General features: G+C 46.4%; 8 protein-coding genes, 3 long non-coding RNA genes, 2 other non-coding genes and 1 pseudogene across 38 annotated transcripts in view; 7 read left to right on the top strand and 7 right to left on the bottom strand.

Moving 5' to 3' along the window:
- Window positions 1-17950, bottom strand: part of LOC118910690 (uncharacterized) — a 21433-nt gene extending 3483 nt beyond the window's left edge. The window contains exons 1-13 of one of the 5 annotated variants that reach the window (XM_036882067.2): window positions 17774-17950; window positions 13486-13777; window positions 9401-9959; window positions 8825-8948; window positions 8266-8358; window positions 7139-7239; window positions 6892-6984; window positions 6347-6479; window positions 4833-4946; window positions 4280-4435; window positions 3746-3870; window positions 2064-2209; window positions 1037-1289 (exon numbers count right to left, since the gene is read on the bottom strand). In XM_036882067.2, coding sequence (XP_036737962.2) covers window positions 1258-1289; window positions 2064-2209; window positions 3746-3870; window positions 4280-4435; window positions 4833-4946; window positions 6347-6479; window positions 6892-6984; window positions 7139-7239; window positions 8266-8358; window positions 8825-8948; window positions 9401-9959; window positions 13486-13696 — 1887 coding nt within the window. In that variant the 5' untranslated portion in view covers window positions 13697-13777; window positions 17774-17950 and the 3' untranslated portion in view covers window positions 1037-1257. Of the gene's footprint in view, window positions 1-1036; window positions 1290-2063; window positions 2213-3745; window positions 3871-4279; window positions 4436-4832; window positions 4947-6346; window positions 6480-6891; window positions 6985-7138; window positions 7240-8265; window positions 8359-8824; window positions 8949-9400; window positions 9960-13485; window positions 13778-17773 lie in introns of those variants that run through there. The other 4 variants (XM_036882065.2, XM_036882066.2, XM_036882069.2 and 1 more) reach the window with 4 other exon arrangements.
- A 34375-nt stretch (window positions 17951-52325) lies between these two features.
- Window positions 52326-60526, top strand: EIF5 (eukaryotic translation initiation factor 5). Of its 3 annotated transcripts, none has more exons than XM_036882098.2 (11): window positions 52326-52532; window positions 53489-53768; window positions 53895-53976; window positions 54271-54443; window positions 54743-54854; window positions 55686-55825; window positions 56078-56236; window positions 56573-56734; window positions 57037-57201; window positions 57544-57678; window positions 58402-60526. In XM_036882098.2, exons 2-11 carry the CDS (start codon window positions 53697-53699, stop codon window positions 58489-58491), a joined length of 1290 nt encoding a protein of 429 aa, XP_036737993.1. In that variant the 5' UTR covers window positions 52326-52532; window positions 53489-53696; the 3' UTR covers window positions 58492-60526. The 3 variants fall into 3 exon arrangements, with proteins under 3 accessions (XP_036737993.1, XP_036737996.1, XP_036737994.1); XM_036882101.2 differs by having other exon boundaries at window positions 52394-52532; window positions 53628-53768; XM_036882099.2 differs by lacking the exon at window positions 52326-52532 and adding an exon at window positions 52863-53002.
- Window positions 55211-55336, top strand: LOC118910950 (small nucleolar RNA SNORA28). Its single transcript, XR_005024265.1, has one exon. It is a non-coding gene; the product is annotated as a small nucleolar RNA SNORA28 (small nucleolar RNA).
- A 38649-nt stretch (window positions 60527-99175) lies between the features above and the next one.
- Window positions 99176-187063, top strand: MARK3 (microtubule affinity regulating kinase 3). Of its 14 annotated transcripts, none has more exons than XM_036882509.2 (19): window positions 99177-99813; window positions 110053-110244; window positions 122848-122901; window positions 142138-142186; window positions 144392-144457; window positions 149595-149665; window positions 153594-153650; window positions 155556-155792; window positions 155963-156082; window positions 156325-156424; window positions 156739-156851; window positions 157412-157517; window positions 161512-161729; window positions 171173-171276; window positions 177934-178098; window positions 178793-179050; window positions 182895-182921; window positions 184209-184253; window positions 186520-187063. In XM_036882509.2, exons 1-19 carry the CDS (start codon window positions 99763-99765, stop codon window positions 186863-186865), a joined length of 2379 nt encoding a protein of 792 aa, XP_036738404.2. In that variant the 5' UTR covers window positions 99177-99762; the 3' UTR covers window positions 186866-187063. The 14 variants fall into 14 exon arrangements, with proteins under 14 accessions (XP_036738414.2, XP_036738404.2, XP_036738406.2 ...); XM_036882506.2 differs by having other exon boundaries at window positions 99179-99813; window positions 157364-157517; XM_036882510.2 differs by lacking the exon at window positions 99177-99813 and adding an exon at window positions 100414-100939 and having other exon boundaries at window positions 157364-157517.
- Window positions 111507-111608, bottom strand: LOC118910942 (U6 spliceosomal RNA). Its single transcript, XR_005024259.1, has one exon. It is a non-coding gene; the product is annotated as a U6 spliceosomal RNA (small nuclear RNA).
- Window positions 187064-198429: 11366 nt separating the features above from the next.
- Window positions 198430-201662, bottom strand: CKB (creatine kinase B). The gene is made up of 8 exons (XM_036882309.2): window positions 201530-201662; window positions 201029-201233; window positions 200682-200836; window positions 200476-200608; window positions 200008-200179; window positions 199311-199434; window positions 198898-199087; window positions 198430-198815 (listed from the first exon to the last, which is right to left on the bottom strand). Exons 2-8 carry the CDS (start codon window positions 201219-201221, stop codon window positions 198637-198639), a joined length of 1146 nt encoding a protein of 381 aa, XP_036738204.1. The 5' UTR covers window positions 201222-201233; window positions 201530-201662; the 3' UTR covers window positions 198430-198636.
- Window positions 201663-202810: 1148 nt separating this feature from the next.
- LOC130679444 (uncharacterized) lies at window positions 202811-206518 on the bottom strand. The gene is made up of 3 exons (XR_008992382.1): window positions 206350-206518; window positions 203181-203286; window positions 202811-202925 (listed from the first exon to the last, which is right to left on the bottom strand). It is a non-coding gene; the product is annotated as an uncharacterized LOC130679444 (long non-coding RNA).
- A 140-nt stretch (window positions 206519-206658) lies between these two features.
- On the top strand, window positions 206659-218716 carry TRMT61A (tRNA methyltransferase 61A). 6 transcript variants are annotated; one of them, XM_036882199.2, is made up of 5 exons: window positions 206659-206777; window positions 207456-207808; window positions 210207-210419; window positions 212420-212678; window positions 218150-218171. In XM_036882199.2, the coding sequence occupies exons 2-5, from the start codon at window positions 207478-207480 to the stop codon at window positions 218154-218156; spliced, it is 810 nt and encodes a 269-aa protein (XP_036738094.2). In that variant the 5' UTR covers window positions 206659-206777; window positions 207456-207477; the 3' UTR covers window positions 218157-218171. The 6 variants fall into 6 exon arrangements, 5 of the variants coding, with proteins under 5 accessions (XP_036738094.2, XP_057344094.1, XP_057344091.1 ...); XR_005024152.2 differs by lacking the exon at window positions 218150-218171 and adding an exon at window positions 213682-213839 and having other exon boundaries at window positions 206662-206777; window positions 210153-210419; window positions 212420-213021; XM_057488111.1 differs by lacking the exon at window positions 218150-218171 and adding an exon at window positions 218698-218716 and having other exon boundaries at window positions 206662-206777; window positions 210153-210419.
- Window positions 207769-210125, bottom strand: LOC130679443 (WAS/WASL-interacting protein family member 3-like). Its single transcript, XM_057488114.1, has 2 exons — window positions 209039-210125; window positions 207769-207944 (listed from the first exon to the last, which is right to left on the bottom strand). The coding sequence occupies exons 1-2, from the start codon at window positions 209517-209519 to the stop codon at window positions 207877-207879; spliced, it is 549 nt and encodes a 182-aa protein (XP_057344097.1). The 5' UTR covers window positions 209520-210125; the 3' UTR covers window positions 207769-207876.
- A 1162-nt stretch (window positions 218717-219878) lies between the features above and the next one.
- Window positions 219879-225307, bottom strand: LOC118910766 (uncharacterized). Its single transcript, XR_005024154.2, has 3 exons — window positions 225007-225307; window positions 223154-223396; window positions 219879-222462 (listed from the first exon to the last, which is right to left on the bottom strand). It is a non-coding gene; the product is annotated as an uncharacterized LOC118910766 (long non-coding RNA).
- Window positions 225308-231461: 6154 nt separating this feature from the next.
- On the bottom strand, window positions 231462-237066 carry BAG5 (BAG cochaperone 5). Its single transcript, XM_036882493.2, has 2 exons — window positions 236841-237066; window positions 231462-235600 (listed from the first exon to the last, which is right to left on the bottom strand). The coding sequence occupies exon 2, from the start codon at window positions 235570-235572 to the stop codon at window positions 234232-234234; it is 1341 nt and encodes a 446-aa protein (XP_036738388.2). The 5' UTR covers window positions 235573-235600; window positions 236841-237066; the 3' UTR covers window positions 231462-234231.
- Window positions 237067-237137: 71 nt separating this feature from the next.
- LOC118910904 (cytochrome c oxidase assembly factor 8) lies at window positions 237138-270277 on the top strand. Of its 2 annotated transcripts, none has more exons than XM_036882494.2 (5): window positions 237138-237312; window positions 251649-251846; window positions 252508-252571; window positions 257355-257445; window positions 269744-270277. In XM_036882494.2, exons 1-5 carry the CDS (start codon window positions 237190-237192, stop codon window positions 269901-269903), a joined length of 636 nt encoding a protein of 211 aa, XP_036738389.1. In that variant the 5' UTR covers window positions 237138-237189; the 3' UTR covers window positions 269904-270277. The 2 variants fall into 2 exon arrangements, with proteins under 2 accessions (XP_036738389.1, XP_036738390.1); XM_036882495.2 differs by lacking the exon at window positions 269744-270277 and adding an exon at window positions 266456-266907 and having other exon boundaries at window positions 237145-237312.
- LOC118910905 (uncharacterized) lies at window positions 237319-240960 on the top strand. The gene is made up of 3 exons (XR_005024236.2): window positions 237319-238855; window positions 239557-239713; window positions 240776-240960. It is a non-coding gene; the product is annotated as an uncharacterized LOC118910905 (long non-coding RNA).
- An 846-nt stretch (window positions 270278-271123) lies between the features above and the next one.
- Window positions 271124-273654, top strand: LOC118910898 (AKT-interacting protein-like; annotated as a pseudogene).
- The last annotated feature ends 10972 nt before the right edge of the window (window positions 273655-284626 follow it).

Raw genomic sequence — 284626 nt, 5'->3', positions numbered from 1 at the left:
TCATGGCAGACTGAACACAGAGCAGATATGAGAATCTCTCATAGTAAGTCAAAGATATTTGCAAACGTAAAACAATGACACCCGTATCATTAAGTTTGTTTCAGAAAACACTTTTTTTCACTTAAAAATTAGTATTAATGTTAACATGTTATGGGTTTATTTTCATTATTTAAAAATAAATCAATGTTTCTAAATGAATATTATTTGCATATAAATACTATTCATTTACAAATGTATTCATATGTTAATAATATATTATCATATACTTTGCTTATAATTAATGAATACTAGTTTTCTATTTTGGTGAATTACTATTATTTTTAGCAAATTAATATTGTAAATGGATATAACTCCAGGGGGAAAATGTGTTTCCAGCCTGGGGCAAATAAATCAGGGCAACCTGTGAAGCCGAAATAAGTCAAAGGGAGAAATAAAGTGGGAGAAACCCATCTATTGCTTACAAGAAGTCATCTGTCCCTGCTTCCCAGTGTCTGTCCCTGTCCTGGCTGGACTAAAGGAGAACAGCTTGCCTGCCCCTTGTAAACACGTATTGATAAGGAGATGGACTAAGGCCAGGCAAGAGATGCTGGAAATATTGCCATTGCACCCACATGGATTAATAAATATTTCTCAGTTTTAATTTCTAATATGGAACTGACGTAGAATAGGGACATAGGACAAGCATCATGATTAATTTTTCCTGCCTATGATTAAAAAATGCTGAAATATAAATAGTATAGTAAGAACTGGAGGGACTCCATCTTAAGGCTAAGAGTCTACTTTAAAAAACAAGGAGTAGGAGCTAAGATTCCTAACCCATTTTACGGTAATCGGCCAACAACTGACCGTATATCTTAAGGCAGGGCGAGCAGTCCTAAATGATAGGTCCCCACTGTTTGAGGGTAACCACCATCTTGGGGAACAGGATCACTGAACTCCTTGTGTTAAGTTTATCTGGCAGAATATTTAGAGGACTGACTATGTGAAATGACATAATGTCTCTCACTGGAGATAAACATCAGGAGACCACATGTCCAGCCTTCCCAGCCCCTCAGCCTTTTGCCCCATTCTTGAAAGCCTTACAAGGCAGAATCCTAAACCCTTAGGTGCACCTCCTCTGGGAGGCTGCCCTCACTCCCCTTTCTTTGAGTGCATTTTGCCTCAAATAAAGCCTTCTTACTGCTCAACTTACTGAGTTTTGTCTCTGAACTCTTCAGTGGCAAGAGTCATTGTTACTTCGCTATTTCATTCTATTTTCTAGATGTAAGCACGAGTCTTCACTCTGTGTCCTGCTTCAGACAAGTAGGGAGGGGCTGCTGAGAACTCTGATTTGGGCTTGCAAGTTACCATTGCCTGGGGGACCCGGATGGGTTGGCACCTGTACCATCATGCTCTTTAGCAGCCTGCCCGAAAATCTCTTTTCTTTGCTTTGGGAAGTTCTCAGAACATCCAGTGCTCTGAGGCTTCCCCAAATCCTAGGATGGTGGGGCCTTAGTTCCCATGCTGTGCAGATTCAAGCAGGCCCTGGATGCCAGGTGAGTCTGGCTTCAGGGACTGGCAAGGGACCTGCCCTGTGCTGAGCAGGAGCTCAGTGACCTTCCCTCTCCTCCCTCTGCTCTTCCTTGCCTTCTGCGGCTTGCATGGTTGCTGCCATTTGCTGTTACTCTCACTTTTATGATTTCATTCCTGATTTAATGATACACTCATCACACCTGGTCAAGAATTCTTTCTCCATCGAAGTCAAGAACCCTCCCCCGCCCAGGTTGAGGTTTCACCTAGGGCTCAGGGAAGCCCTCCCCAGATGCAGCTGCCCAACAACAGAACTACTAATAGATATCACCACAAAAGCTAGGTTTTTGGCTCAATAATAATCAAGAGTAAAGAGGTCCTGAGACCAAAATATTCTAGAACCGCTGGACTGGATACAGTGTCTCCAGGCAGGCAATACTGTGTCCACTTACAGCAACTGGACTCACGTTCCGGCTATACCTCTCAGCCTGGTTCCCCCGAGACCCCCAAGCCTCTGCCCCAGCCACCCCACCAAGGCCTGGACCCTGCCTTACCACCATGTCTTGGAGGAGTGGCCTGGAGCCTTGAACCTCTGGTCATTGTCAAGAGCCAGGGCAAACAGCAGCACCACCGGCAGCTTCTCTCGACTTCAATGTCCTCCAAGTCCATGGAGCTGCACGGCTGGTCCTGCATGCTGGGGCTGCTGGGGAGTGGGAAGAGAGTTTCTGTGTACCTGTGAGCCCCAGGCCTCTGAATCCATCAACACCTGGGTCTGTGCACCTGTGAGCACCTGGTCTCTGTACCTGTGAGCCCTGGGTCTGTGCACATGTGAGCCCTGGGTCTGTGCACCTGTGAGCACCTGGTCTGTGCACATGTGAGCCCTGGGCTTCTGCACCTGTGTGCACCTGATCTGTGCACCTGTGAGCCCTGGGTCTGTGCACCTGTGAGCCCTGGGTCTGTGTACCTGTGAGCCCTGGGTCAGTGCACCTGTGAGCCCTGGGTCTGTGCACATGTGAGCCCTGGGTCTGTGCACATATGAGCCCTGGATCTGTGTACCTGTGAGCACCTGGTTTGTGCACATGTGAGCCCTGGGTCTGTGCACCTGTGAGCCCTGGGTCTGTGTACCTGTGTGCACCTGGTCTGTGCACATGTGAGCCCTGGGTCTGTGCACATATGAGCCCTGGGTCTGTGCACCCATGAACCCTGGGTCTGTGCACATGTGAGCACCTGGTCTGTGCACCTGTGAGCCCTGGGTCTGTGTACCTGTGAGCCCTGGGTCTGTGCACCTGTGAGCCCTGGGTCTCTGTACTTGTGAGCACCTGGGTCTATGCACATGTGAGCCCTGGGTCTGTGCACCTGTGAGCCCTGGGTCTGTGTACCTGTGAGCCCTGGGTTTGTGCACCTGTGAGCCCTGGGTCTGTGCACCTGTGAGCCCTGGGTCTGTGTACCTGTGAGCCCTGGGTCTGTGCACCTGTGAGCCCTGGGTCTGTGCACATGTGAGCCCTGGGTCTGTGCACATATGAGCCCTGGGTCTCTGTACCTGTGAGCACCTGGGTCTATGCACATGTGATCCCTGGGTCTGTGCACCTGTGAGCCCTGGGTCTGTGCACCTGTGAGCCCTGGGTCTGTGCACCTGTGAGCACCTGGTCTCTGCACCTGTGAGCCCTGGGTCTGTGTACCTGTGAGCCCTGGGTCTGTGCACATGTGAGCCCTGGGTCTGTGTACCTGTGAGCTCCTGGTCTCTGCACCTATGAACCCACACAAATGGGGTCTAGAATGAAGTCTACAATAGTGTCTTCCAGGGCAGGTGGGATGCTGGGAGGTTCCCCAGTCCCCACCTGCCCTCCCTTCCAGGGACCCCTTGGCTGTCTACTAGGAAGCCCTGGGAACTGTGGGAAGGGTCAGGACAGGAGAATTCTGAGAGCCCTGCCCAGTTGAGCCAACAGCAGGATGCAGGGAGACCAGCTCCCTTAAGCCCTCTGGCAGGTGATGGTCCTGCATTGCCTGCCCTGGCCTGTTGGGGGCACTGGAGTAAATCTCACCCCTCTCTGGCCTCAGTTTCCTTATCTGGGAATGGAAACACTGACCTCTAAGGGTTCAGTCCCTGGGAGCAACTGAGACCCTGCATGCATGGGACTTCTGTGCAGCCGTGCCCCCACCCCAGGCCCTGGCAGTGCCCCACCTCTGCAGGGCTGCCCCTCCCTCACCCTCTCCCATCCCCCACTCTGCCTCATACCTCACGTAATCAGGGAAACGGTCACTGAAGGAGGCCAGCCAGCCAGCCACCGCCTCTCCACCATGGTCCTCCCTGAGCTGGAAGATCCCCATGATGGGTTCCCGCAGGTCGTCCAGGTCAGAGCCCTACAGGGAGCGGCAGGTGGGTGAGCCAGGCCTGAGCTCTGCGTCCTCCCAGGAGGACCCCGCCCACCCCCAGGCCACACCCTGGGGCCACTACACAGTCCCCAACCAGCGCCACCAGAGTGGTGTCCTGCCTGCCAGAGCTGGTGCTCCCGCCGATGTCTCTGCTCCCCACAGGCTGTCCGGGCCGGGACCCCGCCTCCCCCAGCTTCGAAGCCCTGGCAATGCATGAAAGCAGGTGGCCCCAGTTCCCTGGCCCAGTCTGCTGTATGGGGCTTGAGGCCCAGCACTGGTGGGCCTAAGAGTTTGGATGGGGATGGCCAGCCCCAGGCCCAGGGGCCAAGGAGAAAGACAAGCATTGGAAAAGGAGAACAGAGGCCCCCAACACCTGGACCCACACAAGGGGGCTCACCCCGTGTTCCCTGAGGATGTTGCCCAGCTTGCAGGTGTCCATCTCCACCTGAGCCCTGAGGTCCCCCAACATCCTGGGTGCCAGTGTCCTGAGGTGGGCAACGAGGGCCTGAACATACTCCCAAAAGATCACCGCGTGCAGACATTTCACAAGGCTCTGCCCCACAGAGAGACAAGAAGACAGAAAGGTCAGAAGGACACGGTCCAGCTGGCCTTAGTGGGAAGGGCCACCCTCAGGGAAGGGCGATGGCAGGACATCGCACAAAGCCCTCTGCCTGACGTAGCCCCTAAGCACTGGGTTTCAAGGGCAGCCGTACGTCAGCTTCTCAGGGGCATCTTCAGCGACTCACGCCAGTCACTCAGCGTCCTCGAGCCCCTCACGAGGCTGAGGCCAGCCAGGGTGGTTACGGGGCCCCTTCTCTGGCCCTGGGCCTCCCCACTGGCAGGGGGATTTCCATGCCCCTTTGAAGGCCAGGCCACATTTGGGGGGGGTCAGGGTCCAAGTGGCCATGCAGAGCTGACCCCTGAGAGGCCTGCTCTCTGCTCCCCCCTACCTGGTGCGTGGAGGTGGAGAGTATTTGGTGGCAGCCCTCAAGGCCCTGCCACAGGGACTGCAGAGCTCTGGCCAGATCCTTGTCCTTCCCTCCGAAGTGACCCCTCAGCACATTCTGAGGACAGGAGGGTCAAACGTCACTGCAGGATGGCTGTGCCCACTCCTCTCCAGCCCTGCGGCCCCTCTTGGACCAGAGGGCCCACAGGGAGGGGGCCAGAGGCTTGGCCTCTGTCTGCCCCAAAGCTCGCCTCCTGCCAACTCCTGGGAGCACCCCAGATTCAACCTGCAGCTGTGGATGTCCTCTGGGAGCCCTCCCCAGCCTTCCCGGGTCCCTCTCCTCCCCCGTGGTCCCCACAGCACCGTGGCATGGCACCCCACTCCAGACCCCAGTGATGTCACTCCCCTGGGGTCTGAGCTCCAGAGACACAAGCAGGGGGACCTCCCCACCTACAGCCCTTCTGCCACTCTGTGGGCACCAGAGGAGGGTGGGCATATGAGGCAGAATCAGTCTGCTCAGCATTTAGCTGGGGGCCCAAGCAAGACGCACCCCCGCTACAGCCCCTGGAGCCCCTTCGGGGGCCCCGCACAGCCTCGCCAGCACCACCTGGAAAACGTGACGCTGAGGGCGGTGGTGTGCTGTGGCCACCGAGCACAGTGTGGGGGGGCCCTCGGCCCCTGCCTCCTGCCCCTCCTCCTCACACACACCCAGGTCCAGAGAGGACTGATCAGCCGTGCCAGCGCGGCTCGGGGCTGGTGTGGCGCCTTCGCCCCTGGGAAGGAGATGGCCTTTCTGGGCCTTCCCCGCCACGCTGAGCCAGGTGCTTGGATCTCGGCGGGGAGTCCAGTGGCAGCTGCCTCAGAAGCTGGCCCCACAGCAGGAAATGGGGAGCAGCCTGTGAGGAGAGTGCCTAAACCCTGAATTTGAACTGGAACCCCCACCCACAGTGTCCACCTCCTCGGAGGCCACCTTGCCCTGTCAAGGCTTCCGCTCCAGGGCTGGCCCTGGGCACCCGCGGGGGCCCCAGAACTCTGGGCGAGGACCTGCCTTGAAGGCAGCCACGGCTGAGGGGAGGCCAAGGCTGGCAGCACGGAGGCCCCAGGGCACAGTGGAGGGGCTCTGCCTGCCTGGGGACGTAGGACGGCAGAGCCAGAGGGAAGGGGTCGGGCGCCACTGGCCTGGCAGGGTGGGCAGTTTCCCAGGTGGAGAGAGGGAGGGGCAGGTCAGGCCAAGGTGACAGGGGGACAGGAGTGTGGACCCTGCCCAGGGAGGTGCCCTCAGTGAGGACGGGGCCAGGCCTCATGAGGGGCAGCAGGGCCGCACCCAGCCTGCTTACCCCAGTCCCCACCCCCACGCCAGATAGGAAGCTGACCCTGCTCTCTGTCCCCACCCCTCTCCAAGATAAAGGGCCTAAGCGTGCGGAGGGCAGGAGGCCTGGCTGGGGACACCTCTGACCAGCTTCTGTTGCTGGCACTTCGCCATGTCCCACCCCAGGGCCCGAGGGCAGGGGGTCACACCTGGCACAGGGCTCTGACTTGAAGCCGGAGGTGGTCCTGGCTGTGTTCTTCGATGGCCCTGATGACGCTTTGCACGTGTGTGCCCGGGTCCGCCGGCGTGTCGTGCACCCTGCTCAGCTGCTCCCACGTTTCCCTGTTGGGGCAGCCAGAAGGGTCCATGGGGCCCGGCCAGCAGCCCCAGGCCTGCCCAAGCTGGGGCCCCCCTGTGCACCTCAGGCAAGCTCACGTCCCCTGCTTTTGCTGTTGTCTGTTTCATCCCCACACTTTTTTCTAAATGTATTTATTTATGGAATAAGTGTTATATTCATGTGGATTAAAATGTGGGGGGGACAGTGAGAAGTCCTCCCCTGGTGGCAGCCAGCGCTACTGGCACCTGGCCTTTTCCCCACAGAACTGTGGGGCTCTGCAGGCCCTGGAGGGGCGGGGGGCTCTTCCCCCCTCTTCTCACCGATGGACGCAGATCTGCCACCACACAGCATGGCGCACAGAGCCCAGAGCCTGGCCGCCCAGCCCACCAGCTCAGTTGGCCCCCACCTGGGACACACCTGAGGATGGAGCAGTTTCCCAGCACGTGCATCTGGGGGAAGGTATTGGTGTCCTTGTTCTGCTGGAGGATGACCTCAGCCTCGGCCTGGTACCTGCAGGTGATGGCAGAGAGGCGGGCCCCGCCCAGCCGCGGTTCCACAAGGGACCCTTCCCGGTGGCCGAGGCGCTTGCCTAGCACGCAGACTTGGGTGAGGTAGACCCGGCCGCGGGCCTCCCTATCTGGGCAGGGCGTACCTTTTCACTTACTTTTCCAGAAACTTTGAAAATGTTTCCAGAACCATGGCTTGAACCCGGCCAGTGATGGGCGATCCAATGTGTTGGACTGAATTCATGGTTTCTTTCAACAGCTGTCATTCAAAGCAAGCAGGCTCTGAGGGGGACCCCAGGCTAATCACCCAGCCAGCAGACACAGGGGGAATGTGGCCCCCAGCTTTGTGCCCATCACAGCCATCCTTTGGGGAAGGGCAGGCATGGACAGGCCACCCCACACCGTCCTGCCGTGCCTGCCCACTGCAGATGACAAGGAACAGATGCCTCGGCCCAGGTCCTCATGACCCCACCTGTCCTGGCCGCCTGTCCAGGACTCTTCCCCTCCCACGCCCCACCGTATCCCGCAAGCACCAACCTGAGCAACGTCCTCGTCACCACAAATGGCTGGGCTGCTCCTGTTGGGCCCAGAGGCCGCCCCAGCACACCCCCTCCAGAGCGGCCAACTCCCTACCTGATGCTCTGAAAAGGGCATCCTGGCACGATGGCCTTGAGGATGCTTCATGTCTCCACCACCTCCTTTCCTCTATCCCACCCTGAGTGGCCAAGAGAAGCAGCAGAAACCCCCGGCCCCAGGTCCTTTAAACACTGCCCCCACACTCACTCAGGGGCCTCTCCTCCTCCTGGGCCACATGTCCTTCACCCCTTCACCCTAATGGGCCACACAGCTGTCTCCTTGAGGCTCGGCTCCCACTGCCCATGCCCTGTCCCTGGTGCCCACGCAGGCCCTGAGGCCTGGGCAGCTGGTCTCATGACCGAGAGGTGCCAGGAAGACACCTCTTCTGGGTAGATGTGCTCTGCGCCCTGGCACTGGGGTCCCACCGCCCAGGGGCCAGGCCTCTGGCTGAGTGCCGTTTGCTCTCCCACTTGGTTCTGCCCAACATTCTCAACCTCTAAGGGTGCCCCAACCTGTCCTTGCTCAAATGCCCGGGCCCCGCCACCACGCCCATGCCCTCCTTACTGGCCATGCCCCCAGCCACCCATTAGTCACCAAGCCCCTGCCCCCCACACCGCTCATTTTCCAGGCCCCTCCCTCACCAGGCTGCGTACTCAGGAAGGGGCCGGGGACCCTTGTATGGGCTGGGGAGGTGCTGACCAGCATTTACCTGGAAGATGTCGAGGAACACTGGGCTGGGACTGTGGCCCCCCTCTTTCTGATCATGGCTCAGGATATTTTTTAGTCTTCTTTCCAACTTTTCCTGCTCAGAAGGCAATAAAAGCAGTTTCTGTCCCTACGCTCTTCTCTGGGGTGCATCCAGGTCCAGCCCTTCTGCAGCTGAGGCTGGCATACCCCGCCTGGAGGAGACAGGGGTCAGGACTGCAGCCAGCCTGGGGACCCCCGCTGGCCAGCAGCCTGAAAGCCCCTGCCCCCAGGGAGACCCCGGTCTGAGGGAACCCCTCTCTCTGTCCCTCTGTCTGTCAGGGGGGGTCCGTAAGCACTTCCCTGATGCTCCCTCCTCTCGGCTCCTCTCGAGCCACTGCATCTTGTCTTGTCATCACCCAGACACTCAACTGGGGACAGTGAGTAGCTACCACCCCTTGGGAAGCAGAGCCCTGTGCTGGTCAGAGCAGAGAGGGTGCCTGGGACCCACTCTGACCCCCCCCTCTCACCCCACTGCAAGACAAGGAGGCTTCTGGGTGACAGATGCTCCTGAATCCCTTTACCTGGGTGAGCCCCACCAGCTTCTCCTGAATTTGCGACATCCAGTTAACAAAGACCATTGGGTCCAACAGGTTCCCTGCTCTGGGCGTCTGGGAGGTAGATGGTCCATTCAGAGGCATCTCCCTGCTGGACCAGAAGGAGCCAAGCTGGGGTGCGAGGGACGGCAGGGGGTGCTGGTGTGTAGAAGACAGCTCAGAGCTGAGGGTGGTAGACTCCAGGCCGGGCCCCAACAGCCTCTGCACACAGGCCCAGGGGACTGGAGAGGGCAGCTGGATGACAGATGGCAGCACAAGTTCCCACGGTGTAGACAAGTCTCAGCGGTCATACACGAGCACTGCCCGTGGACTCCCCATACACGTGTGCAAGCCCACCCTAACGCGCTTACACACCCCACCTCCCCTCCCACACCTGCATACACGTGCTGTCCCCAAAGCCAGTGAGGCTGCCTTCCCCCAAACGCTCCTCCCACCCCGGGGGCCCTTCTAAAGGCCTAAATGTTGGCCACAGCCCGAGGCCTGAGGGCCCTCACCACCAGGCAGTGCCTCGGCCAGGATCCCGGAACCCCCAGGAGGACTCACCCCAGCTGCCCAAACAGGGTGATCTTGCCCCAGGTGTACAGCTTACAACAGCTTTCACAGCTGCAATCGGGGGAGCTTGCCAGCTGAGACAGACGGCTGAGGAGGGCATTCTGGAAGCACGTCCTGTAGGTGGCCCAGAAGTGGGTGCCCAGCTGGCCTGCCCTCTGGGACCCCAGGCCCTGTGCGATGGCCTTGTCCAGCTCCTCCAAGTATGGGCCCAGCTTGCCCTCGGGGCCCAGGGTGGGCAGTCGGGCTTCCGCGTCGCGTCTCAGGAGCCCCTCCAGCTTTCTGCCCCAGGAAGTGACTCCGCCGTCCCTGAGGACAGCAGCCTCCTGGCTCTCATCCTCCCTGGCCCACTCCACGGCGGCCATCACTGCCTGGAGCTTCGGCTCCAGCTCCTGACTGTGCCTGACGTCCCCCAGGGCCTGCTGGACAACCTGCCACATGTTCTGGGCCACAAGCTCGTACTGCGGGCCGCAGTCCTGCTTGTGCTGGGCCGACGCCAGGATGCTCTGGCAGGCTTCCCGGAACTGCCCCTCCTGGACCAGCTGTTGGAAGCCTGGAAGAAAGGGGTCCAAACAGCGGGCTCAGAGGGGCCTGGAAAGACGGAGACTGGGAGGGGGCACCTACCCGTGCAGATTCTTCACTAATCCCAGCTCACAGGAGGGAGGGCGGGAGCCGAGCTGTCTGGGATGCACCCTTCAGGGGAACCGGCAGGAAGCAAGCCAAGGCAGCCAGTTAGAAGAGCTTTTGGGAGCAGGGGTCTACGTGGCCGGTCAGGCTCTGGAGGCCACACTTTTCTTACCATGCGACCCCTGGTAGGCTTCCCTCTGTTCCCTCTCCGAGTAGAACGGCACAGCACGCAGCTGGTGAGCCCAGGAGCTCAGGCGGCTAGTCACAGTCTGTGCCTGCACCCTTAAGCTGGACCCCAAGACAGCAGGCTTCCCCCCTGAGGAGCACGGGGAGGAGGCCCAGAGGAGCTGGTGGGAAATGTCCCAGCACAACGGGGCTCAGCATGAATGTACACCTGGGCCCCCAGAGGGCTCATTCCAGCCCAGGGAGGAATCTGCATTTCTGATGGGCTCCCAGGTGGTGCTGCCTGTGTGGGTCCTGGACCCCATGTGCAGAATGGCGGCTCTACCACTGAGTCAAAGGGCACCCACGCTCTGCCTCCTTGCACATTTGGAATCAACCAGATAGACACACAGAGAAATGATAGGTGGATGATAGACATATTGATTGGTTGATTGATAATAGGTGGATGATAGATAAATGACAGATCAATAAATGATAGAGATGATAGAGACAAGAGAGAGAGAGAGCACAATCTTCCATAACACCATCCGGGAGGGGCCTGACCCATGGGTGGGGGTTCACAGCCATACCACATGCCTCGCAGCCTGCCTGGGGCTCCCAGCTCCAGCACCTTCCAGCAAGATGGGTGCCAAGGCTCAGGAGGGGAGGATGTGCTTGGGACACCAGTCAGTCCACACCAGGCCAGCACGAGAGGCCATGCCCAGTCAGGCCCTCACCTCTGCCTTGGACGGGGTGGCAGCCGACCTGTGGTCCCCCATCCCCACCCTCACCTCTTCCTTCCCTCCTGCTGCTGCCATGCCCATGAGCAGTGACCCTGGCCGCCTGGCCTGGCTCAGGGCCACCACATCCCCATCCAAACTCCCTGCTCCTGGAGGACCCCATGTGCCACGTTATAATGCCAGCCACCCGGGAGGCAGAGGGCAATTGGAAGGCAAGAATTCTGCTTTGGATCCCAAAGGAGCCTCAGCAAGATGATCAAGCCTATACTGCCAGTGGTAGGCTCTGGTGAGACTCAGGAAAGAGTAGGGGATGGGAGTGTCCAAGGCTCTTGAACACTTGGACATCAATTCTTATGGATTTAACTTCAAAGGGAATTTATGAACCATAACTTCTCTCTGGAAATTTCAAAATGGGAGGAGAGTTATGGTTCAACTTGGGGCTCAGTGCCTTCCATTGTCAAAGGTGGAGGCATGCCCTCCCATTCTCTATTCCTCCTTCCTGACAGCTGGAATGCACATGTGATGACAGGAGCTGGGCAGCCATCCTGGGCCACGAAGCAGGAGCCCAGCTGGAGGATGGAAAAGTCTGGGTCCCTGAGCATTGAGGAGCCCTGGCCCACCAAATCTTCCACAAGAGAAGCAAATTTTATCTTGCTTAAGCCACTGTTTTACTGGGTTTCTCAGTGAAAGCAGCTGAACTACATAATAATGACACAAAGAATTGAGTAGGGGATGGAATATGGGGTGGAAATTATTTTGAACCAAAGCAAGACAGCCTTCAATAGCATTTAAGTTTGGGGGGGGTGAGGGTTCCCTGTCCATCTGGCAGATAGCTCCTTGCTGAAAACAATTACTTAGGTTAGACTTGGAAATAGGAAGTGCAACCCCAAGAATCTTGTGCTGTGACCACACTCGGGCCTCCTGGGCACCATCCCCCTCCCTTCTGGAGCTGCACAGTCCAGCACAATGGCCTTGAGCACTTCACATTCCAGATCAAGCTGCACTGTCAGTGCAAAACACACCCCAGATTTCAGATAATAAGAAAAAGAAAGTAAAATACTTTAATACTTTTAATATTGATTGACTGCTGAAACATGTCAACTACTTCAGTCATATTGGGCTTAATAAAATACATTACTAAAATTAATTTCACCTATTTCTTTTTATAGCTTCTACCGTGACTACTAAAATCCTTAAGTTCCCTGTGCAGCTCCATCTCGCCTCCCCGGCCGGCTTCCCTGGACAGTGCCATTCTTCAGCGCGTTCTCTTTCTAAAGTGGAACTACTGCCCCTCCCACAGCAGCCTGGCCCTCCTCTGGGTAGGGGACCATGACCCCCATACCCCAAAACAGGTGAGCTGCTCTTACCACGTCCCTAAGGGACCCTCAGTTGTCATTCAAACACTCTACGTTCCTACTACTTCACAGAAATCGGGGATGATGCGCCAGGCCGGCAAAGGCCAGACATGGGGTGTCGTCCGCCACTATGTCCACAAGCACTAAAGGATGACTGGTGAGGGTGCCCACCACGCCCCTGAGATCTGTCCAGCTGCAGACAGCTCAGCTGCTCCAAGCCACATGGCCATCTCTCTGTGACACAGGCTGCAACCTGTGGCACCAGCAACAGTGGCCGTGGGGAAGGAAGTACGAGGACCCTGAGGAAGTGATGATCCAGGCAGTGAAGCCCCCAGGTCAGAGGGCATGGGACTAGTGAGGATTCAGGTGACCTCCCAGACGCCCCCCCGCCCCATCACCTGTGAACCAGCTGACAACCCCATGCCGGTCACCATCCAGACCCGAGAAGGCGGCACCCAATCTGTGCATGACCCTGGGCTCCCTGCAATTTGGCAACTTCCCACAGACCTCATGCAAAACCTGAAGCGTTTTCTCTTCAGAAAAGCATTCCCTAGATTACAGACGCACCAGCCACTCCCGGAAAACCCACCCCTCCCAGAAGTCAGCTCTGGACAGGGCCTGAATGAATAGAGCAGCCCAGCCTTGCCGGTGACTCAAGGCCATTCAGTAAGCTTCTCTGGGTACAGACCCCACCATGCTGGGCCACAGGGACACAAACATGGATCAGACACAGACACCCCCACACCCACCCCACTGCTCTTCTCTCAGTCCTGCAGCTCCAGAGCCTGGGGCACAATCCAGCTCTGGTTACTTGAATTTGAATCTAGACCTCCTCAACTTGCTGAGCATCCCTGGGCAAGTGACTCGACTTCTCTGAGCCTCTGTTTTGTCAGCTTTGAAACAAGCTTCAAATGGTACTCCATGGGAGGTGCCTCTCACGGTGTGACGACTATTGGCTGGTACTGCACTCGCTCCCTGGCATTGTGTCTCTGAGCACCCCAGAGGCTCAGGCCCCAGCCGTAGCCCCATGACAGGTTACTGCATCTTATCATGCCACCTGGTCCCCTCCAGGCCCTCAGCGTGACACTCATGGTCGGGGGAGCATGCAATGAACACTGAATGAGGGGGTGAAGAAGTGAGCAAAGGGACCAAGGAAGGAACAAGGACTCCTGGATGAAAGGGGAGAGGCACGCACCTCTGGAGGTTTCTTGCAGCTGAATGTGCTTTGCATGGTTTTTTCCCCTGTGAAATGGCGTCGGCAGCTTCCAACCTCTGCCTTTGCGCTTTCCTCTCGTGTGCTCTTGGGTCTCACCAGGCAGCATTTGCAGGCTCTCAACCGCTACTTCCTCTTTCAGCCTGGATTTCTTCTTCATTTCCCAGCAACTCCTCATTTTGATTCGGTCCATCACGCAGCCACTGCCTTATGGCTCCTGGCCCCGCAGGCTCCTCTGAGTGGCCTCTGAGCCGCTGGGCTCTTTATACCGTCACTACCAAAGAAAAAAAATAAATGGGAGGGGACTGGGTGATTGCGAAAGAAATTTCCTTTGCAGCTGAAAATGTGGACGTTAACATATCTTAGAATTTGCCAACTTTCACAGGATTTCCTCAAGCAAACATGGGGGAGACAGGCTCACTGTTTACCAGCCCGGGAATGTTTCCCTGACATCTTCCCTGGGTCAGCTGCAGAGCACAGGCCACGCAGTTAGGCTGGACCATGGGGAATGGACCACCAGCACTGCCACCCCACACTCCCCTCTGCTGCTGCTGTCAAAAAGTAACAAAGAACTCTCGTTTGGGTTTTTTTTCTTTAATCTGTCATTAAAGAAGAAATTACTCATAGCTATACTTTCTTTTTGTTAAATTGTGGTAGAACATACATACACAACATAAAATTTACCTTCTTAACCATTCTTAAGTATACAGTTCAGTGTTGTTAAATAAAACACATTGCTGTGTGCACTCATCTCCAGACCTCTTTTCATCTTGCAAAACTGCAACTCTGTGCCCATTAAATTAGCTCCCCCCTCTGCCCCCAGCCCCTGGCACCAAACACTCTGCTTTCTGTCTATGAATTTGACTCCTCTGTGGACCCCATTTGACAGGAATCATGCCATATTCATCCCTCTGCACCTGGTTTATTTAATTGGCATAATGTCCTCAAGGTTCATTCATGTTGTAACATGTGACAGAATTTCCTTCCTTTTTTAAAAAACATGAAACAATTGACTTTATTACCAATTCACTTTTTAAAAATCATTTTATGTGGTAAAATACACGTAACATAAAATTGACCATCTTAACCATTTTTAAGTGAACATTTAGTGGGAGTAAGCACATTCACATTGCTGTGCAGACATCCCCGTCATCATCTCCAGAATGTTCTCATCCTCCCAAAATGATGCTCTGTCCCCATGAACACCAACTTCCCATCTCCCTCCCAGCCTCTGGCACCCACCATTCTACTTCCTGTTTGTGAGTTTGAGTCCCCTAAAGACCTCATGTAAGTGGATTCGAACAGGCTGTGTCCTGTGACTGGCTTATCTCACAGAGCATCATTAATGTAGCTGCTCCGAACACAGGTGTGCACATCTCTGTGCCGGTCCCTGCTTTCTCAGCGGCGTTTCTTTTGCACTGCCAACATTAGCACTATTGTGATTTCCTGCTCACCTGGGAAGCTCTTACTGGCCCATGTGGAAGAAACTGAAGGGAGCTCCCCGGGGGGCTCAGCATCACCCTGAGCTGGAGCGGACTCTGGGTGTGCGTGGCAGGGCCCCAACACCATCCTTTCCCGTGGGCAGCCTTGTCTTCCTGTGCTCTGCGCTCTGACCTCACTCGCTGCCTCTGCCTAAGGTGCCCAGCATTTACACTTAGATCTGCCTCAGCCCAGCCTGCAGGTCTTTAGCAATGAGCAAGTGCCCCCGGGCCATGCTCGGGGTCTCCTTCGCAGACCCCCAGCATCCTGTGGTCCTGTCGCTGCTGTGATAGATCACCACAAACTCGGCAGCCTAAACCACACAACTTTATCATCCTATGGTTCTGGAGGTCAGAAGTCCAACTTGGGTCTCTTGGGGCTGAAATCATGGGTGGGGCTGGTGCTTTCTGGAGGCTGCAGGAGAGAACCTGTTTCCTGCCTCTCATCTTCTCCGTGAGCCTGCACTCCCTTCCCCCTGTTTGCACGTCCAGTTACCAGGCCTGGTGCGCTGCACGGCGACCTCCGCTCCCCAACTGTTAAGGACCCTGTGAAGATGTGGGCCCCCCGCATAATCCAGGCTCCGTTCCAGGTCAAGGTGGGCTGGTCGGCAATGTTAATTCTGCCGGCATCCTATTGCCCTTTGCTGGGGGACCTAGCGTGGACACGCGACGCCTCATGGGGTTGTGGGGGGCATTATTCTGTCTACCGCACACCCCTCAGCTGCAGCCTCGTCTCTCTGCTCAACCCCGTGGGATGACCCCCGGAAGCACCGCCTCCACACTAGCCGGCCCACCCTTCCCAGCCTTCCTCCGACCTGGTCTGAAGGGTCCAGGTCTTTCTCTGTCCCGGCTCCACAGCACAATCCCATAGGCCTCCTGTCAGGGGCTCGGGGCAGCATTCTGGACCGTTCCTATCTCCAGAACGGTGGCGAGGCTTCCCAGGCCTGCTCTGGCTTCCTCACGGCTCCCTGGGTCCTTCAGCACCTGCGCACGGGGTCAGTGTGCGCTCCGCGGGGACACAGAGCTTATAGGACACGCCGGGTTCACCGAGGGTCTGGAATTGCCCTCCTAACCCCGTACTGTGATGGTCCCCGGGGTGCCGCAGAATAGGGTTTCCGCCCCATGCTGAGGGTTCTCACGAGTGATCTTCACTCCTCACAGTCCCGCGAGGTAGGCACCAATTTGCAGATGCAGCAAGATGAGGAGATGCCTCGCGGCCCCACAGCTAGAAGGTGCCGGAGCCAGGACACAAAGCCCACAGGCAGCAGCCTCCTAGGCGGAAGGCTGGGGATGCTCTGGACCCCTTGTTTTCCTGACCAGAGACTTTGGGACTTTGGGGATAAAGCATGCTGTGTCCAGAACCCAAACCAACAAGGCGCTCCGACGGCCTGAAGGGACATCCACGTGTATGTGTTTTCCCGTGAAGCGCCTGGAAGCAGGTGCTAAGGACGCGGTCAGATGGAAGGGGCGGCCCTGGGCGGCCCCTGCCTGTCCTGCCAGGGCCTGGCTGCTGGAATCCAGTAGGCGCCTGCGGTGCCATCAGCAGGGTGGCTTTGAATGTCAGCACCCCGGGAACAATTCCCTGGGAGTGGAAATGAGTGTTGCCGGGCGTCTCTAACGGGCTGAGGGGGCAGAACTGGGGGTCCTGCTGGGTCTGGCGGCTTTGGCACGCAGGCGCCCCTCCATTCCGGGTCTTCCCGCCCACGGCACAGATGGGCAGGCTGCCTCGGCGGCCTCGGAGCCCCCTGAGCCCCACGTCCAGGGGACCCACAGGCACTGGCACCTTGCTGAGCCAGCAGGAGGGGACGGCGGGTGCGGGCTGTGAACCTGAGACCCAGCAGACCCACCAGCTGGGCTTGGGGGCCACACAAGAAGTCACTGCCCCGCCCCCTCCCCCGCCACAGCGCAGATGCCCGCTCGGGGCCTCCGGGGGGGAGGGGGCGGGTCTGCCCTGCTGGGGACGGGCCGAGACCCAGGAAACCCCCCTGAAAGCCCCGTTTCCTCCTAAAGGAAGGTTTGGCGTTCTGTTTCGCTTTTACTCTAAACTGTGGAGTTTCTCGGAAACCATGTGGAGGTTCTCACTTCTGTCGTTTCTGTCAAAACACATTTTTGTGGGTCAGCCCGCCGAGCCCAGGGGCCCTGCCTTAGGGGCGGCCCGGGGGAGGGTGCGCCTCCCGCCTCCGGGCCCCCGCGCCGCGGGCGGATTTCCCTGGCGCCTGCCGGCCTCCGGCAGCCGGGCCCCAGCCTCCCCGCCCCCGCGGCCACCGCACGGCCCGCGCGGCCCCCCCGCAGCGCCCCCGGGGTGCCTCAAAGCTCCCGCTCACCCTTCCTTCCACGTGAGATGGGCACAGCTTGGGACTGTCCCAGCGCCCATCCAGGGGCCGCCGCCCACGGGAAATGGCCCCCTCTGCCCGCGGGCGGGGGCCGGGGTCACCCCAGGGGGAGGGCAGCGTGCCGGATCGCGGAGACTTTAAGTGGACCCAGATCCAGCAATGCCACTACGAAAACTTACTCATCCGCACTCTGACGGGACGCAGGTTCGCTGCATAAACAGGGGGACCCCAGTGTCTTTGATAAAAGCCGAAGCCACACACAGGCTGAAACCACCACGAGGAAGCAGCCTGACCAGTCGTTACAGCGGCCGGCACGCAGGGACGCCCGCAGCCCCGGCCCGACGAGGCGGGCCGCTGGAATGCGCCTCGGCAAGCACGGCTTCCAGAAGCCGCCCTGGCTGCGCACCCGGCCCACCTTCACGGCCTTCAAGGCCCAGGCGCCCCGCTCTCTGACCCTACCTCCAGCTTCACCTCTCCCTCTGACCGCACCCGGGAATGGTTCCTCGCTTGTAAGGACTCCTGCGATCCAGCAGGGCCACCTGTAGTCACATCGGCACTGTCCCTTTGCCGTGTCAGGAAACGTATCCCCAGGGTCCGGGGAGTAGGGTGGGAACATCTCTGGGGTGCCGTTAGCCTGCCCACCATGGGAACGTGCCCCCAAACCGCTGGTGGTGGGACATAGAGATGGCCCTCCTTCCCTCTTACTGTCGCATGGCATCCCCTTGTGAGGACAGACCATGGGTTACTCGGCCATTCCCCTTTGCTGCAAAATAAAAGGAAATCAGTCTTGAGCCCTCTGTAAGGTAAGCACAGTGGAATTTCAAACACATCTTTGGGTATTTGCCTGTTCCTCATTGTATAGCTGGAGTAGATATTTTTAGCAAATGCTGCATGGCTCCCTGACCAGTGGAGTAAGGGTTTTAGGATTAGAAGAGCCCGAAAATATTATGCTCAGTGAAATAAGCCAGGCAGAAAAAGACAAATACCATATGATTTCAAGTATTTGTGGAATATGAAAACAAAGCAAAACAGCAGTAGACTCACAGACACCAAGAAGTGACTGGTGGTCACCTAGGGGGAGCGGCGGGATGGGTGGGGGGACATAAGGGAGCACAATAATTCACAATCACAGTGTAAGTTGATCATAGGGACTGTTAAACCAATGTGATGGACATCTGAAAACCAACATAAGACTGTATATTAATGACACTTTAATTTTTAAAAAATTAAAAATTAAAGAAAAAGGGGCCCTAATAGAGGCCAAAAATAAGACCACATGCCCAGGGAATCCCAGAGATCAAGCTGCTGTCAAAAGTAGGAACCTCACTCCTGTAGAACTCTGGACAGAGACAAGCCAGCCAGCCAGCCCGCAGGCCTGCCGTCCCACTTCTTCATACGAACCCTTCCTCCCAAACGCTATCAAATCGGCCTGTTCCCTCTCCCTTCCACAGCCAGCCTGATCCCAGGACCTGGGCAGTGCGGGTGCCCTGACGGGAGGCACCATACTCACCCTCGCTCCCTTCCACAAGCACATTATCACGCGCACACGCGGCCCCCATCAGAGCTCGAGAGCACGCCCACAGACCCCACCCCCTCTCCACTGCCATGGCCACTGCAGGAGAGAGAGTCAGGGAGGAAGGGGTGGCGTGAGGAGGCTGGAACCCCAGACTCAGGAGTGAGGAGGGGGGATGGCCTCCGCCCGGGGCAAAACACACACAAATATCTCAAGAAAGATCCCTTTGCAGCAACACTGAGTAGAGCAGGCAGCTATTTTAATAGAGTTTAAATAAAACACCATATTGACAAGCTTGGTTATTTGGTCACCTAAGTTAGAAGGAAATCAACTCAGGAAATGATTTTAACAGAAACTCAGAAAAGATTCAACTCACCAGACTTTAAATTAAGACCAAAAAAAAAAAAAGCTTATACAAACTCAACAATGAATGATACACACACACACCAGGAGGATTTATTCAAACCAACTAAATGGCAGGAGAAATGACAATGTGATATCCAAAGAAGTAGAAAATCTAAACATCAGACTTATTACCAGATAACTCAATGATCAATGGTCATCATTATGCCTCTGAGTAATCAAAAAAAGAGAAGGTATAAATTATATTCTGCAGGGTATGTTTGAAGTAGGCAAAGGTTACGGCAAATCACAAGGTCTTCCACCTAGACTGGAGCTTTGACTTCCTCGTAGCCTGGCGAGGGTCACTTTTCTGTTGGAAGACTCAACTGTCTCCTGCTCACTCCCTGGTGGCATCAGTCAAGGGGAAGGCAACACCAGGAAACGGAGCAGATGACTCCCAGGCCTGCTGCCCATGCTTCACTGGCAGGGTCCCCAGAACCGCTCAGGGCTTCTTTACACCCAGCTGTAGAATGGGGGGGTGGTGGTGACAGGAGAACATGCCCCGGGGTATCTCCGAGCGACAGAAGTGATGGTTAATGGAAAGCAGGTCCTCCAGGCTCCAGAAAGCTCCTAGGGCCTCTCTGCAGAGCCCAGCTATGTATTGCCACCTAGTGGCCATGGGTGGAAGTGTCCATGTTAGGCTTTCTGCCCACCCGGTGGCTGTCTTTGCCCAGATAAGACCCAGATCTCCGAACTAAGGTATTCCCCTCAGAAAGGTGAGAGTCTGATCAACAGGGGAAATTTTCTGAGTAATATTTCAATAAGGCTCCAAGTTCTTTCAAAAAAAAATTCCTTCCTCTCCAAAACACAGCACAAACACAAAACAAAACCAGAGAGTGAAGCAGAGAATGGCACGACAATGAATATCACAGCACCCAAGGGCGCCCTCACCACACATTAGGCACAGCTAAACACCTCTGTGGTATCTCACTTGTAATGCTCACGGCCACCTAGGACAGAGGCTTTCACAGGGCACTCCAATCCTCAGCAAATACACTTGCCCATGCCACAGGGTATGCCCCCAGACACATAGGAAAGACAACTCCTGCAAGGCGTGGCCCCTTTTGACAGCTTCTACTTAGGCTGACAGATTGAGCAATAAAAATACAAGACTCCCAGTTATAACTGAATTTCAGATAAATGACAAAGAGCTGATTGACTTAAAGATGGCGGCGTGAGCTGTGAGACAGAAACCTCCTCCCAAAACCACATATATTATGAAAATATAGCAAATACAACTAATCCTGAAAGAGCAACAGGAAAGATTGCTGTGACAGACTGCCTACATCTGGGGAACAGAGCAGACTCGTGGAAAAGGGTAAAGTACCAAAGCAGGGACCCAGAGGGACCTAAGCCCTTGCCCCACCCCAGCTCACTGGCGGGAGGAAGAGAAAGGGAGTGGGGAGGGGGTGGAGGCCTAGGACTGCTGAACACCCAGCCCTGGAGATCTGCTCTGGGAGCACAAACCTACATTATATGGTGCTCTGGAGATTAGTGGAGTCGGAAAGTTGAGACAGGTGGAATACTCAGAGAGACTGAGATTCCAGCCACTTACACAGAACAGGCACCCACAACTGGAAGCTCTGGGACAAAAGAAAGGCAGGCACTATGAGAAATTTCCCAACAGTGAAAGGGCTGCTAAAGGGGCAAGGATTGCACAGAGCTTCCTGCTCAGGAGAAAGGATAGGTGGACAAAATTGCCCTGGGGCACTCTGCTCAGCAGGTTGGGAACTTTCAGGAACTTCAGGTTTTCCATCCCCCTGGCTAGCAATGCAGCTCCAAGGCTTCACATCATGAATCCCAGCCTGCTGCTCCTTCCTCCCAGTCAGCACTGGCTCACAAACCTGCTTCCCCTGCCATTTCCCCAGGCCAGCCAGAGAGTGGCCCTGCCTATGGCAGCTACAAGGGCATAGCATAGAGACTCCTTCCTGCATGCCCAGCCCACAGGCTCTGGCAATGGAGGCAGGCACTGCAGCTGGGAAGCAAGAAAGATCTCTTTCCTCCTGGCAAGCACGAGCGCCACTCGACTGCAACCCCCGCCATCACTCCAGGGGCTGAGCAGCTCCAGAAAGTAGAGCTTCTGGGCACCAGAGGGTGCCACCTACAAATATGAAATATTAAGGAAACTGGTTCAAACCAATATGCCACAAACACCAGAAAGAGGACCTAGTGAAACTGAACTCACCAATACTCCTGAAAGATATTTCAAAATAAAAATCATGAACATGCTCATGGAGCTACAGAAAAATATTCAAGATCTCAGGGAGGAATTCAAGAAAGAGATAGAAACTTTGAAAAATACAGTATCCAAAATGAAACATACAATGGAGAAATTTAAAAGCAGATTAGAAGAAATAGAGGACAAGGTAAATGAAATGGAAATTAGAGAACAGGAATACAAAGAAGCTGAGGCACACAGAGAAAAAAGGATCTCTAGGAATGAAAGAATATTGAGAGAACTGTGTGAGCAATCCAAACGGAACAATATTTGCATTATAGGGGTATCAGAAGAAGAAGAGAGTAAAGGGGATAGAAAGCATCTTTGAGTAGGTAATTGCTGAAAACTTCCCCAGTCTAGGGAAGGAGATAGTCTCTCAGGCCATGGAAGTACACATATCCCAGCACACGGGACCCAAGGAAGACAATACCAAGACATATAATAATTAAAATGGCAAAAATCAAGGATAAGGACAGATTATTAAAAACAGCTAGAGAGAGAAAATAGATCACATACAAAGGAAAACCCATCAGGTTATCATCAGAGTTCTCAGCAGAAACCTTACAGGCCAGAAGAGAATGGCATGATATATTTAATGCAATGAAACAGAAGGGCCTTGAACCAAGAATACTCTACCTGGCAAGATTATCATTTAAATTTGAAGGAAGCAGTAAACAATTTCCAAGTTAGCAAAATTTGGGAAAATTTACCTCCCACAAACCATCTCTACAGCGTATCTTGGAGGGACTGCTATAGATGGAAGTGTTCCTAAGGCTAAATAGCTGTCACCAGAGAAAATAAAACCACAGTAAAGGAAGTAGACCAATTAATTCTAAGCAAATGCAAAATTAAATCAACTGTCCAGAAAGTTAATCAAGCGATACACAAAGAGTACAGAAAATGATACCTAATATATAAAGAATGGAGAAGAAAGAAAAGGAAGGGAGGAAAAAAAAGAACTTTTAGATTGTGTTTGAAATAGCATACTAAGCAAGTTAAGTTAGACTCTTAGATAGTAAAGAACCTATCCTTGAACCTTTGGTAACCACAAATCTAAAGCTTGCAATGGCAATAAGCACATATCTGTCAATAATCACCCTAAATGTAAATGGACTGAATATACCAATCAAAAGACATAGAGTTCAATGGCAATAAGCACATATCTGTTGATAATCACCCTAAATGTAAATGGACTGAATGTACCAATCAAAAGACATAGAGTTACTGAATGAATAAAAAAACAAGACCCATCTATATGCTGCCTACAAGACACTCACTTTAAACCCAAAGACATTCACAGACTAAAAGTGAAGGGATGGAAAAACATATTTCATGCAACTAATAAGGAGAAAAAAGCAGGAGTTACAGTACTTGTATCAGACAAAATAGATTTCAAAACACGGAAAGTAACAAGAGACAAAGAAGGACATTACATAATGATAAAGGGGTCAGTCCAACAAGAGGATATAACCATTATAAATATATATGCACCCAACACAGGAGCAGCTACATGTGTGAAATAAATACTAACAGAATTAAAGAGGGAAATAGAATGCAATGCATTCATTTTAGGAGACTTCAACACACCACTCACTCCACAGGACAGATCGACCAGACAGAAAATAAGTAAGGAGACAGAGGCACTGAAAAACACATTAGAATAGATGGACCTAACTGACATCTACAGAACACTCCACCCAAAAGCAGCAAGATACACATTCTTCTCAAGTGCACATGGAACATTTTTAAGAATAGATCATATTCTAGGCCACAAAAAGAGCCTCAGTAAATTCAAAAGGATTGAAATTGTACCAACCAACTTCTCAGATCACAAAGGTATGAAACTAGAAATAAATATGCAAAGAAAACAAAAAAGCCTACAAACACTTGGAGGCTTCACAATGCTCCTAAATAATCAATGGATCAATGACCAAATAAAAACAGAGATCAAGCAATATATGGAGATGAAAGAAAATAATAACTCAATACTGCAAAATCTGTGGGACGCAGCAAAGGCCATGCTAAGAGGAAAGTATACTGCAATACAGGCCTACCTCAGGAGAGAAGAGCAATCCCATATGAACAGTCTAAACTCACAATTAATGAAACTAGAAAAAGAAGAACAAATGAGGCCCAAAGTCAGTAGAAGGAGGGACATAATAAAGATCAGAGCAGAAATAAATAAAATCAAGATGAATAAAAATAATAGAAAGTATCAATGAAAGCAAGAGCTGGTTCTTTGAGAAAATAAACAGAATAAACCCCTAACCAGTCTTATGAAGAAAAAAAAGAGAGTCTACACACATAAATGGAATCAGAAAGGAGAAAGGAAAAATCAATATGGACACCACAGAAATACAAAGAATTTTTAGAGAATACTACGAAAATTATATGTTAACAAACTGGATAACCTAGAAGAAATGGACAACTTTCTAGAAAAATACGACCTTCCAAGGCTGACCAAGGAAAAAACAGAAAATCTGAACAGACCAATTACCAGCAACAAAATTGAATTGGTAATTAAAAAACTACCTAAGAACAAAACCTCTGGTCCAGATGGCTTCAATGCTGAATTTTATCGAATATTCAGTGAAGACCTAATACCAATCCTCCTTAAAGTTATCCAAAAAGGAGAAGAGGAGCGAATACCCCCAAACTCATTCTATGAGGCCAGTATCACTCTAATACCAAAACCAGCAAAAGACACCACAAAAAAAGAAAATTACAGACCAATATCCCTGATGAACATACATGCAAAAATACTCAACAAAATACTAGCAAACCGAATTCAAAAATATCATCCATCATGATCAAATAGAATTTATTCCAGGGATGCAAGGATAGTACAATATTAGAAAATCCATCAACATCATACACCACATCAACAAAAAAAAGGACAAAAATTACGATTATCTCCATAGATGCTGAAAAAGCACTCAACAAAATTCAACATCCATTCATGATAAACACTCTCAACAAAATGGGTATAGGGGGCAAGTACCTCAACATAATAAAGGCCACATATGAGAAACCCACAGCCAACATTGTACTTAACAGCAAAAAGCTGACAGGATGCCCACTCTCCCCACTGTTACTCAACATAGTTCTGGAGGTCCTAGCCACAGCAATCAGACAACACAAATAAATAAAAGGCATCTAGATTGTTAAGGAAGAAGTTAAATTGTCACTATTTGCAGATGACATGATATTGTACATAGAAAACCATAAAGAATCCACCCCAAAACTACTAGACCTAAAACAGAATTCAGCAAAGTTGTAGGATACAAAATCAACACACAGAAATCTGCTGCCTTTCCTACACACTAACGACGAACGAGCAGAAAAAGAAATTAGGAAAACAATTCCATGCACAATTGCATCAAAAAGGATAAAATGCCTAGGAATAAACCTAACCAAGGAGGTGAAAGACCTATACCCTCAAAACTACAAGATACTCATGAGAGAAATTAAAGAAGACACCAATAAATGGAAATACATCCTGTGGTCATGGATAGGAAGAATTAATATTGTCAAAATGGTCATTCTGCCTAAAGCAATCTACAGATTCAATACAATTCCTATCAAAATACTAACAGCATTCTTCAATGAACTGGAATAAATAGTTCTAAAATTCACATGGAACTGCAAAAGACCCTGAATAGCCAAAGCAATCCTGGAAGGAAGAGTAAAGCTGGGGGGATTATGCTCCCCAACTTTAAGCTCTACTACAAAGCCACAGTAATCAAGACAACTTGGTACTGACACAAAAACAGACCCATAGACCAATGGAACAAACTAGAGAGTCCAGATATTAACCCAAGCATATATGGTCAATTAATATATGATAAAGGAGCCATGGACATACAATGGGCAAATGACAGCCTCTTCAACAAGTGGTGTTGGCAAAACTGGACAGCTACATGTAAGAGAATGAAACTGGATTACTGTCTAACTCCATACACAAGAGTAAACTCGAAATGGATCAAAGACGTGAATGTAAGTCATGAAACCGTAAAACTCTTAGAACAAAACACAGGCAAAAATCTCTTGAATATAAACATGAGCAACTTTTTCCTGAACACATCTCCTCAGGCAAGGGAAACAAAAGCTAAAATGAAAAAATGGGGCTACATCAAACTAAAAAGCTTCTGTAGAGCAAAGGACACCATCAGCAGAACAAAAAGGCATCCTACAGTATGGGAGAATGTATTCGAAAATGACATATCTGACAAGGGGTTAACATTCAAAATATATAAAGAACTCTCATGCCTTAACACCCAAATAGCAAATAACTCAATTAAAAAATGGGCAGAGGATCTGAACAGACACTTCTCCAAAGAAGAAATTCAGATGGCCAACAGGCACATGAAAAGTTGCTCCACATCCCTAAATATCAGGGAAATGCAAATTAAAACCACAATGAGATATCACCTCACCCCAGTAAGGATCGCCACCATCCAAAAGACAAACAACAACAAATGTTGGCGAGGATGTGGAGAAAGGGGAACCCTCCTACACTGCTGGTGGGAATGTAAACTAGTTCAACCATTGTGGAAAGCAATATGGAGGTTCCTCAAAAAACTAAAAAGAGAAATACCATTTGACCCAAGAATTCCACTCCTAGGAATTTATCCTAAAAATGCAGGATCCCAGATTCAAAAAGACATATGCACCCCTATGTTTATCGCAGCACTATTTACAATAGCCAAGATATGGAAGCAACCTAAGTGTCCATCAAAATGAAATATACAAAATGGAATATTATTCAGCCACAAGAAGAAAACAAATCCTACCATTTGCAACAATATGGATGGAGCTAGAGGATATTATGCTCAGTGAAATTAGCCAGGCAGAGAAAGACAAATACCAAATAATTTCCCTCATTTGTGGAGTATAACAAAACAACAAAGCAAAACTGAAGGAGCAAAACAGCAGCAGACTCACAGACTCTAAGAAGGGTCTACAGGTTACCAAAGGGGAGGGGTGAGGGAGGGCGGGTGGGGAGGGAGGGAGAAGGGGATTGAGGGGTACTATGATTGGCACACATAATGTAGGGGGGTCACAGGGAAGGTAGTACAGCACAGAGAAGACAAGTAGGGACTCTGGTGTTTTACTACACTGATGGACAGTAACTGTAATGGGGTGTGAGGTGGGGACTTGATAATATGGGTGAATGTAGTAACCGGAAGTTTTTGATGTGAAACCTTCATAAGAGTGTATGTCAATAATACCTTAATAAAAACAAAAAACAAACAACAACAACAAAGAATGACAAGGAGCTTTTTTTAGTATGTGAATGTCCGTACAATGTTTGGAATATACTTATACTAAAAACTCTTGTTCTATATCTGAAATTCTAATCTAACTGGATATTCTGTTTTAGCTAGCAACCTTAATTCTCCATCTTTTTAAATGCTTGTGTCAATCCTCCAACCCAGTATTACAGCCTGCTGATGAGTCACAGGCCCTAGTTTGAAGACACTGCCTCAGATGACAAGGCCATGAGCACTTCCTTCCACAGGGGAAACCAAGGTCAGTGGAGAAATTTGGATTTGAATGGACAGTCACACACACACACCCTGCTGAGAACCACCCTATCTTCAGCTCCAGATGGGCCACTTCCTGACACAGTGGCCTGTGCATGCTGCAGTGAAAGGTTCTAGGATTTTTTAAAGATCATTTTAGTGCACATAAATCACTAGTGGCAGTTACTTTGCTTTTTAAATAAATATTCAGTTGATTAAAGTACTACATTTTAAAGCGCAGTTTTTCCTTAAGTGTTGACGGTCAACTTAAAAATGTTGTCTATAAATTCAGTCAATTTCTGTGTGTGAGAGACACTAATTTAATTAACTCAGATAATGCAAGATAGAGCAGAGACAAACAAAATGACAAAAATAATCCTCAAATGCAATGCATTCAGTGGAAGCCACCGGCACCCACAGAGGGGTGCAGCATAGGCCCCTCACAACAGACAAAGACACTAGAGAAGGTGTGGATTTCCACAGGGTATATAGAACAGGGATGTTTGAATCATTTCTATAGCAATAACCCCCCTGCCACCTCCAGCCTCTAATTCCTCTTCACTTTTCTTTATAGCAATACCATGCTCCCATGTGTTTTTATTTATGTATTATCTATTCCCCCCAGAATTGTAATACCATGAGAACAATTCTTGTTTTAACATCATTGACTGTATTCCCTATGCTGTACATTCCATCCCCGTGACTTACTTATTCTGTAATTGGATGTTTATTCCTCTTTATCTCCTTCATTTCACCCATTCCCCAGGCCCTCTTCCCTTTGGCAACCACCAGTCTGTCTTGTGGTTTTTAGTCTATTTCTGCTTTTTTGGTTTGTGTGTTTTATTTTTTAGATTCCACATATAAGTGAAATCACATGGTATTTGTCTTTCTCTGTCTGATTTATTTCACTTAGCTTAAAACCCTCTAAGTCCATCTGTGTTGTCCCAAATGGCAAGATTTCATTCTTTTTTATGGCTGAGTAATATTCCATTAAGTACACATACCACATCTTCTTTATGCATTCACCTATTGATGGACACTTAGGTTTAACACTTAGGTTTTACAAGGAGCCTTTGATCGCTATTCAGTCTCATCTACAAACTAGTTTAAGTAAAAACACTTAAACCTTTAAAACTATGTATTTAGTTGCTCTAAATACTTCAACTGAATAACTAACAAACAAAACATGCCCTATGAATACAGTGGGTCTTCAGTCCGAGCACAGAAGAGGTGCTTTCTTTCCAAGCACTCGCTGACCATGGAGATGCAGGTAATGGAGCACGTAGGCAGGCCCACAGTCACACACACACACACAAGTGGGCGAAACCAAACGCTAAGGGCACAAGCTCCCTCCTCCAGGAGCCCACCCTGGTGACTCCTCGTCCCTGACTGCTCGTGCCTCCAGCACTTGGTCCACCTGGGTGTACACACATGTGTGGGTGGGAAGTGCCCTCTCTAATCACACATCTCGTTCACCTGCCTGTTTCTCCTGCTCCCACTTAAACAATTGAACTTCTTGGTTCTCAGTGGAAACTAAGTCTTCCTAGATAAAGCATGCCCTGCTCCTTTGAGGAGGATGAGTGCTTTGGGGAGCAGTGGGCCGGGAAGGACAGGAGAGGCACATTCACAGCTGAAGATGCGGGAGGGGCCGATCTGCTGTGAGCACAGTTCAACTGTCTTTGCAGTTGGAGAAAATCAGCCTTTCAAATGCCTCAGGACTATCGGGATGGTGGTCCCTGTTCAAGGTGACTGGCAGGGGGGTGAGGGAGGCTTGTTCCTGCAGTTTCAAGGACTGTTTCCTGCTCTGAGTGCTGGTCCCTGCAGGGACTGAACATCCATCACGCAGTATCCTCAGATATGTGAACTTCTCTGCATTTTTGCACTTCAATAAAAAGTTACAAAAAATTCCTTCAGAAGTCAGTTAAGCCTTTCTTCCTCCAGATACCAAACTCATAAGCCAAAAGTTCATTTCTCTGCAGGCACAAATAAACTTCGATTCAATGAGGTTCCAAGAGTTTTACCCCAAAGTATGAATTTATCTCAGCAGCAAGCACCCACAACATTAATTGGTCACTCTGGTATTCTGGTCATCCTTCAACCCTTCTGCCAGGCATCATCCCAGGCTTGGACCCTCCTGTGGGCCCCCAACTGTGCACAGGGTGCAAGGCTAAGTTCAGCCTTGGATGGAGCCCAGAGCAGTGTGCCTGGTGGGGCCAGCTTGGGCTGCTGCAGGAGGGAGTGGTGAGCAGGGCAAGGTAGATTGTGGGGGTCGGGGGTGAGCTGTCCCCAGAGAGCGTGGAGGTGGAAGGGGAAGCCTGAACTTCGGGCAGTAGGGAGGTAATCATCACCTAAATGGCACTTCACAGCTTCCAAAGCCCTTTCAAGGCAGGTTTCTCATTGCACCCCCACAAAAACTCTGAGGGGGAAACTGGGCAGCTGCATTATCCCCATCTACGCATAAGGCCACTGGAACCAACCCAAACTGGTGAGAAGTAACACCTGGGCTGGGTCCCAAGCTCCTGACTCTCAGCCCCACAGCTGGAGATGGGAAAGGCCAGGCCCTGGGCGGGCTGATCAGGCACAACTCCACCCAGTCAGAGAAAACACCTGCGCTCGAACCAATGCGCGCTCGATGGGAAGGAGGGATGAGGGCCGAGCCCCTGGCCGCTGGGTTGGAATCCTAAGTACCAGCAGCCCAAAAGGCAGAAACCGAACCTGGGTCCACACCGGTCTCCAGGAAAACTGGGACAAGCCCATGGCCCCCGGAAGAAGCAACCAGTCAGATCCAGATCCAGGCAAAAGACACCCTGTGGACAACTGACCCAGCTTCTTAAATGAGTCGGCGGCAGGAAAGCGGGGGGGACAATGGGGACACGGACAGTTCCAGATTAAGAGACCTTGGAGACACAAGCACATACAACCCATGGATCTCATTTAGATCCTGATTTAAATAAATCAGATGACATTATTTAAATGTTAAAAGACATTTTTTGGACAGAGCAGTTTAAATACAGACTCTGAATTAGGTATTACAATATCACCATTGTCCAGCGGATCCTGTTTTTATTTACTTTTTGGGCAGTTCTAACAATTAATAAGGATTGCTACTTTGTGACCATTGCTCCATCTTAGAGACTTTCCAAAGAAAAAATTTTTAAATGTTGCTTATTGTTCTAAAATACAGGGCAAAACCCATTCTGCAGGAGTTCATTCAAGCCTTTTATAAATCTTAAGGTTTATGCAGAATCTTAGGGATCTTATTTTTCCTATATCTTGAAATAATTGTCTGTTTCATCATCCCAAGAACTATTTCAACATTACTCATAAGGAACCCAATTATGCTGAAAGGACTAAAACAACAAGGAAATGGAGAAATGATGGGATGGCCCAGAGGGACCCTCAGCAGGAAACAGCTCGTGCCTGTCGTACCGTCCCCTCCTTACCAGACTGTCCAGGGACAGCATCAACTTTCAAGGAGGCTTCAGACTCTGGAGAAAGGGTTTCTTTCTTCCATCTTTATTGAACACAGTTGAGAATTTGGAATTTTTCATTTTCCACCCATTCAAGCAAGGAGAAGAAAACTGACCAATGGAGACGTTTCACCACGACCAGGCCATCAGAAGTGGGTGCGAGGGACCAAGAGGGGCGTCCTGTCTAGACAGTGCTGAAGTCAACCAAATGAGAGAACTCTCAGCGGGTCCAGATGACCCCGTCTTAGCTGAAAACTTTCTCGAATTCACATTTCCAGGGACAAAAAGGAAATATATTCACATCTAGTCAGTCAAAAGGAAAGACTTCACTCAATATTTTGTAATAAGAACTTGGGCCATTGCATATTCCTAATGGACATAGGAAAGAAGTCTTTCATAATTTGTGACGTTTATGAGCACAACTTGATGAGGTTCATAAGTGGATAAATGCGAGAGGCAAGCTTATACACAAAGATATTGGAAAGAAATAGATAATGTAGAATTTTGTAGATTAATTAAATTGATCATTCTAATGGATGCTTATAAATCAGAAAATGAAGACATTTTCCAATTATGGAGCAAAGAAAATGGCTGAGCTCTCTTCAATAAAATTATGAGTATCAACTATTTCAAAAGTGTCTTCTGAATATTGCACTTTGATGATGCCAGGGCAGGAAGAAGAATGACAGGTAATGATGGGCTAGGAACTATTCAAGATGTGTTTGAAACCCAAAATCAGACTTTACAAGGTGGATGTGTTCCAGATTCTGACATGAGAGCAGACAAGTCACTAACTGGCCACAAACGACACCATCCTTTTATTCCTATAGAATTCTGTGAGTTATTTGTGAAATGACTAAATTAAAAAAAATGTCAAGGATCCACAGGATCCAGAGGCCCATGGCAATATCACCAGGGGTTCCTGGTGGTGGCGCACTGACCATACCCCGGTTATTTAAGAAAACGACCTTCCTCTTTGTAGAGCTTTGTGGTGACAGGATGCCCGTGACTGGCTTATACTGCAAGGCACAGGGGTGTCGGGTCAGGGACTCAAGGGCACGGCGGGGGCAAAATGAAGGTGACTGTCAAAGCTAACGGTGCAACATGAAGGTCCCGGGTGCTCCGCTCCCGTGAAGGCTGCATGTTTCCACAGTGAAAAGCTTTCTTTAAAAAAAAGAACAGGAAAATGCTTCAGCAATGGGAATGTCACTCAAATTTGGAGTGCAAATAACATGCCTGTGTTGGGCCCCAGCGCAGAGCACATTCATTTCCTCTCTGGGAGCGGTGGGAGGCCAGGTGGGGCTGCTCTGGTCCCCGCAGCAGCCCCCAAGGTCCCAGGCCCCGCCGGTGGTGGTCAGGAGAGAGAGGAGCACTGGCCTAGGGGGCACTCGGGGTGGGTCTTACCCACACTGCTCAGTAAAGTGGCCTCCGCAAATTGAGAGCACATCAGGAGGGATCCCAGCCCTCCTGCTGGCTGAGGCACTGGCCGGGACCTGAGGGCCTCTGGGAGGGGCTGTTCACTCTCCAGGGTGGCAGCCAGTGAAGCGGAGGTCCCAGCGAGATGGCCAGGGCTCCGCAGGGTAAAGCTCCTCCAGCTCCATCATTCAGCTGCTTTCACAGGGCACCTGCCTCCCCAGGCGAAGGCTGCAGAGAAGGTGGTGTGGGACCAAGGCTGGTGGGCACCCAACTGCTGTGAAAGCAAAGTCATGGACTGCCAAGGAGGCCTTTTCTGGTGAGCTAGGGAAGCCAGCTCTGGTGGGTCCTGGAGGCAGGGATAGCACCAAGCCCCCTGCTCTGTCAGGCCACTAGAGAAGTCCCAAGGTCAGGGTCAATGACAGCACTTCACCTGCAGAGGCCCAGACCCCAGGAGCCAGCCCATAGAATCCCAGCTCCCACTGGGGCCCCATGGAAGCCAGGAGGCCGAATCTGGACCAGCCTCCTTCACAGACAATCCCAGAATGTTTCCAAGATGTACAGCAGCTCTCTAGGCTGAATATTCTCCCCAGCACGTGGGGGCTTCTACGTGGGACCAGCTTGTCCCAGCATTAGCAGTGGAAGCCCTGTGTCCCACCCAAAAGGGGCAGGCAGTCACTCTAGAGCCTAATGACCTGAGTTTAGGCTGCTGCAAAAACACAGACGGGGTGCTTATAAACAATAGGAATTTATTTCTCAGTGTTCTGGAATCTGGAAGTCTGAGATCCAGGGACCAGCGGATTCAGTGTCTGGTGAGGGCCTGTTTGGTTCCTAGGCGGTGACTTCTCTGTGTCTTCACATGGTGGAGGGGTGAGCAAGTTCTGTGGGGTTTCTTTTATAAGGACACTATTCCCATTTGTGGGAGCTCCACCCTCATGACCTAATCACCTCCTACAGGCCCCACCTCCTAAGGCCATGACCTGGGGGTTAGGTTGCAACATATGACTTTGGGGGAACACAAATAGTCAGACTACAGTGTCACCCTTATTTAAATAACCTAGGGAGACATGACCCAAGTGTTTCATCCCAGTGTCCCTCCACCTTACCCTTGTCATTCTAGGGAACTGCTGGAAAGTTCTCTGCCTTAAGGATGGGGACCACATTCACAGGCATCCCACACCCACACACAGATGGAGTCCAGGGCAGCGCCCCACTGAAAGTTTCCCAGACATGTGACTGTGACCCACTGTGAGAAATGCATCCATTACCACCCATTACGCCCCCAGGGGTATTGCTGAGTGTTTGGAGGTCCCAGCAGTGGAGAGGAGTTGAGCTCAATGACCAGACCAATGCCAGGTGCATGGCACAGCCCTGTCAGCCCCTCACCAGCAGGCTCCTGGAGGCGCTGCCTTCCTGGGAGGCAGGGGCGGGTGCAGCCTGCCCCTGGAAGGCTGCGCGGGGGCTGGGGGGTGGGGGGCCCTATGCCTCAGGGCTGGGGGAAGTGCAGAAAGCAGGGTCCTGGCCACCTCACTGCCTTGCCTCAGAGAAAACTTTGGGAGGGAGGCTCTGTCCGTGCTGGGAGGTCGGGGTTGAGCTCTGCCCAGGACATGGAGCTCACACCGGGCAGGCAGCCTCTCTGGGGCCACACTGGCCTTCTCTACAGAAGAGCACCTGGGGTTCTGCAACTTTTCTGCAGTTGCTTCTGCCTTTATTTATCCCACAAGTGTTTATTAAGTACTGCACGCTCCCGACACTGAGCCAGGCTGCCTTTGTTTTGTCATAAAGTCCTGCAGGCTGAGCAGCTTAGACACACGTTTATTGTCTCACGATCTGGAGTCAGATTGGAGGTCCAGGCATGCGCCAGGCTGGGGTCCCAAGGCCTCTCCGTGCAGACGGCTGTCTGCCCTGTGTGCTCACTCCGCCATCCCCCATGCCTGTCTGCATCCCCATCTCCTCTTCTTATGGGGACACCAGCCATGGTGGGTCAGGGCCACCCTGGAACCTCTTCTTAACTTGATTACACACATTTATACCTGTCTCCAAATACTGCCACATTCTGAGATACTGAAGGGTGGAATTTCAACCTGTGAATTTAGGGGAGACACGATTCAGTCCATAACATAGATTCTGATGCTTCAAAAAGACAAAGACAATATAGTCCCAGGACCTGTGAGGTCTGAGAGCCTGAGATGAGAACAGAGTCCACCTGGGGCAGAGCTCAAACCAGAAAGGACCATTGAGGCAGGAGCCCAGGCTGTGGCCCAGAGGAAACACAGGGCCTCCCGCACCTAGAGCCATGGTTGGGAGCCCTGGCCAGGGTCCAGACAAGTCCTCTATGCTGGTTCCTGCATGTGCTGTGGACAGGGCGCAGGCTGGCCACCGGCGCCCAGGTGACGGCTGAGCCAGCTGGGCTGCAGGCACCCCACCCGCATCCACAGGGGGGCCTCCAGGAGCCATGCTCTGCTGCCTGTCTGTGGGGCAGGCAGAGGCTGGGGCTCTCAGCTCAACACCACCCAGGGAGTAAAAACAACAGCACAGCACAGAGCAAATGTCAACAGTATGAGGCTCATAGCCAAATCCCTTCCCTTTCCACCTCCTCTTGCCCCCCCAGAAGTCACCCACTATCTGAGCTGCCAGCTTCATTCAGCAAATACTATTCTTATAAACAGCTGACCCAGTTTCTCAGCTTGAATTAGGATGCCTCCCAGGTAGTCAAGGATGTACAGGGGTGAATTTAAATGTTGCTTAAAAGTATGAAAGCTTGGAAGCAAACTTGGACCACCCTCTGCACTGGGGACAATGGTGCTGACACCATCCAGAGGCCACGGCCCTCAGGCAGGAGCCCACCATGGTTCGTGCCTCTTGTACCTCTTTCCCCAAGCTCAGTGCTGACTCATGGAACCACTGTAGATCTGTGTTTTAAACTTTAATTAACCTACATTCTTTCCTAGATTTCATGACCTGATTTTCCATTCTTCTATCTGCTGGGACCTACAAGGCAGCAATAGAGTCACTTTCCATTTTAGCCCCAACACCCATCAAATAGAGGCTTGACCCCCAAAACAAATGACGCCAGCATCGGGAAATAGGGAGGACCCAGGGGCAAATGCATCAGTTAGAGCCACTGTTCCCCTTGACTTTTGCATCTGTAATCACAGAAGCAGGGTGAGGGGATAGGTCGTGGCCGGTCAGGCAGCTGTAAGGATGCAGACCACAGCCCCAGGGAGGGTAGCTGCCCAGGGTCCCAGCTGCTGAGCTCTGAAATGCACGCTTCCCACAGCTGGTCCCAGCCATGACCTAGAACAGTGAGGGTCCATGAGCGGGCCCCTTCCCAGGAGACAGGGCCTCCTCTCACAGCTGTGCCCAAGCTCCCACCAGCTGTGTCCCTGGAGGATGCTGCCCGCCTTCCCACCATCCCTGGGGGTCCAACCGCGTGGCCGCCTGGCTCTTCTGGCCCCGCAGCCCTGCCTCCTCGCTTTCCCTCCCCTGTGCATTTCCCAGGTGAAACGTTTGATCCTGTGGCTTCTAGGAGAACCCAGATCAACAGAGAGACCACTGCCCAGCCCCACCTCCTCTACAGCAGATACCCCCTGGCCCGACCTTCCCACCCCTGCCCCCACAGTCTGTCCTCCAAACAGCAGCCAGGCTGACCCCCACCCCGCAGCCTGGCCCTGCTCCTCTCTAGCCAGAAGTCTTCTACATCTCTCACCCAGCTCCTGCCAGGCTGGCACCCCGCACTCTGCACTACTGTCTGCTCCACACAAGCTCTTCCCAGACCTGCGCATGACCGATGCCTCCTCTCTCGGGCCTCTATCTCTTCTCCCTGCTGAGATGGGCCCTGAAACCCTGCTCCCAGTGCAGGTTCCCCTCCCACGAGCCTGGTCCATTTTCTTCCACGGCAATGATGACCTTGTAACAGAAGACATCTACCCACTTACTGACTGCGTCACCCCTGCTGCCTTCCCCCTGGAATGAGGGCAGGGTGCTTCGGCTCGTGGCACATCCCCGGGCATCAGCGAGGGCCTCCGTGTTCAGCACGGGGGTGAGCTGGAACAGATAAAGGAAGAGCTGAGAGATTTCACCTTAATCTACCAGGATCTCAAAAAAGGAAAATACAGGGCAGAGAAAAAAACAATAAAATAAAACTTTCCAGAATAGAAGAGATACTTAACTTCTCATCCTGAAAGGGCACACCAAATCCTGAGAGGAATAAAACAAAACAAAACAAATTTTATCCAGAATATATAAACAACTTTTAAAACTCATTGAGAAAACAAGCATTACCATTTTAAATACAGTCAACAGATTCAAACAGACACTTCACTCAAGAAGGTATACAAGTGACAAAGAAGCAGATAAAAAATGCGTGACATCATTAGTCATCAAGGAAATGCAAACTAAAAACACAATGAGATGCTGCTCTGCCCTTATTAGAAGGGCTGAAATTAAAAAGACAGACCATACCAAGTGCTGACAGCATGTGGAGCAACTGGAACTCTCACACATTGCTCGTGAGTGTGTAAAATGGTACACACTCATAAACCACTTCGAAAACCAGCTTAGGTGTTTCTTTAAAAGTCAAATGTACACCTACCATATTATCCAGCCATTCCACTCCTAGGTAATTACCCAAGAGAAAAGGAAATATGTGTCCATACAAAGATTTGTATGCTAACATTCAGAGCCTCTTTATATATAATAGCCAAGAACTGTAAACAATTCAAATATTCATCAATAGCTGAATGGATAAACAAATTGTGATATATCCATGCAATGGAACATGAGTCAACAATCAAAGGAATGAGCCATAAATACATGCAACATGAATGAATCTCAAAATAATTATTCTCAGTGGAAGAAGCCAGACAAACTGGAAAATACAAACTAATCTTTAGTGACAGAAACCAGACCAGTACTGGCTAGAAACAGGAGATTAGAAAAGATGAATCATGGGTTTGAAATTAGCTACTAAACATAGTAAATGAGGTAAGAGGAAAGATAGTAACACAAAATAGAAATAGGAAGACATTTTTTAAAAGACCCAAGTAGAAATATTAGGTATGAGAAAGAGTTGAAATTAAGAGCACAATAAGTGAAGTAATGAACAAACTGATACAATGGAGAAGCAGATTAGCAAATGGGAAAATCAGACGGGGGAAATTTCCTAAAAGGAAAATGGATTGGACAGAGGGATAGGAGAGAAATGGTGAGTAGGTACAGAATAGCTAATGCCAGAACATAAGAGACCCAAAAGGAGCCAGAGATAAGTATCTGCAAGAATAATGGAGATAAATTTCCCAGACTTAGAAAAATAAATAAACGGAAGACCTGAGATTGAAAGGCTCACAGAGCTCCAAAGAGAAGACCCAGACCCACAGACCAGCCAAGAAGAAAAGAAAATCTAAATAGCCACGACTACACGGGGAAACATGGAAAGTGTACATATATGCAGAGCGACGCAGAAGTCAGGGCAGCCTGAGAGCGCACGAGGAGCCCAGGCTCAGGGAGACCAAAGACGTGGGCGGCTGGCCCGTCCTGCCCGTTGATCACTCGGAAGCACACAGACATCAATTCAGAAAGCAGAAAGGATTCAGAAGAAATACAGAAAAAGTGGGACAAATTGATCTAACGGATTAAAATGGTAGAAACTGACCCAAATATATCAATAACTACGGTAAAGGAAAATGGACTTAACCTGTGGGTCAAAAGGACAGACATTGACACACCGGTTTTTAAAAAGAACCAAGATAAATGCTGTTTGCCAAAGACACACCCAAAACCTGAGGACCTACAAAGATAAAAAATGAGAGACGGACCCACACACCGGGCAAATGTTAACCAGAGGGAGGTGTTAACATCAGCTAAACCAGACTGAAGACAAAAGTTTATAAGGGATAGAGGTAGCCATTAAATCATGAAAAAAGGTTCAATTCCCCAGAGGATAATGCAATTTTTTTAAGTGTGTCTGCGTCTGGGGCAGTACCTGAAAACGTAGGCAGTGAATGTTGAGAGCACTGCAGAGAGGAACTGACAGGACCACCATCGTTAGAGGGAGATTGCCACATATCCCCAATATTGACTGTTCAGATAGTGACAAAATGTAGCAGGGAATTAGATCTGGAACCGGTGGACAAAGTGCACAGTGAGTTTTGCAGCCTGCAGAGAAAGAATGCACATAAGGCCCTTTACAAAATCTCTCACATGCTGCCACAAGCCGGCCTGTCCCCTACACAGTCCAGGGTGGCCCCTGGGTACTTCAGAGTCCCCCGCAGACCACAGGACCCTGGGGGGCAGGAACAGCAAGCCGGTAGCTGAGATTTCCCAGAGCCTGGCCCTGGCTGACAGTTGGGGAATATCCACTGGATGAGCAAACCAGAGGAGCCACACCCCTGCCCTCCCCAAGCCTCCCCGCCCCCTCACCACCCCCCTGACCGTGGCTGGCCCTCCTGCGGGCTGCCGGAGAGGAGACGGCCTCCCCAGGACACTGCTCCCGCGGGGCTGCCGCTCTGCTCAGAGGCCTCAAGAGATGGTTCCTCCGCGGGTCTCAGCTGCTCCTGTTCCTGCGCCTGCAGCCCCTCTATGCAGTGAGGCCCCAGGCATCGTCCTCTCCCAGGAGTCTGTGTCCCCCTTCTTGATTCTGAGCCTTTCCACGTGCTGTTCTTTCTGCCCGGGAAAGGAACCCACACTGTTCGTCTGGCTGCCTCCTGCCCAGAATCTGGGGCTTCATGTAACTAACTGGTCACTTCCCTGACCCCAAGCCAGCACATTGGGCTTCCCTTTTCACATGCTCACCGTGCTTATCCAGCTCTTGCTGACGTGTCCACACTGCCACTCTGTCCACACCACGAGAGCAAGGAACACATGTGTCTAGCTCACAAAGGGCCAACAGTCTGGCTGGAGAGCAAATGCATGCACCCAAGGTGAGCAGAGGAGGCTGCTAAACATGCAAGTGGTGCTTTGTTTTCTCTGGCACCCTGCTTACCTTGGGAGGATGAAGCATGATAAATAGGCTTTCTGTTTCAAAGGTCTGGATCTCTCACAGCAGCAAATTCTATCACTCAGGCTGGGAGCATAATTGGCAATTGTGTTTCCCAAAAGAAAGGCAGGAAGCTACCAGGCAGGTGTGAGCTCCCAAAAGACAGTCCATAAACAGGCACCAGAAACAGGGCTCACCAAGCACAGAGCGGAAGGGCGTGGGCATTCATCCAGGACTGGCACCACCAGAGCCAGAGGGGTGGCAGGGCAGAGGGAAAGCGTACAGCACTGCTGGAGAAGACGCTGCTCAGGAGCGCAGGGTCTGGCCAAGGCAACAGAGCTTTACCAGCCTAGAGATGGCACATGGTCACTTTGTGACCCATGGGTTTAAAAAAGAAAGTGGCTCAGGGCCGAGCTCCTGACATTGTGCTGGGACCACCCCAGGAGATTGCAGCTGGGGGAGAGAGAGAGCTGAGGGACTCCCATGTTCCCTAGAGGGAGGCCCAGGTGCTATAGGAGGCTCCTCAGAGCCCCAAAGGGTTACGGCACCCACCCCTCCCCTGGCCTGAGGTCAAACCTCCCAGAAACCAGGTCCATTCCATGCGCAGGGGAGAGCGCCGGGCTGGCCCTGCATGCCACGCCTGTGCCACGTGCCAGCCGTCTCTGCCCTCCCCAGAGGTTCTAGGGGGTGGCAGCCCTGCAGATCCTCCTAATGGGGGCTGGACCATGATGACTGTGAAATTCCTCCTACACTGCAGGCCCAGCTCCACTTGGCACCCAACCTAGCCTGTCCAGGTGGGCACATCACCTTCTTCCCACTGCAGAGAAACAGAGGCGCACAGAGGTTTAGTAATGTGCTGGGGTTGCATGCCCAGTAAGCCGTGCAGGTAAGCCCACTCCCGGCCCTTGGTGGCCCCATGAAGCCACGGGACAAAATCCAGAGTCTGGCAGCCCCCACAGCCCACCAGCCTTTTTGGGCCTCCCTGGGATTTCCTCCCAACCCCACAAAGCCTTTCTAGCTTCTCCCCAACCTGATGTGCCCCTTGTCCCTTCACTACCCAAGCTGAGTCTCTCAACCACTTGCCACCACAGCCCAGTTAGGGAAGAGCTCCACGTGATAGACCAGTACATGCGGGCATAGAGCTGGAATGCACAGTTCCCGGGACCAGACCACAGTCACCCCGCTAGTCTGTTCTACTTCTGTTGTGTTTTAAAAATCTCTTCGGCATGGAATGTCTGACACAAGAGTGAACCTCAAAGTAAACTATGGACTTTAGGTGATTTCGGTTGTCAGCAATAGGTTCATCAACTGTGACAAATGCAGCAGCCTGCTGAGAGGCGTCCACAACCAGGGGGCAGTGCCGCGAGGGAGGAGCAATGGGAAACCTCTGTGCTTTCTGCTCAGTTTTATTGTGAATCTAAAGCTGCCCTAAAAGATAAAAAAGCAAACTATAAACAAATGCTCTTCTGGCTCCACTAAACTGATTTCACTCCTGTCCTCCTCCCTGTAGTGTGAACAACATGTCCTAGAGAACTTGATCTTTGATCACTCTCTTGGGCCACTTTTTTCATTTCATTCCATTTTATGTGGTACCAAATAATTTAGGTAAAACGTGAGCACCTCTCCAGGGTGACTAACTGTTCTTCTTTGCTTGGGGCTGAGATGGTTCTCAGGACAAGGGACTTTCTGTGCTAAAATGAGGAGGGTCCCAGGCAAACTGGGAGAAGGCCGTCACCTGCATTCCCCCTCAGAGGCAAATGCTTTCTGGGCTGCACTGGACTAGAATAGTTTTGAATTCTATTCCTAAATGTGTGGGAGTCTCCTTTGCCACTCATCAGGGCTCACCCCTTCCACAAGGATATGGCTTCCCAATGTTCTGGGCTGAGAGGCCACGAGGCCAGAGGCAGAGCAGGTAAGCTGGTGCAGAGGGCCCAGTCTTCTGACCACACACATGGCTATCCTGACAAGGCCATTGGTGCTGTTGCCCTCTGAACATGCCTCCGGGGAGCCCTGCCTTGATAGCACTGCACTGTGAGCTCCTTGAGACAGAGCACAACCTCACAGGCCCCCAGTGTGGCCAGGGAGGGGCTGAACAGGTACAAAAGAGGAAGAGGACACTGGTGAGGACGATGAGCTGAGCAGGACCCCCTGCCCAAATCACATGATGACCTAAGGGCATTTCATGTCCCTCCTCCCAAGTATATGGTGGCCAAACATAACAGGTATGGGTGGGGGCCACATTCATCCCAGGTCTGCCAGTCTGTGCCCGTGATTTAGAGTTCTCCTAAAATCATCTAAACTCTCACAGCAGATGTTAATAACCTGAGAGCTGGAGAAACAGTTTCCTTTCTCAGGACATGTGAAATCTCCTGGAAGGCCATCAGGATCAGAGACTTGAAAAAGTCCAGCAATAAATTCCTCTAGTATTTTAATTAATCCAAAGAACCAAATATAAATCATTGCCATTTTAAAAGTCTAATAGTCACAGTGTATGCATACCAAGATTTCTGCTGACCATTGACTATTGGGTTTTGCTGGGAAATGGCAGCCATTATTAAAACAGACAGATATTAGGGGCTGACCTGCTCTAAGCAATAAGGTGAAATTAAACAAATATGTATATGTTTAAAAAAGATTCAAATTCAAACTTGTAATTTATTTATATTATTTGAGGGGAAAAAATGTTTCTGGCCAGAGTGAAAAAGAAGAGAGTCCTAAAATGTTTGTCTATGATCTAGATTCTTGACCAGTTCTTTCTAAAGCATTTTATATCTTCAGTCATGGTTTCTTCTTCTGAAAATTAGGAGTTGGGCCAAAAGGCCTCCTGTATCCCTCCCATATCTAATTGTCCTTTTCTCTAAAGAAGAAATTGTAAGCTGGTGGCCCACAGGCCAGACACAACACTTCCGTGTTTGGTGTGGACTCCATGGAACTTTTGGTTTGGTTTGCTTCGGTTAACTGAATGTGAATGGGCCTTTGCCCAGTTCACCACAGTCCCTGCCATTCCTTACTGCCTCTCACCAGCCTGCTTTGCACTATGCTCTCACCTGCTTGGCCCTATTGGCCTGAGGAATTTCCAGCATTGCACTTGATTCCATTACCACTTAGACCCTACTGAGACTTCACTTAGTTTCTACTGGTGCTGCAGAGTGAATCTCATGTTTAAATCTCCCTCAACCTTGGTAACCCTGCAGAGTTATCACTTATATTTTATAAGATAAAAATAGCTCAAAATGCTAAAAAAGACTTGCTCAAAGTCACAGAGTCAGAGAGTTGAAATTATTTATATTTGCCAAGGAACTTTTTAACTTGAAAAATAGAGATGGGCACAAAAATTTCATATAAACATATATGTGATCGTTAGTAATATCTATGATATGCATCATAGTTAACTGCAGGAATGTGAGTTTTTATACATCCACCATCATTTTATATATATTTACTCCTTAGGTTATTGTAGTTTTTCTTATTGTGTTAAAATATACATAAAATTTATGTGCTCAGGTCAGTGGCTTTAAGTTAATACACATTGTTATATAACCATCACCACCATCATCTCCATAGCTTTCTCATCCTCCCAAACTGAAACTCAGTCCCCATTGAACACTAACTCCCCATGCCCCTCCCCCAGCTCCGGCACCCACCCCACTCCTGGCTCTGTCTCCATGAACCTACCCACTCCAGCCATCTCGTATAAGTGGAACCATACATATTTGTCCTTTTGTGACTGATTTATTTCACTTAGCATAATGCATGAACCTTGACGACATTATGCTAAGTGAAATAAGCCAGTCATGGCTTCAAATTCTGGGGTTTTAAGGCAGCAACAGTGTGTTAAAAGTAGCCATGAACTTTGTAAATACCTTGCAAGAGTGTATGGAATGTGAGTGACCTAGCCTGCAGGACTTCTTTCTGCATGAAATACCTACACATACAAGCAGCCTTTATAAGCTAAACTAAAAAAGGAACTCTGAGCACAGGCTCCTGGCACATAGAGCTCAGAATAGCTGAGCTTTACTTACCAAGTATAACAATACAAAATGTCACGCCGGGAATACTGAAAGTAGGAGTTGATTGCCCGAGAAAAATATCTTTCACCTAATTTAAGGAAACTCAAAATGAATTTTCATTCTTTCGTTCAGAACTCAAGAGTCCCATCTGGTACTAAAACTATATTTACTTAGCTCAGTACCACAAAATAAAGGTTATTTTGAGCATTTTCTTATGGTTCTGGCTGGTTCCTCCATCAGCTAGAGAATGATACAGAGATACGGGGAAATTGACCCTGAATATGGACTAAATCCTGTTTATATGGAAGTTTAGAAACATCACCCTCCAGATCAAGAAAATAATCAGATGTTTTATACCACAGCTGCAAAGACCCTGCCATCACCCCGGGAGGCTGACAGAGCCGCAGGGGCCTCCCGCCTCTCCTCACCAGGGATGAAAAATGAGGTAACACCTGATCCCATGACAGTAGCCGAGATGAAGGCCGGCTGCACCCCACCCCTGCCAGGTGGAGGCTGACGGGAAGAGAAGGCAGCCCCTCGAGCTTCGCCGCTGGCAGCCCTTGCTCTTCGGTTTGCTTCACACACTGGCTCTACTCCCTCAGTGACCTTGGCAAAGCTGCGTCCCCTCTCCCTGCCTCAGTTTCCTCATATGCAAAGTGGAGTGACAACACAATCTACTTCAGAGGGCTGTTTGGGGGATTGAACGGATTAATGCACATGAAGCACTGAGGCCACGGAACCAACTCACTGTTCACTCTCTGGGACATGGCCTCTGGGGTGCTTGAGACATTTAGGAAGTCTTGTGTCCCCAGATAGATGAGGAGTAAGGGCCATGTTTTAAACTGGAGGTTGCTTGAGTAATTTTTCACATCTGCTGCGAGTTGCACTGTGTTCTCCAGTAAGATACAGCAAAGCCCCCACCCCGCATGGGGAGAGTGAGACCTTCTCCAGACAGAGGGTCTTTGCTGCTATGGTAAGCTGAGGCCAGACCAGCCCGGGTGCAGGGTGGCTGGAAGGCAGTAAGTCTGGTGTCCCTGGAAGAGACTCATCAGAGACAGGCACACACAGAGAGGAGAAGGCCATGGAAGGCATGGCACCCAGAGGGCAGGAGGTCCCAGGCCGGAGGCAGGATCTGGGGGACACAGCCAAGAGCACCACGGACTGTCGGCCGCACCAGAAGCTGGAAGACAGGACACGGCCCTGCCCTCACCTTGATTTTGGACTTTGGCCTCCAGAGCCATGAGAGAATAAACCTCTGCTGTTTCAGATCAGGCAGTCTGCGATACTTGATCACAGCAGCCCTAGGCACTAGTACAATGTCTTAGATGTCTAAATTCCTCAGAGCTGGCAGGAACACCGCGGATTGCCGGGCAGGATGAACAGGGGCTGACTTATGAAAATTCGTGGCATGACGAAAACATACCTCAGCCCTTGGATCCTACCTCCTCTCTGGCATGTCTGAAAAAAGACTGTTAGAGCAACTGAAATCCAACTACAGGAAGGAAGCAAACTTCTAGACCCTGTATTTGCAAAGCAGGATAATGAGGCCCCACATAGTGAGAAATGCCCGATGGCTGGAAGTCAGCACATCTGACCCCAACCTTGAGATAAAGCCTGTTTCCCCACCCATGAGAGGAGGGAAATAAGGCACTTGCCACCTCTGCAGTGTTGGGACACGAGGGAGACAGCGCAGGTGGCAGGGCTTTGGTAGCAGCGCAGCGTCAACGGGATCACTGTCGCATTCCAGTGGGCGCGGTCCCCACAGCGCGGTCTCTCAGCAGCCGGTCCCAGGACACCTCCAGCAGGCCTGGCACCCGTGGACGCTCCAGTCACCAGGACATGGGTTTTGTTCTGTGCATGTTGTGATGCACAGACAGCCTGCCTGAACTGCAGCACATGGAATATTTCAAAAGCAAGCTCCCAAGACTCTGGTGAGGGAAAAGGGGTGTGTGGCTCCCAAGCCACAATGTCCCGCCAGCAGGCAAAGCACAGTCAGGGGACAGCTGCACATGCAGCGCCTGGGAATCTGTTAGAAACCAAAATTCTGGGCCACACCTGGACCTAGGGAATCACACTTTGGGGAGGGTCCAGCCATCTGTGGTTTAACAAACCCTGGGGAATCTGATGCTCACCCCTGTTAGAGAACCACTGGCTAAGGGAAACCAGGCCAGGCACAGAGAAGCAGGCTAGATGTCCTTTAAGGAATCCAGAGTCCAGAATGTAGCCACAGATCACTTGGGCTCAAAACTAGACATAGATGCAACTCTAGCCCAAGCAGCAACCGACCCAGTTGAGCATGAGACCAGATGTGCCTCCCGGTGGTGGGGGTCTGGTGCTTGATTACAAAGCCACAGCCCATCAACAGTCAGTAAGCTAACTGGCCAGTATGTGGGCACTTCTCCTGGGTGGATAAAATGTGCCAGATTCACAACTAAAGAGTACAATGTGGGAGGTGAGAACCCCTTAAGATGCTCTCTTGTAAAGGCTTGCAAATGGCTGGAGTGAGAGAGGGAATCCCAGGTCTTCTGCAGGAGGACCGCTGACCCCACACCTTAGCCCCTTGCAGCCCTGTGACCACAGTCACCGTGCAGTGTATTCCCACAGCAGCGCACTGTGCGTGAGCAAATGCCTCTCCTGCCGCCACTAGAATCACGCTCACTTCAGTAGCCACACCTTGCTTCCCTGAAGAAAGGACCTGAGACCAACAGCATTGTGGTGGCTGTCCTTACTAGGTGTTGTGTGTGGCTTCCAAGTGACCAAGACACAACCAATCCAAGAGCAGGGCCTGCTCTCAGATATCCACAGTCCTCCATCATCTACTGAACTGATACCATTCTGCCATTTTCTCTCTCTTCCCTCATGAGATAGACTCTGGTCAGGGTTATACACTTGGGAGGAGAAAGATGTCACATTAGTCTCCAGTGGGAGTTTCATCTCTTCCACAGAGATATCTCTGCTTCTTGCCTCTGTCCCCTTTGCAACAGGGGCCCCTAGTCATCTGCCAAAGCTTGGATTCCTTTGTTCTCCTCAAGGACAAGTCCCCTTCCCACAGTTGTTCAGCCTGATAAGGAAGGCAGACGAGTAAACAGGCAAGTACAACAAAGTGCTGCCCATGCCAGAGGCATGGAGGAGGCATGGGTGGCATCCTGCCCAGTGGGTCAGAGATTTCCTAGAGGCGGCAAGTGTCAGCTGGGTGTCCAGGGGACAGATAGTCTTACCTGTTTATATGTGGCTGCCTGGGCAGGTCCTGCAGTGTATGTGAGGCCTGTAACCTAGCTGCCTGGAAATTCAGAAACATTTATTTATGGGTGCACTAGATGACCATGGTGTAGGACACCAGCCCTCAATACAGCCAACACCCTTCACCTCCTCTGTACTCACCAGATAACCTTCAGTTCCTTCCCTGCAGCTTCGAATGTGTTCTGTGCACACTACTGCCAACAGGCTAGGGCCTGGAGACTCCTGCAGCTCATCCTCAAGGAGGGGGCACAGGGACGTAAGTACCTAACAGAATGCAGTGTTAAAAATACACTGGAACTGGAAAACCTAGAAGAAATGGACAACTTCCTAGAAAAACACAACCTTCCAAGACTGACCCAGGAAGAAACAGAAAATCTAAACAGACCAATTACCAGCAAAGAAATTGAAGCAGTAATCAAAAAACTACCCAAGAAAAAAAAACCTGGGCCAGATGGATTTACTGCTGAATTTTATCAGATGTACAGAGAAGACATAATACCCATTCTCCTTAAAGTTTTCCAAAAAATAGAAAAGGAGGGAATACTTCCAAACTCATTCTATGAAGCCAGCATCACTCTAATAACAAAACCAGGCAAAGACACCACAAAAAAAGAAAATTACAGACCAATATCCCTGATGAATATAGATGCAAAAATACTCAACAAAATATTACCAAACCAAATTCAAAAATACATCAAGAAGGTCATATACCATGATCAAGTGGGATTCATCTCAGGGATGCAAGGATGGTACAACATTCAAAAATCCATCAACATCATCCATCACATCAACAAAAAGAAGGACAAAAACCATATGATCATCTCCATAGATGCTGAAAAAGCATTCGACAAAATTCAACATCCATTCATGATAAAAACTCTCAGCAAAATGGGAATAGAGGGCAAGTACCTCAACATAATAAAGGCCATATATGAGAAACCCACAGCCAACATCATACTTAACAGCAAGAAGCTGGAAGCTTTTCACCTAAGATCAGGAACAAGACAGGGATGCCCACTCTCCCCACTGTTATTCAACATAATTCTGGAGGTCCTAGACATGGCAATCAGACAAAACAAAGAAATACAAGGCATCCAGATTGGTAAAGAACTCAAACTGTCACTACTTGCAGATGACGTGATATTGTACATAAAAAACCCTAAAGACTCTACTCCAAAACTACTAGAACAAATATCTGAATTCAGCAAAGCTGCAGGATATAAAATTAATACACAGAAATCTGTTGCTTTCCTATACAATAACAATGAACTACCAGAAAGAGAAATCAGGAAAAAAATTCCATTCACAATTGCATAAAAAAGAATAAAATACTTAGGAATAAACCTAACCAAGGAAGTGAAAGACCTATACCCTGAAAACTACAAGACACTCTTAAAAGAAATTAAAGAGGACACTAACAAATGGAAACTCATCCCATGCTCCTGGCTAGGAAGAATTAATATAGTCAGAATAGCCATCCTGCCTAAAGCAATCCACAGATTCAATGCAATTCCTATCAAATTACCAACAGCATTCTTCAACGACCTGGAACAAATAGTTCTAAAATTCACTTGGAACCACCAAAGACCCCGAATAGCCAAAGCAATCCTGAGAAGGAAGAATAAAGTGGGGGGATCTCACTCCCCAACTTCAAGCTCTACTATAAAGCCACAGTAATCAAGACAATTTGGTACTGGCACAAGAACAGTGCCACAGACCAATGGAACAGAATAGAGACTCCAGATATTAACCCAACCATATATGGTCAATTAATACACGATAAAGGAGCCATAGACATACAATGGGAAAATGACAGTCTCTTTAACAGCTGGTGTTGGCAAAACTGGACAGCTACATGTAAGAGAATGAAACTGGATCACTGTCTAACCCCATACACAAAAGTAAATTCAAAATGGATCAAAGACCTGAATGTAAGTCATGAAACCATAAAACTCTTAGAACAAAACATAGGCAAAAATCTCTTGGACATAAACATGAGTGACTTCTTCATGAACATATCTCCCCAGGCAAGGGAAACAAAAGCAAAAATGAATAAGTGGGACTATATCAAGCTGAAAAGCTTCTGTACAGCGAAGGACACCATCAATAGAACAAAAAGGCATCCCACAGTATGGGAGAATATATTCATAAATGACAGATCCGATAAAGGCTTGACATCCAAAATATATAAAGAGGTCATGCACCTCAACAAATAAAAAGCAAATAATCCAATTAAAAAACGGGCAGAGAAGCTGAGCAGTTCTCTAAAGAAGAAATTCAGATGGCTAACAGACACATGAAAAGATGCTCCACATTGCTAGTCATCAGAGAAATGCAAATTAAAACCACAATGAGATATCACCTCACACCAGTAAGGATCACCACCATCCAAAAGACAAACAACAACAAATGTTGGCGAGGTTGTGGAGAAAGGGGAACCCTCCTACACTGCTGGTGGGAATGTAAACTAGTTCAACCATTGTGGAAAGCAGTATGGAGGTTCCTCAAAAAGCACAAAATAAAATACCCTTTGACCCAGGAATTCCACTTCTAGGAATTTACCCTAAGAATGCAGCAGCCCAGTTTGAAAAAGACAGATGCACCCCTATGTTTATCGCAGCACTATTTACAATAGCCAAGAAATGGAAGCAACCTAAGTGTCCATCAGTAGATGAATGGATAAAGAGGATGTGGTACATATACACAATGGAATATTATTCAGCCATAAGAAGAAAACAAATCCTACCATCTACAACAACATGGATGGAGCTAGAGGGTATTATGCTCAGTGAAATAAGCCAGGTGGAAAAAGACAAGTACCTAATGATTTCACTCATCTGTGGAGTATAAGAACAAAGAAAAAACTGAAGGAGCAAAACAGCAGCAGAATCACTGAACCCAAGAATGAACTAACAAAGGAAAAGGGACTGTGGGGGATGGGTGGGAAGGGAGGCAAAAAGGTGGGGGGGAAGAAAGGGGGCATTATGATTAGCATGTATAAGGAGGGGGGCATGGGGAGGGCTGTACAACACAGAGAAGACAAGTAGTAACTCTATAGCATCTTACTACGCTGATGGACAGAGACTGTAATGGGGTTTGGGGGGGGACTTGGTGATGGGGGGAGCCTAGTAAACATAATGTTCCTCATGTAATTGTAGATTGATACCAAAATAAAACAAAAATTAAATTTAAAAAACTATATGATCTAATATCCCAGTAATTAGGAAATCTTGTTATTGATATATAGCTTAAGTCTACTGTTGTCTAAAAGCATACTCTACTTAATTTTAATCTTCTGAAATTTGGTGAAACTTGCTTTATGGCACAACATGTGATCCCTTCTTCATAAAGGTTTCATGTGCACCTGGAAAAATAATGTGTATTCTTCCATTGATGGGTATAGTTTCTACAAATGTCCATTTCTTCAAATTAAGTAAGTGTTCAGAAAAATAAAAAATACACTGGAGACTAGAAAAAGCTGAGAGGGCTGTCATAGAAGGAGACCTGCTAGCCAACCAGACAGCCTATCTCAGAGGGTAATGCCTTGGTCCCCTCAGTGGCCCACAAATTAGAAACATAAGGTTCTCAATCCAAGCAGACTTACCTTGCTCGAAGGAGTCTGTGCTCAACAGACTCAGACACCAATATCTGAACTAGCCTAGGTCAATTTACTAATTTTCCTTTTCTGCAGCTATTCATGTCTGCCATCCAGAGCATGTGCTGGAACGCATGATTCAGGCATTCAACAAGGATTTCATGGGCACCAAGTGCTCATTATTTAGCAAACTCTAAGCACCTGGTTGGGGTAAAGAACATAGCCAAATGAGGCAGAGACCTAGAAATAAGAGACTGAATTGTGCAATGTGCTTGGAGTCAAGCTAGAGTTCCAACTATGTCTACCATTCATTAGACAGGTGACTTTGAGAAAATTAATTTTCCTGAGTCTCTTTCCTTACCTGTAAGATGGGTATAACAACACTCCCTCACATGATCGTTAAATAATTAAATGGGGTTACACATGTAAATTGCCTAGCTTTATTTATGTTTATATTTGTCTGAAAGTCTGTGTCACATAATGGTTAAGGGAACAGACTTGGGGTCAGACAGCTCTGGGTTTAAAATCTCACCCTGCTACTTAATAGTATGTAATTTTGGACAAATTGCTTAATTTTTTTCCACTAGGCCTTAGTTTGCTCATGTGTAAAACATGAATAAAAAGTCCTCATACAGATATGGCAGTATATTCAAAGGACTTAGTAAATTCCTACATTTTAGAAGCATTCAACAAATGGTATGGTTAAGAATAATTTTAAAAGTTGTGATTAAATACAAATGAGTGGTACACCTACTACAGTTAAAATGCAAACTTCTTTAATGAAATTAAATATGAGGCCATCAAGCATATCAAAAATTTAAACACTTCGCATATAATTATTTAAAAACTTTTCTGAGGCAGGCCCCTGCTCAAGCTAGTTTCATTCCCATATTTTCCAACAGAGTTTCTCAAATAATATCATTTGCATGCAGTCATGCAAAAACTCAAATGTTTCAATACTGCTAAGTCATGCTCCACGGTGAACCAGAAGCAGCATGGCTGGGACCTACCTTTCTAATTTGTCTGATGGGACCCTTGATACCCATAATGCATTATGCTGTTGGTTTACCAATTATACACCGATATAGACAGTGTGTGATTGTAACAAAAGGCCCTGTAGTGAAGGACACAAATCACTTTTCAATTCTAGATCATCCCTTTGTTATTAATCGCCCCGCAGACAGTTCTAAAATGTCAGTTCTAAAGCTTATAAATCATGGAAGAGTAATCTTGAACTTTCATAAAAACCAACATAGCTTTGAATTCTAACCTTCTTGCAAATTCAGCTGATCTAAAACAAGCCCCTCAGCAACACCTCTATTTTATCCACAGGAGGGAACCGCTCCGCTTGCCTGGGGAACCTTGGTTGCCATGACCAATCTTTAGAGATGACAGGAGAGCAAGTTAAAACCATTTGGCTCTTGCCCTATTACAGCTGAGTATGTTTTCAAATTTCAGGGTGGACTCTGGGTAGGTTTTTACAGCCTCAAACTGAAACTTTACACAAAATTTAAGTTTGTGAAAGAATGGGAGTTTCTGTAATCACCTCAACCGAACTAAAATATGAGAGGATCTTTCCAATAGCAAGTCATTTTCCAAAAGACTACGCTGGAATCTCATTAGGAACACCTGGCTTTCGACTGCGCTTCGCCCAGCAAGGAAGTCGCAATTTGTAAGCCGGCGAAGTGGATTCCACCACTGGTAACCCCATGTGATGCTTGTTTTAGGCACTGATAGTGGAACACGAAAACACGCAGGCCCCTCCAAGATGAGCTTCCAGGAGGCCCCGGAGTTATAACTCGGTGTTTTCCTCGGATGGACGGGATAGATCAGCCAAGGCAGGCTTGTAGGCAGGTGTCGAGCAGCGAGCCGGGCGCGAGGGCCTCACGAGGATGGTGACGCGGCGAGCCACGGCCGCCAGAAACACGCAGACCTCTGCTTCGGAGGATAAAAGGCAGCGCTTGTGATTAAAGTCCCGGGCCCTCTCATCTATACCCTATGCCCAGGCCTAGGGAGTGGGAGGAAAACCTCCTCAAGGCCCGATGACTGGCGTTCTCAGGGGACGGGAAAGGCAGAGAAACCCCGAAACTGCGTAGCACGCCTGGCGCGAGGAGCACTCGGGCCCGAGCGCGGACAGACACGGCCGACTAGGGATGGGAACCAACCGCCATCATCTCGCGGCGCGCAAACCGACGAAGCAAAGCGCCGCGACCGGGCCCCAACCGCTCTGTCAGCTCTCGCGAGACCGCGAAGGCGTCTGGGAACGGGGGGGAGGGGACGGGACCGGTACCGTCGGTGGGGAGGGAGCGGGTTGAGGCGGTGAGAGGAGCCTCCGGAAGCAGAAGGGGTGGGGAAAGACATGATTGACATAGAATGCAGGCCAGTGACGAGCGAGCTCGGACGGACCTCCAGCCAATGGGTTGTGCGGCCTGGCGCGGGGGGCGGGCGCTGGGGCCGAGGGTAGCTTGAGTGCGGCGGCGGCGTTGTTCAGTCAGAGCGAGAACATTCCAGAGGTAAGTTCGGTGGAGGGGCGGCGGCCCCGCGCCTCCTTCCCAGTCCTCCCCGCCCCCTCGACCCCCGCAGGCGCCGGCTGGCGGGGAAGGCGCCCCGACTCCGCGGCTTACGGCGCCGTCTCTCCGCGCCAGGTCGCCAGGCCCCGGGCGCTGAAGGGTGTGGACCCCGGACGTCGCTGGGACAGCCCCTCCCCGCTGCTCGGCGGCGCCTGGCCCGGCCGCTGCTCGCTGCGCTGCCTCCACGCCTCCGCCGCCCCTCCTCGGACTCGGGTTCACACGCGACTCACTTCATCCCAGTCCCGGGCGAGCAGCGTTGGGTTTATGTCTTTATTTGACGAAAACGGTGAGTCGGCGGGCGGGCGGGCGGGCCGGCGGGGAGATGGCGGCCGCACAAGATGGCGGCGCGCCGCGTGACCCGCGCGCGTGTGGCGCAGTTCGGGCGGCGGGCGGGCCCCCGCCGCCGCCCCGCGGGAGCGCGCCGCGCGGGCTGAGTCAAGCTCGGTGCTGCATTTATGAGTCATCGCGGGGGCGGGGGCGCCCGGGATCGGACCGGCGCCCCTCGGCCTGCCGCTTTTCCCCGGCCCGCTCCCACCTGCCGCCGGCGCCGGGGAGGCCCTCGAAATGCTGCCCCTCGCCGTTGGTGCCGGGTCAGCCTGGGCCGGCCCCGGACGAACCGCCTCGAGGCCGTGGGCACAGGAGCGAAGGTTAACTGTGCTGGCGTAGGAAGGGGAGGGGAGCAGAGGCCGGGACCGGGCGCGCCCTCGCACGCACGCAGAGCCCACGGCAGCGAGGTCAGGGAAGTGATTCTTTGAAGTAAGCATTTATTGCTAAAGTAGCAATTTGGTTATTAAGAATAATTCCATAGTTTCCCGTTTAAAAGATGGCTCACGGGGGTGGTATCGTCTTTTGATAGTACAGGCTTGGTTTGGGGGAGGGAGAGGTCTGTGTGCACTATTCAGCAGTTAAAATATGGCCACAAGCAAACTATTGACGTGTCGGTTATGTTTGGCCTGATAGAAACCCACCGCGGCTGAAAAAGCACTTTGGAGGATGTTTGTTTTGTTTTGTTTTTTTTAAGTCTGGCTTTGCCCAGCCAGAATCACACCTTAGTCAAAATGGACTTTTTATTTTGCTACAGGTGTCTTGTGTTACATGGGAATGTTAATTTTTTCACAGGAACTTAGGTGCTTTTTAACGTAGATTTAGACATCGCGAACCAGAACATAAAAGGGTGTTCTCATGAAGGAGTCGTGTTAAACATTGTGGGGGTTTGTGTGTTCTCTCTCCTTTATCTTCCAGAGCTGTTGCGCAGCCATTGGTACCTGTATTGGGGAAACATAGCATACAAGCAAGAAGCTCACAGCCTCAGTGGCGAAAATTTTTTCATGTCAGAGACCGAGAACTCTTGCAGTCGTTTATGTCATCCCTTCTTCTCCAGACAGAAGATACCAAAAAGTTGCAATCAAAGATCTCTTCATCTTATTGATAAAGCCACTAATAAGCCAAAATGTCTGTCAACGTCAACCGCAGTGTGTCAGACCAGTTCTATCGCTACAAGATGCCCCGTCTGATTGCCAAGGTAATAAATAAATGATTCTCATTTTTAGTAGCAAGTGCTGAGATTCTTGGTTTTGTTTTCATAGTTTTTAAAGATTGCATCTTCTGGGATAGACAGTGCAAAATTAAACGTCTTCTTTTCCCTTAGGTTGAGGGCAAAGGAAATGGAATCAAGACAGTTATAGTCAACATGGTTGACGTTGCAAAGGCGCTTAATCGGCCTCCAACGTGTAAGTAATGTCTCAAGAACAGTCTGATCTTACTGATGGCATTCACGAAAATTTTTGAAATAACAAATCTTGGCCTGAAGTGTAAGCTAATTAGTTTCAGGGGTTAAGTGGAACCTTGGGCTTTATAAACAACCTATTTGTTAATAGCTTTAGTACATAAAACCTCCCAGGTAACATGTTTTTTAATGTAATTAATTTAAAAGTGAAGAGTGGTGCTCGTGTAAACGTTGGTGGCCAGCCAACATTAATTTAGTTATATATAATCAAGCTTTTTCCCACCTTCCTCCTCCTCAGATCCCACCAAATATTTTGGTTGTGAGCTGGGAGCACAGACCCAGTTTGATGTTAAGAATGACCGTTACATTGTCAATGGATCTCATGAGGCGAATAAGCTGCAAGACATGTTGGATGGATTCATTAAAAAATTTGTTCTCTGTCCTGAGTGTGAGAATCCTGAAACAGATCTGGTAAGTGCCTTTGAGATTTTTGTCAAACTGATGATTACATTCTTTTGGGATCGATACTGTGGAATCACCATGTCATGTTTCTGAACAGGCAAGGCATATTTAATTGGAAATCAAAATCTCAAAATTTTGGAGATATTTCATACTGACTTGGGGTGGGGTAAGATGACTATGAAAAATTTTGTGTGATAAATTGGTGTTCTTAGGTGTCTTCTAGTGATTAGATATTTTCACACTTAGTTTCTCACAGTGTTTTCTTGTGTGGTGGATGACGTACTGATTTGTTTCTAATTTTTTGGCAGCATGTCAATCCAAAGAAGCAAACAATAGGTAATTCTTGTAAAGCTTGTGGCTATCGAGGCATGCTTGACACACATCATAAACTCTGCACGTTCATTCTCAAAAACCCACCTGGTAAGGTTTTACTATGAACTTCTAAGATCTTAACACAAAACAAGTGCTTGCTGAAAAAAAAATGGAAGGTTTTTTTGCTGCTTATAAAACTGGAATATAAGGAGTTTTTAATCCTTAAGCCATGTACTGAATCTAAGATTCCTTTAAAAAATGATATACCATTAAATGTGAAACACAGGCTAAACCCTACTGTCCCTTTTTTTTTTTTTTTTTTAAGCCCTGTCATCTTAGGGTGGATGAAACAGGCGTTGTGAGACTTAATTGTGATGGCATCTCAGCAGAGGGGCCTCTCTCTGGAATAGTGTTTTTGAAAATGGGCCTTGGCTCATTAAGCCTAAATGGCTTTAGAACATTGCAAGCAACACTCTGTGGCAGATGATGGAAACCGTCTGACACAATTTGAGCTTGCTATAGCAAGAGAGTCTAACCTATTCCGGTGTTCTCTCCTCTGTGAGGCAGACCGTTATATAGACTTAAACAGTGCTTTGGCTTTTAGCTAAAGGGCATTTGAGAGATGCCCTTGTATCATGAGGGATGAAAGAGAAGGTTTGAGTGCCAACTATGACTAGCTGCCTGGTCTTGAGGCATTAACACTTTATCTTAATCTTACCCAGCAATTAATACCACCAACATTTTGGGACATTCCGTTCTGAGCCTTAGTTTCTTCCTTAATTACAGTGAATGGATTTCGTCCCTGAGTCCTCTCAGAATTCTAGTCAGCATTATGTTTGTGGCTGTCTGAGGGCAGGGTTTTTAATGTATGTGATGGCCACTGAGGTGTAATTAATGTATAAGCTGTAGTACTAAATTTTTATTTTTGTTTGCTTGTAGAGAATAGTGACAGTGGTACAGGAAAGAAAGAAAAGGAAAAGAAAAACAGAAAGGGCAAAGACAAAGAAAATGGCTCCATGTCCAGCAGTGAGACACCACCACCACCACCAAATGAAGTTGGTCCTCCTCCTCATGCTGTGGTGAGTGGGGGTTGATGGCAGGGTAGGCACTAAAATTTTGTAAGGTATGTGTTGTTGAGGAGTACAGAAATATTAAAACTAGCATTCAGTGTAACATTGTAACAGTATATTCGGTTCCAGGTACTGTTGGTTGGTTTAGGTAAGCCCAGTTTCAGTGGAATATGAACATAATGGTATTAACATAACTAGAAATCCCAGCTGGTCTACCTTTTTAAGGCCTTTGGCCAAGCACTTTTGTTCTTGTATAAATAGGAAGAAGAAGAGGATGATGACTGGGGGGAGGATACAACTGAAGAAGCTCAAAGGCGCAGAATGGATGAAATCAGTGACCATGCAAAAGTTCTGACACTCAGTGATGATTTGGAAAGGACTGTTGAAGAGCGGGTCAACATCCTGTTTGATTTCGTTAAGGTAAAGTAAAACACTTGTTTCCAGTGGGATTAACATTTTAATGCTTAATAAGTCAGCTTCAACAGAGCTTTGGACTTAGGCACTTAGCTATTTTGAGCTGGGTAGCAGGCTGGTAACCTTTCTCATGGCTGTCTTGTGAATACTCAACTGCAAGCCTTGTTTTCACTTTCTCAGTTTGTTCAAATACTTTCTAAGAGTGGTTCCAGGCACTGTCTTTGGAGCTGTGTGTGTATCATTTAGAAATCCTAAAACTGTCAAACTAGGTAGAGAAAAAGTACATGGTGCTTCCAGAGAGAAATGTGCCTGTTTCACTGAATTCCTTTCTTTGATTTGCAGAAAAAGAAAGAAGAGGGTGTTATTGACTCATCTGACAAAGAAATTGTTGCTGAAGCAGAAAGACTAGATGTAAAAGCCATGGGCCCTCTTGTTTTGACTGAAGTTCTTTTTAATGAGAAGATTAGAGAACAAATTAAGAAATACAGGCGCCATTTCCTACGAGTAAGCAAATTATTTTAGGTTCATAAATGAGATTATAGGTATGTGGCTTTGGAAATATCATTTAACCTCTTGCACATTTATTCTCTTCCATCCTGAGGAGGAGGTAGTCAACCTATCTTACACTATGAAAAATGCTGCATGTAGTCCTTTATAAAGTAATATGGAGATCTTGATGCATGGATCATTTTGAACCACTGTTACAGATCCATGACTTTAAGGAACAATTCTAAGGCAATGAACGTACATACTTTAGAACATTTTTTCTAAGCTTTTTAAATGAATGCTAAAATATCCATTTGCAGTTTTGTCACAACAACAAAAAAGCTCAGCGGTATCTTCTCCATGGTTTGGAGTGTGTGGTAGCAATGCATCAAGCTCAGCTCATCTCCAAGATTCCACATATCTTGAAGGAGATGTATGATGCAGACCTTTTAGAAGAAGAGGTCATCATCAGCTGGTCAGAAAAGGTGAGAAATACATAAATGGTCTCTAAGATTAAAAGTGCTCAAAAAACTGTCACAAGTTTTTTGGGGAAAGTAACATCCAAATACTTGGTTGTCTTTCCTACATTAAGGCCAGTCCCTGTGCTTGACTGGTGTGTAGCTTGTAGATGACTCACGCTATGGCCACTTTCTAGTAATTACAGAATAAACTACTTAGACTCTGATACTTGTTGCTGAATATACGTGTGGTATAGTGAGGATTCAAGATTAGGACATGACCCAGTTATCTCAGAGCTCAATATGGGCGATTATATAAAAACTCTGAAAGTTAATTACTCTAAGAAAAATATCCTGAACGTGTTTTAGGCCTCAAAGAAATATGTCTCAAAAGAACTTGCCAAAGAGATTCGTGTCAAAGCAGAACCATTTATAAAATGGTTGAAGGAGGCAGAGGAAGAGTCTTCTGGCGGTGAAGATGATGATGAAGATGAGAATATTGAGGTAAGCACTGGGAAGGTGTTAAACAGCTTTAGTGATGGGTGTTTGAGAAATAAAAATGGCCATCTCGGTAACTCCAGATTTAAAATCTGTATTTGGAAAGTAATAATAATGGAAAGAATTGTGACCCAACAAGAGTATATAACCATTATAAATTAATATGCACCCAACATAGGAGCACCTAAATATGCAAAACAAAAATACAGTGTAAAAGGGGGGAAAGATTGCAACGCATTCATTCTGGGGGACTTTTAACACACCATTCACATCAGTAGATCGATGAGACAGAAAAGAGGCACTGGACAATATATTAGACCAAATAGACTCAACAGACATCTATGGAACATTCTCCAGAAAGATCACATACATACTAGACCACAAAAATAGCCTCAAATTAAAAAACACTGAAATTGTATCAAGCAACTTCTCAGACCACAATGAGAAAAAAGTGGAAATCTCACCCCCAGACATTATATGATTCCAAGTAAGTGAATTTCCTAAGGAGGGTTTAACGAACACACATTGAGTATAGAGGTGGTAGTTGTCTATAAAAACGAACCAGACGATTTCAGGCTGTGGAGAGAACAGATTTTGTGTGACAAAAACTTTCTTGAACAATGACAGCATGTAGGTAGTTTTTCTGTTACTGTCCATTTACTTAATACTGTCTTTGTAAGCAGATTTATCGGGATGAATGTTTGTAATAAAAAACATTTGTTTTATCAGGTGGTATATTCAAAGACTGCCAGTGTACCGAAAGTTGAAGCTGTGAAGTCTGACAACAAAGACGACGACATTGATATTGATGCCATTTAAAGGGGTGGGTGCAGCCCAGCTTAACTGTAATGCTGCAAATCTCTGCATCAGCCAAAAGTGCAACATGTATGTGCAAAAGCTAAAATGGCTTAACATCATGCTACACTTTCTACTAAAAATGTATTGCTGTGAGTGGTCTGTATAATTAAGCCCAACAAGACATATAGGAAGTCCATACACATACCAGTGAGCAGATGTAGTTTGCTTATTTGTAGCATGTTTCTTTTTGAAAAATTAGTGGTGGACACATTTGGATCACATTTATACAGTTACAAAAATAAAACGTTTAATTTCAGTGATTCAGATTTTGGTTCTGACTTAAAGCTGAAAAAATTGGCTCCTTTTTTAAATGTTACACCCATCATTTAAGGATTCTTGGAGCCTGTTAAATATGGTTAGGTGCTGAGACTGTAAAGAGGTCTTCAGCAGAATGTAAACGTGAACTTGTAGTTATCTTATTCAGCCATAAGAAATACAGTGTTTTAAGTCCTTAGTCCCTCAAATTGGCATCTGGTGATGTACATTCTTCCCATGCCAAAGTGGACTGATAATTAAATGACAGTGCAACTTATTTCTCTTAAGAAGTAAAAATGACCTGAGTGTCCTACAAATAATTAAGAGCAGGTTTTGAAACTTGAATTGTGTTTTTCAGTTCATAGGTACTTGCCCCAAGTTGTAGTCTTCTAAGTCATGTGCGTTGCACTTTGGATGAGCCAGGGGAATTACTACATTAACAAGCATTTTACATGTGTGTAGCTGTTACTTTCTACTAAGAAAACTCTGAAACTTTGAGGTATGATTATTAAATAGTAAGCTCTGATTTTATTTGGGGAAAGCAAGAAAAGGTGCACTTAATCTCTAGCAAAACCAGAGCACAATTTCTCAGCTACTAAGGTTTAGACTGCAATTTCAAAATGTTAAGACATAGTGTATTGAGTTCAGTATGGAGTCTATGGTCGTTTAATACCTTTTACAATTGGACATAGAGCTTAGTGCTTCTTAGATTTTGGTTGCTATCTTTCCAAAATAAGAGTTACTATGTCTCAAACTTGATTTCCCCCCCAGAATGTCTTATTTTTAAAAGAAGACTATAAAAGCATACTTGGAAGTCTGTTAGGTATAAGACCTGGGGGTGCATAAGCAAATAGAAACAATCTGATAGCCATTAAATATAAGTGACCAAGTCCATCCAAGGCTTTAGATTTTGAAATGATAACTTCCTTGTGAATTCCTTGTCCAATTAACTGATTTAAATTCACTTGATAGGGGTGATGACTATATCTGAGAAATCTTCGAGGTAAATTTGTTTCATTCCTTTTCACAAAAAGTGAACTGTAGGAATCAAAAGTCCATATGACTGATTTTGTTGGGAGCACTAACTTAACATCACTCACCTCTATTTCTTTGTGATCTCTCTCACAGATCAGATTATGATGAGACCTTAGCACAAATGTATGTGAAATTTTTTCACTTTGAAATTACACAAACATATGATAAAATAAGAACTTGTTAGCTTGAAACTTTATGGTATTAAAATCTAGCAATATATTGCCAGAGGGTTATGAATTGGCCCCCAGCTGCGTTTTCTTTTGATAGATGATGAAAGTGAAGCGGGAGTCATGTGCCTGCCTGGAAGGAGTGTTCTTTGTCACACCAAAGAGAAGGATTTTGCAAACTGCTATCTTGGTTGGGTTTCACATTCTTTGCATAAGCCACTTTCATTATCTGAAATTCAGTAGAAGGTGCTGATGACCTAAGCTGAGTTGCAGTCAGTATACCTAGTGTCAGGCTAATGAGGTTGTAGAGCTTTTCCTGAAAATATGTTTGGGGCTTCTAAACACTAAAGAGAAAATTTTGACTTGGACCAGTGTTGAGTCTGGTGCCAAATGTCCAGTGGAATTCAAATCCACAAAATAACAATTTTATTCATAGGGGCTTTCCTAATAGTAATTCTTCACATTGCCCTATTCAATTGTTTTAAAAAGTTTCCTTTTTCAGACAGCTACATTACTTGATTAAAACAATGTTAAAGTTGTATTTTGTCTCTGCTTTAATATTAAAATTAACCTAAATTTTTATTTTATAAGATTGGAACGGTGAAATCTGCCCTGTTTGGTAGCTGCTGCTTCCGAGTTGTTTGGGTGTTGTCCTTCCACAGTTGCCAGCCCTGTTTAGAGAACATGTTTCTCATTACCTTGGGTCTATGGCTTGCTTTTAGATTTTTGCGTTCCTATTCTGTAACTCAGATTGATTATAAAATTCGAAGATCTGCCTTAGTCTGACTTTTTGAATTGTGATGGGTAGCTTACTAGGGAATTCAGACTTGTACATGGATATATAATTGTGGATATAGCATGTATCTCTAGTAAACCAAACTATACTGAAATTTTAAATTTCTATAACAGCTCTATAAACAATCTGAATTAGTGATGTCTTGCTTTATAGCTCTACCTGCTGGTAATCAAGAGTGACCCCAAAATGCGAAGTTCATCCAGTCTCTGAATTGTCAGTTTGATGGCTCCTCGAATTCTAGCCTATTTGACCTTTTGCAAGCACGCTTAAGTACTGCACTTCTCTGCCCTCCCCAACTGTTGTGTAGTGTGTGTTTTGTCTTTACTAACTGAACAGCCATAATTACATCTCTGTCTCCAATACTCCTTATAGACCTTGAATCTTAAGAGTGACAATCCATTAGTGGAATGATGGGCAGATGACTTGCCCAGAATCTCAGGCTGGTTTGTGCACAGGTTCTGGAGTCTGGCCCTTTGAATCTGTTAGGAGGAGGTTGGGAGTCCACACTTCATGTCCACCTGAAGAAGGGCTCTGTACTCCAGCACTAGGCTCTCAGGAGTCAAATCTCTGATTCTTCATAACCAAAAATCAAACCATTCCTGTGTGCTAGGATATGGGGATAATAACTACAGAGGAGTGTTTCTCAGAACCTAGACTTGGAGATAACAGTGTTAGGCCCTCAGAGCAGGCAGGTAGGATCTGAGTTGTCCTCACACCTGCTGCTTGGTTGTCCAGTCAGTGAGTGCTCTTCTAAGGGGCTTACTCACTTTGGCTTTGGAATCAAGCCTGGGCTCTGGCCAGGGCCTCCCTATAAAACTGGGAGACTGTCTTTCTATGTCTGCCTAATGAAGATTGTAACCCCTGTGTGCAACACTTACAGTCCTGGCAGAGTTTAATGCTTCGAACAGCAGGAATAATTGCTGGATGGGGCAGCTAGGGAAGAGGCTCTGTCTGGAAGAAGGGACCAAAAGGGCAGAGCGTGTGCTGGAACCTGCAGGCTTCTGGAGCAGGGGTCACAGGAAAGTGAGGGCAGTGGATAACTAAAAGGGGCGGATTTTTTTGGCTGGGCAGCAGTTTGAGGGTGGTACGAGTTTTGCCTAAGGCAGCCCTTAATATGCCATATGAAGGAGTTACCATGAACAATATCCTATAATGATGCCCAGACCAGGATAAGTCAGTAGCTGAGGATAGGCCATGGCCCCTCACGGTTGTCCATAACAGCTGTAAATTGCACCCTGAACCAGAGCTAACTCAGCCTATGCCCTGTACAGGTTATGTTAGCTGAGAAGCTCCCAACACCACTGCCATGGGACAGCCCTGGGCCTTGTGCCAGAAGCGTCTAGTCCCCAGCCTGAGGTGAGGAGTGGCTGGTGCAGAGCCAGTTGGATCAGTTAACAACTTCATGGGAAAGAAACACCCAGAGGAGGAAGGCTTGGTACACCCCCAAAGAGGTTGAACCCCGTATTAGGCGGCTTTGGAATGGTTCTTCCTTTGTTCCCCTATATGGTCTTCAGGTCCCTGTTGCACTAGGAGGGACTTGAGGCAGAGGTGAGGAGATGTTCTGGCCCTCAGGCAGTGGAGGGTAAAGGGGGTTAGTAGCACTCGGGATCATAGCATGCTAGTGAGTGACGCAGTAGAGGGGGCAGGAGCTGTCTGAAGTGATCATTGCCAGAGAAACCCAAGTCCTGGAGAAGGGAAGGGTGCCGGGCATTCCCTGGTGCACTCGACCAGGTCCCTTGAGCTCTTGGTCTGCATCAGGCCCTGCTCGGACAAGCTCTGACCACCTCCAGTTTTTTCCTTACCCCCTAGAGGGGTTCCCAAAGCAGATATGGGACAGGGTATAACTAGAGGAGGGAAGAAATGAAGGACTTAAGAGAACAGCCTTTTTTAAAAAGGCAGCACCTCAAAACATCAGTATGAAGTCATGAGGGGAGCACATCAGGAGAGTGGAAGCCGGTCTCCAGCTAAGGGCTGTGGGACAGGTGGGGTGAGGTTGGAAGAGGCCGCACAAGCTGCAGGGAGGGAACCGTGCTGTGCCACGGAGTAAGCCGCTATGAATGGTGACTGGGGGCCAGTGTCTGATGACTGACACAGCCAGCACCTTCCCTAAGGGGTGGACTAGTTGGTTCAGCCTGGGAAGGGTGGGTCCCCAAGCAGTATTGGCTGTCCTGACAGCAGTGTCCTTGGTTGGGATAGCAGGCCTGTGCTGCCATCCCACAAGCATCCAGGAGTGATGGAACCTCTCCTTGAAACCAGAATCTCCTGTTAGGGTTTGGGTGAAGTGAAGGCCAGCACCCAAGAGGAGCTACCCAGAGGCTCAGGGTCTGAATGGACATGGTGTTTCTGTTACGGTCTCCAGGTCATACTTCTCGTTGCAGGGTTGGGGCCTCAAGCAGCAAAGAGCATCCTCAGGTGTGACCAAAGATCTTACATGTTACTCAAATCAAACTATTTTAATGATTAACTAACCCAAAGCCATGGGACTATGTGGGGGGCGGTTTTCCAAGGTTTCATACGATAGTGGAATTACTGGGAAGCATGGCACAAGCCAGGCTTTGAGAGGCTCCAGGGATCATGAGCAAGTCCAGCCTTGTGAACACAAATTGTCTTAACAGGGTTCGAGGCACCCAAGCAAGACTCCCTTGAGGGTGCTTCTGTCTGCTCTGGGTCTCCTCTAGAACTGCACTGCAACCCCCTCACACCTTGGCTTTCTCATAGTACCCTGTGGCTGTCAAGCTGTGTTCCTGCTGCTTAATGCCCAGTTCTTCAGACTTGGAATACAAGTTTCTGAGAAGATAGGTCTGACAGCCCCCATGGGTCCTGAACATTACCAGGTTTGTTGGGTTCACGTCTAGCTGCCATGAGTTCCATTGGCAGCTCCAGTCAACTGGTGACAAAGGTGAGCAGGGATTATGAGGGATTTGAAATGTGGCTGCCTCACGATAGGGGCAAGAGAAACTCCTGGCATTTGGCACCATCTAGAACACACTGCTTTCACTGGAACCTATTTTCTCTGGCAGGCTCTGAGGGCATAGGCTTGGCAGCCTCATAATCGACCAAACAGCAAGTGGACCTGCCCTTGTGTGAACACCCAGCCCTGGGATCAGTTAGGTGGTGGGGTCAGGACACAGGTCCTTCAGGAAGCCCTTAGCGGTTCCTTTAGGTGGCCTTGTGCACATGGTTAGTGTCTCTGAAGGGTTGCCAGGGAAGGTTTTGTGGGGTGGGGTGTGTGTGTGCATGAAGATGCGGACTGGAAGGAGTCACTAAGATTAATCTCTGGATCGCAGGGAGCCCTAAGCATTTTGTGTGAAGGAATGTCGGGCTGTGGGATCAGGCTAGACAATGTGAGGAGAGAGACAAGTTGTGTAAAGGGAAGACAATTGTTCAGTTTGAGACGTGAGTTTTGAGGCACCTTTGGCATATCTAGGTGAGGGATCCAGGAGGCAGCTGGTGAGTAGAGCTAAGAATCCTGATCTGGGAGGTGCACCTGACAAAGCAACTGGAGTCTGTTGTAGAGTGTCCATTTTTCTCCCTTGTAGACATCTGCAAGGGCAGGACAAATCTCTCTAACCTGCCTACCAAGTACCCAGAATTGGGCTTGCACACAGGTGAGGTACTCAGGATCGCCAAGTGCCTACATAGGTGCATGGATGTATAGGTGAGTGGATGGGTGAATGGGTACATTGGTTGGTAGGTGAGTGAAACAGACAGGTGGATAGTAGGAAGAGGATAATACGTGGAATAGGTGGATGAGTGGCTCAAGTATTGAGAGGTGAGTGATTTAGAGCATGCTTTCCCCTTGTAGCCAGTTTACAGTGTAATTCTATATAAAGACCAAGAGAATATGGTTCTTACTCTGTTTATGAAGTCCTGATCTCTTTATAAGATAGATTGCCTTCATTTTCTCTGCTTTTCACTGCTGACTCAGCCCATCACTTCATCCCAGCAGCACCTTAACCCTCTTGCTAGTATCTATTACCTCCATTAAAATTTTTCTTTACTTTGGTAATTATATGGATAGCCTGAGACCTCCCAAAATGTTCGATTGCCTTTCAGGGCAGCTTCCTACCCAGACCTGACCCAGTATATAACCTGGGCACCTGCTCAAAACCTAAGAGATCCCAAACTCAGCTCTCAGCCCATTCCAACTCAGCTTATCCTAACCAATAAGGTAAAACTAAGACAAAAAAGAATGGGAAGGTAATTAATAGAGTTAAAAGCATGGCAGAACATATAACTTGAGGGCCTAAAAGGTAGGTGGAAACATGGCCAAACTAGCAAAAGAAGGAAAAGGGGAAAGAGAAAACCCCAAAAGTGTATTAGAATTACAAGAAAGGACTGAAAAGTATGAACAGGTCTTACATTTCCTTATCAAAAAGCAGATTGGGTTAAAATTAAATGCCAGAGACTCCATTCCGTGCATGTTTTGTACTGAATGTTCTGAAGGTCCCAAAGTGAAAGGCATTTTTTTTTTCATGAATTAACACAAGTATGTTCTTAACCAAAAACACCAGGAAATGCCAAGTGAGTAGAGAAACCAGAGCTTAAACTGAAACAGACCTGTACAGAGCAAGCAATCACGAAAACGGATACCCTGAGGGTGAGCCTAAGACCAAACGGATGCAGACCAAGCCTCCATGAAGGAGGGGAGGAGCCTGGGGCGCTCTCAGTAAGTTGGGGACCCTGGGAAGCTGAAGCTGACCTAGGTCAGTGACATCCATGTTTCCCAGCTGAGGCAAGGCTTTCCTCTCCGTGACTTAGACTCGATCCAACAGGTAAAGTTCAACAAATTGAGTTCACGATAGAAAATTACCAAATGTAAGCCAGTAGATCTGAGGTAAACATTAGGAATGAAAGACTGAAAAAAAGACATTAGTTTTTTAGATTCTCCCTAAGTTTCCAGGCACTTATCAGTACGTCTCTGCTATAAGTAGTTTAAAATGATGGACCTTTTAGGAATGTCCAGGTGTATATTAAAAGACTTCACAAAAAAAATAAAAACTGACTTCTCGTTAAGACTGGGTAGAACAAAAACAGACCCCAATTCATCCCTAGAACTGCACTAAAGTGTTAGTAAAGGGATAAAATTAAAAAGCGTGGAGGATTCTTGAGAAGACGGCAGAGTAAGGAGATCCAGGAATCTGTCCACACCTAGACAGTAACCACTGGCAGAACTGATGTAATGCTATGGTCTGAAGTCTGGAAAGCTTGCAACTTCAAGAACACTTGAATGGAAAGTTGCAGTTAAATTTAGTATCTTAGCACGGTGGTAGCTAGTTTTATTCACCTCTAGCTGTGTGGCAAGCCACTGTGTATGTGTTTCTGGAGCAACCTACCTACAGCTCCTGGGAGCTAGGGTGGGCCAAAACGACCCTGTACTCCAGATTGGGAGATCTGTGCACTGATCACTGGTTGCTGCTGATCACAGAGTACAAAGAGGAGGGTGGCCATTGTTGCACTTCTCTCCATTGTAAGCCCTTCCCCCTATAGCTGAAGTGATTCCAGAAGGTTTAAAAAGAAGGTACCTTCCTACCTTCGTCTGTCTTATTTTCATCTTGGAGCCATACTTTAAAGACTAGGCACATTCAGAAGCACCTCCATATACAAGGAAAATTAGAACGTTGCCATGCATGCTCAAGGAAAGGCACCAACACAATGCTAGAGAAGATATGTTTGCACCTCAGGCTGGCCCTTGGCACAGAGACAATCTAACAAAACAAAACAGCAAGCTGTGGGGAAGGGGCAAATCTGATTTCCAGAGTTAACAGATTGAGATGTCCATTGTATGATACAGAACCATGAAAGGTATATGTAGAAACAAAGTGGCCCTTTCAAAGGGGAAAAAAAACTATCCCAGGAAAAGACCTGGTAACAGATCTCCTAGACAGTCTTTGAAGCAACCATCTTAAAGATGCTCAGAGAAAGTCAAGAGGACGATGTCTGAGCAAAATGGAAACATCAGTAGAAAAACCTAAGAAGAAGGCAGAAGAATTCTGGAGCTGAAAAAGTACAACTGAAATGAGAAATTCACTAGAGGGATTCAAAGAGATTTGAGCAAGCAAAAAGAATCAGTGGTATCTAAGATAATGGAAATTATTGAGTCTGAAGAACAGGAAAGAAGTAGGTTGATGGAAAGTGAACAAAACCCAAAGGCCTGTAGGACATCATGAAGAAGACCACCACAAGCATTGTGGGAGAGGAAAGGGCAGAGAGAGTATTGGAAGAAGTACTGGTTGAAAACTTCGCAAAGTAAATGAAAGGCTCAAAAAACAGCCAAGAGGCACAAACTCCAAGATAACCCACAAGAAGACAAACTTTCAAGAGACAGAATCCTGAAAGCAATAAGAGACAACCAACACACAGCACATACAGGGATTCTGGCCCTTTCTCCTGTAAGATACTGAGCAGATTTCTTGTCAGAAACTTTGTAGGCCAAGAGGCAGTGGGTTGATGTATTCAAAGTGCTAAGAGAAAAACTGTCTTTAGAAAGTGAGGGAGGAATTAAGACATTGCCAAGTAAACAAACTAAGGAATGTTTGTTAACCGCTAGACCTGCCCTGCAAGAACACAAGGGACTTTTGCAAGGTGAATGAAAGGACACTAGGTGGTAAGTCGAAGAAGTAAAGATCGCAAAAGGTAATGCCTGGAAAATCACAAAAGCTTAATATAAGTAACAATGGTTTGTAATCCCACTTTTTTTCTGATTTAGGAAAATACATTTTTAGTTAAAAGCTAGGATTATGGAAATCTGTGACTACATTTTACTTTATAATTTAAAAACTAATGAATTTAAAAAGTATGTTTTGGGGCCGTACATAATAGAAAGGTGTATTTTGTGACCACTGATGGGTAGGGATGGAGCTGTAAAGGAATAGAGTTTTTCTATTAGGAAATTAAGCTGGTATAAATTCAGATTACAGCGTTCTAACTTTAGGATGTTAAATGTAATCCCCATGGTAACCGTGGAGAGATTAGCTGTAGCATACATACAAAAGGAAATAAAACATTTAACAAAAAATTCCCAAGACAATAGTAATGCAGGAAACAAGGGACAAACTATAAGCCATATAGAAAACAAATAGCACAATGACAAAATTAAATCCTGAAAGTAGTTAATTTAAACATAAATGAATTCTGCAATCAGAAGATATTGGCAGAATGGATAAACACATGGTCCAATCACATAGCTGTCTACAATAGGCTCGTAAGATGCAAACAAATAGATTTAAAGTGAAAGGATGGGAAAAGATACTACATGCAAATAGTAACCAATATGGATCAGGGGAAGCTATACTAATATTAGATAAATAGATTTTAAATTTTAAAAATAATATCATTCTACCCAATAACAACATATGCATCGTTACATATGAACATGGGACATTTTCTAAGACTGTTAGAACACAAATTAGATATATTTAAAAAGATATACAAAGTAGTATCTCTGATCACAATAGGATGACGTTAGAAATCAACAGGAGAAAACTTGAAAATGGGAAGCAAAGAAGACATCACAAGGTAATTAGAAAATACTCATGAAAACAAAAATACTTCAAAACAATGAGATGCAAAACAGTGCTGAGAAGGAAATATATAGCTACACGTAGAGTAAAAAAAAATCTCAAGTCATCTAACTTTACAACTTAAGGTACTAGAAAAAGAATGAGCTAAACCCAAAGCTAGGAGAAGAAATAATGAAAACGAGAGCACAGATAGATGAAACAGAATAGAAATGCAATAGAGAAAAGTCATTGAAACCAAAAGATATTCCATGCAAATGGAAACCAAATGAAAGTTGGGGTAGTTATATCTGGCAAAACAGACTTTAAAAGAAAGAATGTAGTAAGAAACAAGGGAGTTACATAATGATCAATCCAATGAAGTCAATCCAATAAAAGGATATAGCATTTTTAAATTTATGCATTCAAACAGGAGCACCGGAATATAGAAAGCAAACATTAACAAACCGAAAAGGAGAAGTAGACAGCAATACAATAACAGTAGAGACCTTTAGTATCCCACTTAACATCAATGAATAGATCAGACAAAATCAATAAGGAAATACTTGCTTTAAATGACATTATTAGACCAGCTGGACTTAACAGCTATTTATAGAGCATTCCAAGTGTGCATAAAACATTTTCCAAAATCATGTTAGGCCATAAAACAAGTCTTAATAAATTTAAGAGGATTGACATATCAAGCATCTTTTCTGACTGCAAGGAGATGAAACTAGAAACTACATGAAGAAAACTAGAACACTCACAAATATCCAGAATTTAAACATGCTACTACTGAACAACAAATGGGTCAAAGAAGAAATCAAAAGAGAAATAAAATACTTGGAGACAAAAGTAGAAATCTAACATACCAAAATGTATGGGATGCAACAAAAGCAATTCTAAAAGGGAAGTTCATAGTGATAAATGCCTATCTCAAAAACTAAGAATAGTCTCTGGTGGTTACCATGGGGGAGGGGTATAAAGGGACACAAAAATTCTCAATCATAATATAAGTGGTCATGGGAATGGTAGTATAGCTTGGAGAATATAGGCAATGATTCTGTAACATCTTCCTATGTTGATTCACTTAACTACACTAGTGGGAGTGAGGACAATATGGGTAATTGTTCAGCTACTGTATTGTATATTTGAAACCAATATAAGATTGTATATCAATACTTCGATTTTTAAAAAGGATGAAATAGAAAAGTTGCAAAACCCTAAATATACACCTCAAGGAACTAGAAAAATAACAAATGAAGCCCAAAGATGGTAGAAGGAAGGAAATAAATATTAAAGCAGAAATAAATGAAACAGAGACTAAAAAGGCAATAGAAAATATCAATGAAATTAAGAGCTGGTTCTTTGAAAAGATGAATGACAAACCTTTAGCTAGACTCACTAAGAAAAAGGACTCAAAGAGAAGAGGTTACAACTGATTCCACAGAAACAAGAGTCATAAGAGACTACTGTGAACAATTACACACCAACAAATTGGACAACAAAGAAGAAATGGGTAAATTCCTAGGAACATAAGATCTACCAAGACTGAATCATGATGAAATAGAAAATCTTAACAGACCAATTACTGGTCAAAATTGAATCAATAATAAAAACCTCCCAACAATAAAGTCCAGGACTAGAAGCCTTCAATGATTAATTCTGCCAAACATTCAAAGAAGAATTAATACCAAGCTCCTCAAACTTCCAAAAAAACAGGAGGGAACTCTTCCAAGAGGAGGGATGAAGCCAGTATCACCCTAATAGCAAAATCAGACAAGAACATCACAAGAAAAGAAAATTATAGACTACTATCCCTGATGAACATACATGCAAAAATCCTCAACAAAATATTAGCAAACCATATTCAAAAATACATCAAAAGAATCATTCATCATGACCAAGTGAGATTTATTGCAGGGATGAAAATGTTCAATATCCACAAACTGATCAGTGTGACACACCCACCACATTAACAAAAGGAAGGATATAGAAACTATCAATAGCTGCTGAAAAAGCATTTGACAAAATGCAACATCTATTTGTGATAAAAACTCGACAAAGGGTATAGAGGGAATATATATCAACATAATAAAGGTCATGTATGACAAGCTCATGTAAGTATGAGGTTAACATCATACTCGATGGAAAACTGAAAACTCTTCCTCTAAGATCAGGAGCAAGACAAGGATGTCTTTTATTCAACCACTTTTATTCAAGGTAGTCCTGGAAATAAATAGCCACAGCATTCAGAAAAGAAAAAAATAAAAGGCATCCAAATTGGTAAGGAAGAAGTAAAATTGTCATTATTTTCAGAAGACATGATGCTATATACAGAAAACCCTAAAGAGTCCCATCAAAAAAACTATTAGAACTAATAAATGAATTAAGCAGAGTTGCAGGATACAAAAAAAATCAGTGCACAAAAATATGTTGCAATTCTGTATACAATGAACTAGCAGAGAAATTAAGAAAATAATCCAATTGACAGTTACATCAAAAACAATAAAATACCTAAGACTGAATCTAACCAAGGAGGTGAAAGACCTGTACTCTAAAAACAGTAAGATACTAATGAAAGAAACTGAAGATGACACAAATAAATGGAAAGATAGGAATTAACAAAGGAGATGAAAGACTTGCACAGTGAGAACTACAGAACACCGCTGAAATGAGATAGAAAGAAATGGAAGCACATCCCATGTTTGGGGATTGGAAGACTTAATATTATTAAGATGTCAGTACTTCCCAAAGTAACTAGAGCTATTTAGATTTACATTCTAAAGTTACAGCACTCTAATTCAAATTGATCCCACCTAGTTTCAGTGGCATATGCTGCTCCTGTACAGCTTCATTACCACCCCTTTCAGTTACTGCCATGAGGAATTAGTTGACCCTTGAACAACACAGGTTTAAACTGCATAGCTCCACTTACATGTGAATTTTTCTCAGTAAGTGTATTTGAAAATTTTTTTTTGGAGATTTGCAACAATTTGGATATTTTTTCTGTAGCTTACTTTATAACAATATAGTATATAATATATATATAATGTATAACATATATGTTAATCAACTATGTTACCAGTAAAGCTGGTCAGCAGTAGTCTATTGGGTATATTTTTGGGGAGTCAAAATTTACATGGGGGTTTTTGACTGCATGGGATGTCAGTGCCCCTAACCCCTGTGTTGCTCAAGGGTCAGCTCTGCTACTTTATGCCCTGTGTGTCCAAAAACATAGGCTAATTATTGTTTTCTATTCATTAGTCTTTTAAATCATATAGAAAGTAAAAAGTGGAATTACAAAGCAAAATTCCAAGAATACTAGCTTTTATAATTGCCAATGTATTTACCTTTACTAGAGATCTTTATTTCTTCATAGAGCTTCAAGTTGCTGTCTAAGTCCTTTGATTTCAGCCTGAAGGGAGTCCTTCCAGCATTTCTTGTAGAGTTGATTTGATGGTAATGCACTCTCTCAGCTTTTTTTTTTGGTATCATTAATACATAGTCACATGAGCAACACTGTAGTTAGTAGATTTTCCCCATTATCAAGTCCCCACCACATACCCCATTACAGTCACTGTCCATCAGCGTCGTAAGATGCTATAGAATCACTACTTGTCTTTGTATATACTGCCTTCCCCATGACCCTCCTACATTATGTCTGCTAATCGTAATGCCTCTTCTTCCCCTTATCCCTCCCTCCCCACCCATCCTCCCCAGTCCCTTTCCCTTTTGCAACTGTTAGTCCATTCTTGGGTTCTGTGAGTCTGCTGCTGTTTTGTTCCTTCAGTTTTTGCTTTGTTCTTATGCTCCACAGATGAGTGAAATCATTTGGTACTTGTCTTTCTCTGCCTGGCTTATTTCACTGAGCATAATACCCTCTAGCTCCATCCATGTTGTTGCACATGGTAGGATTTGTTTTCTTCTTATGGCTGAATAATATTCCATTGTGTATATGTACCACATCTTCTTTATCCATTCATCTACTGATGGACACGTAGGTTGCTTCCATTTCTTGACTATTGTAAATAGTGCTGCGATAAACATAGGAGTGCATATGTCTTTTTCAAACTGGGCTCCTGCATTCCTAGGGTAAATTCCTAGGAGTGGAATTCCTGGGTCAAATGGTATTTCTATTTTGAGTTTTTTGAGGAACCTCCATACTGTTTTCCACAATGGTTGAACTAGTTTACATTCCCACCAGCAGTGTAGGAGGGTTCCCCTTTCTCTGCATCCTGTCCAGCATTTGTTGTTCCTAGTCTTTTCTATTAGCTTTTTTTTAAATCTAGGAACATCTTAATTTCTCCCTGATTTTTGAATGATCTTTTTCACAGATTTTCAATTGACAGTTTTCTCTTTTGGAGCTTTGGATTCATCAACCTCCCACCTTCTGGCCTCCAAGGTTTCTGATGAGAAATTCCTAATAACATTATTGGGAATCCCAGTATGTGATGACTTGCTTCTCTCTTGCTGTTTTCAAGATTCTCTTCGTGTTTTGAAATTTTTATTATAATGTGTCATGGTAACAGTCTTCTTGAGTGTTTCCATTCATGTCTGTCATCAAAGTTGAGAAGTTCTAAACCATTATTTCTTCAGTTAATCTCTCTGTCCCCTTCTCTCTCTCTTCTTCTTCTCCTACAATGCATATGTTGGTCCCTTAGTCTCTGTTCACTTCAATCTTTTCTTCCTGTTCTTCAGACTCAGTAACCATTGTCCTATCTCCAAGTTTGCTGATTCTTTCTTCTGCCTGCTCAAATTTACTTTTGATCCCTTTAGTGAATTCCTCGTTTCAGTTACTGTATTTTTCAGCTCCAGAATTTTCTTTTGGTTCCTTTTTATGCCTTCTATCTCTTTATAGGTATTTCTCTTTCGTTCATATACCATTTTCTGTCCACATAACCTTTAGCTCTTTGAATGTCTTTAAGACAGTTCTTTTTAAGCCTTTTCTAATAACTCCACTATGTATTCTTCCTTAAATATGGCTTCTGTCAACTTACATTTTCTTTTGAATAGGCCAGACTTTCCTGTACCTTGTGATTTTTTTTTTTTGGTAGTTGAAAACAGACATTTGAATTTTATAACATAACTCTGGAATCAGATTTTCTCTCTTCCCCAGTGTTTTCTTATTTTCTTTTTTATAACTGTTGCAAGTATTACTGTGCTGAGGAGCAGCCTGAAGTGTAAGCTTAAGCTCTTTTCAGGTCTTTTCTGAGACTTGTGTCTTTTCCTGGACACATGCAGTGGCTTTTTTAATTCCCTTGTATATGTGGCTGCTTTTGAATGTGCTAATCCTTAATTGTCTGGTTCCCAAAACGGAAAAGGGAAAAATGAAGGGTTAAAACAAACAAACAAAAACACAGGCTCTGCCTCTTTAGATTTCTTTGAAGTCATTGAAGTCAGTAGGGGTTGCAACACTGACAGCTGCCTCTGGTCTGCATGACTGAGATTACAAGCAGCAGTGGTCAGTACACAGATCCCCGATAGTGCCCATCCTGGCTCCCACAGACCACTCCAGGAACATGGGCAACGTTTCCTGCTGTCAGGCTGAGGGGACTGCGGATTGGGTAGCCACTGCCATGCTAAGAGAGAAAATTGACTGAAATTAACCGGGATTTACCATCCAGCCCTCCCTGGGAAACCAAAAGCCTTCCAACAGACTGTAGAGTTCCAAAATACGTATATCGACAGATCCAGCAAGTACAATTGTTGTCTACATGTGGAGACAAAAGATTCATGAAACTTCCCCCACTCCATCATCTTTCTTGATGTCACTGCTGTGTATAAAGAATTCTTACAACTCAATAATAAAAAGACAAATAACCCAATTATAAATTGGGCAAAGGATTCTGTATTTCTCCAAATAAAACATACAAGTGGCTAATAAGCACATGAAAAGAAGCTCAATACCATTAGCCATAAGGAAAATTCAAACCAAAATCACAATGATTTACAACTTCATATCCACTAGAGTGGTGTATTAGACCAAAAAATGACATCCCAAAACATAGCCATGTCAAAACCCTGGAACCTGTGAATGTTACTGTAAATGGCAAAAGATGAAATTAAGATAAGGACTTCAAGAGAAGAAGTTTATCCTGCATTATCTCAATGTTCCCTAAGTGTAATCACATGTATTCTTTTTTTTATTACAGTATTGTTAATATACAATCTTACATTGGTTTCAAAGGTACATCACAGTGGTTCAACAGTCCCCATGATCAACTTATATTTAATCACATGTATTATAAGAAAGAGAGGCAGTTTGAGAGAGACACACATACATACAGAGGAGAAGGAAATATAAAGACAAAAGCAAAGATTGGAATGATGCAGTCATAAGCCAAGGAATGCCAATAACCACCAGATGCTGGAGAGGCAAGGAACAGAATATCCACTAGAACCTCGGAGGGAGCACAGCCCTACTGATACTTTGATTTTAGACTTCTGGCCTCCAGAATTGTCAGACAATACATTTCTGTTGTTTTAAGCAACTACGTTTGTGGTAATTTGTTATGGCAGCCCCAGGACACTAATACAGAAGGCTATAACAAAAAAGACATAACAAAAAAATGTGAGGATGTGGAGGTACTGGAAGCTTCATGCACACACTGCTGGTGGGAACGTGAAATGAAACAGCAACTTTGGAAAACAGGATTGCAGCTCCTCAAAGGAGTTACCTTATGACCCAATAATTTCACTTTTTAGTAATATACTTGAAAAAAATTAAAATGTATGCCCATGAAATTAAAAACTTGTCCATGAATGTTATAGCAGTACTGATCATAATAGTCAAAAAGTAAGAGACTCAAATGTCCAAGAACCGATAAATGGATCAATAAAACGTGTATACATATATTCAATAGATGATTATTTTGCAAATTGTTATTTGCTATTTCCTAGTACCTTACAAGAATTCCTTACATATGTAAGATACTAGTCTTTTGTTAATTATATGCATGAAAATATCTTCTCTGTGTTTGTACCATCTCTTTTCCCTTTCTTTATGATATATTTAATGTAGTTAAAGTGGGTTTACTTTGCATTTTCCTGGTTGTTGACAATTGAAGCATCTTTATGTATGTTTACCGGTCATTTGCCAGCCTTTGTGAAGAGCCTTTTCAAGTCTCTTGCCTATTTTTTTACTCAATCATTTCACTTTTTTCTTAAGTATTTGTAGAAAGTCTTTATGTCTTCTGAATATGAGACTTTGCTGTTATATATATTACAAATATCTTCTCCAGGATATTTGCTTGTTTTTGTTCATTTGTTTACTCTGAATGGTGTCTTGGTGAACAGAAGTTCTTAATTTTACTGTAATCAGATTTATCAATCATTTCATTTAGGGTTCTTTTTGTACCTATTTGGTAATATTTTCCAATCCTAAATTGCTGAAAAGATTACATTCCACAAGCTTTACATTTTATATTTCATATTTAAATCTATTAATACTTGTGTATATGATGTAAAGTACAGATCAAGTTCCCTTTTTTCCCCCAGAACCATTTATTTAAAAGACTCTTCTTTGCTGCTCTCAATGTGCTCTTTTTGTTTATCAGGCATCCACATTCAAGTTGATCTGCTCCTTGAGTTCTGCTCTTCCATTAGATTATCTTTGTACTCACACACTAATACCACACCACCTTAATAACCATGCTTTATGGTATATAGTAAGTCTTGTTATCCAGTGAGGCCATTCTCCCACCTTGTTCCCTGTTTTAAAAAGGTTTTGGATGTACTTGGTCCTTTGCATTCCATAGAAATTTAGAATCAACTTATCAAATTACACAGATATGAAACACACACACACAACCCTTCTGGCATGTTTTTGAGATTGTATTGAATGTATTGATAAATTTTATAGAGGAATTTAATATGTTTTTGAGTTTTCTGATATATAAAGATGATATATTCTACCTTTTATTTAACTATTCTTTATCTTAATTTTCTTTAATTTCCTATGTAGATATCTTGCATATCCTTAATATAAACATATCTTTTACAAAAATTCATTCTCAAGTTCCTTCTCTCTGCAGAAATAAAATTTTTTTATACTTTGATCTGTATCTAGCAACCTTACTGAAGTCGTTTATTAATTCTAATAATTTATCCATATATTATTTTCGATTTTCTAGGTGTATATCATCAACCTGCAAATAATGACAGTTTTATTTTCCTTTTCCAATCTTTTAAATTTTTATTTATTTTTCCTTCCTGCACTTACTAGGAGCTCCATTTCAGCTTGAGTTGAAGTAGCAAAAGTGGATGCCTTTGTATTTTCTGATGACAAAGGGAAAACTGGAAATATTTTAACATTAGAGATGATAATGTTGGCTGTAAATTTGCTTAGATATTACTAATAAATAAAAAAAGTTCTACTCTATTTCTAGTTTGCTAGGAATATTTAATCAGTTGTTTTGTTTTTCTGCCATGTATTGGGATGTTCATACGATTTTTCTCTTCCTTTATTCTGCCATTTTGGTGAATTGATTAATTATTCCTAGAACAAGCCCACCTTGATTGTGATGTATTATTTTCGACAATCATTGGCTTAGGCTTACTACTATTTTTTATTTATGATTATATTTATCCATATTCTTCAGAAATATAATACTGGCATGTAATTTTCCTTTCTCATGACCTCCTTGTCAGACTTAGGAAAAAAGGCTACATACAATGTCTAACTACAAGAAACTTGTCTCTTCTCTCCAGAAGACTTTGTGTGAGATTGGTGTTTTTATTTTCATAGCTAGTGAGGTCAACTGGCCCTCAAGTTTTCTTTCTTGAAGGGGTTTTGAATTGCAGGTTCAATTTCTTTGTTGGTCATGAGACTATTTACATTTCTGTTTATTCTTGTGTCAAGTTGATAAGGTGTATTTTTTTTTATTAAGGTGTCACTGATAAACACTCTTATGAAGGTTTCACATAAAAAAACATTGTGGAGAGGAGCCAAGATGGCGGCATGAGTAGGGCAGTGGAAATCTCCTCCCAAAACCATATATATATTTTTAAATACAACAAATACAACTATTCCTAAAAGACCAGAAGATACACCACAATAGCCAGGCTACATCTACACCTGCAAGGACCCAGTGCCTCACGAAGGGGGTAAGATACAAGCTGTGGCCTGGCAGTATCCAAGCGCACCCCTCACCCCAGCTCCCTAGTGGGAGGAGAGGAGTTGGAGTGGGGAGGGAGAGGGAGCCCAGGACTGCTAAACACCCAGTCCTAGTCATCTGTACCAGGAGCGCAGACACACAGTGTGTGGTGTGCTGGATACTAGGGAAACAGAACAGTAAAACCTGCGAGCGGGTTCCCACAGCTGGCGCCCCTGGGACAAAAGAAAAGCAAGTGCTTTTTGAAAGTCTTAAAGGGACAGGAGTCTCACAGCTGGACGTAAGCATCCCGGCACACTCAGCCCAGCAGCTGGGAGTCCCGGGGAACTCGGCACCCTAACCCCCTGGGCAGCAGCACTGCTCTGAGGGCCCTCACGGTGATAAACAGCCTCCTGCCCATTCCCCCTCAGGTGTGGCCCCGCCATAGCAGAGCAGCAACCTAAGATGAGCCACACCCACAGCAGCCACGCAGAGCCGCCTCTGCAGCCGCCTGGGCCAGACTAAGAGGCCCCATCGGTGCACAGCTGCCCAACTCAAGCCGCTAGGGGTCCCCATTCTGAAAGGAAGGGAAGGCAATAGGGAAGCAAGAAGGGACATTGTTCTCCCAGCTGACACACGCGTCAACTGCCTACGACTACCTGTATAGCCATAAAAAGACAGAAGAATTTGATACAGACCAGAATTACACAGACATCCCCTGAGAGGGAACCTGAGGAGATAGATTTAACCAATCTTCCTGAAAAAGAATTCAAAATAAAGGTCATAACCATGCTGATGGAGCTGCAGAGAAAAATGCAAGAGCTAACGGACAAAGTTGGGAGGGAGAATACAGAAATAAAACAATCTCTGGAAGGACTTAAAAGCAGAATGGATAAGACGCAAGAGGCCATTAATGGAATAGAAATCAGAGAACAGGAACGCAGAGAAGCTGAAGCAAGGAGAGATAAAAGGATCTCCAGGAATGAAAGGATATTAAGAGTACTGTATGATCAACCCAAATGAAACAATATCCACATTATAGGGGAACCAGAAGAAGAAGAGAGAGAAAAAGGGATAGAAAGTGTATTTGAAGAAATAATTACTGAAAACTTCCCCAAACTGGGGGAGGAAATAGTCTCTCAGACCATGGAAGCCCATAGATCCCACAACAGAAGGGACCCAATGAGGACAACACCAAGACACATAATAATTAAAATGGCAAAGATCAAGGACAAGGACAGAGTACTAAAGGCACCTAGAGAGAGAAAAAAGGTCACCTACAAAGGAAAACCCATAAGACTTCTCAACAGAAACCTTAAAGGCTAGAAGAGAATGGCATGATATATTTAATGCAATGAAACAGAAGGGCCTTGAACCAAGAAAACTGTATCCAGGACAATTATCATTTAAATATGAGGGAAGGATTAAACTATTCCCAGACAAGCAAAAGTTCAGGGAATTTGCCTCCCACAAACCACCTCTACAGGGTATTTTAGAGGGACTGCTCCAGATGGAAGCACTCCTAGGGCTAAATAGATGTCACCAGAGAAAATAAAATCACAGCAAAGAAAGCAGACCAACCAAATACTAACTAAAGGCAAAAAATAAAATCAACTACCCACAAAAGCAGTCAAAGGAAACACAAAAGAGCCCAGAATAAAACACCTAACATATAAAGAATGGAGGAAGAGGAATAAGAAGGGAGAGAAATAAAGAATCATCAGACTGTGTTTATAATAGCTCAATAAGCGAGATGAGTTAGACAGTAAGATAGTAAGGAAGCTAACCTTTTGGTAACCAGGAATCTAAAGCCTGCAATAGCAATAAGTACACATCTTTCAATAATCGCCCTAAATGTAAATGGACTGAATACACCAATCAAAAGACACAGAGTAACAGAATGGATTAAAAAGTAAGACCCATCTATATGCTGCTTACAAGAGACTCACCTCAAACCAAAAGACATGCACAGACTAAAAGTCAAGGGATGGAAAAAGATATTTCATGCAAACAACAGGGAGAAAAAAGCAGGTGTTGTAATATTAGTAACCGACAAAATAGACTTCAAAACAAAGAAAGTAACAAGAGATAAAGAAGGACATTACATAATGATAAAGGGTATCAGTCCAACAAGAGGATATAACCATTATAAACATATATGCACCCTATACGTTAGCAAAAACTATGTGAAACAAATACTAACATAATTATAGGAGGAAATAGAATGCATTGCATTCATTTTAGGAGACTTCAACACACCACTCACTCCAAAGGACAGATCCACCAGACAGAAAATAAGTAAGGACACAGAGGCACTAAACAACACACTAGAGCAGGTGGACCTAATAGACATCTTTAGAACTCTACACCCAAAGCAACAGGATACACATTCTTCTCAAGTGCACATGGAACATTCTCCTGAATAGACCACATATTAGGCCACAAAAAGAGCCTCCATAAATTCAAGAAGATTGAAATTCTACCAACCAATTCTCAGACCACAAAGGTATAAAACTAGAAATAAATTGTACAAAGAAAGCAAAAAGGCTCACAAACACATGGAGGCTTAACAACATGCTCCTAAATAATCAATGGATCAAGGATCAAATTAAAATAGAGATCAAGCAATATATGGAAACAAATGACAACAACAACACAAAGCCCCAACATCTGTGGGACCCAGCAAAAGCAGTTTTAAGAGGAAAGTATATAGCAATCCAGGCATATTTAAAGAAGGAATAACAATCCCAAATGAATAGTCTAAAGTCACAATTATCAAAATTTAAAAAAGAACAAATGAGACCTAAAGTCAGCAGAAGGAGGGACATAATAAAGATCAGAGAAGAAATAAATAAAATAGAGAAGAATAAAACAATAGAAAAAGATCACTGAAACCTAGAGCTGGTTCTTTGAGAAAATAAACAAAAGAGATAAGCCTCCAGCCAGACTTTTTAAGAAAAAAAGAGAATCAATACACATCAACAGAATTGGAAATGAGAAAGGAAAAATCACAATGGACCCCACAGAAATACAAAGAATTATTAGAGAATACTATGAAAACCTATATGCTAACAAGCTGGAAAACCTAGAAAAAATGGACAGCTTCCTAGAAAAATACAACCTCCCAAGACTGACCAAGGAAGAAACAGAAAATCTAAACAGACCAATTACCAGCAAGGAAATTGAAGTGGTAATCCAAAAACTACACAAGAACAAAACCCCTGGTCCAGATGGATCAACTGCGAAATTTTATCAGACATACAGAGAAGACAAAATTCCCATTCTCCTTAAAGTTTTCCAAAAAATAGAAGAAGAGGGAATACTTCCAAACTCATTCTATGAAGCCAGCATCACCCTAATACCAAAACCAGGCAAAGATCCCACCAAAAAAGAAAATTACAGACCAATATCCCTGATGAATATAGATGCAAAAATACTCAACAAAATATTACCAAACCGAATTCAAAAATACATCAAGAGGATCATACACCATGAACAAGTGGGATTCATCCCAGGGATGCAAGGGTGGTACAGCATTCGAAAATCCATCAACATCATTCACCACATAAACAAAATGAAGGAAAAAATCACATTATCATCTCCATAGACGCTGAAAAAGCATTAGACAAAATTCAACATCCATTCATGATAAAAACTCTCAACAAACTGGGCATAGAGGGCAAGTACCTCAACATAATAAAGGCCATATATGATAAACCCCCAGCCAACATCACACTGAACAGCAAGAAGCTCAAAGCTTTTCCTCTAAGATCGGGGACAAGACAGGGATGCCCACTCTCCCCACTGTTATTCAACATAGTACTGGAGGTCCTAGCCACAGCAATTACACAAAACAAAGAAATACAAGGAATTCAGATTGGTAAAGAAGAAGTCAAACTGTCATTATTTGCAGATGACATGATATTGTACATAAAATACCCTAAAGACTCCACTCCAAAACTACTAGAACTAATATTGGAATTCAGCAAAGTTGCTGGATACAAAATTAATACACAGAAATCTGTGGCTTTCCTATACACTAATAATGAACTAACAGAAAGAGAAATCAGGAAAACAATTCCATTCACAATTGCATCAAAAAGAATAAAATACCTAGGAATAAACCTAACCAAGGAAGTGAAAGACCTTTACCCTGAAAACTACAAGACACTCTTAAGAGAAATTAAAGACACTAACAAATGGAAACTCATCCCATGCTCTTGGCTAGGAAGAATTAATATTGTCAAAATGGCCATCCTGCCTAAAGCAATCTACAGATTCAATGCAATCTATATCAAGTTACCAACAGCATTCTTCAATGAACTGGAACAAATAGTTCAAAAATTCTTATGGAAACACCAAAGACCCCGAATAGCCAAAGCAATCCTGAGAAGGAAGAATAAAGTGGGAGGATCTCGCTCCCCAACTTCAAGCTCTACTACAAAGCCACAGTAATCAAGACAATTTGGTACTGGCTCAAGAACAGAGGCACAGACCAGTGGAACAGAATAGAGACTCCAGATATTAACCCAAACATATATGGTCAATTAATATACGATAAAGTAGCCATGGACATACAATGGGGAAATGACAGCCTCTTCAACAGTTGGTGTTGGCAAAACTGGACAGCTACATGTAAGAGAATGAAACTGGACCATTGTCTAACCCCATACACAAAAGTAAATTCAAAATGGACCAAAGACCTGAATGTAAGTCATGATACCATAAAACTCTTAGGAGAAAACATAGGCAAAACCTCTTGGACATAAACATGAGTGACTTCTTCATGAACATATCTCCCCAGGCAAGGGAAAAAAAAGCAAAAATGAACAAGTGGGACTATATCAAGCTGTAAAGCTTCTGTACAGAAATGGCCACCATCAATAAAACAAAAAGGCATCCTACAGTATGGGAGAATATATTCATAAATAATAGATCCGATAAAGGGTTGACATCCAAAATATATAAAGAGCTCACACACCTCAACAAACAAAATGCAAACGATCCAATTAAAAAATGGGCAGAGGAACTCATCCCACCAGTTCCTGGACTTGCCATGGGAATGAGGAAGGAGATATCTAAGCTGGCCTGTGCATACAGTAAAACAACAAATTTGACTGGATCTATACTGTTGGAACTCAACCAAGAATTTGGAGAAGTGCAAATTGTAGCGCTCCAAACTCTTACAACTACAGACTATTTACTGTTAAAAGAACATATGGCATGTGAACAGTCCCCAGGAATGGGTTGTTTTAATTTGTCTGATTTCTCTCAGACTGTTCAAGTTCAGTTGGACAATATCTACCATATCATAGATAAGTTTTCACAAATGCCTAAGGTGCCTTAATGGTTTTCTTGGTTTCACTGGAGATGGCTGGTAATTACAGGTATGCTTTGGTTATGTAACTATACTCCTATTATGTTAATGTGTGTGTGCAATTTAAGTAGTAGCTTAAAACCTATACATGCAGAAGTTACTCTACAAGAAGATATATCAAAGAAATAATCAATCTTCCCATGTTTTCTTCCGCCTGCTACTTCTATAGCTTTTCTTCTTCCTTCCTAATTACAACCCTTAAATAGAATTCGTGCCTCATATCAAATTTACCGAGTATCATAACTCCTCCAAGTGGTAAAGATACCTCAAGACAAATGCTGGGCATAGAAGCCACAGGGCATAAATATGCAAAGAAGTAAAAAGCTAACCTTTTCAAACAATAAGGCTTCCCTCTCACTTACCAACTTCACATTTCCTTGTATGGCCCCGGAAGATGACTGGTTAGCCAGAGACGGGTAAGATTCCTCAAGGGAGGAACAACCTAAGACAGGCACAGTCGCAGGGGGGCCATCAGGTGAGAAATTGGGGATCAACAGAGGTGAGGCTTAGAACCTCACCCCCCCTATTCTGAGAGAAATCTGCATACGTGGATGTTTTATTGCCCTGGTCTAGCTTGGATTAACACATAGTCTACAGGCACACACCTGATCATCTACATTTGCTCTCTTACAACACTAAACTATGTTTTCTACCTTTATCTTGTATCTACCTACCACTTCAGCATTTTATTAAAAATAATAATAATAAAGAGAGAAATGTGGTATCCACATATAAATCAAGTATAAAAACCAACTGAGTATTCATATTTGAACTGACTGTTTAGAGTTCATAATGCATGAGCAAAACCGAAAGTTTCTGTGATGACTGCCCTTGTACTGTTCACTATGTAACTTATTCACTATGTAAGAATTTGTTCTCCATGTAAGAACTTGTTCGTTATGCCTCAGAAGATTGGAGACTGACGAAAATTAGGCTTGGGGTGGATTAATGATTGTGCATTGAGCACTGACTCCCCTATACGGAATTTTATTGTCCTTAACAACCATTTGATCAATAAATATGAGAGATGCCCTCACAGAAAAAAAAAAAAAAAAAAAAGGACAGACTTCCAATGGTAAAATAAATTAGTAACCGGGATGTAATGTATAGCATAAGGAATATAGTCAAGATATTGTAACAGCCTGGTAGGGTGATAGCTGGAACCTAGAATTATGTATATAAATGTTCTACCACTGTGTTGTACACTTGAAACTAACGTAATGTAATACTGTGCGTCAACTACCCTTCAATAAAAAATAATTATTAAAAAAAAAAAAAATGGGCAGAGGAGCTGAACAGACAGTTCTCCAAAGAGGAAATTCAGATGGCCAACAGACACATGAAAAGATGCTCCACATTGCTAGTCATCAGAGAAATGCAAATTAAAACTACAATGAGATACCATCTCACACCAGTAAGGATCACCACCATCCAAAAGACAAACAACAACAAATGTTGGTGAGGTTGTGGAGAAAGGGGAACCCTCCTACACTGCTGGTGGGAATGTAAATTAGTTCAACAATTGTGGAAAGCAGTATGGAGGTTCCTCAAAAAGCTTAAAATAGAAATACCATTTGGCCCAGGAATTCCACTTCTAGGAATTTACCCTAAGAATGCAGCAGCCCAGTTTAGAAAAGACAGATGCACCCCTATGTTTATCGCAGCACTATTTACAATAGCCAAGAAATGGAAGAACCTAAGCGTCCATCAGTATATGAATGGATAAAGAGGAAGTGGTACCTATTCACAATGGAATATTATTCAGCCATAAGAAGAAAACAAATCCTACCATCTGCAACAACATGGATGGAGCTAGACGGTATTATGCTCAGTGAAATAAGCCAGGCGGAGAAAAACAAGTACCAAATAATTTCACTCATATGTGGCGTATAAGAACAAAGAAAAAACTGAAGGAACAAAACAGCAGCAGACTCACAGAACCCAAGAATGAACTAACAGTTACCAAAGGGAAAGGGACTAGGGAGGATGGGTGGGAAGGGAGGGATAAGGGGTGGGGAAGAAAGGGGGCATTATCATTAGCATGTATAATGGGGGGGGACGGGGAGGGCTGTGCAACACAGAAAAGACAAGTAGTTACTCTACAGTATCCTACTACGCTGATGGACAGTGACTGTAATGGGGTTTGTGGGGGGGACTTGGTGAAGGGGGAAGCCTAGTAAACATAATGTTCCTCGTGTAATTGTAGATTAATGATACAAAAAAAAAACCATTGTGGTTACTATATTCACCCGTATTATCAAGTCCCCCCAACACCCCATTGCAGTCACTGTCCATCAGCGTAGTAAGATGCCACAGTCACTACTTGTCTTCTCTGTGCTGCACTGCCTTCCCCATGACCACCCCCCCACACACACACCCCATGTGTGCCAATCATAATACTCCTCAGTCCCCGATAAGGTGTATTTTTCTAGGAACTTGTCCATATCATCTAAATTGTTTAATGTATTGTTAAAAATTTGTTCAGAATATCCTCTTACTGACATCTTAGTGTCTGAAGGATCTCTAGTGGTCTTTTTTTTTTTTAACTCTTGATAGTGTTATCTGTGCTGCTTTCTCCTTGATCAGTCTCACCTGAACTGAGACTTGCAGCTTTGTAGATTCTTTCTATGTTTGTTTCCTATTTCATTATTTTCTCCTTTTGTTTATTTCCTTTCTTACACTTTGTTTGGATTTAGTTTCCAAGCTTCTTGAGATGCTTACTTAGGTCATGGATTTTCAACCTTTCCTATTGTCTGAAAGAATCTATATAAAACTGGAGGAGTGTGTTCTTTGACAGTTTGGTAGAATTCACCTGTAAAACTGCTTGGGATTGCTTCTGTTTGTTTAACAGTACTGGAGCTCCTCATTTTCTGTTTCTTTTGGGGTAGTTGTGATGGTATAGTTTTCTAGGAATTAATTGGTTTTGTATAAGCTTTTGAAATTATTGATACAACTTTGGGGATAGTATTTCCTTATTTTCTTAATCTCTGTAAAATCTGTAGTAGTATCTTCCTTTATATTTTCTAATGCTTTACTCATTTTTTCTCTCCTTTATTCTTGGTTAGCCAGGCTAGGTTTTTGCATTTTTTACTAATTTTTTCAAAGAACTATTTCTTGGCTTTGTTGATCTCATTTTATCTTTGTTCTCTATTTCATTCATTTCTGCTTTTTATGATTTCCTTTTCACTCTCCTTGGGTGTACTATGTTCTCTTCTAACTACACTATTAACACATAGCTCATTAATTGCTAGTCCTTTCTCTTTTCTATAAGCATATAAGGCTATAATTTTCTCCCAAAATACTACTTTAGTTACATCCCACATGTTTTAATGTGTAAAATATTCATTATCATTCATTTCTACTTTTTTCTTCTTGATTTGTTTGGCCTGTAAGTTATCCATATGTATGCCTGTGTGTAGGTTTTGTTTTTAGGGGCTTTAGGAAGCTTGGGATTTATTGTTGTCTGTGTTTCTTTGCCTACCTTAGGTATAGCTTAACCAGCTTGTTTTAAGAAAATCTCCTTTGGGCTTCCCTGGCTAAGAGACCAGTTCCTGCTTATTAATATTCAAGCACATCAATTATTCATCCAAGCTTGGACACATTACACACCCCGAGTCATCCGTTCTTCTGCCCTCTTTATGAAAGGAGGCTTTGAGTCTGGTGGCCCCACGGCGAGGGTGTGTAGGTGGGACTCAGGGCTGACTCAGAGGCCGCCCTGGACAGCTCATGTCTGCGGTTGCACCCACCAGAACAGAATCTTGTTCTAACAACATGGTGGGCTCCTCACTGCCTTGCCGTGCACAGCTTTTGAGCTGTCTGTGTGCAGTCAGGATTTATCAAGAGCAAAGGCTAGACCTTTAACGGTTTTGCTCTTTCAATTCTGCCCTGTTTTAACCCTGAAATCAAATATACCAGCAGCAAATGTTTTCCAAATGCAATCACAGCAACCACTCTCCTTGCTGATGTGCGCTGCAGAATCACTGCAGCCAGCAGGTGGGGACACGGGAAGCCCACACTTTCTTGGTCACTTAGTCAATTCCAATTGATGACCTTGGACAAGTTAGTTAACACCACTAAGCCCAAGTGTAGCAGGCTGAATAATGGCCCCCCAGACATCAGGTCCTGCTCCCTGGAAACTGGGTTACATTATATGGCAAAGGTCTTGCAAATGTGATTATGTTAAGGACTTTGACATGGTGGATTATTCTGGGTTATCTGCATGGGCCCTGAATATATAATCACAAGTGTCCTTAAAAAGGAGAGGGAAGTTAGATGGATTACACAGAAGAAGAGATAACTGCACAACCAGAGATTGGAGTGATCATCCTCACATCAAGGACACTGGCAGCCACCAGAAGTTAGAACAGGCAAAGGACAGATATTCCCCTAAAGCCCCAAGACGGAGAGTGGCCCTGTCAACACCTTGATTTCCGTCTTCTGGGCTCCATAACTGTGAAAAAATAAACTTAGGTTGTTTTAAGCTGCACCATCTGTGGTCATTTGCTACAGCGGCCATAGGAAACTGATCTGCCCAGACCAGGAGACTGACACTGTGGAACACCGAGAAGCTGCTGTGGGCACCACGCAGCCCACAGAGCTGGTCCCTGGGGGCAAACCGGCAGTCCCTGCTCCATCCTTGGGAGCTGCTGGGGTTTTCTTCCATCCGGACCCAGATGATGCTCCTTCCCTGGACCAGACTGAGCCCTCCAAGCAGCCCAGGTCTGACAAGCCCCGCACGGCCTCTCAGGCGTCTTTCAAACCCTCGTCAGAGGTGCAGGACAGGCGGGCACCTCTCTGGCAGCCATGCTCCCAGCAAGTCCCCGACCCCGGCTCCACCGTGCTCAGCTGAGAAGTTAACCATGGGAGCACTCATCACTCCTCATCAATCACTCATAACTGGTTCCCATTTTCTCACTGCCCAATCGGGCCCTGGATCCTGAAGTCAGTACAAGCCCACTGGTGCCCAGGGCCAGCTCGTGCTGCGCAGTGAACTGGGCCAGGAGACTCACCTCGCTGGTGAGGCTAGACACTCTCTGGACCAGAGCCAACTCCAGGGCACAAAAGATGGAGTCGAGGGCTTACAGCCAAGACCTGGTGTCAGCATTTTCCTGCCAGAGGTACTCAGCAACTTCCCAGCCTTGAGGAGTATCCATCTTCTCATCTGTAAAATGGGATCTCATTCATTGCTGGAGAGGCCAGGAAGATGGAAGCCAGGCAAACCCGTGGGCCTTCTCATACAGCAGGCAGCTAAGGGGGATGAGGCTGCAGATGCCTGTAGCAGTGGGCGACCTGGGGTCTTTGGGGGCCCTGCTTGGGATATCAGGGATGGACAAGTCTGACCCCAGCAAAGACCAGAAAAGAAAGCCAAGGCTGGGGGGGCAGGTATGTGGAGCGGTGAGTCCCCTCTTTTAAAATACAGAGGAAGGCAGCAGTTTTGTGGCTGAGGGGAAGGGGTCTGTAGAGGGGAAGTATTCAGAGCAGGGAGGGACGGAAGATCCAGAAAGGGTCCAGGGAAGGTTTTTGGTGCAGGACAGGAAGGATATAGGTCTTCACTCCCACCGGGGCACCTTCTTTGAGACATGCAGGAAAAAAGGGAAGGGCGGACCTCCATGGCACCCACAGGTGTCTGTGGGGACCGGGTAAGGGCATGGTGTCCCAGGCCATGTGGCACTGGACAGGATGTGCTGGGTGGGGTCTGGGTGGGTCCTTGCTGTCTCTCTGACTCAATATCCTCTGGGGCATGCATGGCTCACCCTAGTTCTGTCCCTCCCTCTCCCACTACCCCAAGGGGCTCTGGCAACCACCAGTCTGTTCTCTGTTTATGAGTCTTTATTTTGTTTGTTCATTTGCTATGCTTTTTAGATTCCACATATAAGTCAAATCATATTGTACTTGTCTTTCTCTATCTGACTTATTTCATTTAATAAAATACCCTCTAGGTCCATGCATGTTGTTGCAAATGAAAAGATTTCACTCTTTTTATGGTTGAGTAATATTCCGCTGTGTATATGGATCACATCTTTTATCCATTTATCCATCAATGGACACTTAAGTTGCTTCCATATCTTTGTTAATTGTAAATAATGCTGCAGTAAGCATAGGGGTGCATATATCTGTTCAAATCAGTGACTTCGTTTTCTTTGGGTAGATTCCCAGAAGCAGAATTACTGTGTTGAATGGTATTTCTGTTTTTAGTTTTCTGCGGAACCTGCATACTGCTTTGCACAATGGCTGCACCAATTTACATTCCCACCAACAGTGCAAGTGCTCCCTTTTCTTCACATCCTCGGCAACACTTGTTGTTTCTTGTCAGTACTAGCCGTATGACTGGTGTGAGATAATAGCTCACTGTGGTTTTGGTTTGCATTTCCCTGACGATTAGTGATGTTCAACATCTTCTCATGTTCCCATTAGCCATCTGGATGTCTTCTTTGGAAAAATATCTATTCAGTTCCTCTGCCCATTTTTTAATTGAATTGTTTGTGTTTTTGGTGTTGAGTTGTATGAGTTCTTTATGTATTTCGGACATTGGCCCTTTGTTGGATATGTCATTTGCAAATATCTTCTCCCATTCAGTAAGTTGCCTTCTTTTTTGTTGATGGTTCGTTTGCTGAGCAGAAGCTTTTTAGTTTGATGTAGCCTCACTTGTTTATTTTTTTGTTTGTTTTTCTTTCCTGGGGAGACATATCCAGAAAATAATTACTAATGTCAAAGTTCAAAAGTTAACTATGTTTTCTTCTAGGACTTTTATGATACATTTAGGTTTTTAACCCATTTCAAGTTTATTTTTGTGTATGGTGTAAGACAGTGACTGATTTCATTCTTTTGCATGTAGCTCTTCAATTTTCTCAACACCATTTATTGAAGAGACTGTCTTCCCACCATTGTATATTTTTGTCCTATGTCGTAGATTAATTGATCATATAAATGTGGGTTTATTTCTGGGCCCTCTATTCTCTTCCATTGATCTATGTGTCTGTTTTTCTGCCAGTACCATACTGTTTTGATTACTATAGCTTTGTGGTATAACTTGACATGAGGGAGTATGATACCTCCAGCTTTGTTCTTCTTTCTCAACATTGCTTTGACTATTCAAGGTCTTTTGTGGTTTCATATAAATTTTAGGATTATTTACTCTAGTTCCATGAAAAATACCATTGGTATTTTGATAGGGATTGTATTGAATCTGTATATTGCTTTGGGTAGTATGGCCCTTTTAATGACATTAATTCTTCCTCTCCATGAACATAGAATATCTTCCCACTTATGTCATTTTCAATTTCTTTCACTAATGTCTTACAGTTTTCAGAGTACAGGTCTTTAGCCTCCTTGGTTAATTTTATTCCTAGGTATTTTATTCTCTCTGATGTAATTATAAATGGGATTGTTTACTTAAGATTCTGTTTCTGCTAGCTATTTGTATATAGAAGCACAACAGGTTTCTGTATATTGATTTCATATCCTGCAACTCTACTGAATTCATTTATTGTAAAAGTTTTTTGATGGATCTTTTGTATTTATTTATTTTTATTGAAGTATTGTTTATATACATTATATTGGTTTCACATATACAACACAGGGGTTCAACAGTTACCCATATTATTAGATCCTCACCCCCATTAGTGCAGTTACTTTCTGTCAACATAGGAAGATGTTACAGAATCATTGGCTATATTCTCCATGCTATACTATCATCCCCGTGATGAATTTATACTATGATGGAGACTTTTTGTGTCCCTTTATCCCTCTCCGCCTCCCACCCATCCATCCCATCCCCTACCCTATGGTAACCACCAAACCCTTTAAGTGTCTATGAGTGTACTGTTATTTTGTTCATTTTGTTTTGTTTTGTTTTTATATTCCATAAATAAGTGAAATCATATGATATTTGTCTTTCTCCACCTGTCTTATTTAATTTAGCATAATACCCTCTAGGTCCATCCATGTTGTTGCAAATGGCAGGATTTTTTTTTATGGCTGAATAATATCCCATTGTGTATATGTACCATCTCTTCTTTATCCATTCATCTATTGATGAACACTATTATTTCTTCTAATAAATTTTCCAACCCTTTCTTTCTCCTCCTCCTGGGACTCTTACAATGCAAATTTTAGTACCTTTGATGTCCCAGAGGCTCCTTAACTTATCCTCATTTCTTTTTATTCTTTTGTTTCTGCTGTTCAGCTTGAGTACTTTCCATTATTCGATCTTTCAAGTTGTTGATCCATTCCTCTGCATCCTCTAATCTGCTATTGATTCCCCCAAGTGTTTTTTTTTTCAGTTATTGTATTCTTTGATTTTCTTATAATATTTTCTCTTTGTTGAAGTCCTCCCTGAGTTCATCCATTATTCTTTTAATCAGTGGCATTACTTTGAATTCTTTTTCAGGTAGGTTGCTTAACTTTGTTTCATTTAGTTATTTTTCTGAAGTTTTATCTTCTGTCTTTTGGGGCACATTCCTCTGCCTCCTCATTTTATTTGACATTTTTTTGTGTGTGTATGTGTGGCACCGTGTCAAGCATGTTTTTTTTTTTTTTTGCTATCATTAATGTACAATTACCTGAACAACATTATGGTTACTAGACTCCCTCTATTGTCAAGTCCCCCCCACATACCCCATTGTAGTCACTGTTCATCAGCATAGTAAGATGCTATAGAATTACTACTTGTTTTATTTGACATTTTATGTTTGTTTCTATGAACTAGGTGAAAGGGGTACCTCTCTGAGTCTTGAAAGAATGGCCTTGTGTAGGAACATCCCATAGGTAGACTGTGCCTGGAAGTATTGGCTACCTGGCTGCAGGCCAGGTAAGCATAAGCCAGCAACACCCTGATGCCTGGGCTTCTGGAGTAAAGCCTGGAGAATCCCAGGTGGATGAAAGGTCAGGGCCAAGCTGGAAGGGTGGCTGGAGGATGTGGTCCAGGGGTCTCTGGGTGGGTGCTGGCCATGGGCAGCAGGGATGGAGGTGTCACAGGCAGGGGGAATTTGAGTGAACATATACTGGTGCTGCCTTGATGGGACTGCTGGATCTCTGGCAGGCATGTTTGAGCATGAGCAAGGGCTGGGAGGATGCCTCAGTTACGTACGGAACTACTGTGTGTGCCTAGACCCTGTTCCCATCAGTGCTGTCAATGTGTGGGAGTAACATAAACAATGGTGCTCACCAGGACCTCCAAGTCCAAAGAGAGTTCCTGTGTTCCCCCATGATCTGGTGGGGACTTTAGTTCTGAAAATGGGCTTCCTTCACTTATAGTGTAGTTGCCCTTTAAACTGCATGTTTTTTTCTGTGCCCAGGACCGTTGAACTGCACTCAGGTCCCTCATAATATTCCTCCCTACTGCAAAGCCCTCTTGGCTATTACTGTGTGTCCATCTCTCCTGCCATCATTCATGGGATCCTTCTGTCACTCCTTGTGCAGAAGGTGTTCACTCAGCCCTCAACGCTTCCTCAAGGGGAATTGCTCTGTATGTAGGTACAGATTCAGGGGAGGAGGTGGTGCAGTCTCTTTCTGTTTCGCCATCTTGGACATTCCCTCTCCTTGTTAGTTCCTTTTCTTTTTGACTTATGTTTGTTAACTATTTTATTTTATTTTTAAATAAGAATTGAGTAGACCTGTAATTCCCCTCCTAGATATGTACCCCAAAGAATTGAAAATAGATACTCACACAGTTACATGCATACACACGCTCACTACAGCACTGTTCACTGTGGCCAAAAAGTGGAAACAGCCCATATGTCCTCAGATGAATGGATGCATAAACACAATGTGGTCCATCTATACAATGGAATATCATTCATTCACAAAAAGGAATGAAATACTGATACATGATACAACATGGATGAACCTTGAAAACAGAAAGCTAAGTTAAAGGGGCAAGACTCAGAAGGTCATATATTGTCTGATTCCATTTATATGAAATGTTCAGAATAGGTAAATCCATAGACAGGACACAGATTGGTGGTTTCCAGAGGCCGGGGGAGGAGAGAATGGGAGAAACTGCAACAAATGGGGAGGAGAGGTGTTTGTTTGTGGTGACAGAAATGTTCTGAAACTAGATAGAGAGGAAGGTTGTACATTTCAAGTACTAAATGTCCCTGAATTATTCATTTTACAATGGCTAATTTTACATTATATGAATTTTCCTCAATGAACTATTTTTAAAAACTGAGTAGATAAAAAATAATATCTCAAGTATTTGTCAGGAATCATGATACACAAATGCTCCCCACACCTCTTCTTTCCCTCCTCATTTCCTCAAACCACTATACTAATTTTTGTGTTTATCCACTTGTTTTTTTCAATAATTTTGTCCCAAATGTTTGCATTTATACAACATGTTGTTTGGGTTTCTGAGTTTTCATTTCGGAGCTCTGCGTAAATGGAATCATGCTTTATATAGTCTATGAACTGTTTTTGTCACTCACTTTTATGTTACTGCTATTCCTTCACATTGCCATGTGTAGTCGTAATAAGTTGTTGTTTTTGTTATAAACCATTTCTTTGAGTGAATATGCCATATTCTTTATTCACCCTGATAATGGTCAAGGTTATTGTCAGTGTTTTTCTATAACAGAAGGCAATGCAATAATATTCTTATGCATGTCCTCTGGGCATGTGGTCTGGAGCTTCCTCAGGGTGAATATTGTAGATGGGATTGCTGGGTTGTGGGAGATACACAATTTCAGCTTTATTTGCTAATGCCAGATTGTTTCCCAAGGTGTCAATTTTGTTTTAGCCAAAGAATTTGATGTTTGTGTTGTATTCCATACTTTTCTACTCCTGCCTTTTAATTTTCACTCCCACCAGCAAGTGTCTAAGAGTTCCTTTTGTTCCACATCCTGAACAACATTTGGTTTTGTCAGATTTTCCTTTTTGCCAGTCTGGTGGCTGTTACACGGTAACTCGTGCTGGTCTTGGTTTGCAGGAACAGATTAGTTTAAGCATTTGTTCTCACATTTATTGCTGTTGTGAAGTGCATTTAGTGGGCTGTTTATCTTGTGAAATCGTAAATGCTCTTTACGTAGTATGAATATGAATCATTTATCAATTATATCTTCTCCCGGTTTGAGGTTTTTATTTTCACCTTATTGATAGTGTTTTTTAAAAAGAGATATTGCTATACGGTTGTGGGGAAGCTTTTTAAAACTGTATTAGATATCACTTTGCCCCTTTTAAATTTTGTACCATATGCATCTATTGCAAAAACAGTAAAATTTGAATTAAAACAAATGTTTAGTCTCTATCACCCTATCCTGATTACCTTATCACAGTTATGCCCTAAAATTATATTATCCATGAATTCCTTTATATGTGGCTTGGAATTGACACGAGTGAGAACTTCTGTTCTCAGCTATGTCCAGTGCTTAAAACACTGCTTCACACGGTGTCGGTGCTCAGCTAACCTTGTGGAAGGAACAAGAGAAGACAGAGAGGAGAGCCACTGAACATTAATGTGGCTTTTTAGGTGGGATCAATGGCTCCAAGGATGGGACAGGAACATAAGTAGTGGAGGAAATATTCTTTCTTCGAAAAGAGTTTAGATTTTATTGTTTCTGAAAGTTGTTACCTGTATTTGGGAGATGTGCTTTAGGTCAACCCTAAAACAATGGGCAGATATGGGCCTCCAAGAGGAGTCATGGGTTTTTACACCTGCTCATCCCTTCTCTTCCACATTCTTTTGTTACCCACGTGTCTTTGCAGCCAGGAGGCGATAGAGCCACCACACTAGGCTCTGAAGGCACTGCTTTCTGTCTATGGAGCTTGAGCGAGCCTATTGCCATTCCTGAGTCTCCATGTCCTTGTGTGCAAGATAGAGGCAATAATACAAACACTAACTCCTTATCCTGTATTGCAGAACCCCTTACCAAGCACTTTTGCATCTGTTACCTCCTATTATGAGCTTAATACCCAGTGAGATAGGTGAAATTTGATGAGGAAACCTGGGAGGAGTGATTCTCCAACTCCTGGTCCTATGTGGCTTAATAAGCTTTGACCTCTGTGTCCAGACTCCAAGTCCAGTGCTCATCCCAGGGAAGAACTGAAAAGTAGAGCTGCCTGGGAAAGCAGGTCCTTTCTCCTGTGAAAGGGTGAACTCTACACATGTGTGCTGGCTGCTCCCTGGGCATTATCTCCATGGATCCCCACAGAACCTGTGAGTGAAAGGCACCATCATTCCCATTTGATTAAGAAACTGAGCCTCAAAGACATGAAGTGATTTGCTCAAGATCCCACAGCATTTAGGGTCATAAAGTTCAAACTCCAGAGCCCTTACTTCTCTACCACCACTGTTGTCTCCATAGAACTTTGGGTACAGGTTCAAGCAGTGGGCTTCTCCAGCTCAGAGCAGAGTGGACAGAAGGACTGCCAGAGAGTTAAACTGTCAGGATCTAGTAATGACACCCAGCAGAAGGTCATGTACATTTACATCTAGGTCTAGGTCTACAATCTCTAGCAGATCAGAGAAAAGAACACTTCGATAGCGTGGGGCCATTAGGTGTAGGGGCAAATGGCCCTTCCCATCTCCTCCAAGGCCATCCCAATATTTCAGGGCCTTACGGGGACTGATAAAAAGGTACCTATGAACAATTGATAAAAGTTAATTTTTTAGAATAGTGTGTTTAGGAAGGAAACAGTCCATCCATAAATATCCTGAAAGGATGAAGTCCTGTGGAAGGGAAAAAGGCAGTCACTCACAGGTCTGTGCTGAGTTTCTGACTGGGCCCTCCATGAGCCAAGCCCAAGGAGGAAGCACAAGGCCTTCTGCCTATCCAGAACGAAAGGGACCCACTGCCATTAGACACTTGGTGGGCAGAGAGCAGCTTTGGAATCCAATCCTGGCTTTTCTCTTGGTCAGTGGACAAGTTGCAGCCCTGTTCTGAGCCCATGTGCGTTGATCCCTCTCACTGGGCTATTGGAAGTTAGTGATCTTACCATAGGTGCCAGGTACACGGCTGGTGCTCAAGAAATGTATATATCCTCAGGCAGGAAAAACCAAGGATTCTGGGAATGGGGGGTAGCTCACTAGGGGCTAGTCTGGGAAGGCCCCATGGAAGAAGCGAGCTGACAGGGCTGTGTAATAAGGATTCAGGTAGACAGGGAAGCCTTCCAGGCAGGGGAATGGCAGGAACAAAGTCCTGGACATGAGAATTCCTAAGGAGCCTGTTGGCCCATCACACAGGGTAGCAATGGTTGCATAAGGTAAAGGGACCAGAGTAGTAAATTAAAAGAATAGCAGCATGCCTTGTTCTGACCTCCTAAATGTTGGGGAGCAGCCTGGAGGGCAGAGCCTGAGATGGACTTGAGATTTCCTAGAGCCCCCAAGCACCTGTGGTCTACTTGGGGACACACTTGGCCCATCCCCTCCTTTCACCCTGCTTGCAGTAGTGGCCCCAAGGTGTCCCACAATCATCACACCCCTTCTCTTCTCAGTCTCTGTGGCTTTATTTTCAGTGTTCAGCAACCTGTCAGCTCCCTATTTCTCTCTCTCTCTCTCTCACACACACACTGAGGAATGGCTCGTGGGTCCCAGCAGTTCCCACACTCTCTTGCAGGAGGGTTGTGCTTCTCAGCACTGTGGTGTGTTGGCCGGCTGAAGCAGGCCTGTCCACTCTTGTTCAACTAGCCATGGTAGAGAGAACACAGGCCCGGAAGGCAGGAAAATCTGACCATTTGACATGATGGCATTGGTTAGGAATGTACTGGGCTGCAAGTAACAGACAATCCAGACTGTCATGGCTTCAGCAAATGGGTGGCTTATTTTTCTTGCAAGAGAAGTGGGGAGGACAGCAGTCTCAGGCTACTACACGTACTCAGAGATTCTTTCTTGCTGGTACTGGGGTGGAGTGGTGTTAAACAGAGCTCCCCACAATGTGCTCACTAGCTCACTAGCTGTGGAGCAAGGATCCGGGGCTTGGAAGAGCTGGGCCCCATTCTGGCTCTGCTCTAACAAGCTGTTTACCTCTTTGAGGCTCAGTTCCTCTTCTGTGCTCCAGCACCAAGGGTAGGACTAGATTACCTTCAGATTCTGATGTCCAGGATGACCTTGCCTTTTGACATGAAAGTATGCACTGCTTACACATATGCACAGCTTGGTGTTTTTAGGTATGTTTTTTCAGTTTAAGAAGACTGAGATAGAAACTATTTTAATATGAAGATAGGAAACAAGGAATATGAAAAGGATAGAAGGAGGCATTCCAAGAATGACTTCCAGCTCTTGCCCTTCCATTTCTTCCAGACCACAGAGCCACAGATGACAAAATTCATGGTCATGGAGGGAAATACAGAATGATTTGCCTCTTCATTTTTTTTCCATTTCTTTTATTTTCCCTTTCTCCTCCATTTCCTCCCCCTCCTCTTTCTTTTTTTGCATGTAATACACATACCTTGCCTCCCATTTCCAGCTCTTTATAGTACCATGGTGTCACCTGACATTAATGCAATGAAAAGTTCAAAGTGTTTCTTTAATTCTAGCCTTTATGAAACCAGAAGCATCCTGAGTTAAGTAGTGTCAGCTTCATTTCCTACCTTTGGGCATTCATTTGACTCATTATTTAAGGTATGGCTTTGATGAGAAAACCATGTAGGCAGAAATCTCACCCCCCAGCTATTTCTGTGGCCAATGTGGAATCTTCCAAATTGTCTAAACCATTTCTCTCAGCTCCCACCCAAGGCTGAAACCCTCTGGGTGTTTTCTTAGCTGATCTAGTTGACACTCCTGTCATCAGGATACCATGCTGTGTCCAAGCCTGGTCTGGCTTCTGTCTCTAATTCTCTTGACATTTACCCAAACTCACCATGACGTTCTTCATCTCTGTGCCCCTATACAGGCTGTCCTTCTTGGAATGCTTTTCCACCTATCCTCACCTGGTTAACTCTACTCATGCTTTTAGACTCAGCATAAACATCTCTCTCCCAGGGGCTTCCCTGACCCAATCCCCCAATTTGAGCTAAATGTCCCTGCTGAGGCTCCCACAATCTTGGGTTCACCCATATTTCAGTTGAACTGTATGAATCACATATTTATCTGATGAGAATTCTACCATCTCTGCCTGGACAAAGAGGCAGAAAGAGAATAGTTTTTATACAGGGCTGCCCTTGGCTGGGTGAGCACTTGCTTGAGAGGGTGAAATGGGAGCCCTTATTGCATCTTAGTCTTCACATATTTTTACGTTGGGAGCATCTGTCTTATCTGGGAATGATTCTGGTGTTTAAAGACATATATATCTCACAGAGCAGGAAGTGTCCCAGACATAGAAAGACAGGTCACATGCTGGGAAACAAAAGGGAAGAAAATAAAAATAGAAAAAGAAAAACAAGGCTTACCCACTACAAGGGCTTATCTGTTATGGGAGTCTTAGGATATGGATTCAAATCCCAGCTCTGCAACTAATCAACAACTTGGGTACTTTGGTCAAGTCACTGTAACCTGTTTAGATTTTAGATGGCAAGCTGTGTCGCCCATTTTATAGGATTACCTGAGGCTTAAATGTGGTAACAATGTTATGTACCCACAAGGTAGACTTAAATAACAGTTCCTGTTACTGCTGCCCATATCGCTCTCATTCCTCAGGACCCTGACCCAGTAGATTACATTCACGGCTGGTTAGGCTACCGGGAGGACCACGGGACACATGCAATGGGAAAGGAAGGCTTCCAGGGGAGGTAGCATTTCTAGTGTTCCAGTCTGCAAGCATCACTGCGCTGGGCCCCTGGGATGCTTCCAGCCCCTCAGCAGCTACACTCTGGCGTAGAAGAGCCTGGTTATTATAAATCCCCTATGTGCATTTAAAACTGAGCCCTGGGGGTTCTAGGGCTTTGCCTCAGCCCCACTCCCCGACCCCAAACCCCTTAAAGCTCTCTTCCTTCCCGATGGCATTAAACTGAGTCTGGATCCATGTCCCTCCTGACCGTGAGCTCCTAGCGGGCAGGGCGCGTCTGCTGCCTCCGCGAAGCCAAGCCTAGCCCCCGGCTGCCCAGAGCTGGAGGCAGGAACGGTGACTGAGTCCTCGATTCCTGGGCTGATGATGCGGAAGCCCGGCTCCTCTCCGCAGCTCCGGCCGTATAATTGCTGCAGTGGTTCTATTCGATGCCTCGCGGTCCCTGGGAGCGACCTCAGTTCTTGCGCAGTAAGTGCTCGATCAGCACTGGGCTCAGGCCGCCGCCCAGGGCCATTTTCCCACTGTTAGCGGGGTGTTCGCGTGCTCCAGGCGCTGACCGCTAACCCTCTTCTCCCGCAGACACCCGCCACTATATGTGGGCCTTGAGCGCCGCTGCCTCTGCGCGGGACACGGCCAAGTCGCCCCTAGCAACAGCAGAGGGGCCGACTTCCAGGAGCCGCGCTGATTGGCCGACCTCTGGGTAGCGGCGGAGCCGTCACTTCCGGCATCCGGAGGCAGCGGAGGAAGCCGAGGGGCGGCCATCTTGGGTCCGAGAGGCTCTGAGGTACCCGGAGCGGCGGCGCGGCCACTGGGTGGAGGCTGAGGCGGAAAACAAGCCGGAGGGATAGGAGCAGCCGGGCGCAGGCGCCGCCTCCGCAGCTCCCTCCATGGTCCGTGCCCGCAGCCCGCAGTGGCCTGTCTTGCACTTCACCTTCTCTACATCCTCGTCCTCTTCGGGAGCCGCCGGCTGCGCTGTGTGGAGGCCCCGGCGCTGAAATCCCTGGCGTGACGGGCGAGGGCGGCGGACCAGGCTAGGGGTCCGGGACCGGGGGGCACCCTGAGGCGCGGGCGCGCCGGCGGGCCGACCCGCAGCCCGCCGCCGCCGGCCCGGCCCCGCCACCGCTGCCCGCGGGGCTCCTCGGCGCGGCCGCCGGGGCCTGGGGAGCATGAGCCCCGGGACCCGCCGGGGGACGGCCCGGGCCCAGCCCGGGATCTAGACGGCCGTGGGGGAGGGGCGCCGCCCGCCGGCGGCCTCGCTCCAGAACCGCCGGGCACTCGAGGTCGCCGTCGCCGGCCCCAAGGGCCGCGCTGTTCTGTTTCACCTTCACGTTGAGCAAAAGTGAAGTAAAATGTCCACTCGGACCCCACTGCCAACGGTGAATGAACGAGACACTGAGAACGTAAGTAACCTGGGCGTTCTCGTTGATTTCCCGGGCCGGCTGTCCACCCGCTGCCTCCGGGAGCACGGCCGCAGCCTTTGCAGGGTGGGGGGCCGAGCCGGGAGCGCCCTGGAAATAGTGGGCAGGCCGTCGGCGCCGCGAGGCAGCTCGGGCGGACCGTTTCCTGGAGAAGGGGGCCCTCCCGCGGCTGGCGAAGGCCGGGAAGGGCCTCCGTGCCCCGCCACCGGTGCCCGAGAGGCTGCGGTGCGGCGCGGGGTAGCCGCGTGTGTCGGACCTCTTCCGCGCTTAGTGCTTATTTTAGGCAAACGTTTAAATCGGACAGGCAGTTCTTGGGACGCTGTCAGGTTGAAAACCTGTTTGTAGTGCTGATTAAAAGTAAGTGATTGGGGCGAGCGAACTGCCCTCCATGCCTCGTTCTTTAAATTGTCTGGAACCAAGCTTAGTTGACGGTCATTGAAACTAGGGCCCGAGGGACCTGCGGCCCCCTTAGAAGGCGCTCCAGTGCTGTCGGCAAGAGAACTTAGTGGAGTGTTAAGGAGTCGCTTCGTTTCCGCACCAACCTGTTTTGAAGGAGTTAAGCTTTTTTGAGAGGAAGATGTGAAGCTGCCCTGCCGCTCACCGCTTAGCTGAGGGATACCCGGTCTGGGCTCAGCTTTTCTCCTTCCTAAATTGAGCTCGCAGGTCCCTCACATCCTTCACTCACTCCATCTTGTGATCCTGTAAAAGGAACTTTTGATTTTGTTCATATAATCCTTCAGAAAAGGCCAGGAGCAGCATTTTGGGGGAATGACAACTTGTAGAAAGTCCCCAGGAGAAATGTTAACTCTGTCCAAGTGCTTTCTGAGTTCTTCTCCAGCACTGGAATCAGAACAGAACTGTTCACTGCAGCTGTGAGTTCATCTTTTGTAAAACACCTAACTAATAACTTGCAAAGAAACTTCACTGGCCTTTCATTATTAAATGTTATGAGGTAATTCCTGGCAAGAAAATGCCATCACTTAGGAAAAGCTTCCTTGCTCTGCCTGTTTTCATGCTTTCAGTAACGTCCTGAGACTTTGTGGCCTCTGGTGTCACGTGCCTTCACTTTAATCTTCAAAATACCACATGTTTGCTGGTTGACTATCAGGTGATTGGCTCTGTTTATATAAACCTTAGTCTAAAGCATCCCTGTGGTGCAATGTATGGCATTTAATGCTCCTTAATGTGGTAAGTAATACAGTTGTATATGTTCCTTTATCTGAGATGGATTATAAAATTACATAGAGTAATACACTATCATAGACTAGGTGAGTCAGTGAACTTATTTATTTATAGACATTTGAAGAACCCATTTCTGACTTGACTGTTTTCTTGTTCTTTGACTGCCCTGTAGAGTACAGCAGGCAAAAATGTGAGCATTATCTTTGATTATTGACTTTCATTCAGAGAAGCAAAGCCTTACATTGAACCAGAGCTAGAGCTCCAAACTTCCTAAGTCAACTGAAGCCAAAAGCGGTCATAGCAGATTTGTGATAATAAATGAAGGATTTACACCAAATGGGTCTTGACCATGTTCTCTGTTGAATTTGCTGAATTCTGATGTAATGTTTTTCTGTGTCTTCAGAAATCACTAAATTTTGTTTAAAAGCAATGTAGGGTATGGAGTGTGCCTTTATTCTCATGGAATGTGGTTAAGATTGATTTTTTGATTGTTAGAATTACAGGTTTGTAACATCATTGCATTAATTCACCCTACCCTGTTCCATTTTTAACTCTGGTATTTGCATGTTCTGGTAGTGTGTTTCACAGTGTACTGCCCATGTGCTAGTGTTACCTGTCTAGCATATACCATATTATTTACCTACGGTTACTGAACTGCTAAGTATTAGACTCTTGCCAGTTGAGTGGTGAAGGTATAAGAATGAATGGGGAGTTCAGTCTGTTGAGCAGCTCTTGTTAAAGTCAGGATTCATGAGATAAACAGTCACTCTTTTTAAGTGTATGGGTTGATGAATTTTGACAAATGGGTAGTCATGTAACTACCATCACTGTCAAGATAATAGAACATTAACATTGCCCGAAAAGGTCTCTTGTGACTCTTCACAGTCATTCCCTTCTCTCTTCCCCCAGCCCCTGGCAACCACTGATCTGTTATCTTTCCCTGTAGTTTAGCCTTTTACAGAATGTTAATATAAATGGAAGCAAAGAGTATATATATTCTTGGATCTGTCATCTTTCACTTAGCATAATACTTTTGAGATTTATTCATGTTTGTGTGTGTATCAGTAGTTCATTCCTTTTCACTGCTGAATAGTAAGTTCATTGTTTGTACCAATTTCTTTAATTCACCAGTTGGTGATCAATTAAATTAAGTTTTGGGTTTTTTTTATTGAGGTATCATTGATATACAATCTTATGAAGGTTTCACATGAGAAACATTATGGTTGCAACATTCACCCATATTATCGAGTCCCCTACACACACCCCATTACAGTCACTGTCCATCAGCATAGTAAAGATGCTGTAGTCATTACTTGTCTTTGTGCTATACTGCCTTCCCCATGACCTACCTATATTATGTGTGCTAATTATAATGCCCCTTAATCCCATTCTCCCTCTCTCCCCACCCAGCCTCCCCAATCACTTCCTTTTGGTAACCTCTAGTCTCTTGGAGTCTGTGACTCTGCTGCTGTTTTGTTCCTTCAGTTTTGCTTCATTGTTATACTTCACAAATGAGTGAAATCATTTGGAACTTGTCTTTCTCCACCTGCCTTATTTCACTGAGCATAATACCCTCTAGCTCCATCCATGTTGTTGCAAATGGTAGGATTTGTTTTCTTCTTATGGCTGAATAATATTCCATTGTGTATATGTACCACATCTTCTTTATCCATTTATATACTGATGGACACTCAGGTTGCTTCCATTTCTTGGCTATTGTAAATAGTGTTGTGATAAACATAGGGGTGCATCTGTCTTTTTCAAACTGGGCTGCTGCATTCTTAGAGTAAATTCCTAGAAGTGGAATTCCTGGGTCAAGTGGTATTTCTATTTTGAGTTTTTTGAGGAACCTCCAAACTGCTTTCCACAATGGTTGAACTAATTTACATTCCCACCAGCAGTGTAGGAGGGTTCCCCTTTCTCCACATCCTCACCAGCATTTGTTGTTGTTTGTCTTTTGGATGTTGGCCATCCTAACTGGTGTGAGGTGATATCTCATTGTGGTTTTAATTTGCATTTCTCTGATGATTAGTGATGTGGAGTATCTTTTCGTGTGCCTGTTGGCCATCTGAATTTCTTCTTTGGAGAATTGTCTGTTCAGTTCCTCTGCCCATTTTTTAATTGGATTATTTACTTTTTGTTTGTTGAGACGTGTGAGCTCTTTATATATTTTGGATGTCAACCCCTTATCGGATATGTCATGAATATATTCTCCCATACTGTAGGATGCCTTCTTGTTCTACAGTGTCCTTTGCTGTACAAAAGCTTTTTAGTTTGATATAGTCTCACTTGTTCATTAATGCTTTTGTTTCCCTTGCCTAGGGAGATATCTTCATGAAAAAGTTGCTCATGTTTATATTCAAGAGAGTTTTGCCTATGTTTTCTTCTTAAGAGTTTTATGGTTTCATGACTTACATTCAGGTCTTTGATCCATTTTGAGTTTACTTCTGTGTATGAGGTTAGACAATAACCCAGTTTCATTCTCTTGCATGTAGCTGTCCAGTTTTGCCAACACCAGTTGTTGATGAGGCTGTCATTTTCCCATTGTATATCCATGGCTCCTTTACCATATATTAATTGACCACATATGCTTGGATTAATATCTGGACTCTCTATTCTGTTCCATTGGTCTATGGGTCTGTTCTTTTGCCGATACCAAATTGTCTTGATTGCTGTCGCTTTGTAGTAGAGCTTGAAGTTGGGAGCATAATCCCCCCTACTTTATTCTTCCTTTTCAGGATTGCTTTGGCTATTTGGGGTCTTTTGTGGTTCCACATGAATTTTAGAACTATTTGTTCCAGTTCGTTGAAAAATGCTGTTGGTATTTTGATAGGGATTGTGTTGAATCTGTAGATTGCTTTGGGCAGGATGGCCATTTTGATAATATTAATTCTTCTTACCCAAGAGCATGGGATGAATTTCCATTTATTAGTGTCCTCTTTAATTTCTCTCTTGTAGTTTTCAGGGTATAGGTCTTTCACTTCCATTGTTAGGTTTATTCCTAGGTATTTTATTCTTTTTTATGCAATTGTGAATGGAATTGTCTTCCTGATTTCTCTTTCTGCTAGGTCATTGTTAGTGTATTGGAATGCAACAGATTTCTGTGTATTAATTTTGTATCCTGCAACTTTGCTGAATTCAGATATTAGTTCTAGTAGTTTTGGAGTGGATTCTTTAGGGTTTTTTATGTACAGTATCATGTCATCTGCAAACAGTGACAGTTTGACTTCTTCCATACCAATCTGGATGCCTTTTATTTCTTACTGCTGTCTGATTGCTGTGGCTAGGCCCTCCAGTACTATGTTGAATAAAAGCGAGGAGAGTGGGCATCCCTGTCTTGTTCCTGATCTTAGAGGAAAAGCTTCAGCTTTTCACAGTTAAGTATGATCTTTGCTGTAGGTTTGTCATATATGGCATTTATTATGTTGAGGTACCTGCCCTCTATACCCATTTTGTTGAGAGTTTTTATCATGAATGGATGTTGAATTTTGTCGAGTGCTTTTTCAGCACCTATGTTGATGATCATGTGGTTTTGTCCTTTTTGTTTATGTGGTGGATGATGTTCATGGATTTTCCAATATTGTACCATCTGTGCATCCCTGAGATGAATCCCACTTGTTCATGGTACATGATCCTCTTGATGTATTTTTGAATTCGGTTTGCTAGTATGTTGTTGAGTATTTTTGCATCTATGTTCATCAGGGATATTGGTCTGTAGTTTTCTTTTTTTGTGGTGTCTTTGCCTGGTTTTGGTATTAGAGTGATGCTGGCTTCATAGAATGAGTTTAGAAGTATCCTCTCCTCTTCTATTTTTTGGAAAACTTTAAGGAGAATGGGTATTATGTCTTCTCTAAATGTCTGATAAAATTCGGCGGTGAATCCATCTAGTCCGGGAGTTTTGTTCTTGGTAGTTTTTTGATTACCAATTCAATTTAATTGCTGGTAATGGTCTGTTTATATATTCTGTTTCTTCCTTGGTCAGTCTTGGAAGGTTGTATTTTTCTAGAAAGTTGTCCATTTCTTCTAGCTTATCCAGTTTGTTAGCATATAATTTTTCATAGTATTGTTCAATAATTTTTTATATTTCTGTGGTGTCTGTTGTGATTTTTCCCTTCTCACTTCTGATACTGTTTATGTGTGTAGATTCTCTTTTTCTCTTAATAAGTCTGGCGAGGGGTTTATCTATTTTGTTAATTTTCTCAACGAACCAGCTCTTGGTTTCATTAATTTTTTGTATTGTTTTATTCTTCTCAATTTTATTTATTTTCACTCTGATCTTTATTATGTCCCTCCTTCTACTAACTTTGGGCCTCATTTGTTCTCCTCTTTCCTGTTTCAGTAGTTGTGAATTTAGACTTTTCATTTGGGATTGTTCTTTCTTCTTTAAATATGCCTGGATTGCAATATACCTTCCTCTTAGAAGTGCCTTCACTGTATCCCACAGAAGTTGGGGCATTGCACTGTTGTTTTCATTTGTCTCCATGTATTTCTTGATCTCTGTTTTAATTTGGTCATTGGTCATTGATTATTTAGGAACATGTTAAGCCTCCATGTGTTTGTAAGCCTTTTTGTTTTCTTTGTACAGTTTATTTCTAGTTTCATACTTTTGTGATCTTAGAAGTTGGTTGGTACAATTTCAGTCTTTTTGAATTTGCTTAGACTCTTTTTGTGGCCTAGTATGTGATCTATTCTGGAAAATGTTCCATGTGCACTTGAGAAGAATGTGTATCCTACTGCTTTTGGGTGTAGAGTTCTGTAAATGTCTGTTAGGTCCATCTGTTCTAATGTGTTGTTCAGTGCCTCTGTCTCCTTACTTAATTTCTGTCTGGTTGATCTGTCCCTTTAGAGTGAGTGTTGAAGTCTCCTAAAATGAATGCATTGCATTCTGTTTCCTCCTTTAATTCTGTTAGTATCTGTCACATATGTAGGTGCTCCTGTGTTGGGTGCACAGATATTTATAATGGTTATGTCCTCTTGTTGGACTATTCCTTTATCATTATGTAATGTCCTTCTTTGTCTCTTATTACTGTCTTTGTTTTGAAGTCTATTTTATCTGATTACAAGTACTGCAACATCTGCTTTTTTTCTCCCTATTGTTTGCATGAAATATCTTTTTCCATCCCTTCACTTTTAGTCTGTGTATGTCTTTGGATTTGAGGTGAGTCTCTTGTAGGCAGCATATAGATGGATCTTGCTTTTTTATCCATTCTATAACTTGGTCTTTTGATTGGTGCATTCAGTCCATTTGCATTTAGGATGATTACTGATATATGTGTACTTATTGGCATTGCAGGCTTTTGATTCGTGGTTACCAAAAGTTCAAGGGCAGCTTCTTTATTATCTAGCAGTCTACCTTTACTAACTTATTATGCTATTGTAAACACAGTCAGATGATTCTTTTTTTCTCTCCCTTCTGTTTCTTCTTCCTTCACTCTTTATATGTTAGGTGTCATATTCTATACTCTTTCTGTATCCCTTGACTGACTTTGTGGGTAGCTGATTTAATTTTGCATTTTGTTAGTATTTAGCTGGTATACTTCCTTTGCTGACATTTTATTTTCTCTGGTGACAGCTATTTAGTCTTAGGCACACTTCCTTCTAGAGCAGTCCCTTTAAAATACACTGTAGAGATGGTTTGTGGGAGGTAAAATCCCTCATATTTTGCTTATCTGGAAATTATTTAATCTGTCCTTGAAATTGAAATGATAATCTTGCTGGGTAGAGTATTCTTGGTTCGAGGCCCTTCTGTTTCATTGCATTGAATATATCATGCCACTACCTTCTGGCCTGTAAGGTTTCTGATGAGAAGTGTAGTGATGGCCTTGTGCATTTTCCTTTGTAGGTGATCTTTTTTTCTCTCTCTAGCTGCTTTTAATACTCTCTCCTTGTCTTTGATCTTTGCAATTTTAATTATTGTATGTCTTGGTGTTGTCCTCCTTGGGTCCCTTGTGTGTGGGGGGGGTCTCTGGACTTCAATGGCTGAGAGCCTATTTCCTTCCCCAGATTGGAGAATTATTCAGCAATTATTTCTTCAAAGACACTTTGTATCCCTTTTTTCTCTCTCTTCTTCTTCTGGTAGCCCCATAATGCAAATATTGTTCCGTTTGGATTGGTCACACCGTTCTCTTAATATTCTTTCATTTCTAGAGTTTTCTAGAAATTGTTTTTTTTCTCTCTGTGCATCAGCTTCTCTGTATTCCTGTTCTCTGATTTCTATTCCATTAACCGTCTTCTCCACCTCATCTAATCTGCTTTTAAATCCATCCATTGTTTGTTTCATTTCCATTATCTCCCTCCTGAATTTGTCCCTTAGCTCTTGAATATTTTTCTGTAGCTCCATCAGCATACTTATGACTTTTATTTTGAATTCTTTTTTAGGCAGATTGGTAATTTCAGTCTCACTGAGCCCTCTTTCTGGTGTTTGAGAGATTTTGGATTGAACAAGGTTCTTCTGCCTTTTCATAGTCCTGGAGTGATGGGAGTGGTCGCTGGCCAGTGGCGTGGGTGTCACCTGGGAGGACAAAGTCCCTTCCTGCTTGCCGGTTGCCGTGCCTGTCTCCGCTGTCTGTGCTGGTAACTGTCCAGAGGGAGCAGACTGTGTTAATCCCCTAGCTGCTGTGGGCAGGGAGACCCTTGGGGTGGCCTAGGTTGATGGCAGGAGTTGCAGGCGAGTGCCGCCTATGTCTGCTGAGAGGACAAAGCCCTTTCGTGGCTTCCGGTCTCAGCGCCTGTCTCCACTGTCTGTGCCGGTTAACCACGTGCAGGAGCAGCCTCTGCATTAATCCTGTAAACTGCTGTGGGTGCAGGGACCCTCAGGATGGCCTAGGGCGATGGCAGGGGTCACAGGCGAGCAGCACAGGTTCTTCCATGAGAACAAAGCCCTTTCGTGCCTCCTGGACTCAGCGCCTGTCTCTGCTGTCTGTGCTGGTTAACTCTGCGCACGGAGCAGCCTCTGGGTTGATCCCCGAAGCTGCCGTGGGCAGGGTGGCCCTTGGCATGGCCCAGGGGGCTGGAGGTGAGCAGTGCAGGTTCTGCCGTGAGAACAAAGCTCTTTTTTGCCTCCAGGTCTCAGCACCCATTTCAGCTGTCTGTGCCTGTCAACATCTCGCAGGGAGTAGCCTCTGGGTCTGGGCGGGTTAGCTGTGCACAGGGAGAAGCCTCTGCGTTAAGCTGTGCAGTTGCTGTAGGCGGGGCTGCCCTCCGGGTGATCTGCAACAAAAGCAGGGACAGCCAGTTTGCCTGCAGGTGCTGGCGTGGATGAAGGAGCAGCAGGCTGCTTATCACAGTGAGGGGCCTCAGGGCTGCATTGCCAACCAGGGGGATAGGGTGCCTGAAGCTCCTGAAAGTTTGCAGCCTGCTGGGCTGCATGTGCCAGGACAATTTTGTCCACCTGTTCCTTCCCCGAAACCCTTTCCCCACTTAAAGAGTTTTAAGTGCCTGCTTTTCTTTTGTCCCAGGGCAGCCAGTTGTGGGAACCTGTTCACAGTCTTAGTCTCAGACTTTGCTTCTCAGGCCCTCCAATCTCTAGAGCACCGTGCAGTGTGGATCTGTGCTCCTGGGGTAGATTTCAACGACTGGGTATTTAGCAATCCTGTGCTTCTACTCCCTCCCTGCTCTCATTCTTTTCCTCCCACCCATGAGCTGGGATGGGGGGAGTGCTCAGATCCTGCCGGGTTGCGGCTTTTTACTTTACCCTTTTCCGTGAGATGTTGACTTCTCCCAGATGTAGACTGGCTGGTGTACTGTTACTTCTGGTCACTCTTTTAGGAATAGTTGTATTTGCTATATTTTCAAAATATGTGTGGTTTTGGGAGTATATTTCCACCACACTTCTTACACTGCCATCTTTTTTCTTCCCTCCTTAAACATATATTTACAGTGAAACATAGAAATTGTTGTTTGCAATGCAGTATTATGTGACTGGCGAATAAAACAGAAGAGACCCATCCTAAAATCTGGTATGTTGGAGAGAAATATTTAAGTAGAGGAATATAAGAAAGTCGATGGAGATTAAAGTGGGAATTCTGAAAAGGACATCTGTTGAGGGTTTCAGAGCTTGATGGCAAGCTTTCACTTTTAAATTGTTTTTCCTTTTTCCTTGACATGAATGTATTACAAAGTAGTTTTTTGGATAGAATCAGACTTGTTTGACCTATAGGTAGAGAGAGAGCAAGAAGAAAGAAGGGACATCTTCCTGAACAAAAACTTAGGAAAGAGAAAATGTTGAAGGAGGTTTCAAGTGTATGTGTGAGCTCTGAGAGAGAAGCCTGCCTTTAGCAAGAGGTAGTGCTGTGAAAGGTGGGCAGTGGGGCATGGTATCCTTTGAGCATGTGTGGGGAAAGAGGAAGCAACTGAATGTCTGTACATACAGAACTGTACACGAGGCATTTGTAACTTTAGTGCCTTTGAATTTAATATGGTTAGAGGTGTGTATCATTTGTTTCACCTTTATGGAGCATATTGAGTACTTTCTTCATCTGTTCAATAATTATTTATCAAGGGTCACACAATCTGGCTCTTTCTTTAAACACATTGTTTATAATTACTGTTAGCAGCATACTGTGGAAAGAAATGGGGAACTCAGATTCTCCTTGGATTTCTCACTAAGTAGTGCTGTGACTGTGAGTAAATCACAAAAATATTTTTATCTGGTAAATGGTAATATTAGCTGTTGTGATGGCTTCACCAGGTGTGGTAAGGATCAGATGTGCTGGTGCACTTAATAATAAATAGCATGTGGAGAAGTTAAGTTCTTTTTGACTGTAAGGCAGTTCTTTTAACTCCTGTTTTATATTACAGACACATATAGAAAATAACTCATTTCTTTCTGAGCACCCACTTCAACACTTGGTATTTTCCTTCTCAGCATTGTCTTGTTTTCCTCATAAATTTTTATCATGTGGGCAAATTCCTTTGAACTACTAGATGCATTAAGATTAAAAACTAAAGCAGTAATGTTTTGTTTCTTCAACTAGCAGCTCTTGAAACTTGGCAAGTACTATGTGTTCTCTCATTTCCTTATCTTTGTGTGTGTTGTAGCACATGTCACATGGAGATGGGCGACAAGAAGTTACGTCTCGCACTGGGCGCTCTGGAGCTCGGTGTAGAAACTCTATAGCTTCCTGTGCAGATGAACAACCTCACATTGGAAACTACAGACTGTTGAAAACAATCGGCAAGGGGAATTTTGCAAAAGTGAAATTGGCAAGACACATCCTTACAGGCAGAGAGGTAAATATGAATTATGCTTAATTTGTTATGACACTTGCTCTGTTTAGTTCCACATGAGAGAAGGAGGAAGAGAATATACATATTTGGGCTTATTTGTAAGCTAAGTGAGGTCTTTTTTTTTTAGAACAATAAAATTATATAAATTACTTAGGAGTTCTTTTGCTTTCCCATTTTTTCAAATGTTGTAAATATCAAGGGTTTGAATAATCTTTTGCCTTACTTGCAGTGGGGTTTGGGAGAGTGAGGACTTGATAATATGGGTGAAATGTTGTAACCACAATATTGCTCATATGAAACCTTAAAAAATGGGTAGCATTTCATACTTTTTCAGTAGTAAATGTATACCAAAACATCTACCACTACAGTAAAAATTGTTTTGAACTTCATGTGTACTTCATGGTACTTGCAAATCAGTAGTCTGTTTTTATAGACAAATACTTTTCTCATAATTTATGTTTGATCTGTTGTTGTGTAGGAAGGCACATGTTTTCCTACCTTTTGTGATACTGGCTTCCTGCTCAATCACATTTGTATTTATAAAAATACATCCATTGGCAGGCACAGTCGCAGGGGGGCCATCAGGTGAGAAATTGGGGACCAACAGAGGTGAGGCTTAGAACGTCACCCCCCCTGTTTTGAGAGAAATCTTCTGCATCCGTGGATGTTTTGTTGCCCTTGTCTAGCTTGGATTAATACTTAGTCTATAGGCACAGACCTAATCATCTACATTTGCCCTCTTACAGCACTAAATTATGTTTTCTACCTTTATCTTGCATCTACCTACCACTTCAGCATTTTATTAAAAATAATAATAATAATAATAATAAGGGAGAAATGTGGGATTCACATATAAATCAAGTATAAAAATCAAACGAATAATCATATCTGACTTGATTGTTTATAGTTCATGATGTGTGATCAAAACCGAAAGTTTCTGTGATATGACTGCCCTTGCACTGTTCACCATGTAAGAACTTGTTCGTTATGCTTCAGAAGATTGGAGACTGTTGAGAATTAGGCTTGGGTTGATTAATGATTGTGCATTGAGTCCCCTATACAGAATTTTATTGTTGTTAACAACCATTTGATCAATAAATATGAGAGATGCCCTCTCAAAAAAAAAAAAAAGTATATACATGTATACTAATGACTAAAATCTTGATGTAAATAATACATTGGAGCACAAAAGAGAGGCAGAAATATCCAACCTGAACAGGTCAAAGGAGATGGTATTTGATGTGGTCTTTAAAGATGAGTAGGATAAATACAAAGACTGTTTCATAAATGCACATGCCTTGTAGAGGGGCCATGCTAATCTTTCTCCGTATCATTCCAATTTTAGTATATGTGTTTCCGGCAAAAAAAATCATCAAAACTAGCTTGAGAATTTGGCTAATGTTCAAAGCAGTAAAAAGACCAATAAGAATATGTGAGATAAACATTATAATTTCTTGTTACCTATTTTCCATGGTGTATACAGATGGTTTATTATAAATTGTGCTTTTACATAATATAAAATATTGACCATTAGCCAATCTTAAAGTCCATTGCCATTGAGTATTAGCTTGATGCTGGACATTAGATTAGATTAGATTTGATTATAAAGACAGCAGTAGTGGATTTATTCTATCAAAAAACAGTCTCCGCCTTTTATTCCTATCATCCTCTTAAATTTGCAATATCCTGATTTCCTCTAACAGGTAATAGAAATAGGTATGTATTACTTTTTGTCAAATAAATTTAATGTAAAACATTCTCGTAAGAGGTAATATTTTTACTGTCTGGAATGGAAATAAATAATAGTGCAGAACAAAAAAAAAAAAACATCCATTGGAACTACTGAGTTGCAGCTACTGAGTCCTCTCTTGTACTTGTGCGGTACAGAACCTGTTTTGCTTATTTGACATATTTTATTGCATTTAGGTTTTTGTGCTGCTGTTCACTGTACCTGAAAATACACCTCACCCTTCTGTGTAGAGATCACTTCTGGGAAGTAGGTGTTGACAGACTCCCTGTTCCCTTTCCCCAGGCTTGGGACTCATATTTAAAAATCCTGATACTTCCCTTAGGTAGTGTGTTTTACATTATATTAGAATAGCTTGTCACCTGACTTCCCTCTCTAGTCTTTAAGGCAGGTGGCAGTATTTCACATAGTGCTTGGCACGTATTAGGTATTTAATAAATACTTATTGAATTAATACAATGATACTTCTGAAGAAGCTTTTTGAAGAAATGTTTTCCCTGTATCAGAGCCTTCTGATATGTGTGCCAAGATGGTGTTAACGGATGTGCTGTGGTATTGAATCCTGAAGCTGGTGGAGCAGGACCCTGGGTCATGCATTCTGCCAGCAAGCAGCCTCTGTGTGCTGCAGCGTGCTCTACAAATTAATATTCTCATTTTCTGTGTGTACTGGAACCTGAAGAAGATTGGGAGGTGCTGTTCTACATTAACTGAAGTCTTAAAGTAAAAATCATAACTAAAATTTTGCCTCTTCACATTTCATCTCGTTTTAGTGACAAATCCCCGGTTGGTGTTGTTGAGATGCATGGACTGTTTTTGAAATGTGTAAATATCAAGAATGGGTAGAGTTTTCCTTGCTGTTCTCCATCAGTACTTTTTGAAATAAGGAACATAACCAGCAGTCCTAGGTGGTTAGTTAAGCTAGTTTCTTTATGTGGGCAGATGGCGGGTTAGAAGAGGAATGGGACAGACAGGCCCTCTCTCCCTTTTTGCTTCACTAATATGGCTGAAATCTGGCTTACTATGCTTATATCTTATAAGTTTTCTTCTTTCCAGAAATGCTTGAATATGACTAGCATAGTAGCTTAGTTTAAATTGTTTTCCCTTTTTTTTTCAACTTTGAACAAAGCCATTTTACTCTTGTTTGTTTCCCCTTGTAGAGGTGTTATCTTGGTAGAAGCATAGCATTTCTGTATGGTTGGGATTTTTGTCACACTAGGTGTAGTGAAATGGGAGCAAGGGCATTGATTTGGAATGCCCAAGGGAATGATTATAATGAAGGCCTAGAAATTTAAGAAGTAACAACTTGAGGGAGAATCTCATAGACACTGAGAAGTGACTGGTGGCTACCATGGGGGAGGGTTTGGGGGTGGGTGGGTAAAACAGATGAAGGGGATAAAGAGACACAAAGTCTCAAATCAAAAGATAAGTCATGGGGACAAAAGCACAAGATAGAGAATATACAATAATTCTGTAACATCATTCTATGTTAACAGTAACTACACTAGTTGGGCTGAGCATTTAATAATGTGGATAACTGTTGAATCGTTATGTTATATACTTGAAACCAGTATAATATTGTATATCAACTACATACTTCAATAAAAAAAATATTGAGGGCAAAGACAGACGTAAGAAGGTGGTAGGATCAGTGATTAATATAGGTCCTGGTAACTTCAGATAGTTACTGGAGTTCTACGGTTGGGGGTTGGTGGGGTTGTGATTAGAGAGTGGGAAACTCAAAGACCTTGAAGGGTTTTCAGATATTGGTAGTTCCAGAGACTGTAACAATGCATGTGGCATAAGTATGTGACCTTTTTTTCCCTTTCTAGAAGCTTTTTTTAGACTCTTCTCACTTATTCTTTTTTTTTCTTAGTAAGATATCATTGCTATACAATCTTATGAAGGTTTCACATGAGCAACATTGTGGTTACAGCATTCACCCATGTTATCAAGTCCTCCCGCCCCCCACCCCACTGCAGTCACTGCATGAGCATAGTAAGGTGCTATAAAGTCATTACTTCTCTGCCATACTGCTTTCCCCATGACCTACCTGTATTATGTCTTTTCACTTATTATTATGTTCAGAATTATTCAAATTTCACAGTGCAGTGGGCAGGACTTGGTCTTCAGTCACTGTTCTTGGTGCTCATTGGACCCTTCTCAACATGGGACTTCTGTCTTTCAGTTCTACAGAATTGTCTCATTTTATTAAAATCTTCATTCTGTAGTTTTTATTAATCAGACACTGGAATTCTTGAAAAGAGCCTTGATTTTTTTTTTTAATCTGTTTTTTTATTGCTGTGTTTCTATTTCACTTTCTAGGAGATGTCTTTATCTTCCAGTCTTCCTTAAATTTGCATGCATATTCTGTTTTCTCTGGATTTTTTTCTTGGTATCCCTCTTCCATACAAAGACTTCCTTTGGAAACTGGTCATCTCTCATTGTCCGTTTGTATTTAAGGTTCAATGCACCTAAGAAGCTGATCAGAAGTTGGGGATGCATCGGATTGTTTGGCCACAGAGCTTTTCCTGTTGGGAGTTTTCCAGTGCTTTTATTGGAGGACTATGGATATCTGTGTCTTTAGCTCTCTTCTCTGGGACCATTCAGTTTCTCTAGATAAAAATCTGCCTGGGAGGAGCCGATAGTTCCACTCCTTCATGGCACTCTGACACTAATTCCCCTGCCTTTCATCTCCATGCCTTTCTCCTGTCCTCTGCTGGGCCCAATGACACTGAGTGCAGAACCTCGATCTCCAGGATAAATTTCTAAGAACCTTAAGCCTCTTAAGAACCAGGGGTTATTGGTTGGGTTGGGGAACAGCAGACATTATGTATATAGACTTTGACCTTGTAATTAGCCCTGCTGCCTTTGGTTCCCCAGGACCTCCAAGTGTGGCTCACTGGACCTCCAGAGCTCTTTCTGAGTTGTCCTGAGCAGATCACATTGTTTCTGGTTTTAGTTTCCTCTGCTCTGCTTTCTTTCAGAAAATTATTGAAATACCTTTCCCACTGTTGTCTTCTGAACTTGTGCTTTTTTGACTAGATGCCTTTACCGTCAGTCCTTCACATTTAACTGGAATGAGAGGAAAGGGGAAAGATTAAATCTTGAACCTCCTTTATCCTCTGCCTCTAAGTATTCAATAAATATTTGTTGTTGATTTTAAGAATGATAAAGCAGTAGTTCTTCATCATGGGATGTGCTAAATAAACTTCTTAAGACTTTAGATAAATGGTTATATATTTTAGTCACTTTGTCTGTGTGTGAAGACTATGTTAATAGCTTTTCAGAAACTTCAGAGACTGGAGAGAAAGAAAAGCCATCACAATGTTCTGAATACCATTTTTATTTTTGTCTCTTCTCCATATTCATATGTATGTTTTTTTCAGCATATTTTTTGGTCATGCATGTGTAACCTGGTTTCCCCTCAGAATTGCATCCTAAGCAATTGTCCATGTTGCTGCACAGTCACCATAATTGTAGGTCTCAGTGGCACTGCAATTCCATTGGTTAGAACAATAGTCTCGAAACTTTTTGTCTCAGAACTTCTTTAAACTTTTAAAATAGAGAGCTCCTCAAAAGCTTATTCATGTGGGTTACGTCTGTTGATACTTATTGTATTAGAAGTTAATGGTAAAAAATTTTAAATGTAAATTAATTCATTTAAAGAACAGACCCATTACTTGTTAATATAAATAACATTTTTACGAAAAATACTCTTTCCCAAAACGAATTACTGAGAAGAATGGCATTGTTTTAATCTTTTGCAGATCTCTTAATGTCTGCCTCAATAGAAGTTAGCTGGATTTTCATATCTGCTTCTGCATTAGAACTGTTTCAGTATTTTGTTTTGGTTGAAAGGTATGAAGCAAATCTGGCCTCACATGTAACTAGAAAAGAGAAGAGTATCTTAATACCCTTTTCAGATGAGTGCAGATATTCTTTGATACTATGCTAAAGCTCGACAAGTAGTAATTTCCTGGTGGGGGAAGGGACAGTGATTAACCACATGTTTATACGGAACAACTATAGTGACTGACAAAAAAGAGTTAATACTCAGAACAATTTGCTTCAACTGGAACTTAATAGTAGCAGATTTGGAAACAACCAAGCAGGGGGTGAAAGAGAGCCTTGATATTCTCATCACAGATAACTGGAAAGCATAAAGATACAATCGTAATTTTAGCACTAGTCTGGAGGTGGGGTATTTACAGTTAATGTGCAGGAAAAGAAAAAAGAGCCCACATAAACCCAATTTCTACAAACTAAAAATCACTTAATTACACAATTGTGGCACTTGTCTTAGTTTTAGTTAAATATACATAACATATGATTTACCATCTAGGCCATTTTTGTATGTACAGTTAAGTACATTTGCATTGTTGTGCAGCCACCACCAATATCCATCTCTAAAACAGATATAGTCAATGACATTGGTAAATTCCTGTTTACAAGTTTACCTACTACCTACAGTTTATCTGTAACCCAAACCAGTACTAGCAGTGCTTTTGCAGTCATTTTGCTGCACAAAGTTTGAGTTGCCCAATGTGTGTGTCCCCAGCTGAGATCCAACAAGGTGACACTCTGCCATGTTTCAGCTTTTATACCATAAACAAATGCCCTTTTTTGCAGTCTATTTAATCATTTTCCATGTTTTTGTGTGTTTTTTTTGGTGATTTCGCTGTTTAAAATGGCCCCCAAGTGTAGGGCTGAAGTACTAGCTTGTGCTCCTTAGTGCAAGGCTGTGATGATGTGCCTTATAGAGAAAATGACATTTGTTAGATAAGCATCATTCAGGCATGAGTTAGATAGTTCATGCTGTTGGCCAAGATTTCATGTTAATCAGTAAACAATACATAGTAAGTGAGGTGTCCTTAAACAGAAACACATATAAAACAAGGTTATATATTGATCAGTTGAAGAAAATATTATGACCAGGGGCTCATAGGAACCTGACCTTGTATTTCCCCTAGGAGCAGTGGTTTCAGTGATCACTAATTGAGTGTTCACAGTGACTTTAGAGAACATAATTACTGTGAATAATGAAAATCAACTGTCTCTGTTTTAGAAAGACAAGGCTTAGTTATTGCTGGTGTTTTCCCCTAAACAACAGATAGATGGTGAAGAGTATTAGAAAAAATCATAGCCTTTCCTCATATGTCTCATGATTTTTGATTTTCTATTAATGTTTTCAAAAGCAGAGCATTAAGAGGCAAATTGAGAGCTGTCTGCCTGGGATTGGGTATATAGAAGGTGGTGGTCAAGTGCCCAGCTTAGAAATTCATGGTGGCTAGAAGGAAAGTTGGTTTTTATACTGGGACCTTCCACTTGAACAGCCCAGAGTTACTTTCTCTGGTGAGTTAAATTTTCCTGTATCGTACCCTTCTTTGAGCACTCTCTAGACTTGTATGTGCCCTGCTACATGTGCCTAAGATTTTGATCTCCCAGAAATTGTGTAGAATCACTTGTTTACTGGTGGCACCTCTTTAATTTTCTTTGCCGTTCTTAGTCACTCTATTCTTTAATTCTGTCAGGTGGGTGAAAAGAGAAATACATGTGGTCAGTATGCTGTTTTTGACCAAATGTCCTCATTATGGTTATGAAAAACTTTTCAAGTTACATATTACACAATTTAAAGAGTCAAAGCTTATTTAAAAACAATAATAGCATCCCCTGGACTTTCCCCATTTCCTAATCTTCCAGGATGGCCACTTTCAGTCTTTTCAACTCATACTTTAGATTTTACTTTTGTATCTTTAATAATATGCCTTTATTCTTATTTATTTTTCAGTTTTAGGTATTATCTATTGACTTTCCATTATGGTGTTTCAGAGTCATCATTGCCTTTTTAAGAAATAAACTCTTTATTGAAATATAGCACACATCCAGAAAAAGTAGCCAAATCCTATGTACAGCTTGATAAATTATCACAAAGTAAACACATCTGCATAACCATGACCCAGGGCAAAAATATGCTGTGACCTGAATCCCAGAAGCTTCCCTTCTACTTCAAAATCACTTCACTATCCTTCCTCTGCAAGGACACCACTGTTCTGCCTTCAACATCTTAGGTTATTTTTGGTTTTGTTTTCTTAACATTATACTAATGGAATCATACAGTATATATTATTTTGTGCCTCCCTCTTTTATTCCACTTGATGCTTGTAAGATTTCCCATGTTGTTGTGTATCACTGGGTTTTAGTTTGAAGTTTTATTTTGAAGCCACCTGTTGTAGTTGTTTGGCTTGATCTACATTACTGTGGGCTGATTTTTGTCCCCCAAGTGTGTCATATGTTAAAGCCCTAACCCCTAGTATGACTGTATTTGGAGGTAGGACCTTTGTGGAAGTAATTAGGTTAGATTAGGTCATAAGGGCAGGGCCGTAATCCAGTAGGATTAGCATCCTTATAAGAAGACACACTAGAGAGCTTGCGCTCTCTCTCTCTGCCATGTAAGGACAGGGAGAAAGTGGCTGTCTGCAAGCCAGGAGGAGAGGCCTCCCAAACTGTGAGAAAGTAAACTTCTCTTGTTTAAGCCCCTTAGTCTACTTTTTGTTGTAGAAGCCCTGGCTAACACGCATTCTTCTAGGCTACTGTGTCCTCTTATTAAAGGGTGTGGAATATTTTTTTACCTGTTCTTTTAGTGGGTTTGGGTGCTTTAACACCTGTCAGGAGCAGGATGTTAGGATCTTTGGACCATCAGTAAATTGAAAGGGCTTGAAATATAAGGATTTTTCTCTACTGGGTATTTGCTATAAGATTGTTGGGCCCTTTTGGTTGAGGAATGGTGGGGAAGCCCTCCTCATGTATGAGCTCTCTGTATCCCCATTTTGTAATTTTCCACTTTGTTTCTGGCATCAGGGTGAATAAGTGGAATTTCCCAGAACTTACACAGCAAGTGACAGGGACACTCCTCTCCTCTTTCCTCACCTTGTGAGCTGTCTTGGACTTTTGCTGTGTGTACCCACAAGCAAAAAAAAAACATAAAAAATTCACGACCTTGGGAATGAGTAGGTAGGTGGTCTTCACTCCGGTCTCCATCTTTCTGAGGCATCTAGTGGTGCCCCACAGTTGTCTCCTCTTTTGATAACCTCAAGTTCTCAGCTCTCCTCCAGTCTCCAGTTCTGGGCCAAGGTTATTTTGGTAGTTGAGTTATCCCAGCAGGGAGCTGGAAGGAAGAGGGTAGTTTAGGAGCTTCCCGGTCAGGCTTCACCGTCACACATACACACATCGTACACACATTGGTTAAATGACAATGTCTCACTCTGTGGACACTTGTTTTCTGATAAAATGACTCTTCTACAGTTTGACTTAGCTGAATGCAAAATATTTTGAGCTCCTGTTTATGTTTTAGATACTATGTGAACAGCAGTACTTAAAAATGAAAATATATCAGAATAGAATCTTTATAATAGGCAGATATTGAGCAGAACCAGAAGAAACGAGTGGTCAGGAGACTAGAAACCAGATCTCAGAAGACCACAAAGAAGAGGACCTGGAAAGGCAGCATAGTTGATGGATTTGGCCATGAGGAGAAAGAAAATAGAATGGTGGCCAGAAAAGAACTGTATTGTTAAAGAAAGGGATTTACTTTGAAAATTGAGGAATCCAAGTATACCACACAAAATTACTAATAAAAGTAAAGTTAGAGGAAAATTAATTCATTCAACTTGAAATAATGTAATTTTTAAACCCTGTTGGTATCTGTTAAAACTCTAGAAACCCTTTCTTCACTGTTCTGTCTCTATCTGTAAGATGTGTGTGGTTGCTGATGAGTGGTTAAGGCCTCAGATATAGCCAGCAAGCATTTATTGAATGCCGCTTGTGTACCTTGTAGGCGGTCAGGCTATAACAGCATATAAAATGTCTTCTCCCCTAGTGAAAATGTACAAGGTGGTCATTGTATATTCCAGCAGCCAATGTTACCTTTCACTTTATTTACTGTAGTTCCCGTTCCCATCAAGACTTCTGTTTCCAAATACAGAAGTAGAATTCTGATTGTGCTTTTTGCAAACACACAGACTTGAGCCCTCCACCCTTCTCCAGTTCTTATTTTCTTCCTCCTCCAGTGAGGATAGGCTGAGTGGTGGGTTCCTTCTACTCCACATCAGACTCATGGTTGCTTTGCTGCAGCAGCTCCTTCTCTTTAGTTCCTCTGGAGGTTAATGGATTCGTAGGAATTAATCAAATAACTTAGACACTTGGAGGCTTTAGACCCAAGTTAAGTGTTTTGGGGTGTTTTTTTTTAAGTGTTAAAATGAATTGTGCAGCAGTTCTAGAAGTTGGCGTGGGGGCCCCTGGAGGTTTTCTGAGACCATTTTAGGGGGTTTGCAAAGTTAAAACTATTTTTGTAATACTATTAAGGCATTATCTGCATTTTCCATTCTCTCTTATGAGGGTAAAGTAGAATTTTTAGAGGCCATGAGATGTGTGATATAACGGATTGAATACAGAAAAACATAAAAGAATTTAATTAAAATTTTATTTATATTAACATGTAATGAGCTTTTTTTGCCCTAATTGTTTAATTGTGATAAAATGCACATAAAAATTTACCATCTTAACCATTGTGTTTATTTCAGTGGCATTAAATGTCACTGTACTGCCATCCATCTCCAAAATTCTTTCATCTTGTAAAACTGAAACTCTGCTCCCACTAGACCCTAATTCCCCATTTCTTCCTCCCCTCAGTCCCTGACAGCCATCATTCTACTTTATGTCTCTGAAAATACTCTTAAGTGCTTCACATGAGTGGGATCATACAGTATTTTTGTCTTTTTGTGATTGGCTGATTTCACTTAGCATAGTGTCCCTAAGATTCTTCTGTCTAGTAGTATGTGCCAAAATTTCCTTTTATGGCTGAAAAATGTCATTTTTCATGACATTATATGTCATGAAATTACATATAATTTCATGACATTGAAATTATGAATACATTTCATTATCCCTCAGCGAGCACTTGGGTTGCCTTCATGTCCTAGCTATTGTGAATAATGCTGCTGTGAACATGGGAGTACAAATATCTGTAGAAGTTCCTGCTTTCAGTTCTTCTGGGTATATACCCAGAAGTGGAATTGCTAGATCAAATGGTAATTCTATTTTTAACTTTTTAAGGAACTCTGCTATTTTCCACAGTGGCTGTACCATTTTACAATCCTACCAACAGTGCACATGGGTTCCAGTTTCTCCACATCCTCACCAATGCTTGTTATTTATGTATTTTGTTTGTTTTGTTTTGATAGTAGCCATCCTTATGGGTGTGAAGTGGTATCTGGTAGTTTTGATTTGCATTTTCTTAATGGTAAGTGATGTGGAGCATTTTTTTTCATGTGCTTATTGGCCATTTGTATATCTTAGGAGAAATGTCTCTTCAAGTCTTTTGCCCATTTTTGAATCAGGTTTTTTGTTGTTAAGTTTTAGGAGTTCTTTATTGTAGTCTGGATATTAATCTGTTATCAGAGAGATGATTTGCAAATATTTTCTCCCATTCTGTGGGTTACCTTTTACTATGTTGATACCATCTTTTCTTTTGATGCACAAAATTTTTTAAATTTCATGAAGTCCAATTTGGCTATCGTTACTTGTGCCTTTGGTATCATATCCAAGAAATCATTGCCAAATTCCAGAAAGTGAAGCTTTTGCCCTTTGTTTTCTTCCAAGAGTTTTGATAGTTTTAGGTCTATCATTTAGGTATTTGATCCACTTTGTATTACTTTTTGTATTAGGTAAGAATCCAGCTTCATTCTTTTACATGTAAATATCCAGTTTTCTCAGAATCATTTGTTGAATATTATGTTGAAATGAGTTGTGTAATACTTATTTTTATAATTTCTCAGGTTCCGTTTGTAATAGGGCAAAATATCAATAGATATAACCCATATTTGGGGTAATCTGTTATCTTTAAGTAAGAGTGTAAAGTGGACCAGAAAGTTCAAGAACCACTGACAGAAAATCTCCAAGTGCTTTCCCCGCACTGACTACAGTCCTTTTCTTCAGTGGTGCTTCTTATTGGATCTGTGCCCTGAAGGATGCACTGTAGGAACAGAGAGCCTCATTGACATGGAGCAAGATCATTTATTGTTCCAGACCTCAGGGGCAGAGCTGAGTTAATTATTTTCTCCAGTTCATGGCTTCCATTTTATTTATGTTCCTTCCATTGCCTGTCATCATCCCCATATGCTGATTCTGGATTTCCACAGTTCCTGCAAATCACTTGTATTCAAGGAGTGATGAACTGGCCAGGTGAGGATGCTGGTGCAGAACTACTTAGTAAATACTAGTAATACTATTTTTTTTTTTAAGGTAGGAAGTGATATAACTAGAAGCTGTAGTTCCTTCTTCCTATATCCTAGTGGCTTGTATTTAGGCTACTTGGGTATACTCACCACTTTTTGAACAAAGGCTACCAGGTGACCCATTTGTTGCCTCTGTACATATTTCACTTGGTTAGTCTACAGATTGGTCTGAAACTAATCCCTTTTCCTTCTTTTTCTTTCTTTTTTTTCCATAAAATTAAAAAATTTTTTTCAGGTTCAACACCAACCTATTTGTTCATATATTTACTCAGTTATCAAGTTTCCATTGTGTACAAGTACACTAGGAGACATTCTGCGCTCTATATACCCAGAAAAGCTGTAGTTCCGGCCCTTAGATTCCAGTCAGATTCCAGTCTTTGCATTAAGCCCCTCTTTTCAATTATAAAACATAAAATATTACTTTAACTTGTTGAGCTTTAGTTTTTTAGGTGTGTTTACTTGCTTTCCTTTTAACAGTGCTGTGTGTGGGCATTTACAAAACCATTACCAGTTAGTCTATAATTACCAAGTTCTTAAAATCTCTAAGTATTTATTTATTTTTTCTAGGTTGCAATAAAAATAATTGACAAAACTCAGTTGAATCCAACAAGTCTACAAAAGGTAAGATTGATCTAATGTTTTTAAATGATTTTCAGTGCTAGCTGCCATCTAATTGGTCCCTTAAATACCTCAACTGTTATTTTAATTTATTTATTATGTTTAGTACAGTAAAGCTTCCTATACCTCAAATGAATGCAATTTAATTGTAGTATTATATGAAAGGTTGTTGGATTTTTTTCCTTCAGTTGAAGATAACAATTTTCAAATGTTCTTAATAGTATAAACCAAAGGCCTTACTTTTAATTGGATATCCTAACTATTGAGTAGAATAGAGAGAGTTGTTTTTGTTTTTAGAATAGACTTAAAAATAAGACAGAACAATGTAGTTTCATTAATTAGTCTTCTTCAGAGTTATACACCTTTCTTACAACTAATACTGAGATCTTTAAAGTCATCATTTTGGCTTTATTAAACTCTGTCATACTGTCATCTGTTTAAGGAGTGATGGTTAATTCATGTAAAAAGAAAATATAAAAGTAAAACTGAAGATAGTTGGAAAACATGCTCATAATGCACTGTTGCCATTTGTATCACCTAATGTAGATCAGATGTTCTCAACCATGGTGCATGTTAGAATAACCTAGGCCCCTTTTGAATGTTCTGATGACTGGCCTACGAGAGAGATTTAATTGCTCAGGTAGGGCCTGACATAGGTATTTCACTGGTGCTTCAGTGAATGATTAATGATCTTCATAATAAGACCCTTCTAGTTCTTTTTGGTTTGCATCACCTTCTTACGTACTTCATTTGATTGCTGGATCTGGCCTGTAGAAGTTAATTGGGGGTTTCAGAAACCCTAAACTAGGAACATGGAAGTCCTGATTTAAGTCCTGGCTCTGCCACTTAGCCAGCTGTCTAACTTGACCTTGAACAAGTACTTAGCTTTCTGGACTTCAGTTTTCTCGTCTTTAAAATGTAGGTAATTTTATCCTCTCAGGATGGATGTAAGTATAAATGAAATAATGCATATAAAAGAGCTTTTTAAACTGCAGAAAGTTGCAAATGTAAAATATCGTAAGTGCAAAGCCCTGTGCATTCCAAATGTGTTCCTAATGGTTCTTTTTCATTTATGTCATCATAATGTGTATGTATGTGTGTGGTAAAGGACATATAAACTTTGTTTGCACTAAAAATGGTGTTTAAACAAATGGTTCTGCAAACCGTAGTGGGCCTTAAGGATACTCAAGCACTGTTTTCAATCCACACTTTTAGTAAGAGACAAAGGGAAGGCCCCAGCTTTTTAAATTTTTGTCAAAATTAATTTTAAAAAAACATTAAATACAAGTATATGCAAAATAGACAGTAGGTTGTCAAATGATTATTGAAGCATTATTGACTATAATTCCTGTTACAAGGGTCTTTTGTGGGGAAATCATACTTATACCACTCAGCCTGTTTTCTTTTTAAAGCCAGTGTTTGTTTTGGAGCCATTTTTAAATGCTTAGAGCTCTGTAACAGTAGTGGTCTTTTTTTGGCATTCCAGGGAATCTTAGCTGTGAGACAAATTAGGAAACTAATGTGAAGGCAGAGAAAAGCAGTTCATGCTTTTCATGTAATCTACAGTGTAATTATTTTTATTGCTACCACCACTCACTTATTTGGGGCACTTTTGCTGCAGCATCCTTAATCCAGTCATTTTCAACTCTTGCTGTGCATTAGAATCATCTATGGAATATAAAAGAAAAAAGCCCACACTTCCTTCCAAATGTACCCTTTCTCTCATAACCCCCATGATACACCTGGTGTGAGGCAGAGGGATCCCAAGTGCACAAGCCCAAGTGAGAATGGCCCCTAACTTTCCTCAAAGTTTATTTCTCTTCTCTTCCAAGAGGTAATCTGTTTTAAAGATGATCCCCTACCCTCAGTGTTGAGTCATAGACTGCTCCACTGCCGCTGCTGAGTATTTCCTTCTCCTTGAGCTCTTTTCCTGAGAATGTCTTGATACCCAGTTTTCTGGACTTCTTTCCTTCCCCTTCCTCATCAGGTGAAGCACAAATTAATTGATAATCTTTTTCATTGACAGCTCTGTTCGTCTTTTCCTTTCTTGATACCTTCCTCTTTCCATATTGACTCAGAGAAGGCTAACAATTCAGGCCATTAACAAAAGTAGTTATTAGAGTCCTGACTATTATTTAGTCTGGCATCCTTATTCAGACCAGTGTAGTGGGTCTGGTAAACTAACACAAGCAGGGTATGGAAAATGAAATCTAAGGTAAACCCTTCATTATATATGTTTAAAATACTGAGAATAAAAATGTATCTATATTTCTCTATTTTTAGATTTCAAAAGCAGTAATAGAAGTGGAAGAAAATATAGCTTCAGTGTTGCTACTGCTTTATGAGGAACTTTTTAATTAATGCCAGACTTATTTTTACTTTGGTGGGAAATAATACAGCTTGATATTGAGAATGTTATAATTTTATTTACAGTGTACCAATAATTCATTAAACTATTTTAGAAAAGTCACTAAAGAACCAAATATTTTAAATGTGTCAGACTTAGAGCATATGAATCCATTTACATTATAACTGTATAACCAAGTGAATTCCCATATGGTTTGAGAAATGGATCATCAGCAGTATCTTTAAATCAGTCACATTGTGGCCATCCCCAACATAATTCCCCCTCTTGATTTCCCACTATAGCCACTAACAAAAATTTCGTGTTACTATTTTCTTGGTTGTCTTTATAGTCTAGCATACGTGGATTCCTCATCAAAATAGTATAAAGTATAAATGGAATCATATGTATCTTCCTCTTATTTGCTTTCTTTTGCCCAAATTGTGTTCCGTGATGATGTATTTAGCTGTAACTCACTTTCACTATGCTGTAGTACCCTGTTATATGACTATGCCACTGATCTGCAGTGCAGAATTCCCATACCTATCTGTACACACACACACACAGACACTTGGTTCTTCACAAGTGGTTATTCTGAACGTAGCAATTGTTATTTTAAAGGCAATTATTTAACATTTTATTTTTAATAAAAGAGCAAGTGAACTATAACCCCAAAATACATGACAGTTGAGATCTGAACTAAATTAATAGAAACATAGGGGTGACAAAGGGTACTGTTAACCTTAAAAATAAAATGGTTGGTTTACCAGCAAAAACAACTTTATCAGGGAAAAACAGAATTGCAAGCCAGGACATGCAAGCTACGCAGAACCATAGGCATGTCCAGAGAACAAAGGAGAGGAACACTCTTTTACAGTGGAAAATGACTGATGTGAAAGGGCTGTTGCTAAGCAGAAAAGCCATTGGAATAAACCAGAAGTCCCACGTACTGTGCTTCTAATTGGCTGGGCTATAGCAGGGAGGCAGAAGGTGGAAGCCTTCTTCCTGTTGGTGGTAAAGTAGCTAAAACAGTGTGGCATCCATCTCTTCCAGTGGGATCTGAGATTTAGGAGGAATGGTGGGCATGAGAGCTTCTCCTGCAAGCCTCCTGATGCCATGTCAGTGAGCTGTCCCTTAATTAATTTTCACAATACTTAACTCTCTCAGGCTATGTATGACACATTGGGGAAAAAAAAGATGCAGGTCTTAATATATGACCCTTCCACTAGCCCATAAACTTTTTGCACTTTTTTTTAAAAAGCATCCCTTTCTTAGGATATTTTACAACTATGTGCCAGGAAATCATTGTAAAAACTACTCAAATCCACAATGACTGCAAAGTAAATGATTCCCTCCAGGCTGGTCAGTACTTAATTTGTACAGTTGTAAGCAGTGTTCCTGTTAATATGATTAATAAACCTGACAGATCTTTCCAGGCTACAATTTCTGAATGAAGAACAGTAAAAGTAGAAACAAACAAAAGGCACAAATACATGGAACTTAAAACACTCAGAATTCATGAGTCAAATAGAAAATGCACAATTGCGGTGTATCTGGAAATGAACACTAATAAACTATGTATCACTGCTTTTGGTACTTAAGAAAATTTGTAGCCTTAAACACACTATTAAACAAAGAATGACAATAATACATTTAAAATATTAAACTATTAAGTAGAAAAGGATAAATCTCTAAATTTCTATTAATTTAGTTCAGATCTTAACTGTTACGTATTTTGGGGCTCTAGAAGTAATAAAAATGTAAGGAAGTAATGAAGGCAGAAATTAACTAATTTGAAAAAGCAATAGAAATAGTTTAAAGCTTATTTTGGCTTTCTGTTTTTGAGGAGGGTCTGGAAAGGGAGGCAGTGAAATAGATAAAACCACTGGTTGCTTAATCCAAGGAAAGGGAAAGAAAGAAAACACCAAAGTATGAAATGGGGTGTGTGGCAAAGACCAGGTAAAATACGAATGAAAATTATTATAAGGAAACTTTTGTGCAAATAAATTAGAAGCAACCTGAAGAAATGGATAATTTTCTAGGAAAACATAGGTTATCAAAATTAACTGTATAGAAGAATCTATGCATCAGTAACTATAGAAAAAATCAAGGAAGTGGTGAAAAGACCAGCTGCCCACCTCAAATTGCCAAACCCAGAATTTCATGATTGACTTACTTCAAACCTTCATTGGATAACTTTTCTCCAGCTGCTCCAGAACTTAAGAAAGAAGGAAGATCTTCAAATTCAGAAACCTAGCTATTAAAATATATTGGAAACAGGGAAGAAAACTATAGTTCAATCTTAAAATATCCATTCAGAATTTGGGAATTAAAAGTAATAGCATATAGGACTTACAGTTAAACATTTGTACATTTATCATTGTTCCCTGCCCCCGTTCACTAAATAATGGTAAAGGAATTAAAAAGGAATTTTCAGAGAATGGGAGAGAAGACTGGCCAACAAAGAATTATGCCTACTTTTGCCATATTTTAAATGGATGGGTGAAGTGTGTGTGTAAAAATACAGACTTAGCAAACCAAGTGGGCTGAAACCAAGTCCCTAAGAGGAATTAGGAGTGGGAATGGGTGGGTTAGTAGCAACAAGAATCATGCTGAGTCATGTCACAGTATTCAGAAAGCTTAGAAATAAGTTCTACTAGCTTGTAGGCAGAGGTACAAGTAGGAATAGAAACAGAAAGATTGGCTGAAAATCTGTTCAAGGGCCCCAGCCCAGTCAAGCAGCTGCCCCTTCTCTGCCCTGGTAGAAATTGGGTAGTTTGTATTCTGAAGAGGTTGAAACAAAGAGCATCTAGACTTGGGGGCCCTATACTGAAAATGGGCACAAAGAGTGGTGAGACACTCTTTCTCTCTCCCCTTTCTTTGCTTGCTTCCTAGAACTCTGTTAGCTCCTCCTCTATTACCTGAAAAAGAGATGGGAGGATTCTTCTCTGAGAAAATTGACCCAAATGAAAATATACTGACACTTGGGTGCCTTCCAGTGAAGCTGCTTAATGTCTACCCAGTCATCGTGTGATCCAGCCCTCACATAAAATTCAGTCCAGTGTTTTGTGCCTCTCTTAAATATGCAAGGGCAGCCAAGAATCTCTAGATATTTGAGGATAAGCAGAGACTAAAATAAATAGGAATAAAAAAGAAGAAAAAGACTAGAAGAGAAAATGACTTTAAAAAAAGAATTCAAAAAACTAATTTGTGTTTTCAAATATTTAAAAAGGAGGAAGAAAAAATACATCAACCCATTATATTCACGAAAAAAGAACATGATACACTGAAAAAGAATGATTGGGGAGGGGGTGATTTATGGTATCAGGAAGAAATTCAACAAAAAGGTTGGGATATAGTAAAGGAAATCCCTTAGGAAGTAGCATAAAAGTTCACAGAGATGAAAATTAAGAAAGATATGATATAAAATTGAAGTATCTGTCTAGGAGGTTTAATTTATGATAGAGGATTGTAAAAAGAATTGAGATGGGGAAATGCATTATCAAAGAATAACAGGGTGATTTCCCAGAACTGTAGAGCCTGAATTTCCAGGTTGAGAGGCTCAGTGCCAAGTTCAGTGAATGACAAAAGACCCACAATATATGTAAACTCAATACTGATATACCACAGATACTGAATATATGGTACATTAAAATTTAAATATACCATCTTTAAAGAGAATGAAAATGAAGCCATAGACAAAGGGTTGTAACAGAATGACATCAAACAATTCCACATCATTGTAAGCTGGAAGAAAATAAATCAGGGCCTTTAAAATTGTAAGAGAACTGCATATTTACATGCAAAAGAGTGAAATTAGGCCCCTATTTGTACCAACCCACAAAAATTAACTCACAGTAAACTAAGGACTTAAGTGGAAGACCTGAGACTGTACAGCTTCTAAAAGAAAAGGAGGGGGAAAGCTCCTTGGTATTAGTCTTGGCAATGATGTTTTTGGATGTGACACCAAAGCACAAGCAATAAAAGCAAACATCATCACGTGGAAGTACAAAACCCTTCTGCACAGCAAAAGAAACAATCAACAAAGTGAAAGGGCAACCACAGAAGGGAAGAAAATATTTGCAAACTGTGTATCTGATATTTGGGTTAATCTCCAAAATATATAAGGACCTCCTACAATTCAGTGCACGAAAAAAAATTGATTAAAAAATGGGAGGGAAGAGCCAAGATGGCGGCATGAGTAGGGCAGTGGAAATCTTCTCCCGAAACCGTATATATTTTTGAAAATACAACAAATACAACTATTCCTAAAAGAAAGACCAGAAGATACAGTACAACAGCCAGGCTACATCTACATATGCGAGGACTCAGCACCTCACGAAGAGGGTAAGATAAAAGCCAGAGTCCGGCGGGACACGAGCGCCCCACCCCCACCCCAGCTCCTCAGCCGGAGGAAAGGAATGGAGTGGGGAGGGAGTGGGAGCCCAGGACTGCTAAACACCCAGCCCTAGTCATCCGCACTGGGAGCGCAGACACACAGTGCGTGGTGTGCTGGATATTAGGGAAACGCAACAGTAAAATCTGCGAGCTGCTCCCTGCAGCTGGTGCCCCTGGGACAAAAGAAAAGCGAGTGCTTTTTGAAAGTCTTAAAGGGACAGGGGTCGCACAGCTGGATGGAAGCATCCTGGCACACTCAGCCCAGCAGCTGGGAATGCCAGGGAACTCCGGGTGCCCTAACCCTCTGGGAGGCAGCGCAGCTCTGAGGCCCCTCATGACGATAAACAGCTTCCCGTCCATTCCCCCTCCGGCGTAGCCCTGCCATAGCAGGAGAGCAGCCACGCCCACAGCAAACGCCCAGGGCCGCCTCCGCAGCTGTCCGGGCCAGACTCAGAGGCCCCATCGGTGCGCACCTGCCTAGCACAAGCCGCTACGGGACACCATTATCGCAGGAGAGGAAGGCGACCACCAAGGAAGAAGGGACTTCGTTCTCCAAGCTGACACACATGCCAACTGCCCACAACTACCTCTGTCGCCATGAAAAGGCAGAAGAATTTGATACAGACCAGAATCACACAGACAACCCCCAAGAAGGAGCCTGGGTAGGTAGATTTAACCAATCTTCCTGAAAAAGAATTCAAAATAAAGGTCATAACCATGCTGATGGAGCTGCAGAGAAAAATGCAAGAGCTAACAGATGAAGTTGGGAGAGAGAATACAGATATAGAACAATCTCTGGAAGGACTTAAGAGCAAACTGGATGAGGTGCAAGAGGCTGTTAATGGAATAGAAATCAGAGAACAGGAACGCAGAGAAGCTGAGGCAGAGAGAGATAAAAGGATCTCCAGGAATGAAAGAATATTAAGAGAACTGTGTGACCAATCCAAACGGAACAATATCCGCATAATAGGGGTACCAGAAGAAGAAGAGAGAGAAAAAGGGGTAGAAAATGTATTTGAAGAAATAATTGCTGAAAACTTCCCCAAACTGGGGGAGGAACTAGTCTCTCAGACCACAGAAGCCCACAGAACTCCCAAAAGAAGGGACCAAAGGAGGACACCACCAAGAAACATAATAATTAAAATGGCAAAGAACAAAGACAAGGACAAAGTATTAAAGGCAGCCAGAGAGAGAAAAAAGGTCACCTACAAAGGAAAACCCATCAGGCTATCATCAGACTTCTCAACAGAAACCTTACAGGCCAGAAGAGAATGGCATGATATATTTAATGCAATGAAACAGAAGGGCCTTGAACCAAGGATACTATATCCAGCACAATTATCATTTAAATATGAAGGAGGGATTAAACAATTCCCAGACAAGCAACAGTTAAGGGAATTTGCCTCCCACAAACCACCTCTACAGGGTATTTTAGAGGGACTACTCTAGATGGAAGCACTCCTAAGGCTAAATAGATGTCACCAGAGAAAATAAAATCACAGCAAAGAAAGCAGACCAACCAAATACTAACTAAAGGCAAAAAATAAAATCAACTACCCACAAAAGCAGTTAAAGGAAACAGAAAAGAGCACAGATTAAAACAACCAACATATAAAGAACAGAGGAGGATGAATAAGAAGGGAGAAAAATAAAGAATCACCAGACAGTGTTTATAATAGCTCAATAAGTGAGTTAAGTTAGACAGTAAGACACTAAAGAAGATAACCTTGAACCTTTGGTAACCACGAATCTAAAGCCTGCAATGGCAATAAGTACATATCTTTCAGTAATCACCCTAAATGTTAATGGACTGAATGCACCAATCAAAAGACACAGAGTAATAGAATAGATAAAAAAGCAAGACCCATCTATATGCTGCTTACAAGAGATTCACCTCAAACCCAAAGACATGCACAGACTAAAAGTCAAGGGATGGAAAACGATATCTCATGCAAACAACGGAGAAAAAAGCAGGTGTTGCAGTACTAGTATCAGACAAAATAGAATTCAAAACAAAGAAAGTAATGAGATAAAGAAGGACATTACATAATGATAAAGGGATCAGTCCAACACAAGGATATAACCATTATAAATATATTTGCACCCAATACATTAGCACTGACATATGTAAAACAAATACTAACAGAATTAGAGGAGGAAATAGAATGCAATGCATTTATTTTAGGAGACCTCAACACACCACTCACTCCAAAGGACAGATCCACCAGACAGAAAATAAGTAAGGACACAGAGGCACTGAACAACACACTAGAACAGATGGACCTAATAGACATCTACAGAACTTTACACCCAAAAGTAGCAGGATACACATTCATCTCAAGTGCACATGGAACATTTTCCAGAATAGACCACAAACTAGGCCACGAAAAGAGCCTCAAGAAGTTCAAAAAGACTGAAATTCTACCAACCAAATTCTCGGACCACAAAGGGAGAAAACTAGAAATAAATTGTACAAAGAAAGCAAAAAGGCTCACAAACACATGGAGGCTTAACAACATGCTCCTAAATAATCAATGGATCAAGGATCAAATTAAAATAGAGATCAAGCAATATATGGAAACAAATGACAACAACAACACAAAGCCCCAACTTCTGTGGGACACAGCAAAAGCAATTCTAAGAGGAAAGTATATAGCAATCCAGGCATATTTAAAGAAGGAAGAACAATCCCAAATGAATAGTCTAAAGTCACAATTATTGAAACTGAAAAAAGAAGAACAAATGAGGCCTGAAGTCAGCAGAAGGAGGGACATAATAAAGATCAGAGAAGAAATAAATAAAATAGAGAAGAATAAAACAATAGAAAAAAATCAATGAAACCAAGAGCTGGTTCTTTGAGAAAATAAACAAAATAGATAAGCCTCTGGCCAGACTTAATAAGAGAAAAAGAGAATCAACACACATCAACAGAATCAGAAACAAAAAAGGAAACATCACGACAGACCCCACAGAAATACAAAGAATTATTAGAGAATACTATGAAAACCTGTATGCTAACAAGCTGGAAAGCCTAGAAGAAATGGACAACTTCCTAGAAAAATACAACCTTCCAAGACTAACCAAGGAAGAAACAGAAAATCTAAGCAGGCCAATTACCAGCAACGAAATTGAAATGGTAATTGAAAAACTATTCAAGAGCAAAACCCTCAGGCCAGATGGATTTACCATGGAATTTTTCAGACATACAGAGAAGACATAATACCCATTCTCCTTAAAGTTTTCCAAAAAAGAAGAGGAGGCATTACTCCCAAACTCATTCTATGAAGCCAGCATCACCCTAATACCAAAACCAGGCAAAGACCCCACCAAAAAAGAAAATTACAGACTAATATCCCTGATGAACATAGATGCAAAAATACTCAACAAAATATTACCAAACCGAATTCAAAAATACATCAAGAGGGTCATACACTATGACCAACTGGGATTCAGCTCAGGGATGCAAAGATGGTACAACATTCGAAAATCCATCAGCATCATCCGCCACATAAACAAAAAGAAGGACAAAACTTACATGGTCATCTCCAAAGATGCTGAGAAAGCATTCGACAAAATTCAACATCCATTCATGATAAAAACTTTCAACAAAATGGGTATACAGGGCAACTACCTCAACATAATAAATGCCATATATGACAAACCCACAGCCAACATCATACTTAACTCTGAGAAGCTGGAAGCTTTCCCCCTAAGATCAGAAACAGGACAAGGATGCCCACTTTCCCCGCTTTTGTTCAACGTGGTACGGGAGGTCCAAGCCACGGCAATCAGACAACACAAAGAAATAAAAGGCATCCAGATTGGTAAAGAAGAAGTCAAACTGTCACTGTTTGTAGATGACATGATATTGTACATAAAAAAACTCTAAAGGCTCCACTCCAAAACTACCAGAACTAATACCGGAATTCAGCAAAGTTCCAGAGTACAAAATTAATACACAGAAATCTGTGGCTTTCCTATACAATAACAATGAACCTAGCAGAAAGAAATCAGGAAAACAATTCCATTCACAATTGCATCATAAAGAATAAAATACCTAGGAATGAACTTAACCAAGGAAGTGAAAGACCTATTCCCTGAAAACTACAAGACACTTATGAGAGAAATTAAAGAAGATACCAATAAATGGAAACACATCCTGTGCTCATGGATAGGAAGAATTAATATTGTCAAAAGGGCCATCCTACCTAAAGCAATCTACAGATTCAATGCAGTCCCTATCAGAATACCAGCAGCATTCTTCAATGAACTAGAACAAATAGTTCTAAAATTCATATGGAACCTCAAAAGTCCCTGAATAGCCAAAGCAATCCTGAGAAGAAAGAATAAACCAGGGGGATTACTTACCTTGACTTCAAACTCTACTACAAAGCCATGGTAATCAAGACTGTTTGGTACTGGCACAAGAACAGAACAATAGACCAACAGAACAGAATAGAGAGCCCAGATCTAAACCCAAGCACATATGGTTGATTAGTATATGATAAAGGAGCCATGGATGTGCAATGGGGAAATGACAGCCTCTTCTACAACTGGTGTTGGCAAAACTGGACAGCTTCATGTAAGAAAATGAAACTGGATTATTGTCTAACCCCTTACACAAAAGTAAACTCAAAATGGATCAAAGACCTGAATATAAGTCATGAAACCATAAAACTTTTAGAAGAAAACATAGGCAAAAATCTCTTGAATACAATACCAAATGGTCTAGCAAAATCAAGTGGCTTAATGGTCTAGCATATATGTGTATAATTGTTCCCCAAAAGGACAACAGAGAAAGAATGGAGCCAAATAAATACTTGTAGAAATAGTGGCCATGAATTTTCATAAAATAATGCAAGACATCAAACCAGAAGATCCAAGAATCTCAGTGAATCTCAAGCAGGATTAACACACACACACACACACACACACACACACACACACACACATTGACACATCGTATTCATAATGCTGAAAATTAAAGATAAAATGTTAAAAGCAGTAGAAAAATAAGCCAGATTAAGTAGAAAAGACTTTTCTTCAGAAACAATGCAAACCAAAAAATAATGGAATGACATCTTAAAGTAGTAAAAGGAAAAACCTGCCAACCTAGAATTCCAAGCGAGGAAAATATACCACAGTAATAAAAGCAAAATGAAAAATTTTCAACCAAACATTGCTAGCAGACCTACAGTACAAAACACATTAAAGGAAGTTCTTCAGGCAGAAGGAATATATCAGACAGAAATCTAGATCAAACGAAAGAAACAAGAAGTTCCAAAAATTGAAAAAATTAAAGTAAACATAAAAGCTTTTTTTTAATTGCTTTGAAGTATAAATGACCTTTTAAAACAAAAGTAGCGACAATATATTCTGGAGTATAAAATATGCAAAGATAAAATGTATGACAAAAATGATGTAAAGGATCAGAGGGAAAAATTGGGAATATACTGCTGATGTATTCATTTAACATACATGTAGTGGTATGATATTATTGTAATAATTAAAGGTGTATATTGTAGATTCTGTAATATCTTTCTATGTTGACAGATAGTAACCGCACTAGTGGGGGTGAGGATTTAATAATATGGGTAACGGCTGAACCACTGTGTTGTACATTTGAAACCAAAAAAAAAAAAAATCTCTTGAATATAAACATGAGGAATTTTTTCCTGAACACATCTCCTTGGGAAGGGAAACCAAATAAAAATTAAACAAATGGGACTACATCAAGCTAAAAAGCTTCTGTACGGCAAAGGACACCATCTGCAGAACAAAAAGGCATCCTACAGTATGGGAGAATATATTTGTAAACGACATATCCAACAAGGGGTTAACAGCCAAAATATAAAGAACTCACACGCCTCAACATGCACAAAAGCAAATAACCCAATTAAGGAATGGGCGAGGATCTGAACAGACACTTTTCCAAAGAAGAAATTCAGATGGCCAACAGGCACATGAAAAGATTCTCCACATCACTAATTATTAGGGAAATGCAAATTGAAATCACAATGCGATATCACCTCATGCCAGTTAGGATGGACAACATGAAAAGACTAGGAACAACAAATCCTGGCAAGGATGCGGAGAAAGGGGAACCCTCCTACACTGCTGGTGGGAATATAAACTAGTTCAACCATTGTGGAAAGCAGTATGGAGGTTCCTCAGAAAAATAGAAATAAAAATACCATTTGACCTGGGAATTCCACTCCTAGGAATTTACCCAAAGAAAACTTCTCAGATTCAAAAAGACATATGCACCCCTATGTTTATCGCAGCATTATTTACAATAGCCGTGATAGGGAGGCAACCTAAGTGTCCATCAGTAGGTGAATGGATAAAGAAGAGGTGGTACGTATACACAATGGAATACTATTCATCCATAAGAAAGAAAGAAATCTACCATTTGCAACAACATGGATGGAGCTAGAGGGTATTATGCTCAGTGAAATAAGTCAGGCAGAGAAAGACAAATACCAAATGATTTCCCTCATTTGTGGAGTATAACATCGAAGCAAAACTGAAGGAATAAAATAGCAGACTCACAGATTGCAAGAAGGGACTAGTGGTTACCAAAGGGGAAGGATGGGGGAGGGCAGGTGGGGAGGGAGAGAGTAGGGGATTGTGGGGTATCATGATTGGTAAATAATACGTGGTATGTGTGGGGTCACGGGGAAGACAGTATAGCTCAGATAAAACAAATGGGGACCCAGGCATCTTTCTACCCTGATGGACAGTGACTGCAATGGGGTTTCCAGGGGACTCAGTAATAAGGGTGAATGTAATAACCACATTGTTTTTCTTGTGAAACCTTCATAAGAGTGTATATCAATGATACCTTAATAAAAAAAAATGGGACAGGGACCTAAATAAGACGTTTTTCCAAAGAAGACTGTAAATAGCTAAGAAGTACATGAAAAAGTGCTTAACATGGCTAATAATCATCAGGAAAATGCAAAATCAAAACCCAATAAGTTATTACCTCCTACCTCTCAGAATGATTATCATCAAAAAGAGAAAAAATAGTGCTCGCAAGGATGTGGAGAAATGGGAACCCTTGTGCACTATTGGTGAGAATGTAAATTGGTGCAGCCAGTTTACAGTTTGTAAAACAGTATGGTGGTTCCTCTAAAAATTAACAATAGAGCTACCATGTGATCCTTCAATGACATTTCTGGGTACATATACACAGGAAATGAAATCAGTATCTCAAAGAAATAATCTGACCTCCCCATGTCCATCGTAGCATTATTTGCAACAGCCAAGACATGGAAACGGCCTAAGTGTCCACCGGCAGGTGAATGGATAAATAAAATGGGGAGGAAGATAGCGCGCGCACACACACTCATGAATATTATTCAGCTGTAGGGGAAAAAAAGGAAATCCTGTGATTTGGACAACATGGATGGACCTTGAGGATGTTATGCTGAGTTACATAAGTTAGATGGAGAAAGACAAGTGCTGTATATCATTTATATGTGGAATCTTAAAAAAGCAGATTCATAGATGCAGAACAGTAGATGGTGGTTGCCAGGGGTTGGGGGATGTTGGTCAAAGAGTACAAACTTCCAGTTATTAGATGCGTAAGTTCCAGGGATCTATGTACAGCATGGTGATTATAGTTCACAGTATGGTATTGTGTACTTGGAAGATGCCCTGAGAGTAGAGCTTATATGTTCTCTCCATAGAAGCCCCCACAAAATGATAACTATAGGAGGTGAAGTCAACATACTTTACATTAACAAACATTAAAAAAGAAAAAGAATGGAAATGCATTCTCATCGTGGCTATAAATAATATTTACACAATGTAAACTAATCATTTACACAATGTAACTAATCTTATTGTGGTAAGGATTTTACAGTATGTGGATCAAATCATCACATTGTACACATTAAACTTATACAATATTATATGTTCATTATATTTTAGTAAGGCTAGAGGGAAGTTTTTCTGAGAGAAAATGATTCTAACCTAGAATTCTTTACCCAGCCAAACTGTCAATCAAATGTGAAAAGAGAATAAATTATTCTGGGGTATGTACAATCTTAAAATTAACCATTTACTTACCGTTCTTTTAGAGCTATTGGTGGGATGTATTTCACCTCATGAGAGAATATCAAGAAAGAAAAAAGATAGGATCCAGAACAGGAAATCCAACACATCAGGCCTTGAGAACAGGACAGAGGCCTCCAGAATATGAATATCTACAAGGAAAATAAAAAAAAGATTATTTAACTACTTGAAGTTAAGGAGAGGAGATTGACACTTCTGTCACAAAGTTTAAAGATGAATTAGTAAGTGAGAGATACATAGATAACAAAATTAGTTATTAGCTCCAAGGAAACCAAAAACATTTAAAAAGAAAAAGAAATGCATTCTCATCGTGGCTACAAATAATGTTTACACAATGTAAACTGAATAACTTAGGCAAATTATGATAACTGATAAAGAGGAAGGAGGAAAGGGATGTGGGGTGGGGCACAAGAATGTAAGAGGGCTAAAGTTTCACTGCCCATACTAAGAAATAGGTAATGAGGGAGAAGATTAAAAAAATCAGTGAACAAATAGCATGTATAATGTGGTGGGGGCACAGGGAGGGCTGTGCAACACAGAGAAGACAAGTAGTGATTTTACAGCATCTTACTATGCTGATGGACAGTGACTGTGAAGGGGTGTGGTGGGGGGACATGGTGAAGGGGGGAGCCTAGTAATCATAATGTTCTTCATGTAATTGTAGATTAATGATACCAAAAAAAAATAATAAGGTAAAAAAAAAATCAGTGAACACAGTGACTGTAAGGTATGTGCTGGGGACTTCATAATAGGGGGGAGTGTAGCAACCACAATGTTGCTCACGTGAAACCTGAGCATAAGATTGTATATATCAACAATATCTTAATTTTTAAAAAAAATCAGTGAACAGCAATAAAAGCATGCTGTTTAGAAGCAAGGCAGCAAACTCCTTAGTTGGAAGTGCTCACCATTATGAGCAAGGATGGAGGGTGAAGAGAGGCATGTTAATTATGCAGTGTGACTTTCATAGCTATATATGTACTACCTTTATAAATAAAAATTAAAAATATTATTTAGCCAAAACTGATAGAACCTAGTGAAGAGGACAGAGAGGGGAAGCACAAGTGTATGTTTGAAAGAGCTTAAGAAAGAAAGTATGTAGCCATAAGACAATGTCTGAAATGAAAAATCGAGGAAGCAGTGTATTCTGGCTTTCTGAAATACATAGGTGAACAATAAATGAAATAGCTTAAGAAATTGAAAGGATTGCTCCTGGAATGTCAGTAACGAAGTGAGGGGCAGGAGCACATTTGGGTAAGTAACCAACATTGCTCTGGCAAAGGTCTTATTTCATTGCTATAAAAAGGGTCTTGCAAATTGTTAAGAAACAGGAACGTATAACATAATAGAAAATAATAAAAGATTATTGTGGGGAAGTTGGGGTTCCTATGGCTTGGATCCTCACTGAACTTAAACCACCTGATGATGTAACTGGCCTGTTGCTAGGCTACCACTGCCACACCCATAGGCAATAAGCTATTACTGCACTGTTTAGAGAGCTAGGCCCAGTGCTCTGAGTGGAGGCAGAGACGCTAGTGCTCAACCTACCTCCGGAAGAATAAGCCTGGTAATAAACCCTTTCACCCCAAAGAACATTTTGCTCTCAATTTCTTTGGTCACATTGAATCCATAGCGACTTTGCCCAGGGCTGAAACCCATTGGCAAGACAGTTAACTAGTAGGACAGATGGTCAGTATTTAAGTAGAAGTGTTCAACATCCTAAAAGAACCATTTTTTCACCAGTTAGATCTGCAAAGAAATGATACATACATAGTGTTAGCAAGAATGTAGAGAAATGGGAAATCTCATGTTGACAGTAGTGTAAATTAAAATATTTTTAGAGAGTAATACAGCACTAACAAATTTTAAAAGTATGTATGCCCTTTGGATCTCCTGTTTGCTTTCTAGGAATCTACTGGGACAACCAGTAGCATCAGTTTCTCGGCATATTTTGTGGAGGTACTTTAAAACCCCCACACCTGGGGTGCTTGTAAAAAAGTAAGATTCTCAGGGCCCATTTCAGTTCTAATGACAGGTAAGCTAGGGACATGCATTTTACATAAGCACCCCTCTCCCTGTATAGTTCAGATGCAGATGGCCTGAAGTCTACACTTCAGTGAAAACACACTGTGTTGCCAGATGGTTCACTTGGTCTTCCGTAAGTAGTCTTAATTGGGTACACCTCCATGTCTTTTGCTCACCTGTCCAGAGCACATGCAAACCATTATTAGCCAGACGTCTTTCAAGTCCTGCGTAAGTCCAGTTACTGCCTTGGTGCCCCTGACAGGTGAGCTCTGTCTCCCTTGAATCTCTGTAATTCCATCTTTTCCTGCTCTTGGCTCTGATTGCTTTGTCTCAATACTACATTGCTAGTAGGGATTTAAAAATGATTGCCTTCCTTTGACCTGCTGTGTTGCCAGCAGAACTGTGACAACTCTGTAACAAGCGTTCTGCTACTTGGATTTAAAGGCAGTGTGATCATTGGAATGCTAAGGAGGCTGGCTTAAACCACACTTCTTGGTACTTAGTACTTTCACGCAGGCATTTACCAAACACACGAGTCCCTGGTGTGTGCGCGGATTGGATTCAAGTATATGGTAGTGAAAGGAGACAGCTGTGCCCCCTGTGGATGATGAGGCAACCATGAACAGGTACATAAAAATGTGTTATCACAACTTCAAAGACATTCTAGGGAAGAAGTGAACAGATTACTATGATGTAAAACAATGGAAACCTACTTAAATAAAGTTTTCAGAGAGTCTGCCTGAAACTTGAAGGGCAGTATGGAAGGAAGATGAAGGAATGAAAGAGCTTAGTATGTTGTTAACAGCTGAAAGGGATTGGGGCGGCTGAGCTGAGGTTGGAGGGGTGCGCAGAGGCTGCTGTGGCCATGGTTGGGGTTTTCTTCTAGATGGGGTGTGCTCAGCTGGGTTGGCATTGTATCCAGCTTGGAGCTCCTCTAATTTAACACTTGTGGAAATAACTGGGAGGTTCAAATTATAGCCACAAATTTGACTGTAATGTATTGGAAAATAGGATTTCTATGTTGCTTGACAGGAAAGCTAAGAAGTAGTACTCAAGCCTGAGTGGCTGTCGGGGTAGCTATCTTCTCATCCCAGAACATAAACTGTGGGAATGACTGCAGCAGCAGGAGGTATTTGCATTGGACATAAAAACTCCTGCCTTTAGAGATCTTTATCCAGTATTCTAGATAAGAATGCTATTCATCTGATTCCATGTTTTTAAGTTCTGAGCTCAGTTTGTAGGTCAGATTCATCCATGTCCATCTCTCCATGCTCTCGGTTGTCAGCTGTTGATTCAGTTGTCGATTAGTTGGGGTGAACAAGGACAAATGCAGTGAGACAAGGACAAATGCATAGCCAGCTGCTGCTCCTCTTCCAGTGGTCTTCCCAGTCCCTGCCTCCTGTAGGCTGTACTGTTTTTTGGGTGTTCAGAGACCTAGTTCTTGCCAAATTTCCCCAGAGAAAGATAGCAGGACATTGGAAGATCTTTTCCTCTCACTCTTTTTCTGGTTACTTGTCAGCAAGAGGGTTGGATAAGATGGCCTCTAAAATTCTGTGTTAGCCCATGCGGTAATGCTATGACCCTCCTCTGAATTCACAGCATATGTTTATGCAGCAACAATTTAATATTTCTCCTTATTCTGTGTGATGACTGGGCAGCTTTGCTGGTCTTGACTGAGTGTTGTGTCTTTTTTTATGGTCTTCCCTGTGTTCACTTGTGTGGCAGCATTTAGCTGACAAGTTGTTGGGAGCTGCACCCTGCTGTATCAGTGGGTTTCTGTACATAGTTTTTCATCCTCAAAGAGGCTAGACTGGCTTCTTCATATCATGGCAACATCATTCCAGGAGAGCAAGCCCCGATGCTCAAGCATTTCATCCTCTGCTTGCTTCAGATTTGATAATGTCCCATTGGTCAAATCAAGTCACACAGCCAGTACTAAAGTGTGAACATGTAAGGCAAGACTCATTAGGGCCATTTATTAAACAGTCTACCGCAGCGTTCATGCTAAATTACCTACCTTCTCTAATGAGGATTTCCTAAAGTGATTTTGTTAAAAATCTCATGGAATTACTTGGAATTACCAATCTAATACAATCATGATGTAGTTGACTGGACTATACATGTTTTATTTGCAGGATTAGAGCCCCTGGGTAGATACTGAATCAGACTAAGTTTAATTACAAACTACTTTTCATAGGATAAAATTTAAGCATTTAATACATTATAAAGCTACTTCTTAGTCACCCTGGACTTTCATGTTAGTTTTTGATGTGGACTACTAAAGATTTTCAGTGAGTCAGTTACTTAAGAGAAAATTTTAATTTATATTGCAACAGTGGAGTAAAATGTCTAATAATCTATGTTGGGGGGATTGTCTGTTTGTTTTTTAGCTCTTCAGAGAAGTAAGAATAATGAAGATTTTAAATCATCCAAACATAGGTACTTCTGCTTTCTTAAATACTTTTGGGGCTAAATGCATTCTTGAAAGTCTTTCATAAAGCTAAACATATTCTAGGCATGCCAGGAAATTCCTTCCCTCTTCCTAGCCCAGGTAGACTTTTAATAAAATATGTTTATAAATTGTTGATCATTTGTGTTTCTACAGTTACTAAAGGTAGGTTAAAAGCTTAGATAGTAAACATTTGAATTTAATGCTTTAATGCAGAATTTAATGCTTTAATGCAGTAGAAACGTCTGTAATCAGATTATAATTTTCTGATTGTTTTATACATTAGAAAATAACATAATTGTATTAATTCATAGATGGAGAAGGGAATTATAATAAGTCAGACTGAAGATTTTCAAAGGTACAACACTTTTTGCTGTGACTCTGTTTCTAAGAAAGGACTTATACATTGAATCATATTTTAAAAGATGTAGGATACTTTCTATCTAATGAAATTTTGATAGGAATTGTTTTCTGCCGCACACATTTGTTTGGTGTCACCTATGTGCATAGCTTCGTGCTAGTTGTGATGAAGTGGATTTAAAGATGAGGAAAGGTCATGGTCCTGCCCTCATCATAGTTGTAGGGAAAAGAAAAATTATGCAAATTACTCAATACTGACCTTGTATCAGTGAAAACTTTTAATCCCACATATATCACTATAGAGTTCTTTTTAAGTAATTGCTTTTCCACAGAGTGATAGCTCCTACAATCTAAAAATATTATTTCAAGAGTGTAATAGCTCTCAAGACAGCCAGTTTTATCAGTTTACTATCAAAATCAGTTCTAGGAAGAGGGAGGGATGATAGCCTATCAAAAATGCTTGAGGCACTAGGAGAATAAAACAGAACCGCAGGAAGGAGGGGAAAAAAAGCTTGTCCCCAATTTAAACCAATCCAAGCCACCATCATTGCTGTTCTGTGTACTGCTAAGAAAAAAATGCTACCAAGCCATCATCCTGTTACTGGTGATACTACTTAAAATGTGAAAAAATGTCTATCTTAGAATCAACAAAGTACATGTTTGGAGAAAAGGAAAATAACAATAGTGGGAAGAAAACCTTTCTTCACTTTTCAGTTCAAAATTTTGGGGTCAGCTAGCCAACTCTGGGTTTCAGATTTCAACCTTTTACCAAACAAACACTTTATCACTATTGCCTAGAATTAGCTAACTTGAACATATTTATTTTGTTTTTTAGTTACTTAAGTTGTACCCTGACTAGAGCTCTCTCTGCTTACTACTAAATGACATATCTTTGATAGTAGATTTAAACTTCTAAAAATTTGAATTTCATCTCTCAATTCAACAAACCTATATTAAATACTATGTTAGGCACTCTGTTTGGTCTAATACTCTGACAACATCAGAAAATAGCCTGCAATAGTAAGAGACTAGCACCCCACCACCACATTTTTGGTACATTTAAAATACATATTATCAAAATAAAGTGGATATGCAATATAGTAATTTGACAGCTCAGAAATTTACTTCAGTTTCATTTTAAAATGTACATGTTTCTGATTGATTTGTTATGGCTTATGAATTAGTAATAATAGAAATATTGCGGTCTGTAACAGGACTGCTATAGCAAAGTCACATTGACTCATTGAAAATACTTCTTTTAAAAAAAGTTCTTCTCAACTAATTGCAGTGTAGTTCCTTCTCTTTTCCATCTCTGCCTTCAAAAAAGTAACAAAGGCACCTTGTTCTCTGAGAATTGTGATGTTTCCCAAGCAACAGAAGTCTCAGTTGGAATTAGATATAATGACAAGTGAATGGACTGGAACTCGCAGGGTAGAGTAGATCTGAGCAATTCCTGCAGGTTGAATGTGAAATAAAAACAGTTTTCCTAAGGAGAAAAGGATGAGCTTCTGGAAGGGCCGCTAGTCAATAGAGATATAATATAGGACAATGAGAAGAGGCCGGGAGGACAGGTACTTGATAGGCCGCTGAGTGCATACTGAAGTCACATCATTTCAGCACCCAGAAATAATCTGTATTTTTATGGAATTTTGTGCTCTCATAAAATCTTTTATATTATTGTAATACAACTACAATTCCCTAAAAGCACTTTTAAGAGAGCCAGCTATTAAAATTCCTAACAGGGAAGAAGTTACCTTTTTGTAGTTATAGTTTATGTGTACATTGACTATGTGAACAGACATTTGTTTCTTTTTCTCTTCTCTCCCCTCTCCCAGTGAAGTTATTTGAAGTCATTGAAACTGACAAAACACTCTACCTAATCATGGAGTATGCAAGTGGAGGTAAGAAATTTATATGTATTGTTTTTCCTTATTTTATAATAGATAACCACATTGCCCATATGGATAATTGTTAAGGTTTCATTTAACGTCCAGAGTCATAATACACTAGGAAGAGAATAAGAAAAGATGCTCTTAGCAGTTCTCTGGGTTGCTGTGAAGTGTTTCACTATTAGCATTATTAATTGATAATATCCAAATACTGTCCTTGGATTTTCTACTGGAAAATATTCATAACATAGAATTTACCATTTTAGGTTTACAGTTCAGTAGCATTAAGTATATTCACACTGTTGTGTAATGATTACCACCATTCATCTCAGAACTTTATTTTCCCAAACTGAAACTTTGTCTCCATTAAACAGGAACTTCCCTCCCCCAGCCCCTGGCACCCACCACTTTGCTTTTTGTCTGTGAATTTGACTCCTCTAGGGACCTCGTGTGAGTGGAATTATACAGTATTTGTCCTTTTGTTTCACTTAGCATAGTGTGCTCAAGGTTGTATTGTAGCATATGTCAAAATGTCCTTCCTTCTTAAGGCTGAGTAATATTCCTGTGTGTGTATCTATCACATTTTGTTTATTCCAAGTACTTGGATATTAAATATGTCAGTGCATTAGCCTGTTGGAAATAACTGTGTACAGCATGTGAGGATGGTTTACTTTACCATATATTAAGGTCATTGGTGTATCTTTCCCAAGACTAGAAATGGTGGTTACATAAGTGTATATGGTTATATTTTCCTTAAAGTAAAGATTAAGGATTAGTAATTATTTGCCTACAAGGTTGTACAAATGTGGACATTTTTCTGAAATGCGTGTACAGAGCTATTTACCTTTCACAGACTCTCATTTTAAGGTTGAGGTTGGGTTGAGGTTGGGCTAGCTTTGTTGTTTTGGGACTATATGTTTGTTTCATTTTCTTTGGAGGGCAGAAGCTTTATTTTTGGTCTTTGCAAGTTCCCTACCTCTAGCACAATGCATGGCACATGGAAGATACTCACCAAATAAGAAGTGAACTGAATTTATGAAATTATAAACTACTGGGGCCATATTCTGTTTAATTCTGCAGTATAACATAAATCGTTTTGGTTACAGTAGAGTTTTATTTTTTTACTTTTTTTTTTATTTTGGTATCATTGATCTTCAATTACATGAGGAACATTATGTTTACTAGACTCCTTTATCACCAAGTCCCCCCCACATACTCCATTACAGTCACTGTCCATCAGCATAGTAAGATGCTATAGAATCACTACTTGTCTTCTCTGTGTTGTACAGCCCTCCCTGTGTAACCCCCACCCTACATTATGTCTGCTAATAGTAATGCCCCCATTTTTTTTCCCCCTTATCCCTCCCTTCCCACCCATCCTCCCCAGTCCCTTTCCCTTTGGTAACTGTTAGTCCATTCTTGGGTTCTGTGATTGTGCTGCTGTTTTGTTCCTTCAGTTTTTCTTTGTTCTTATACTCCACATATGAGTGAGAAATCATTTGGTACTTGTCTCTCTCCACCTGGCTTGTTTCACTGAGCATAATACCCTCTGGCTCCATCCATGTTGTTGCAAATGGTAGGATTTGTTTTCTTCTTATGGCTGAATAACATTCCATTGTGTATATGTACCACATCTTCTTTATCCATTCATCTAGTGGTGGACACTTAGGTTGCTTCCATTTCTTGGCTATTGTAAACAGTACTGCAATAAACATAGGGGTGCATATGTCTTTTTGAAACTGGACTCCTGCATTCTTAGGGTAAATTCCTAGAAGTGGAATTCCTGGGTCAAATGGTATTTCTATTTTGAGCATTTTGAGGAATCTCCATACTGCTTTCCACGATGGTTGAACTAGTTTACATTCCCACCAGCAGTGTAGGAGGGTTCCCCTTTCTCCACAACCTCGCCAACATTTGTTGCTGTTTGTCTTTTGGATGGTGGTGATCCTTACTGGTGTGAGGTGATATCTCATAGTGGTTTTAATTTGCATTTCTCTGATGATTAGCGATGTGGAGCATCTTTTCATGTGTCTGTTGGCCATCTGAATTTCTTCTTTGGAGAACTGTCTGTTCAGCTCTGCCCATTTTCTAATTGGATTATTTCTTTTTGTTTGTTGAGGTGTGTGAGCTCTTTGTATATTTTGGATGTCAAGCCTTTATCGGATCTGTCATTTATGAATATATTCTCCCATACTGTAGGATGCCTTTTTGTTCTATTGATGGTGTCCTTTGCTGTACAGAAGGTTTCCAGCTTGATATAGTCCCACTTGTTCATTTTTGCTCGTTTCCCTTGCCCAGGGAGATATGTTCATGAAGAAGTCTCTCATGTTTATGTCCAAGAGATTTTTGTCTATGTTTTGTTCTAAGAGTTTTATGGTTTCATGACTTATATTCAGGTCTTTGATCCATTTCGAATTTACTTTTGTGTATGGGTTAGACAGTGATCCAGTTTCATTCTCTTACATGTAGCTGTCCAGTTTTGCCAGCTCCATCTGTTGAAGAGACTGTCATTTCCCCATTGTATGTCCATGGCTCCTTTATCATATATTAATTGACCATATATGTTTGGGTTAATGTCTGGAGTCTCTCTTCTGTTCCACTGGTCTGTAGCTCTGTTCTTGTGCCAGTGCCAAATTGTCGATTACTGTGGCTTTGTAGTAGAGCTTGAAGTTGGGAAGCGATATCCACCCCCACTTTATTCTTCCTTCTCAGGATTGCTTTGGCTATTCGGGGTCTTTGGTGTTTCCATATGAATTTTTGAACTATTTGTTCCAGTTCATTGAAGAATGCTATTGGTAATTTGATAGGGATTGCATCAAATTTGTATATTTCTTTGGGCAGAATGGCCATTTTGATGATATTAATTCTTCCTAGCCAGGAGCATGGGATGAGTTTCCATTTGTTAGTGTCCTCTTTAATTTCTCTTAAGAGTGTCTGATAGTTTTCAGGGTATAGGTCTTTCACTTCCTTGGTTAGGTTTATTCCTGGGTATTTTATTCTTTTTGATGCAATTGTGAATGGAATTGTTTTCCTGATTTCTCTTTCTGTTAGTTCATTGTTAGTGTATAGGAAAGGCATCAGATTTCTGTGTGTTAATTTTGTATCCTGCAACTTTGCTGTATTCCGATATCAGTTCTCGTAGTTTTGGAGTGGAGTCTTTAGGGTTTTTTATGTACAGTATCATGTCATCTGCAAATAGTAACAGTTTGACTTCTTCTTTACCAGTCTGGATTCCTTGTATTTCTTTGTTTTGTCTGATTGCCGTGGCTAGGACCTCCAGTACTATGTTGAATAACAGTGGGGAGAGTGGGCATCCCTGTTTTGTTCCTGATCTCAGAGGAAAAGCTTTCAGCTTCTCACTGTTCAGTGTGATGTTGGCTGGGGGTTTATCATATATGGCCTTTATTATGTTGAGGTACTTGCCCTCTATACCCATTTTGTTGAGAGTTTTTATCATGAATGGATGTTGAGTTTTGTCAAATGCTTTTTCAGCATCTATGGAGATGATCATGTAATCCATTAGCTTTTTGAAAAGTCAGAACTGTTTTCCCATATGATATGGACACATCTTTAGTTGTTTTTACTTTTTAACCATGTGTTTTGACATCGTATACTATTCTGCAAATAGAAAGGTTTAGAAAATGCTGGCATTTTACTGAGCTGATGTTTAACTTAATAATTCATCATAGTTAAATGAATTGTGTAAATTAACAATATGTAATGCCTTTTAAAAGATTATTATATGGTCAAGTGATAACTTGAAATATTTATGCCCATCCATTATTTTAAAAATTTTCAAGAGTTAGGGCTAAAAGTTTAAAGGTCAGAGAGATTAATGGATAATTTAGAATGACTTTTTTCTTAAAAATATTTATATTCTGAAAATAAACCTTTTTTAAGTATAAAATATTTAGTTGAATGTTGTCACTAAGCTGATGGAAACATTCTTTATTTGTCTGAAGGAGACATGAGCCTTTCCCAAACACATTTTATATGTAATTTGCTAAATCACCACTCTTTTCTGTTGATTTCAGTAATGTTTCTTTATTCCTCCTTGATAAGCAGTTGTCAATAGTAAAAGATTCCCTGAAGTGTTACCTCTCTTCCCTGAGGAACTAATACTGTCTGAAGCACCTCCCAGGTGTCTGCCTACACACTCTATGGACTTTACCTTCACTCTGTGTCCTGCATGCCCCAATTACCACCACTGCAGGTCCAGCCACCCTCATGCCTGTCTTGCTTGTTGCACCGCCCCCAGTGGTATGTCTGCCCCTTCCCCAGGCCCAGCCCTCTTCCTCTAGCAGTCAGAGGGATCCTTTTAAGAGGCCATCCATTTCCTCTCCCTTTGAAAGGAGTCCTTACCAAAGCCTGCAGGATTCTTAATGGCCTCACCGTTCCTGCCCATTTCTGCTCATCCTCCATCTCCCATCCCCTTGTTCACACTTTTCCAGCCATGTGGCCTCCTCATTCTTTGCTCTCTGCCCAGAACCTTTCTTCTAGCTGACTCTGTTGTCCACTCCCTCTCCGTGCTCAGCAAACGCTTGCATGTGGAAATGTACTTCCTGTTTCTTTCTCCAGTTTTTCTCCACATACTTATCTGACATACTGCATATTCATGTGTTTGTTGATTGTCTTCTGCCCTACTAGAACGTGAACTCCATAGGGAAGGGGTCTTTGCTTTGGTCACTGCTATATTTCCCCCAGAGCCTAGAACAGTGCTGGCAATTAGTAGGCACTCAATAAATATTTGTTGAATGAATGTATTCAGGAAATGCTTTTTTGTCATAATCCTACAGTAAAGACATCCTCTTTTAACACAAATAAATGATCCATTTAACTTTAAGTTTTCATTGCTAAGTTTTTATTAAGGCATATTGAAAACATAACTTTTAAAACAAGTTTTGTATAATGTAAACATATGAGAATTACTGTGAAGGCTTTGCTTTGACTTAAAGATTTTATTGATGAACTTTGCCTGTAGTTAAACTTAAGGCTAGCTTAGTTCATATTCCACATATTTCTGTTTGTCTTCATATCTAAATTTAAAAATAAAAGCATTGCTAAAAGTGTGGAACATCCTCAATTTATAGGAACATTAATGCTTAGAAGTAGTAGGACCACTGCTTACTTTTATTTCTCTCAATTGTAGGTGAAGTGTTTGACTATTTGGTTGCACATGGAAGAATGAAGGAAAAAGAAGCAAGAGCTAAATTTAGACAGGTATGAATAAATGCACCTTTAGTTTATTAATTTAATAAAGCTATCTCACTTAAACCCAGAAGCAAACAAGTGTTTGCCTCTATAAATGGTTATAAGGCCATTGGATGGAGTAGGAGTTGACCATTCAGTTCAACAAAAATTTATTAAGTACCTTTCATGCCTAAGGCATTGTGCTAGAAACAGCCATGGGTTTCATTTTTAGGGTTGGAAATAAACAGGATTTTAGTCTCTTAATGTTCAGTTTTGACAGATGAGCCTTAAAAATCTAGTGCTTTTCAATCATCTGCGATAGCATTAATCACAGTCGTTTCTGAGTTTTTAGCTCAAAGAGTGTCAGGATCCCAAAGTGCATTATTAGTTCTGTCTTCCGTAAACCAAAAGCAAACAAAACTTTGTTAATTAGTGGTTTAACCTTTGCCTTTACCCTGCTTTTTACAGAGACACTCATTTTATTAAGCAGGTTTTAAGAATAAATGTGACTTAACTCTCCAGTCTTTATTAATACTGATTACTATTTATTGATTGGTCATTACCTGCCAGACATTAGGATCAGTGCTTTACCTCCATGAGTGTAACTCTTGGGGCAGCCTTGTAAGTTAAGGACTAGTGTGTCCATTTGCTAAAGATAAGGAAACTGAGTCACAGAAAGATTAAATAGTTTGCCTAAAATTTTATGCCTGGCAAATAGCCACCTGCCATTGATTCAGACCCAGGTCCTCTTACTCCAAAACTGAAATTCTTAATTATGTCCTATTATTTAGAGTAGCAATCAGCAAACTCTTTCTGTAAATTGCCAGATAATAAATATTTTAGGCTTCATGGGCCATATATAGTGTGTTGCAACTGTTTTAATTCTGCTGTTGTAGCGTAGAAGCAGCTGTAGACAGTATGTAAATGAATGCGCTCACATGATTGTGTTCCAACAAAACTTTATTTACAAATACAAGTGGTAGGCCAGATTTAGCCTACAAGCCATAATTCTGCCCCCATCCCTCCTCCAATTTAAATGAAAGGAAAGAGTGGGTTGGTTACTTCATTACTTTCAAATTAATTCTGTACTTTCCTAGTTAATAAATTCTGTATTTAAATGGCAGTAGAACTTCATTTATCTCTGAACTTTGACATTTTTTGTTTTACACACATACAAGGTTGTTAAGGCAGATGTATAGACAGGAGTCTTTAAAGAGTTCGTAATATTTGGAAAGGCAGTTTTAGGTGATTTTTAAGATTTAACAGTTACCTCTTAGTTTAGTGGTTACAGTTAAGGATCATTTATAAGTTTTTTTTGCTGTTGCTTAAACTTAAAAGCTTAAGAAATACTAATGATGCTTTAAAACCTATCAAGTATCAAAATTGAAACTAATTTTTGGCTATCATTTAATTTATCTGACCCTCAGTTTTTCTTGCTGTAAAGATTGAAAGTTTACTTGGTAAATTCTGAAGTTCTTTCCAGTTCTGGTACCATCTTATTCTGTGGTCCATGGAAGGAAACTCAGGTTTCTCTTTATTTCAAAACAGGTCTGTTTGGTCCTGTTCCTTACTGTTGATTTTTATAATTTGACCACTTAAAAGTCAAGATTTTTTTTGCCTCATAAAAATTAAATTCCTTCTCACTCAGGTGAGTCTGTCTGACTTGCACGTGTTTGTGTGGATATGGTCTATTAACTGTGAGGAAAAGGCTAGTGCCAACCAGCAATAGCTGGTTTGAGCCTGGACCCTCTCCAAGGAAGCAATTAGTGCTTGAACCCCTATTCCTCTCCTCTTCCATCTCTACCCATCCTGTGGTGGGATGGACTTGTCAGAGAGACTTTGACATTTACTAACCTAAATCTTGAGGAAATTACTCATATTTTTATTTTAAATTTTCCTTCAGAAATTCTGAAGCTTTATTTGAGTAATTTAGTTGGTCATTTTTATATGCATTTACAATTAATGCCTTGATTGATGGTGCTTACAATTAATGTAATCATTTCTCCTGGCCATAATACTTAACTTCCTTAAGACAGCTCATTAAAACCTGGAAGGATCAGCAGGATATTAGTGTGTCCACTTCCTTCCATTTCTAATTGCCATGCTTTCCAAAAACTTGTGTCACCATGACTTTGACTAAATAAAAAGTTTTCTTATTAATGACAAAGGAAAGTAGGTATTCTGCACACAGAGTACTCTAAGGTGGTTTTCTTTTTCCTGCCCCCTTCCCACTCTCATCCTAGTGACTGCTTGTTGCTGCATTCAGTTTTCAGCTGAGCGCTTGTCCTTTTCAGAGGAAGCATGCATTCCTGGCTGCATCCTCTTTCCTCACCTCTTTCTTGGTGGGTTGGTCATGTTGTTGCCTCTGTTCTTCCATATTTGACTGGAAGTACATGAGGCTTGCATTCATGTTTTAACCAGCCTGTCAGCCTTTTTTAGAAATAACTGCTTTTAGTTTAGAAGGAGAATGTAAAAAAGCAACGACCTAAAGTTGATGTATTTTCAAGTTATTGTGGCATTAGGTTAGCTTTGAGCTGTTTGGAGGTAGAAGGATAAATTTTTTGATCTGATAAAGAACAGATAATTGTCACATCTGATCCAAAAGCATAATTTGAAAAATAACATTCAGGAGAAATCTCCGTATGAGGGGGAAAATAAAAAAACAGGGAAAATCAGATCAGGCAGACATAAGATAAATTGGATTAGACATTATTTACCTATGTCCTAGGCAGTAAACCTGTTATTTTGTTTGGGGAAAACATGCCGTTTCACTTTCCTGGTCTTCATGCTGACAAAATAGAACAGCAAAAGTGATAATCCGAAGTGACAGCTGCTCTAGGTTTTGTACCTTTACTTGATTGTGAGTGGGTCTGATCTTTGAATATTCACTTTATAAAGTAGGAACTGCTGAGTGAGGCCCTGATTTTGACATCATCCCACCCTAACTCAGCCCAGCTTCTCCTTGCTGCTTTTTCTGAACCAATATATCAACTGATCGAACAGTCCTCTCTAAGTTTTTATGTCCAGTGTAGGAGGGTGTGTGTGGCTTACAATTAACAATTGATGATACACATGCATAGTATCAAAATAACAAGAGACATTATCTCTACTTAGTGATAATACAAGCATATGCTTGTATATACTCTTCTGTATTTCCTAAAATTTCTATAATGAGCATATGAAGCTTTCATAATTAGAAAAAGAGACTTTTTGAAGAATGACTAGCATGTGTGAAATTTCAGCAAAATATCGTTCAATAACATTGCTGATCACAGGAATAATCAAAAGGTGACTAAAGCAGGATATTATTTGCTGAGTTGGAGGGATCTGTACTGATAGAGCACATCGTGGTTCTCATAGTTCATACTTGATATACATTACTACACTCATTCTCCATTTTGAAGGACAGGAAACCGGTCCTCAGAGAAGTGAAGTGACTAGTGTTTCCTTAATCCTGCATCAGCTGAAAGTAAGAGTGCTGTAAAGAGCAGGCTGACCGGGGAGAGAGGTGGTTAACGGGGGCGCCAACCCGGACGAACACCCAGCCACACATCACCCACAGCTGCCAGTTTGGTTTCGAGTTGATTACATGCTTATGGAAAGGTTGCACGAGAGCCATCCAATCCTGGGCTGGGGGCAGCCAGCACCCTCCAGAGCCTGGTGCTTTGTCAGGCCCTGGCACCACACAAAAATACCAGAATGTCAAGGGATAGGGCCCGAGAAGAGACTTTCCAGTTAAAACTAGAGAGAACAGGAAGAACATTGCTCACCTTCTCTTCTTGCCCTTACCCCAGAATTTCCAAATTGAAAAGTTCAGAGCCCAAGAAAATGGTATTTAGAGATCCACACAGACAATCATGTGTGATATTTTGCATGTGTAAACATTAATGAAGCATTTTCATCTCATTTATGAGTCTGCACCAGTGATGACTGTTAACCTTGCATCTTTCCTACCCAGATAGTGTCTGCAGTCCAATACTGCCATCAAAAGCGGATCGTTCACAGAGACCTCAAGGTGAGTCACAGTGCCCTTATGCGTGTGTGCTCTGTTTTTATGTGTTCAGTTCTCCCAGCAGTCCTGACACAAATGAGACATAGATTAGATTGTTACTAAAAAAAAAAAAAAATCCTATAATAATCGAATCCCTCTAATCAAGTTACAGTAAAGAGCACTAAAGAAAAATGACATTTATTAGAAGTATTTACATTTCAATTAAGGTAGCTTGTAGTCAGTCATTGGAGAAAAATCATCACATCACCGGACAGGGTCCTCCAGAAATGTCTGCTCTCACCTGGACAGCATCCTCAGTGGGGCCTGGCACACTTTCTTTCTCTCTCTCTAGTCAGAGTTGTCTGCTATTAACAGCAGCAGCTATTTGAGACCTGCTTCACAGTTAATCCACCTCTGCACTCAGTTTGGCATAGGATAAGGTTTCCCGTTTCACAGAGCAAGTAGAAGAGCCGGCAGAAACTCCCTCAGTCTCCCAGCAGGGCTTCAAACATCACTGCACCTATACCAGCCCTTCACCTCTCAGAATTTTCCCGTGTTACAAGACTGGAAAGGCTCTGCTGACCCTGTCCCAGTGTTCTGGGTCCCATGTCCCTCCAGGGGCTGCACTGTCTGCAGTCTCCTGTTTCCATTTCCTCATCCACCCTCCCTCTCTACTGGCTTCTTACCAGCAGAGTTTACAAAAATGTGCTCAAGTCTGTACCACCATTTACCAAAACCATTCTGCCCCAGCTTCCCTCCCGGATACACCCTGATCTCTCTTCACCTACACAGCCATATTTCTTTCAACATTGTCTAGACTGTGTTTTTTCTTGGTACTCACTGACCCTCCCTCCTCAGGTAATTGTTTTTGACTTGCTTTTTCCTCTCTGCACCCACCCTTTCTGCATCTGTCTCCATCCCATGCCTGTCTTCCCCCTGCAACCAGAACAGTCTTTTTTTAAACACAAATAAGATTATTGTTTTCCTGCTTGAATGCCACTTCAGTGGCTTCTCATTGCCCTTGGGTTGAAAACCCAGACTTCACCTGAGTACAGGTCACTTGGTTGGCCCTTTGTGATTAAGCCATGGCCATGTCCCCTGCTATCTCTCTTCCTGCATCTCTCTCCATTTGCTATCTTTCAGTCTTGAGTGAAATGTTCTCTCTTTCCTTCTGGGTTTTCGGGCTGTTTATTCTGCCTGAAATAACCTCTCATCAGCACACCCACTGCTGTCAACTAAACCTCCAGAAAGCGGATTTGATTTCAACCTCCCACCCCCCGGGACACCATCCACCTTTCAGTGCCAGTCCCACCACTCCCCATACCTCCGCTGTCCCAGCACTTAAGAGAGTATAGTTGCTTATTTTTCTGCCTCTCCGCTTCTAAACTGTGAGCTCCTCAAGGGCAGGACCCTTGTAGACACTAGTCTGTCTGTCTTGTAGATACTAGTATAATGCAAGTTGCACGATTGCCACATGTTAAATGTTTGTTGAAAAAATGAGCTATGACCTGTATCTCGAATGAGGTTTAGGAGTCTCCTCTCCTCAATAATAGCCATTATACAGCTTTGAGCAGTTTTTATAAACTGTGGCTCTCCACTTAAAACAAGTATCCATTTTTTAACAGCCCCTTATCCTTAATTGAAGAAGCAATTTAAAGGTTTTTCTTTCGAGGGTGGGTATTTGTTGTTTACAATTAGTGCTAAAATCAATCTATACCTCATGTCTGTTACTGCTTGTTAATGTTAAAAAATTAGGAATTCTAATTTATCTCCTATTTTGTTCCCTAGGAAATGTTTTCTCATTTTATTCACTAGGATATATATTCATCTTATATCATTATAAAAAGTTTTTATGAAATGCCTAATTCTATCACAGTTCTGATTATACTTTGGTTAAATTTCATTTTTGTCTTGATGTCTTCCCTCTAGGCTGAAAATCTATTGTTAGATGCTGATATGAACATTAAAATAGCTGACTTTGGTTTTAGCAATGAATTTACTGTTGGCAGTAAACTGGATACATTTTGTGGCAGTCCTCCATATGCAGCCCCAGAGCTCTTCCAGGGCAAGAAATACGACGGGCCAGAGGTGGACGTGTGGAGCCTCGGTGTCATTCTTTACACCCTGGTCAGCGGGTCTCTCCCCTTTGATGGGCAGAACCTAAAGGTACAAAAAGCATCTGCATCTGTATTCCTCAGAAAGCTAAACAGGATTTTATAGAATGATGAGGATTAATATTTTAATCTGATATCAGTATAGAGGGTTTCAGCAGGGTTTTTCGGGGTTCTTTTTTAACCTAAAAGTTGACTTTTTCTTCCCTTCCTACCTCCCCAAAGGAACTGAGAGAGAGAGTATTAAGAGGGAAATACAGAATCCCTTTCTACATGTCCACAGACTGTGAAAACCTTCTCAAACGTTTCCTGGTGCTAAATCCAATAAAACGAGGCACTCTAGAGGTAATCACATAAATGGAGATAACTTTGGAGAGTTTTTTAAGTATTTTTAGAACTTTGCTTCATTTTTATGACATATTGAATACTACTATCTTGGGGCTTCTTAAGCAGGAATTGAGACATTAAAACTTTTTTAAGTTACCCTTTGAGCTATAATAGATGAAATGTTGAAAAGAAATTTTCCTAAAAATTGTGGTTATCAAAATGTTTTATTTTATGCTGCTAATGAACAGTTCATCTTTCAGCAAATCATGAAGGACAGGTGGATCAACGCAGGGCATGAGGAAGATGAACTTAAACCATTCGTTGAACCAGAACTAGACATCTCAGACCAGAAAAGAATAGGTAATTATTCTGTGCCTGCATGCTGTGTGTGTAAAGTAGCATACTTCTTTTTGACTCATATGTGTATTCCTAAAATAGGAATGATGGGAAGTTAAAAGTAAATTGTATGAATCAACTTACCTGTTTTATCATATTTAGGAACTTACCCTGCAATTCCTGTAATACCACTCAGTAACTCAGAAATGAGCCAACTGCCCATCTGTGTTATAAGATTTGTGATATTTGGGGTCATATAAAGGAAATTATTTTATTCTGTAACACAGTGATTTCTTACCCAGACTAAATATGTAAACTATATTATGCCCTTCTTTTAGATATTATGGTGGGAATGGGATACTCACAAGAAGAAATTCAAGAATCTCTTAGCAAAATGAAATATGATGAAATCACAGCTACATATTTGTTGTTGGGGAGAAAATCTTCAGAGGTAAGAGTAAATCAGAAAAAGCTAAAATGTCCTTTTTGTAAAATAGCAGTGTATATAAACCCTTCTTGGTTTTTGTTTTTTTAGTATGTGTAACATTTGGTATATCATTTTTTAATTTACCTGCAAGTAACAAATCTAATTCCTATGATCATTATGAGCTACTAGTTTAAGATAGTAATCTTTGTGGAATATACTGTCACAAACCTGGCTTTGTAAGCTAACCTTATAGGTCATGACAGTTTAGAAGTGATATTAAATATTGAAGAAAATGGAGTCTTTAAAGTGATTTGGAAAAACCTTGAAAGATGGTCATAAGTACCAATCCTTTTGTGAGGTTTTCCAGCCATCAGAAAAGTACTTTTGCCTGAGTTGAGAGTTGTCGTTTTTGTACATTGTGGTTCTTCTCTCTGAATGAGCTGCTCATGAGCATTTTGTGTGCCAGAACTTTAGTTTCCTGATAAATCATTTGGGTTCGTGTTGTGGTTTGCTCTGTTTTTCTCATTTGTTCTTAGCTGGATGCTAGTGACTCCAGCTCTAGCAGCAACCTTTCACTCGCTAAGGTGAGGCCAAGCAGTGATCTCAACAACAGTACCGGCCAGTCTCCTCACCACAAAGTGCAAAGGAGTATTTCTTCAAGCCAGAAGCAGAGGCGGTATAGTGACCATGGTGAGTCTGGGACCATTCCAGTGTGTTCTCTCAAGAGCGTCCCCTTACACATGAGCCTCCTAACACAGAGAAACATCCTTTGCTTTGAGCCCACTGGGGTGGGAGATTGGCTTGCTTTCTCTTCTCCATGTTTCCTCCATAGCAGTTCTATAGGTGCTGGCATGAATATCTTAAAGCTCTGTTCTCCTTGCTACTTTTTGGATGTGCTTTTGTTGGTAAGGCCTAGCTGGTTGGAAATCTTCCCATTCGACCCTCTGGACCACTGCATCAGTCTCTAGTTCTCTGTTCACTCCCTTGCCCATCTCTGCATCAGATTCTTTCCAGCACAGCACTAACAGAACTTCCTGCAGTTATGAAAATGTTCTATAGCTGTGCTGTCCAATAAAGTAGTCTCTAGCCATGTGGTGGCTATTGAGCACTGGAACCAAGGAAATGATTTTCAACTTTAAATTAAATTTGTATAGCCACATGTGGCCAGTGGCTACCATACTGGATAGTGTAGCCCTGGAGAATGTATAGTACCCCAGTTTTATCTTAATTGGTTTGAATTTTTTACCTATGTCATTCTAGCCACACTGTAGTTGTCGGTGCGTCTAAACACCCTCACTCTTAAAATTTTCACTGTAGAAAGTGAATCTTTTACGAGATTAGGACCCTAAAGGGTATGTTACCAAGCTTGACAGTTGTTTTACCTTCCAGGTAACCCCAGGTGTTAGAACCCAGACTGTAGCACATGTGTATTTACTCAACTGTTAACTGTGACTATTAATGTTGCAGGCATTTTAATTCCAGTATTCTAGGACCCAGAACCAAATCTATGTTGTTCTGGTCCTAATTTTAAAAATAAGCCCTCACATGCAGTATCCACTTATCTCTGTTGAGTTCATTTCCCTTCTCTGAATGTTGTCCACCTCCATTCTTTAACCTTAAAATTTGGCACTTAGAAGTAACTGCACAGAGCATTCCAGGTGCGGCAGCTTCGGTTTTGTACCAGAAGTGATGACACTTTGCTTAGTTTCCATTTCTCTTCTTTCTGATGCCACCTCTTTCAGTGGTGCAGGCTGCAGCGCACACTGCACTGACGCCGTCAGCACCCCGTCTACATGTCTGCTCTCCTAGCGCGTGACTGAGGGCTCGGAACCCGTCTGGCACTAGGATTTGTGCACATGGCATCTGTAAACCAAATGTTGATCTGGGTCTCTGTTTCTTTTTTGTGTTCATGTTAGATGCAAACAAGGAGGGGTTCTCAATGCCTATGGACTGCAAAAACAGTTAGCAAAGCCTACATATTGCTTGCTCTAAACCATCCAGTTTAAAGGGAATTATTCCTAAATCCTGGAAGAAACCTGGTAATGGAGTTTTCTCATATCTCTAGTGGCTATTTTAGTAAGTTAATTCTTCCTTAAGCACATAGATTACATCTGGATTGGTAATGCCTTTTTTCCCCCAGCTCAGAAAATTTTTGAGCTATAAAGAACTTTAGACATGGTATCTACATTCACCAAACCCACATTTTATCAATAAGGAAATACAGCAAGAGGGCTCATCAAGCCTTCCAAAGTTGCACAGAAGTGGGAACACATGGGACATACCCCAGGACTCCTGGGCCCTGGTTTTCTGGCTCTGTCCACTAACCCACCAATTACCTCTTCTTATAGCGTTAAAGGAAGCTCATGAAAGTATTTCCAGAAATCCACATATGTAGAAAATTACCCAATTCCATGTTCTTTTTCATTGTTTATGGGGATGAAGATAGTGGTCAGCAGAGGAAAGATTTGATTTTGCCTCTGGCTCAGTTCTTTTAAATGCTAAAAATAGGGTAGGTTCCAAATACAGTGTCTGGTAAAGCACATCTACTTGATACCAAACGAAAGCAGACGAGCCTGGAGGCAAATTAGCTTTTAACCTGTCCTCCCACCTCTTCTCACCTCTCCCCTTGTTCCGTGCCTCTAGACACCAATGATTTCTATACACCTGCTTTTGCAAAATCACACTTAGTTCTTATCTGTGGTTCTTACTTTGGGTCCCGTGTGTGAACCCCCATGTAATGTGTGTGTACAGAGTTTTCTAGGAAGGGTGATCTTCATCAGATTTTCAAGGATTCTTTGTCTTAAAAAAAAAGGTGAATGCTCACTGGTTTATTAATAAATGGCATTGGGAAAGCTTGGTAGCTATCAGAAAAAAAAATTACATCCATTTCTCACATCTTATAAAAGGTGGATTCCAATTGGAATGAAGATATAAATATAAAAAATAAAAACACAGAAATATTAAAAGGAAACATGAGATGATTTGCCTTATAACTTGGACTAGTGAAGGTCTTTCTGACTGGTCCCAAACACTAAAAGCCATGCAAGAAACAACTTAACAAATTTGATGGCATAATAATCACATTTTCTGTGTGATAACATCCTCAATGTACACAGCAATAAAAAGGAAGAGACTGTTGACGCATACAACTTGGATGGGTCTCAAGGGAATAATGAGTGGAAAAAGAATCTCAAAGATTACATAAAGTTGATTCCATTCATGTAACATCCTTAAAATGACAGAATTACAGAGATGAAGAACAGATTCATGGTTGCCAAGATTTAAGGAAGGAGTTTGGGGTAGAAGAGAGGTAGCAGTGGCTATGAAAGGGTAGTCCACAGGGTCCTTGAGATGGAATTGTTCTGTACCTTGACACCTAGTGGTCACATGAATCGGCACACATGGTTAAAGTGCGTAGAACTAACTACGCAGTCAGAAGTGGTGCAAGTAAAACCAGGGCAGCCCGAACGAATGAGCTCTGTGGATTAGATCAATGTCTGTTTCTATCCAGAAGCTCAAATCTTAAAATGAAATGATTTTGTGTTTCCAAAATAGAAGTAATAGAAATTTCAAAGCAAATCAGTAGTGACCCTAAAGTTCAGAACATGATATTGAGAAGAAAGATAGCATTAAGAGTAATATCACCCTATACTTGCTTAGTTCTTGGTTTTATATGTTGAGGTTACCAAACTGAGAGCTTAATTGTCCTCCCAAAGATAAAACCAAACCCTTCTTGACTTTTAATTCAGTTCCTAATAGATTTACAATTTGGATTTTTGACCAAGAAGCAGCTTTTCTTCACTGAGCCAACCCTCTCCCTCCCCCTTTTTAATAGACCCTAAAATATAAAGTCTCTTCTACCATAGAGTAAATAATGAGCATTTGATACCATTTCTTAAGGTTACCACTAGACATGATATATAAAGAATATACTCGTTACCTTGTCCATTTCCAAAGTTCTTTGAACTCTGAATTTCCTGTGCTACCAGCGTAGCCTCCAGATGGTTTATTGCAGAACATTAGTCAATTGTCCACCCTAGATGTCTCTAAGAACACTCAAGGGGATGGGGGGCGCGGGTGGGGGGTTGAGTATGACCAGAACCTCTACTCACTTGCTTCGTGTCATTTGCATGAAAAAATGCTTTCCTCTCCTTATCCCACCTTTCCCTATCTACTCAAATTACTATTTATCTAAGAGATAAGTGCTTTAAAAAAGATCCAAGATAAAACTTAAAAAGAAATAGCCCTTAAATCCATACTTTTCTGTTGCAGAAGATGAAGGTATCTCTTGTACAAAAAAGGATGAGATTCACTCAGATGTACCATTTGAAACAGTTCATTCTGCATGATGTGTGTGTATCGACTTAGTTTGATTAATTACCTGTACACTAACACCCACAAAGATGTTTCCATTAGCCAATGCTCTCTGAAGGTGTTTCTGAAGGAAGACTGTACAGACTTACATTTTTTAAAGAATTGTTAAGAAAAGTAGAAAGTTGGGGACTAATAAGTAGAATTTCAAAATAAAATTTATTGCATCAAGAAAACATGAATGTGAAACAGGACATTACTGTCTTGTATTTTCTTAGATATATAGCAATCTTAGTTCATCTTATAAAATATGTTTACTTTCACGGAATAAAATGGGAAACTATTCTGACTTAAAAAGTGAACTCTGTTTTAGCTGGACCAGCTATTCCTTCAGTTGTGGCATATCCAAAAAGGAGTCAGACCAGCACTACAGATAGTGACCTTAAAGAAGATGGAATTCCCTCCCGAAAACCAGGTGGCACTGCTGGTGGAGGAAAGGGAATTGCTCCAGCCAGTCCCATGCTTGGGAATGCAAGCAATCCCAATAAGGCGGATATTCCTGAGCGCAAGAAAAGCTCCACTGTCCCGAGTGTAAGTATTATTGAACTTGAGAGCATTCCTAGGATAGTAGGATTGAAATGATTTAGACATTTTGCTCCTGTGATCTTGTCTGCCTGGAACGCCCTCCTCCCTAGGCTACCATGCCTAGTCTAAACTTGTAGAAATAACCTGCTGCACTGAAGGTATTTTTTGCAGTGCACCATCCCACTAGATAAGTGATGAGATCCTTTATGTCAAGGGCTATTTCTAGTTACTCCACAAACATTTGCTGAGCCTTGGGTTGTGTCAGACGCTAATAGAAAGACCTCATAGTCCTCAGGAACTAAATAAATCCAAATAATGACAGGTACAGACAGACGACTACAGACAGAAGCGTACCTGAGTCTGTACAGGGCACTGGGATGTCTGATGCTGCCAGGGGCCAGGTGTGTGGCATTTGAGCTGCATCTTCAAAGGGCACTAGCTATAAAGCGCAATGACTAAGTCCTTACCATGTGTATACCAGGGATCCTGCCACGTGCTTTTCCGTGTATTAGCTAAACTGTAAGGTGAAGAAAATGAAATCAAGTAATTCCCTAAAATCACACTGCTGACCTGAATCCATCTCTTAATGTGTACCCTTAACAAAATCTCCCCCTAAGTAGGTAGTATTTGTTAAATTAAATTGAATCTGTTCACTTTCAGAAACTTCCCTATGAATTGAAATTGTTCAGTCTGACCTTAGTAATTATTCTTAGCACTCCTAAAGTAATTTTAGAATTTGCAGGGAATGAACAATTTCAAGTATTTTCTGTTACCACATTTTTCCCTACAAAGTTTAACAATGACAACCCCTCCATGTACCCAAAAAGAACCCTAGAGTGTGGAACCCATGTGGAAGCTCTGCTGCTCCCTTTGGGAGTCTTCCCTTGAAGGGATAGTAGCTCATAAAGGAGCCCAAAGGCATTTGTTGGCTCCATACTATGACCCTGTGCTTTGTAAAAAGGTTTATTATTTTGGCTTCCTAATGCCATAAAATTGGATTGCCATTCCTGCAGTTTAAATTCAGCCTTCAGCTTTTGTTGACAGTTAGCAAAGGAATATAAGGACCTTGTTCTCTGCCTTCATAACTTTGCATCCTTATCACTCTGCTCATCTGCATACCGCCCTGTTGAAAATATATTCTGAACATTATCAATCACCTATATTTTATTATTTATAAAGGGAAAAAATAGTATTGTTACGTTTTTTTTCTCCCATTAGACTTAGAATTTCCCTGTATACACATGGCTTTAATTAAAGTTGACTGCTTCTGTCTTTATTGAAAAATTGTTCTTATCTGATGAAATTGATGAAATTCCTCTGTAACTTGTGTTTCTTGCTTCTTTTTTTTTAAATTCATTTTATTATCATTAATCTACAATTACATGAAGAACATTATGGTTACTAGACTCCCCCCTTCACCAAGTCCCACCCCTCAAACCCCATTGCAGTCACTGTCCATCAGCATAGTAAGATGCTGTAGAATCACTACTCGTCTTCTCTGTGTTGCGCAGCCCTCCCCGTGCCCCCCACGCACTATACATTCTAATCGTAATGCCCCCTTTCTTCTTCCCCGCCCTTATCCCTCCCTTCCCACCCACCCTCCCCAGTCCCTTTCCCTTTGGTAACTGTTAGTCCATTCTTGGGTTCTGTGATTCTGCTGCTGTTTTGTTCCTTCAGTTTGTCTTTGTTCTTATACCCCACATATAAGTGAAATCATTTGGTACTTGTCTTTCTCCACCTGGCTTATTTCACTGAGCATAATACCCTCTAGCTCCATGTTTCTTGCTTCTTTACTTTGAAAGTATTAACTTTTTAAAAATCGATGTGAAATTCATTTTGAAGCACACTATTCAGTGGCATCTAGTACACTGACAGTGTTATACAACCACTACCTCTCTCTAGTTGAGTACTTTTCAGCATCCCAGAACACTCTATCCATTCATCACTCTCCAGTCACCTGTTTTCTCTCCCAGTGGATTGCCAGTTCTGGGTATTTCATAGAAGTGGACTTATAACATTATGCAGCCTTTTGTAACTGGCTTTTTTCACTCAGCATATTTTCAAGGTTCACCCAAGCCATAGCATGTATTTATTCATCTGTTGATGTACATTTAGATCGTTTACCTTTTGGTTATTATGAATAATGTTGCTATAAACATTCGTGTGCAAGTTTGTAGACTTAAGCTTTCATTTCTCTTGGATATATACCTAGGAATGAAATTGCTGGGCCATATGGTAATTCAGTATAACTTTTTGAAGCACCACTGTTTTCCACAGTGGATGCACCATTTTACATTCCTACTATTTATGAATGACAGTCTCATTTCTCCACATTTTTGCCAATACTTGTTCTTTTCTGTTTTCTTATTATAGTTGTCCTAGCTGGTGTGAAGTAGTACCACATTGTGGTTTGGATTTGCGTTTTCTTAATGACCAGTGGTGCTGAGCATCTTTTCTTGTACTTGTTAGCCCTTTGTATTACATTCCTTGAAGAAGTGTCTGTTAAGTCCTTTGACCATTTTTAAATTGGTTGTCATTTTATGATTGAATTGTATATATTCTGGATATTAAACCTTCACTAAGTATATGATTTGTAAATATTTTCCCCTATTCTGTAGGTTCTCTTTTCACATCCTTAATGATGTCCTTTGATGCACAGAACTTGCTAGTTTTGATAGAGTCCAATTTATCTATTTTTTCCTTTTGTTACTTGTGCTTTCCGTGTGTTGTAGCTATGACTTTCTTGTCCAATCCAAGGTCAAGTAGATTTCATCCTTTTTTTCTTAAAAGTTTTATAGTTTTAACTTTTTTTTTTTTTGAGGAACATTATGTTTACTAGACTCCCACCACCAAGTCTGCCCTACATAACCCATTACAGTCACTGTCCATCAATGTAGTAAGATGCTATAGAATCACTACTTGTCTTCTCTATGTTGTACAGCCCTCCCCGTGCCGCACCCCCTACATTATGTCTGCTAATCGTAATGCCGCCCCCCCCTTTTTTTTCCCCACCCTTATCCTCCCTTCCTACCCATCCTCCCCAGTCCCTTTCCCTTTGGTAACTGTTAGTCCATTCTTGGGTTCTGTGAGTCTGCTGCTGTTTTGTTCCTTCAGCTTTTTTCTTTGTTCTTATACTTCACAGATGAGTGAAATCATTTGATACCTGTCTTTCTCCACCTGGCTTATTTCACTGAGCATAATATCCTCTAGCTCCATCCATGTTGTTGCAAATGGTAGGATTTGTTTTCTTCTTATGGCTGAATAATATCCCATTGTGTATACGTACCACATCTTCTTTATCCATTCATCTACTGATGGACACTCAGGTTGCTTCCATTTCTTGGCTATTGTAAATAGTGCTGCGATAAACATAGGGGTGCATATATCTTTTTCAAACTGGGCTTCTGCATTCTTAGGGTAAATTCCTACAAGTGGAATTCCTGGGTCAAAGGGTATTTCTATTTTGAGTTTTTTGAGGAACCTCCATACTGCTTTCCACAATGGTTGAACTAACTTACATTCCCACCAGCAGTGTAGGAGGGTTCCCCTTTCTCCACAACCTCACCAACATTTGTTGTTGTTTGTCTTTTGGATGGTGATGATCCTTACTGGTGTGAGGTGATATCTCATTGTGATTTTAATTTGCATTTCTCTGATGACTAGCAATGTGGAGCATCTTTTCATGTGTCTGTTGGCCATCTGAATTTTGTCTTTGGAGAAGTGTCTGTTCAGCTCCTCTGACCATTTTTTAATTGGATTATTTGCTTTTTGTTTGTTGAGGTGTGTGAGCTCTTTATATATTTTGGATGTCAACCCTCTATTGGATCTGTCATTTATGAATATATTCTCCCATAGGATGCCTTTTTGTTCTATTGATGGTGTCCTTTGCTGTACAGAAGCTTTTCAGCTTGATATAGTCCCACTTGTTCATTTTTGCTTTTGTTTCCCTTGCCCAGGAAGATATGTTCATGAAGAAGTCGCTCATGTTTATGTCCAAAAGATTTTTGCCTATGTTTTTTTCCAAGAGTTTTATGGTTTCATGACTTACATTCAGGTCTCTGATCCATTTTGAATTTACTTTTCTGTATGGGGTTAGACAATGATCCAGTTTCATTCACTTACATGTAGCTGTCCAGTTTTGCCAACACCCACTGTTGAAGAGACTGTCGTTTCCCCATTGTATGTCCATGGCTCCTTTATTGTATATTAATTGACCATATATGTTTGGGTTAATATCTGGACTCTCTGTTCTGTTCCACTGATCTGTGGGTCTGTTCTTGTGCCAGTTCCAAATTGTCTTGATTACTGTGGCTTTGTAATAGAGCTTGAAGTTGGGGAGTGAGATCCCCCCAACTTTATTTTTCCTTCTCAGGATTGCTTTGGCTATTCGGGGTCTTTGTGGTACCATATGAATTTTAACACTATTTGTTCCAGTTCGTTGAAGAATGCTGTTGGTATTTTGATAGGGATTGCATTGAATCTGTATATTGCTTTAGGCAGGATGGCAATTTTGACAATATTAATTCTTCGTAGCCAAGAGCATGGAATGAGTTTCCATTTGTTAGTGTCCTCTTTAATTTCTCTTAAGAGTGTCTGATAGTTTTCAGGGTATAGGTTTTTCACTTCCTTGGTTAGGTTTGTTCCTAGGTATTTTATTCTTTTTGATGCAATTGTGAATGGAATTGTTTTCCTGATTTCTCTTTCTGCTAGTTTATTGTTAGTGTAAAGGAGTAAAACAGATTTCTGTGTATTAATTTTGTATCCTGCAGCTTTGCTGAATTCAGATATTTGTTCTAATAGTTTTGGAGTGGAGTCTTTAGGGTTTTTTATGTACAATATCATGTCATCTGCAAATAGTGACAGTTTGACTTCTTTACCAATCTGGATACCTTTTATTTCTTTGTGTTGTCAGATTGCCGTGGCTAGGACCTCCAGTACTATGTTGAATAACAGTGGGGAGAGTAGGCATCCCTGTCTTATTCCCAATCTTAGAGGAAAACCTTTCAGCTTCTCCCTGTTAAGTATGATGTTGGCTGTAGGTTTGTCATATATGGCCTTTATAATGTTGAGGTACTAGCCCTCTATACCCATTTTGTTGAGAGTTTTTATCATGAATGGATGTTAAATTTTGTCGAATGCTTTTTCAGCATCTATGGAGATGATCATATGGTTTTTGTCCTTCTTTTTGTTTATGTGGTGGATGATGATGATGGATTTTCAAATGTTGTACCATCCTTGCATCCCTGGGATGAATCCTGCTTGTTTATGGTGTATGATCCTCTTGATGTATTTTTGAATTCGGTTTGGTAATATTTTGTTGAGTATTTTTGCATCTATGTTCATCAGGGATATTGGTCTGTAATTTTCTTTTTTGGTGGGATCTTTGCCTGGTTTTGTTATTAGAGTGATGCTGGCTTCATAGAATGAGTTTGGAAGTATTCCCTTCTCTTCTATTTTTGGAAAACTTTAAGGAGAATGGGTATTATGTCTTCTCTATATGTCTGATAAAACTCAGTGGTGAATCCATCTGGCCCGGGGGGTTTGTTTTGATTACCAATTCAGTTTTGTTGCTGGTAATTGGTCTGTTTAGATTTTCTGTTTCTTCCTTGGTCAGTCTTGGAAGGTTGTATTTTTCTAGGAAGTTGCCCATTTCTTCTAGATTTTCCAGGTTGTTAGCATATAGATTCTCATAGTATTCTCCAATAATTCTTTGTGTTTCTGTTGGGTCTGTCGTGATTTTTCCTTTCTCATTTCTGATTCTGTTTATGTGTGTAATTCTCTTTTTCTCTCAATAAGTCTGGCTAGAGGCTTATCTATTTTGTTTGTTTCCTCAAAGAACCAGCTCTTGGTTTCATTGATTTTTTTTCTATTGTTTCATTGTTCTCAATTTTTTTCATTTCTTCTCTGATCTTTATTATATCCCTCCTTCTGCTGACTTTGGGCCTCATTTATTCTTCTTTTTCCAGTTTCAATAATTGTGACTTTAGACTATTCATTTGGGATTGTTCTTCCTTCTTTAAATATGCCTGGATTGCTGTATACTTTCCTCTTAGAACTGCCTTTGCTGCGTCACACAGAAGTTGAGGCTTTGTGCTGTTGTTGTCATTTGTCTCCATATATTGCTTGAACTCTATTTTAATTGGGTCATTGATGTATTGATTACTTAGGAGCATGTTATTAAGCCTCCATGTGTTTGTGCGCCTTTTTGTTTTCTTTGTACAATTTATTTGTAGTTTTATACCTTTGTGGTCTGAGAACTTGGTTGGTAGAATTTCAGTCCTTTTGAATTTACTGAGGGTCTTTTTGTGGCCTAGTATGTGGTCTATTCTGTAAAATGTTCCATGTGCACTTGAGAAGAATGTATATCCTGCTGCTTTTGGGTGTAGAGTTCTGTAGATGTCTGTTAGGTCCATCTGTTCTAGTGTGTTGTTCAGTGCCTCTGTGTCCTTACTTATTTTCTGTCTGGTGGATCTGTCCTTTGGAGTGAGCGGTGTGTTGAAGTCTCCTAGAACGAATGCATTGCATTCTATTTCCTCCTTTAGTTCTGTTAGTATTTGTTTCACATATGCTGGTGCTCCTGTGTTGGGTGCATATATATTTATAATGGTTATATCCTCTTGTTGGACTGACCCCTTTATCATTATGTAGTGTCCTTCTTTATCTCCTTACTTTCTTTGTTTTGAAGTCTGTTTTGTCTGATACAAGTGCTGCAACACCTGCTTTTTTCTCCCTGTTGTTTGCATAAAATGTCTTTTTCCATCCCTTCACTTTTAGTCTGTGTATGTCTTTGGGTTTGAGGTGAGTCTCTTGTAAGCAGCATATAGGTGGGTCTTGTTTTTTTTATCTATTCTGTTACTCTGTGTCTTTTGATTGGTGCATTCAGTCCATTTACATTTAGGGTCATTATTGAAAGATATGTACTTATTGCCATTGCAGGCTTTAGTTTCGTGGTTACCAAAGGTTCAAGGGTAGCTTCTTTACTAATTGACTGTGTAACTTAACTCGCTTATTAAGCTTTTATAAACACAGTGTGATGATTCTTTGTTTCTCTCCCTTCTTATTCCTCCTCCTCCATTCTTTATATGTTGGGTGTTTTATTCTGTGCTCTTTTGTGTTTCCTTTGACTGCTTTTGTTATTAGTTGATTTTATTTTTTGCCTTTAGTTAATATTTGGTTGGTCTGCTTTCTTTGCTGTGATTTTATTTTCTCTGGTGACATCTATTTAGCCCTAGGAGTGCTTCCATCTAGAGCAGTCCCTCTAAAATACCCTGTAGAGGTAGTTTGTGTGAGGCAAATTCCCTCAACTGTTGCTTGTCTGGGAATTGTTTAATCCCTCCTTCATATTTAAATGATAATTGTGCTGGGTACAGTATTCTTGGTTCAAGGCCCTCTGTTTCATTGCATTAAATATATTATGCCATTCTCTTCTGGCCTGTAAGGTTTCTGTTGAAAAGTCTGATGATAGCCTGAAGGATTTTCCTTTGTATGTGATCTTTTTTCTCTCTCTGTCTGCCTTTAATACTCTGTCCTTGTCTTTGATCTTTGCCATTTTAATTATTATGTGTCTTGGTGTTGTCCTCATTGGGTCCCTTCTGTTGGGAGATCTGTGGGCTTCCATGTTCTGAGAGATTATTTCCTCCCCCAGTTTGGGGAAGGTTTCAGCAATTATTTCTTCAAAGACACTTTCTATCCCTTTTTCTCTCTCTTCTTCTTCTGGTACCCCTATAATGTGAATATTGTTCCATTTGGATTGTTCACACAGTTCTCTTAATATTCTTTCATTCCTGGAGATCCTTTTATCTTTCTCTGCCTCAGCGTCTCTGTATTCCTGTTCTCTGATTTCTATTCCATTAATAGTCTCTTGCACCTCATCCAGTCTGATCTTAAATCCTTCCAGAGATTGTTTCATTTCTGTAATCTCCCTCCTGACTTCATCCCTGAGCTCTTGCATATTTCTCTGCAGGTCCATCAGTATGATTATGGCCTTTATTTTGCATTCTTTTTCACGAAGATTGGTTATATCTATCTCCCCAAGCCTTTTCTCTGGGGTTGTCTGGGTGATTCTTGACTGGACCAGATTGTTCTGCCTTTTTATGGCAATAGAGGTCATCGTAGGTGTGTGCCAGCTTGGAGAACAAAGTCCTTATCTGCTTGCTGGTCACCTTGCCCTTCTCCACTGCCTGTGTCAGTTACCCTCAGACAGGGGGCAGTCTCTGGGTTAACCCTGAGCTGCCATGGGCGGGGCAGCCCTTGGGATAGCCAAGAGCCCTGCAGGGAGTGGCAGGTGCACCAGGTGTGTTCTCCTGCAAGAATGGCGCCCCTTTGCGCCTTGCCCCGGATTCCTCTGTGCTGGGCAGCTGTGCGCTGGTGGCAGCCTCTGGGTCTGGCCCAGGTAACTGCTGGGAGGAGACTCTGGGCAGCTGCTGTGGGTGGGGCCACTCTCCAGCTGCTCTGCCTCTGGCGGGGCAGTGTCAGCCAGGGTAACGAATGGAAGGCTGCTTACCACCGTGAGGGGCTTCAGAGCTGCATTGTCACCCATGGGGTTAGGGCACCTGAAGTTCCTCAGGATTCCCAGCCTGCTGGGCTGAGTATGCCGGGATGATTCCATCCAGCTGTGAAACCCCTGTCCCTTTAAGACTTTCAAAAAGCACTCACTTTTCTTTTGTCCCAAGGGTGCTGGCTGTGGGGCCCTGCTCGCAGATTTTACTTTTCTGTTTCTCTAATATCCAGCACACCATGCAATGTGTCTGTGCTCCCAGTGCAGATTACTAGGGCTGGTTGTTTAGTAGTCCTGGGCTTCCACTCCCTCCCCGCTCCGACTCCTTTCCTCCCGCTGGAGAGCTGGGGTGTGGGGAGTGCTCGGGTCCCGCCAGGTCGTGGCTTTGTATCTTACCCCCTTCGTGAGATGCTGAGTTCTTACAGATGTAGATGTAGCCTGGTTGTTGTGCTGTACCTTCTGGTCTCTCTGTTAGGTGTAGTTGTATTTGTTGTATTTTCAAAAATATGTATGGTTTTGGGAGATTTTCACTGCCCTTCTCACACTGCCATCTTGGTTCCTCCTCCCCAGTTCTAACTCATTTTTTACGTTGATTTGTACGTTTACCTTATATTTGTAATCTTTGCTTTTTTACTTCTTTATTTTGAAAGTATTAGCTTTTAAAAGTAATAGATCTATCTTCTTACTAAAGTAATCCATGAGTTATTTATTCTTTGTGGACCCCTATAGCCTAGCCAGCTTTTCAAAGTCACCTACCATAGCCATTTTTCATTGTTTCTGTCAGTAGAAAAGGTAGAGGTTGCTGCCTCCACCCTCTTTTTCAATCTTTTGGCCAGTACTGTTGATATATTAATGTAGGTTTATTTGAAAACTGAGTATTCATGTGTTTTAGATGAGTTTTTTTGTTGTATTATACTTAATAGTTTAAGACAAAATGCCCTCTTTTTAATAGAGTAATACAGCATCTGGTGGAATGACACGACGAAATACCTATGTTTGCAGTGAAAGAACTACAGCTGATAGACATTCAGTAATTCAGAATGGCAAAGAAAACAGGTAAGAAATTATACCTGTTTGCAAGAAAACTTATTTTTCCCAGGAGAAATGGAAGCATGTCATTTACTTCTCAGGTTTTATAATCAAAATCCAAATAATAATGGTAAGTATTCTGAAATGGTAAGTTAAATTTTAATGTGAATTTTTAGCAAGATAACTAGAATTCCAAATTCCTCTCATTTTTCAGACTTTATCCTCCTGGTTGGCTGGCTATGTTTGGTGATTGAAAAGGTTGAGTTAAACTAGGGAGCTTTCCTAAAGGAGATGGATAGTAACCTATGGTTTAATTGTAGAATAGTAAATAGGGAAGTGGAGGGTTTTTTTTTTAATAACTGAAACAAAGGCTTATGGGGGAAATAAGGGTCTGAGGCAGGGAGCCTTTAGAGCACTGGTAGGTAGGGTAGGTGAGCAGTTTGCCAAAGGGCCCAGGTGGACAAGTAGTAACATAGGCTCCATCTTAAAAGAGACACACCTGAGAATGCCAGAAATGGAGAACACAGTCCTTTGAATGATTTTAGTTTGATGGAAAAGCAAGCATACATAGGATAAACGTGATTTAAAATACTGAAAGAGTGGTATTGAGTAGGTCTGGAGACCATGGGGTAAGGTTAGTGTGGGGGACAGAAAAAAGAAGTTGGATTGGTAAGTAGCTAAATGTATTTTATATAGAATGAATTTCCCAGGCTAAAATATATTTTCCTTCCGTCTTTTTGGAGTGTGTTGTATAAACTAAATTCAAAGTAATAGATAAAATGAAAGTGAGCAAGTAGGGTTCTGGAGCAGAAGTCCATAAAATAAATTCACATCATGTTTCATTGTGCCCTAACCTCTTAACTTGAGCATTATTTGATCATGTCAGTCCCTTGTCTAGCATCAAAATTGTTTTTCTTTTTTTCTCATACTTCCAGAAATTGCATTTTAAGGTTTCTGTTTCCTTTAGATCTCATTTGTCAAATGAAACGTTTGATCACTAACTTATGTGACAGCCTAAGCAAAGATTTTCCTTTGTTCCTTCATCTTTAAAACCTGTTATTCCCTCTTCCTCAGAGTACTTAAGTTTGAATTGATATGAAGGTAAAGGCTTGTTAGGTAAGGTTATATTGATTATTCAGTGAACTTTTAGAAATATTTACATTACAGCATTCTCTTTCTGATTCTGATGTGTGTGCTTGTTTTAACATTGTCTTCATGATTAAAATTAATAACGAGTATAGCAACTGGGCTAGATAGCTACAAATAATGATTGGTGTACTCTTTCTTCATAGTAATCTATGGTAAATTTTCCTTTTTTACAGTTGCATTCTCAAATCTCTAAATTTTCTTCTAATTTGAAGTGGTTTAATAGAGGATATCAATAGAAAACTACAGAAGTTTCTAATATGGTTTTAGTCTATAGAACTAGAAAAATGTAGTCTTATAGCCCTTTTTGTAAATTCTTAGAAATGGTTGGACTGTTCTGTCAGAATCCTTTTGAACTTTAGAGTGTACATTTCTCTGAGGTATAGAGTCAGACTTTTTTAAAGTCTGTTAAGATGAAGATTAACTATTTGTTCCCTGCTTGGGGGTGGGGTGGGGGGGTGGAGGGGGTTGTGCGTGCGCGCGCACATGCGCGCGCACACATGCACACAGTCACTTAGTTCACTCTTTGGACATAATTTTAAGAAGTCTCTAATTTCTTCAAAGTCATTACCTGTCTGTGTTTTACCTGTAGACACCTTCCTCATTGGGGCTGACTCCTCCTGATCCCAACCTGGGTCTCATTGCTTCTGTTAGTATTGATCATTTAAATGCTTTGCTTTTGAATGTTATCTTTATTTTTAGCCAAACGCAGCCTCAGTGCCAAACCACACAAAATGGGGCTGAGCCTATAATCTAATAACATCCAAGTTTTCTTTTTCTTTCTATCTTAAAAATGAATTGAAAGAATGGAAAATTATTGGAGGTTGGAGTGCTAAACTAGCAGTCGTATTTCCTAACTTTCAGTTAAGGTACGGAATGTGATAATTCTCTCCCCCTTAAAACAGATGCTTATGCTGTGATGAGGTGCACTGAGCCTGCTCTGTGCACAGGCAGCTGCTTAGGCAGATTGTTGCTTTTTCCTCTTCCCTACATGCATCTTACTCCTTGCCTAAAATACTAGTGAACTACAGGGTACCTGGATCTCTGTGAACTTCTAAAACAAAGACATTAATTTCTATTTTTATCCTTGAGTATGTTGGAATTTTTTCTTACATATATGGAGTGGTTATACAGAATCCCACCATGAGAATGATCATGGCTAATAAGAACTATATGAAAGTTTAAACCAGAGGCTACACTTGTCTTAAACAAGCTTTCAGCTAACTTCAAAATCCTGCTCTGGATATGGGATGATGTTTTAGAGCCTCCTGAAATATATTTCTCTTGCCACAGGCAATATAATTTTAATAGATTTTTTTCATTTAAAATTAACTTTATTGATTCTTAATAAAGCAGCCTTCCTCTTCTAGCAGCTTTGCTATGTGAAAAATAAAGCTAATCATTGGTATCTAGTGAAAAGCTGTGGGCTTTGGCAAATTGCTGCTCTGAGACAATCATGTGAGTAGTTTTCTAAATCTGTGAGTAGTTTTCTAAGTAAGTCTCTCATTTTGAAACCAGACTTGCTAAAGTCCACCCTGCCTTCTGCTGTAATCCTCCTGATGTAATTATTCTGTTTCTTCTGATGTCTGTCTAAGAAAATGGCCAGGTTCCCACATTGACTAACAGTCGTTATAAATAAGGTGTATAATTACATCTTCAATTGTTTAACTCTGTCAACATTGTTTAGGTTTACAATGAGTCTTAACCCACTTAGCACAGACACTGACACATAGTAAGTAGCTCAATAAATGCTAGCTTTCATTATTGAGGATAAATTGTTCAGACGCAAATGTAAAGAATTTTCTTAGTTTTAAAATTGTGTTAGTTTTAAATTAAATTTTTTTTAAGACTAAAATTTTTAGTCTTAAAAATTTTGCTAACCAACCTACATAACATAGACACTCTGAACTGCTTTTTCATATGCTTTTAGATATATGTATAAGAGGCTGGTGGAAAGGTGTTCATTTGAGGAACCCCAAAGAAGTTGTGTGATGTCATTATAATAAAGCACAAAAGAACCTTTCCAAATAAATTTTATATATTATCACAAGTAAAATTGTAAAAAAAAGCTCTACTCTTTTATCCATTTATCCACTCGTCCTGCATCAAGGCACAGGGATTGAACAGAGAAGATTTGATCACAGCTAACACATATATCTTTTGGATTATATTTTAAATTGTTTTTGCCTAGTCACTGAGTATGCTTTGAATCAGCAACCAAAACATTTCATATCAGGATGTTCTGATATGGGGTAGATGTCATATCAAACAAATTGGAAAGGACCTGTCCTTTAAGAACCATAAGTGGATTAGGGTTTTAAAAGATAATCAGATATAAATACAAAGCAGTTAGGAAGATTAATAGGAACTTCATGCAACATGAATTTTAAGAAACACATTGCTATTTCTGTAAGTTAAGGTTTAAAATGTGGTTCTCCCTTGGACCTAGAACCACTAAAAATGTAATGCAGCCACTGTTTTGCCCATGTATATTGTTGTGGGCTAGCCTGTGAAATAGCAGCCAATCATTTTAACACTTTTCTGGGAGTAAAATTTTGTGCAGCTTTCAACAACCAACATGATGAACACACACTCCATTGTGATACTGGAGTTGTTGTAAATATAGTTTTTGTGAGTTTGATTGTACAAATTTGAAACTTAGCAGACATTTACTGAGTTCAGTGTTTTCTAAACTGCAGTACTAGGCCTACTGTAGAAGTAAAAAAACCGTGTTTTGTTGCTTGCTTTGTGGAACTCATTCTGCGACATGGATTACATTTCTTAAAAAAATGTTCATTTAATTGCCTTTAAGACTAGTATGTCAAAAATTTTAATAACCAGCAATGAAAATATCAATTTACATTTCCTTTTTGAAAGGTCTCTAAATTTAAGGAGGGTCAGTTTTTTTGGTCCAAAGATCCAAGGTGTTTTGGTCCAGACAGTCTTGCTATGTTTATGTGCCTTATAAATCTTGGGTACACTGTCCAGCCAGTGAGCAGTGAGCTTCATGGGGCATAAATCAAGCATCTTCTTGCTTAGCATGCTGACTGAAAGTCTTACTTCTCCAGAGTCTTTGGGACCACTTATATTCTCTAGGGAAGAAGCCAAATACTCTCTGCCCCCTCTGCTTCCCCTGTCTCCCTTAATGCATCCACTGATCCTAGCTTCTAATGTGGACAAGAGAATATCAGCAGCTGGGCAAGGAAAATGTGTGTTGACCCTTGACCTGCCTTGAATAGATAATAGAGCACAGAAGACAGTTGTATTTATCTGTATCTTAAAAAAAAAATTATTCACATATGTGTGTGTATGTATGTATTGGGAAAAACCAAACATTTCTTCAAATAGTTGAAGCAGGTAGGAACTCTCTGTGTGCAGGTGACAGGAACCAGTCCAAATAAGCTTAAATTTAAAAGGGCATCTCATCTATTAGTTCCTGTAACTCAGAATGTCAGGGAGAGAGTCGGGGTCCATCTCATAGTTCTGCTTCCTCTGTAGTAGTTCCCTGTTTGGACTCAGCAGCATCAGACTGGACATCTTCCCACACTCGCTCTGCTCAAACAGAAGCCCTGGGGTTGTCTCCTGGGTCTGTGTTGGTCTGGCTCTGGCCATATGCCCATCTCTGAATCTGTCATGGCAGGGTAGCTAGGAAAGTCTGGGGTGGAGTCAGCAACATCTGGAGCCCAGAACACTGCTTCCGCCTTGGCAGAATCCAAGTGTTGCCACAGAAGAAAGAGTGGATGCCAAGTGGCAAGAACACAAAGCTGAATCTCTTTTTATCTTTATGGGGCCTTTGTTTCCAGTTCTCTTATGACTATATTAGAGCCACTCTCCCAAGTCATAGAGCAGAATTCTCAAACAAAAATACAGGGAAAAGCAGATCTTCTTGAATGATTTATTATATAAAGACCCATCTCCCTCATATTGGAACTATCAGAATTCCAGTGACTCATTTCATTAACTTACCTTTCTAGTTCAGAGAGCATTTATGGGACACCTGTCTGAGGCTTTCTGCCTTGGGAGCATGTTGGTGAGACGGCAGGCTGTGCTTTCAGGATGCTCAAGCAGGGAAGAATCACTACCATACAGTGTGGTATTCAGTAGCAGGTGCACATGCTAGAGACACAAGAGGAAATGGCAAACTCCTGATGGGAGAGGGCATCAGGGAAGCTTCATGGAGGGGATGACCTTGTGTGTTGAATTTTGTTGAACATGGAAAAACACCAGATCTACAGGCACAAAGAATAGCTCCTGCAAAAGTTCTTTGATCTGATAGCATGACCTAGGGCCTGCACATCGTCAGGAGGGCCAGGAAGTCAAATTCCAGGAGGTAGCAATAGAAGGCAAAGCCTGGAGTGATGGCAGCCCCAGGCTAGGTGCCTGAGGATGCAACCTGGATGCTCTGGGAGGAGTTTGGACTTCATATCCTGAAGATTCAGTGTGCTTTTGAAAGGTTATAAGCAGATGAATGACAAGGTCAGGTTTATATTTTAGGAAGTTCCTATCTGTACAGTGGACAGGTTGGAGGTGTGTGGGTGAAATCCACAAGACCAGGGAAGACAGGTGCTGAGGAGCAGGCCTGGGAAAGAGATGAAGCTCTGCACTGAGACCCTGGTGGGGGGCAGTGGAGAGGGTGGGCTGGCTGCAGCACTGTGGGAAGTTGGTAGCAACAGGATGTCATGGTTGCTCTGGATAAGGAGCTCTGGTAAGGGAAACCCTGTGTTTCCAGGTTTCAGGCTTTGAAAGGATTTCTACTGAAAGTGATCAGAATTCTATGTCCCTGATTATCCCTAAAGGAAAGAAACTAACCCCTTTGGGGTTCCAAGGACACAGTGAGTGAGCTGGAATTCAAGAGTAGGATGGTCATGGTGAGACTCGTATGGACAGTTTTATGCCGTGGCTGCCCGTGGCAGGTGTAGCTGCAGACTTCCGGCCCTCCTGCCCCCTCTTCCTCTGTCTGCATACAGGGTACTTGCTTGTCCTCATTTTCCTGCCCTGACAAAAGTAGCCCTCATGAGCCCTTAGGAATTTTGACTGTTTATAAAGAAATGAATGTTCTTTGAGTAAGAAGATTCTCATCTATACTTAAACAACATAGGGTCCTTTATAAATAACAACTAGTTACTGTACCTGTAATTTTACTCACCCATTTAAAATACAGCAATGTGCTTTGGGAAAAGGTTGAGAACACAGTGTATTCATAGATTTACTTCATCACTTCAGTTTGCAGATACCATTTTAGGAAAGCCTCCATTTTATATACAGCTCAAAGACATTGTCCCTCTTATAAAATATTCAAACTTGTAAAATGCTGTTTTCTTTAAAGAAAACAAGCTTTCGAAATTACTGTTTCAATACAGCTACAGGTTAGCAGTTGCTCCAGAATCCCCAAAACAAGTTTTAAGAGATTTTTGTTCTTTGACAAAAATGAGATGGTTTAGGGAGGAAGACGTGTTTTAAACAACAGGTTGCTCTTTTTTGTCATTGGTCCATCATACTGTTGTTTCTGCCTTTACCTGAACCCAAACCCCCTCCCAGCCTGACAGAAATGTTCGCTTACACAGCTAGCCCTGCCTCAGTTTGTACCACATCTTCCACCTGTCGGCTGAGACATCAGAAGTCGATGTCCATGTCAGCCTCTGGGCACCCCAAGATGATGTTACTACCTCCAATAGACAGTGAAGGAGATAACTTCAAGGCTATGTAAGAAAAATGCACATTCCTCGTGAAACTAATGTGTACCCACTGCTTCTCAATTTTGTGCTGTGGATTTTGTAGTCCAAGATTTTGTTGCGCTTGTCCACAAAGTGCCCTTCCTGTGTGTAGTTTTAGTTAAGCGCATCCTGTCTCGTGGTGTCCTTGGTTGTCTGTGTGTGTCTCATGCCTTTGCATACCACAGAGGGCATAGGAAGTCCCTCTTCCAGGTTGTATTCGGCATGGGGAACTTTACAACACTTAAGCTGTTTGTGTGCTTCCACACTTTTTAGTTGCCTATTCTTCAGTTTCACCTGCATAGCCTTCATGTCTTTTATATCAGCAAGGCTCTCTGCATGTGAGTGATCTGAGAGGAAAACAAAGGCAGAGAGCTGGAGCTCGCCATCCTTCGTCCTAGAACTTCCCTGCACTGATCTTGTCCTTGAAAATATTTATGTACTATTCCCTTGAACTCCATGAAGCTTTGCTTCATCATACATGGTTCCTTTGATACCCTTTCCTGTTAAACTTAGCTTTTGCTCCTAAGTCTGTAGAATACCTTGGGCCTCGATTTATTATAACTGATTTTCTCCACTGTATATAAAAGGTATATTGTGATTGTAAATTTTTCTGTTCCATGTTTGCCCCAAAGCTGGGATTCTGTGAACAAAGATGTAAGAAACTATTATGTTCTGATTCACAGCACTGTTCCTGATCAGAGAACTCCAGTTGCTTCAACACACAGTGTCAGCAGTGCAGCCACCCCAGACCGAATCCGCTTCCCCCGAGGCACTGCCAGTCGCAGCACATTCCACGGCCAGCCCCGAGAGCGGCGAACTGCCACCTACAATGGCCCGCCAGCCTCACCTAGCCTGTCCCATGAAGCCACACCATTGTCACAGACACGAAGCCGAGGTTCCACTAATCTTTTTAGTAAATTAACTTCAAAACTCACAAGGAGGTAAGTGCCAGGTGGGTTGGCTGTGTGGAGCAAACACAGGAGGAAAAGGAGAAATGTCTTGTCTGTTGTGCAGCCACTGCCTATATGCTTTCCGTTTTGTCTATAGTTCACAGCTTTCTGGTTTAAATACCTAACCTTATACCTTAAAATCTTCTAGAATAGGAGTTGATGAGCTCAGAGTCCTTTCCGACACTGTAGGTTCTCTGACGGTGGCAGGTGGGTACTGCTGCTGTTCATACGGCTCCCTTCGTTCACACATGTGCAGGTTCCCTGTGGGTCAGCAAAGCCCAGGTCCATATGCAGTCACTGAGGAAGACAGGCTTTGGTGTGATCAGCCCTAGGCATGGGGCAGAGACATTTCCTCTTCTCTCACTCATTTCTGAGGGGCACTATGTTCCTTAGAGTCTAAATCTTGAAATTGTTCTTCTGTTCTTCCAAAGCAATTAACTCTCTTAGATGGTGTAGTTTTGGAGTTAAAATCCCTGGTTTATTCTCAGCAAGAAACTAGTGTCTAGTCAAATATAAAATCCTTCGTGTGTCCAGGAGGCTGTCATTTTGGGGCTTGGGAAATCTCTAAGGGCCCCTTGAGATACTTTAACTTTATTTTCCATAATATAGTCTGGAGGTTGCAAAAGCCTAGGAACATTTCCTGCTGCAAGAGGAGGAAAAAAAGATAGCGCTTTGCACCAAAAGCAAATAAGCAAAGGCACCTTTAGCTGGGATCACATCCAGGAAACCTGAGAGCCCCTGCAGTTCCAGGACTCCCAGAGGAAGTTCTTGGAAATGAAGCCTTGCCGGGGTTAGTATGTCCACGCTGCCCTGCAGGTTTGCCGTTACAGCCCCTCTTGTTCATCATCTGTATCTTACAGAATAGTGGGGGGGTCTTCCCAGAGTCTGAAATGATGGACACCCTCTACGTCTGTTCCCCTGTACTCCCTGTGGCCCAGTAGCCTCCTGCTCTGTTTCATGCTGTCTTTGTTTTAACCTGTGTGCTCAGTACCACTTTGCATCTCCTTAACTTGTCCAGTATAGTTTATTTTAGATCAGTCATCTAAAACTTCGATATCTGAGTCACATTAAACTGTCCTTCCCCAGGTGGTTTGTCGCCAAGACACTGAATACCAGCCTAGGGGGGAGTTCCGCTATCCATTAGCATTGACTAGAGGTCAGAGAGTTCCAGTCTGCCCTCTTACTTTCTTCTTGGCCCCTTTGCTGAGACACCCCATTCCAGACTGGGCAGAAGAGCAAAATCGTGGAAAGGGCTTCTCCAGGTTTCAGGCACCCATTTGTGACCAGTGAGAGAGACAGTAAGTTCAATCGAAGAAGAGTCCGGTGACCCCTAGAATAATCGTTCCTTCCTTTCAGGGTCATCCGGTGGCCTATCCCTGGCCTCCCTGTCCCCCAGCTCCTTCTTCTGGGACTAGGTTGGAATGGAATCTGCCTCTGAAACTTGGGTGGGAGGAAGTGGAGCCAGGTATCACTGACCTGGCTCTTTACCTCCCTGACCATGCTTAATGTCAACTGGCGTTTGGCCCTCTGAGCCCCAATCGCAGGGGGATGTGCAGCAGTTAGGCCTCTCTAAACTTTAGTTACGGGACAGTCAGCTTTGTATCCTTACGTTTTGGTCTATAACAGGCTCTTAAATAAAACCTTGCACACCATTGAAATCTTTGAATCTGTCTCCTTTGTGCTCTTTTTTTTGGTCATCTTAATACTATCACTGATGAAAATAATACCAGCTACCATTTAGTGAGTGATTACGATGTGCTAAGAGATCTATGGAGCTAGATGTGCTCATTTCAGATTTATAAACATGTATGTGTACACACACACATTCTCTCTCACACACATTTAATTTCCACAGTCTACCCTGTGGAGTAGATATTAACCCAGCTTTATAGAAGAAACTGGAAATGAGGTGCAGAGAGATTAAGGCACAAGTTCAAGATCCTGCAGCAAGAAAAGTGCTGAGCCAGGTTAGCTGATTGCAGAAGCTTGGGTTCCCTGTGTAAGATGGTAAAGGGCCACAGCAGGCAGGGCTCCTTTTCCTTCATTTTCTAATCAAGTTTATTTCATGAATTTGAATTGAATTTGGAGATTGGGGTTTCTTGTTAAAAAATTCCAGGGGTGTCGCCTTATTTTACAATTTCTAGACAGTTTCCACCCCCAAATGTTTGCAGAAAGATAGTCTCCTATTAAAGTTTGCAAACTGAGAGCTTTTGTCTTCTGTGGAATGTGGTACTTCAATTGTAGTTGGTTCATTCTGAAAAAAATAATCAAGAGTCCTTGCTGCTGCTATCAGTGTCAGCTTCCTTCTCTCCCTAACAGTTGCTGGGGTTGAAGTTCTAGTGCCTGAAAGGCTTGGGTGTTGGCACTTAGAATTGCAAAGAAGGCCTTTAGGAACTTGGTGGAAGAGAGCTGGTACCAGATAGCCTGCACTCTGCTCCTGGCTCTGCCCTCGGTGTCATGTGGCCTTGGAGAGCTGCAGGCCCTGGGACCTTTGAGGCCCTTTGAAGTCAGATGAACAAGACTTTCCCTTTGGGGGCCAGGCCTGGCCCTTCAGGGATATCCCTGCAGGCAGAACAGCCCAGGCATAGGTGTAGGCACCTGTGAGGGCCTCAGCTCTCTACTTCCTCCTTTTTACACCCCAAGAGGCCCATGGGAGTGAAAGTCTAGAAAAGTAGTGTGAAAGGTACTTGGTGCATAACCCTAACTCTTCTCAGGAGATTTGGAAATGGACCTTCTAATCAATTTTCAACTAAAACATAGTTTAAATAATGCTTTATATTTGTCGTACTCAGTTATTTATGAGATCTTTTCACATGCATGATCTCTGCTGCATGTAACCCTGCCGTGTACCACTTCTGATTTGATTAGGAAGTGGTTGGCAGTTATCCACAGTAGTTAGATATTTTTTTAATTGGTCAGTATCTGAAGCAATGCCAAAGTTATCCCAAATTTTAAAAAATGTAAGGAATTCATTGATACAGTCTGTCACTCAGCATATATATATATATATATATATATACACATATATGAGTGTCTCCCATGTTCAGTCACAGAGCTGGTAAGTTTTAGAAGTAGTTTGACAAGCCTAGCCTGCACTTGCCCAGGAATGCTGATCACATGATCGTATAGACTGGATCTGTAGTTTGAAATTTCTCTTGTCAGATTCTGTTCTGTACAATCTAAGCATCTTACATTTTTTTAGCAAGCATAGTCATTTTTAAATACATCTCTTCTAGCCTTTACATAAAATAATATAAATGAAACCCCCACTTGTTACCCTCTCATTTAATTTTTACTCGTACCTGAAAAGTTTTATTTCATTTTAAACCCCAGAAAGTTACATCTTTAGATGACTTATACTACTATAACAGACGTTCTATTAATGCTTAAACCATCTTTCTGAAATAAGTAATGATTCCCTTAATTGTTAAACATTTTATAATGAAATTTTTAATGTATATGAAACTGAGACTTGTTCACAAGTTATTCTGAAGGAAATTAATTACTAGTACATTGCAAACAAGTCATTAACAAGGTTGGATTTTATTATCTTAAAAGTATATCCATCTGAAGAACCTTAAGTTTAATTACAGCTAATGTCAATATTTACTGATAAATTTTTTCTTACAAGTAGTTTTTTACACTTCTGATTAAAAGGTCACATCCTCAATTACCTGTATTAATTTTACTTTTTCAACAAATGTCACTGTTTCATTGTTCATTGGACAGAAGACCTCTGTTTTGTTCTTTTTCTCTATATAATTAACTAGATTTTCTATTTAATTTGTGCAAGTCATTTTTGTTAATTTTTTTTTTTTGGCTTAATTTCTTTTAGAAACATGTCATTCAGGTTTATCAAAAGGTAGGATTTATATATACACATTTTTTTTCAATCCTCACCCCAAATTGGCTCCTGCAATTAACAACAGGTTTGGCTTTCTAGCCCTGTTTTGTTTTGTTTTCCCCTTTGAAACTAAACTTTCTGCTGAGGACTAAATACTTACTTCTTTAAAAGGAAACTGTAAAGAGCAGATTAACTCTGTCAGGCATTTTTGAAGGGACTTTGGCACCCATATAACAAGAGGCCTACGCATGCTCTGCATTTTCTTTCTTTGGTAGAATTATTTAGCATCCAAATAATTCTGTCTTCCTACTAATAACACTTAGCATGCTTCTGTTTGAAGAATGAGATGCTCAGTAATGTTAATGTACAATTAATGAGTAGCCTCAAGCATGCAGAAGGTAAGTGGTCATTGTGTTAGTCATTCTTTATTTCACAGGATTGAGTTGGCAAGGGCTTTAAAATGACAGGGATATTAGCTAACATTCTGATACTGGAAACAAGCATAAAATTCAGACCTACAGCTTTATTTGGTTTAGGTTTTTCAGAAATTGAGATGTGGGCAGCTGCCTTGCAGACATGTTGTAACATTTTTAGAGTGGAAGAGTAAATAGTGTTCTTCCTGAAAGCCACTTTCCCACCTGCCACTGAAGGAAGAGGTCCCATTACTTAAAGTGCTGTAGTAAATGTATTACTGGATGAATATTTTTTTGATGATAACAGTCAAAAGACCAAAAACTTTGCTGTCTTGGAATGCACACTGATTAGGCCAGAAACCTGCCCCCGAGGCCTCACTGTGCCTGTGCCTCGGCTCACCCGCTGACGGGACCGGTGGCCTTACCAAACAGAGGAGTGTTGCTTCCCTGTGTGCAGTCCACGCCATGACTACTTCAGAATTAATCTTCGCACTTGCCAGTTTTTTCCTTGGACAGACAATATTGTAATTTTATAAAGAATTCAACTGATAGAACTAATTCCTTTTCATTGGAAACCCATTATGCTTTTGGGGGTGATTAAGATGTCAGAACCGCTCCAGGAGGAGGCCATGCATGTTCCAGTTCCAGAGCTGGGCAGGCACACCTGTTGGGCACGTAAAGCAGGTTTGCAGCCAGCCTCCTGCGTGGCCTGTGTGGATGCGTAAAGGGCCACTGACTGAGTGAGAATATTACTAAGCTCAGCTGGTGACAAAAATGCTTTGGATTTGTGTGTTTTATGATGTTTGTGTTTGTATATAGGTGGCATTGTGCTGGTATGTAAGATCTCTTTTCTCTTTCCCACTTTCTGTGCTTCTACATTGTATTCGTTGAGGCTTCCAACTGAATATGAGAGGAACGGGAGATATGAGGGCTCAAGGTGAGGGAAATGATTTTTACTTAAAATATTTTAAAGGTGTTTACCTCATTTCTGTGGCACAGACGATGCCCTTTTCTGCATGTTCTGCATCACATTCTTGCCCTGTAGGATTGCTTAGCGAGCTCTGCATGGCGGGTTCAGAAGTGGATGTGTGTTACTGCTGGAAGGCCTCAGCCCACGAGCTGCGCCGCACCCCGGTGGCCACTTGAGGGCATCGGAGTGCCGCGCCACCGGGCTAATGCCTGCGTGCGTCATCCCAGCCTGACTAGGCCTCACCTAGTATTTGGGTGCTAAAATTCACATCCCTCCTGCCTGGTCCTGGCAACCGCAAATGAGGCCTGGGAGTCGGTAGGAGCGCTTTCAAGGCGTCTGTGACTTCTCGCATGGTTCTGGTCTCAAGGAATGCAAGCAAAATCCTGAGTAGAATGTTCGTATTTCATATTAGATTTTTTTTTTAAGAATGTTTTTGTGTCCAGTGTTTTGCCTTTAAATATTGTATAGCTGTCATTGTATGAATTTGCGGGTTAGGGGAGTCGCCAAATAGGCTCAAGACTGACTTGCTAGTTCTAGATCTCTCCCACTGGAGTCCTTGTTAACCTAATCACCACCATGCTGTTCAAGGCCTTGTTAATCCATCAGCTCTCTTCCTGGCCTTTCTAAAGCATAGGTCTGATCGAGTAACTTTTCTGAATGAAAACCTGCAGTGGCCCCTTCCCTAATAGGAACGGAATCGGAGTACCTGCCTCCTGATGTGAGGAACAAGCACCCTGGGCCCGGGTGGTCTGTGCACGTGACCGCCCTCAGCACATGGCTGCTTTCCCACTGCCTTCCCTTTGCGTGTGGTGTTTCCCTCTGCCCAGCACAGACTCGTCGCGTCGTTGAAGTGATGTGGGCGCTTTATGGCTCCTCAGACGCCAACCCCTCCGGGAAGCCATGTCCTCCTTACCCACCCTGCCTTTCCCAGCACCCTCTATTGGGCTGCCCTATTTCCTGTGCTACTGCTGCCTCCTTAAGCCAAAGGCTTCCCTCTCCCAACCCAAACTTAGTTTGAGAGCCTTCACTCATTTTTGTGACCTGTTTAGTACTTACCAGCACTTTATACCTAGGAAGCTTCTGATCACTTTTAGTGGATGTGTACCAAATTCAACATTTCACCAGTAGGTTGGCGGCCTGCAGAAGAGCTGTACACATAGCAAAGACTATAGCTCACCCTCAGCTCTGATGAATTTGCCACAGGACTCAGTGTATCAAACATGCATATACTGGGTGTTTTTAATGCACAAGGGCTTTTAGGTATTTGTGGTCCTAACTGAGGCATCCAGATATACACATGAGAACATAAACAAGTCTGGCAGTGATGATTAAATGTCAAGAGCAATAAGATAGTAGATGCCTATTCTTGGAGTTGCCAAGAGAACCGCGCCTGGGGCCCCACTGTGACCCCGCCTCGTGGGTATTGGGACCAGAGCTCACACTTCATGGACCCATACAGTTAGTATTCAGATGGGTTGTTTCAGTGCTCAGCAGCAGATAATCCTTAACATTTCAATTCTCTGTTTCAGTGTAAGATAATAAAATCTGAGAATTATTTTTAACTGTGGAATTGTAGGTTTAAATTATAACAAAACTTAAAGAATCATATCGAGGTGGGTGGAGGGGACTAAGAATGGCCCATGCCCAGCCCCTTCTTGTGTGCTCAGTACCTTGGGCTGTCTGCAGGGAAAGCAGTTTTAAACTATGTTGAGTCACTGGTTGTCCTGAGTGTAACAGTTACGATGCAGGTTATGATGAGTTGAATTAAAGAGAAGAATTACGGTAGAGGAGAAGCAGCCAGGCAGAGCAGAGCTGGAGAGTGGCCTGCAGCCCCTCCTCACCAAGCTGGGCCTGTGAGGAGCCCAGGCAGCTCCTGGCCACCTGCCGTCAGCCTGCGAGAGCTGGACTCTAGAAGAGGTTCTCAGCATTCACTCTCCCTTTCCTGATTTCCAAGGATTCTGTTTAACAAATTATTTTCTTCATCTTAGTAAGTACAGATGGCTGGTAGAAATTTTTCAGCCAGAAATGTTTTCTTTCGGGGTGTGGCTTATGATTTTTGTAGGGGGGAAGAAAATAGATGACTACTTCTTAGAAAGACACATAACCAAATGTGGGTCTGTTCAGTTAAATGGAGGTTAGTTATGCTATTGAAGGTATCGATTATGAACTAACTAAAGTAGAAAAGCTGGTTTTCCTGTGCAATTAAAAATAATCCTGCCACTGTGCGTTTCAGTCGCAACGTATCTGCTGATCAAAAGGATGAAAACAAAGAGGCAAAACCTCGCTCCCTGCGCTTTACCTGGAGCATGAAAACCACTAGTTCCATGGATCCCAGTGACATGATGCGGGAAATCCGCAAAGTGCTGGATGCCAATAATTGCGACTATGAGCAGAGAGAGCGCTTCTTACTCTTCTGTGTCCACGGCGATGGACATGCAGAGAACCTCGTGCAGTGGGAGATGGAAGTGTGCAAGCTGCCAAGACTGTCTCTGAACGGGGTCCGGTTTAAGCGGATATCAGGGACTTCCATAGCTTTCAAAAATATTGCTTCCAAAATTGCCAATGAGCTAAAGCTGTAACCCAGTAATTATGGTGTAAATTAAGTAGCAATTTAAAGTGTTTTCCTGAACACTGATGGAATGTATAGAATAATATTTAGGTAATAACGTCTGCATCTTCTCAATCATGATATTAAACTATAAGGACGAGAGCACGCCTGGGAGCGAAAGCTGGCCTTTTTTCTACGAATGCACTACATTAAAGATGTGTGACACGTGTGCCCTCTGTCTTATTTCCATTGCCCTGAAAGTCAGTGTGTGCCTCCCATCTCCATGTGCCTCCCGTCTGTGTGGGTGTGAGTGCACCATGTGGGTGTGAAGTAGTGCATAGGAAGCATCTCCTTACACTGGCAGCCAGAGTTGTTACGAGTACCTCTGTGGGAGATCATTTGGTGCTAAAACACTACAATTGCCCAGGAGGAAAATATTGAATTACTACTAAGAATTAACCTTAAGACTAGTTGATAATTAATACAGGTTTACAGTTCATGCCTGTGGTTACGTGTTTGTTGTTTTGTGTGTTTTTTTTAGTACAAAAGGTTTAAATTTATAGTTGTGAACATTGCTTGTGTGTGTTTTTCTAAGTAGATTCACAAGATAATTAAAAATTCACTTTTCTCAGTAAAATCTTGCATTGTCTCCTGATACTGTATGTAAGACTCAGATGAAGGCAGTGACTACAAGTATTATGTTCTGCCTGCACCACCATGTGGAACGAAAACAAACGGAAGGTGTATGAAGGCCTGGGGTCACTTTGTCCTTATTGTGGATCCCAGCATTTTATGATTACCAGCATCTTTTTTCCCCAAAGGCAATAAAGGGAGAAGACAGCCCTCCTGGTCAGCTGAGAAGGAAGGGAATCGGGAACCCAGCAGCCCGTGTTGGAGAAATGCCAGGTCTTGCCAGTTCTGGGTTGGCTCTCCATGAAGTATGTAATTTTCAGACCTGTGTTTTTTTTCCCCGTAACTGCATGGCTACATAGAGGGGTAATGAGTGCATCAGTCAGGTTGATGCATCACTCTCATGGGGAGATTGTCACAGAGACCGGTGTGTGTTTCAGATTCTGGGTTTTTTGTTGGTCCAAGTCTAAAGGTCTTGACAGGCAGCCCCTTGGTCTGTTGTAACCAAGGGCAGGGCACTGTTCTAGGTGTTCGGGGCATATGAGTGAACAGAACAAGATCCCTAACCTTTTGAACTTTGTGCTCCAATGGGATGGCAGGAATGAACAGTAACAAGTGACGTGTCTAGTATGGAACAAAGTGGGAAACGCCATGAAAAACCTGCAGAGCAGAGTAAAGCATTGCACAGGTCCTGGAGTTCAGGTAGGTGCCATGTTAAATAGGGTGCTGGGTGGGGGTGGGGTGTGTGAGCAGAGACTTGGCTGCAAGGGAGGCACCTAGCAGAGGCCTGACGCCAGTGTACAGTGTGGTGGAGCAGAATTGTGGGAGATTCAGTCAGAGCACCAGAAGGCCTGCAAAGCCCCTGCAGATAAGGGTCTTTCACTCAGGTGGGAACTGCTGTAGGGTTTCGAACAGAAGAGTGGCGCGGCCTCAGGTTCCCAAGGATTGCTGGAGCAACCATGGTGCAGATTCACCGTAGGGAGCGAGGAAAAGCCAGGAGAGCTGCTTGGTGGCCAGTGGCAGTAATTAGACAAGAGGTGCTGCTCTCCCTGAGAGATGATGCCTGCAGCCTGGATATGCTTTGAAGTAAGAGTTGGCTGCATTTGCTCTTGGACTGGGTGTGGAGGAGTGAGAACCAAACGGTGCAGAGGCAGCGGAGCTCTGCAGGCAGAGACGGCCACAGCCGGGCCCCTTTTCTTTATGTCTAGAGAGCGCTCTGAATTGCTTTCCCTATTTTTGTTCCCAAGGACAAACTGAGTACTAATAGTTAAACTCCTTTAACAGAAATTACTTGACCCTATGACCTGATGAAATGGCCACTCTTTATGCAGACACAGATGTTTATATTATTTTCAGTGGCTTATTTGTTACCAGCAGTCTACGTATTAATGTGTTACTGATCCAGTGAGAAATGGGTACTCACCCACAGATGTCATCCAAGTTGCTCTTTTACTAATTGACTTTGATTTGATTTTAGTGGCAACATTGATCGTATTACCTTTACTGAGGTTAGAACATGAAATCTCATCCTTCTAAGGGACCTGAGAATACTACATTCTCGGGATATGGCTTGTTCATTCTGCATACAATGAATTTTGAGAAAGAACATTCTAAGTACTTAAAACATCTTGAGATGCAAAGACCAGGCCGCATTTTCCCCATTCACTTCCCTGGAATCCTCTAGGGGGAGTCCAGGTGCCTGGCAGTTCAGTTTACCTTATGACTAGTGTTGTCCTCCTCCTGAAAATAAGACGAATATTCCAGGTATCCTGACTTTCGTCCAGATCAGGCACATCAGAGGAATCAAGACAGTGTCCCTGAGTGACATTGATGGCACTCAGATTGCCCTTTCAATTCTAAAAGTGAAGACCCATGCAAAAAACGGTCAAAAGAAACATGACTGTCAGAAACGCAACTGTGATTTTTGGCATGGCGTCTGTTTCCCCAAAAGCCCAGAGAATGACAATATTTAAAAGAAAAACCTCTCTGTGGGTGTGCATTATGAACAAGTTTCTGTTGCCATGGAAACCATTGCTGGAATACCCTGGCCCGGCAGCTGTGGCTCAGTGAGGGGTGCATGGAGACCGGGGAATCCACAGAGCGGTGGTCGCTTCCATGAGCACAGCCCCCAAGAGGCTCAGGCGTGAAGAGGTGCATTTGCACAGCTCGGAGCTCACAGACCAGGGACATCAGAAGGGCTTGGGTTGGCAAGCTCAGAACTTTGCTTTTCTGTAGTTTTTTGGGGGGAGGGGGAGTTGGTTTGTTTTTGTGTGAATTGCTAATTTACCATGAGATTCTTTAGACAGCTTCAGCAGCCAACATTTAAAAGGGGGGGTGTGGCTGCCCTTGAAGGGAGCGATGTGAAGGGAGGGGTGCCCTGACATGGGCAAGTCCTGGTGTGACTGTCTTGAGTAGAAGGCAGCATCCTCACCAGTCAGCAAGGACAGAGTCCACCATCTTTGTAAGTCAGTATTCGGTTTGCCCCTTTGAGAGCCGAACCCAGACAGAGGTGGTACATCCTCAGAGGCAGGGTTCGCCTTGTGGCCTGGTGGCTCCCCAGTGTGGCAGCTGGGCCAAATGCTGCATGGTGTCAAGGCAGCATCATGATGAGCCTCAGGAGTCAGAACAAGCTCAAGCAGGGCACCTGGGCCTGTCTCCGCCCATCACATGGTGAGAAGCCATCAGAGAGACCAGTCTGGGAGGAGGGAGTTTGGGACATGGGACAGGGCTGAGGACCCGAGACCTTTCCTCACATTTAAAGGGCCACACTCTGAAAAGGAAAGCCAGCTTGCTAGAGTGGCTCTTGGGGGTGGAACAGACAGCAGGGTGGACTTGACAGGGAGGCCTGTGCAAGCTCAGAGTCAGGCTCCACCAGGAGTGGCCATGCCGCGCGCATGGTCTGGAGAGACGTGAGGGCTGGGGCGGGGTGGGCTCACTCCAAAGCAGGGACTCTCAGGATCCACCTCACCCAGGCGTCAGAACCCTGTTCACAAGTGAATGAGGCAGCATGGCCAGTGGCTGAGGTGTACACCCTTGACTCCACAGCCTGGTTTCCAGACTCCAACTTCGTGCCCTCGGGCTCCTCTCTTAAGTCAGCCTGGCAGTAGTACTGTCTTGCTCTGGGTTGTTGGTAGCATCCACCAGGTGGCAAGTGCAGAGCAGGCTCCTGGCAGATGTGAGTGAATGAGCAGCTCCCGTGGCACAGGTCCTCAAACGAGAACACAGGCTGCCCCTCCACCCTTCTTCCCCGCCAGCCCAGTGGGACTGGCAGTCCTTGAACAGTGCACTCTCCCGCCCTCCTCACAGGGACTTGTTAAGGAAACTCCTCCGATTTCTGAAGTGTGGAGTTCTGGTCTGCCACCACCTTCCTGGCCTCTAGCCTTTGCTGTGTTCCTAGGGGACAGGGAAAAGCAGTGAACCTACTGTAACAGCCAGACAGGAGGAAGCTGGTGGCACGCACACATGTGCACACGTGCTCTGCACCCAAGCCTGCTTGCTCACCTCTGCACACCTCCCTGCTGCTCCTATCATATTAGCAGTCAGCATCATTTACAAATGTATCTTGTCTCTGCATCTGCCCCCCCCCGCCCTTACTAGAATGTAAGCCTATAGGTAGGGGTCTTTAGGGTTTTTTTCCTGTATCCCAAGTATCTCGAATAGTGCCTGGTACATAATACAAAGTAAGTAAATAAGCGTTTAATGATGGTGGTGGTGATGAACGAGAACAAGAGGTTCAAGCAAGAGTTACCTAGAAAGTGCGAGGCAGCTTTACTGGCTTCAGTCAACATGTCCCTGAGGTTCCCCAGCAGCTGCCACCACCCAGACAGCAAGTGTAGCTGGAGAAGCCAGTTTGGGTTTGTGGCCCATTTCCTTTCGTCTCCAGCAAACCTCCATGCCGAGCCCTTCCCGTTTCCTGACAAGGCCCAGAGGTGGGGTGGGGAAGGAGCCCTTGGTTCCCAGGTGGGGCCAATGCACTTTTCACCAAACTGCCTGTTAAGCTGATGCCCATAGTAAGCCTTTCAGGCTGGGCTGGGCGTAGAGCGGGCAAGGCCTCGGGCAAGCACTGAGATGTGCAGAAACGATCCCTGCCATCAAGTGTTAAACCAGGAGTCAGAACACTCAGCTTCGGGGTCGCACAGCCAGAGCGTCTGGGTGGATCACAGACCCGAGGCTCGTGGGAGGTGCAAGCTGCTGTGCTGTTGGAGGCCAGTTACCCGGGTGTTCACAGGAGCCCTCACCTCAGCATTTTCCAGGCAGGCCAGAGGGACCTGCTGAGCAGGGTCCTGGTTCATGGAGCCTGCCCCTCTCACCAGATAGGGATCCCTGGGGGCCGTTTGCTAAGACCATATGGATGTCTTGAGGGTGAAGGGTGTGAAAAACGGGGAGCCACCTTGAGCACTTGCTATTGGCTTTGGTTTATTTGCTTTGATCCTGTTTTTTGTTGTTTGTGTGGTGGGGCTGATTGGTCACAAACTCTGAGGTGCTCACATCTTTTTCCAGCTCCATGGATAGTCATTCCCCTGGTTTCTAGCTCTAACGAAGTACCTTCTTACCAAGTGGGCAGGTAAATCGGGGCCTTCTGTGCCAAGAGGAGAGACAGGTGTCACACCTCGGCTCTTGCCCTGAGCCTGTGCCTTTGCAGTTTCTAGCTCTCTCTGCATCCCAGCCACTTAACCCGCCTCTAAGCGTTACTTTAAGCCAGGATTCTAGAACACATCCCTCAAGTGGGAGTGACATCTCCCATTGCTCACCAGAACTCCTCAGCTTCTGCTGGGGGGGCCACTGGGCACTCACGGGCAACCAGTGGGGAGAGTCTGGCAGGCACTGTGTTTCCCTGATGAGAGCAACTGCTCACACTGCCCTCGGGGTGCCTCCTATTCTTGAGGGCTTTAACTAGTCAAGCCTCAAGTATTTGAGGATAAAAACTGTGTTGCCTCCCTGAGTCCCACTTCCCTGAGTTAAACTGCCCCAGTTCTTTTCAGGTGTCTCAGGATGAAATGTGAAGACGTCATCGTTCATGTGTTCATTCATCAGTGTGCAATGCGGGGACGCCGTTACGGGGGGCCACCTACTCCAGAGGTGCCCCCTGCCAGGATGCTTCCTGTGTTGAGCTCTGGGAATCCAGAAATAAACAAGGTAAAACCTGAGGCTCACCTCTAGAAGCTTGGTCTCCCAGGGAGAGGAGCACAGACACAGTCTCGAAACTGCTGTGGCCAGGGTTCCATAAAGGGCACCCAAGCAGGCATCTGGTCCGGGTGGGGAGGTGAATAGAGGTGGCTGGCACAACCTGAAGCAGCCCAAGCCAGCTTGGTGAAAGAGTGGTGTATGCAAAGGCAGGCACGGAGGGACTCATCCTGTCTGACTCGGGACATGTGACCAGCCGGTGAGCTGCCCAACAAGCTGTGTCTTGTCACCATCCCAGTAAAGTGTCTCAGACAATGCAGCTCTGTTCCATTAAGGGGACTGCGGTCCAATACGTCCTTAGGGAGTGTCCTGGCAGGCTGCCACCAGACCAAGACAAATCTGACTGCCCTGGGAAGCCATGCCTGGGGACAGAGAGAGGAAGCATCCTGGCAGGGGGCACCTGGGCCACTGGCGCCTTCCAGAGTGAGCTCTGCACTGACTTGCCTCTCTCTGTCAGGAGGGAGCTGCCAGCAGGCGTGGGTAGGTGTGAATACATTTTCAAAGCAGGCATGTTCTGCATGGAAATAAGCTGGGAAGTGGGAGCATATGCAGTCATGTTCATTAGTATGGCACCAGAAGTCCTGTTGTAGACAATGCCCCCAAGGGCCATTTCCTGATGCCAGGAGCCGGCCGCTCCGCAGCTGCAAATGCGCTGCTCCCTCTAGGGCTGCCCGGGCTGCTCCCCACTCCAGGCGGGTCCTCAGTCCAGCTCCTCGCTCTTCAACACCTGCTCATACGTCAGCTGCTGCCTCCAGACTTCGGGTTCTCGCCTCTCAGCCCCAGCTCAGCTGGCCTCCCTCCTCTGCTGCCCTAGTACCTGTGTCCCTGGAACTGCTCCTTGCATGAGCTCTGGAGAACCTGCTGGACTTGCCTAATAGCTTGTCAAATGTCTACTCCGCCAGTCTGCAGTGGGTGGGATTCCTGTTACCCAGAAACCCCATGCCATACCTCCTCAGTCCCAACGCCACCAACTGTAGAAGGCACACTTGGCCAGTTGCATTTCCTCGTATCCTGTTGTTAATTAATTGACCCAGACCACTGGCCTGGGTTGGAGAAGCAAGATCAAGTTACCTTGTGTCCTCAAGCTGGGAGAGCAGAGGGGAGCAGTCAGCACCTCCATCCTCCCCTTTGGACTCCAGAAGGAAGGAGGAGGTGGCACCAGGTCCTCTGGCTTCCCTCCGCTCAGGCACTCACTCTCTGCGAAAGGCACTGTAGGCACAGTGCAGGTGGCCCTTGTCAACAGGTGTGAGTGCCACTCAATGCATAAGGCAGTCGATGAGTCAAAAGTATGTCAAGCCTGGATTTCTCATGATAATGGATATTTTTAAAAAGTTCTGGTTGTTTTGCTAAGTTTTATATTTCTGGAATAACCCAGACCACCCGTGCAGCCCAGTTTAGGTGGGTTGGTATGAATGGGGCATGACCTGAAGCCTGACCCCACGGTTGGTGTTCTTGAGAAGAGAAAAAGTGGACCAGCTGTATGACAAGGTTGAGTGACAGGAGACCCAGGAGAATTTCGCTGGGGACTGAGGTCCTCAAAAGAGGGGCTCAGGCAGGCAGGGAAGTCTTCCCTGGAGATCGGGCTCTGGGTGGGCGGGGCAGAGTGGAAAGCAGAGAGTAGACGTGCAGAAGGGAGCTCAGGTTAGACCGAAACGGCAAATGAAGGCAAGTCTGAAGGTGTTGGCGGCACTGCTGTTGGTCTGGCCTGGCGTGTGCTGTCCTGAGCGCACACCGGCATCAGGGGTTCCCAAAGCCAGCTTGTGTTTCTGGAGCCACTAGTCTCAGTTCCAACTAAATTTCTGGACAGATTGACTTGCAAGCAGACCAGCATGCGCCAAGCCAGCCCCCACTTGCAGTAGGGTTCGTGATTGATAGCAGAGGGATCCAGCTCCCATTGCCAAGTCAGGAGTGCTTCTGGCTGTGCCCAGGTGGCCTTGTTCTCACATCCCAAGGTGGCCACTGGAGCATTTTATCCCGATGGTTAAGGCCACTGCGAGGGCATCTTGGAAATGTGCTCCTCTAGCTGGGGAGCTGCATGGCAGGCTCAAAGCCAGGGTTTTTAGAAAGCAGAAGGGGAGAGGCTGCTGGGAGACAAGCAGCCATCTGTACAGATTTGTCAGAAATACAAGGAATTGGAAGGAATACTTTCAGCTTTTCTGGGTCTTAAGGCTGATAATTCAAGTCTAGCCATGCCAGGCATGAAGTCCGATAAGCCTCCAACTCTGGGAAGGGCAAGAAAGTCAGGGCTTATGACACCAAGCAGATCTCCTTTGTGTGTCTGTAGCAAAACTGTACCAGTTAAACGAAGACAGGGTTGGGGAGAAAAGGGGGAGTCCAGAGGCTGTGAGTGGACCCCAGCAGAAGGTGCCTAGTCAGACTTGGAACCCGGATTTTTGTCCAATTCACATGTGAAAAGCAACCTGCAACAATACCAAAAAAAAGCCTCACTTCTCCAAGCTGAAAAGATGCCTCTGCTCGTGGAAATCTCAGCCAGAAAGATGACTTCTTGCCAGTCAAAAACTGTTCCCCTCCGTTACCTGTGGGAAAGGAAATTAACTCAGAATCCATGTGAGTACAACAGGCAACCCCCAGGGTTTTAGGAGGTGTTAGTGTAGGCACCAGGCAGCTCCAAATAGAAATGCGGAATAAGGTAACCTTCCAGGCTGCTCCACCCATCAGCTCCTGCTAAGCAAGCAGGTTCCACACGCTGGAAGTCTAGAATGTTCTGAGAAGCCAAAAAGCAGTGAAAGGAGACTAGGACTTGGAACAAGGTGGTCTCACTGGTGACCCTGAGCCAGGGTGCTCTCCTCTCAGCCTCAGTCCCCCTGACCCAGGGGGTGGTGATGGGTTCATGCAGGACAAATAATGGGCAGTGGCATTGAAGTCCTGCTGCCTCTGGTCTCCCATGAACTTTTTTTTTTAACACCACTTAAAAAAATTTTTGTTTCAGCTTACATAAGTAATACATGTTCACTGTTGAACATTTGGGAAAATAAAGTATAAAGAAGGAAATCACCTGTTATCCCACCACCCACAGCTGACTACTGTTCTCCGGGATTTTTCCATACATGTTCTGTGTGGGATCTCAGAGTACAAGCTGTTTTGTAACCTGCTTTTATACCTCAACTTTTTAAAGCATATCACATTTCCCCGAGTCTTTCACACTGTGTGGATGCCTGCCTGGCGCCTCATTGAGGGCTGTGCCCTGTTTTTTTTAACCAACCCTTTATTGTTGCAATCCTGACCAGTTTTCCCCTATTCTAAGTAATTATAGCTCTTCGTTATTTCTGTAGGACACACAGGGAACATTTGGCAAAGCTGAGCCATTTTCTGTTGTTGAGAGAGGAGTGGTTAGGTAAAGCAGTGCTGCTAGAGGCCAGGATACAGTGTCCAGGGTGAGCCCCCCAGAGTCACCCTGCCTGGAGGCGGTGGGGCTGCAATTTAGAAATCCTGCTGTGGGGTTATGTCCTAGCCAGGCCACAGCTGAGTTACAGATGTGAATGCTGTCTGGGCTGCTGATCGGTGTAGTCCACCCAAGGCAGTGGATCAAGAAAAGCGTGTTCCCTTGGTACAGTCATGCAGTAGGGTGTTTCTTAGACTTCCGTGTTTGTTATCTGAAGGAAAATTAAACTCACCTTGCTTGAAGGTCTCTGGAATCCAGAAGAAAGGGGGAGGTGGTATGGACTCTGGTCAGTAAGTCTAGGCACCCATGGAAGTGAGTGTACAGTAAGCCCTCCCTGTCCCAAAGAGTGAGCACAGCTTTCAAGAGTGTGCAACACAACGAGAAAGACGGGAAGGAAGAGTGAGGTGAAGGGAGTTACGGGCAGAAAACATGACCAGAGAGCAGCAGTGGATTCAAAACAGGTTTAGGTCCTGGCCCCTGGAAGGAGCTGCCCTCGGTCACTGCAGAGTGTGCTTGCTTGACCAGGTTCCCGAGGGGCCCAGGTGCTGTGCATGCAGCCCACTGAGCAAGGACAGTGGGGCCAGGCCTTTGGGGAGCCAGGGGAGGGCACTTTCTGACCTCGAAAGAAGTCCTGAGCTGGGCCCTCCTGGGTGACGTGTCGAGAGGCCTCCGCAGGGTGACAAGGTTTCAGTTCATTTGGCATGACCTTAGGTAGTGTGCCATTCTGACAGTCCAGATGTTGGAAAGCAGGGGCCTCCTGACCAGGACCCTCACGTGCCTGCTCACACCTCAGTGGGGTAGGGACAGTTGCCCATCCAGCCTGTGCCCCAAGGCTTGGTCCAAGGTGGGGTAAAGGGCCTTTGGCAGGAGGAAGTATGGGCAAAGGCCCCAGGGTGAGTGCAAACAGGCCGGGAACCCCACTGGCCTGCGTGCCGGCTCTGCAACCTCAATGGTAATGACACAGCAAGGTCAGGCTGCTCCAGGACTAGCCCGGAAAGGCTTCCCCCAGCTCCTGCTGTCCCAAAGGGTCACCTTCCTGTTTGCCCCCTCCCACTACTGGCCAGAGGATACTGAAGCTGAAGAGGGGGAGCCCTGCCTGATGCATGCCCCAGCTGGACCCAAAGGATGGGTGCAGAGACCCCGTCCCCACCAGCCTTGTGCACCTGGAGGCCTGCCTCTGTCATGCCCAGCCCACCCAGGTATCCACTCACCCAACTGCTGGGCCCATGCCCCTCCTCAGGCAAGGCTCCTGAGAGCTCTCAGCCTGGACACACCTGGGTGGGCCCCTCAGACCCAGCCCTGCCATGGAGGCAAATGCCGGGATGCACCTACTTCCACCGTACTGCCGTGCCCCAACCTCCTTGTCCTGGGCCCGTCTGGTTTGATAAGCTGCCCCTGGACATGAAAGCCCACCTTTAGTGGATGCTGTTGTCCAGCCCAGGATGCTAAAGGCATGGAGGCCATGCCTGGCTTCTCCCTGTTGCTGGGTAACCTCAGAAGGGTAAGACTTGCCCAATGGAAGCAAGAGGAGTTGGGGTGCCCCAGACCCTGGTAGGGTGGAGAGTGGGAGGATAGGGGCAGCCCTGACTGGCAGGAGACAATGCTGAGGAGCTGGAGAAGGAAGCCCAGAGTAGACGCCTCACTGGCCGACCGCCTATCTCCCATCCACTCCCCAAACCCTGGTGGAGCCCCTCAGAGGACCCACTACGGTGAGACGGGAGCGAGAGACCAGTCGGGGACAGCAGCAGCTGGGGAAACCAAGGATACCACCTTAATGGCCCCACCCCACTCATGCCCAGGAGGGGACCTACCACCAGAGTCCAAGGGGCTGGGATACCTGAGGGTCCTAGAGAGGAGGCTGCAAAGAGGGGGTCCAAAGGGGCCCCCAGGATTTCGTGGAAAGGACGGTCCAGCCTAAGTGGGAGCTGGGAGGAAATTGAGGGTTGAGAAGGTCATTTTGCAGCTTGAGTAGGTGGAGAGGCAGCAGGGAGCCACTGGAGGGACTGGGCTATGGAGGGTATTTTAGGGGGTGAGACAGGAAAGGTATCCACACCTCCCCCATGTTGCAGGACAGGGCTGAGCAATGTGCCAGGCTCCATCCAGGCTGTGATGCTTTTAGAGGCCTGAATTGGGCCTCTGTCTCCCGAGATCTCCCTCTCCTGGTCCCTCCATCAGCCCACCCCAGGCCTGCCAAAGCCAAGCAGACAGGATGGCAAAGGACTAGGACTGGGTGGGCACAGAAGGGGGACTGCCTCCTGACCACTGTCCTGTCTTACAGAAAGTGAAGCAGTCATGGCATACCCAGGACTCAGGTCCCCCATAGCCTGGCTGGTGGGCCCCAAGGCTGTCCTGGAAAGGGGAGACAACACTCACTCAGGGCAGGCCAAAACCCTACTTTATTTCAGCATCAGCAACATCTTAGCCATCACAAAAATAAACTCTACCAAGGGTGACAGAAGTCTCTACAGCGAGGCTAAGGGCTCAGCTGCCAGGCAGCAGACATCAGGGGTGCATGGTGGGCATCGCCCAGGCAATAAGTTAGGAAGCATTAGGGCTGGTGGTGTGGCCAAGTGTGGGCCAGGTCTTCACTTCTGAGCAGGCATGAGGTCATCAATGCCCTGGCCCTGTTCCAGCCGCTGCTCCATCTCAGTGAGCAGCTTCACACCGTCCACCACCATCTGCACCAGTTCCACCTCCGAGAAGCCCAAGCGGTCTGCATTGGAGATGTCGAAGACCCCGCCCACGGCAGCTGTGTCCACACCGCCTGGGGAGACAGCCAGGTCAGAAGGGCTGGGCAGGGGCTGCCCCAGGGGGAGAAGACTACCTGCTGCCCCCACTCAACTCACCTGTGCCTCGCTTCTGAAGTCGCAGCCGCTTGAGTGCCTCCGGGAACTTCTCGTGCTTGCCCAGGTGGGGCAGCTTGATGTGCACACCCGCCCTCAGCCCTGTGCCCAGGTTGGATGGGCAGGTGAGGATGTAGCCCAGGTGAGGGTTCCACATGAACTCGTAGTTCTTAGACTTGAAGAGTGTTTCAATCTGGAGGTGAAGGTATGAGGGGGAGGCCTGAATGAGTGCCCCTCTCCCAAGGGGCCGGCTGGGGCCCGGGAGCCCCCTGGCAGGGCCCCGTGGTGACAGACCTGGGCTCCCTGGGGGGGAATGACAGGCACCCATATCCCTGAGTTCTGGGGCCTCGCCCTGTCCCACCCCTGGCACCAAGCCCAAGCCTGCCAGCCCAGGTTGGGGGTGACCAGGGCCTGACCTGGGTGAGGCCATTGCAGAAGCGGGTGAACACCTCCTTCATGTTGCCCCCCTTCTGCATAGAGATGACCCGTAGGTGGTCCTCCTCATTGATCCACACCAGGAAGGTCTTATTGTCATTGTGCCTGGGGAAGGGGCACAGTCAAGCCTTCTCCTTGAAATGTGGTCTCAGGGCACATCTAGGGGAAAAAACTCCAGAGGGTTCCCAGGCACAATGAGGGCAGGACAAGGAGACCTGGACACCTCAGAGTGGGCAGCGCCCTGAGCTGTGCCCCAGACTCCCAGTCCTGTGCAGTGTGGCCCCGGTGTGGGGAAGGGCGGAGGCGGGGTCCCCACCAAAGAGGGAAGGATCAGGGGCGACTAGGAGAGTGTCTCCCTCACTCCCTCACAGGCAACAGGGACAGGAGGCTACCTACACCCCACCCTACCCCAAGGAAGCATCTGCGTCATCGGCACCAAGCAGAGTCCCCATGGGAAGCACGTGAGAAAGCGCAAACAAGAAGCTCCGGCTCCCAAGACGGGAGAGGAGCCACCACCGCCGCCTCCCATCCCGCGAGAGCGGCCACCACCCGCCAAAGCCCCACCGCAAGGTCACCTGCCGGGAGTGGGGGGGATACCAAACCTGTCCCAGGAACCGGCCCCTCCCCTCCCCTCTTCCTCCTCGGCCTCAGGGGGAGGGGAGAGGGAGGGGCACCCACCAGATGCCCCGGGCATCGGGCCAGTCGCGGGCCATGCCCGAGGCCAGCAGCAGGGGCGACACGGGCTTGTCGAAGAGGAAGTGGTCGTCGATAAGCTGCTGCTGCTCCGCCTCGGTCATGCTCTTGAGAGCGTAGTACCTGCCGGCCAGGTCGCCGTCCAGGCTAGACAGGGCTGCGGGGGGCGCGCTCAGGACTCGCGGTCGGCCGTGCCCTGCACCCCCCATCGCGGCGCAGCCCCCAACCTCGACGCCCGCCCAGCTTCTAGGGAAAAGTCCACAAGGACCCGGCGGCCATCCGAGGCGGTGACCCAGGCCGCGGAGGTGCGGTACGGACCCGCCCTCCGGGAAACCGGACCCGCACGCAGATAAGAGCGCACGGCTGCGGTGGTGGCTCGGGTGACTGGTAAACAACTCGGACGGGGTCGCGGAATGGGGACGGGGAGGGGCGCCCAGCCGGCCCGACCCCTACCTTCCACAGCGAGCTTCTCGATGGCGCGGCGCTCCCCGCGGCTGCAGTGCGGAGGGAGGCAGAAGCCGCGGATGCTGCGGCCGGTGCGCACCCGCGAGCTCAGCACGTAGTTGGGGTCCAGGTCGTCACCGCCCTGGGGGCCGAGCGGGGATGAGCGCCGGGAGACCCCTCCCCAGCCCGTCCTGCCGCCCTGGGCCGCCGCGCACCTGCAGGTTGTCAGGATTGAGGTCGGTTTTGTGTTCGTCGCAAGGCTTGTAGCCGCCGTGCCTGTCCTCGATAATGGGGTCAAAGAGCTCCTTGAACACGTCGTACGAGTCCTCGTCGCCTGCCACGCAGCCCACGGTCAGGATATAGGGATGGCCTGGGGGCGCGTAATGGGGACAGTGACGTCACCTCCAGGTCTAAGCCCGCATCTTAGGACCCTGCGGCGGCGCCTGGAAAGGGGGCGGCGGGACTACAGCCCCAAGGTTGGTGTCAGAGTACACTTTTTCCTTGCACCGCGGGTGACTTTCACATACGCCGGCACCCTGACCCCGGGACTGGGGGCGCGTACCTGGGTTGTCCACTCCGGTCTGGATGGCGTCGTCCACCGTGAAGCCGCTCGGCGTGCTCTTGGCGCGCAGCTCCGCGTACAGCTCGGGGGTCAGCACTTTGGCCATGTGGTTGTTGTGACCGCTGAGGTCGGGGAACTCGTCCTCGGCGGGGAAGCGCAGCTTCAGCGCGTTGTGGCTGTTGGAGAAAGGCATGGCGGCGGCGGGCTGCGGAAAGACGCGGGGATCAGCGGAGACCCAGTGCAGCGGGCCTCCCGGGCCCTGCAAACTACCGAGGGCCCGGGCCCCGGTCACCCCGACAGGCCAAGGTCAGCAGGGTCCGCCGCGGCCCAGAGGGGTGCCTGCACCTCCCAGGACCCTCTGCCCAGCTAGCGCGCGCGCTCCAGACAGCGGGCCCCACGTGCCCCAAACGCGTGACGCCACGGCCCCCGCGCCCCCTCCCTGCTCAGAGCCCCCACCCCAGCGCCCAGCGCAGCGAGGCACCTGCCCTCGGGCCCACTCACCGGGCGGCCGGACAGGAGCGGGATAGCTAGGTTATTCGGCAGCTCCGGCGCGGCGCAGGCGAACAGCGGCCGCTCCGCGCTCCCGTGGCTCTTAAGGGGCGCTACGCGGGCCGCCCATTGGCCGCTATTTATAGCCCATTCATTCCATTGGCCCATGCTGCGGGGTGGTGTTCTCCGCTTTGTCCGTCGCCGGCAGCCCCCGACAGCCCCCTCCCCCACCACCCCCCTGCCGCTCACCCCGGCTGTTCCCTCGCCGGGACCCCGCGCAGCCTGTCTATCCAGCCCGAGGCCTTCCTGGGATCCCGAAACCGGAACCTAAGATCTCTGAACATCCTGGAGTCCCCCTATCCCCCACCTCCGGGCGGGAAACTGAGGCAGGAGAGCCACCGGGCACTTGAGGACACTCGGGTTCGTCTGCACCCCTGCCTTTCCTCGTAAGGCCAGTCTCCGCGGTGGTCGTGGCTAGGGGCCAGGCGAGGGCGTCCCGGGCTTCTGCAGCAGATACTGCCTGCCCCCTCACCCCGCCCGGTTTGAGCTGGCCCCGAGCCGCCGACCTTCCTCAAGGTGCCCGCAGGCATCTCCCGGGTGATCGTGGTGCAGAGCGAGGGCGCGCGGGAGGCGCAGTCTGGCTGCGGCCCAGTCTGGCGGCACCCCGCGATTCCTCGACCTTGGGCAAGTCCCCGGGCTCTGGGGGATTCGAGCCAAGAACCCCAGGCCCAGCCCCTCCTGGAAGATGCGGGAACACTGTGGCCCCGAAGGGCGCTGGGGACTGCACAGTCTCAGAGTATCCAGATCCCAGCCCTGCACCCTCTCCGCAGGGCACAGGTTCGCTCCGACCCGCATCCCCAAGGGCAGTCCCCAGACACCCTCGGCAAAGACGGGAGGAAACGCTAACAATAAGCATCTGTGAGACCTTTTTTTTTTAAAGCAACTTACTGAAATCAGAATCACGCAAATTAAAACAACAATGAAAATACATTCCACTGCCTCCCAACGCACCCAGATTGGCAAAAGTGCAAAAGATGTTAAAGACTGACACCAGCCAGTGTTGGCTATGGGTTGGAATGTGTAGAGACAGGCATTCACACTGGGCAACTATGAATTGCTACATCCTTTTTGGAAAGTAATTTGGCAATATCTATTAAAATTAAAAATGTTTGTACTCCATGACCCAGCAGTCCCACTTCTAGGAATCCAGTCTATAGAAAGGTCTGTCGTTTGTAGTTTGTAGAGAGATGTGTAGTCTGTAAAACCACGCAAACAAGCCTGGATATAACTCGATGCCCATCACTTGGGGACTGGTAGGGGCAGGAATACGTCCCCAGTGTGGAATAGTGCAGCTATTAAAAAGAGTGAGTTGGAACTTGTGTGGTTAATATCCATCACATGTTGTTTCCTAAATAAAGCAAGAAAAAGAGGAAACTCTTATCTATGTGCATATTTAAACAAAACCCCCCAGGACTGCACAGTGAGCTCCGTGGGCAGCAAGATGAATATTGCGCTGCTGAGGGGAAGCCTGGCCGGGGGGCACGCGGCAAGCGGACCGCCACCAGAGATGGGCGCCCTGGGGACAGGGGCCCAGGGAGGAATTCCAGTGTGTCTGCTTCCGAAGGCACTGGAGCAGACCCAAAGGACCGGCAAGTCTGCTCACCTCCTCTTCGGTGCACGTCAAAGGGCGTGGAGCTTGCCTGGCGGTCCTTGTGGTCACTCCTGAAAGGATTCCTGTTCTTTGCTTGCTCACCTGGGCGTGCTTCGACCTGTTCACAGTCAGCGTTTTCTCAGACCCATAAAACAAACTGAGGTAAAAAGGCAAATACCCAGGCTGGCCAGACAGCAGGTGTCCCTTAAGCCTGGAATGCCTGTACTCTGTCCCCTGCAGCCTGTCCCCAGTTTTAGAACTATCTACAGTGGCCCTCCCCGCCCCCAAAGGCCCTCCCCGCCCCCAAAGGGCTCAGGTTTCGGTTTCTAGAGAGTTGCTAGCCCTGGAGGCCCACTTGGCTTTCAGACCCCAGGGGGTGGGGTGGAGGCAAACTGGGCTTCCTCTTTATCCTCGGCCTCTGCAGCCTCTCAGAAGGCTGCCCCTCCCCCACCCTCAGGCAACCAAGGTCCTGACCCTCTGTGGGAGGTGGGCGAAGGGAAGGACCCCTGCTCCTCTCTCCCTCCATAAGCAAGGTCCACACTGGAAAGGTGAGGTCCAGAGGCTTGGGGCTGCTTTGGGCTGCCTTGCCCAGGGACAGGGCCTGGTAATGCTCCTGCCTGGGACTCCAGCAATCTTCAGACTTCAGATGTGATTTTCCCCATTTTGCAGATAAGCAAAAAGAAGATGAGAAGGTGGGTGACAGAGAGTCCAGGTGAGACGCCCAGCAATCTCTCAGTGATCCTGGAGTGCCTGGCCCTGGGTTTAACTTGATTCAGGGTCCACCCTGGGGACCCCCAGTAAGCCAAACCTAGGCTGGACTCATACTGACAATTCAAGGGGTCAACAGCTGTGATGGGGAAATGGAAAGGGGCTCTGAGGACCTTATGGCCAAATATCAGAGTAAGGCCCCTTACTAGGCAGGGACTGCTTGGGATCCTGTGTGGTCCCCAAGCACAAGAGCAAGGCTGGCAGGCCCTGGAGAGTGCAGGTCTCCACCTCAACCAGAAAAACACTGCCCCCAGCTGACCGGGCCCTGTCTGTGGACCCTCCACTTTCCCCAGGGCCCACAGGAGCTGGTTTGATGGCGTCTGGGCCAGAAGCCGAGTGACATCATCCAGCCAGTTTATGGCCCAGGTTCCTCAGAATTCACACCTGGTCACACATTAACCATTCAGCCCTGGAGGGGGAGGAGAGACTCAAAGAAGTCCCAGAACTTTCATCCACAGAACATGGCCCCACTGAGTAGGGAGGGCACAGGGCCCCAGGCAAGCTCTATGCTGGGCAGGCAGAGGTGGGCCAGGTGGGACGGCAGGGCCAGGCTCCAGGCAGGAGACTAGAGGCCATCCTTGGAGTCTGTGCTCAGAATGCAGCCAGAGCAGGCATGCTTCCCCCTGGTGCTGTGTCCCTGAGCTCTGCAGACCCTAAAGAGGAAGTTGGTCAGTCAGGAGAGGAGCAGGCACTGCCTTAGGGTCATAGGGCACAACGGGGTAGGAAGTTGGGCTAGTCAGAGAGAAGGGAACCTCAGGTCACCTGATCCCTGCCAGGGATGTGGGCAGAGTCAGCCTCCCCCAGTAGGCGTCCTCAGTTTCTCCCTCTACTCAGGGTGACCCTGACCCTTTTTCCCAGGGTCTCCTTCCTGCCTGTTCACCATCTTTAAGTCTGCCATTGGTTTCCTGAAGCCAGGTTTACTGGCTTTAAATCCCAATCCCACTTTGGCCTCATTAGCTGTGTGGCCTTAGGCAAGTTATTTAACCTCTCTGAGTGTGAGTTTCCTTGGTTGTAAAGTGGTCCCTCCCTCATAGGACTGGGAAGAGGATTCAATGTGATGACAGCTGGGCTTATATAGCATCAGTTCTTGTTAGGAAAACCCTATCATACCAGTTGCCCTGGGCAAGCCATCCACCTGACCTGGGTAATCAGTGGGGGTGACCTGGGGGAGGCCTATGCTGAGGACTCAGGCTGAAGGCTGGAGCAGGCTCAGCTGGAGCAGATGGGCAGCTCTGGGAAGTCTGTCTGGAGAAGAGGGCACTGGAAGATCTGGCCAGCCAGTCATAGGCAGAGAGTCAAGTGGGAAGTCGGACCACAGGAAACCAGCACCAAGTCACTAAGTCCTAATTTAGGCTCTTGGAAGGCACCCAGCCTCAGCTTCACAGTACAGCTGAGAGGCTAGCGAAGAGGAACCCCAGGAGAAGTGGAAAGTCAGGATCTCCCAGGGGAGCAATTAGGGGATGATTCACCAAGGGAGTGAAGCAGAGACCCCTGGAACAGAGGTTGGCAAGCTGTGGATGGAGCTGTTTTGTCCGAATGTTGACAAGCTGGAAGCAGGGAGGCCATGATGAGCTACATAGACAGCTGGTGGCCAGAGCACTGGCCTCACAGGAACATGAACCCACAGAGAGCGGGAAGCTACCAACGGCCCCTCACCTTCTTACCTCTGGGGCTCCCAGACCTAGGCACAGCCAGGGTAGGGGCATTGAGGGGCTGAGCTTAGGCACCTGGGTTTCCAGCATGGACTTGGACTCTGAGGGGTCCCTGACAAGGGCCAGTCACTCTGGCCAGTCCTGGCCCCACAGGAGGGAGAGTTCAGAGTTCCCCATAAGCTGGCAGGCTCTAGGATGGGGCTAGCTCTGCAGGAACCTGGCCACTTCCACTCTGCCAGGCTGGAGCAACCAGGGCCTGGCGGATGTTAGCTGGCCTTGGGTTAGATCCCAGGCTAAGACCCAGGGTCGCTAGGTTCCTGGGATGGTGTGTGTCTATCTCCTCCAGCCCCCAGGGCTGACGGGACACGCCATGGCTGCAGGGGGCGGAGTGCAGGAGGAAGACAGTCTTTGTCCTCTGTCCCCCTCCCTTCTCCACAAAGGAACTGGCTCTGATTCAGCCCTGCTGAGACAGAATAAAGCTGCTGCTTCCCTTTTCTGGTTCTGCCTTCCAGCTGCCCCGCCCCCAGGCCCCTGCTCAGGCCTCTTGACCTGTTCTCACCAACCCCAAAGTAGGCCCAGTTCATCCAGCTCTCATTGTGTACTGGGTCCCAGGAGCGGACACATAACTGCCTCCCTCCTGGAAACAGAGAACGTGCCCCTGCATGGGAGGCAGAGCCTAGGCCCTTGGACAGACCCTTCCAGACCATTTCCTGCACCTCTGGGCTGAGGCCGGCCGAAGCCTCCTGGGACGACCCTCTGACCTGCGATTCCATTTTCTGGAATACATCCTGGAGCCCAGTCAGGGGGGTTCCCAGGAGAGTTTGCAGTGACAAAGCGTCCGTGGCAAAGTGTCCTGGGCTACTGGCCGTGGGCCGGCCATCCCTGGGACTCCAGAGCTGTCAAAAAGGGTGCGTTACGGAGCCCTGGCTTGTCCGCGCCCGCGGCAGCGTGGCCGAGGGAATGCTGCCACTTCTAGGCAGTCTTTTGCTAGAGTTTCTATAAACAAGGAGGGAGCCGAGCGCTCCGAGCGTGGGAGGGGCAGCCCGCGGGTCCCGGGATCCCGCGCGCCAGGGCGGGGCGCCGTGACGTCATCGTCCGGCGCCTCGAGGGTCGGAGCCGGAAGCGCCGTGGCCGCTGTCGCGGAGCCGCACGCGAGGCCTACGGGAGCGGAGCCTGGGGAGCGTCGCGGGTGAGACTTCGCGGGGCCGCGGTGGCAGTGCGCGGGTGGGGGAGGCCCAGAGGGCTCGGCGCTTCCCTCCAGCCTCCCGTGGACCGCCTCCAGCCCGGGCCCTGCGCGGCCTGATCCGCCCCAGCTTCTGCGCGCCCCAGCCAGTGTTGCGTTTGCTGCCCGCTGCGCGTCCCCAGCCTGCTTGGGCACCCTTACTTCTGCACCCCCCTGCCACGTGTCACCCCAGAAGCCCTACTTGAGGGAGATTGGGAAGAGGGGGGTTTCCACGGACTAGAGCCTGGTCTGGAGGTGATCTCACGGACCATTAGCTGCTCCGTCGCCTGTGTGTCCGGTCGCTGATCTCACACCTGGAGAATGGGAGCCAGGTTCCTGGAGAAGAATGATGAGTGTCTTTATTTTGTGGGAGTCCTTGGGTCCATCTTCTGCCATTTCCCGGCCTCGGTCTCTCCATCTGTAATTTGGGCTGATAGCTTCTGTCTCATGACCCAGACCAAGAAGGGCTTCAGATGTCCTGCTAGGGTGCAGCCCTATTGGGCTGTCCTGTTGGACAGTACCGGGGACTGAGCCGGCCACCCAGACGGCTCAGTGTCCGGGCCTCACAGCCCTCTACCCAGACCCCAGGTGCACATCCTGCTTCCTGGCATCCTTACATGCTCATGCTCACACACCTCCTCCCAGGTCCCAGGCAGACAGCAACATCATGAGCTTCGTGGCCTATGAGGAGCTGATCAAAGAGGGTGACACGGCCATCCTGTCACTGGGCCATGGTGCAATGGTGGCGGTGCGCGTACAGCACGGGGCACAGACCCAGACCCGGCATGGCGTCCTGCGACACTCAGTAGACCTCATCGGTCGCCCCTTTGGCTCCAAGGTGACCTGCGGCAGAGGTGGCTGGGTGTATGTGCTACACCCCACGCCTGAGCTCTGGACACTAAACCTGCCGCACCGCACCCAGATCCTCTACTCCACTGACATTGCCCTGCTCACCATGATGCTGGAGCTTCGGCCTGGCTCTGTGGTATGTGAATCAGGTGAGTTCTTCGTGATGCGTTGGTTCTACTCTGGTGGAGTAGGGCTTGACCTCCAGACAGCCTCTCCCCTATCCTTTCCGGAGACAGACATGGCTACTCAGTTTCCATTCGAACAGGATTTTTCTGGGGAGTTGTCCTGCCGGGAGTGAGGGCAGAAGCAAGGAAGCCAGTTAGGAGGTTGGTGCTGTAACCTGAGTGTGAGCTGAAGGGCCTGCACCAAGCAGAGCCCCAGAGGAGCTGGTGCCCAGTGAGGGTCCTGCCAGTCTTGGTGGGAGGGGCCACAGGGCCGCTTGGTGCTGACCACGGTGCTGACTTCTGGTCCCTAATCCTGCGCTGACACAGAGGCAGAGGGTGCTGGCCTAGTAGATCCTGCCTGCTGCTAATGGGAGCCCCAGGCCCCGGGCTGAGAATTGCCCCTTCCTAGAGGGAGGACAGGGCTGTTCTGAGGTGCTCACTGTAGGTGGCAAGTCTGTCCCATACTTATCCCCAGCCAGTACCATTGTTGCTGAGCCCAGGGTCTTGGGTGCAGGTGGAAGTGCTTGAAGCCAGCCATTCCCAGCCATTGCGCGCGTGTGCACACACACACACACACACACACACACACACACGCTGGGGCTGCAGCAGGTGGAGGGAGAAGCATGCAGCCTGGCCAATAACAACCCAGGGTCACAAAGAGTTCCCAATACTGCCAACTTTCTGAGAGCTTCAGGCCATCCCATCTGTCTCTGAGCCTCGGTTTCTCCGTGGATAGTTGGATGGTTCCTTGTGCCCAGCCAAGCATTTGACATGGGAAGAGTCAGATACAGAACCTGGGCTGTGGGTCAGAGAGTAGGTGGCGGCTGGGCAGAGGCTGACTGGATGTGGAGGTGCTGGCAGAAGGTGGATGGAAGGACTCGGAGCTGGCTCCATGCCCTGCTGCTCCCCGTGTCCACACTGCCAGGGCCTCGCCACACTTGGGTAAAAAGCGCTCTGTCAGTGGCCATGCTTCAGGGCCCCTTGGATGTGCCGGCTCCCCTTTCAGGAATTGTGAGTATGGCAGTGAACAAGACAGGCCAAGTTCCTGCATCTCCAGGGGGGACCACCCCAGGGGACAGCCCCATGTGACCACTTCAGTGCTATTTACTACTGTGAGGCTTGTGAGACAGGACTGCTTGAGTGAGGGCAACGCAGAAGGGGTCCCCCCAGCTAGAGTGGACGTTGAGTTGAAAATGAGGAGAAGGAGGTACCTACCAAGAGCCAAAGGAGAGTTGTGCACAGGCCCCAGATTAGGGACCAGCAAGGAGGCCAGTGTGGCAGGAGCAGGAAATGAGGTCGGGGGAAATGGGCGCAGCATGGAGGCCGCCAGGAGTCTGACTGCCCTACTTAGGAAGGGAAGCCCAGCCAGTCTGGTGGCTGTTACAGAGCCAGGAGGGAGGGCCTGGCAGGCGGGAGCACGTAGGAAGAGGAGCGGCTCCTGAAGGGGTGGAGAGGTAGGCAGTGGGAGCTCCTGGCGGATCAGATGTGGGACGGGAGAGGGTGGAGGCAAGCGCACCTCCATGGTATCTGGCGGGGGTGGGGGTAGGGCCGGGCCAGGGGCGGCTGTGCACGTGTTAACGCCCAGTGTTGTTCGGGTGCTGGTGGTGAGTATGCAGTGGACACAGGTGGAGGCCTGGAAGGCCTGGGTATCTTCCTCAAGACTAGCACCTGAAACTTTGGGGTGAGGGGAGGTCATGGGGCTGGAGGTGGGGACGCAGGGCAGGTGCTGCAGGTTAGGAGGTGAAGCAGAGGGACAGACCTGAAGGAAGCTGAGGAGTGGCCGGCACGGAGGAAGGAAAGCCAGGAGCTTATGATGTGTGGGGACGCCTCTCTGGCAAGCTGGTTGCTTGTCCCAGTGCTGTGAGGTCAGGCAAGGGCAGAGCTGCACCCCGTGGGGCAGAGTGGGCTGGGGGCAGGGAAGCGGACCCACCTGAGTGGGCTGAGCAGCTGGGATGCTCCAGCCAGCGCCGCACGGGAGGGCTGGTGCCAACCCAGGCCTCTGTCCGCTCAGTCAAGAGCCCTAGGGCCCCTCGGAGCCAGGTCACCAGGCCCCTGGGTCTCATAACAGGGCTTGCTCCAGTGCTGGCCTTGGGCAGGGCTGCCACTCCCCCACCAGGACCCCAGACGCTGAAAAGAAGTGTCCGCCCGCCCCCGCCCCCAGCTCGACACAGCCTCGGGGGCCGAAACCCAGGGACTTGATGCAGTGATGCCCCTAGGGCCACCCGGGTTCGGCCAACCTCGCGGGCCTGTGTGGGTCTCCCTGGGGTGAGGATGAGGGTGTTTCCTGGTGTCCCCAGAAGTCCCTCTGACACCCATCCTGTCCTCCCAGGTACCGGCAGTGGCTCTGTGTCCCATGCCATCATCCGCACCGTTGCGCCCACAGGCCACCTGCACACGGTGGAGTTCCACCAGCAGCGGGCGGAGAAGGCCCGGGAAGAGTTCCAGGAGCACCGCGTGGGCCGCTGGGTGACTGTGCGCAACCAGGACGTGTGCCGCAGCGGCTTCGGCGTGCGCCACGTGGCAGATGCTGTCTTCCTGGATATCCCGTCTCCTTGGGAGGCTGTGGGTCATGCCTGGGATGCCCTCAAAGTCGAAGGTGCTTCCGGGGTTCAGGGAAGGTTGTGACCTGGGGGGACCCTCCTGAGCCTGGTCCTGGCTGTGGATCTTCTGAAGCCCAGAGGCCAGGAACCACCAGCCACACAGCAGCCATGGCCAGGCCGGCTCCCCTTTTGGCCTGAGGTGGTGGGTTGGGCTGGTTGGGGAGTTTTGGGGTGAGGGGGCAGGCACTCAGGGAGTGAGGGCTGGAGAAGGAGTCAGAATTGAGGAGAGCAGCTGGGCCCCTGCTCCTTAGCCTTGACCAACGTCCACCCTGAGGTGGGAGATGTCTGAGGCCCCTGGGGAATGTGGCAGCCCAGCCTGAGCGAGAGGTGGGACCCATACCACAGGGCATGCCAGAGGTCGGGGGTCAGCTTCTGACCCCAGCCCTTCCCTGTGGAGTCTCCCCACCCCCCAGCCACAAGCCAGGCAAGCTGTCCCCTTTTAGGGAGTATGTTGGGTGTGGAGGCAGAAGGTGGGCGCTCCGCCAGGGAGGCGCAGGCGAGGCCCTGGGTTTTTCCCTTTTCTGGAGAAGGAGCCAGCTCAGGCGGCCAGGGCCTCTTCCCCCTCCCAGCTGAGCGGAGCAGTGCGGGGGGGCGGGGGGGCGGGGAGGCAGGCTGCCCAGCGCAGAGGGCTGCCCCTCTGAAAGGTCCATGCTGCAGCCTAGCTCGGACAGCAGGGCAGCAGCCGGCAGGGCCCCTGCTGGCCAGCTCAGGCTGTGCCCTGGACTCCCGCGTCCCTGTTCTCCAACAAGGCGGCCTGCAGCGCCAGGCTCCCCCACACCTCCACACCTCCACACCCTCCAGTTTGCTCCCAGACCTCTTGGGCCCACCTGGTCCAGGGCTACCAGCAGTCCTGGGGAGGCCAGAGCCGGCGCCCAGCCATGGCTGAGCCCAGGGAGTCACACCCCCAGGCCTCTTCCCTGGTGAAAGGCCCTGAGGGGAGCCACACTGCCGTCTGTGGACCCTGTGTCCCTCTAAGCCCCCACTTCTGAGCTCTTTCTCCAGACCTGTTTGTTCTGGGCAAAGAAGCTCCCAGCTTACTTGAGCCTGGCATTTTCTGACAGCCTGTCTGCCTGCTGTGTGAGCCTGGCCCCAGCCCGGGGCAGCCCCCCAGTTCCCTGGATCTCGCACTGGCCGTCAGGCTTAGGCCCTCACCTGGTGGGGCTTCAGTCTCCCCAGCAGTGTGCCTGGGGGCCAGGTCCCCTCTCGGGGGTGGCACTGTGCTCTCTGAGTGGGCATCTGTGAGTTGGCATCAAACTGCATGTACTTGTTCCCAAGCTCAGACCTCCCCACAGGCCTGCCTGGGGGCTCTGTGTCCCCAGGTATGGCTGAGATGGCCAGGCTGAGGGGCGCTGCAGGTGGGCCCTGGTGGGAGGTGGCAGGAAGGGGCTGTTGGCTTCCTCCCCCGCCCTGTCATCCTGCTCTGCTCAAAGTAGACGCCTCCAGTTCCCAGGAGCAGGCAACAGCCTCTAATTTCCTGTGACAGCAGCAACCCCCGCCTGCCTGTGAGCCCTCTTCCTGCCCCCGGCGCTGTACCGTGTCGTTAGAGCTGTTCTGGGTCCAAAGCTCTGGCAGCTGCAGTGCCAAGGCTCCACCCCAGCCCCACCACTCCTGGTCTGGTTGTTTGCCCTGACCTCTGACCTCATGCAAGTCTCGGGTGGCAGTGCCCTCTGGAGGCCAAATGAGACCAGAGTGGTGGGCTTGGTCTGCTGGCCCTTTCCAGATGGCTTCTGCCGTGGGGCCTTTGCCCAGCTCCTGTACTCTGGAGCCCCAGCTCTGCGGCCCGAGGGCTTGTCCAGCCTCACACCCCAAGGTAGGGGTCCAGGCATCTACCCTCACTCTCCCGAATGGGGTTTCTTTACCGGTGCCTGCTCCCAGAGGGACTGGGGGTGGCATGGCCTCTGCCCTCTAGTCCCCAGTCCATGGACACCTGCACCAGGGGAGGTGCCAGGCGCAGGCCACGCTCAGGGAGCCTCTGACCCCCGTGTCCTCCCCACAGGTGGGCGCTTCTGCTCCTTCTCGCCATGCATCGAGCAGGTACAGCGCACATGCCAGGCCCTGGCCTTGCGTGGCTTCTCCGAGCTGAGCACCCTGGAGGCGCTGCCGCAGGTCTACAACGTGCGCACCGTCAGCCTGCCTGCGCCTGACCTGGGAGGCAGCCCAAGCCCTGAGGCCTGCCCCTTCCGCAGTGGCACGCCCATGAAGGAGGCCGTGGGCCACACTGGCTACCTGACCTTTGCCACCAAGACCCCTGGCTAGTAGGCTCCCCCCCACCCCACCCCCGCCAGGAGCTCCAGGGAGTGGGAGCCCCAGGGCCCAGGCCAGGAGGCGTAGCTCAGCCAGAGGTCTCCTTATATGGCCAGCGGATGCCTGCCAGGGCTGTGTTTACAAATGAGTGGTGGGGCGGGGCTTGGGGACCTCCTGGGTGGCCAGAGGGGGGGACAGCCCAGACGGAGGAGCCTCAGCACGGCCTGCCAGCCCCAGCTGTCTGGTCCTCTGGGGAGTGAGGCCTCCCTCCTGAGGCCCTGCCATGCTCACACCCGGCCCTGCTGCTGTTTGCTGCCACTCAGCCCCCTGCCATAGGCCCTTCTGGGCATTGAGGTGAGAGGTGCTGCTGGCGGGGCTCAGGTCTGACCCCTTCCCAAGCAGCGAGTAGACAGTGGGGTGGGGAGCAAAGACAGAGGAGGAACGAACAGTCTTGGACCCCACGGCCTCCCTGCCCACATGGTCCATGGGCCACCTCGGCCCTCCCTAGGCCAGCACCTGGCCTGCCCCAACCCCTCCGTCCTCCCCAGTGCTGATGAGGCCAGGCAAGCACAGCAGCTAGTTAAGGCCGCCCTGCTGTGTGGCCTCGGCTCTGACCCCCACCCCAGCTGGACCACTCAGGCCGTGTGGGAGCGCCCACATCCGCCCTCCTGTTGAAGGAACAGGGAGGGCCAGCTCTGTCCCCTGCCTCACTGCTCCTGTCCCTACAAAGTGCCTGTGAGCCCCAGCAGTCAGGCCCCAGGACGCCAGTGAGCGAGCACACCCAGCACCCCCGGGAGAAGGGCCCGGGGAGGACGATGGAGCGCTTTGGGTGACCCAGCCAGTCCGTCCTGGCTGTTTGACCCCCAGCTGTCTGACCACAGAGCTACTTGGGTGGCCCTACCTCTCAAGAGAGCCCCAGGGTCATGGGGGTGTGTCCAAGACAGAGGGCAAGACACGTGTCACCCTCCAAGCCTGGTCTCCAGCTCGGTGTGACTGGCACCCTGCCTGCAACAGGTGCATGGAGGGCCTGAGCATCTGCCCCGAGCCTCGGCCAGCCACCAGGAGCCTCAGTTTCCCATGTCTGCCTGAGAGCCCCCGGGGTACTGCGCTGGTGGGCAGGAGGGCTGGCCTCCAGCCATGCCTGGTAGAGAAATAAATGCTGCTGCCCCTGCCATGCTGACTGGTCTGCCTGGTGCCCTGCAAGGCCAGACCCTTCCCCCTCACCACTGTCTGGGCTGGACCTCCTTGTTTGTGGCCTCCTCGGCCCTGCCCCTTCTCTCTATCCCAGGGCAGGCACCACAGGGGCCCTGGACTCAAGGACAACAGCCTGGGACATGGTGGACAAAGGCATAAGTGTGTGGCCACCCCTGTCCAGCTGCAGAAAGGGCCACTTGTCCCTGGGAAGGGGGAGGAGAGTCCGAGGGTGCGAGTGTGCGTGCACGCTCCCGTCCAGGGCGCCGGCCCTGCCTCCGTGGCCCGCCTGGCTGCGTGCTCACAGCCTGAGCACTCACAGCCTGAGCATCTGGCTGTTGGCCAGTGCTCCCTGAAGGACCCAGGAGCCATGAAGAACCTCCTGGTAAGACCTGCGGCCCCTCAGAGTCCCTCAGGGGCCCTGGGATGACTGGCTCTTCTCCAGGGCTCCTGTCCCCCCTTCCAGGACTTGGTCAGACCTCTGAGCACATGCCCAGCCTTGGGACAGAGGAGTTACTTGGGTCGGACCGTGGCCTAAAGTAAAGCCCTGTGAATCTGGTGCAGAGCACACAGGCCCAGGCAGCAGGAGCTGTGCTGGGCCCCATTGCCCAGGTGAGGCTGACAGTCTAGACTGTGGCCCTGCAGGTGGGCCTGTGTGAGCTAGAGGGACAGTGGGAAAGCCCAGCCTCACACTCGGGATTGAGGGCGGGGTTGGGGGTCGCCAGGTTAAGGTTGGAGGCCCACTCTTCTGTTCACGGGGCACCTGGTGCAGGGTGGCCCTTAAGCCCCCCGGGCCTCCGGCATCACCCCACCCCAGATAGCCATCCAGGCTAGCACCTGGCCCTGGGCCAGCAGTGAGCTCCTGTGTGTCCTTCAAGGCCCCACTCAGATCTCTTTTCCCCAGCCCCTCCTACCCCCAGGCAGGCGGTGCTGCCGTGCTGATGATGGGGTTCACCCCTGTGGGACTGACCCCGGCCCCAGAGCCCTACAGACAGGAGGGGAGTCTGAGGCCGAGAGGCAGGGCCAGGCCCCTGGCAGGAGAGTGACCCATCGGCACGTTGGCAACAGTCAGCAGCATGGGGCCAGTCACACGGCGAGGATTCACCGGGAATCTCCCCGGCAGTCCTGATGCTCACTCACCTCTGGCCTGTCTTTCCTTGGAAATGCCTGTGCCCTCCGTGCTGCCCCGCCCTCGCCCCACCCTTCCCTAACTGCCTCCCTTGCTGCCCCCACACTCAAGTGGAGCCCCAGAAGGCTCAGGCTCGCCTGTCCCCAGGCCAGAATCCTCCCCCTGGGCTGGGATTAGAGTCGGCCTCCCTGGAAGCCAGCTCCGACCACTCACCCAGGAAGCCCTCCGGCCTTGGACCCCTCGCCCTGGTGGCTGCTGCTCCCACCCTCAGCCACTGGGAGCCTCTGGGGGTGGAGGCTGGCCTTGTGCCCAACCTGGGGTGGCTGGGTTGTGGGTCCCAAAGTGGGTTTTTGGAAGGGTGGTGGGTGGTATAAGGGACACTAGGCTGCCTGAGGCCACACCACGTCTGGGGGAGCGTGATGAGGAGGGGTCTCCCACCCACCTACCTTCCCCTCCTCTCCTCTCTGCTGCCCGTGCCGTGCACCCTCCTGGGATGCCAGCTCTCCTGCCTCTAGCCTTCATGCCGGAGGACGGGCTGTGGGGGACCCCAGGCCAAGCCCAGCCCACTACACGGGGCGTGTAGTGAGGCCCAGAGTAGGTGAGACTCACTGGGCTCCAGGCCTCCCGCCTCCATCTGCTGCCAGGATCCCCTGTGTCAGAGGCTTCTACCTTGTCTTGTACCCTGGTGTTGACCCCAGAGGCCAAAGGGAATGAGAGCTGTGCAGTAGTTAGGAAGGCTTCTCAGAAGAGGTGCTGGCTGTTCAGGGTGTGGAAGGGCTGGTGGAAACTGGAGGACGATGAGCAGGAGGACTCCCCAGCTGGAGGTGGGCAGGAGACCCTCAGGCCACAGGGAGGGGATGGAATATGCCAGTGGGAGGCCTGTTATGTGCAGAGGGTGGCACCCCTGCCTCTTCCCAGGCTGGTAACTGCCTGCCCTTACTTGCAAGGCTGCTCCAAGCACAGGTCAGTCACCAGACCCAGGGCCCCACTATGCCCAGGGGTCGTAGGGCTCACGGGCTAGCCTGGGGGTGTCTTGATGGGGCCTCGGGTGGGAGGGGCCCCAGGGGCAGCCTGCTGGAGGCCTGGGTTCTCAAATCCCCCCTGGAGGGAGCAGCAGGTGGGGGCTGATCGTACCCAGTCCTTGGGACTCTGCTCTCCAGCCCAAGGACTTTCACCCAACAAACATGGGCAGAGCACGTGATGTGCGCCAGGGACCCAGACACTCAGGGCAGCCCCAGCCGCCTTTGATACAGACAACTCAGGAGAGGAGCTCACAGCAAGAACGCAGCAGGGGAAGGGGGTTGACCCCTGTGCGGGTGGTGGGGACGTGGCCCCCGTGGTCACAGAGGGGCGAGGAATCTGGCCCTGATTCCGTGGGCAGCCTGCCCTTGGCAGGGGCAGCCCGACCCTGCTCTGCCCTCGGAAGCTGCGAGCTGCCCGGGCTCAGGCTCTGGGCCCACCTGGTCGCATCCTCGCTCTGGCACTCGGGTGACGGGCACTTCCCTCCTCGTAGAGCTGGGGACAGACCCCTGCCTGCCTGGGGGCTGGGGGCTAAGTGGGAGCATGTGTCGGGCAGTGCTCAGACAGCCAGTGCTCAGTGGCTGTGCCATTGGTGGGGCTCCCACCACCACCGCGTCCAGGAAGTCTCTGCTCTCTGTTTCAGAGTCCAAGGTCAGAATTTGGGGCCACTTCTGGGTCCCTCTGAGAATGTCTTTTGCACTTTGAGGCCCTTGAGTAGCTTTTTCTTCAGGGATGCTTGAATAGTTGATCAGGATGAGAGAGGAGATTTGACATGGAGACCTATATTGAAAATGCAGGTCACCCAGGTACTGCTTACAGTTGTGCAACAAAACTGAAAACTAAGAACATTAGGCTGGACATGGGCAGACGGCCCTCCAGCTGACCTCCACGACTTTCAAGGTAGGCAGGGAGCTGTCACCCCAGACATGCTGCCTAATAAATATCCCCTCACCCCCTAAAACACTCAGAGGCTTAAAGCAGTGAGTTCCTCTCTTGGATTTCTGGTTTGGCTGCCCTTGGCTGACCTCAGCCAGGCCGGTTCACATGTGGGGCTGAGCTAATGTAAATTCCTCTCCCTGGGACCACCACGGGCCGGCCCTGTGCACGCCTCTCCCAGGTGTGTGGCTCAGACGCAGTAGGGGCCCGGGCGAGCCTAACCTTAGTCGGAGGTGCGGGGAGAGCCCCTGCAGTGCTGGGGAGTTGCTGCCTGGCTGCCGGCGTTGGGTGCGAGTGCCAGAAGCAGGGCACGTGCAGTGGGTCCTCAGTGAGCAGGGCGTGGGGCCCCCCTCACCAGCCTGGCCCCCCCTCCCGTCCCCAGTGGCAGGACGAGGGCATTTCAAAGTCAGGGCGCCTCTGAAGCCGCAGCGTTGGCGGGAGGGAATAACTCAGCTCCCACCAGGCTGAGAATAGCTCAGAATTGGGTCACGCTTACTGAGAGCTCTGGTCACAGCCTCCAGCCTTTGAGGATAATCAGCTTTCTCCCCAATATCTATCCCTTCAAAGAGGAGGGCAGACGGGTGTGGGCACCACTTTAGAAGAAACAGAGGGGACAAGGACGGGAGGGGAGTCTGTTATCAGCCGCCAGCCCCCATCCCCCACCGCCTCTGCTCGGCCTGCTGCCCCCTGGTCCCTGGTGGCAGGCCAGCTCTAGCCCGCCTCCCCTGGACGCCCCAAGACTGACCAGCCCTGCCCAGGGTGAGGTGGTGGAAGAAGGCTCCAGGCGCACTTGACGCCACAAGGGCCCCTCAGGGATGGACTTGGGGTGGGGCTCAGCCAGGGACAGGCCTCCCGCCGGTCCCTCTGCTGGCCACCCTCCGGGCCGAGAGGCAGAGTCCCCGGGCTTCCGATCCCAGGTGCCTAGAGTGCGGGGCACAGCCTACCTTCCCACCCTTTACGGGGCTCTTGGAGCCTGGAGTGATAGAACCGCTCTACCTGCATGGGACACTTGAGTGGTCCCCAAAATGTGGTCCATGGATGGCAGCACCCACATATTCAGGGGGTTTGTTAAGAGACAGGCTCTCAGGCCCCATGCAAACCTCCTAAGCAGAAGGTGTGTTTTAGACAGATTCCCCAGGTGATTCAAACAATATGAAAGTTTGAGAAGTACTAGTTTGGCTAATCTTTGTTCCCTCTTTGCCTCAGCCACTAGGAAGCTCAGAGCCAAATTTGCTGCCCATCTGACAAGAGTGTATAGAACTTAACCCTGCTCATATTGTCACCTGGGCATGCTGCCACCAGTGGTACAAGGCCAACTCCGTCCTTGTACCAACACGGTGCGTACCTCTTGTCCAGCTCACGCTCTCTCTCTCTCTCTGTGTATTTATATTCTTTAGTCTGTACAAACCCACAAGGCAGCCCCAGAGGGCAGGGGAGATGGAACCTAAGTATGCCTTGGACCTGCGGCCTTTGTGATTTTGCTTTTGAATTCTACAATTTCCATAATAAAATTATGGACAAAGATGTTCCTAAGCTTTGGCCACAGTATGTTCATGAATGTCCACAGAGCTGAGGTTCTCAAACTGTGGTCCCTGGGCCAGCTGTGTCCTTGTCATCTGGGGACTCCGGACGTGCCTGTTCCTGGCCCCACCCCAGGCCCACTGGTCCTGGAACCCCGGGGCTGCGGGGGCGGCTGAGGGGCCTGCAGGGGAACCAGAGTCTTTCAAATTGCTTTCTTTTATCTCTTCAAACAGGCAGAACACATCTTCATAGCCTTAAGCGGCACAGTGACAGCTCTGGAAGCTTCCAGCACCAGCTCCCTGGCTCTCCTGAGGCTGCGTGTTGCCAACAAGAACTTGGTTTGGCCTCAGCGTGGCTGCAGTGTTTGTGCCGAGTCCCCAGCCCTCCTCCTGGGGTTACTGTCTCCCCGTGTCTCCCTGTGGCCTGGGCGCAGAGTTCCCTGAGCTCCCAGGGCGGGGGCTTGCGAGGCAGCAGGGCCTCTGTGTGAGGACCTCGTCAGGTCCCGGTCTGAGCAAACCAAACGTCTGAAAGCGAGACAATGGGAAATTTGAAGCCTGGGTGGATATTTCGTAGGTTTAAGGAATGACAGCTTTTCTTAGGTGCGCTAATGATACTGTGGCTGGGATCCTCAAAATAACCTGGGTGGGGTGGCAGGGGAGATGAACCCAGGTGCTCCTTCGACCTGCGGCCTGCACAGTTCTGCCTTTGAATTTGACATTTTCCATAATAAGTTTTTTCCGAAAAAAACAAGAAGGAAAAAGGCCCCAGACCCTCTCAACCATTTATTTGCTCGAGACACCCCGGGCAGGGAAGGTGGCAGCCGGAACTCCCTGCCCTCTCAGAGGCCCTCGGCCGCTTCGCCCAGCCTTCCCTTCCAGGGCCGCCGGGCCTGGAGAGTCTCAGCTTCCCGGCAGGTCTGAGGGCGGTCCAGGCACTGGCAGGTGACGTGCCGCGGAGCAGGTGGGGGAGACAGGTCCCTGGTCCCTGGCAGGGGTGGTGATGGCCCGGCCGCTCCCTGCGCCTCCCAGTGCGGATCCGATGGCCACAGACCCAGGAACGCGTTTCTCTGGTTGAGGTTGGCCCTTGGGACCCTCCATTCCTCGGCAGCACAGGGTCGGGGGCGAGCGGGGCGCCACCCCAGAGGAGGTGCTGTCCCTCGGCTCTGGGAGGCAGCCCCTCTTCTGGGCTCTCCAATCTCCCCTCCTCAGACCACCCCCACAGCCCTGTGCCCCCTGTCCCCCAACCAACAGCCTCCAGCAGGCCTGACATCATCCCATGCCCCCTAAAAATGGCTTAGAAATCAGCCTTATTGCAGTATAGTTCACATAGAACAGGAGGCACCCATTTAACCATCCAGCCCAAGGAGTCCTGGACCAAATGTATACACCTGTGTGCCCCCGACCCCCACCCCTTCCCAGGCCATCCCCTGTGTGGCCCCCCCAATCCCCCACTCCTTCCCAGGCCGGCTGCCCAGCCTAGTGTCAGGTAGTTGCTATTGTTCAACACTTGCTGGTACACAGGATCTAGCAGGGAACCAGGGAATGAGACGAGGTCAGACCACGGACTTTTTGTGCTTTCAAGAGAGCACATCAGAGCAAGTAGCCAGCCCATGGCCGTGGGCAGAACCACTCCGCCTGGCCACCCGGGATGCTGGACGCGCAGGACGCTGACAGCTCTGAGCCAGTGGACACACTCGGGGAAGGGGGCCCTGGCCTGCGGAGGCGCGGGCCCTGCCGAGGAATGCCGACTGTGGCTCAGGGGTGGGGAAGCGGGGGCAACCGAGGCTTGTTGCTGGGCTACGGGCACAATGGACATTCCAGGCACCGGGCAACGGGAAGGGGGCCCAGGACCCGGCATCCCCAGCTCTCTCTCCCTCCCAGGACATGAGGGTGTGCTGCCTGCCGGGCGCCTGCCCCACACTGGCCCTAGCACCCTCTGTGACCCAAGTTTGCTAGCAGGGCACCCAGCCAGAGGGTGGCCCTCCCTGCCTGCCACCTCCTGGCTTCTGTCTCCTCTGACTCTGTTTCCTGGCTGGCCCCAAAGTCCCAGGGCAGAGCCCTCACAGGGCCCTGGGCAGAGCTTAGAGGTCTGGGTGGGACCCCAGGCCTCTGCCACCTGCCCCAACCCCAGGCCTTGGGCCCAGCACCCCCAGCTCCAGCCCAGCTTGGAGAACCCCCGGCTGCCCAGTGCCCAGCCCAGCCTTGTCTGTCTGGGGCCAGGTGAGGGCTTCTGTTTGCCCCCTTCAGGCCCTGCTTCCTCCCTTGGTGGGGAGACTGGTGAGAAGCTCTGGGGCTGAGGGCTGCCCGCCGCTGGGGAGGGGCTCGGTGGTCACTGAGCTCCCGGGTCCAGCCTCCAGGCCTTTGCCCTCAAAGCAACCCTCCCTAGCGCCTCAGCCCCAGGACCTCCCTGACCAGGGCATGGGGTTTCCTCAGAGCCACATGGAGAAGTGCCGAGGGGTGCCCAGTCTGCCAGCCCCTCATCACCCCCCACACACAAGCATGCACGTTTGCACACACACACACACACACATGGTGAGTGTACATGCGGGGGGTCATGGGATCCCGGGAGATGCAGGCTTCAGCCTCTGAGGGCAGGAACACCAGCCCCAAAGTCCCTCCCAGGACCATGTCCGCCCCAGGCCAGGGAGCAGCTGCCTGCCCCCTCCGGCTGCCTCCCGACACCTCAGGCCTGCCCTTCTGGTAGCCTGCCACCCCTGCCTGTCCTGGGGACCCACACTCCCCACCAGGCTGAGCCCCCACAGCCGCCCTGGGCCCAGCATGGCATCTGGGGTGTGGTGTGCACTCCAACAGGTGCTGTCGCTTATCAGGAGCAAAGCCAGGAGAGGGGGCTGCTTCTGTCCCCCCCCTCTCAGGGAGGCAGCTCAGGCCTCCCCAAGGCTGAGCTGGGGCCCCACGGGGTTTCTGCTAGGCTGAGAGCAGGGGACAAAGAGGCAGCTGCCAGCAGGGCAGGGTAGGGGGGCCATGGCCTTTGTGTGTGCGCCCAGCCCCTCCTGGTGACCTCACTGCCGGCCATAGAAGGGCCCTTTCTTCCCAAAGGCGGCCGTTGGAAATCCGCCTGGGGACAAAGCCACTGCCAGGCAGGGGACCAGCTAGTGGCCAGCCCCCTCATGGCATAAATTAGGCGGGGGCTGTGGTGGGGGCGGGGAGGGCATCTGCAGCCGGAGCCTGGAGCGGCACACACATGGCTGTGTCCACGTGAACAGGAGCCACCCTGGCCCCCACTTACATAGGGGCGATGAGCTGCGCCCCTCCAAGTGTCATTCAGCGATTTGTCCTGCTCCATTCATTCCACAGAGGGCCCCTGGGCCCCGCAGGAGGGAACGACTGGGCAAGGAGCGGGGCTCACCGCCCGGGGGGATAGAACAGCCTAGAGCAGGGCAGGACGGCGAGCGGCTCATCTGCACACACTCGCGCCCACAGCTGCGTCTGTCCCTGGGCAGACCGAGGCCTAGCATGTGCCCAGGTCTGAGGTCACAAGCAGGCCCATGAGCCTGGCTGGATCTCCAAATGAAGTCAGGAAAAAATAGGGGTTTTGACGCCTGGTGTCGGGTGACGGCCACACCCTGCAGAGCCGAGGGCCTCCTGTCCCCAGGGCCTGGTGCTCCACAAAGCACCCTCACAGCCTTGCTGGCCCTTGGCCCGCCTTTCTTGGGACTCCAGCCCTGCTCCAGAGATGCTCCTGTGTGAGACCCTGCTGAGCTGGGGTGGCCAATGGTGGCTGATAGCGGCAGGGCCATGTGGTCATCACACAGGTCCAGGCAGCACTGGCCACCCAGGGAGTTCCTTGGGCTGGCCCAGGGATGCTGGGCTCCCTTCTGATGGCTTGCTGAGCCCCCTAGACCCTAGAGTCCCCATCGGCACAGCCCCGGGTGTGCCAGGGCCCCAGGCCAGGCAGGCTTCCCGCAGGTGGGGTCAGCGGCCCAGAGCTGGTCCCAGAGGTCAGGCTGGATGCGGGAGGCAGGCACAGGCGAGCTGGTGCTGCCAGCAGGGCTGCGTGTCAGGTGCGGGCCCCCCTCAGAGAATGACGCCCGGCCCCACATCCCGGCCAAGCTCACGACGGAGGCCGAAGGGCATCTGAGGGGGCGAGGGTCACCGGCCCCCGCGGGCCTGTCTCATGAGGGGTGCATGGGCAGCGTGGGGACCTGTCCGCAGTGTTCCTGGCTGCCCCTCCCACTCAGACACTGTCTGGCCTGGCCTAGGCCTTTGGTCGGGGTCACAGAGCCCTTTGGGACTGGCAGTTGCCCCAGCAGCACAGAGACCCCAGATTTCCGGGGCTGGAAACTTCCAAAGCCCTTGGGAAACCACTGGGTTCACAGCCCACCAGGAGCCAGAGAGGGAACTTAGGTGGCTGAGCACCTACTGGGTACTGGACATTTCTGTAGCCCCACTCCGTCTATAGAGGAGGAAACAGTCCCCACAGGCCCGGGCCAGCATCCATCCAGCTCCCATGGTGGGCAGGGAAGCCGAGGGAGGGCCCCAGAGGGCTGGGGCACGTGACCCCCAGGAGCAGAGGGGCGGGGCGGGCGTAAGTAGGCCAGCCTGTGCGCCCTGTTGCCATGGGGCCGCTGCTGCACAGGCCTCCTTCTGGGCCCTGTTCCCGGGACACCAGGCGTCCCTCCCATCCCAGTAAGGGGCCGCTCCCAGCCTCCAGGCCCCCCACCGTGCTCACCTGCAGGCCTCGGGGGGACTGTGCGAGTATCTCGGCCCCACCTGGTTACACATGCATGGTGTTCAGCGGCCCTGCATCTCAAGTCCCTGAGGGCTTCGTGTTCACCCCAGGAGGGCGGAACCCCAGGAGGGCAGAGCTGAGCCTCCGAGGCCTTGGCGGGGACAGCCTCACCGTATCCACCTGCGCGTGACAGGGAGACGGGCGAGGGGCTCTGCAGGCCCAGGATTCAGGGGACACAGTGGCCTAAAGGGGACACATGAGCATCACCGAGTTCAGAGGGGGCCCTGAGTGTGCAGGGGGAGCCTCAGGGCTCCTGCCCACCGGGCAGCTGCTGGTGCCCTGGGGCTCTGTGTGCCTCACTGGACTCAGCCCCAGACGACAAAGTAGGGACCACTGCCGACCTCTCGGGCAGAGCAAGGCGCACTGGTGGGCAGCTGCCCTGCCTAAGGCCTGGGGCACAGAAGGGCCCTGGGGCCCAGCTTGACACCCTCGTGCTGCAAAATTGATGTCAAAGGACAGAGTCTGGGTGTTAGGGGAGGTAAGCTGACCCTAGCATCCCTGAGCCCCTGCCAGTGAGGACCCCACCAAAGGTGGCAGGGAGAGAAGCAGAGCCAGGTGCCTTCCTGGGGGGGCATCTGGGGGAGGAGTCCTGGGCTCCTTGCTTGAGGACACCCAGACCCCTTCAGGGTCACAGCTGGGCCCCTTGATCCCCCGCCTCAGCCTCCCTGTCTGATAACACAGGGTGGCCCCAAAGTCTACTCGAGTCTGTGTGGGACTGGCTCCTGAGGGGCAGGAGGGCATGTGGGAAACAGGACAGCCCCCTTTCCAACAGGGGCGCCCCAACTAGTGATTGTAACCATGCCTGCTGGTGGCTGCACCCTTCAGCGCCTCTGTCCTCCGGGGTTGGTAGGTCCATTAGAATCCCAAGGCTCCTGGTTAAGGCCCTGGATGCTCAGCAAAGCCGACCCTTCAGTAAAAAGGTCTGGGACGAGGGCCTGAGAGCACCCGGGCTTACACACGGGGTCCCACTGTGCATGGCTTCCCTCCGAGGCGCCCGCTACCTGGCAGGACAGCCTCCCCAGCCCAGCACCCAGGAGGCATGTAGTGTGTCTGTGGCATGGAGCTGTGTCAGGCATGCCCACAGGTGCTCTCAAAGGCGGGCCTGGCACAGAGCAGGAGGTGCTGGGTGCTAAGAGACCCCCGAAGCTCCCTTGGGCAGGGGCTTCACGGAGGGTGGGGGGTGGGCCGGAGCGGGACGTGCTTGGGGTCACAGGTCGCAGCGGGGACGGCCATGGTCCCGGGGCTGCTGCTGCCCAGGCTTGCCACCTGCCTTGCATGGTGATAGGTGCCCTTTGCCTGGTGCATGGTCACCTGAGCTGTCCTGCCTGCTGCTGACCCTACAGTGCAGTGGGGGGACCCCACTGGCCTGGGACAGGCCCTGGGAGACCTGCTAGGGAAAAGTAGCCCTGGAAGATGGGGCGTGGCGGGGCTCCTTGTGCCCAGGAGCACCAGGGGAAGCCCAGCCTCCCTTCTCACTGTACACAGTAACCTTTCCTGCCCCCGAGGGCCCAGGCCCTGGCACAGGCCCCACACTTGCTTTGGACCTTCCAGCTCCTTCCTTCTCTCCAGCTTCCATGGCCATTCTCGGCCCTCCCGCCCTAGACCTCAAATCGCAGGAGCCCCGGTGGGACTGAGGCCCGAGAATGGGATGGTCACCATCCAGCTCCGGGGGGCATCCCTCCCAGGCCAGCGCGCCACAGAGCCGCGAGGGTCCAGTGGGGAGGTGTTTGCAGGAAGTGGCTTTGGCTTGGGCATGAAGGTTGGGCACAAATTACCAGGGACCACCCTCTTACCTGCCAGGGCACAAGGCTCTACCCCGATGGCGTGTGCCAGGTGGGCTGTTGGTGGGTGGCCAGCCAGGACCTGAGACGACCCAACCCGAAGGGAGAGTCACAGGTTGCAAGAACCGCAGGCTTGACCCAGACCCTCGACTGTGAAGCGATCAAGGAGCCCAGCACAATGACCACGCACCGCTCCGGGGCAGAAGCCACAGCCCGGCGGCGCCGCGGCCAGCTGCCCACCACCGTGAGGGCGGTGCGCCCGGCAGGGGCCCAGGCAGACACTTCGCAGCCACCCTGCCGGGCTTCTGGCTGCTCCTTCCGCCCTGGGAGGTGCCGAGCGCCGCAAAATTGGGCCGCGGGCGCCGCCTGGCGGCCGTCGCTCCAAAAAACCATACACGTCGGGCTCAGGAGACACCCAATGTCAAGGGACCCCCGCGCGCCACGAAGGCGCCACCGCCCAGGCCCGGCTGGGTGGAAGGCCGGATGGCGAGGCGGGCCTGTTGGCCTCCCTCTCCACCCCGCCTAGTAGGTCCTGCACACAGTGGGGCGCAGACAGGCCTCTTGGGTCTCACCTGGAGGGACCCCCTGGGGCACCTGCCCGGGCACAGGCCTAGCATCTGGATGGACACCCACGGAAGTAACCAGCCCAGACCTGGTGGAGCTGCAGTGGCCTGGACCACATGAGGGAGCCTCCCCAGGAAGGGGCCAGTCCCAAAGGGCCGCTTGTACCTGACTTTCTGTTCTAGGAGAGTCTCTGGCCCCGGATGCAATCCTGCCCCCACCCAGGGACCCACGGCCCCTCTTGCAGCCAGCTAGGCCCCGTGGGAGCCAGCCCTGCACATTCTCTGGCCCCCACCTGGCCCCAACCACAGGGGCCGCTGCACCTCAGGGTAGTCGTGTTGATGGAGGACACCTGCCTTTCCTCTGATGGCTGGGTTGGGGGTGAGAGCAGGAAGATGCCTTTTTCTGGGAAGATGGACCCAGGCCTCCCAGAGAAAGTAAGGCCGAGGGTCACCCAGAGTGCTGGACCTGCCTGAGTCAGCATTTGTGGAGGGTGACATAAGCCTGGCAGATGGTCCGGGACAAGACCTCAGGCCCACAAGCCAGCAGCCAGGTCCCTCACCCCCAGCCTGTGGGTATGGCTGGCCTCTGTGCCCATCAGATTCTTTGCATCTTCAATAATTTGCTCTTTTTGTTATGTAGCTAGACCCAGGGGTTCTGTCACTTGCATTGCTTTTGTGACCCTGTTCTCGTGACTAGTCTCTCCTACTGTCAGACAGTCCCCCCCCTCTGGTGCCGCCCTCACTGCCTCCCCAGATCCTCTCCCTGGGTCCCACACTCTGCCCCTCTCCTGGTGTCCTGCCCTCCCTGCTGGCCCCTGTCCCTGTCCCCCTTGCTCCCAGTTCAGCCCCCATCACTGCCACCAGGGTGAGTAAGCAACAAAGCACCTAGTCCTGGAAGGCCCAGATCCCGCCCCGGTGCTCCAGGGCACCCCCCCAGATCCCTGGCCCCCCGTTCCCCCCACTCCGTCCCCTGCTCCCTGCTAAGCATGCCTGGCACCGGGCTCTGGGCCTCCGGGCCTCCGCACCTGCTGCTCCCTCCCTGGGAGGTCTCCCACCTGGAGGGTTCAGGTGTGCCCCTAGAGGGGCATTCTTGGACTCCCCAGCACAGGTGCCCCACCCCAGGAGCACACATTTGGGGTACACGCACACCCTGTCTCCTAGCACGATCCTTGTCACACCTGGGCTATATGATTCACTACCCTTGTCTGCCTTCTGCCTGGACATGGGGACACATCTGGGGCTGCCAATCCCTCAGCCTGCAGGACAGCGGCCCATGGAAGTTTGCAGGTGGAGCATAGGAGGCCCTCCCTGACTCTCCTGCCCCTTGGTAGCCCTTCTGCCAACTCCCATGATTCATACTGTCTCCATTCATTCATTCATTCAACAAGTATTTATTGGGTGAGCCAGGTGCTGTTCTAGGTACTGAAGATGTAGGAAGAACAAAGTCCCCTGTCTTCCTGGTTGGAGACGGTGAATGGTCCCGCTGTGGATCCCCTGCGGATGGCGGAGCGGGACTGGACCAGCTGCATGGGCTGATCTGGCGGCCAGCACTCGCTATTGGTTCACACTGCGTTCTGCATTCACGTGGTCCATTCTGAAGCCAGGGGTGGCTGCTGGCTGCTCAGAGGTAGGCCTGGATGTGCTGAGGACCCAGGAGCAGCGTGCAAGCTGGTCCCTTCTGCAGGGACAGCCATCAGGAGGCCGCCTTTCCACCTGTGACCAGGCAGCAGGGGGCAGTAGTTCTGTCCTGCACCCTCCCCAGGGAACCCAAGTGACCCGAGGTGGAGAGGGGGAGGCCTAGCCAGGAAGATGAAGGGACAGGGGTGGCCACAGTGTGCTGTGGGGGCTCCTTTGTGTGGGAGCCGCCCGTGTCCCTTCGGCTTCTCACCCAGCAGGGTGCTCAGCCAAGGGCAGCTGGTTGGAGGTGGAGGGGGCAATGAGTTCACCTGACTTGCCCTCCCACCATGAGGGCCTTGGTACAGGGCACGTCCAGTCCCACCCAGGGGGCAAGGTGGGCATAAGGTGAGTCCCTGACAGGATGCCAAGATCCTGGCTGCAGGTAAGTGGACCAAGGTCCTTTGAATCCTGATAAGCAAAAAGGCAGCTGACTTTAAACTTTATGAAGCATCTAAAATCTGAGATTTCCTGTTCACTTACTCAATAAGTTGTTTTGAATATAGATTATCGGCCAGGAGCAGAGGACACTATTTCTGAAGAGGAGTTCACCCAAAGCTGTCTGTTTGCCACTTGTTGCCAGGGCCTGAGGCTACAAGGATGAAGAGATGGTTCTGCCTTTAAAGGCACCTTAGCCTGGGGAGGGAGTGACAAATGAGCTGGTGGGCCCTGAGAGCCATCAGGGGAAGGGGCAGGCACAGAGCGCTGGGTGGGAAGGCTTCCGGACGCAGGCGGCAGAGCCAACATAGGCTGGGCAGAGCCACTCAGGACCACCCAGCTCCATGTCCTGGGTGCCCTGGGGGACGAGGGAGGACCATCAGGTCGGAGAGAGACTAGCAGTGCTTGTTTGGGAACCAGGTGTCTGCAGGGAAATGGTTCAAGAGTTTAAAGGGTTACCACACAGATTAAACCAGCCATTTGCTGCCACCACAGAGTGAAGAAGGTATAGGACAATACAGAGCTGCTCACATGGAGTCTCCGGCTGCTGGCAACTTGGAAAGATCTCCAAGTCCTAGGAAGGGGAATAGCGACTTCACTCTGGGGGTAAGTTGAAAGGATATACCTTTTCCAGTTAAAATTCACAACTGAAAGACTGGCACAGAGTAAGATGCTGGTCTATCAAGACTATTTCTCGTAACGTTTTCCATTAAAAGGGACTTGTGGTTTACTGATGTTTGGAACTCAGTGAGATTCCACTTCAGCCGCCTGGACTCCAGCCTGAGCTCCCAACTGCTCCTCCAGGGCCAGCAAGTGTGCGAGCTTCTATAGAGCTCGATGCCCAGACTGCACCCCTTCCAGGAGCGCAGACCTCTGTGGGCAGGAGCACGCCCTCCCGGCGGACTGCAGGGGCCTGTGCGGCTTCCTGCTGTCCGAGACTGAGCGCTTCTGCCTTTCCTATTAGCCGTGCGGCCTCTGGCTGCTGCTTGGGTGTGATCTTGAGTGTGCAAATCACTTGTGAAATAGAGGTGGTGCCCAAACCTGCCTCAGAATGGTTCCGAGAATGAAACATGCATGTGAAATGTTTGTACAGGGCCAGGCACATAGGAAGTTTCAACCAATGACAGATTGAAAAATGAAATGTTGAAATTACAGCAGAAGCAATGTTGGACACCACCCAACATGCGTGAGCCTGGGTGACCTCAGACCTGCACTGGGCCTCAGTTGCACCCCTGCTAACACCTTTGCACCCTGGAAGCAAGAGCCAAGCTTGCTAGCCCGGTATCCCTCAGCCCGTGCGGCACCGCTGCCCAGCCCACCCCAGGGGTCCCATCCTGCTTCCGACCAGCCTCGAGGGGACCGAGCCCCCTCCCTCAGCCTCCCTGGCCTGTGGTGTCCACTGCTCGCTCTCTAGCACACACTCAGCACCTCGCTGCTCTCCTGACGTCCTGGCATTCACGCACCGGACACACCTGGAGTGGCTGGGTCATCGTGCCCTTTACTGCCTCAAAGAGATGTGGTGCCTTTGGGATGATACGGTCTAGTTGGGAGGAAGTCGGTTCGGAGATGCAGGGGGGCAGCGTACAAGGTGAGGAAGGGATTCATTAAAGCGCGAGTGTCAGGGAAGGACGGATCAGAGTGAGGAAGGGCGTACATTGAACTGCTGCTTAGCATGGGGCACAGCCCCTGCCAGCTCCTTAAGCCAGTGTCACCCGGCGACCAGGGTCCACTCGGATCTGCGCGGCGTGGGAACTGACGCCCCCCCCCAACCCCAGGATTTCAGGGAGCCACAGAGCACTGGATGGTGTGAGATGATCTGTGAACTTCCTAGAGGAAAAGGAGACTTTCAGGCAGGCTCCTAAAGAGCATGACCGTATAAACTGCAGTGCCCCCCCGGGGGTGGGCGAGGGCGGGGGTGACGATAATTTGCAAGCCCAGATCTGAGCCCTCAGCAGCCCCTCCCTACATAGGACAGAATGAAGGTTTGGGCTGAAATCTGGAGGATTAGAATGACAAAGCAAAGTAAGACACTTACCTCTGGAAAAGGGAAGAGACAAAACATTGTAAATTGAGCAGTGAGAAGTTTATTTAAGGCAAAAAGGTGCACACTCGGAGCAAGGGGAGTGTCGGCCACCTCAGAGCTAAGAGGCACGGGAAGGTTTAAGTTTTATTTAAAGCTACACACTTAGCGCAGGTGCGTGAGTGACCTCAGAGGGAGGTGGGTCCTGAAAGGTTGGGGGTTCCCCCTTTTAAGGATTTTTCAGGAATGTGACAAAGGGCTAGGGAGTTTAGACTTTGTAAGTGGTCCCAAAATGTTCATCTTTGATGAGACATTAAGTCTCTTCTCTTATCAGTAATTATCCAGGTAATTCTGCAAAATTAACACAAGAAATTTACTGCTGATTCTTTCCTTCCTAGGATAGCAGCTTCCATTTGGGAGCATATCAATCAAGACCGCCTGCCCTGCTCCCAAGGGGGGCTGTTGTCTGTTTGCTACAGAGTGTGTCAAGAACCTTACTTCTTAACTGGGTTTTAAAATGCAGTTTCAGCTTTAAGATGGAATCTTTCCTGTTTTTACCACGCTGTTTCTAGCTGGGCTTGTTGGCTAAATGAATCATGCTGCTTCTCTTGGCCAGGTTGCAGAGTACTTGATTAGGGGCCGGAGGAGCAAAAACAGCACATAGGTTAAGTTAAAGAATAAGCTGGGTCTAACAGCAGGCTAAAGTGAACCTTACAACGGCATGATCTAACTGACACAATGAAGACATGGGCTGTGCTGAGATACTTCATCTGAGGAATATTCAAACATTTGAGGCCTAGTTGCTCCTGACTGTTTGAGCTTTGACGGATTAACTCATTAGGTCTGTGAGTCTTTTCCGGCCCTCTAGTTTTACCCACCTAGTGGGTTTTACTAGCCCTATTCTCTCTCCACCCAGCTCATATCTATTCTTCTGCCTAACAGTCTGGTGGGTATTTCCCAACCACTGGCACAGCATTAAACACACAGAAGCTTGAGAAACTCTGGTTCTGTCTGTAAGTAGCCGAAGCCCACTGTGGCATCGTGCCTCTCTGTGTGGCAGAGCACCGAGAAAATTTCAGCTCTCCCCCAGAGCACTTCTGAACTGTGCAAATTATTTTTGCTTCTGTTCTTGCTTGCCACACATTTGCAAAGCTGAGGGCACCGTCTGCACATCTCTTTGGAGCACCTGTTAGATATAAGCAGGCAGAGACGGCAACAGAAAATCGCTTGCAGGAAAAAGCCAGAAACAGAAAAAACAAGCTCCTGCTCCCACGTAATGGGTTTACAGTAGACGAAGGACCGCCCAAGGTGCACAGGACGCTCCGGGCAGGAGGCGGCGGGTAGGGACTGCTCGGCCGGAGACGCAACACCTCCGTAGAATGAGTTTCAACAGCACATCTTAACATAACGCTTTCCTCCAGAGACTAGGTCCTTCTGGAACTCCTTCCAGTTTCTCCTCCTACTGTAAGTATGGCTGGCTTGGGACCTGTGGGTGCCCTCCTGGAGGAGCAGCGTGTGAGGACCCATCTTCCCTGGGTGTGGTGGCCCATCTCTGGCCTCCACCCTTCCTGGGTCATTTCAGAGGGAACAGATGCCCCTTCACGTGCAACCGGACCCTGGTCCATGCTCTGCGCCGCCACCTCCTCAAACCAGGGCCACCCTCAGGAGCCCGGGAGCCCGCCTTCCCAGGCCCAGCCCGCTCTGGCACCCCGACACTCAGTCATACTGTGTAGGTACAACATCAGAACAGAACTCACACCTCAGACTCTCTCCTTTCGCCACAGCAAAGATAAGCTAAGAGGTTTTATTTCATTAGTAATTAAGGGTATACTAATGTGTATATTTAAAAATCGTACCAAATTGACATACTATTACAACAGTCAAACAACTGAGGGGACAGGAACTGCCACACGGGTGACACAGCTGGATTATACATCAAAATCAATGGCAAGTGTTTCTCCAATTATTCTTAAGAGAAAAATACCAGGCGAGGTCAAAGCTAGAAAGTTTTGCTTAAAAATCCCTGCATGTACAGGATAAGCTTAGACCCTCAAACATTAGGTAAAAATTGGCAAAGTAAAACAAATCAGAAAAACAAACATACTAAATTATAATAAACCAAGGCATTTTAGTAAAATAAAGCATTAAACTGTACTTAGTAGACATATTCATTAATTTATTTTCATACCGACTTCATTATAGGGTGACTGACTCTCGGGATGGTGATCTGAAAGCAATGCTGACTGAATGTAGGGGAAGAAAGCAAACATTCCCAGCCATTTTTTTCCATGAACACGGATTATACCATTTAATGCAGACCCACGGCCAAACATTTTTAGGGGGTAGGTTTTACTTCTATTACAGATTCTCTTCATATCAGGAGCATAAAAACATGATACAATGTTATAAGCCTGATTTTAAAATTACAGGTGGCTGCCCATATTAACACAGACAAGAAGCTCCCAATGATGGGGGGTAAAAACTACCTCAGGTGTCACCAGGGCTCATCACGGGGTAGAGCAAGCAGGTACAGGGCGCTGGAACAGCCTGAAAATGTCAGGTCTTTCCGGTCACTCAAGGCTGATTCGATCATCTTGATGACCAAGGTATGGATGAGCAATCCAGCTGACCGGGGGTGTCTAGCCCCAGCTCACAGGGCTGGCAGATGGCAGTAAGGGCATCTTTACAGAAGCTACGGAGAAAGGTCGCGGAAGACCTGTTTGCCAAGAATGGATACTTCTAAAGGAAATGCTCTGACTTTCAAATCTGAAGTTGAGAATGAAGTAGAGCCTGCGGGACAGGCCTGAGGTCAGCACAGCTTTGACCTCCCAGCTGTATGACTGAGGCAGTGCTTGAATCAGAACCCTTCAGGACTGGGAGAGCACCCTAAAATTACCGTACAGAAAACGAATCCCAATGTGACTTTGGCCACAAGGACGTGCACTGAGAGAGGCCCCAGCTGCGGGGGCTGGATGTACAGATGTGGGGGGGCTCACTTCCCAAAGTCCAACTGCCCCCCAACCCCACTATCCAGTGCACCTAGAACACTTCTGGTAGCAAAGATATAGCAAAGGGCTCTTAATTATCGGGCGGTTCTGGGACAAAGTGAAAATGTGTTTAGGGCCACACTTTTACTATCTTTCAGGTACCAGGGCTATTCCTTTATCTTACTTTCAGCTGTTTATGCAAATTCGCATCTCAGGAAGAAAACATTACTACAGAGTTCAAAAGACGTACTCTCGCGGTTCTGTGCGAGTCGTGATGGAGAGGAATCTGGTAGTTGCAGTCCTGGGACCAACACGGTATCAAGGCACTTCAGAAATCAGGGACATTCTTTTTTCACATTAACAGGCAACCATAAAATTGAATTTCCCGAAAATATTTACAGAAACATGCATACCCTTTAGTAGAAGAAACGTTGCACTGGTAGCCTGTGCCGGCTCTCAGGCGCAGGAGGCGCCCCCGCGAGCCCGCGGCACAGCAGGGGCCCGGCAGCCCTCGGCTTGGTCCCAGAGGGACGGCTGAAGGCGCCAGCGGCCGCCCGCCGACTTCCTCTGGAAGCCACGAAGACCCGGTCCTGGGGCCGCGACGGCTCCTGCTCTCCTCACTGCAGAGCGGCACCAGGGTGTTTGCTTTGACGGTTAACAGCCTTGAATGACGGAAGCCCATCATATGCCACATTTCAGACATTTTTGTTCCTCTTTAGCATAACCTGACATTGGTAACTAATCGCCAATTTTCATTATCCTACTACAGATACGACGTCTTTTTTTTTTTTTTAAGGGTTCATTAACTTCATTTACAAGTTCCCATCCTTACTAATTACTAAGGAATTGTAAGTTCAGATTTTACAAACAAAAACAACTTGAGGCTGTCAGCTGGTGTTTCATCCCTTCTTCAGTGCAGTCTCGGCGGTTTCTTTGCTGCTAATTTTCATAATTTTCTTAATGTCCCACATAAAAATAAGATTCATCCCTCTAAACGCAGAGTTTGGGAGTTAATACAGACACCGGTTTTCATACAAAAACTGCTCGCGAATGTGCAGACCACCGGGACAGGAACGACGGCCTGCGGTCAGACCGGGCGGGACCAGCCTCAGGGGTGCGAGAGAAGGGCCTCCGCCTCTCTCAGGTCGTGTGCGTGGGCCCCACGTCGCCTGACCGAGGTGCTCCCCTTCCTCACGACAGTCCTAGTACCACGTGAGGTTATGTCTACTCCTAGATCCTAAAATAGATGCATTTTAATGCTTGCACAGCCCACTTAAAAATTACAAAAGCTGCCCATTCCATTTTCTGATTAAAAAACAAACAAAAAAAACCCCACACAACATACAGATAATGATCCAAATGGAAAAGTTAATGTGCTATAATATCTGTTTCGCACTATCAAAAGATACTGAATATAAACTTGCTTAAACCATCAGTACTGACCGAGCTATCTCGTAGCCACCGCATTCGGGCTCGATGCCCTGAAAGCTCTCTACAAACACACGGAAGTACATGGAAGGCGCAGAATGACAGCCGCCGCCCCGAGCGCCGCGGCTCAGTACTCCCAGCCATCGGACTTGAGGTCGAGGTGGCCGAGGGCGTTCTGGGCGAGCTCCACCGCCTGCTTCCGGGCGGCTTTGCTCCGCTCCTCCCCCTGCGGGTCGACAGCATCCAGGGCCAGCAGCTGCTTGGTGAGCAGCTCCTCCAGCCGGGCGTAGTTCCTATCGGTTCGGTTTCCATCAAAAGAAAGAACTTCTCCCTGGATCTCGGACAAGTTTCCAAGAATGTCCCAGACCGCCTTATGCGATGGGGGCTCGTCACAAGCACGCAGCCTCCTTTTCCCGAGGGCTTCCTTCAGGTCGATGTAAGTGATGAGGGTCTGCACCTCAATCACCGCTCGTCTCCTGGCTTCCCGGATGCACGGGTTCTTTTCAGCACTTACCTCATCCAACTGTCCAATCAAACCCTGCAATTCCGTTTTGGAGCTCAGGTACAACTCAGGATTTTGTGCTTGAATAAGTTCATTTTTTATGTCTCTCATTCTCTTGAGGACCTTCTCTATTTTTAAAATTGAATGATTCTGTCCCAGGTCAAATGCGTAGGTAGTATCTGCTTCCTCTTCTAAATCCAAGTATTTCAGTAATTTGTTAATATCCTCTACTACCTCCCTTCGGTAATTTCTGATTTCTGTGTGTCCGCACACATCTAACGCGTCCAGATCGGCCATCAGCCCTGAGAGCACACAAGAGAGGTGCCTGCAGGTCTCGTTGCTGCTCACTCCTGTGAGCAGCGCGATCAGGGTGCCTCTGGCTTTGTTCACTTCACACATCACGGAGTTGATTCTGGCAACTGAAGGGTGCACGTCCTCCGAGAGCGGCAGGGAAGGCTGCCCCTTCATGCAGTCTTCGATAATCTCCTGCACCGCACAGAGTTTGGTCAAAGTGTGATACCTTGCTTTGCGCAAGGAGATCTTCCCTCCAGTTTTAACATGTGTCAGCCTCAGAATGATATCTTGGATGGCTTCTTCAAATTCATCAGTTACGCAGTTGCCGCCGCTATAAAATGGCACGATGTTTTCCTTCACGAGGGACTGGGCTTCCTTAAAGATGTTCTGTATTTCGATCCGGTGTGGGTGGTTCGCATTCTGCTCCAGCTCTTTGAGAAGACGCTCTGTCTCTTGCGCTGCTCTCTTCCTGGCTTGCTGGACTTCTCCTTTTCCTTCAGTGTCTACAGAGTCTATTTCAAAAAGTTGTTTTGTCAGAATCCTCTCCAGTTTCTTGTAATTCTTGTCATCTGGCAGACCACTGAAGCCAATGACTTGCTGTTCTATACTTTTTACTTCCTTTTGGATTTCCTGAAGCCTAGTAATAGAAGGATGTTGGTTGCCCATATCCATACTGTTGCTGTGTTCAGTTTCACAAGCACTAAAAGATGACAAGGACAGTTCATTACACCACAAAGTCTCTACAGAAGGGCAATCATATATTAACTTCTTCTAACATTCTCATTTTAAAAAGATATGTTTAGAAACAGGGTTTGTCACTTCGCAATCCAAACAGTCACACTCAAGTACGAAAGAAGCGTGACTCATCAACCCCCTCTCCTCAGTACAACCTAACACAGCAGCGATTAAGGACAGGGTGACGGCAGTGCCCCAATGAGCTGCAGCTCTGCGCCCGTGCATTTCAAGTTCCTTCAATGGAAGGGCAGCAAACGCTTCACAAGCACCCCACGAGGTGACTATCAACTTGGAAAGAGCCTAAGTGTCTTGGGTGTAAGCACTGGGGCTGTTCTTTGGCACCAGCAGGGCCCTTCGGTGGAATGCGAGACATTCTGCTAAGGTACCGCCTAAGCGCCCCACCTGGCCCTGAAGAGCCATGCCAGCGGTTCCCAGACACCTCCAAAAGCTTCCGTTTCTGCGTTCCTCTCCGTTCCTTTATGTGTTTCTACAGAACTTCAGTTTCTCCCCCCACTTCCGGCACCTCACAGATGGTCCCTGCAGAGGCAGAAACCTCCCCCGCGAAGGCCCGCTCGAGGCCAGGCCGCCGCCTCGGGCTCCGCGGCCTCGCCCCTCCCCCGGCCTCGCCGTGCTCCCCTCCCGCCAGCGTCCCGCACCGAGGGGCAACTCCCGTTAACAGTCCAGAATGGCTCCGTGACTTTCTGCTCATGCTCTTGGTTTCCTTCGAACGGCTGACTGGGGGTGGGTGGGTGAATAATCAGCTGAAACCCACCCCTGTGGGTGTCCGGACCGAGTACACGCGGCGGAGGCCCACGCAGGGCGCGCCGCGTCGCCTCCCCTCCGCCTCTGGCCCTTCCCTCCCGGCGCTTCACCCGGACGAGGTCCAGGCTGGTTGGGCGCCGGCTTCCCGCAGCTGCGGCGGCGAGGTGGGCGCTCGGCCCTTTAGGGGAAGCGGCGCCGGGGCGGGGCCCCAGCGGCATCCCTCTCGCCGCTCGCGGCGGGGCCCGGGCGGGGCGGCCGGTGAGGGGGCCCGCGGCGGTGGCTACTGGCCGCAGCGGTCGCTCCGGGAGTCCCGCCCGGGCCCCTCGACGCGCCCACCGGCCCTGACGTCACAATGGCCCGCGGGGGAGGGGCAGGGAGCTCCGGGGCCGCGCCGCCCGCGGAACGGGGGTCTCCGCCGCCGCCGCCGCCGCCGCCGCGCTCACCTGTGTCGCCCGCGCCATGGCGAGCCCGCCGCCGACGCACGTGATTCCGCGGCTGCCGCCGTCACCCGGCCGGACTCCCGCCGTCACCCCGGCCGAACTCCCGCCGCCCTGGGGAAACGTTCCCGGGCGCCGCACCCCGACGGCGCCGAGCCCGCCGCTAGCGGCCTTGCTCGAGGCCTGGAACGCTCGTGACCGGGGTGCAGCCGCTGCGGGGTCCGGCCGCCCGCCGCCGCGCACGCCTGGCCGCGCAGCTCTCCTCCCAGCCGCCGGCTTTGCGACCGTGCCGTAAGGCAGCCCACTCGCGCCGGCGCGACTCTGCCGTGCATCGCGGGAGCGGGGCGCTGCGGCCATGGCGGCGCGGAGGCCGGGGCGGAGGGGGCTCCTCCCTCCTCTCCGCCGCGCCCTCGCCGGCCCCGGCTGTCAGCTCGGCCCCGAGCGGGGCAGTGAGCGCGGGGCTGCTGCGCCGAGCCGGGTGAGCGGGGTTCCCGCAGAGGAGGGCCGGGAGGGGTGGCCGCGAGGGGCGGCAGGCCCGGGCCGCGCCTCGGGGACTCCCGCGGGCCCCACGCAGCGGCAGCCGCGCCCCGGGAGCGGGGTCCTCGGGCAGGCCCGCCTGGGGCGCAGGGGTTGGGGAGCGGAGCGGCCTCCGCGTGAGGGGCGCCCGGCCCCGGCCCCCAGGCCGCCCGTGTCTCGCCGGCCCCTGGGGCTTGACGGAGCGGGGGGTGCCGCCGCCGCGCCGCGCGCTGTGGGCAGAACTTTGGCTGACGTGGCGGTCAGCGAGCAAGCCGGTACGTGCCTTGTTGTTTGGAGCAGGAGTATTTCGTATATTTAAAAAGCTCTTGGTGTTTACAGCATTTCTTTGTTTTGTTTTTGGTTTGTGTTTTGTCTTCGTTAAGGTTATTAGTGCTTTCTTTCAAGCGTTGGCAAACTTTATCATCGTATTTTGTAGGACTTAACGTTAAATTGTTTTTCTTATTTGGAAACTGTGTGCATATATGCTCATTACAGGCCGAAGAGCCACAAAAGTTGACGGCTGTAGCCACAGAATTGTGACCAGTTTTTATGAATTGCACTTTTTTGGGGAAGCATGTTTTCTGCTTAAAGGAGTCCTAGTCTTTGAGTCCAACTGTGCCCTGAAAATAGTGACTGCCTGTGTGGAGTGGGCCGCAGATAAAATATTTAAACAAAAGATCGTACACTAATAATCTGTCAACAGATTAATGAAGGAGGCTGGAAATTCTGGTTTAAACATTAATAAAAAGATAAAGAAGAGCCAATTAAGAATACCAAAATGTGCCTGCTTATTATAAATTTTCATTTCTTCTGGTCTTTTGTTATTAATGTGCTTTTATAAATGCAGCTTTGAAGTTCTGTCTAGTTTACATTTTAGACAAGGAGTTACCAGGGCAGCTGTTACCCAGACCCCCCCTTCCCTGGTTCAATTCCCTGTTATAGTGGCTGCAGCTCTGACTTCTGTTCTTAGAACGTAGGAACTGCCCCTCACACCCCAGCATCTCAGTCTTTGGGCGGAAGGATACTCAACAGGTATCTGAAAAGGCATTTTGGGATGGCAACTGACACCAACCGGCAACTGTCCCCAGTGGTGAGGACTTAACCTCAATTATTTTGTGAGCTAGTGCTGGGAAAACGAACAGCACCCACACAAGTCTTTCCTTATTTCATACAGCTTTTTGTTAAAATAAATCTTACCTGTGTCTGATCCTCAAGAGGAGACCTCTGTGTACCTTTTGTTTATAGTCCAAGTGACTGAGCAGCCAGCGCCACGCACCTGCCAGACTGCCGAAACTGTGCAGGTGGTGAGCGTGAGGATTCTGCAAGGTGGAGCAGCTGACCCATGAGTCAGCCCTTGCCCAGTTCTAGCATTATGACTTACGTTGTTTTTTTAGGACATGTGCCCCATTGTGCCAGGTACTGTATGGAACATAAGAGAGCAGCTCTTCCTCAGGGCGTTTTGTGTTTTGTGTTGTTTGGTCCCCTCTTCCTGGCTGGCTCTCCGGGTAATTAAATTCTTGCGGCATAGAGAGATTGTTGTCTTTCAGACTTTGATTTTAAATATTAGGTTGTCTTAAAAGTAATAAGTCATAAGCCTTTTGCTTTCTTTATCTGAATAGATATATTTTAATCCTGTATGACTAGTCACACTATGTATTTCTCCTTAATTATTTGCTCCCCACTTGAGTTCAGGAGACTTGCTTTTAGGACCTACAAAATTTAGTCCCAGCTTTGATCTCTGGGTACCAGTTTTTAATAGAAAAGTATTATAAAACTTGGAGTTAGGCACCACTCTTCCTTCCAAACCCAACTTAAAAACTCAGCTCTTAAGTGTTCTCTAGCTGCTTCTTACTTGCTTATTCCTTATCTATGTAGTTTACGTCAGTGGTTCTTAAACTTGTCTGCATGCTTGGGTTCATCTGGAAAACTTTAGAAAGTACTGGGGTCCACCTCTGGAGGTTGTGATGTGATTGGTCTGGTATGTGGCCTGGGCATCAGGTTATTTATTTATTTATTTTCTTGGTTTGTCCATTATAACCTCAATATAACATCGGGATTTATGATGTTTTAATAAGCTCCCAAGTTAGAGATTCATGGGTTGCATTATATGCAGTAATATTTGCTTGTAGCCCTGAATGTCGTTAACATGATAAGTCACATTTGTTAAGTATTTGCAGTGCTGTTCTAAATGCTTTGTGTATTTTAGCTTATTTGATCCTCGTGAGTCTATGAAGTGGGCGCTGTTATCATCCCCATTCTGCAGGTGGGGAAGCGTGGGCACTGTCGGACGGACTGATTTCCTCGGGATCATAATGCTTGCACATAAGGAATGCGCATGTTACAGTTCCTATAGCCACAGAATAGTGAATTAAAATTTTTCTTACAGTAGTTTTTGGATCAAAAAGAACAAAGGACAGGAGCATAGCGTGGAGAGGTAATATTTACAAATAACAAATAAGGAAGCTGTCTGATCTTGTATTTTGCTTATATATTCATTAAGGAGAATGATTCTTAACCCTCCAAGGGTAGATTCAGAATCAGGATCATAAGGAGGAAGTTGAGGTTCAAGATACATGAGAAGATGTTGAGAAATCTAATCACAGGACTTAAAGCTAACTTGGGTATTTCTAGTATTTAAAAGCTTTTCAATAAATAGTTGGAAAAAACACCATGTAGCTTAACTGCATTGTCTCAAAGGTGAGGAAGTTGTGCCCAGCAGCAGGGGCTGGCCTGGTGTCACACAGCAGAGCCAGGACCACACCAGAGCTGCCCACTCTCAGTCCAGGGCCCTAATATCACCAGCTGTTTTTGCCTTATCTAGTGAAATGATTACATGATTTCACCTTATTCTGTTAACCGGGAGTACTACATGATTTATTACCTAAGGGGAATTTCAAACATGTACAAAGATAGAAGAATATAAAGAATTACTATGTATCTAACACTCCCGCTTTTACAATTATCCATTCATGTCTGTTTACTTCATCTCACCACCCCCACCCCCACCCCACCCCCGTGTAGTCTCCCTTCCCAGATAATTTTGTGGCAAATATCAGTCATAGTGATTCATTTCTAAGTATTTCATATGTATCTTTAAAAGATACGGAATTTTAAAAAATAGATGAACATAGTACCATTGTCACATCTAGAAATACAACAGTTCCCTAATTCCAGTAAATGTGCATTGTTCTGATTTCTCGATTATCTTAGAAATGCCATAAATGTCTTGAAACCAATATAATATTGTATATCAACTATAAAGTAATGAAATAAAATTACTGATTGAAAGAAAAGAAATGTCATGTTTTCTTTCCCAGTTTGCTTGTATCAGGGTTCAAAGAAGGTCTACAGATTGTAACTGATTGATAATCTGTTAGGTCTCTTTTAATCTATAGGTTTTGACTCTGTCCCCTTCCTCTTTAAAGCTGTGTGGGGGCGGGAAGGACATGCCCTTCGGAGTTCCCCCGGTCGGACCTTGCTGATTGCGTCCCCATGGTGTCCTGGAAAATGTCGCTCTGATCTGTTTTTCCAGTCCGTTGACGGCTGCAATCTAAAGCCTTGACCACATTCAGATTTGACGTTTTTCTTTTTGAGAAGACTTTCTTTGGAGGTGTGTTCTTCCATCAGGACTGACTGATTTTCTGATGTTAAACAAACCTTGCATTCCCAGCACAGACGCGCAGCCAGGTCCTCACGTGCTGTGTGTCTGTGCGCAGCGGGATGCGCTGTGCGGGTCTGTTGGGGGTCTGTCTGGAATGGGAGGCCGAGGACTACAAGAAGGTAAACGCTTTCAGTTCCTATCCCAGAAGAGCTGGGGCTGTAGACCAGGACCCTTGTTCCTTTCATCACGGATGTTGCCCAGCACTTCTGGGAAGGAGGGTGCTGCGGAGAGGTCTTCCAAATGCTGGGAGAGGCCCCGGGGGGGAGTACTGGGAGAGCTCAGGAGTCTGCTGTAAAGCAGAAGGGCTGGAGAGCCAGGCTGGGTCTGCAGAGCTGGACAGAGAGAGACCCGGTGTGGGGCAGCCTGCACACAGCTGAAGAGGGAAAAACGGACGTAACTGCCGCCAGACACTAACAAAAACTCGGACAGGTAGGAACACACAAGTTCCTCACTCTGGGAAGGCCGCTGGCCTGTGCAATTGTGAGGTTCCAGCATTTGACGACAGGTGCACGCCCCTGCCATGCGTTTGTGCTGTAGGAGCCGTAAGTGATGGTAATATTCAGACCTCAGAGGGATTCTTTTACAAAAGGACTTTTTCCTCCCCAAGCCCCTTTCTTCCTCCCTTTTAAATAGTGGTTCTTGGGTGAAGAAAGACGGAATATGTGTTTATAGGGGAAAGCAGAGGAGCTGTACGTCTGCCCCAGTTGAATATAAAATCTCTCAAATTATAATGGAAAATTGAAGATGGCTGAAAAGAGTTGGTTCACAAAGTTGAACAGTGAAGCAGGTTATATAAACAGTAACTAAGAGAAAGGCGGAAAAGGGACTGAATGCTCGTGGTGCCCCTTTGAGCTTGCCTTGTGGGTAGCTCAGAAAAGCCATGACTTGTGGGGGTGGCTCCTTTTAACATCTGACAGGGAACCCCTGAGAAGAAAAGCCTGGGGTGCAGTTCTGGAAGGTGGTAAAACAGGTAAAGAGCAGTTGGGGTGAAACACGCCCTCTCGTCCCCTTGCTTTGGCTGAGCTGACATCTCCGAGGGCTGTCCTGCAGCGTGCGTGCGTGCGTGTGTGTGTTGGGGGATGGATGCTTTTGTGTCAGTTACCTTTAGCTTCTAAGAATATGTACACAGAGCCGATGCAAAGGCTTTGGGCAAGAAGTCCAGAAATATTTGTGGCAAAGCAGTGTTTCTTAGGAGGCTTGAAAAAAAAACAAAAACAGAAAATGTGATTGTATATTGTTTTTAGAATGATGGATAGAATGTTAAAGATCTGTGTACTACAGCCCTGCTACATCTTTCTAACAAGGATGCTTACGTCAGGCTGGTGTCAAATCAGTGTTCAGTGTTGACGGCGAGTAGCATAGTTCAGGTTCAGGGAGAAGATGGGGATGTCTTTGTTATCAGGGCCCTTTCACACTGGAAGGATGCATTCAGGCCCCTTGGGTCCTTTTGAACCAGAAATGACTTGGCGGCCCTCCACTGGGAACCCTCCACTTTGTTCCTCTTACTGGGCAGTGACACTGAGACTCTTCAGAAGAACTAGCAAAAGTAAACATTATCAAATACAGAGATGTTTGAATCTGCAAGAAGAGACGAATGCAGATGAAACAGTCATACTGACCTAGTCAGTGGGTGCGTGTCCGGGGTGGGGGGTAGCTGCATGGGCTGCGACCTGCAGCCACGGGCCACGCTCAAGGGGTGACTGCTGTGCGTGCACTTCTCCACTTCTCTCTCCCATCCCTGCCCAGCACACATTTTCAGGAGTATTGCTGATAAGCAGCCATTGCCAAAGGTTGCTTACATACTTACATTAAAGATGATAATACATACTTAAAATACTGTTTTACTGCATTTTACAATTATCTCTGCTTTTGAGGTTATTTACATTTATTGTACCTATATAGTGGAAATGCCGTAAAATGGTACACCACTGCTTGATATTGTCCACGGTGGAGGTATTTGCACCACGGAAATTGGCAAATGCCCCAAATCAGGGCTTGATTTATTGTTTTCCTGATTGTTTAGATTCAGGGAAGTGAGGAGAAAATGTTTGTGACATGGATTAAATGAAGAAGTGTATCTTGTCTGTTGCCATTACATTTGAATAGTCCAAAATTGAAGAAATGTTCTTCCAGTATTCAAAAGCCATTACACAATTCAGCAAGGTAATTTCTCGCATCCTTTACAAATAGGTGAGGTCTGACATAGATCTTGCTTCACTTTCATCCTATCCTTGGTTTGAAGTGACCTTTGTATCTGCAACTAGTTAGTCCCTTGCAACCAGGGGTTGGTGAGTAATATAAGAATTTGGCAAAAATCAATGAAAGAGCCTCAATGAGATACCACTTTATACCCACTAAGTGGCTATAATTAAAAAAAAAAAAGAACAGTAACAAGTGTTAGTAGGGATGGGGAGAAACCGACTCTTCCACTGCTGGAAGGAATGTAAAATGGCGCAGCCACTTTGGAAACAGTTTGGCAGTTCCTCAAATGGTTAAACACAGTTACCATATGACTCAGCAGTTCTTTTCCTCTGTACATTATACACCCAAGAGAACTGAAAAAATATGCCCACACAAAAATCTGTACACAAATGTCCATGACAGCATTATTCATACTAGCCCCCGAGTGGAGCAGGTCTCAGTGTTCTGAACCGATGAATGGATAAACAAGTGGTGGTGTGTCCATCCTATGGATTATCATTCAACACACATAGGAAGCATCGACACATGCTAAAATTTGGATGAGCCTTGACAGCATGGAGTGAAGGAAGCCAGTCACAGAAGAGCACATTTGGTGTGACTCCACTCACCGGAAACGTCTGGAATAGGCAGCTGCATAGGGACAGAGTGGAGCAGTGGTGGCCAGGGTGGGGGCATGGATGCTGACTAACGGGGACAGGGTTTCTTTTTGGGGAGATGAAAATGTTCTGGGATTTGTGATCACATAGCTCTGGGAACATGCCAAAAACTCTGGATTGCATGCTTTAAACGGTTAATTTTATAGTATCTGAATTACATCTCACTACAGCCATTAAAAAATTAATAAGCACTTTGTGAGAATTGGTTGGCTATGTGGAATTTACAGGGAAGGGTATGGTGTACTTTACTGTCATGTGTGGAGTGCATGCTACGCATCCATCTGTCAGTGAGCCTGTAATGAAACCTCCCCAGCTGTGTGGACTTGGGGCAGCTCCACTGGGCTTCTCACCACTGTCCCCAGACCTTCCCCCTGTTCCTCTGTCCCTGCAACCCCCACATCTACCCCCAAGGGTGTGGGTGAAATTGTAACTTTCCAGAATATCTTGCCCGGCTTTAGTGCGTCTGTGTATCCTCAGGGGTGGAGAGAAGTTCACCTCCTCGTCAGTGGGTAATTACCTGGGCAACCGAGGGCGTGCCTGAACCTGAGAGGTTAAGGGGAGGGGCCGGCCTGCTTGCTTGCTGGCTTCTTCCAGAGCCGGGGAGAAGGACCGCCCGAGACCGCAGTTTGTGAGCAATAAACGGGTTTTAAACTTTATTTCTCCCTTTGACTGACTTTGGTTTTTAGAGGTATTTCGCCCCGGGATTTCCTCTCCCCCTATTTACAAAGGGCCTCCTTCAGTTCTGAGGCTCCACTGTTGCCCTGGAAATGTTGGTTGAATTTTGGGGAGCACTCCTCTTTGTGATAAGAATTGTCCTCAAATCTTTAACTCATTACTTACAGCTTCTTCTTTTCAGTGATTGAGCATTTTCTATCAACCTTTTAATTTTTTTCACTCAAGTGCTATCACTTTTTTAACCTAATCTGGGAAGAGTCTATTGAACAATTTACATTTTTTAAAAAATACTGTAAATAGAAACATCTTGAAAGTCTGAGGGGACCATACTTTTCAGCAGTTCCAGCTCATTCGCTTACTCTAGGCCCAGAATAGTTTCCTGAACGCTGATCATTCTTCTGCTGAGCTGAACATCCCATAGATTTTTACTAAAATTTTACAAGTGTGCCCGTGTTGTCCTGAAGGAAGAGCTGGGATGCGAAGCCCAGAAACTGCCCGTGTCCTTGGACGTGAGGAGGCCTTCGCGTGACCCGTGTCCCTGTGTGCTTTACGACATGGCTTGGCCGCGCTGCTGCCTCCCAGGAGTCATGGCAGAGCCTGCAGAACCGAGGTGCCTTCTGCCGTCACTCATGCCAAGCGTTGACTGCCCCGAGCTCTTTGACCTGCTTCCGGGCCAAGCCCAGTGCCATCCTTGTCGTGTCTTAAATTCTTCCTATTTTTAGAATGCTTTGGAATTCAGATGATTTACAAAGGTTCTAGCATCTAAGAAAAAGAGAAAATGGGAATGCCAGGGAGTGGTTCCGCCTTTAGCAGTCTCTCAGGAATGCCAGCTCTGAGGTCGCGGGGTACACATGGGTGGTGATTAGTGGCGGCCATTGGAGCGAAAACTGACAAGCCATGTTTCCTAAATAATGGCTCGATTTCCCTTCTCAGACCACACTTGGTTCTTTACCTTAATTGTCAAGGTTTGAGTCCAGGGACCTAAATGATGGTCAAACCCACACTGGGGTGTAAGTCCAGGGAGAGGAAATCCTGGAGCAAAATACCTCTAAAAACCAAAATCAAAGGGAGAAATAAAGTTTCAAACCTGTTTATTGCTTATAAACTGCAGTCCAGTGCCATCTCTCTCCTCTGCTCCTGAAGAAGCAAGCAAGCAAGTGAGCCCCTCCCCTTAACCTCTCAGGTTCTGATAAGCCCTCAGTTGCCCAGGTAATTACCCACTGATATGGAGATTAACTTCTCTCCACCCCTGAGGATATGTAAATGCACCAAAGCCAGGCAAGATAATCTGGTACAATTTTACCCACAGGCCACCCCTCCAGAAATCTCACCTTACAGTCTACTCATTCCCCTTCTTCTGCACTGGTCCCTGGGTGAGGAAACTGGAGCATTGTGACCAGACTAATGACAATAGCAACAGCAATAAAATCATGACCATCCTCAAGCCGGAGGATTCAGCTAGGTTCAAAGTCCCATGCAGACTAGGTCCATAGCCCGTCCATTCCATAGGCAGGCAGTTGCTGAAGGTTCAGAGCAATCATCACGCGGCAGCTGCAGCCCTGGGGTGCATTCAGGCCACAAGGACTGTAGGAGAAAATAACCTTAAGGGCAGTAAGATACATGTTTTAATGACACCAGCGTAGGCAAATCTTGTCCATCAGGTAGGATACATGCAAGAGAGTGGCCTTGTGATACAACAGTGGCAGGGATGGGATCTCGTCCTGGTCTAGTTACCAGACTTTCACCCCCTCCCTGTGGGAGTTACAGATGGGTCGATATACAGGGCTACATGCACTGGCCATAAAGATAAAACAAAACTTCCCCACAAGATGCTCTTACCTCCTGGACGTTTTGGGTACACTACCGTGACCTTTGGGGGCCATTCAGCTGTTACTCCAGGAATACACAGGAGGCCAGCTTCCAGGCCTTTCCCCCAAGGTGCCAGAAGGGCCAGCCATCGCGGGTCCATGTGTCAAAACGTCCAGGGCCAGGTCCATTCAACAGTGTCCCCAGGGCTTAATGCAGCAGGGGCTGGCAGCAGGATGTTGCTCTGCTGGCTGTATCCTGGCTTCAATAGCTCCTCTTTGGTTTGGACGTACAGTTGTATAGGAGAGGCAGCAAGGTGTGTGAGCACGTCCACAGGGCTCAAAGCTCCTTTATGTGGCCTCTCATTCAAACGCCGCAGCACCGTCCATAGGCGAACTGACCAGTCCTGTAGACTTGGTGTCTGACCTCAGGCCAGATTTCAGCAAACATTGCACCTCTCTATTATGCCTGCCCTAGCAGGGTTATATGGTACATGAAACTTCCACTTTATTCCTAATTGCTGCACCCAATAAAGAGGGTGCCTTGGTCACTCTCCATCACCTGCGGCCAGCCATAGGCTGCACAGAGACGCTCCAGGCCCTTCTTGGTGGTTTGCTGATCTGCATGACATGCAGAAAAAGCAACCAATAGTTCAGTAGCTGTGTCCACACAAGTCATAGCATACCGATATCCTTCTGATATGGGCAGAGGCCCAGTATAGTCTATTTGCCACCTGACAAGGGGTATTGGCCCCCTTACTATTGTCCCATGTTGCTGTGGGACTCGGTGTAAGTCCCTCTTAGATCACACAAGGCACTCCTTCTGGGCTCTGCTGACTTCTTCAAAGGTCAGTGGCAAGACCCACCAAGGGGTTACAGCCCACATTGTCTTTTGCCCCGCTTGCAACAGACGCTGGTATAGCCATTGGGCCACATCAGACACAGGCTTTCCTTGTAGCCAGTGCACCTGGGCCAGAGTGTCTGCTTCATCATTCCCTGGGGAAGCCAAAGGCAAATGGCCAGTCACATGATATTCGGTAACAGTCTTAGTCTGACCAGAGGCCCATAGGTCTTGCCACAACTCTTGCCCCCAAAGGGGCCGGTGACCAACCAGCCAGTTGGCATGGTACCATGTGGGTAGCCACAGGGTCAAGCCCTGATTGACAGCCCAGCTGTCAGGGCAGACATATATGGGGGAGGGCTCCTGGCTGATCACGAGCCATACTGCCCGCAGCTCAGCCCACTGGCTGCTCTTCCCCTCTCCGTCCTCCATCCATACTGTCTCAGTCTTAGGATGAAAAGCCACAGCCCTCCACTTTGGGGGCTGCTCACAACTGGAGCTGCCTGTGTACCAAGCATCTTCAGGTATAGGGGCTTTTCCCTCCTGATAAGGAGTCTCAGCTACCAAGGGCTGAAAAGCAAGTTCTTCCCGCTTTCCACTGGTATAGGTCACTGGCCCCAAAAAGCGTTGGAGTTCTCCACTTAATGGGCTAGTAGAGAGGGTGCTGCGCTGCTGTAAATATGTGCCCCATTTGGCCAGTGCAGGTGTCTGTGCCACGCCACTCCGTGGCCTTTGGGTCCAGTCTCGCACCCACCCCACAAGATGGGATAGGTGGTTATTACCTTGTTTGGAGCTGTTCGGCGATGGGCTCCGTAGCCAGCAAGGCGTGGTACACAGCAGCCAGTTGCTTCTCTGTCAAGGTGTACCGGACCTCTGCTCCTTTCCATAGTTGTGAATCCAATAGGTTGGCATGTCCATTCAAGCCGCTGCCAAAGACCCCATCCATAACCATGTTCAGTTACGTGAACGTCTAGCTCACAGGGCCCCGATGAGGAGGTGTTCACTGTAGGAATGAGAAACCTGGTGCTCCCTACAGCTCCCACATCTCTCTTTGGGTCCCTAGTGAATACTCTTGCCCCCCCACCTAAGGCACCCCATAAGTGAGGCTACTCGTGCTTTAGCAGATCTGGGGGAGGCTGAAACAATAAGGGCATGGAGGGAAGTATGAGCGACAACTGAAAGACGTGCAAAAGGCCCCGTGAAGGTCTCGAGGACCCAGGTGTGGTTGATTTGATAAAGGCCAGGGTAGTGAGAGAAAAACTCGATGGGCAGCCCAACAGAATATTGTTAGAACCATGGCACCAATTAAAGCCAGAGCAGCAGCTCCAGCCGCTGAGGTCCAGGACACGGAAACCAGAGTCAAGGCCACATGCCTGGCCTGTGTCCCTGCAAAACTTCCTGGGGGACAGTACTCAGGATTTGCCAGGGCCCTCACCCCCACAAGAGGATGACTGGGCATTGTGGTTCGACTGAGGGGGTCAAAGTCCCCACCTTGGGGGACATGGTGGGGACCAGAGGCCACATGTAGAATTAGCAGTTCATTGGTCCCCTGTGAATGTACGTGTCCTGGTGCTGGTGGGCACAGGAGCTGAGTGTTCCCTGATTCGTGGCAACCCTGAGCATTTTCCCGGGACCCCTGCTGTGATAGGTGGCTATGGGGGTAAAGCAATTAGAGTGAAGAAAGCCCAAATCTCATTGGGGATAGGGTGTTTACCCCCACAGGAGTATACCGTGTTCATTTCTCTCATCCCTGAATCTATTTTGGGGGTAGACATCCTGCAGGGCCTGTGGTTACAGACCACTGCAGGGGAGTTCAGACTGAGGGTACGTGTGGCAAAGGCAGTTCAGAGGGGCCATGCTAAGCACCCACCTGTAGCTCTGCCTGTACCTCGGTGGGTGGCAAATATTAAGCAGTATAAATTGCCTGGGCGGCACAAGGATATTGGAGAAGCTCTACAGGAGTTGGAGAGGGTGGGCATCGTAAAGCCCACTCATAGTCCTTTTAATTCCCCAGTGTGGCCATGAGAAAGCCAGACAGCTCCTGGCATATGACCGTGGACACAGGGAATTGAATAAAGTCCCACCCCCTTTGCATGCTGCTGTCCCCTCTATCGCAGACATTCTGGACACCCTCAGCCATGAACTGGGAAGGTATCATTATGTAGTAGACCTTGCTGATGCTTTCTTCTCTACTGACATAGCACAGGAAAGCCAGGAACAGTTTGCCTTCACATGGGAAGGCCGGCAGTGGACATTCACTGTCCTTCCACAGGGACATCTCCACAGTCCCACCATCTGTCATGGGCTTGTAGCCCAGGACTCGGCCACATGGAAGAACCACAAACAGTGAGGTTGTATCACTACATAGATGATATACTCACGTCTGATTATCTTTCATGTTTAGAAGGGGCAGTTCCTAGACTGCTGCAACATCTACAGGAAAAAGGATGGGCTGTGAACAGCACCAAGGTTCAGGGACCCGGTTTGTCTGGAATTCTTGGGGGTTGTCTGGTTGGGTAAAACTAACGTTGTTCCTAAAGCAGCCATAGACAAGGTGCAGGCTTTCCCCACCCCTACCACTGTGGCAGTATTATAAGAGTTTTTGGATCTTTTGGGCTACTGGAGAGTGTTTATCCCACACTTGGCACAAATTCTGAAGCCCTTATACCAGTTGGTACGAAAGGGCATCAGGTGGGACTGGGCTAGAGACGGGACAGGCTGGCTGGGGAGTGTACGTGGAGCTGCGCTAACAGAAAGTCTTCTGCTGGGCCTCTTTCCATGTGCTGCCACCAAGGGAGCCATCGTCAAGCATGTGGCTTCACCTGCGCATTATATTTGTAATATTATTAGCGATTCTACTTTTTCAAATTAAATGATCAGTAAACAGCAAAGTAGACAAAGAGCTGTTTGACCTAAAATTTGTAAACCCTGCATCTCTTTAGTTCTTTGGGCGTTGCCCCTCATAACGGCGATAGTGAAATACCGGAATGTCCTGAATGAAGTGCCTCCTAAATGGAAAAGAAATGTCAGTTACATTCAATAAAGTATTTCTTTGGTCTTTGTAAGTTTTACCATTCTTTTAATTGACTTTATTGCAGTGTAATTTCTCCACAGCAGAATGAATACACACCTTGTAACTATGCATTTGGTGAGTTATGACAGCTGTTAAGCCGTTCCAGTCAGCACCTTAGTAGTTCTAGAGCATCACCCCAGCCCCCTCCACTCCTTCCCCATGGCAACCACTCAAGTGGTCCTTTCTCCAGAACGTCACACAGTGGGGTCACACCGTGCCTGGCTCCTTCCCTTGGCGTGTTGTCCTGTGGCTCCTGGGTGTTGTGGTGTGTGTGGCCCCCTCCTTTCTGTTGCTGGTAGTTTTCTGGTTGTTGAAGGAGTGGGGGGCTCACCAGAGGCACTCTGGTGTTGGAGGTGGAAGTCAAGTTCCATAGACCTGCTTTTTTAAAGAAATAGGGCATGAGATTTTCAGATTGAATGGTATCTTTCTCCCATGAATTTTGGTTATATTCATTTGTTAACTGACAGATGGAAAGCTAGTCTTTTGATTACTCAATTGATCTTTATTTTACCAGTGTTATTGAAGTCCTATTTACAGACAGTAAAATCCACTCCTGATACATACGTACACCACCACTACCATTCAAGATCTAGAACATTCTCATCTCCCTGGAAAATCTCTTTGTCGTCAGCCCCTCCCTCCACCCAGCACCTGTCTCTCCCACAGTGTTAGCTGAGCAGAATATGGAGCGCAGTCCCCCCTTGAGTGTGGCTTCTCAGCTTGCGCGATGCCTTTGAGCTGCTCCGCCGGCGTGTTAGCAGTCTCCACTACTGTCGGGTAGGGTCTGTGGCAGGGATGCGTCATCCTCGGTTCTTCCTTGCACCAGTAGAAGGACATTTGAACCAGTACCCCTTTGCATTCCCACCAGCAGTGTAAAAGGGCTGTTTTCAGACTTAAGTTAATTTTGTCCCAGTCTGTGGCTTGCCTTTTCATTTTCTTAATAGTGTCATTAGGAGAGCAGGTTTTAACTTTGGTGAAGTCCAATTCATCTATTTTTTGTTTTATGGATTGTGCTTTTAGTGTTGTATCTAAATAATATTTGCCTAATATGAGGTTGTCAAAATTTTATTTTAGAAGTTTTACAGTTTTAGATTTTACATTTAGGTCTTTGATCCATTCTAAGTTAATTTTTGTATATGGTGCAGAGTACAGGTTGAGATCCTTTATTTTTTGCATCAGAATGTTGAACTGTTCCCGCACCAAAGTTGATCATGGTCTGTATAGTATTAACGTTGATAATATTTATATGGGTCTTTTCGTTTGGATATTCTCTGGCACATAGTCTTAGAGAAAGCCAACAAGGGACTTTAGTAAATTTGGGCTGGTAATTTTATAATACTAGGAATTTTTTTTGGTTTATGTGAACCCCATGCATTTTGTTAAAGGTTTCAAGATTCTGCCCTCCAAGAAAATCTTGCCATGATTGGATAGGACCCCCAGATAAATATTCAAACCTTCGACCTGTTCACTTTTACATCCCTGAAAATGAATCACCATTGGAACAGAAGTTGAGAGAATTAAGACAAGAAACACAAGAATGGAACCAACAGTTCTGGTCAAACCAGAATTTGACTTTTCATAAGGTAAGTTTAGTTTCAAGTCCAAATGAGAAGTAATACCGTTGGCCACGTGGGGGCGCTCAGCCTCGAGTATTCGCAGTGCTTTTCCGTTACTGGCCTGTCTCAGCCCCTCCCTTCTCTCTCTCGCATAATCACGTGTGTTTATTCACAAGTTTGAAGTGGGTCTGTGACTGTACATAGGAAATGTTGGTCATTCTTAGAGCCACAGATCTTGAGGCTTTCAAGGAAGGGAGGGAGTAGCAGAGGTGTGGGTGTATGTGTGTGTTCATGTCATGACACACGGGGTTCTGTGATGTGGCCCCATTCTTCCTGGGAATTTAGAATTGTCAGCAGCATACGCATCAACTATATGACAAAGAAGTGTACATACCCTAATCCAGAAGAAAATCATTCAAGCTTTATACATCTATGCATTTGGGTGAGCTGAATCAAGTGGAGTCCATTCATCTTACTCTCTGGATTTATAAACAAATAGTGCCTCCCAGAGTTTATTAAACATCTTGTTTTCAAAGCATGAAACTTAACCAAATTCAGGTAGTTTAAAACGGGCTTTGAGATTGGCCGTTTCTCAGGAATCTACATCAGATTTCTCCAGCACGCTGCAGGTTGGGATCTGGCTCAGGGAAAACGGAAAGACAGAGTTCTGATAGTTGTCTTCTTTTAGGAAAAAGAAGAATTTATTCACTCAAGACTGAGAGCAAAAGGCCTGGGACTGAGAGCTGAGTCAGGTCAGTTCAACTGTTTTTTTTCCCCCAACATTGTTTTTGTCTGAGTAACTCCGTGAGAAGATGAAAGGGTGGGAATGAAGGAGAGGAAGTCCAGGGGGCAAGTGGTGGCCTCTGCGGGGCAGGCTCTCCGGGGGCCTCCTCGGAGGGAGGTCTGCCCTCTTGCCCCTCCTCTGTGCGCCCGACGGGCCAGGGACTCCGGGCATGCTCAGTCCCTGTGCCCACCATGCTGTCCTTAGAGCTCAAGTTGACCTTTGTTTTCCTGGGTCTTGGTGTGAGGCTGAGTAACATTTCACGCTCTGTTAAACAGATGTCTACTGTGAAAATATTATTCTCTTGGAAACTCTGAAGCGATTGTCCCCTAAGAGCGCAGCCTGTCACCGGAGCCCCTCTCCCTGCTTGCTAATCCCTGGCCTTGCTCGGGTCATTCACAATAAAGGGCTGGGGAAATGGAGCCGCCCCCCTGCAGGCGCATCACGGGGAGCCCTGGAGGGGCAGGAGAGGGCAGCAGGGGGGCCGCGCCCTGCGGTCAGCATGGAAGAGCAGCGCACAGCTGCGGCCCCCCCCCCCATCCCCCACCCCCCCCCACCCCCCCCCCCCCGCGCTGGGAGCTGGGCTGAGCCTCTGGCCTCTATCTTCCAGTTTATCTCCCACAGTGACCCAGGGAAGTGCAGGTCCTTAAACTCTTACCATTTTAAAGGTGAGGAACCTGTGGGCAAGTTTTAAACCAAAATGACACAGTGATTCAGTGGAGGGACCTAGGTTCTGACCTAGGCCTGGCCCACCAGGCAACCACAGAGTTCCTACTGATGGCTTACCAAGTATTGGATCAGAATTTTGAATTAATTTGGTAGTAAAGCAGGAAATATGCATTGAGGGGAGGGCACATGAAAGGAGATGCCTGCGGTATCATCTGTTTAGACACTTCCCAAACAGCTGCAGTGAGAATGGGGGCCAGGCACGTCAGCTCAGCAGGCCAGAATGTACACGCTTAGTGCATGGCTATAGGATCCCACAGAACTGAGGGGAGGGGAGGTTTGTCTACATGCTATTGGAGAAACTAACTGCTTTTGGCCCAAAATAATTTATCTTTAGATTCAAGATTAACTTTTGATCCATTTGGAATTCCAAATGGCTACAAATTGTATTCCAAATACAAATATATTCCAAATGGATCAAAGAGTTAATTATTAAGAATGAATTGTTTATGGATTAAAAAGTTAAATACATAGCTCCTAGTTGTAGAAAGCCTGACAGTCTAAAACTGACTCTCCCTCTTCTGGAGGAAGGGTGACTGGCGGACTCCCCAAGCTTGGCAGTAAAGGTAGAGAGTCAGCCGCATGGCGGCCTGCCAGTGCCCTTAGCAGTCAGGCCTCCTCTGTTGATCTGCCTTTCTGCAAGGAGAGCTTCTGAGGGGACGCAGGTGGCTCAGACGGAGGCCGGGGTGTGGCCAGGCCCACGCATGCCTGCATTCAGACACTGGAGCCGAGGGACCCAGGACATCTCCCCTCCTCTTGTTGGGGCTCCCTCCACCCCTCTGCTTCCACCCTCTCCGAGTAAACGGGCTTTCTCTGCCTCTCAGTGTATGCGCCCAGTGTCCAGACAGTTGCCAGCCGAGAAAGTAGCTCTCTGGAAGCGCTCCCCCGGTGTGGTCTGGCCAGTGGGGAGGTGCCCTAGGATCCACAGGGGCCTAGGGATGGGGGTTGTGTTGAGCTAGCATGGCGGCTGCCGTGTCAGCAGGATGGAGGCAGGGCAAGGCCTGAGCCTGGGAAACCAGAGGGCTGGACCAACAAAGGGTCAGCATCCAGGAGACAAGTTAAACATGACCAGCAGGTTAGGGGGTGTTTGCGAGAGACAAGGGGGTGGTTTGGACTCTGAAAAGCCTCAACAAATTGGTAGAAATAACAAAACACCTGTAAACGAATAACATTACTACAGATGTTACAGCGTGTATTTAAAACAGCAGCCAGGCATCGTTCTGTGCTTACTGAGCTCGTGGGAGATGCAGTAATGTTGCCAGTACCCTGCTCGTACGCGGAAGTAGAAAGTTGCCAGCCCCTTTCCAGGAGGATTTAGCTGCATGCAGTGAACATATGCCAAGAAGCAGGGAAATTATGACCACAGAATGTCTAAGAATTCATCCTAGAGGAAAACACGAGACAGCTAGCTGTATGTTCCTTGCAGCATTATCTTTAATTGCAAAAAAGTCATGGAGCCTCTGAATTCCAATAATTGCTCTGGTGGCCCACCCACTCTTTAGATGTTGACTGGGGTATTCTATAGCAGTGTAGAGAAATCACTGATTTAATTTCAAGTGCAGAAAGCAAAATGCCATGATTTCAGCTCTGCCTGTTCCCACATTAAGTCCCATTTGTAGGGCAGGCAGTTCTGTGGGAGGGTTCTTGCCTCTGATTTCTTTTGTTGCTACAGTGCTTATTCAGTGGGGGAAAAGTATGCCATCAGGATGGGTTTACTTAGCTGGTATTCATGGCACACCCACTCAGTCTTCAGTAAACATGTTGAGTTAGAGCATTCTGCCTCACTTTCTTGGTTTTGCTAAAGCTCAGTAACACGTTGCAGTGTTGACAGGTGTGGAATCTGACCTACTGAGCGAGCATTCACAGCACTGCTGCTTTCTGCGTGCTTGGTCTGGGGTGTTTGGGCAAGACACCGAGCTAGGCCACCAGCAACAGCTACACACACCTGTCCTCAGAGCCCTGGGGCTTCCGCTCTGCTCCCAGCCCTAGTAACAAGCGAGCGCCTCGGGCCAGGGCTTAGTTTGTCTGGGAGCAGCCTTATGTGGGGTGCTGTTGTGACCCCCTTTCTAGAGGTGAGAGATGTCACAGTCCTGGGCCGAACAGCCAGAGAGGCACAGAGCTGTGTCCAGCGCCTGCGCTAGGGGAGCCTCACGCTCCTCCTGCTGGTGCCTCCTCCCTTCCGCACTCGGGGGCAGAGGCCAGGGAGACGTGCTGGGGGCTGACTTCCGAGTACTGTGTTTAATTTTCTGAGGAACTGCGGGGCTGTTTTCCAAAGCGGCTGGGCCATTTAACACTCCCACCAGGGATGGATAAGAGCACTTTCTCCACATCTTTGGCAGCACTTGTTACTATCTGTCCGATTGTAGCCATCCTAGTGTGTATGAAGTGCTTTTTGTCTTTTTTATTGGCATTTCCCTAATGACTAATGAGATTGAGCATCTTTTCATGTTCTTATTTCTTCAGAGAAATATCTGTTCAAATACTTTGCCCATTTTTAAATTGGGTTATTTCTTTTTTATGTTGAGTTGTAAGAGTTCTCTACATAGCCTGGATACTAGACCATATCACATAGATGATTTGTAAATGTTTCTCCCATTCTGTAGGTTGTCTCTTTGCTTTCCTGATAGTGCCCTTTTGAGGTACAAAAGTTTAAAGTTTTTGCAAAGTCCAATTTATCTATTTTTCTTTGTCAGGTTGTACTTAAGGTGTGATAGGTCAAATGCATTCGCCTAATTCAAGGAGATGAAGATTTGTACCTATTTTCTTCTAAGAGTCTTATCATTTTAGCTCTTATAATTAGGTCTTTGATCCATTTGAGGTTGTTGATCACATGTGAGGTAGAGATTCAACTTTACTTTTTTGTACATGGGTGTCCAGTTGTCTCAGCACCATTTGTCGAAAAGACTATACTTGCCCCTTTGAATTGTCTTGGCATCCTCATTGAAAATCACTTGTCCATAAGTTCTGTTGTATTGATGTATATGCCTGTCCTTATGCCAGTACCACACTGTCTTGATTATTGTAGCTTTGTAGTAAGTTGAAACTGAGAAGTGTGACTCTTCCAATTTTGTTCTTTTTCAAGATTGTTTTGGCCTCTGGGTTTCCTTGCATTTTCTTTCTTTCTTTTTTTTTTTTTGCTATCATTACTTTACAATTACATGAAGAACACTATGTTTACCAGGCTCCCCCCTCACCAAGTCCCCCCCACACCCCACTACAGTCACTGTCCATCAGCGTAGCAAGATGCTGCATAATCACTACTTGTCTTCTCTGTGTTGCACAGCCCTCCCCGTGCCCCCCCAACAACACTATACATGCTAATTGTAATGCCCCCTTTCTTTTTCCCTGCCCTTATCCCTCCCTTCCCACTCCTTGCATTTTCATAGGAATTTCACAATCTGCTTGTCAATTTCTGCCAAAAAAAGCCAGCTAGGGTTTTGATGGGTATTGTGTTGACTCTGTTACAATTTGGGGAGATGGTATTATCTTCAAAACCATGAACATGGGATGTCTTTACATTTAATTTTCCTTATTGGAATATAGTGGATTTGGAATATTATGTTGGTTTCAGATGTACAACATAGTGATTTGATAATTATATACATTACTAAATGCTCACCATGTTAAGTGTAGTTACTAACCATGCGGTCATACCAAGATACTACAGTACTCTTGGTAGTATTCTTTCTGCTGTACTTCCATTCTATGAATAATTTCTTTTATAATTTCAAGTTTGTACTCTTCATCTCCTTCCCTTATTTCACCCATCCTCTCAACCCCAGTGTGTCTTATATTTCCTCTCTTAAATTTATTCCTCAGTCTTTTAATCTTTTTGATGCTATTGTAATTGGAATTGTTTTCTCAATTTCACTTTCAGATTGTTTATTACTGGTGTATAGAAATATAGTTGATATTTGTATATTGCTCTTATATCCTGCAACCTTGCTGACTTTATTTTATTAGATCAGTACTTATTTGTGGTTCTCTTACTTTTAAGTCTTAATATTGAAGCGGAAATAAATTTTCAGGTCAGAAAGCGACATTGAATGCAGAAGAAATGGCTGACTTTTACAAGGAATTTTTAAGTAAAAATTTTCAGAAGCACATGCATTATAACAGGTAGGTGTTTACTTTTTCCTAAAAATTTGAATACTACATCCATACTGGGTAAGATTATTTTATTACCTGAATTTAATGATATTAATATTTATATTAAAGGTGGAAGTTGCTATAAACTCAGTTCTTGCACTTTTAAATAAAACTAACAGCTTAAAGTTAATTTGCATGGCAGCCCCACAGTGGTTTGCACCCATACTGCTTGGACAGTGAGTACTAAACAGCACCTCCCACTAAATGGAACCTGGGCTTCTTGGAGAAGCACAGTCTGGCCTGGGAACAGCAAAGGTGAGTTGAGACATCTTGAGTCTGAAAGTGAGGAGGCTCAGACTAGGGGGGGGTCTCGTGAGAATGCCACAGGAGTGAGCCTGATGGGCTCCCATGGCCAAAGGTAAGCCATCTGAGCTCAGAAAGAACACGCCCACGGTGGGTTAGAAATACCTCAAGGGTGTCAGAGGATTGAAGATGGCGGTGTGAGAGGTGAGACAGAGGCCTCCTCCTAAAACCACTTATAATACGAAAATATAGTTAATACAGCTAATCCTGAAAGAGCAACAGGAAAGAAGGCTGTGCCAGACTGCATACACCTGGACAACAGAGCAGACCTCATGAAACAGGGTAACGTACCAAAGCCTTGATCCTGTGGGACCCAAGCCCTTCCCTGACCCCAGCTCACAGCGGGAGGAAGAGAAACAGCAGGGAGAGGGTGGAAGCCTAGGACTGCTGAATACCCAGCCATGGAGATCTCTAAGAATGAAAGAATATTGAGAGAACTGTGTGACCAATCCAAATGGGACAATATTTGCATTATAGGGGCACTAGAAGAAGAGAGAGAAAAGGGGATAGAAAGTGTCTTTGAGGAGATAATTGCTGAGAACTTCCCCAATCTGGGGAAGCAGATAGTCTTTCAGGCCATGGAGGTGCACAGATCTCCCAACACAAGGGACCCAAGGAAGACAACACCAAGACATATAATAATTAAAATGGCAGAGATCAAGGATAAGGACAGACTATTAAAAGCAGCAAGAGAGAGAAATAAGATCACATACAAAGAAAAGCCCATCAGGCTGTCATCAGACTTCTCAGCAGAAACCTTACAGGCCAGAAGGGAGTGGCATGATGTATGTAATGCAATGAAGCAGAAGGGCCTCGAACCAAGAATACTCTACCCAGCAAGGTTATCATTTTACTTTGAAGGAGGGATTAAACAATTTCCAGATGAGCAAAAGTTGAGAGAATTTACCTCCCACAAACTGTCTCTACAGTATATATTGGAGGGACTGCTATAGAAGGAAGTGTTTCTAAGGCTAAACAGCTGTCACCTGGGCAATAAAACCACAGTAAAGAAAGTAGAACAATTAATTACTAAGCAAATGCAAAATTAAATCAACTACCCCCAAAGTCAGTCAAGGGATAGACAAAGAGTACAGAATATGATACCTAATATATAAAGGAATGAAGGAGGAAGAAAAAGGAGGAGAAAAAAAAAGAACCTTTAGATTCTGTTTATATTAGCATACTAAGTGAGTTAAGTTAGACTCTTAGAAAGTAAGGAAGTTAACCTTGAACCTTTGGTAACCACAAATCTAAAGCCTGCAATGGCAATAAGTATATACCAATTGATAATCATCCTAAACATAAATGGACTGAATGCACCAATCAAAAGACATAGAGTCACTGAATGGATAAAAAAACAAGACCCGTCTATATGCTGCCTACAAGAGACGCACTTCAAACCCAAAGACATACACAGACCAAAAGTGAAGGGATGGAAAAAGATTTCATGCAACTAATAGGGAGAAAAAAGCAGGAGTTGCAGTACTTGTATCAGACAAAATAGACTTCAAAACAAAGTCACAAGAGACAAAGAATATTACATAATGAATATCTATGCACCCAACACAGGAGCACCTACATATGTAAACAAATACTAACAGAATAAAAAGGGGAAATAGAATGCAATGCATTAATTCTAGGAGACTTCAGCACTCCATTCAATCCAAAGGACAGATCAACCAGACAGAAAATAAGTAAGGAGACAGAGGCACTGAACAACACACTAGAACAGATGGACCTAATAGACATCTATAGAACTCTACATCCAAAAGCAACAGGATACACATTCTTCTCAAGTGCACATGGAACATTCTCCAGAATAGATCATATACTAGGCCACAAAAAGAGCCTCAGTAAATTAAAAAAGACTGAAGTTGTACCAACCGACTTCTCAGATCACAAAGGTATGAAACTAGAAATAAATTACGCAAAGAAAACAAAAAATCCCACAAACACATAGAGGCTTCACAACATGCTCCTAAATAACCAATGGATCAATGACCAAATAAATACAGAGATAAAATAACATATGGAGACAAATGACAGCAATAATTAAATACCGCAAAATCTGTGGGACGCAGCAAAGGCCATGCTAAGAGGGAAGTATACTGCAATACAGGCCTACCTCAGGAGAGAAGAACAATCCCATATGAACAGTCTAAACTAACAATTAACGAAACTATAGAAAGAAGAACAAATGAGGCCCAAAGTCAGTAGAAGGAGGAACATAAGAAAGATTAAAGCAGAAATAAATACAATTAAGAAGAATAAAACAATAGAAAGTATCAATGAAAGCAAGAGATGGTTCTTTGAGAAAATAAACAAAATAGATAAACCCCTAGTCAGACATATCAAGAGAAAAAGAGAGTCTTCACACATAAACAGAATCAGAAATGAGAAAGGAAAATTCACTGTGTACACCACAGAAATACAAAGAATTATTAGAGAATAGTATAAAAATTATATGTTAACAAATTGGATAACCTAGAAGAAATGGAAAACTTTCTAGAAAAATACAGCCTTCCAAGACTGACCAAGGAAGAAACGGAAAATCTGAACAGACCAATTACCAGCAATGAAATTGAATTGATAATCAAAAAACTACCTAAGAACAAAACTCCTGGTCCAGATGGCTTCACTGCTGAATTTTATCAAACATTTAGTGAAGACCTAATACCCATCCTCCTTAAAGTTTTCAAAAAAGTAGAAGCGGGAATACTTCCAAACTCATTCTATGAGGCCAGAATCACTCTAACACCAAAACCAGGCAAAGATACCACAAAAAAAGAAAATTACAGACCAATATCCCTGATGAACATAGATGCAAAAATACTCAACGAAATAATAGCAAACCGAATTAAAAAATATATCAAAAAGATCATCCACCATGATGAAATGGGATTTATTCCAGGAATGCAAGGATGGTTTAATATTCAAAAATCCATCAACATCATCCACCACATAAACAAAAAGAAGGACAAAAAAACCACATGATCATCTCCATAGATGCTGAAAAAGCATTTGACAAAATTCAACATCCATTCATGATAAAGACCCTCAACAAAATGGGTATAGAGGGCAAGTACCTCAACATAATAAAGGCCATCTATGATAAACCCACAGCCAACATCATACTGAACAGCGAGAAGCTGAAAGCTTTTCCTTGAAGATGGGGAACAAGACAGGGATGCCCACTCTCCCCACTTTTATACAACATAGTTCTGGAGGTCCTCGCCACGGCAGTCAGACAACACAAAGAAACAAAAGGCATCCAGATTTGTGAAGAAGAATTTAAACTGCCCCTGTTTGCAGATGACATGATGTTGTACATAAAAAACCCTAAAGAATCCACGCCAAAACTACTAGAACTAATATCTGAATTCAGCAAAGTTGCAGGATACAAAATTAATACACAGAAATCTGTTGCATTCTTATACACTAATGATGAACTAGCAGAAAGAGAAATCAGGAAAACAATTCCATTCACAATTGCATCAAAAAGAATAAAACACCTAGGAATAAACCTAACCAAGGAAGTGAAAGACCTATACTCTGAAAACTACAAGACACTCATGAGAGAAATTAAAGAAGATACCAATAAATGGAAACACATCCTGTACTCATGGATAGGAAGAATTAATACTGTCAAAACAGCCATCCTGCCTAAAGCAATGTACAGATTCAGTGCAATCCCTATCAAAATACCAACAGCATCATTCTTCAATGAACTGGAGCAAATAGTTCTAAAATTCATATGGAACCACAAAAGACCCCAAATAGCCAAAGCAATCCTGAGAAGGAAGAATAAAGCGGGAGGGATTACAGTCCCTGACTTCAAGCTCTACTACAAAGCCACAGTAATCAAGACAATCTGGTACTGGCATGAGAACAGAACAGTAGACCAATGGAACAGACTAGAGAGCCCAGATATTAACCCGAGCATATATTGTGAATTAATATACCATAAAGGAGCCATGGATATAAAATGGGGAAATGACAGCCTCTTCAACAACTGGTGTTAGAAAAACTGGGCAGCTACATGGAAGAGAATGAAACTGGATTATTGCTTAACCCCATACACAAAAGTAAACTCAAAATGGATCAAAGACCTGAATATAAGACGTGAAACCATAAAATTCTTAGAAGACAACATAGGCAAAAATTTCCTGAATATAAACATGAGCAACTTCTTCCTGGACGCATCTCGAGCAAGGGAAACAAAAGCAAAAATGAACATATGGGACTACATCAAGCTAAAAAGCTTCTGTACAGCAAAGGACACCATCAGCAAAACAAAAAGGCATCCTACAGTATGGGAGAATATATTTGTAAATGACAGATCCAACAAGGGGTTAACATCCAAAATATATAAAGAACTCACACGTCTCAACATCCAAAAAGCAAATAACCCAATTAAAAATGGGCAGAGGAGCTGAACAGACAGTTCTCCAAAGAAGAAATTCAGATGGCCAACAGGCACATGAAAAGATGCTCCACATCACTAATCATCAGGGAAATGCAAACAAAAACCACAATGAGATACCACCTCACACCAGTAAGGATGGCCAGCATGGAAAAGACTAAGAACCACAAATGCTGCTGAGGGTGAGGAGAAAGGGGAAGCTTAGCTGGGGCAAGCTTTTCCCTGCTCTCCATGGAGGCAAGTGGAATCTAGCTTTTCCTTAATAACTTGAGAACTTCAATCTTAATGGGATATGGGCTTTCTTTTTCTGCAAGCCTCTCTTGCTTGTTTAGGGCTCTGCTTCCCATTTATGGCACCACTTGAATGTAAACCAGTTCAACCATTGTTGAAAGCAATTGTGGGAAGCAATACGGAGGTTCCTCAGAAAACTAAAAATAGAAATACCATTTGACCCAGGAATTCCACTCCTAGGAATTTACCCAAATAATACAAGTTCTTAGATCCAAAAAGATATATGCACCCCTATGTTTATCGCAGCACTATTTACAATAGCCAAGAAATGGAAGCAACCTAAGTGTCCATCAGTAGATGAATGGATAAAGAAGAGGTGGTACATATACACAAGGGAGTATTATTGAGCCATAAGAAGAAAACAAATCCTACCATTTGCAACAACATGGGTGGAGCTGGAGGATATTATGCTCAGTGAAATAAGCCAAGCAGAGAAAGAGAAGTGCCAAATGATTTCTCTCATTTGTGGGATATAACCAATGAAGCCAAACTGAAGGAACAAAACAGCAGCAGACTCACAGACTCCAAGAAGGGACTAGTGGTTACCAAAGGGGAGGGTTGGGGAAGGGCAGGTGGGGAGGGAGGGAGATGGGGATTGAGGGGTATTATGTTTAGTGTATATGGTGTTGGGGGTCACGGGGAAAACAGTGTAGCACAGAGAAGGCAAATAGTGAATCTGTGGCCTCTTACTACACTGTGACTGGAATAGGATATGGGGGGACTTGGCAGTATGGGTGACTGTAGTAACCACATTGTGTTTTCATGTGAAACCTTCGTAAGAGTGCATTATCAATAATACCTTAATAAAAAAAAAAGAAAAGAAATACGTCTGGTGCAAACATCTTTGCAGTACAGCGATATGGGCACACGGGTCATGTCTGGATACCACCAGTTGGTAGCTCAGTCAAGGAATTGAGAAACAGAAAGGAGGAATCCAAGGAACATGCACCTTCTTGGCTTTCCTGTACCGACTATGTCTTGTCACCGGATGAGGGAGCACTTTTCCCTGGAGGACAGCCAGAGCAGGACTCATGGGGTCAGAAAACTAACTCCTGATCAAGTAGTAGATCGGGCGACAGTCCCCACAGCTGCTGAGACCCTGGGAAGGAAAGCTGGCGGGGCCTTGAGAGTGGCTGGGCCAGGCGGATCGTGCCTGGACCCCAGTGCCTCTTCCCGCCATCCACAGTGGGCAAGCGGCCCTCACCGGCCTCTGCGAGACACATGAGGAAGTACGCAGCACCGCTCGTGAGGTCTTCTTACCGAAACAAATGGAACTGGGGCCTAGTCAGGCCTCCAAACCCGATGGCAGTTCTAGGGGCAGAGGAAGGGAGGTGAGATGGGTGAGAGGCTCCACGGAGGGCCGTCTGAAATGACAGTCGAAGGTGCTGTCCCAGAAGGTTGGATTCTCTAAGACAAATGATCCAGTTTCAACAACCAGCCAGAAATAGAAGGAAAAAAAGAGCGGGGGGACTATTACAGACTAAGTTATAGACCGTAACTATCACAGATTTCATGCAGTGCACAGACCTCGCTTGGACCTTGGTTGAGCCAGGCTACCTGTGAACAGATACCTTTGGAAGTCAGAGGGGATTGAACAGTGACTGCATATTAGGTTGTATAAATTAGTTATTGTCCATTTTATCAGATACATTGATGGTTACGTGTTTTTAAAAAAGGTTTTGCCAGTACGTAATGATGTTTATTTCCAGGGGAAATGCAGGATATGACGTTGAGATTTGGTGTTGACTATGACAGTGACAGCTTCGGACTGGGAAGGTGAGGCAGGAGCTAGAGAATGCCGGTAGTGGGCGAGGCGAGCTCGTGCAGGCGACCCTCGGACTTGAAGATGCATCCTGGAAGCCCTGGAGCTGTAGCTCGTGTAGTCACATGCGGCCAAGCCAGGAGTAGTTCTGTTTTGGGGGCCTCTGGTCTCTGGCATTTGCAGAAGCATCCCTGGGAAGCTGTGCGCTGTGAGCCTCAGGGCAGAGGGGGCCGGCCCTGCCCTGCTGCTCCTGCCGAAGCCGGGGGTGGGGGGTGGGGGGGTGGGGGGGGCTTAGTCTGCCTTTTCCCTGCTCTTCATGGAGGCAAGTGGAATCTAGCTTTTCCTTAATAACTTGAGAACTTTAATCTTAATGGGATATGGGCTTTCTTTTTCTGGAAGCCTCTCTTGCTTGTTTAGGGCCCTGCTTCCCATTTATGGCACCACTTAGTGGGTAGAAATGTAAAAATTGTTGTCATATAGAGAGGGGCTTATTACTCCGCCGTGCAAAGGCCCCAGCTTGGCACTGAGAGTCTGGAATTTGTGCATTTTGTGGGGGCAATTTGCCAAGCTCGCCCACTCAGTGCTGACTGTGGGGTGACTCTTAAGTTTTGGCACATTCTGTAGAGTAGCTCATAGGCAGGCCGGCCTGTGAGGCTCAGGAGCTTCTCCATCCCACTGTCCGTATGAGAGGCTTTGGAATCACCTCTTCAGAGACAAATTATGCACAAACTCAGATCGTCTAGAGGGGGGATATGGAGCTTTATGATGTTGGCACTTGGGATAAGCTAGCTTCTCACGATGGAGGAGTTTTTTCATGTGCTTCTCATGCGTGTAAGGCACTAAAGCCAGACTGGTCCCCACAAGTCCTGCAGAGCCTGCAGAGTCATTTTGCTAAGTGGCCACACCCCCACCATGCAATGTTGTGTGCCTCCAGGGATGCGACTGGACTCAAGGGAGGCCCAGGTTTCCGAGTGTTCTTTTGGTGTCTTTAAGCAAAAACCAGAGCAAGATCGCAGTGCATGGGAAAACATGGGCTTCGGGGAACCCTGGGCATTCACTCTTTTTTTAATTTTTTTATTTTAATTAAAAATTTATTTTTATTAAAGTATCATTAATATATGATCTTACGTTGGTTTCAAATGTACATCACAGTGGTTCAACAGTCCCCACGATCAACTTATTTTGTGATCGCAAATTATTGTGCCCTTTTATCCCCCTACCTGTCCCACCCGCCCCAACCCGTCCCCCCTGGTAACCACTAGTCACTTCTCAGTGTCTATGAGTCTAATGCTGTTTTTTTCCTTCTGTTTTGCTTTGTTTTTATATTCCACGAATAAGTGAAATCGTATAATACTTGTCTTTCTCTGCCTGGCTTATTTCACTTAACATAATACCCTCTAGATCCATCCATGTTGTTGCAAATGGCAGGATTTGTTTTCTTTTTATGGCTGAATAACATTCCATTGTGTATATGTACCACCTCTTCTTTATCCATCCATCTGTTGATGGACACTTAGGTTGCTTCCACATCTTGGCTATTGTAAGTAGCGCTGCAATAAACATAGGGGTGCATGTGTCTTTTCGAATCAGTGACTTTGTTTTCTTCTGATAAATTCCTAGGAGTGGAATTACTGGGTCCAATGGTATTTCTATTTTTAGTTTTTTGAGGCACCTCCATACTGCCTTCCACAGTGGCTTCACCAATTTACAATTCTACCAGCAGTGTAGGCGGGTTCCCTTTCCTCTGCACCCTCACCAGCATTTGTTGTTTCTTGTCTTTTGGATTGAGGCCATTCTGACTGGGGTGAGGTGATACCTCACTGTAATTTTGATTTGTATTTCCCTGATGATTAGCGATGTGGAGCATCTTCTCATGTACCTGTTGGCCATGTGTATTTCTTCTTTGGAGAAGTGTCTGTTCAGGTCCTCTGCCCATTTTTTGATCAGGTTATTTGTTTTTTGGGTGTGAGGAGAATGAGTTCTTTATATATTTTGGACGTTAACCCTGGGCATTCACTCTTGACTGAGCTTTGTTCTCAACCTGATGCCAATCCAAGCAAAAAAGGATTAGCTTAAGTGAGCCAGGAAGAGGCGGTGAGGAGAGGCCGAGGGGTAGCTGGGAGGGCTGGGCTTCGGCTGGGAGCTTTCCTCAGATGCCTGGGCACCGGGCGAGTCACATGCGCTGTTCTGTTTTCCCCCAGAGACTGGTACAAGCGCAACTTCGCCATCACCTTCTTCATGGGCAGAGTGGCCCTGCAGAGGGTTTGGAACAGGCTTACACTGCAGCAGCAGAAGACCAGCTAGGAGGAGCTGACACTCCCCCTCCCCGCTGCACCCAGTTTCCCCAGGAAGCCGTGGTGACAGGAGCTCGCTGTGGGAGGGCTCTGAAAGCCTGTAAGCGACCAGTGCCCTGTGCCTTCCTCACGGGGGCCCTTGGCTGAGGTCAGTGCAGGACGGGCCGCAGGAACACGGGTCCTGTGCCCGTGGGCCAGGTGCCTCTGTCCTGACTGTGGATTCCAGGCTGGCTCTTGGGCACTGATGTGATGTTAAATAAAGCCCAAGCATTGTATGGCATTTTCTGTGTCTTTGAATTACACCAGTTTGAAATAGGACAATATAAAAATACTAATAAAATTTCATGTGAAAAATTTGACTCCACAGTGGAAATGATTGTGAAGCTAGCTGTAGCATGCCCTCACAGAACCAGGAGCATGAGTTACTGGAGGTCCTGGCCCGTGCTTGGCAATGCACAGCTCTCCTGGGACACGTGTACCTACAGACTTGAAAACGGCTTCTCTGGTAGAGATCTCAGTGGCCCACACAGGCACCTTCCCAGCCTCAGTTTCCAAGTTTTCCCCAACAACTTGCTCCTGGAGTGCATCCCTCTGTTTGAAAAATGCCTTTAAAGTCAGCATTGTTTGAAGTGGGATTATGTGTTTATAAAGTGATGGGGTGCTCTGTATTGCATCCTGGAGCCGTGTGGCATGGGGTCATGGCCTACAGGAGGGGACACCTGCCTCAACCACAGGAAGTGGCTGCAGAGCCAGGCCCCACCAGTAAGCAAGGCCTCTATGATAGACGAGATATCTGGGGCTAACCAAAAGCCACTTGGCCAACAGTTTCTGTTCCAAAATGAGGCACGACAATAGAGCCATAGGACTGGGTTCCTTCTGTGGCTTATGGCACTCTCCCAGGTGAAAATCCAGAAGGCAGAGGAAGCACGTTACTCGGACGGAGCCCTTTAAGGTGCAAATGCGAACTCGTCAGCCCTGCGTCTGCAGCGGAGTTGTGCGCTGGTTCCCGGAGGAGCTCTGGGGTCATTAAGCCCCTTTTCTGGTTAACAGAGGCCCCGGGAGTGGAGTGCATGCACCAAACAGTGCATAGCACTGGTTCACAGAGGTGACACCGTGCTGTTCATTCAGCAACAGGTTCTCACCCTGTCACCAGTGACCAGGACACTGCGTCTGAGAGAACCGAAGGGGAAGGTGGTAGGCGGCAGGGCCAGGGCCCTGGGCAGGGGCCCTTTGTTCCATGTGAGCAGCCCAGAAGGCAGGAGCTGTTTACTAGCTTTCGGTTCCTCCCTCGTCCCATCAAACTGCCTGTCTGACTTTAAGGTCACTTAAAGATCGTCTTGGCCCTGGGTAATGTGACAGTGAAATAAACAGCATCTTCTAGTGGTTCCGCTTCTGATTGTTTTTGCACATCAATTCTTCAAGATTTTCAGTGTAACTTTCCATAGTAATAGCAGAAGACAGGTGGATGGTCTGAAAGGAAAATTTGTTTTCAGGAAAGTGAATTCCAGCATGGGTGGTAGAGATGTGCATGCATGGGCACATTGGCACAGACCGTTAAAGCCATGTTACATGTTCTATGTGCTGTCTCTGAAGGCCTCCCTCTGGAGAATGTCAGAAGCGCCAACGTGTTTTGTGACCTGTGGGACTGTTGGACAACTGTAAGTATTATAGGTCTTTTCAGATGCGGCTTTTCCTGAATCACATCCCGTGATGCAGAGATCATGTGTGTCACAGTTGTTAGCCGAGTGCCCCAGATAGCTTGTTTACCAGGTCCTTGGGCAGATGGATTCTGCCCTTCAACTGGTGGCTTGGCGATCCACTGCCAGTATTCACATTGGTCAAGAGCTTTTACCAACTGAAGTTTTTCCCGGCTCACTTCATAAATACCTCCCAGACCCTCAGGGCTCCTAGGGGCAAAGTCTCTTGAGGTTTCAAGGAACAGAAACTTGCTCAAAAGAGCTCCAGGCAAGGTTGAGGGGCAGGTGACTGTGAGAAGCCAGAGATCTCCAAAAAACAGATCACCCTCCTGGCAGCGGGAAAGCCCAAGAGCCAGGCACCATGATGGCCCTGCTGGCTGCCGGAGCCCCCGAGCTCTGCCCGCCAGCTGCCACCTCCGGGGGTGGGCTGGGCCCCGGCAGGCCCCATCCAGCAGGCAGGCGGAGGGGCCCAGGTGACAGAGTGCCATGCAGAGGCTCCAGGTTCCTCACCCCCAGAGCCCCTCAGATGTGAGGCCACAGAGATGTTGCCTTCACAGTTCCAAGGATACTTTCTTTTAGGAGCGATTTTAAAAGATGAGCAGAAGGCAAACATGCTCTCTGTTCAGACCAGGGAAAGCATAAGCAGTTCTTTGACTTCACAAAGTGACAGTTGTGAAGTTTTTCTGTAAAACTGTCAGCTGCGTCCTGGGCTGGGGCGGGCCGGGAAGCTGAAGGGGTCCTGAGGCCGCCGGCGATGAGAGGTTGGCGGAGGCCCTGGGGCAGGGCAGACTGCTGGGTAAGAACCCCACCAAAGCCCTGCAGTCCCAGCGCCCACAGTCCCAGGCGGTTCTCCTAAAACTCTCTGCACTTGGCATGAGTTCCTTGGTAGATCTTAAGCACTGACAGAACGTTTTAGCAGCTCCAGACCTAAGTGTAGTGGAAATCTCAGTCATCTGTGTATTGTCCTTTTGTAGTAACAGGTTAATATAATGCCAGGAAGGTTGACCTGACTGGTGGCATTAACTGTTGATGGGTTCTTAAATGCTCTGAGCGAATTAATGAGAAATGACAGTGCTGTTTTCCTCTTTTTTAATTTCTTAAACGTTTAAGATTAAAAGACTGTGGTAAACTTTAGGTCACAATACTTTAAGTCTCAAAGAAGTGCAAATAAATTGTAACTAAGGTTATTTTGAGCCTAAAATTTGTATGCTCAGTTAAGAAAATAGGTTGTTTTTCTCTGTCATAGCCGTATTCAAGTAAAGTACTTCTGTGGATTTTAAATGATTACAGAATAAAGGTTATCTCAGTGATGTATTTTATACTGCTTTTTCCCAGAAAATGTCTCTGTTAGAAATCTAATGCTTCTGTTTTCTGAATTAAAAAGTATAATACACATGAGTGTATACACGTGTCAGGATTCATTGAGCTGTACACTAAGATTTGTGCAAATTATTATATGTGTCTCAACCATAAAATAAAATTAAATGGAGTCGTGTAGGGTCTCTTGGTGGACGTTGGTGGGTGTGTGCTCATACTCCACCCGAAAAAGGAGAATCCAGGTGTGGCCCCGGAGCTGCAGTGTTCCCGGCGGCCGGCCCAGGCCGCTGACAGCAGGGTGTGTGGCCGCTGCGCCTTCTCTTGTCGTGTTTCAGCTCTAATGACGTATTGGAAGGGTCCGCCTCTGGGAGGCACTGCCGGGCGTCTTTATAACCCGACTGCACTGGGGTTGTGCTCCAGAGCTGACTTGTCTGCTTCAGGGCCCACCCCTAGGCCTCAGCCAACTTGGGCTCCTGGTGGGGTTTCATGTTGTGTGGCAGGGACGGTACCTGGCACCTAACAGGCTCACAAACACTGAAATCACAGTTTCTAATAATGCCGCCCAAAGGGGCTGGTTTCCGAGCACCCAAAGGCCTCTGTAGGGAAAAGGTGCTGAGAGCAGGGTACTTCTCATTTCAAAGTAATTGTCTGTTAGAACTTGAACACTGTTCTGAATTTGGGCTTTGGCACCTTCATTTCTTCCCAAGGCGTTTCCCCACCAGGGCTCAGGCGCTGTCCCTCCACCCGCATGCCGGGAAGCCCCTCGGACGTGCAGCAGGGCGAAGCCCTGAGGATACCACATAAGGCAGCCAGCCTGTCACTGAAGGGCAGATACTGTGTGAGTCCACTTCCATGGGACCGCCGGGGTGGGCAGGCCCACAGGGACAAAAGTAGAGTGAGGAGCCGGGGTTGGGAAGGGAGAGGAGGCTAGTGCCTAACGGGGGCAGGGTTTCCATTTGCGAGAAGAGAAGTGAAGGTGGGGGCTGCACAGCAGCGTGAACGTGAAATGAGAAGTTAAGCAGGGATGATGGAGCCTGAGAGGGAATCTCTCAGGACAGAGCAACCCATCAGGGCAGCCTCCTGAGCAAAGCCCCAGCCCCGCTTTGGGAGAACTGACGGGTTTGTTTGCAGACAGATAAGCCTGTTGCAGCCTCAGCTCTGGCGCCAAGCCCTCCAAGCCTCAAACGTCACTGTGGACCAGGAACAGTGAGCCCTGGGGGCCACAGGCCTGTGATGGCACTCCTGCCGGCTCCTGTGACTGGCACCATGAGGCAGGGACCATGGATGTAGTCAGAGCAGGGTGAGGGCCTCGGGAAAAGCAGGGTGGGATATTTGCAGTCAGAGCGATGTAACTACATGCAAGGAAACCCCCCTGCTGAAACTCTATGTTAAACATTGAGCTCTAGAATCATTCTTCAGTGAAATCAGTTAATGTTCCCCAGATAAAGAAGAGTAGCACATGTTTTATTATGCTAACCATTTATAATCATGTGTAAGGTTCTCTTTAGCATACTAAAAGGCCCAGGCCTATGTGCTGTCTTTCTTCTCCTTCAGATCTGATGAAGTGATTTTGCAAACTGGGCAACTAATTTAGCAAGTAAACCCAGGCATAAACAACACTGTAAAAGGCAGGAAGGATTCCACCTTAAAGATAAGATTGCATTTTAATACCCAAGAAGTTAAGACATTAGAAATTCTTAACTTACTCTTTAGCAAACAATACCTCGGCCCACCTTGGGGGCTGAGCAGGTGGCCTTGTTTCATTGCCCCCAGATCAAGATGCTGGTATCTCAGGGAGAAATCATCAGAGGAAGTTGCTTGTGTTAAGTTAATTCTAAATATTCAGAGACCACTTAACAAGTCCACACCCCTAAGTTTTTTTTCATATTCTCGAAAAATCCTTAACTGTCTATAAAACACCCTAGACAACGCACCACTACGGGCTCTCTTGTCCCCTCCTGGCATGAGCCGGGAGCTCTGTCCTTTCACTTTATCTCTAAATAAAAGCCTGGGCGGAGAGGGGAGCAGGCCTGGGCCGGGCAGGCTCAGCGGCTGAAGATGCTCCGAGGCCGCCGGGGCTGTCAGCAGCCAGGAGCCTTGTGTTGAAAACATCGAGGTGAGATGCATGGATAGGCTGACTGGTAAAGTGAATTCTGAGAACAAGTTTGATGACACAGACCACTGAATTTGTTTGGAGTACACGTTATGAACCCTTTCTGGAGCATGTCTACAAGCTCTGTACGCAAACGATCTGATGGTGAAGAGAAGACATTAACGGGATGTGATAACCAGTCCTCCACGATCTGCTCCAAAGAAACAGCTGCCTTCTATTCCCAAAAATGCTTTGCCCATAACTAAGCCTACATCTCCTGCCCAGCAGCACAGTCAACAAATGGTACACATGCTTCTTATGGACCCTTCTACCTGGAATACTCTCTTCTTGCAGAATTTACCTTGGTTGTGAAGCAGAAGTTACCAGGTGTCTATGTGCAGCCATCTTACCGCTCTGCATTAATGTGGTTTGGAGTAATATTCATACGGCATGGACTTTATCAAGATGGTGTATTTAAATTTACAGTTTATATCCCTGATAACTACCCAGATGGTGATTGTCCATGCTTTGTGTTTGATATTCCCGTCTTTCACCCGCTCGTTGACCCCACCTCAGGTGAACTAGATGTGACGAGAGCATTTGCAAAATGGAGGCGGAACCATAATCATATTTGGCAAGTATTAATGTATGCCAGGAGAGTTTTCTACAAGATTGACACCACAAGCCCCCTCAACCCAGAGGCCGCTGTGCTGTATGAAAAAGATATAATTCAGCTTTTTAAAAGTAAAGTGATTGACAGTGTTAAGGTGTGCACGGCTCGTTTGTTTGACCAGCCTAAAATAGAAGACCCCTATGCAATTGGTTTCTCTCCATGGAATCCTTCTGTACATGATGAAGCCAGAGAGAAGATGCTGACTCAGAGAAAGAAGCCTGAAGAACAGCACAATAAAAGTTCATGTTGCTGGCCTGTCATGGGTAAAGCCTGGCTCAGTACAACCTTTCAGTACAGAAGAGAAAACAGTAGCAATTTAAGAGCGGGTGAATCTGGTGCACCAAGCACTTTCCTGCCGGACACAGGCCTCATTAAAGCTGACCAAGGCAGAGGACTGCCTGAAGAGTAAACTGTGTGCACAGCGACTGGCATCGGTGTTGTCTGTGTATGCTTAGGTCCTAACGGCGAGTTTGGGAAACCTCTCTTTAAGTAAGGCATTACTTCTGTCAGAAGTGCCTTTAGGGTGGTTGTCTAGTTCAGCACTCCAAATTTTTGGGGACCTTAAGGCTTAAGTATTTTTCTGAATATAATGCTAAAGGTAAGTTACATTCACTTAAACTAATAGAACAGACAAGAGTTCAACACTATCTGATGATTTTTAAGTCAGTGGTTCCAGTTGTACATATGTCAGCACGTGGAGAAGAGAGGAGAGAGCAAGCAGGTTGCAGAGCATACTAGCACTTCCAAGTGAAGATCCTTTGCGCCTCAGTCTTCAGCCTGCTGTCTTAATGATTTACAAACTGCTATTGCTGAGGCACATATTAGGTGAGTGAGAGGAAACCAGAACACTCATTCAGAGCTTTTTTTTTTCCTAAGCAAATTACTGTATTTTTATGGCAGGAGGAAGAAAGTGTGAAAATGGTTTCTAACGAAGTTAGATATTTAAATGAATGACTAATGTGTTTTGTAGAGATAAAAAAATCAATAAATGATCGTTCTTTGTCATTTATGCAGGGGACTACACACCCTTTTCTTGATATAACTAAAAACAAAAAGATTAATTTATAAATGCTTTATTGAAAAATACTAATTTCATACAAAATTACAGTAGCACTAAGTATCTTGAGAGGTTTTATAAATATTTTTGAAGAACACTATTCTAATTGAACAGTGTAAGTTCCATATTTCAGAGCAATATGAAGTTACCTAGTAACTTTGTTTATATTGATTCAATTTACAATTGAATTTTCTCCCTAGTAAGATTATTCATTCAACTTTAAAACTGCTGGAACAATAGTGATTAATAAAAGTATATATGGATTATTCAGTAGCTGTTAAATAACATTTTCTAATTTGTATGAATGGTAGTATGTGCTAATAAAAACCTAAATTCTCAAAAAAATAAAATAAAATAAAAATAAATAAATAAAAGCCTGTACCTCGCTCTCCTACCTTGACTGTTTGTGAAGCTCGTTCTTTGGCTCCGCGATCAAGAACGCGGCATCATGAGGACAGAAGGGTCTTTGCTTTCCCGTTCATTCAACAGTGCTCGAGAGCGCCCGCTGTGTGCAGGCCCTCTTCCAGACACGGGCAGTGGAGCTCTGGAGGAGACGGCCCCCAAGTGCCACCCTGCCCTTGTAACTAAGTCCCCAGTGCCCACGTGTTGGGGACACCACCCTCCTTGCTGGGCAGTGCCCTTGCTCAGACATTCTGCTCACCTGACTGGTCTTCTGGGAAGTAATTCCTTGCATACCATTGAAAGCCAGTCCATCAGCCTCTCAGAAATGTTCACGCTGTTCCAGCTGCATTCAGAGCTGCTCTGCTATTGATTTGCAGTGATGGGTTCACTTTGTTCTGAGTCAGCCCTTCGTGGAAAAGTACAAGATGAGCTGCTGGAGGTGGGGATGGGGTGGTGGATGGGGTGGTGGTGTCCAGAGGGGTTTCTGCCCAGGTGTTGGGAGTCCTAAGACCCCTGGGATCCCTCGGCCCCACCCCAGCACACACATCCAAAGGTAAGTCTGCCATCAAAACAGACCCACGGTTTGGCCACAGGCAGGCAGGCCCTCCAAAACTGCTCTGTTCCTTTACCTCTGTCCCCCAGCCCCACCAGCCACAGCTGGACAAGGAACAAACAGCTGTGGGCACTAGCTGGTGAAAGGGCAGTCCATCTGCTGGGAACACCAGTAGGCAAACAAGATTTTTATTTTAATAAGAAAGCAGCACCCCAGCACACCCTCAGTGCCTCCCCAAGCCTGGCTGAGGTGGCTAGGGCGTCCTGCACAGCCCAGGCCCAGTGGGGCATCCTCTCTGGCAGGATGCCCAGCAGGACCACCTACATGAGCCCAGCTCCCGCACCTCGGTGGCCCTCCAGGGAACCTCCTTCCAGGTGGAAAGCAGGTCCTCGCGTCAGCATAGGGTCCTGCTGCATCTGGCTGTAAACTCCAGAATCCGCCCATCTGGTCATAGAGACACGAGGCCAGCAGTCGCTGAGGGACATGCCTGCCCAGCCCCGGAGGACGTGGCCTCTGCCAGGACAGAGCTGTGTCTGCCTTCTCCCCCTACCCCACCCCAGCCTCACCACACCTCCTGGCACAGAGTGGCCTTGGACATGCAGATGTGCTAAGTGAACACAGTGGTGGCACACGGGACCTTCTGCCCAGCAGTCATAATGGCAGGGAGCATGTGTCACTCTACCCAGCAGTTCTCAGAGCTCACTGGGTTCTCGGCACCCTCAGAGCAGCCCTTGAGGGGGCCCAGCCCAGAGCTCGGGTGCCTCGGCCTGCAGTCTGGGGTGGGCCCCACCGGGTGCGGCTGGGAGCGTGGGTGCTGCCCGCACTCAGTGTCACTCATCCAACCGGAAGAACTGCCACGGTCGGGTCATCAGTGAGCCACGCCGGCAGGCATCCTCCTCCAGGGGCCGACAGTGTGTGCGGTAGAGGAGGCTGAATAAAACATTCGCAGGTGCTCAGAGCTGCGAGAAAGTGGCAGGCGGGCTGCAGACTTCGAGACAGCAGATGGCAAGGGAGCTGCGTGATCTGAATCTGGTGACCAATGCCCTGGGGCCGCAGAGTGCCTGGCAGAGCCAGGAGCAGCCAGACGGCCGTGTGGTGTGTTAGCAGCAGCCAGGGAGGAGGGCCAGGGGAGATGGGCCAGGCCTGGCAGGCCACCGTACAGAAGCCGGCTTGTCCTCTAGCTTGGGCTCTGAGCAAGGGAGGGCCGTGGCCTGGTCACGCTGTCAGGGGCCCGGGCGCAGCGGGGAGCCCCACCAAGTGTGGCCAGGCAGGCAATGAGAAGCAGCCTGGGGCCGACTGCTGTCCGGTATGGGAGCCACAAGCCACGTATAGCTACTCACATCTCAGTGAACTTAGTGAAATTAAAAGCAGCCCCTCAGTCACACTGCCACCTTTCAAATGCCCACTAGCCACATGTGGCTCATGCTCCTATAGTGGACATCACAGATGTGGGACTTTCCATCATCATAGAAAGTTCTGTTAGATGGAGCTGGCCTGGGAGGGGCCAGAGGCGAGCTCTTCCTTCATTAGTCCTGGGAGGCTGGAGCTCAGCGTGTGTGAGTGGACCAGGCAGCAGGTGGGGCAGGTCAAAGCTGGGAGTCCAGGGGTCCAGGCTGTGTACTGGGAGGACAGGTGGGCTGTCCAGGCAAGAGTCCAGCAGGAAAGGCCAGTACCTGACAGGGGCGAGGGGATCCAGAAGACATTCCCAAACTGTGTGGCCACATGGGCTTTTCCCAGGACATTGATGAGAAGCACCCAGCTGTCCACACTGCAGCCGTGGCCACATGTGGCCAGTGAGCGTTGGAGACGTGGCTGGTCCAAACTGGAAGGTGGTGTAAGTGTGACCCAGCAGATTCCAAAGACTTAGTATGAGGAAAGGAATGTAAACTGTCTCATCCATAATTTTTTATCACATGTTGGAATTATACTTTGACTATAATTGGGTTCAATAAAGTATGTTATTAAACAGCCTTAGAATGAAGGAAACTCTGACACGTGCTATGATATGGATGAACCCTGGAGACACCAAGTGCCCAAAGGACAAATTCTGTCTGATTCCGCTCACCTGAGGTCCTAGATGTCTAACTGAGACAGGATGTAGGCTGGTGGGTACTGAGGGCTGGGCAGGGAAGGGGGACGAGCCCAGGCCCTGGAGGTCTCTGCGGTCCAGTGTGACCCAGTGCACACAGCCCTTACGGAGGCCTGCGCTGTGCCCACCGGGTGGTCCCAGCCTCGCGGAGGTGCGACCCGCAAGCTGGGCTATGGTGGCTGAGAAGTCCCCGTCAGCCAAGGTTTTCTGGGCAGGCCCTCTCCAGGCTGAGAGGCTGGCCTGTGGCTTGTCTGGGAACAGGCAAGTCATTACCCGGCCCACATTGCCATCTGCCAGGTCAGCCAAGGACAGTCCTCTCCCATCTCCCTCCCCTTTGGCAAGTCCTGGGAGGGACCCACACCGAGAACAGGACGGGACCCCAGGACACTTCACTGGCCTCGTTTAAACAGGATCAGCAGCAGTCGGCTTCCTAAGACGGGTGGACCAGCTGGTTCTCTGGAGGCCAGCGTAGTGGGCGCCTCCTGAAAGATGTGCCCGCATCCTGACTCCATGTACCTGGGATCGTGTCTTCATTTGAAAACAGGGGCTTTGCAGATGAGAAGCCACCAAGATGAGATCGTCCTGGATTTAGGGTGAGCCCTCAATCTGACAAGCGTCCTTAGAAAGGAGAGGCGCACAAAAGGGAAGACACTTCAGGGCGACGCGCCTCCGAGCCTAGGGACTCGTGGCGTCCCTGCAAGGGGGACAGAGGCCAGGATGGGTCGGTCTCAGGAGCTCCACAGGGAAGCGACCCTTTCGACTTCTGGCCTCCAGAGCGGGAGGAGAATACGCTTCTGCTGTTTTAAGCCTGCAAGTTGTGATCATTAGTCCCAGCAGCCCTGGGAAGGCACTCTGATGGGCCGCAGACTTGGGGCTCATGAGGACAGCGGGGGGACACGTGGCGTTTTGGAATGAGGTTGAGTTGACGTGCAGTCCTGGAAAAGGAGAACGAGATTTATGTCTGATGGGTCAGCAGCTTCTAAAATGAATCAACAGATGAATTTCCAGGGCCCTGCTTAAAGTCTTCTCCTGGTCTAACCTCTGGGCTGTGACCGCGGGTAGATGCCTTTGTGTCACTGTAGCAGCGAGTGGGCACTCGACCAAGGCCACGGCCTGGCCCCGAGTCCTGGCCTTGCAGCCTTTCCCCTCCGGGAGCAAAGTGGGAGGTGCTCCCTGCCCTGGCTGGTGCTTCTGGGAGACAGGTGGGGCAAGGGTTGCGGGTGGTGATAACTGGTTTCTGTGCAGATGGGATCATGGTGCTGAGAGTTGGAAGAAGCCACGGGCACAGCCTCGGTGGGCTGGCCTGGGATGTTCTGAAGGCTGGGTTTTCCTTCTGTGCGAACTGTGGTGGTGTATCCATTTGTGCATTTCCTCGTTCAGTGTCTGCCTCCGCCTCCGCCCACCCTGCGGAGCTGAGCAGAGCCCGGCACAAGCAGAAGCCTGCCCCAGGGTGCTGGCACCCACAGGGCTGAGAGCCCAGCCCCGGACAGGCAGCTGGCCGCGTCTGAGCCGCTGCTGAGGGCTCCCTCGGGCCTGCTCTTGTTCTCTGCACAGCGGCAGTCTGCATGGGCTGTGGGTCTGCTGCTCTTGGGGGGACCCTTGAAGCCTGCCTCTGGCTGGCCTTTCTCCTGGGCCTTTCTTGGGGTCATGTGGTCCCAGCTCGCCAACACAGGTGATTCCGATGGGAGGAGCCAAGTGGCCCTCTTCTCCCAAACATGACTGAATCCACCAGGTCACATGTGACCAAGAAATCTAGGAGGAAAAAAGCAATGTGAAGGATGCTCACAGTCATACTTGATGTGTAGACAGGTGTGTCTGGCAGCCTGGGACTGGTGGGTAGGGTGGAAGGGATGCCAGTTTCGAGGGTGGGACATGGGGCCCAGGAAAGGTTGGCACACCAGACTGAGTGAGCCAGGGCAGCGTCAGCGTGATGTTTAAACCCCACCGCACCTGCCTGCCCCCACCCGGAACCCATGGGATCAGGGCTGCGTGAGCTCAGAGGGCCACCCACCCGGGACCGTGGCTGCTCCGAGCCTCCACTCCCGACCCCATCCTGCGGCAGCACCTTCCGGGTGGGGTGCTCACCAGCTGAGCCAAGCAGTGTGAGACCTTCGGCCAGGAGTGGGTCCAGGTGGGCTTGTGCCCTGGGAGGTGGATTCCAGTGGAGCTCGGGCAGCTGTTTGTTATGGATGGTAGGTGGGAGCCCCTTTCCTCTGGACAGTGAGGTATGAGACGTGATGGCTAGAACCGCTGTAGCCCGTTTAGTTCCTGTAAGGGGAGCTGGGCTGAGGCTTGGCCACACGCCAGCCAAAGGCAGAGGTGAGAGAGATCTGGACACCACACCTTCCCCCCACATGGCCAGACTCAGAAGTTCAAGGGCATCAGCAGACAGCGCTGGGGAGGGTTGAAGGAGATGAAGGTCAGGCTCAGGCTTCCATCCGGGACGTATGGAAATTCAGCCCCTGGGGTGCTGTTTGCTTGCTCATTTGTTCATTCACTCATCTGCTCACCCGGGTGAGCCCCATTTATTAAGAACCTGAGCCAGGCCTGGGGTGTGTGGGATGGGGGAGGAACAGAGACACCAAAGGAACTGAGGGAAGGTCTGTGGCCCCAGAGCTCTCAGAGCAGCTGTGAGGGGAGCCTGGTCTCGCGGAGGAGGCTGGAGACCAGGAGTTGGGGGGAGGCTGTGCTCCGGGGACGTGCGCCTGGCAGCCGCGTGCTCGGCGCTGCCAGGCATCCAGGGGACGATGTCCCTGGTCTCCTGTACTTGGAGGAGGGGCTGCGACCTGCCGGGCCAGGAGCAGCCTGTGCTGATGCAGGGGCAGACCCAGCACCTGCGTGGCCCTTTTGACCAAAAGCTGGACGGAGCCATCCATCCACCTGCCTGAGGAGCCCTGCACTGCGTCCATGAGCAGGTCCACCCCTTCTGGGATCACAGCTGTCTTGGGTGAAGAGGGGGGCCTCTGGGCCTCTTAACATTCCGCAGAAGTAGAGGCCTCCTGGGGGACCTGGTGATCAAGAGAATCACTCCCTGGAAGGGCCCGGTGATCTCCCTCTGGGGCTCTCCTGTCTCGGACCGGGGAGCTGCCTGGAGGAGGCAGTCTGTGCTGGTCCATAAAATATAAAGACAGGCAGATGGGCAGGAAGTGAGAGAACATTACACAGTCAGTGCAGGCCCTTGGATCCCTGGGGGCAAGGGGTGTGCGGCAGCTGGGGCAGCGGCGCAGACCTCGGACCCTCCTTCACGTCCTGGGCGCTGCTGTAGATGTCCCCGAGAAAGAGAGGAGTGGCCGCAGCCCATGCTCCCACTGCCCCTTTCCCAGAGGCTTGGCCATTGGCACATGTCCCCCAGGGATGGGGTGAAAGATGGGACCAGTACTCGGGTTTTCCACCCACCAGCTCTGCCTCCTTCCCGAGAGGCAGGGGACAGAGATTGTCCCCCACTACCCATGTAGGCAGCCTGAGAGCACACCGGAGAGGAGCTGGGGCTTGAGCCCAGCCCATCTGCTGATCCCAGCCGGTGTGGCCCTCACAGGCCCCTCCCTCTCCCCTCCGCACCTTTAGGACCCACCCAGAGCTGACCCTCCCCTCGGCCGCAGTGGGAGAGGGAGGCGCTAGCAGGGGGCGGAAGATGCTGGTGCTGTGAGAGGCCTCGGAGGGCAGAGGCTCCTAATTTACTGGCAGGTGTGGGACCCACCAAGGGCCTGGAGCTCCCAGGGGAGCGGATGGTGCCCAGAGGTGTGCGGAACTTTCAGGACCTGGCCGGTTACTCCCAAAGCATCCCGGCAGAACAGGGCTTCTGGTACGCTCACGTCGTGTGGGCCCACGACTGGCACAGCAAGGAAGGCTTGCCTCTGCTCCTCTATGTCCCAAACGCTGGGGGCACCCAGCGGCCGGGGGCTGGCACCGTCCAGAGACATTTTCACCGCATGTCTGCATGGCTGTCGCTGGACGGCCTACACAGGCCTTCTTGTCGGGGGTCTTCCCGCAGAGGCAGTGTCACCTTTTAAAACCTAGCTTCTGAAGTCACTTGTGCTGTGTCCCAGCCCTGCCTGGATGCAGAGGAAGAGGACAGAGACCCACTTCCAACGGCAGGAGCGCCAGCATCCCCACGAGGAAGTGTGGGATGGCAGCGTCCAGGTGCTCTCTTTGGAGAATGTGGTCTGCCATGGCAATGCCGGAGCGTTTGGGCTGGCCCTGCAGGAGGCCTACCCATCAGCTACCATCCTCTCCCCAGTGACAATGGCTGGGGTACCCTCCCCACCCTCCCATCTCCAGTTCCTGCACATTTGGAGCACGTACGCCAATGATTTTATGCATTATTTTTTAACAGCAGAATCATTGGTTTACAGGGTGTCTTATGAAGGGATCTTGCACCTTGGGGGCTGGGCTGTCACTGAGGAGCCAAGCCCCTTCCCTGCAGGAGGCTCGGCTCCTGATCACCTGTGACTCCAGCGCATGGCCCCCAGTGCCTGCTGGGAGCTGAGGCGCTGACCCTCCTTTGCTCCAGGCCGTCTCCTCAGGACGTGCGCATAGCGGTCTCCCTGTGTGGAATGCTCACACACTTCAGGAAAAGGTCTGGGAGTTTCTTGTAAAACTAAACACACACCTGCCCTGTGGCTTAGTGGTTCCATTCCAAGGTATTCATCTAAGAGAAAAGACAATATGTTCCCTCAAGATTTGTCATAAGAAAGTTCAGATCAGCTTTATTCATATTAACCAAAATGGAAGCAGCCCATGTTCCCATCAACAAACCTCTAACAGCCCTGAGGAGTGTGAAAACCATTCGTGAGTAAGAGGTGCCAGATGCAAAAGGCAGATAGGAGTCCACCTATACAAATGATAGAACTGGCAATAGCAAGCTACAGTAAAACCAAACCGAACAACAAAATAAAACGGCGACCGAGCAGAGCCCTGAGGGAGTTCTGTGGACTGATGGGGACGGTCTATCCTCAATGGGGTCCCACACTGCTGTGAGCACCTATCAGAACACATCCCGTGGCACCCTTAGATGTGTGCATTTCACATTGTCTGAATTTTTCCTTAAAAACAAACCAATATGGAGCTCCACTAGTGGCGTGCACACTAAGGTGTCGGGGGGTGGAACGTATTGATGTTCGCGACTCACTTTGAAGAGCATCCAAAAAACCCAAAAACACTCAGGACAGACGGACGGATAGAGAGAGGGCTGGAGAAATGGCAGCAGGTGACAGAGCAAACAGGATGGAATCTCGGGGGTGCCTATTTGGGTGTTTGCTACACAAATTTTTCTGTTTTTTCATAACAAAATGGGGGATCCCTAATGCAGAATATCCATTCCCGTGACATGTCCCTAATCCCAGGTCCCCAGGCTCCACTGTTTAGCTCTATCATGATGTTTATCAAACCAGACTGAAATTGTTTTGACACAGATGCCCTCCCCTCTCCCAGTTTCTGGCATTACCCTTTTTCAATAACCACGTAAAGTGAGTCAGGTCTCTAGGCCACAAATTGTGGGAAGCCCAGCACTTTTTCTTGTATGTGAAGTGACTTGCTGAGAGGGTGTGAAGTAGGGTTAATACTCTCCCAGGCCCTGAGAACATTATGGTCCCTGGCACCTGGCTGTGGTTCAGTGACACACATTTGGGGCTCAATAAATAGTGCTGCATGTACAAATGCACACGCAGCCAGATAGAACTTTCTAGGCAGAGAGTCGCCTTGCCTGCCTGCATTTAGGCATCGGTCCTCCTCTGGAGGTGCCCTGGCTCTGTGAACTGGGCTGGATCATTCAAGGCGGCTTTCCTTAGAGCCTGTTGTCCCAGGGGTAACCGGACAGCAGGGCTTGGGGGCCAGGGGGGCTGGGGCTCTCCTGCAGAGCAGCCGGCCTTTGGGCATGACAGCTCAGGGCTTCCCACAGTACAGGAGTGGAAGCTTCCAGGCCTTCTCTAGGCATAAGCCTGGAACCGGGGAGCCTCACTTCAACCGTCTTCAGGAAACAGGCGGGTCCAGCGTGCGAGTGGGAGGGGGCTGGTCAGGAATGCTGGGGGGCCTGGGCCATCCTCTTCACCGAGCAGGACCCGGATCTCAATTCCATTTCCTTAGGAGGAAAATGTGAGGGAGGCCGAGGGAGCACCCGGGCTCCCCCTGGGCGGCCTCCACCCTAATGTACCCCTTCCACCCAAATGCTGCCGCTCTCCGTGTTCTGAGGGAGCAGCGCCTGGAGCTCAATGCCAGTGGCTCCAGCCCTTGAAAGGAAAAGCACTCTCAAAAAGTCTGATAAATGCTATTTTCAGAACTGAAGCCAGAGACCAGAGAGGGGATGACCCACAGCAGAGAGCAGAGCCTGGAGGAGCCCAGGCCCATCCCCGGCTGGGGTGGTGGGGGGCTGTTGGGCCCAGGAGACATGAGCAGGCTGAGGTCTCAGGACAGGGGTGAGGGGCAGGGGGTGCACAGCAGGAGCACCAAGGAGCTGGTGGGGGTGTCCTGCTGCGTGGCTTGTGCTTACCCTCCCCCTTCCCAGACAGGTGACCCCTCCCGACCTGAGGACATGTGCCCAGGTGTCACTTCCCAGCCCAGCAGGGTGGGCTTCAGTTCCCCTTCCCTTCCTTCTCCCTTCGTTCTGCCTTCCCTCTCCTTTTCAGGCCTCATGGACTGGGGCTGCCCACTGGACTGCAGGCTTCTCAGGATCAAACTGAAACCCTAGCATCGCTGCCTTCCCCGGCTACCCGGGGCACAGACATCCACAGACATTTACAGTAAAAAGATGCATGCTTTAAAAAATGCCAGTGTCAAAAATATATCAAAAGGATCATACACCACAACCAAGTGGGATTCATCCCGGGGATGCAAGGGTGGTACAACATTAAAAAATCCATCAACATCATCCACCACATCAACAAAAAGAAGGACAAAAACCACATGATCATCTCCATAGATGCTGAAAAAGCATTTGACAAAGTTCAACATCCATTCATGATAAAAACTCTCAGCAAAATGGGAATAGAGGGCAAGTACCTCAACATAATAAAGGCCATCTATGATAAACCCACAGCCAACATCATACTGAACAGCGAGAAGCTGAAAGCTTTTCCTCTGCGATCGGGAACTAGACAGGGATGCCCACTCTCTCCACTGTTATTTAACATAGTACTGGAGGTCCTAGGCACAGCAATCAGACAAAACAAAGAAATACAAGGCATCCAGATTGGTAAAGAAGAAGTTAAACTGTCACTATTTGCAGATGACATGATATTGTACATAAAAAACCCTAAATACTCCACTCTAAAACTACTAGAACTGATATCGGAATACAGCAAAGTTGCAGGATACAAAATTAACACACAGAAATCTGTGGCCTTTCCTATACACTAACAATGAACTAACAGAAAGAGAAATCAGGAAAACAATTCCATTCACAATAGCATCAAAAAGAATAAAATACTTAGGAATAAACCTAACCAAGGAAGTGAAAGACCTATACCCTGAAAACGATACGACACTCTTAAGAGAAATTAAAGAGGACACTAACAAATGGAAACTCATCCCATGCTCCTGGCTAGGAAGAATTAATATCGTCAAAATGGCCATCCTGCCCAAAGCAATATACAGATTTGATGCAATCCCTATCAAATTACCAACAACATTCAACAAACTAGAACAAATAGTTAAAAAATTCATATGGAACCGCCAAAGACCCCAAATAGCCAAAGCAATCCTGAGAAGGAAGAATAAAGTGGGGGGGATCTCGCTCCCCAACTTCAAGCTCTACTACAAAGCCACAGTAATCAAGACAATTTGGTACTGGCACAAGAGCAGAGCCACAGACCAGTGGAACAGAATAGAGACTCCAGACATTAACCCAAACATATTTGGCCAATTAATATATGATAAAGGAGCCATGGACATACAATGGGGAAATGACAGTCTCTTCAACAGATGGTGCTGGCAAAACTGGACAGCTACATGCAAGAGAATGAAACTGGATCACTGTCTAACCCCATACACAAAAGTAAATTCAAAATGGATCAAAGACCTGAATGTAAGTCATGAAACCATAAAACTAAGTGTCCATCAGTAGATGAATGGATAAAGAAGAGGTGGTACATATACACAATGGAGTATTATTCAGCCATAAGAAGAAAACAAATCCTACCATTTGCAACAACATGGATGGAGCTAGAGGGTATTATGCTCAGTGCAATAAGCCAGGCGGAGAAAGA

The sequence above is a fragment of the Manis pentadactyla genome, chromosome 11 (assembly GCF_030020395.1).
Source record: "Manis pentadactyla isolate mManPen7 chromosome 11, mManPen7.hap1, whole genome shotgun sequence".
NCBI lineage: Eukaryota > Metazoa > Chordata > Mammalia > Pholidota > Manidae > Manis > Manis pentadactyla.
This window is presented reverse-complemented; position numbering and strand designations above follow the sequence as displayed.

Bases quoted from the DNA above. Each gene is read 5' to 3' on its own strand.
- LOC130679443 (XM_057488114.1), bottom strand. From the start codon at position 209,519: ATGACCTCCCCTCACCCCAAAGTTTCAGGTGCTAGTCTTGAGGAAGAT. The intron at 207,945-209,038 runs GTAGGTACCTCC...CACTCCCGGCAG, and splicing joins CAACTCTCCTTTGGCTCTTG to GACAACTCCCCAGAAAAATC.
- CKB (XM_036882309.2), bottom strand. From the start codon at position 201,221: ATGCCTTTCTCCAACAGCCACAACGCGCTGAAGCTGCGCTTCCCCGCC. The intron at 200,180-200,475 runs GTAGGGGTCGGG...CGCCCCCCGCAG, and splicing joins CGAGAAGCTCGCTGTGGAAG to CCCTGTCTAGCCTGGACGGC. The intron at 198,816-198,897 runs GTGAGTTGAGTG...CTGTCTCCCCAG, and splicing joins ACTTCAGAAGCGAGGCACAG to GCGGTGTGGACACAGCTGCC.
- TRMT61A (XM_057488108.1), top strand. From the start codon at position 207,478: ATGAGCTTCGTGGCCTATGAGGAGCTGATCAAAGAGGGTGACACGGCC. The intron at 207,809-210,152 runs GTGAGTTCTTCG...CTGTCCTCCCAG, and splicing joins CTCTGTGGTATGTGAATCAG to GTACCGGCAGTGGCTCTGTG. The intron at 210,420-212,419 runs GTGCTTCCGGGG...TCCTCCCCACAG, and splicing joins GGATGCCCTCAAAGTCGAAG to GTGGGCGCTTCTGCTCCTTC.
- BAG5 (XM_036882493.2), bottom strand. From the start codon at position 235,572: ATGGATATGGGCAACCAACATCCTTCTATTACTAGGCTTCAGGAAATC.
- MARK3 (XM_036882506.2), top strand. From the start codon at position 99,763: ATGTCCACTCGGACCCCACTGCCAACGGTGAATGAACGAGACACTGAG. The intron at 122,902-142,137 runs GTAAGATTGATC...TTTGTTTTTTAG, and splicing joins ATCCAACAAGTCTACAAAAG to CTCTTCAGAGAAGTAAGAAT. The intron at 156,852-157,363 runs GTAAGAGTAAAT...ATTTGTTCTTAG, and splicing joins TGGGGAGAAAATCTTCAGAG to CTGGATGCTAGTGACTCCAG.
- LOC118910904 (XM_036882494.2), top strand. From the start codon at position 237,190: ATGGCGGCGCGGAGGCCGGGGCGGAGGGGGCTCCTCCCTCCTCTCCGC. The intron at 237,313-251,648 runs GTGAGCGGGGTT...ATTTTGTTAAAG, and splicing joins GGGCTGCTGCGCCGAGCCGG to GTTTCAAGATTCTGCCCTCC. The intron at 251,847-252,507 runs GTAAGTTTAGTT...GTCTTCTTTTAG, and splicing joins AGAATTTGACTTTTCATAAG to GAAAAAGAAGAATTTATTCA.
- EIF5 (XM_036882098.2), top strand. From the start codon at position 53,697: ATGTCTGTCAACGTCAACCGCAGTGTGTCAGACCAGTTCTATCGCTAC. The intron at 53,977-54,270 runs GTAAGTAATGTC...CCTCCTCCTCAG, and splicing joins GCTTAATCGGCCTCCAACGT to ATCCCACCAAATATTTTGGT. The intron at 55,826-56,077 runs GTGAGTGGGGGT...TTGTATAAATAG, and splicing joins GTCCTCCTCCTCATGCTGTG to GAAGAAGAAGAGGATGATGA.